At 40.1% G+C, this 250,391-nt stretch overlaps 3 protein-coding genes across 7 annotated transcripts; 1 reads left to right on the top strand and 2 right to left on the bottom strand.

Moving 5' to 3' along the window:
* Positions 1 to 8,320: 8,320 nt before the first annotated feature.
* Trak2 (trafficking kinesin protein 2) lies at positions 8,321 to 85,238 on the bottom strand. 3 transcript variants are annotated; one of them, XM_045146972.1, is made up of 16 exons: positions 85,075 to 85,238; positions 53,393 to 53,626; positions 47,997 to 48,191; positions 41,924 to 42,000; positions 39,389 to 39,505; positions 37,360 to 37,569; positions 36,775 to 36,853; positions 36,095 to 36,225; positions 35,589 to 35,663; positions 32,914 to 33,051; positions 30,062 to 30,138; positions 29,079 to 29,282; positions 26,457 to 26,755; positions 22,309 to 22,575; positions 18,863 to 18,980; positions 8,321 to 12,051 (listed from the first exon to the last, which is right to left on the bottom strand). In XM_045146972.1, the coding sequence occupies exons 2-16, from the start codon at positions 53,430 to 53,432 to the stop codon at positions 11,373 to 11,375; spliced, it is 2,706 nt and encodes a 901-aa protein (XP_045002907.1). In that variant the 5' UTR covers positions 53,433 to 53,626; positions 85,075 to 85,238; the 3' UTR covers positions 8,321 to 11,372. The 3 variants fall into 3 exon arrangements, with proteins under 3 accessions (XP_045002907.1, XP_045002904.1, XP_045002906.1); XM_045146969.1 differs by having other exon boundaries at positions 53,342 to 53,626; positions 85,075 to 85,237; XM_045146971.1 differs by lacking the exon at positions 85,075 to 85,238 and adding an exon at positions 76,286 to 76,412 and having other exon boundaries at positions 53,342 to 53,626.
* Positions 85,239 to 85,520: 282 nt separating this feature from the next.
* Stradb (STE20 related adaptor beta) lies at positions 85,521 to 105,059 on the top strand. 3 transcript variants are annotated; one of them, XM_045148291.1, is made up of 13 exons: positions 85,522 to 85,646; positions 86,794 to 87,044; positions 89,220 to 89,322; positions 90,620 to 90,700; positions 93,506 to 93,605; positions 96,747 to 96,868; positions 97,591 to 97,699; positions 99,438 to 99,561; positions 100,750 to 100,921; positions 101,384 to 101,488; positions 101,982 to 102,226; positions 103,126 to 103,168; positions 104,254 to 105,059. In XM_045148291.1, the coding sequence occupies exons 3-13, from the start codon at positions 89,311 to 89,313 to the stop codon at positions 104,392 to 104,394; spliced, it is 1,254 nt and encodes a 417-aa protein (XP_045004226.1). In that variant the 5' UTR covers positions 85,522 to 85,646; positions 86,794 to 87,044; positions 89,220 to 89,310; the 3' UTR covers positions 104,395 to 105,059. The 3 variants fall into 3 exon arrangements, with proteins under 3 accessions (XP_045004227.1, XP_045004226.1, XP_004653637.1); XM_045148292.1 differs by lacking the exon at positions 103,126 to 103,168 and having other exon boundaries at positions 85,521 to 85,646; positions 104,254 to 104,390; XM_004653580.2 differs by lacking the exon at positions 86,794 to 87,044 and having other exon boundaries at positions 85,527 to 85,646.
* A 2,551-nt stretch (positions 105,060 to 107,610) lies between these two features.
* C2cd6 (C2 calcium dependent domain containing 6) lies at positions 107,611 to 233,742 on the bottom strand. Its single transcript, XM_045148363.1, has 18 exons — positions 233,533 to 233,742; positions 226,982 to 227,211; positions 219,339 to 219,441; positions 213,661 to 213,747; positions 211,710 to 211,761; positions 210,466 to 210,611; positions 206,178 to 206,300; positions 203,940 to 203,984; positions 202,930 to 202,998; positions 201,419 to 201,498; positions 194,766 to 194,909; positions 191,748 to 191,853; positions 187,885 to 187,957; positions 180,103 to 180,146; positions 178,453 to 178,749; positions 118,146 to 118,220; positions 112,973 to 116,596; positions 107,611 to 107,880 (listed from the first exon to the last, which is right to left on the bottom strand). Exons 1-18 carry the CDS (start codon positions 233,740 to 233,742, stop codon positions 107,611 to 107,613), a joined length of 5,778 nt encoding a protein of 1,925 aa, XP_045004298.1.
* Positions 233,743 to 250,391: the final 16,649 nt, after the last annotated feature.

Below are 250,391 nucleotides of genomic sequence, written 5' to 3'. Positions count from 1 at the left end.
CAGATATTAAAGAGAAATCCCAATGACTTGGCTAAGGCTTAGCCCTGAGCACACTTTGTTTTTGTTTACAGAAGGCACTACAGAGCGTTCCACCACTGAGATATGTGCCCAGCCCCAGGGCTACTGTTTGGGTATACACTTCCTCCCTTTTTCTTTTCTTCCTTCCTTCTTTCCTTCCTTCCATTTTCTCTTTTTCTTTCTGTCTCTTTTTTTGACGTAGTTACCCCATTGTCAGCTCCAAAACAGTGAAGGGTGTAAATTACGAGGGGTGGGCTGTAAGGGCTAAAAAGATAGAGAGACTCGTCTCTGGAAGGATGCCATTCTGGGGGAAGCCCCCTTCCTGAGTCAGGCATGCTTGAAATCAAGAGTCAACAATCTTTGAAACCAAACTTCCATTTCTGAATTTGGTCAAAGATCCTTAAAGCTTCCATTTCCCCAAACCACACTGTTTTCTTCCTTCCTTCCTTCCTCTTTTCCTCCCTCCCTCCCTCCCTCCCTCCCTCCCTCCCTCCCTCCCTCCCTTCCTTCCTTCCTTCCTTCCTTCCTTCCTTTCTTTCTTTTTTTGAGGTAGGGTCTTGCTCTAGCCCAGGCTCATCTGGAATTCACTATTTAGTCTCAGGGTAGCCTTGAACTCATGGCGATCCTGCTACCTTGGCCTCCCAAATGGTGTGCTCCACCATGCCCAACCACTCTGTTTCTAGATTTCAGCCAATCCCATAAGAGCATGAGGATGATCTCCAGCTAGAGTGAGACAAGGACTCTCATGTGAGATTAAAAACCCAGCCGGGTGCGCTGGCCTCTGGACTCTTTATGGCTACACAGAAGTAAACATTGCCTTGCCCACATACTTTAGATTGTGTGGTCATTCTGAGACCCCATTTCTAACCAGAGGAAAGAAATAAATGCTTTTATCCTCAGAGCCTCCCTTCATGACACAGAGTTTAGAACAGTGACAGCATAACCAAGTGTAGTGAATGACAGCCTGCGACAATCCAGGCCTTTACATGATCAAAAGCAGTCTCTGGTGTGGTGCACACCTTTAATCCCAGCACTCAGGAGGCTGAGGTGGGAGGATTGCTCTAAGTTTGAGAGCAGCCTTGGACTACAGAGTGAGTTCCAGGTTAGCCTGGGCTAGAGTGAGACCCTACCTTGGAAGAAGGAAAAAAGCAGTCTGCACACAGGTTGGGGAAAGGGACGCCATCCCCTGTGATGCTGCTGCCCTCATGAGGTGGCAAATGTGATGGACAGTGAGTGGCCACAGGCTTTCCATTTGTGGTGCTCTGTGAGACTACTCCCAGTGAGGAGGACAGCGTCATCCTTGGAGCTTGTGTTTCAAGCTCTAACTCTAGGGTGCCAGCTCCCACGGACTGCTCCTGAATGGTCCCAACCAGGAAGTGTCTGAAAGCCTGAGCTGCTATGACCGCTTCTCCTCATCCTCCGTGACATCGTCCTCCTCCCCTTCTTTCTTCTTCCTCCTTTTCCTTTCTTGAGACAGGGTCTTGTCAGGTAGCTCAGGTTGGCCTCAAGCTACCTGCCCTTTCTTCCAGGTGTTGGGGTGAAAGGCATGCATCCCCACACTCAGTACTTCCTGTCCTGCCCCTTAAGACAAGTTGATTGTTCAAGGGTTATGCCGATTTGTGCACTGCTCAGAGACAGACCTTGCTTTGGAGTGCTGGAGGGGCTCCGGCAAGGGGAATGGTAGCTTGTCAGCCCAAGGGCAAGATTGGTGCATCAGGAAATAGTCTTCCAGTGTTGCTCAGCACACCCTCCCCCCAATATTTTATATGTTTATCTGCAAGCAGAGTGATACAGAGAGATGGAGAGATAGGAAGAGAGTGAGTGTGAGAGAGAGATAGAGAGAATGGGCATGCCAGGGCCTTTAGCCACTACAATTGAATTCCAGATGCATATGCCACTGAGTGCATCTGGCTTTATGTGGGTACTGGGGAAATGAACTTGTGTCCTTAGGCTTTGCAGGCTAGTGCCATAACCACTGGGCAATCTCTCCAGCCCTCAGCACACTTTTTTTTTTTTTTTTTTTACTTTAATGACTTAACTTGCAATCACACAGGCATTTGTTCATTGAGGCAGTGTTTGGAAGAACTGCATGTGGTGGCTGAAGAATATTTTGCAGTATGAATGTGAATATCGTGTGTGTGTGTCTAGTGTCTATTCATGTTTGTGTGGGGGAGTGTGCGTGTATAAGCCAAAGACTGACATCAAATGTCCTCCCCAGTCACTCTCCATCTTGTTTTTTAAAAAACATTTTACACCCACAGGAACAGAAGATAACTTTTTATTTTTTGAGAGAGAAAATGGGTGCACCAGGGCAGTTCACTAGTTGTGAACAAACTCCAGACGTGTCCGTCCCCCTGTGGACATGCATGGCATTGAATGCTTGCATCACTGCTGCGTATGGCTATATGTGGGATCTGAAGGATTTGAACAGGAGTTCTTAGGCTTTGCAGGCAAGCACCTTAACTGCTACGCCATTTCTCCAGCCCCTCTATCTTATTTTTGAATCAGGGTCTCTCGCTGAACCTGGAGCTCACCAATGCAGCTAGAATAGCTGGCCAGTGGATAAAAATGGAACCATGTGGATTTTGTTCTTTTGGAACTTATGTGCTGGAGGAATTGGAAACTTGGTGCCTGCAGCTGAAGACACCTTTTGGAGTGGTAAGGCAAGTTTTATGGACTATTCTGATGAGAGTTTGAGAATGCTAAGTGCAGAGAGAATTGTACTTGGAGGTTTGGATTATCAACTTTCTCAGGGGAAGAAAAGACTGCAGAGGACTTTGTTGGAACTGGGCCACTGGCACAAAAGCTGGCTGGCTGCTCTCTATTGCCCAGGCCCAGAGTTTGATCAAAGTCAAATTTATAATGGACTGATGTGCTTGGCTAAAGATATGGGACTGAGAAATTTTAATAGCTTTAGTTGGAAAAACTTAAACAAGTAAAAATTTATTGGCACAGAGACTGGTTTTAAGTTACTGAAGCTGCTATTGTCAAAAATATTAGCAATCCTTTCTTTCTTTCTTTTTTTTTTTTTTTTTTTTGAGGTAGGGTCTCACTCTAGCTCAGGCTGACCTGGAATTCACTATGTAGTCTCAGGGTAGCCTTGAACTCATGGTGATTTTCCTACCTTTGCCTCCTGAGTGCTGGGATTAAAGGCATGCCAGCACAATTAGCAATCTTAAGGAATATGGCCCGATTGTTTTTTATTTATTTATTTATTTATTTGAGAGTGACAGACACAGAGAGAAAGACAGATAGAGGGAGAGGGAGAGAATTGGCACACCAGGGCCTCCAGCCACTGCAAACGAACTCCAGACACATGCGCCCCCTTGTGCATCTGGCTAATGCGGGACCTGGGGAACCGAGCCACGAACCGGGGTCCTTAGGCTTCACAGGCAAGCGCTTAACCGCTAAGCCATCTCTCCAGCCCGGCCCAATTGTTTTACATTACACTTGGTATTGGGTTTGGAAGCATGAAAAATGTGTGGAGTGGTTGTGAAGTGCACATGGTTTCAGGAGGCACTGCTGAGATGTGGCATGAAGCAGGGCACGATGATGCTGTGAGGCTGGTAAAGCCATTGGAAGATGGACCGCGGTTTGCAGCGGAGACCAAGGATGTTTACATACAAGGATTGTGCAAGGGCTACATAGGAAGCTGTTGGCTAGGGATGGAAGTTTTCCCTGGCTCACTCAACCCAGCAGAAAAAAGGCAGGAAAGTCTGCACTTGCTATAAATCAAGGATGATCTGGCCGGGTGTGGTGGCGCACGCCTGTAATCCCAGCACTTGAGAGGCAGAGGTAGGAAGATTGCCATGAGTTTGAGGCCACCCTGAGACTCCATAGTGAATTCCAGGTCAGCCTGGCCCAGAGTGAGACCCTACCTCAAAAAACCAAAAAGAAAAAAAAAAAAGATGATCTGACTTTATCTCTTGCCTAGTTCCCTAGACCTGTTTTTCCACAAACAAGCAGGACCACACCTGGGAGGGAGGTCTTTCAAAGGATTTAAATATTGTTGTTGGTCAAGTTCAGCCCCCAGAACTTGGTGTCAGGGCTAACCTCTTCCTGAGACAGCCCCTAGCCCTAATGAACCAGCTGTCCCTCTGGTTCACCTGAGCTGGAAGACAGCCCATCACTATAAGGTTGGAAATACCTTTGCAAGGGGAGGACAGGCTCTGACCACTTGGGAGCTTCCAGCTGAGGATGAGTTTTCCCCTTGGCTGGGCCTGGGCCCCAGTCCAGCTGGGTTAAGCAGAGGGGAGGCCCTTACTCTCCACAAGTTCTTTATCCTCTGCAGCTCCCCATGTGGCCAGAGCTCCTTGAACTTTCTTCTCTCTTTTTTCTTTCCATGGGCTTTCCAGGCCCTCCACATAGGATCTCTGGCCACATGGGTGCCTTTCCTTGGCTCAGTACTTCCCTTAATAAATATAATAATTTAATAATTATTCTTCTCAGTCTTCTTTTTTATTCAATCCTTTGATTAAAATTAGAAACAAACCTAGGGTTTGGGGTGCAAGAACCTTCCTGGACTCCTAAGATCCCGTTACAGTAGCTTGGTGTCATGGTGGGTGGATCCTAGGGTCCAGCCTAAGGTATGTTTGGGGCTGATTTGGAATTCTATATGCAAAGTGCCTGGGTTCCTAAGGTGTGCTTGCTTGCTTTTGGTGGTGGTTGCTTTTCTCTGTGTATGAACCTGTGAAAGGGGGCCCACTTGTGCCAGAATGGAACTTCCACTGGATCTGTAAACTTCAAATAAATGTCATTCTTCCTCTAAACTGTGTCTGGTTTAGAGGTTCATCCCAACATGAAGCTCTACTACACCATGGAGCATGAATGGAGCCTGGTACCAAGTTCTCATATCACTGTATGGGTCAAGAGATTTTATGGGAGACATTGAAAATAGTCATGTAATTGCTAGTAAATTAGATGAAACTGATCTACTTGGCAAAAATTTCTGGCCCATTATAAATGTCTGAATATACGGCAGGTGTGGTGGCACACCCAAGTAAAAGCAGAATTTAGGAGGCTGAGGTAGGAGGATCGTGGTGAGTTTCAGGTAAGCCTGGGCTAGAGAGACCCTGCCTCCCCCCAAAAAGATCCAGCAGACGAAAAGCTTGAATGCTATATGAAAAACTTTCTTTTTAAAAACTTAAGTGATTTTGGTGATACAGTTTTTTTTTTTTTTTTTTTTTTGAGGTAGGGTTTCACTCTAGCTTAGGCTGACCTGTAATTCACTACGTAGTCTCAGGGTGGCCTTGAACACACAGTGATCCTCCTACCTCTGCCTCCTGAGTGTTGGGATTAAAGTCGTGTGCCACCACACCTGGCTTCAGATTATTATTATTTTTGTTTGTTTTTCGTTGTAGGGTCTCACTCTAGCCAAAGCTGACCTGGAATTCACTATGTAGTCTCAGGGTGGCCTTGAACTCATGGCAATTTACCTACCTCTGCCTCCTGAGTGCTGGGATCAAAGGCATGCACCACCATGCCTGGCTCAGATTAATATTTTTAAATAATTTTTTTGTTTGAGTTTATGTATTTTTGCACTAATAATTCATATGACCTCTGGCACACTTCACCAACTTTAAAACATTTTTAAAAATCTACTTCTGGTAATATCATTTGCCAGCCAAGTTGTATTTTGGTGTCTTTTTGTTAATTTTAAATTTTGTAGGATTTGGGCCATATTTCATAAAAAAATAAAACCCCAAACTTATTGTAAGGAAAATGAAGGAAGAAAGCAAACATGAGACTTGATCTCCACAGACAGGGAGATTGTTTACTGCAGTACAGCAATGGGGGGCTGCACCCTTCTTGCGGGGTGGAGGCTGAAGCCCTGAGCTAGGCTTGGGTGCAAGCTTGTAAGGAGGATCCTGAGAAAACCAGACTGGATCAGGTGCAGGTCCAAGGGAAGTAGATAAGGAAACTCATAGTTATTTGTGTCTTTGCCCAGAACAGGCCTTTTTATTTTTCCCAGCAAGAATTGTCTATGAGAGGATGCCCCGGTTGGTTTCTGTTCCTTCAAGGCCTTCAGAGTTAAGGGAGGTATATCAATTATGGGAGGTGTCAAGCTAGTCTGGGAATGGCTGCCTCTGATGTTTCTCTGAAGCCCTCTAGTCTTAGGGAGTCATTAAGTCTCTAGTTTCCTCTGCTTTTCAGGGAGAGTCATTAACCCTTCACTTATTATTAGCATAATTCATACTTAATATAGTGAAAACAGAGATGGAAGTCACCATGATGCTCAAAGCCTCAAACCTTTACCACAATCAAGGCTTTAAACTTACACTCACCTGATACTAACCTGTGGAAGAAAAAATTCTGATGCTGACGATGACACTAAATTTTGTACTAAAAAAGTAGTCTCATGCTTATGTATTTCTCACCAAATGTCCACAGTTCTACACAGATATTGAGTCTTCAAAAAAATACAGCTGCAGGGGCTGGAGAGATGGTTTAGTGGTTAAGTGCTTGCCTGTGAAGCCTAAGGACCCCAGCTTGAGGCTCGATTCCCCAGGACCCATGTGTGATAATTAAGGTGGTGTCAACTTGATCTGTTTAATAATCCATAGAAATCCCTTTCCGGTGGGTCTCGGAGGTTGCTTCTAGGAAGGAGGAAGTCCTTTCCCCAGAGTGAGCCCTTACCCCAGAGTGGGCGGCCCCGCTCAGAGGGGGACGTGATATAAGGGAGCTCTGGGTAAAAAGAGCCCCTTCCTCCCTTCCTTCCCCCCACTTGGCTGCCCGAGCTGCTCGCTACCTTCCAGCGTGGATTGAAGACCAGCGTGGACTGAAGACCAGCATCAACTGAAGACCCGCATGGATGGAAACCCAGCGGCTCCTCAGGATCCTCCAGGCCTTCCAGCCCCATCTGCAGTGCCGGGTTGGGACTGCTGAGGCATCTGGCCACGTGGACTGGGCAGTTAACAGCTTCTTGGGCCTGCAACTGCTATTGGATTACTGTAAACTAATCCAATAAATTCCCTTTTTAAAATAATTCATTCTAGCAGTTCTGTTCCTCTAGAGAACCCTGACTAATACACCATGTAAGCCAGATGTACAAGGTGGCACATGCATCTGGAGTTCATTTGCAGTGATGGGAGGCCCTGGCATGCCCATTCTTTCTTTCTCTTTGCCTCTTTCTGTCTGTCGCTCTCGGTTTGATTCCCCAGTACCCACGTCAAGTTTGATACACAAAGTGGCACATGAGTCTAGAGTTTGTTTGAAGTAGCAGAAGGCTCGGGCACACCCATACTCAGTCTCTTTCTCTCTCAAATATGTAAAAATAAAAAAAGAAATTCAGCCTCAGATAAAGTTCAGCAGTAGAGTGCTTGCCTATGCTGAGGCTCTAGGTTCAGTGCCCCAGGACCTCCAACAAAAGAAAACATGTAAAAATTAAGTTGTGGGGAAAGGAGAGACCATCCAACAGTCTTTTCTACTGAGTTCAATACTGTTCACATTTAGTTTCTTAGAAACAAATTTACCTTTTTATTGAGGCAAGACCAACAGCCTGGCCTTTCCTTCTTATATGAGAGCAAGAGTGAGAGTGAGAGAGAGAGCGAAAGAGAGAGGGAGAGTTGGCACACCAGGGTCTCCAATCACTGCAATCAAACTCCAGGTGTGTGTACCACCACGAACACTTGTGTCACCTTGTGCATCTGGCTTATGTGGGACCTGGAGAGTCGAACTTGGGTCCTTCAGCTTTGCAGACAAGTGCCTTAAGTGCTAAGTCATCTCTCTAGCCCTAGAAACAAATTTCAATATTTGTCAGTGTGAACAGAAAACTGAATAGGAAAAGAATTGCTTCACCCTTTAAGTCTTCTCATGTTTAGTGCCTGCTTAACAATGATGGTATTTTGATTTTTAAAATTTTTTTAAATTTTTATTTATTTATTTCAGAGGGGGGGGGTAGAGGCAGAGAGAAAGAGAATGGGTGTGCCAGGCCCTCCAGCTATAAACGAACTCCAGATGCATGCACCCTCTTGTGCATCTGGCTTGTGTGGGTCCTGGGGAATTGAACCAAGGTCCTTAGGCTTCACAGGCAAACAACTTAACTGCTAAGCCATTTCCCAAGCCTATTCTGATTTTTTTTTTGGATGCTGTTACTTTGCTATGGTGCTATTATGGCATATAGTGATATTGCCTCGTCTATTTTTTTTTAATCTATGATATCTACTAAGATCCAGTTTTATTACTTAGGACTATTACTGGTTTGTTTTTAGACAAATGGAGGTTGCTTCCTAACTAAAAATAACGTATAAAGTTCATGCAGGATTAACTGTAGAGTGTGACAGAAACCACAGGGAGGCACAAGCAATGTAAGAAGCTACTTGTTTATTATCTGATTTACATTTGACAAAGCAAAGCAAGGTGCACAGAGAGCTGCTTGACAAAGGCAAGTCCCCATACCACACAGCTGCATTTTCCTGGAGCCCCAGAGGGACCTCATGTTACTCCTAGGATTGTGCTATGCAGTGTGACCTGTCAAAGCCTTGCGGAGTACTTGAACACAGGTCCCTGAGCATCTGACAGCTGAGAGGGCCACCAGACACTGACAGCCATAGTTCCCGATGTCAAACGTTGATGTTAGAACCATACACTATTAATTATGTTCTAGAATGGCCAGAAATAATAACAAGTTTGAATACTGTGTAAAATATGCTTTCTAGAGAGAATAGTTTCTTGCGAGCTGCCTCTAACTTACTTCCTCTCTTACCAAAGTCCCATCATTTATGTCAGACCAAGGGCAAGGATAAAACTTAAATTAAAAAAAACACTAATAATGATCATTAACTTATCCCTAAAGATCTCCACTTAGGCTATTTACATAGGATTTAGAACCTTCATAATTCAGGAGAATTTTAGCTCTGAGCTCACGAAGATCATCTCTCCCATTAGGTTAAGAGGATACTCAGAAATACCTGAGAAAGAATCATTGAAAATCTTGTTGAAGCAGGAAAAATGGGTTTCCCACACATGTATGAAAGTCTACACCTCTAATACGGCCGAGGAAAGGAAACCACGAGCAGTATCAGCCATAACGAAAACTGGAGAGGAGCTAGCCGTAAGGCTCCACTTTTCCTTGCTATACTTTGCAGTTTTGATGTGACAAGATTCTCAGGCTGTACCAAAATAATTTTTAAAAAACCCCCACAAAACCCAGTCTTAAGACTGGATTCATTTTGAGGGACAAGCATGCCCTAGTCTACACAGCTGGGCTTTAGACAGAACACCATTGTCCGTGTAACCCTCAGAAGACTGCGCCTGCTTTTCTTTCGCTAGATGTGCTGATTTGGCTAAGATGCCACGCTGCCTCCAGTGACCATGTAGGCCTGATTATTAACAGAAAAGACAAGTTATACTCAACATGGCACACCACGAGATTTACCTTCACTTACAGCAGGTTACGTAACACGCGTCCATCGGATCATTTAGCACTTTCTACTTTCCTGACCCTCTGTGCTCCTACTTCCTGATGCTTCCCGGAAACTGCACATGCTTGAGCAACAGGAAAATTATTTTCTTTGGGAATAAATAAAACACTCTTTAAAGAGTTGGCAAAAGGAAGCACCCCCGAGTTAATTCATAGAGTAGAAATTCAATTTTTTTTTTAAAGTTAAGTTGGAATATGTAGAAAATGCGATCACGATTGTTTCAGTGCCGGCTCCATTCCCTCCCTGACGTGGAGTCCTCTGCGGCTGTGTGCGTGTGCTGTTGACAGCAGCCTGGCCAAGTGAGCGTGAGAGAGGGAGTCTCTCTCCACCTTTTGGTTTTGAGAAATTTACCTAGAAAAATTACACTAAAAGATTCTAGAAAATATAGAAAGCCCGTACCTTCTCATCATTGCACGGTGTTAGTTTTTATGTAGGGGAGGTTGCTCAAGAATGTTTCTCAGGACAAAGGAGAAAAACATCTACAAATTAAGCACCAAAAAGACCAAGTAGTACACGCTCATGAACAACGCAGTCTCCTCCCTCACCCTCTCCCTGTGCCGTCTTTCATGCGATGGTATTTCTTCCAGAACAAGCCCATGGAGACAAAGCCAAGTCACCTGATGAGGTGCAGACCTTGATGAGCCACTCAGAAAACAGACCTGTTTCTTCCTAGTTCAGAGCCCTGCGTCACACTACAGACTGCTGAAACCTAATTGTATAGTTTCACTTGTCCTGTCAGCTTGTAAAAAAGAATCCCAGAGGAAAAGAAGTCTAAACTTCCCCACAAAAAAAGTTTTCTCTAATTCTACAGATACCAAGAATTAGGTCATGTGCTTTGATTTACATGAGGAAAACAACAACATAGATCCAACAAAAACACACTCTCAAAGCAGACACCTGGGTCTTACTTCAGTTTATAATAATTTAATGTGCCTGAGAATTTTTGTGCAAATACATGTTTCATTAAAAATATGCATAGCACACTTTGGAAAAAGTTAGCTGCAGCTAACTTTCCTTAACATTTTTACATATATAAATACACAACATAATTAATTCCTAGTGATTGCACTTCTGATTTAACCCCTTCCAGCCTCCAAGGAAACTTAAGAGATGCAATTATGTTTGTGTTCCTTGGCTACTGTATTATCCAGAAGAAATATTCTAAAAACACATTTCCTTGATTCAATTTACCTATACTTTCCTTCTTAAAGCAAATCCTTTCCCAAGCCTGCTTACATAATTTTTTTAGTTTTGTGATATTATATAAAAATACAAATTTAAAAAGTGAACTTTTAGTAATCATAATATAAAGGAATTTGGGTGGTGTTTAGGTTCCCTGTGGCTCAAAGGCCTGAAAACAGAAACTCTGCACTTGTGATGTAATGACAATGAGAACACTTCTGGCGTTGCTGACGCTGAGCGCATCAGTAAATGGCCGGTCATCTGACCACACGTCAGCGGGGAAGTGCTGAGCATCAAGACACTCTCTCGGTAACAGACAGGCTCCTTGCAGCAACCCTTCAGAACAGCTGGAGCCAATCCTCTTCCTGCTGTCCTTCTAGGCAGACTCTCCCTGCTCGTGCTCACTGGGGGTAGAGGGGCCAGCACGTCAGCATTGCTGGCATGTTTCAATGGGGTTAGACTTATTTTCTATTCATTTCTTATTTTCAAGTCAAGAAAATTCAGCTGAAGGGCATCTTAATCCTCTCTTTCCTATCTCCAAACACTTCACGACCCACTCTTACACGTCCGACTTACTCAACTTCATCTGCGCAGACCTCATCCCAATTGTCTGCATTCCTCCTCTACAGCCTCTCCACATCCACAGTCCTTCTACAGCATTCCTTTCCTTTCCTTAGGCAGGACTGAAGTACCGGTGCAGCTCTCTCCTTCATGTGCACATCTGTACCAAGGCTCAGTTAATGCACAGCCTCAGTCTTCCTTCAGGATACCCATTTTGGGCGAGGATGTGCAAACCGGGGCAGCCAAGCCTCCCATCATGACCGGAAGACTCTGATTCCGTCTCAGTCCACCCAATAATTTGCTACCTGAATTTAAATAAACAGAAGAGTCTGGTTTTTGAAGACCAATTTCTGCCTCGTGGCTTTTCCCCTTCTCCTGGGTCTCAGGGGTCTTGACCACTCTGGCTATTCCTAGTCTCTTCAGTCTGTCCACTAAGTTCATCTTCAACTGGCCAACATCTGGGGGATTCTGGGAAGGTCTCAAGCCATACATTTCTTGGAGGAATGTTTCAGCTGGTCGGGAAGCCAAAAAATTTTCAGAGACATGCACTCGTGTCTCAAATGGCAAGGGAGAAGGGCATGGTAAATGTGATGGAGAATTTGCTGGCGTGGAAGGGGTAGCCAGGGTCTTAGGGAGCTGCTGGAGGAGGGGACTCTCTGAAATCGGACTGTGGTACACTTTAGCAGAGATGCCTCGCTCCTGCAGAAGCTTGGCCAGGCTTGTGGTGGTACTTAAGGTTATGGTAGAATCTCGTCGGTTCGTAATGGATTCACCAATGCTGAGTCTGTAGGACATGGCAGGAGAATTCACAGCTGTGTTTGATGAACTGTTCCCACTACTTCCACAGGACAGTGAAGGGAACCCAGAGCTTAGAGAAAAAGTGGAAGAGAGTGGTTAATAATCAAAAGCAATTTCAAGCTGTTAATTTTTATTAATAGCTCCATTTAATAAGTGAAATATACTATGAAACAAAATCTATGGTAAACAGTACTCTAAACAATCTTTCATAATTGGACTTAAAATGTTCTTTTCTTTGCCTTTCTTTCTTTCTTTCTTTCTTTCTTTCTTTCTTTCTTTCTTTCTTTCTTTCTTTATTTATTTATTTTATTTTATTTTGGATTTTCGAGGTAGGGCCTCACTGTGGTCCAGGCTGACCTGGAATTAACTATGTAGTCTCAGGGTGGCCTCAAACTCACAGAGATCCTCCTACCTCTGCCTCCCAAGTGCTGGGATTAAAGGTGTGTGCCACCACAACCGGCTTAAAATGTTCTTTTAAAGAGAATGCTTTCTCAGTTTTACATCACTGAAAAACTTCTATTTTCTCGAGAAATTTAATTCTGAACATAGTAATGTGTGGATTTCCATGAAGCAATTTTTTCAACCTCTACTTAGAACACGTACTTCTAGAAAATTAAAGGGAAAATTTGCAGACTTTCAGTCAAGATGGCAGATTCCAGGGGTGAAATAAGGCAAGATTTGGGGTGCTGCAGTATACATCCCAAATGGGTGGGTGTGGGAGTGCACGTTCAGGGAATCTGCTGATTCCTACGCGCTCTGCGGCACAGCTAGGGCACAAAGTCAGGAGCCCTACCAGTCTTTTACACTGCGCTGGACTGCTGCCTGCCCAAATTCCACTTGGGCAAGCTGAGTGCAGGCGGGTGGGCGACTGGCCTTCCTCCACACCCACCCACTCCGGCAGGGGACCAACCCCATGGGGCAGGTGATGCACGCTGGGGCAAAACAGCCTGACACAAAGCGCAGAATCTCGGGCTCATGCCAAGGCTTGTGCTTGCTCTGGTGAGTAGCCCATTCTTTTTTTTGACAGGGGGATGAATTTATTTTGGCCTAAAGACTCAAGGGGAAGCTCCATGATGGCAGGGGAAAATGACGGCATGATCAAAGGGTGGACATCACTCCCTAGCCAACATCAGGTGGAAAATAAGAAAAGGACAGTGTGCTAAACACTGGCAAAAGGAAACGGGCTATATTACCCTTAAGCCCACCCCCAACAATACACTGCCTCCAGGAAGCATTAATTCCTAAATCTCCATCAGCTGGGAACCTGGCATTCAGAACACCTAGGTTTATGGGGGACACCTGAATCAAACCACCACATTCTGCCTCTGGTCCCCATAAACTGATAACCATCCATGATGTAAAATGTAATGCATTTGGTCCATCTTTAAAAGTTCCCATATTTTTTTTTAAATTTTTTTTGTTCATTATTTATTTATTTATTTGAGAGCGACAGACACAGAGAGAAAGACAGATAGAGGGAGAGAGAGAGAATGGGCGCGCCAGGGCTTCCAGCCTCTGCAAACGAACTCCAGACGCGTGCGCCCCCTTGTGCATCTGGCTAACGTGGGACCTGAGGAACCGAGCCTCGAACCGGGGTCCATAGGCTTCATAGGCGAGCGCTTAACCGCCAAGCCATCTCTCCAGCCCAAAGTTCCCATATTTTTAAATGAATCCTAATGATGTTCAAACATCCTCAAAATCCAAAGTTTCTTAACTGAGCCATAATACCAAAAACATACCCCCAAGACCACATAATGGCACAGAATAAACACACTGCAAAAGATGGCATTGGAGTAGCCCATTCTTAACGTGCACAGGTAAGCGAATCCCCTAAATTCCACATACTCCAGGCTGAAGATGTTTCTATGCTCCAATGAAGGCTGGTGCCTTGGTGTGGGGTGTGGGAGTGGGTGGTCTGCTTGCTATGAATGCATGGTGGAAGGTCCTGCTGATCTCCAGTGGAGACCAGTGAGCAGGTGCAGGAGTGGTCGGCATGTGCCTGCCAGGGTAGTACCAGTGCAACCTTTCCAACAAATGCAGCTGGGGTACAGTGGGGGAGCTGGGACAGGTGCTCATGCTGCAGAGTAGCTCCTGAGCTCAAGGGTGTGGCACTGCTGTGATCTTGGGCTGAAGACCCTTTGGGCTTGCCACTTGGACACCAGTGCACTTTTGTACCAGCCACCAGCCTAGGGCTCACAACCTGCGCATCTGTGGATATAATGCCATCTGACTCCAATCTGGTTCAAACCCCAAATCGAACACTCACTCAAGATCTGACAAGGGCTACTTTTTGCTTCCTCCTTAACAAAACAAGACATCTTCCCCAAGATGGGTAAACCTCAATGCAAGATAAAACCAAAACAAAACAAAAAACAAATGCAGGACAACAAGCTGAGCAATCTCTACCAAGAACACCTAGTCCCAGAATGTCAGTCTTCAATGAAAACATACGAGACACCAGAAATAGAATCACAAAATGAAACCATGATAAGCTTATTAAATAAACTTAATGAGACCCTCACCAAACAAATAGCAGAAATGGAAGAAGCAAGTCATCAAAACACCCAACAATCTCATAAATAAAAAGCTACAAATTCATCTATTACAACACACAGCTCTCTTCATTTGGCTTAATATAAGTGAAAAAAACTAGAGAGATCTCTAAAAGAGAGATAAATGAATTGAAGGTGAATCAACAAATAGAAGATCTCAACTATCAGCTGAGTAAGCTCAATGAAGGCATGATCAGATCCAAGAACGAATTCCAAGAAACACCAAGAATATAAAACCTCAACCTGAAATTAGAATTCAATAAAGGGTTGGATATGACACAGAAAAATGCAACAGATAACAAAGATAAAATAGAGCTTGTAAAAGCCTCCTTAGAAACCCTCATTAACAGAGTTAATCATGTAGAGGACAGAACCTCAGATCTGGAAGAAAAGACAGAAGAAATGGTCCAGGAGTCCAAAAACTTTGATAAGTTCAAAAATTATATGAACCAAATGTGAGGGAATTGCAGGATACCCTAAAATGACTAAACATTCAAATCATGGGTATATCAGAAGGGGAAGGAATTAACGTCAAAGGCATGGAGAACATATTAAATAAAATTATTGAAGAAAACTTTTTCACCCTCTCAAAAGAGAGGCCCATCCAGATATAAGAAGCTCACAGAACACTAAACAGACGGGACCAAGGAAGAAACTCTCTGAGGCACACCATACTCAAAACTCTAAATAATGAAAACGAAGAGAGAGTGCTAAAAGTAGCCAGAGAGAAACAACACAACATACTGAGGCAATTCCATTAGAATTACCTCAGGTTTTTCAATGGAGATCCTGAAACCCAGAGGGCTTAGAATGGAGCACTTCAAAATCTAAGAAACTATGGTTTCCAATCCAAACTACTATACCCAGTAAAAGCATCCCTCACAATAGAAGGAGAAAGGAAAATTTTTCCATGATAAAAGTCAGCTCTGTAATTACATGGACACAAAGCCAAACCAACAGAGAATACTTTAGGGAATAATCCACACAGAACAGTTGAACAACCAACCTCAAGAGCCTACCAGAGGAGGAAACAACCAAAACTAGAGCAGACATAAAAACATTCAAAGCCCAAGAAAGCAGCCAAACCCTTAAAGCCTCCAACATGGCAGGGATTACATTATATTAAGTCTGACAGTTGTAACATTAGTCATTAATGGTCTTAACTCACTCATAAAGAGACACAAGTTAACAGGCTGGCTCAGCCTCCATCTGCTCTCTTCAAGAAATCCACCACACCACTAAGGATAGACACTTCCTCAGGGTCAAAGGATGGAAAATGATTTTCCAAGCAATTGGAAATAAAAAACAAGTGGGTGTAGCTACATTAATATCTCACAAAATAGATTTCAAACCAAAAGTAATTTAAAAAGACAAAGAAGGACACGTTTTATTCATCAAGGAATTGATCCAACAAGAGGATATCGCAGTCATAAATCCTTATGTACCAAATGAAGGTATACCAGTTTATAAAGCAAAACTTACTTGACAACAAACCAGAAAAAAATTCCAGTACCATCATAGATGATACCCTACTATCATCAATAGACAGATTATCCAAGAAAAAAACAACAGGGAAATAATAGATCTCAATAACACCATAGATCAATTAGACAATCTACAGAACATTCCACCCTAATTCCACAGAATACACATTCTTTTCAGCAACCCATGGAACCTTCTCCAAAATAGATCATATACTAGGGCATAAAGCATGCCTCCACAAATACAGGAAAATTGAAGTTACTTCCTACATCACATTGGACCACAATGTGTTAAATCTAGAAATTAATATCAAGGGAAGCAGCAGAAATTACACCAGCTCATACAGGCTGAACAACATGCTATTAAACAATGAATGGGTCATGGAAGAAATCAAAAAGGAAATTGTAAACTTGTAGAACTAAATGATAAATGAAAACACAACATACTCAAAGTTATGGGACACAATGAAGGCAGCCCTAAGGGGAAAATTCATAGTACTAAATGCCTTCGTAACAAAAACAGAGACCTCAAATTAACAACTTAAGTATACACCTAAAGGTACTGGAAAAAAAAAAAAACAAGAACAATCCAACCTTGAGAGTTCCAGACAGAAAAAAATAATTAAGATCAGAGCTGAAATTAATGAATTGGGAACCAAGAAAACAATTAAGAAAATTGACGAAACCAAGACTGCTGCTTTTACAACTTATAACCCACAGCCCCATGGTGAATACCAGTAACCCCACTGAGGAGGGCCCTCAGTGTAATGGGGACGGGGAGGAAGGGAATGGTACCAACACATGATTTGTTCATACAAAGTTTCTAGTTAATAAAAAAAAATAATTTGAACTCATTAAAACAAAAATAAGGTTATGTGTTAGTATCATAAAAATAATAATTGAAAATTTTGATAGCTATTAGAAATTTTCTTAATATTTTATGCTTAGTTAAGAAGAAAAGCTAAATATTAAATCATATCCTTAAGAAAATGGGGATGGAATGCAGACGATTCTTTTTTAGATGACTTTCTTCACTGAGAAAATGTTACCATATTTAGTAAACTTTCATTTCAGCACAAAATGACTACATGTATCACAGTATCAAAACTTAAAAATATACAACAAGCTGAGCATGGTGGCACACGCCTTTAATCCCAGCACTTGGGAGGCAGAGGTGGGAGGATCACTGTGAGTTTAAGACCATCCTGAGACTACAGAGTGAATTCCAGGTCAGCCTGGTCTAAAGTGAGACCTTACCTCTGGGGGAGGGGGGGAATATATATACATATATATGAATGATCAAATGCAAGCTTAAGATTAATATAATAAATAAACTGTCCTGAGTACCAGCTTACATAAAAGAAGCAACATTTGAGCAAGGTTGACTTCTTGGTCAAACCAGTGCTGCTAAGAGCCTCTGATTGAAAGTCTATTCCTATTCCATTTCTATTGCACTGTGGAATCACTTGTCCTTCCTCAAGTTATGTACCTAAATTAAAACTTCTTCCAAGAAAGAACCAATTTTATGAAACTTTTCTTGGTGTCTACAGAATAATATAGAAAACTTGCTAATATGTTCAGCTTAGGCTTTACTGGGTCCTTGACTGGACATTATCCAAGTGCTTCCGTAAGCCACTGGTTTGCTTCTATCTTACAGACCCTCGAGTCACAGCCTTACTTCCCTTCATGATGGCAGTTAGGATGGTAAGACTCAAATGCAGGAATCACCCCAGCAAGTTTACAAAACTTTATGGTACAATTTAAATACTAAGTTTTCTTTCTTTGTAACTTTATCTTTTCTATTTCAAATTAATACTATCACTACAGCAATCAATGTACCTTAGATTCTTTTGGAACTGACAGGATAGAAATTGCCTCATGGAGTTTATTAAGAGACGCCTATGGGTTTGTGGTGTAAGTCATTTGGCCCAGAGAGTCCTGGCCTTTGTTTTCTGCTTCTGAGAAGACAATCAATGTCACAACTGACAGAAATGTCACACTAGAGCTTAGGATAGACCTGGCCATACCTTTATGGTGAGGGCTGGTCATGCCAAGAAAAACACTGTGCTGAGGATAAGAATGTGGGTCATGCAGCATCAGCTGACCTGGAGGCTGGAATTCACCATGAGGGTAACCAAGTACTCATGCCCACATGGTGGAGACCTACAGAAACTTTGCATACTGACATTTGGGGGGCAAATTTTTCTGGTTTGCAATACTCTAGATGCACTGTAATGAATCCTAAGAACAAGATAAACTTTATGCATAAAAGCCCTGGAGTGTTAAGTATTTCTTTTTCTATGTGCTGTTATTTTAAGTAGGTTTTTATTTTATTTTTCATATACATTATTTTTATTAATATACATACTTTTTATACATACCCTCTTAAGTATTTGTTTGGATAACTTTAATCTGTATCTTTTTTCTTATAAGTGGTATCATAAGTATAACAGCTTTCTGTGAGTCTTTCTAGTAAACTGCTGAACTTGAAAGGGTCTCAAGAGCCCCCTGAACTAGCAGGTGGTGTCAGAAGTGTGGGTAGCCTTGTGTGGAGGCCTGCCTCCTCAAACATAGCCTGGCTACCTTTGGGCACATCTCAGGTGGGTCACATATAGTTATCTGCTGTTGGATCAATCACCCTAACTTTCTATGTCTCAATTTCATTTTGCCCAGCACAAACTCACTTATTGTACATGCTTCAAAAAGTTATAATGATCAAATGAGAAAATACAATGTGTAAATCTAAAGATAAGAAGTCATATAACATTAATAAAAATTCCAGGAATTCTGAGTGAAGGTAATTTAAAAATTAAATTTGCAAGGCCCCAGAGTTCCCAAGCTCTCTTACCTAGGGGTAACCTGAGTGACGTCAGAAGGATGTAAGATTCTGCAGGTGGTGAAGGTGAATGTCGAGTTCGTGCATGACAGACACTTTCCTGGGTTTGAGGTTGCAACTGAAATAGAGACTTTTACGAAGCCAAGACAGAATTGAAAGACTAGGTTAATAACATAAAAGGCTCATCATTTGTTAGTAATACAGAATTTATGGAAAGGTCTTTTGTAGGAAAAAAATCCCAAATATGGAAATATACAGATTATACAAGTATTAACTGGTTAGTACATAGCCAAATCTTTGTATACTTAAAAATTATAAATAAAAGAGCATGAAATAGCTTAGAGGTGAGAGAAAAAGAAACACATTCTGAAAAATACATTAAAAATAAAAATAAAATCAAGATCTAGTCATCTAAAGTACCCAGGCAAAGTGCTCCCCTGCTTCTTAAGTGTGGCGTGTCATTTGTGGAAATTCTTTTCATGGTACTAACAGGATACGGGGCCTTTTCTTTTTGATGGGACTGGCAGCTGAACTGCTGGTATAAAAGCAATGGTGAGTAAAAGTGCTGGCTCTTTACTACAAATTAAAACAACATCCCAAAATTACGTCTGTATTTTTCATCATTATACATGTGTAGTACTTTATTTTTTTTTAATTTTTTTTGTTCTTTATTTATTTGAGAGTGACAGAGAAAGAGTGAGAGTGAGTGAGGGGGAGAGAGAGAGAGAGAGAGAGAGAGAGAGAGAGAGGGAGAGAGAACGGGCACGTCAGAGCTTCCAGCCACTGCAAACGAACTCCAGACACCTGCGCACCTTGTGCATCTGGCTAACGTGGGTCCTGGGGAACCAAGCCTCGAACGGGGCCCTTAGGCTTCACAGGCAAGCGCCTAACCGCTAAGCCATCTCTCCAGCCCCATGTGCAGTACTTTAAAAAGCCACATTCACTGAAGGTCCCTTGGATAGTTTTATTTCTGCAAAGCAGGTGACAGAAAAAACAGCTATCCATGGCATCTGTGCAGTTAGGTTGAAAATCTGAGGGAAAGTCCATTTTTACTTGAAAGAACAGACTTAGACATTTGGCAGGCATCTTTCTTTCTCCCCTCCCTTTCCCCTTTCTTCTTCTTTCTCCTTTACTTCCTTCCCCTCCCCTCTTCTCCCTCTCTTTCTTTTTTTCTTTTTGAGGCAGGGTTTCACTGAAGCCCAGGCTGACCTGAACTCATTCTGTAGCCCCAGCTAGCCTCAAACTCACAGAGGTCCTCCTACCTCAGCCTTCCAAGTGAGGGCTGAGATTAATGGTGTGAACCACCACAGTTAGCTATTTTCTCTCTTTTCTTGTTTTTTGAATACTTATGTGTGGAAGCCACAGGAAATACTCAGGTGTCATTCCAGGAATGTAGTTAACTTAAAAAAAAAAACAAAAACCAAAACACTTTTTTTTTTTTGAGATAGGTATTCTTCATCGGCCTGGAGCTTGCCAATTATGCTACACTGTCTGGCCAGCAGCCCCAGGGACCCACCAGTCTCTGCCTCTCCAGCACTAGTATTATAAGTGTACCTCTGTGCCCAGCAGTTTTACTTAAGTTCTGGGGACTGAATTCAGGTCCTTACACTTGCAAGGCAGCACTTTACTAAGTTATCTAACCAGACCTTGGTAGCCATTTCCTTGAAAAATACAAATAAATTGTAGTTGGAGAAAACTTGTACCCACTATTGACAGCTTAAAAACTTCCTAATACTTAAAGCTTTTTATGTTGAGCTAGGTGGTGACATTAATACACTATATAATAAGATGTGCCAACATTTGGCTATCTATATAATTCAGTGTGTTAATATTTTTATTATTTAATAACCGATGCATGTAACCATACCATGCATGAGAAAGAGATACATTTAAGTGGCAAGACAGCCAAATAAAGTAACAAAGCATGAAAATTCGTTGGCAGGGTTTTAGATTTCATATGGTTAAAAATATCCAAGAAACTACTGGGACTGAGGAGATGGTTCAGCAGATAAAAGTGCTTGCTGTGCAAACATAATGCCCCGAGTTCAATTCCCAGCACCCATGTAAAAAGTCGCTGTGCCTGTAACCCCACCGCTGAGGGGGTGGAGACAAGAAGATTGCTGGGGCTTCCTGGTCAGCCGGTCTAACCAAAAAATGGGGAGCTCCAGATTCAGTGAGAGACTCTGTCTCAGAGAAATAAGGCTGGAGAGTGACCAAGGAGGACATCTTGTATCTTCCTCTGAATTCGACATGGTACTCATGTGTGTGTGTGTGTGTGTGCGCGCGCACACACACACACACACACACACACACACACACACACACCCCACTGTATTCACCATACACCAAAAAAGAAAAAAATTGCTGGGCGTGGCGGTATGGACTTTGAATTCCAGCACTGGGGAGGAAAAGGTAAGTGGATCCCTGGGGCCTTGCTGGACAGACAGCCTGGCCTAACTGGCAAGCTCCAAGTCAGAGGCCCTGTCTCAAAGCAGAAAGGTAGATGGTGCTCCCGAAGATGACACACAAGGCTGTCCCTGACCTCCACACACATGAGCATGCACACCCACAGATACATTAATATGCACACAGTCATACACACATATTAAAAAAATAATCTGGGCTCAAAAGATGGCTCTGCAGTTAAACACACTTGCTTGCAAAGCCTACTGGCCAGGGTTTGATTCCCCAGAACCCATGTAAAGCTAGATGCATAAAGTGGCATATGCACTTGAAGTCTGTCTGCAGCAGCAGGATGCCCAAATGTGCTCTCTCTTTCTCTCATTGCAAATGAATAAAATATTAACCAAAATAAAATAAAATAAAATAAAATAAAATAAAATAAATGATCCCTTACCAAGTTTTGGCCTGACATCAAAGAACACCCACACTCCCTGAAAAGATTATAATACCCTTTCCTTTTCCAGCACCATGATGGCATGAGGCTATATTTTCTTTACATTGTTCAACCCAAACATAGTATTTCAACAGACTGAATGCAGTTCATAATGAGAAACCAGATATCTTTTCTTAGAACTTGTAAAATCATGAAACAAAACCATTTTAGAGCTGTTTTTCATAATATTCTCAAAAGTATTATATCTGTGTAATATAACTATGGTTAAGTGAACTAATATTTAATAACTTCTTAGTTTGATTTTAGATACTATATATGTATAGATACAATCTATATGGGTAAGCCCTTTAGAATTCTCAAGAATTTTTTTGATTATAAAGGGATCATGAGACCGAAATATTTGCAAACAACTGAGTGGATCTATCTGTCAATCTGTTTATGCAGGTTGGTTAAGAAAGAATTAGGAATCCAACTGATACAGATTTTTATTATCTTATCTCCAATAATGACTACAGTCCACTGAAATTGGGGCAGGCCATACAATATGGCAGTGCAAAGTACTACATATTACTAAGCTATATTCAACCAGTACTCCTCTCACCTGCCACTGGTCCACCTGCTGACGTAATGGGTGGTAGGAAGATTCCTGGTACTGGCTCAGACACTGCAGGTTTTTCCTCCACTTGAACAGGCTGCTGAACCTGAAAAGTGATTCCCTCCTCTTCATCCTCCTCTAAATCTGAGATGTGGTAGAGGACATCATTGGGCATCTGGGTAAAGCCTTTGGTTATGACCCCTGGTCGTGGATCAAGAATGGTTCCCAAGTTTGGTTGAGCTAGCTGCTGCCAGTGGTGTAGCGTCTGGGATCCTGAGTATTCAAGCAGAAGGGGATGGTTTTACATTTACCACAAACCAGCAATCTCAAAACAAACTACAATTATATGTATAGTAAGAATAATGGTAGGAATAAAATTATTTGATTTTGATATTTTGTTAAAATTTGTAAATTTAAGTTCTATGTGGAAGACTGACATGATATTGAAGGTATAAGTAATAATCTTTCTATTTTGAAACAATTTAAAAAGGCTATTTAAAGAAGAGGAGAAAAAAAAGAAGACCTTTAATCCTAGCACTTGGGAGGCAGAGGTAGAAGGATGTCCATGAATTCGAGGCCAGCCTAGCACTAGAGAGTAAATTCAAGGCCAGTCAGGGCTAGAGTGAGACCATGCCTTGAAGAAACAACAAACAAACAAAATCCTGAAACAAACAGCAAAACAAAACCAAGAAGGCATTTTTAACAGGGTCTAGGGTGCTGAGGCAGGGAGAAAGACTATGCTGATATAATTCAGGTGTCCCCCATAAACTTAGGTGTTCTGAATGCTATGTTCCTATGATGGAGATTTGAGAATTAGCACCTCCAGGAGGCAGTGTATTGTTGGGGGCAGACTTATGGGTGTTATATCCAGCTCCCCCTTGCTAGTGTTTGGCACATTCTCCTGCTGCTATTGTGCATGTTACGTTGGCCAGGAGGTGATGTCCACCCTCTGCTCATCCCATCGTTTTCTCCTGCCATCACAGAGCTTCCCCTCCAGTCTATAAGCCAAAGTAAATCCTTTTTTCCCAAAAGCTGCTTTTGGTTGGGAGAGTTCTGCCAGCAATGTGAACCTTACTACAACAGTAAAATGGTACTGAGGAGTAGGATTGCTGATAGACCCCTGACTGTGTGGCTTTGGCCTTTTGGAGCTGATTTTCAAGAGGAATGTGGAAGGATTTGAAACCTTGGCCCAAGAGACACCTTGCAGTATTGTAGTTACAGCTTGATGGCCTATTCTGGTCAAACTCAGACCTGAATGCAATAAGAACTATGAACTGTGTGTTTTGGCTTATGAGGGTGAAAAGAGCTTTGCTTGGACTGGGCTAGAAGCAGTTTGTGTAAGAGGCTTGATGCTATGCCCATGTCTTGAGAACATGTGTAGGGTTGCAGTGCATAGAAATGGACTGGTGTCTGCAGAGGGATATGGCACAGAAAAATGAAATCTTTGGGCTGAAGCTGATGCCTGTTCAGCTGCAAGAGTATGAGAGATTACAACCTTTGAGACTGGGGAAACAGGAAGAATGTAACTTTAGCCTGAATGTTGAAGGAGGGTCGTATTCTTCAAAGTCTGCTTTATTCCTCCTGGATTAACAAACTGGCACCCTACCTGGTATTGTGGAGTATAAGAAACGCAGGAAAGAGAGGGTCATTCAGTTTGCAATGAAGTCTTGTGTTTTGGAAATGGCTATGGGCAGTGTGAAGCAGGATTGCCTGCATGGAGACCCAGTGAAGATGCTGGGACCACTAGATGGCTGCTAAGGATAAAGGCCTTCAATGAAGTTTCCCAGGACTGTGAGTAGCCTAGCTGGAGGGGTGGAACTGGAACTCCAGAGACTTGTTGTTGGTTAGAATTAATGGACTTGGAGATTTGTCACTGGCTAGAGTTGTTGGACTTGAAGCTACAGAGTTTGATGTTTGCCCCAGTTGTTTTAAATCTTGTATTGGCTGAGTATTTCTTTGCCATACCCAATGTCATCTTTTACAGTGTGAATGTTTATTCTGTGCCATTATGGTTTTTTTGAGGCTAGTTTTTGGTATTATGGCTCAGTTAAAAGACCTTGGCTTATGGGGATGTATGAACATCACTGGAATTGATAAAAACTATAGGGACTTTTAAAGTTGGATGAATGCATTGCATTTTACATCATGTGTGGTTATCAGTTTATGGGTGCCAGGGACAGAATGTGGTGGCTTGATTCAGGTGTTTTCCATAAACTTAGGTATTCTGAATGCTAGGTTCCCAGCAGATGGAGATTTGGGAATTAATACCTCCAGGAGGCAATGTATTGTTGGGGGTGGGCTTATGGGTGTCATAGCCAGTGTCCCCTTGCTAGTATTTGGCACAACTCCTGTTGCTATTGTCCACCTTATGTGGCCAGGGGTGATGTCCACCCTCTGCTCATGCTATCATTTTCCCTGCCATCATGGAGCTTCCCCTCGAGTATGTAAGCCAAAATAAATCATTTTTTCTCAAAAGCTGCTCTTGGTTGGGTGATTTCTGCCAGCAATATGAACCTGACTGCAGCAAGGACAAAATACATGTCAGAAGTGGGCTGTATATGACAAAAGCAATACTCAGTCTATCAACTTGGAAGACAACGTGAATTTTCAGTAGTTTCCTTGTGCTTACTACCTATTCCTGACTCATTTCCCTGGGCTCAGGAAGAATAAAAAAAAGAACTGGATACAGTGGAGAATACACCCCCTTTATTCCATCATAGGGTACACTAATGATAATTCCATATGCTTCCATCTGATGTAATGTCTAATTATGTCATTATGGCCATCTCTTCTTCATGCCAAAGTGCCATATTTGAGGACAGTGTGCCCTGAACCCCATCATAAGCAGTGTTTTTTAATTTTTGTTTCTCAAGGTATGGTCTTGCTGTAGCCCAGGCTGATCTGGTAGTCACTACATAGTTCTCAAGAGTGGCCTTGAAATCATGGCAATCCTCCTACCTCTGCCTCCCGAGTGCTGGGATTAAAGGCGTGTGCAGGCTGGAGAGATGGCTTAGCAGTTAAGAGCTTGCCTGTGAAGCCTATGGACCCCGGTTCAAGGCTTGATTACCCAGGACCCACGTTAGCCAGATGCACAAGGGGGTGCATGTGTCTGGAGTTCATTTGCAGTGACTGGAGGCCCTGGCGCACCCATTCTCTCTCTCTCTCTCTCACTCTCAAATAAATAAATAAAAACTGACCAAAAATATTTTTTAAAAAAGACATTCATTCTATTAAAAAAAAAAAAAAAAAAAGGCATGCGCCGCCATGCCCGGTGGCCATCACTTATTAAAAAAGGCAATTCTGACTAGTGAAGTGATTGTATCAAACTAAGTTACAGAACTTTGAAAAGTGGGGTATGATGGCAAATTCTTGTAATCTCAATACTGGGAAGGCAGAGACAAGGCAGATCCCTGTGGTTTGCTGGCATGCCTATCTAAGCCTACTTGGAAAGTTCTAGGCCAGTGACAGCTCTTATTTCAATAAAGGAGGATGGTGCCTGAAGAACAACCCTCGAGGTTGTCCTTGGCCTCTACACATGTGCACATGCACACCTGCACACAGACACAATAACTAAAATATATAAACTTGGGGAAAAAAGAACCTTTGTGTCTGAGGGGTTCTCATAGGTTAACTTTTATCACACTCACTTATCTTACCATAAAAACTGCTATCAATAATATTCCTTAGCATAAGACATAAAGAGATCCTCCTCCCTCCCTCTTGCATGAAATCCTCAGGAGAGAAGGAGGGGCTGGCCACTCAGATAATGCATATTCACTAACCTTTTTTTTTTTTTTAATTTATTTCAGAGTGACAGACACAGAGAGAAAGACAGGTAGAGGGAGAGAGAGAATGGGCGCGCCAGGGCCTCCAGCCTCTGCAAACGAACTCCAGACGCGTGCGCCCCCTTGTGCATCTGGCTAACGTGGGACCTGGGGAACCGAGCCTCGAACCGGGGTTCTTAGGCTTCACAGGCAAGCGCTTAACCGCTACGCCATCTCTCCAGCCCTTCACTAACCTTCTACAAGTCAGTGCCACACACACAGATTTAAGGATAACAAAGGTATCTTCTACACATAGTGTTCTTATAATCACAAGTCTCCCAGGGAAAGTGCAGTGAGCCACAGTTTGTAAAAGGGTCCTTACTGACTTACCTTCAAGGGGCTTGACAATCTGTAATTTTTCTGGCATAAAGCCTCGAAGGCAACTGGTGCTGCTGAGGTCTGTAATCTCTGACTGGTCAGTGCAAAGAGAGGCAAGGCTCTCTGCTGGAGTGTCACAGCGGCTAACCCCTTCTTTCTGGTCAGCCAGAACTTGGATCTTCCGTTCCCATTCTTCAGCAAAGAACTGCTTCTCACTTAAATAGTTCTGTCTTCTCAGGCTAAGGCGATGCAGTGCTGTAGCCAAATCACTATCTTCAGAGGATCCTGGCTGGCTTATGGGCTGAGAATTCCTATGGAAAAATCATCCTGTTTAGATCGTAAGCCCATGAGCACAGCCCAGACCTCTTCTTTTTATAATGGTGAACTATCATGAGAATAATCTTAAAAAGGAAGTATTTTCTTAGCTACTTGAAATATAGAATAGCACAAGCCAGTCATTTTTTAAAATTATCTATTTCAAAGGAGAAAGAGAAAGAAAGAAAAAATATGAATGGGCACACCAGGGCTTCCAGCTGCTGCAAACTAACTCCAGATACATGTGCCACTTTGTGCATCTGGCTTTTACATGGGTACCGGGGAACTGAAGCCCGGGTTGTTAGACTTTGCAGGCAAGTGCCTTAACTGTTGAACCATTTCTTCAGCAACCCCTCCCACAACCAGTCATTTTTATAGATGATTTCAAATGACTTCAGAGACAAAAAAATTTTTATTGTTATGTTGTGTTTGTTAACTTTTCTGAAACTACTCATATGTCTATCTATGTATTCAGGTTAAGGTAGTTATAAAAGGAAACCTATCATATTTCATTGAATATATCACTGATGTAAGAAGTATCACTGCTTCCATATACTATGAGGAGAAAATGCTACTCATTAAATGATTATCTATCATGAGTTGCTAACTGTAACAATTAAAAAAATATTCACATGTGAATCAGATGTGATGATACCTGGCAATAATCCCAACACTTTGGAAGCTGAGACAGGAGGATCATGTGTTTGATATCAGCATGGGTTACACACAAAGTTCAAGCCCAGCCTGGGCTACACAGCAAGACCCTGTCTCAGAAAAAAAGAAAGAAAAACAAACTTTACCACCACCCCCCCCCCACAACAACAAAAAGCAAAAAACCACAAAAAAACCCCACAAAACAAAAAATTACTCTGGGCCACAGGACTCCCCACAAATATTGCAAAATACCCAAAAGGAAACAAGAATAGAACACTATTGCATTCTCATAGTTCTGATGCATTTTTAGTTGTTCCTACTCACTGTGAGTATACAGACCTGTTTTTTTTTTAATATTGTATTTATTTATTTGTGAGAGACAGACAGATAGAAAGAAAGAATGGGCATGCTAGGGCCTCTAGGCACTTCATATGAACTCCAGACACATGTGCCCCCTTGTGCATCTGGCTTACGTGGGTCCTAGGGAACTGAACCCGGGTCCTTAGGCTTCACAGGCAAATGCTGTAACCTCTAAGCCATTTCCCCAGTCCCTCACAGACCTGTTGTTTTTTTTTTTTAAATTATTTATTTATTTATTTGAGAGCGACAGACACAGAGAGAAAGACAGATAGAGGGAGAGAGAGAATGGGCGTGCCAGGGCTTCCAGCCTCTGCAAACAAACTCCAGATGCATGCGCCCCCTTGTGCATCTGGCTAATGTGGGACCTGGGGAACTGAGCCTCGAACCAGGGTCCTTAGGCTTCACAGGCAAGCGCTTAACCGCTAAGCCATCTCTCCAGCCCCACAGACCTGTTTTAATGCTCTCTGAAGATAACTATGTAACAAGGAGGTTGCACTGATAAAACAGAGCTACTGTTTGTGCAAAGCACAGCACACAACATGCCTGGAAATAAAATTCAAACCTTGTGTGATGGATGACTTCTGCATTAGGAGAAATTTCCCTAAGAATTAAGTATATAGCTTTTAAACACATTCTATGTTCTTTCCAGTATAGCTGGCTGAAAGGTAATTCAATGAACTGAATTAATGAAAATAAAAAATATCTAGATTTATACAAACGAAACTAGGAACAACTGATCCTGGGAGATATTTAGTCAAACTTATTGTCTCCCCCCACAGCACCAAAAAGGTTGACATTATGAATTTGGATTATGAGAAAATGTCATCTGATGCTACTTATGCCAGTGACCAAATGGAGAAAAAATTAACTTTGAACATGATGGCTTTGACTTGTGCTTTGCAAAAAGAATCATGGAGGAAAGTGCAAACTGCTTTGAATACACTTCAGAAACTTTTATGATATCGATGATGTGTTCTACGAATAACGATGTAGAGGTCATGAAAACTGAATGAAGTCACGCGTGGTGGTGCACGCCTTTAATTCCAGCACGCCGGAGGCAGAGGTAGGAGGTAGGAGGATTGCTGTGAGTTTAAGGCCACCGTGCCTGGGCTTAAGCAAGACCCTATCTCAAAAAGAAAAACAAACGAACAAACAAACAAAAAAACTGAATGAAAACTGGCAGCTGCAAAACCTTCATGGGACAGTCTGGAGCAATGCTGGTGTGTGAGTATGCGTAACTGGGAGGCCACTGGTATGCCAGTACCACAGGAAATGCAGGACACTGGCATGGCCTGTGTTCCTTACCCTGGAACCTCCTCCACGCCACTCCCCTGGTTCAGGAGTGCTTTGTCCTCTGCTTGCTGAACACCAGACTCAAAAGGCTTTGCTGTCATGATGACACTTGAACGGTTGGAACCTGGGATGGGGAGCAGAGCTGGGAATGGGACAGAACGGCCTCGTGTGTCATTGGCAACCTTGACAGTATCAAATACCCGTTTCTGTTGGGCCCTGTCAAAAAAGGAGGAATTCATTACCATCACTGTCAACCACTATAGTGCTTCAGCAGAGTCATGTGTGTATATTGGAAATGAAGCCACCCTGATTAGTCTCTAAAATTTAGGAAAAATTAGAAAATAAATGTTAGCCAGGCGTGGTGGTGCATGCCTTTAATGCCAGCACTTGGGAGGCAGAGGTAGGAGGATTGCTGAGAGCTCGAGGCCAGCCTGAGACTACATAGTGAATTCCAGGTAAGCCTGGACTAGTGCAACATCCTACCTCCAAAAACAAAAAAGAAAAGAAATGTTAGACCAGGAGAGCTCTCCCCCCATGAGAGAAGGTAATCTGAAGAAAAAGTAGGGGCTGGGGATGTAGCTCAGTTGGCAGAATGCTTGCCTAGCACATACTACCCATATCTTAGCACTTCATAACCTGAGCACAATGGCGTACACCTGTACTCCCCGTACTCAGGAGGTGGAAGTAGTGGATCAGAAGTTCAGAGTCATTCTCAACTACATAGTGAGCTGGAGGTCAGCTTGGGCTGTATGAGACTATCTCAAAAAAAAAAAAAAAAAAGGAAAAAATCCCAATATTAAACAGGATTACTACTGAATCTCATAATATTTATCATTTTAGATTGTGCCCTATCCTCCTTGGTGGTAAGGGATCAAACTGAGGACTCACTCATGCTAGGCAAGTGCTCCCTCCACCTCTGAACTACAATCCTGGCCCTGTGGTTTCTTTTGAATTCTATTTCAGTGGTTGATTAACAACCTTTCATATGTACTTACTTTTGTTTAAACAGAGACTCCTCATCCAAACTCAACTTTTTACGCATGGTCCCTTCAATCTCGGCTGCCAAAGATTCCTAAGAAAGAGAGTCTGAGATTCATAAAGTGATTATTGCCCTTCACTGAAAGATTCTGTGCTTTTGGTGTTATAATAAAAGAAAATACAAGAAAACAGGATAAAACTCAAGGGATAAAATGTGGAAATAAAACTTTCGACCAAGGACCAAATAAGTACCTCTTCATGAAATATTGCTGTTAAGAAGGCAACACAGAAAACAATATGCTGAGCAAGTGAAGACATACAAAAACATAAGGGCTGACAGGCCATGTAACCAAGCTAAATTTGTGAATCTGTCCATTTTCTTGTTTTTCTATAATTTCTAACTTATTATTTAATAAACATGTAGTTGTGATAATATTAGAAAGATCATTAAAAATAGGCTTGCTGGGTGTGTGGTGCATGCCCTTAATCCCAGCTCTTTGGAGGCAGAAGTAGGAAGATTGCTGTGAGTTCAAGGCCACCCTGAGACTACATAGTGAATTCCAGGTCAGCCTGGACCAGAGTGAGATTCTACCTCAAAAAAAAAAAAAAAAAAAAAAAAAAATAGGGTACTTTCCCCACCTCCTATGGTTAGTTCGTTAGATTTTTTTGAGGCAGGGTCTCGCTCTAGCCCATGCTGACCTGGAATTCACTATGTAGTCTCAAGCTGGTCTCAAACTCATGGCGATCTTTCTACCTCTGCCTCCTGGGTGCTGGGGTTAATTTTGGAGCTGGGCACAATGGTATGCATGTAGAATCTCAAGTAGTCAGGAGGCTGAGGCAGGAGAATTATTTGAGCTTAGTATCTTAAGACTAGCCTGAGTAAAAGTGAAAATTCATTTCAAAACAAATACATAACTAATAAAACAGAGGCACTGTTGGAAGAATTGGGAAAATCTGAATGGGCTCTGAATTATATGGTAACACTGAAGCAAATCAACTTCCTAATATAGATAGCTGTAGTGCCATTATACATAAGTGTCCTCATCTTTAATGAACAAACACTTAAACATAATAGGGTCATCTGCAAGCTGCTGTAAAATGGTTAAGAAAAAAGCTAAGATACTATAGCAAACACAGTTATGTTAAAATCTGAGAAACATATGTAGAGTACATACAAGTTCTTTGAACTACTTTTGGAACTTTGTTCGAAGTTCAAAGTTGTTTTAACATAAAATTTTTAAAAAGGGGCTGGAAAGATGGCTTAGCGGTTAAGCGCTTGCCTGTGAAGCCTAAGGACCCGGGTTCGAGGCTGGATTCCCCAGGACCCACATTAGCCAGATGCACAAGGGGACACACACATCTGGAGTTCATTTGCAGTGGCCAGAAGCCCTGGCGCGCCCATTCATTCTCTGTCTGTCTCTTTCTCTCTCTGTCTCTCTCAAATTAAATAAAAATTAAAAATAAAATAAAAAGACTGAGCATGTAGCTCAGTGGTAGAACACTTGCCTAGCCTGCAGAGGGCCCTGGGTTCAACCCTTGCACTGCTAAATAAATAAGTTTAGAAAATAAACAACATGGGGTGGATAGATAGCTTAGCAGTTAAGGAGCTTGCCTACCAAGCCAAAGAACCCAGATTCGATTCCCCAGGACCCACGTAAGCCAGATGTACAAGGCGGTGTATGTGTTTGGAGTTCATTTGCACTATCACGCCCATTCTCTCTCTCTTCAACCTATCTGCCTCTTTATCTCTCAAATAAATAGATAAAAATTTTAAAAAGTATTAAAAAGTTTTATTTATAAAATAAAAAAATAAACAAAAAAAACCCCTTCTGTCCCTACATTCTTAAGAAAACCTGCCAGTGCCAGAAGTGGTAACAGGAGGATTATGATGGGGTCAAGGCCAGTCTGGGCTACACACAAGTCTGAGGCTAGTCTCAGCTAAACAATATGATATTCCTTCTGAGGGGAGGCATTGGAGAAGGAGTATGAACGAGAATCTACTGAAATACGCAGTTTGAATCCATTCCAGGTCAGCCTGGGTTAAAGTGAAACTGTACCTCGAAAAAAAAAAATCAGACTTATACATAAGTTTTTAAGAATTTGTTAAGAGAAGTCTTTGAACCAGTATTATAAATTTGACATAAACTCAGAATATTGTATTAATTTGTACCATTCCAAATATAATGTTTATTAATAATATGATCATGATTTCTGTTCACAAGACTTACCATTAAACTAGAGTCAAATATACTAAGAAACTTATGATTTGTGTTGAGATTTAAATGTTTAAGTATAGCTTAAATAAGTGGCAGATGGTAGACCTGAGGTAGAATAGCCCAGCTTAAGTAGCTCTATGGTACACAGATCAAAATCTAGTTTTTGGGCTGCAAAGATGGCTTAGCAGTTAAGGCACTTGCCTGTGAAGCCTAAGGACTCATGTTCGACTCTCCAGGTCCCACATAAGCCAGACACAAAGTGACACAAGGTCACATATGCGCTCAAGGGGCACATATATCTGAAGTCTGACTGCAGTCGCTGGAGGCCCTGGTGCACACATTTTCTCTCTCTCACATACAACAAGTCCAGTCTGTTGGGCTTGTCTCAAAATAAAATACACCTAGTTTCCTTAAGAGTTCATCTCACATGTTTAGTAGATTTAGGTCATCTGACCAAATAAACAAGAGTGCTAAGGAAAATGTAGACAAACACATTGAGGCCTAAGTCAGTGACTGGGTCCTAGAAAAAAAGGTAAACCACATTATCTCTTTTTAAGATACTTTATGTCATAAGCCAAGTTATTCTCAGGCCAATCAGATCTTAAACTCCCCTCCCCCATTTCAAGTATCTGACAACTTTCTCCGTTTCTTACTCCAGTAAATGCTCCATAAGACTGAGGGAAGTAGAGATGAGCAGCAGGGCCAGATCTGCTACGGAGTTCTTTTATTTCTTCTTGGGATTCATGTAACATTCCCAGACACTCCATGTTTCTGTCTTGTAACTCATGCAGCTAAAAGAAAAGGTAGTAGTATACTTTATTATCTTTTCAAAACAATAATTATTAACCATGGGCCTCCAGGGATAAAGGGGTTGGGGGGTATTAATTTTAAAGACTCAGAAACAAACTAAACAAATGATATTCTTACTTTAAGCTGCCAGAATTTGAAATGTCTTAGACAAAATTATATGAAAAATATGACTTTCCAAAACTATTTGTTCAATATTTAATGGTTCATGTCTAAAACAATTATAAAAGAAATGTAACATTGATGGTCAGGTTAGGTTTAACACAATATTAATTGTTCTTTGAAGTCTTAACTGGCAAGCTCAAGAGTTTAGAAAGTGATCTATTTGCAGGAAGGGGACTCAATCATCCTAAACAAATAAGTTTTTCCCCCCTCTTGTCTGAGAACCTTCTTTTATAGTGGATACATAAGTGAAGCAAAAGAGTACATAAATTTCAGAGCACATTCTAACTGAAAATATTTCTTCAAGTGTTACTCATCGGCATAACCAGAGCTGGGGATATTTATTTAAAAAGTACATTCTAAGCCAGGGGTAGTGGTGGTGCATACCTCTAAGCCCAGCAACTGAGGAGGTGATGCATGAGGGCTGGAGAGATGGATTAGCAGTTAAGGCGCTTGCCTGCAAAGCCTAAGAACCCCTATTTGAATTTTTATTTATTTATTTTATTTGAGAGCGACAGACACAGAGAGAAAGACAGATAGAGGGAGAGAGAGAGAATGGGTGCGCCAGGGCTTCCAGCCTCTGCAAACGAACTCCAGACGCGTGCGCCCCCTTGTGCATCTGGCTAACGTGGGACCTGGGGAACTGAGCCTCGAACCGGGGTCCTTAGGCTTCACAGGCAAGCACTTAACCGCTAAGCCATCTCTCCAGCCCAAGAACCCCTATTTGAATCCTCTAGATTCCACATATAGCCAGGAGCAACAGTAATGCAAGCATGAAATGCCATGCATGCCCACAAGGGGGTGCACACATCTGCACATCTGGGGTTTGTTCACAGTACCTCAAAGGCCCTGGCACTTCTCTCTCTCTGCCTCTTTCTCTCTCTCTCTCTAAAAAAAAAAAAAAAAAAAAGTTTTTTTTTTTTTTAAAAAGAGATTGCGCTATACAGAACATTTCAGGCCAGTCCTGAACTACATAAGAAAACCCTTTCTCAAAAAAGAAAACAAAAAGCACATCCTAGGTCTTCACTCTAGAAACTTGAGATGGTACCTGGGAATCTCTGATTAACATTTCTTGTCCCAGGCTAAGCCACCAATGAGCTAAATCTGTATGTAGACAGAATGTAAGAAGTTTTTGTTATTTCTTCTGACATACCTAACAAATACAAACTACTAGAAATCATCTTATTTAAAAACCCATAAAACTGTTGGGACACTTAAAGGCACTTTCTTGCAAAGCCTAATGTCCTGGGTTCAATTCTCAAGTACCCACATAAACCAGATGCACATGGTGGTACTTGTGTCTGGAGTTTGTTTGTAGTGGCAGGAGGCCCTGATGTGCCCACATTCATTCTCTGTTTCTCTGATTTAGATAAATATAAGCAAACTGTTGGGTTAGTTTAACATGTACTGGTAAAGAGGTTTTATACTACCAAAGAAATAAGTCAAGGTTTCTCTATTAAACAAGAAAGTTGTTGCCATTATTAGTTTTGGACACAAGATTTGTTAAAAAATATTTTATTTGAGAGAAATAAAAGAAGCAGAGAGAGAAAATATGGGTGTGTCCAGGACCTCCAGCCACTGCAAACGAACTCCAGATGCACATGCCACCTGTGCATCTGGCTTATGTAGGTACTTGGGGAATCAACCCAGGATCCTTTGGCTTTGCAGGTAAATGCCTTAACCACTAAGCCATCTCCCCAGCACTCATGTTAATGTTTTTTAAAAAAATCTTATTTATTTATTTGAGAGAGAGAGAGGGAGACAGACAGACAGAAAGATACAAGAAGAAAGAGACAGAGAATGGGTACACCAGTGCCTCTAGCCACTGCAAAAAACTCCAAATGCATGTGCCACCTTGTGTAGCTGGCTTATATGGGTACTGGGGAATCAAACATGGGTCCTGAGGCTTCACAGGCAACAGCCTTAACCACTAAACCATTTCTCAGGCCCTACAGATAGAATTTTCAAACAGCTTTATTTCTTAGGCCATATAATTTCATCTTTTAAAAATATTTATTTACTTATTTGAGAGACAGGGAGAGGCAGAAAGACACACACACACACACACACACACACACACACACACACACAGAGGGGGGGGGGAGAATGGGTGAGCTACTGCAAACATACTCCAGACGCATGTGCCACCTTTCGCATCTGGCTTACATGGCTACTGAGGAACTGAACCTTGGGCTTTACAGGCAAGTGCCTTAACTGCTAAGCTATCTCTCCAGCCCTTCATCTTCATCTTTTCTTGCTGTTTTGCAAATATGACAATTGTTTTATAATTCTTTCAAAGACGAGAGAAACCACCCATTCCCCCTCCTGAATCATACAAGACAGAAGAAGACTTTCTCACCTCCATTGTCAGTTGTCGCTGGGCATCTTTAGAGGCTTGTAGATGAAGTCTTAGTTCTTCCTTCTCAATCACATGCTAACAACAAATTAAAAGAGATGTGAGGCATTCTCATATAAAATGCAGTCACACTGTAGTTTTAAAAGATATCCTAACAGTTTCTCTCTAGGATATAGTTTCCAAACCTATAAAAGTGAATCTTTCAGAAGCCAATTAAGAGCAATAAAATAGAACAAAATCCAAAAGGTGTTTAGAGGACAATTAGCTGGTTAATAATTCATATCACAACTTCCTCAGGAATATCTAACCTCACTCAGAGAAAGAAAATACTGACTTGAAAATAGTTATTTATGATATTTTATCAATTAACAACATTAAAACAGCAATCAGACTAAGGCTACAAGTTTGAAAGGCCAGCGACCAGGTTCTTTTGCTTGCAGCACTTAGTAAAGAGCACAGGCCAGGGTCAGAGCATAGCAAGTGGCAACTGGGTGACTGAACAAACTCACTTCTTTAAGTTTGTGCTGAAGATCTACAATCTGGGACAGCAGAGAGGAAATCTCTTCTTGGTATCGAATCAGTTCATCACTCTTTCCTGACAATTCTTCAGTCATTCTGGACATCTGAGCATTTGTTTCACCTTGGAAGCAAAGTGAAAATTTAAAAATTAATGTAGGGTTGGAGAGATGGCTTAACAGTTAAGGCACCAGCCTGCTAAGTTGAAGGACCCAGGTTTCATTCTCCAGTACCCACGTAAGCCAGATACACATGGTGGTGCATGCATCTGGAGTTTGTTTGCCATGGCTAGAAGTTCTATCTGGGTCATGGAGGTTAGTTTCTGCAAGTGGATTAGTTCTCTAGAAATCAGGCTATTGTAAAGCAAGACAATATGCTTGGGCCCCTCTCTACACAGCCAGCTCCCTTTCTGTTTCTCTATCACGTTGTGTGACTGAGCTAGGGGACCTTTACCAGGATGTTAACACTACGTTGTTTGGACCCTCCAGCCACCGAACTGTGAGCTAAATAAACTTCTTTACAAGGTGTTTTGTAATAGCAATACAAAACACACTAAGACAGTAACCATTTAAGGTTATTTCTTGAGATGTCCTACTTAAACTACTGATCTAATCTCTGAGTTGGAGATATCCTATCAAAGAACTGCCCAACGGCAGACTATGAAGCTACTTACGAAGTTCTTTAACACAGTCATTGACGAGCTGTTGCTCCTTCTCTTCATAGGTAAAAGTTTCTGTCTTTATATGACAAGCCTTCAAGAAAAACAAAGTCAATATATAGCCATATACTCTATTTGTAGTAAATAATACAAACACCCGTGCCTTTTTTGAAGACTAGTTACTTATGAAGTGTGTGGGAGGGGGACCAGGAAACTGAACTTGTCAAGCTTTGTCTACCACCAAGTAAAGGTATGGAAGAGACCATGGAAAACATCTCCCTCTATCCCTTGCAGGGCCTCTGCACATGCCTACTCATCTCTGTTTAATCAATCTGTAACCTCAGCGAAAACATCAACTGCTTAATTAATCTGTAATTTTCCAACATAATTCTCCTCACAGTCACCTGTATAATTCCACAAGATAAATGTCCTATGCTGTGGCCATTTCATCTGTCAACCTGCTACTCTTCATTTCTAGTGGACTCTATGTAATGACAGAAGAAAACTCTGTAACTGGAATGTAGTGGCCCATTTTGCCTCTGTATTAGCAGGACCCAAACCTCATAATGCTAAAGGAAATGGAGAATTAGCTGAATGCACCTTGGACCGAAGAGCCATATTCTCTTCTTCCAGCTCCTTGAGCTTTTCTTGCAGCATGTCCAACTGCAGCAAGCCTTGAGACAGACTAAAGGATTCATTGAACCGAAGAGGCGTCGAGCAGCTGGAATCAGTCTCGCTCTCTTCGGACGCAATGGAGACAATACGCAGCAATTCATCTTTCTTGGACAGCTCATGCTGCAGCTGATTAACCTGCACACAGAAAGTCTGGGATTGAAGTTCACTGTTTGCATGCAGGATAACATCTTAATTCATGGAACGACTGTTCTTCACCACAAAAATTCCGCACAAAATTAGCTGCTAGATTTGAATGACTAAAATAACAAGTGCTAAAGAGTAACAAATTCCAGATACTTCTCAAGCTATGGTTTTAAATCATTAACTCAACAAACATAGTTTTTTCTAGAGTAGGTGAGAAGCAAGCCAGTTTTTTTTTTTTTTTTAATTTTATTTATTTGAGAGCAACAGACACAGAGAGAAAGACAGAGAGAGGGAGAGAGAGAGAATGGGCGCGCCAGGGCTTCCAGCCTCTGCAAACGAACTCCAGACGCGTGCGCCCCCTTGTGCATCTGGCTAACGTGGGACCTGGGGAACCGAGCCTCGAACCGGGGTCCTTAGGCTTCACAGGCAAGCGCTTAACCGCTAAGCCATCTCTCCAGCCCAGCAAGCCAGTTTTTATCTCTATAAAACAGGAATATGGAGGAAAATTTCACCTCAGATAATGAAACACAAAGTCTGAAACCAAAACACTGAAGACTTTAAAGTCTACTTTCTTTAAATACGTTTTTGCCAGGCCTTCTTTGATCCTCCCACCTCAGCCTCCCGAGTGCTGGGATTAAAGATGTGTTCCACCACACCTGGTGTCAGGAGCTGTGTATACCAGGCAGGTGCTCTACCACTGAGATATAGTCCTAGTCCGCTCTCTCCCCTTTTTCTGCTTCAAAAGTAAAATATTTTTGTTTTTATTTTGAGATAGGGTCTCTCAATAATTTGTTCAAGCTGGTCTTGAAATTGCTCTGTAGCCTAGGCCTTGAACTTACAATCCTCCTGCTCCAGCCTCCAGAGCAGTTGGGATTACAGGTTTCAATCAACCTGGCTGAGCAATGGCTTATATTTTATATATATGGAGGCAGACAGAGAGAGTGAGTATGGGTGCATCAGGTCTTCCTGCCAATGCAAACAAACTTCAGATGCATGTGCCACTTAGTGCATCTGGCTTTATGTGAGTACTGAGAAACTGAAACCGGGCTATCAGGCTTCACAAGCAAGCATCTTTAAGCGCTAAACCATATCTCCAGCCTGGCTTATATTTTTAGGTTGTCTATAACTATACTCATCTTTCCCAATAGAGCTGACTATATATCCAGAAACTAAATATTTTCAACATACAAATGTACTCCTATAATGTATTTATAAAATATAAACAAAATGAGATAAAAATAAGTTATAGGAAATTTGGAATTTAACCATTCAAGATGGCAATAAATTAGTTCTTACTATACACATTTGTTGACATAGAAAAAATACATTTTTTGTTTGTTTTTTGAGGTAGGGTCTCCCTCTAATCCAGGCTGACCTGGAATTCATTACATTGTCTCAGAGTAGCCTCTAACTCATGGCAATCCTCATACTCTGCCCCCTGAGTGTTGGGATTAAAGGCGTGTACCTCCACACCTGGCAAAAAAACACATTTTTAAAAATTTCTTTTTGTGTCTTTTGTTCTAGTTTCTGATTAAGATAGATTTTGGTAGTTAAAAAAAAAAAAAAGACGAAACTAAACTTAAACTAAGGTCACACAGAACGGTGAGTACAGGCTTAGAATACTAGCAGGGTGCCAGAGGTAGTGCCCATGACATTTCCTTTCTCTACTGTTTGCTCCAATGGCTACTGATACAGCCAACATCACTGTTATTTTACCTCCTGCCATCTTTTCACAGATAGCCAGAAAAACACACCTCCACTACATGGGACCTGCTTATTTCACATCACAAATAGTAAGTCAAAGGCTCACTTGATCAAAGGCTTGTCCCAGTTGTTCCTCCAGGGATTCATTCTGCTCAGATAAGACATGGTTCCGCTTCAGAAGAGCTTGTCCAATTCGAGCTGCTAGCTCCAGATCCCGATCCCTCTGTTAAAACACCAAATACACTTTTCTTCTGAGTACAGACAAAATTACATGGCACTTTAGAAATTCTGCAGGCTAAACTTTAAAAAAAGCAATCTTGGGCTAGAGAGATGGCTTAGTGGTTAAGGCCTACAAAGCCAAAGAACCAAGGTTCAATTCCCCAGGACCCATGTAAGCCAGATGGACAAGGTGGTACATGCGCCTGGCGTTTGTTTGCAGTGACTAGAGACCCTGGCATGCCCATTCCCTCTCTCTCCCCCTCTTTCTCTCTGTCAAATAAAAATAAAAATATTTTTTTTTTTTAAAAAAGCAATCTCCTATCAGGTATCAAGATTCATTTTAGTTCTGAGATACCACAAATGAACATAGGGCCAGGCACATAGGAGGTATTTATTAAATATTGGTCAGATGGATAGTATGGTTATAAAGTCAAGTAGTTAGCTCTTTTCTTGATCCCAAGTGAGATTTTACTGACCATCCTATTCACTGGGCCCAATAGCCCAACTTTTAAACCTACAACTTAAGGAATAGAAAATCAACATAGGCTTTAGAAATGTACACCTTTAATCCCAGCACTTGGGAGGCACAGGTAGATGGATCACCATGAGTTCCAGGGTACCCTGAGACTACATAGTGAATTCCAGGTCAGTCTAGGCTAGAGTGAGCCCTACCTCAAAAAACCAAGCAAACAAAAAATTGTGCATGAGGCTGGGGATGTAGTTCAATGATATAGTGTGTATTTTGTGTGGTTGGGGCCCCATGACCAATCTTAAACATGGTAATGGTATGGTTTAGGTATTTAAAATATGAGTACTGCATAAGTAGATTGGAACAGTTCCCTTTACGGCAGAGCTTATACACATTTGGTGACAGTGGCTCAGAAGAAAAAACAGCCCAGAGATTGGTTCATTGATATAATTAGAGATTGGAAATTTTCAGGTTATTCCTAGATTATAGAAAAGCCAGTCAATGCATTTGGCTTTATATGGGCACTGGGGAATGAAACCTGGGCTGCCAGGCTTTGTAAGCAAATATCTTAACCATTGAGCCATTTCTCATGCCTAGGAGAAGACAGTCTAAAGAAGCTGGTGGTAATGATGCAGGAGTCTATAGCAAAGCCAAGCCACAGGCTTCTACTCTGTACTCTTTCTGGGCAGATGGTGACACTTAGCAAAAGTATGGGAACCCTATCTCATAGTCATGAGACCCTCATCTGTAGGATGGAAAACTGTTAATATACTGTGCTAGTTGGAATATATGCCTCAGAAACTAAGGTGGTTTGTTAAAGCTTGTAACTTGGACTCCATCTGCCTGTCTGGAAGAGGTGTCACTAAGGCCAGATCCTGGGGTCCAGCTCTAAGGTGTGTTTGGGGACAGATCTGATTTCCAGCTCCAGCAGTCTGAGCTCTGGTGGGGGCTGGGGGGCAGGGGAAGGGGTGGTGTCCCATCTGTTGGCTACTGGTTTGTATTTGCTGCTTTTGGTTTTTGCTGGCTGTTTGTTTTTCCTCTTTGCTTAGATGTATGGAAGCAGCTTCTTCCCCTGGATCAGTAAGCTTGAAATAGATCCCTTCCTCTCCAATACTGTGTCTGGTTTGGGTGTTCATCCTAGCAACATGAAGCAGTCCACAACATGTGTATTTAATTACTTCCTGTGTGGGTATGGGTTATGTTCACAGCAATCATTACATGAATAAAATTAAGCTTCTATCTTCTCTCCTTGGAACACATGAAAATGGATGGATTATCTCCACATTTCAAGGTTACTTATCTCATCTTACATACATGCTAGATAGCATATATAGAATTTATTGGAGGGAGCAGGGGAGAGAGGTCAGAAGTATATAACAGAGAAGAAGCCTTCCACAAGACAGCTGAAGCTGAGGCACAGGAGAGACCACTTCTGTTTGCCAACTGGGAGAGATACAGTATATACACTAAAACCAGCAAAGCAAGCTCAAACAATAGCCCAAAGTACAAGTAAAATAAGGGAGATGTCCCCAACTGCTGCTGTTGATTCACAAGGTAGATGCTTCTTGAATGGGCAGCTCTACTCCAGGGTAACAGTAGGAATAATTTTAAAATGGCCTGTTTGCCCTAGGACAGGGAGGCCAGCCAGCACTATATCCATTTCCCCCACCCACCCACCCATGTATCAACACATAAGTGAATCTACAGGTCACAAGATGAGCTTCAGGAACCATTCTACTTTGGAGTGCCAGCTGGCATTTCAATTGTTCACCTTTAACTACCTTACACAAAATAGCTCAGGGCACAGACATCATCACTCTTTTATCTAATGTGCAAACTGGAGAGAGATTCCAAATGATACTCAAGTTTTATCCCATGAACTCCTGATCCTTCTGCCTCCCCCTCTTCAGCAAGTTTTATCCTTTTGTACTGGAGGAAAATGTAAATCCATACCTCTGCCAGGAGATGTGTAACCATGTCGATGTCATTATAAGTTTTGGTCATCTGCTCCACTCTGTCTGTGCCTAGAACTAAGACAGTAAAATTAAAAAAAAAAAAATAGCTTTTTATAGGCCTTAAACATCACAAAAAATTAAAACACTAATAAAAACTGAAAGAGAACAACAATTTCCTTAAGCTTTCACAGAATCATTCAGAAGAATGAAACTATATGTGAATATTGAAAAGGAGTGTATTGCTCATGCATAAGACATTCAGGAATAAGACAACCGTAACAAACGAAGTATACATTATACAATAAGCTAAGAAACTATCAAATGACAAGACACTCACCTCTTCACTATCTTCTTTGCCCTGGGAAGATGAGAGATTGGTACACTCACACTTGAAAGTGTAAGCTAGGGGGATAGATTACGTTTCCCACTGCATTATACACCAACCTAAATTAAAGTTACTGAGGAGGCATACTATTATAAAGGAATTTAATGAGAATTCTTTTGTGATTATCTTGACCATATATGATTATCTACAATGTGACCTAATGTAAACAAAGAATAAGACCTACAGGGGCTTTTGTAGCTCTGATTTGAATCAGTTTTTCTTTCTTTTTTTAATCACAGTCTTTTAAAACTAATTAAAAACCCTTTATCTGTACAATACTTATCAGACCTAAATATCTGCTATAAAATATATTATATAATATATTATCAATTGTATGATCCCAGTCCAGTATCGATACCTTTCATAAGTTCAGGAATCATCAATGCGAAGGTTGGGGATGGAGTTCAGTGTAGAGTCTAGCATGTATAAAACCTTGAAATTCGGGCTGGAGAAATGGCTTAGCAGTTAAGGTGCATGCCTGTGAAGACTAACAACCCAAGTTCAATCCTCCAGGTCCCACATAAGCCAGATGCACATGGTGGCGCATGCATCTGGAGTTCATTTGCAATGGCTAGAGGCCCTGGCATGCCCACTCTCACTTTCTCTCTCTGTCTCCCTCTCTCTCTCTGATAAATAAATAAAAAATAAAATCTTTAAAAAAAAACCCAAAACTTGAAATCCCCAGCACTGTCCCCCTCTCTGTCCGGTTGCAAACATGACTCCAGTGATTCCACAGTCATAGCAAGATGAGGTATCTTTTAAAGAAATAATGCCTAATGAAAGAGGGATCATTTGCTTTTGAACATATATTATATGCTCCTCCAGCATATGGATTTGTGCTTGACTTTGATTGTATTGGCTTGAACTCTGAAAAAGACAAGGGCTTTCAAGGAGAAAAGCTAATTACTTTTCAGTGAGTTTCAACAACCTACTTTACCCCTTTGAGATTCAAATTCAAATTCAAGAAAAGTGTGGAGGTGGTAAGATTATTTTACAAGGCCATGAAAGGGATCAAACATGATAATCATATAGGCCAACAAAGAACTCAGTAAACTTGCTAAGTTTCTTACAATTGTTTACAGTCACTACACCTTAAACATGCCTGTATAGGACGGCTCTGATACTGTGATTTAAGTCATCTGCACCTCCTTAATCCCACCTCAGCCCTGCAGTGCCCAGAAGACAAGAACGTTGACCTACCAGCAGATAGGCTTTACTCTGATCTAAACTTATGGCTTTTCTTTCTAGCACATCTGGGAATGACCCATTGCTTTATTATGAATAATGATCTCATTCTTCATTAAAAGGAATACAGAATGCTGGGTTGAAAAGGTTTAAATAGTTGAAAAAAGGTTTAAAGTAAAAATACAAAAACTTTAAAAAATGTAGAGATAAACATTTTTATTCCAAAAGAATTTATAAGTGGAGAACTAGCTCCATTATTTAACCATACTGATAAAGAAAGCAGGTACTTGGGTCTAAGAACAGATTTAATTTAGCTGGAATTAGCAATAATCCAGTTAAAGGATTAGAAGTGTGAATTCTTCTACCCAACCTACAGATTCAGACACTGAGATACAAGTTTGAAGCTAGTCTGGCCTACATAGCAAAACAATGTCACAAACAAAGAAAGCACGTATTTGTGCATCAGGGAGCTGGTAATTTTTTTGATATTGCTTGCTTTTCAAGGTAGGGTCTCGCTCTAGCCCAGTATGACCTGGAATTCACTATGTACTCTCAGGCTGGACTTGAAATCACAGTGCTGAAATTAAAAGCATGTGCCACCATGCCTGGCAGATTTTTATAGAACATTTTGCAATGTGGTTTTTAAAAGTTGCTAACTTTTAATATTTTTGTTGTAATATTTGGAGAATATAATGCTTATGTACTAATAAACAAGCATTTTCCCAGCTTTTACTGTATGTTCTATCCCTGCATAATTTCACATCAGCCCAATCTCACATTATTATGAGAATGGGAAACACCAATGGTATCCCATTCTGATATCAAGATGGTGCTCAAAAGTTCTCTTATCAGGCCTCTCCACGAGCTAGTTTTTACCAGATTTTCTGAATTTTAAAAAGAATTCTAATCTTTCATCACTTTCCAATCTTCTTGCAACCAAAAACTCAAGCCAAACCAAAATGACAACAAAACTAAAGCATGTATGCCGTGCACAGAGCACGGGCAATGCTGCAGTAGCTCCCAGTAGCTACACGCAGGCCAGGTGGCTCAACCCTACAGGAGGAGTTGCAGTACTTGTTGCTATAAAAGCTCCTTGCCCAGTTACTGAGATGGCACAAAAGGAGACCATGACACACACCATACAGGGCAGCCTTTCCAAACAGGGTCTCAAGGGAGAATTAAGCTTTAAAGGCAATCATTTGATAAACAACTTCCTCAATTCTTCCAAGGAAAGCATGAAGCTAGTGTATAATACACAGGTGATAAAATAATGTATTATACAATAGCTATATTAAGATATATGGATGAATTCTTATGGAAGTGGTTGAGGGTCTGATGTATGGAGGTTGTTCACATGCTAATCTCTATGACCTGGCTTTTAGTTAATGTCTTCTAAACACTATCAGCCACAATGTTTTCTGCCAGTACATGCTAACAGTTTCTGAGGGTAGAGCATGAAGAAATCTATGCATACCATGAAAAGTAATAATTTCTACCAAGTATATTTCTCTGTACAATTGTACATGTCCAATTCCTTATTTCCCCAATTAATGTCACTTTGAAATGGCTTAGGCTGACAGTATTTATTAGTGGCCCTCAAATGAGATGTGCACCATCCCAGGACATGTTAGAATACAGTGCTGAGTCCCACCCCTACAGATCTGAGTCTGTAGGTTGGTAGAAGAATTCACACTTCTATTAAGATCCTAAATGACACTGATGGCAGAGTGCATGTTTCAAGAACAAATGATTTAACAAAAGGCTCTGCCCCATGTATTCTGCTTCCATGGCTCACCCTACAGCTCCTTGGGCTGGGTTGTAATCAAAATTCAGAAAACTTTGGAGTGATTTGTTCTGCATGTAATACAGTCTGAGCATATTTTTTTAATTTGAGAGTGACAGAGAGGAAGACAGAGAGAGAGAGAGAGAGAGAGAGAGAGAGAGAGAGAGAGAGAGAGAGAGAGAGAATGGGCACGCCAGGGCTTCCAGCCTCTGCAAGTGAACTCCAGACACATGCGCCCCCTTGTGCATCTGGCTAACGTGGGACCTGGGGAACCGAGCCTCGAACCAGGGTCCTTAGGCTTCACAGGCAAGTGCTTAATGGTTAAGCTCTCTCTCCAGCCCCTGGTCTGAGCATTTTAAGTTTTGCGACTATGGCTGGGACTGAGTCAGAATTACTCCTGGCACATGCTCACTGCTCTCAATTGAGAGGTAAACATTGTCTTTCTGGTTTGGATGACTACAGAGAATCCCCTACACCCTCATTCCTGTGAGACAGGCACCCAGCCCCAATGAGGCTGATGATTCCTTCCCAATCACATCCTCTTTGCACAACTCTTGCAATTTCTGAGTGTTCCCTCTTCTTAACTGAATTCATGTTTGTAAGCATGAGTTTCCAACACACGTGCAAGGGAAGGGGGACAAGGCAGGGCTGAAGCAGTAGCAGGAGTTGAACCTAGGATGGACTACCAGAGGACATAATAGTTATTCAAAACCACAAGTCTTGAAGACTCAAGGGTATTAACAAAAATCTGTAAGCAAAGGTGACAGAATGTTTTGTTTTCTTTTTAACTTTTGCTCAACTTGCTAAATAAAGGAAATCACTTACTCTTTATACTTAAAATGCAAATTCACAATGAAATGTATTTATGTTTGATATTAACTTCCCAAAATAGTAGTGATTTTGGGGGGGGGCAATTGTAATACTAGTTAATTGGTCATTGACCTTAGGTTTATCAGATATAGTTCAATTTTCAGACTGCTAAAATTAAAATGGTACCATTAGACTGACGGGACAGGAGAGTTTTCCAGGATTTCAAAGTATGGATCTGAATCATTCTATTAATCTCAAGCTTTAAATTTCCCCCGTAAACACTGTGATTTGTTCTGTAAAGTCTTGTGGAATTTTTGCAACTTTTTTTTTCTTTTAGTTAAAAATCCATCCTAAAAGTGACCCCATTAAATCATGATCCTAAGGCATCTTTCTGGTGATGTTCCCTCTCCCACCACAGTAACCTACAGGACAAACAGGGAAGGGATGCTCTCTGTGTCAGCTTACGGTGATACAAAACAAGAGAAAATCTTAAGTAATCATTTTCTCAAATTAAAAACTTAAAGTAGGGTGTAGTGGTGCATGCCTTTAATCCCAGCACCTGGGGAGAGGCTGAGGTAGGAAGATTGCTATGAGTTCAAGGCCAGTGGATTCCAGGTTAGCCTGGGCTAGAATGAAACACTACCTTAAAAAAATAAATTAAATAAAAAAAAAAACTTAAGACAATCTTATGAGCCTTAATTTAAGTTTATGTGGCTATTTAAAAGAAATTAAGGACAGAAATACATGATCTGAAGCCTTCATTTGGGTGTCTTGATATTTCCATTCAAGCTTAAATAATTTACCCCACCCCTACCCCTAGGCAGAAAGTTCTAGAAAACTTCTAGAAGAAAGTCCTAAAAAACTTCCTGGTTCTAGAAAACTACCACTCAAAGCAAGCTCATGGCTAATGATCACTGTAAAAATGAGCATTCCACAACCATCACTCGCTAACAAGAGTCTGCCATTAAAACACTACAGCCTCACTGGTAAATGTAAAGAAGCCAATGCAATCTTGTAATTAATTCAAATTGGAAGAATTTCACAGACCCATCAATGTTAAGCTTAAACTTTTATTATATAGTCTCGCAGATACATACACATATTTTATATTGAATAAATGAATGAAATAAAAAGTAATAAAACAAGCCAAGCTTTAATGCAGATTTTGAAATGAAATCTTATGGAACTGTGTCTCCAACCTTGGAAGTTTAAGCATACCTCTCTTTAATTTTGTTATTTCTGACAGTGTGGTGTAAAACATATCTATTTTCAGGACAAGTGTTATTTAACTTTTCATTCTCTATGGATCCTTGAGTAAAAAAATGAAAAATGAATATAGTGTAATGTCTGTCTTTCTCCTTGGCATGACTGAAACTACGAATGCTTGTAACACAGTACTTGGGTGGTGCAAGCAATGAAAACAGAAGTTCAAGGCCAGCTACATGGTGAGTCTGATGTCACCCTGGGGTCTATAAGACCCTGTCAAACCCAAACAAACAAATAGCAACTTATGACCCAAGAACTATGCTCCTTAATGATAAGGGCCAAAAGCTAATGACACAGGATAATGGACTATTGGGATAATAAATGTTGGCAGATATAATGAAGATGTAATTTAAAAAATAATTTTACTCCTGTTCTTTAAAAAGTTCTTTTCTATTGAGCCTGAAGAAAATATTAAGTAAAAGAGGAAAAGGAATCTCTGAGTATGCTAGGAACACTTCCTACACTCACATTAACTATTAAGTCATCTTGCCTGGTAAACATGGAATAACTACTGAATGCCAAATGTTTTTTTTTTTGTTTGTTTGCTTTTTGTTTTTTGCCAAATGTTTTAAAAGGCAATACCACGATACTCATGGTCTTCATTTCCATGAACACACTCTGAAGGTATAAAAAAATACTCACTCATGTAACGGAAAGTCTCTTCAGCAAGCACTGGGGAGAGGGCCTCAGAGGCATTCTGCTGCTGGTGTGGGGATTGTGTCCAGTCTTGATTCTCATATAGAAAGAGAGAGTCTACTCTTAGCTTGTACTGTGGCAGCTGTTCTTCCAGCAGATTCACCAGCTCAACTTCAGGGAGATCCTCATTGGAGCAGACATCTAGGGAGGAGAGTTGATGTAAATGAATCTAGTATATTTCAGCTTTTACTGATCCACAAAGAAAATCAGTAAAATTTGTCTTTTAAAAGTAGAAAACAACAGAAATGTCACATAAGATCATTTCTCCAGTGATTGTTTTGTTTTGTTTTGACACAGGGTCTCACTCTAGCCCAGGCTAACCTGGAACTCACTCTGTAATCTCAAGCTGACCTCAAACTCACAGTGATCCTTCACCTCACGAGTGCTGGAATTATATGCATGCTCCATCATGCCCATCTTCCAGCCATTTTTATTTCTATGTTCTAGTACTATAATTGCTCTTTCTCTAGGTTTCTTTAAAAAGAGAGCTTCTAAAATAAAAATGATAACACAATTTTTAGTTATACAATATTTAAAATATTGCTTAGTGAAAGTAATCATGCTCTTAAAAGTTTAGAATGGATTGAAACAAACATGTTTAGTACTTTTTAAAAGCTTGAATGGGGCTGGAGAGATGGCTTAGCAATTAAGGTGCTTGTCTGAGAAGCCTAAGGACCCACATTTGATACCCCACAATACCTACGTAAGCCAGATACACAAGGTAGCACATGTGTCTGGAGTTGGTTTGCACTGGCTAGAGGCCCTGGCATGCCCATTCTCTCTCTCTCTTTGCTTCTCCCCATCCCCAAATAAATAAATTAATAAAATTTTTTTAAAGCATGGGGGTGGGAATGACAAGAAATATCACAAAAACTAAATTTTCTTTTTTTTAAGAATATGTACTTTAAAATTTTTTTGTTCATTTTTATCTAATTATTTGAGAGTGACAGAGAGAGAGAGAAGAAGAGGCAGAGAGAGAGAGAGAGAGAGAGAGAGAGAGAGAGAGAGAGAGAGAGAGACAGAGAATGGGTGTGCCAGGGCCTCCAGCCACTGCAAATGAACTACAGATCCATGTGCCCCCTTGTGCATCTGGCTAACGTGGGTCCTGGGGAACTGAGCTTAGAACCAGGGTCCTTAGGCTTCTCAGGCAAGCGCTTAACCACTAAGCCATCTCTCCAGCCCTACATTTTCTTTTAATAATAAAATCTGAGCTGTGTGAGGTGGCGCATGCCTTTAATCCCAGACTTGGGAGGCAAAGGTAAGAGGACTGCTGTGAGTTCGAGGCTAGCCTGAGACTACATAATGAATATCAGGTCAGCCTGGTCTAGAGTGAGACCCTACCTCAAAAAAAAAAAATGTTTTTGAACTTTGTGAGAAGATTTTTCAAAATCTGAAAATATTAATTTTAGAATATTCTCACAGCACTTATAACTGAAAAGAATAGCATTAATATTTACTAAGCACTGGCACTGAAATAATAAGTCCCTTCTCATTTTTACCTTAATTAAAGGTATGGTATAATTAAAGCCCCAAATATGCAAGAAGAAGAAAATATGAAAAGGGAGGAAAACAAAGTTTCCTCCTAAAAAATCCTCCCAGCTATCACATAATATAAATTTAGCATAATGTTAGTATAAAGATCATTAACTGGTAAAGCCAGATAAACTGGGTTGGAGTCCTGGCTCTGCACATAGCACAATGTGATACAGGGCAGGTTACTTAACTTGTAAGCCTTAGTTTCTTCATCTGTATAGTGGAGGTGACAGTAGCTAGTACTTAACTTCCATGATGGTTGTGTGAGTTAATAAGTCATGAAAAATACTTGTATTTGGATATAATGTCTGGAGCATTGTGGAAACATTATCTGAATGGTAGGTCATTTAAAAATTATTGCCCTATTATTGAGTTTTTAGACCCAGAGGTCAAATCAAGTCTAACACTGCTATAACACTTAAATAATTATAAAAAATACCAATGGTAGACATCAGAAATCATCTCATTCTGCCTTCCAGATAAAGGAAACTGAGACTTACAGGTAAATACCTTGCTTAAGATTGCTAGACTTGTGTTTTAATTTCTTTCCTGTCCAGCAGAGTGTTCACTCAATGACGGGCACCTCTTGTTGCTCAGTATTTGTACTAGTTGACACGTTCTCACAGGCCAAGCCTCTAACATCCCCATGCAGTTCTATACACTGCGTGCCTGCTCCAGGCGCCCACTATCCTTTCATTCTTCACTTAGAAGGCACATAGGCTTTGGCATCAAAACTAGCTTCTCTGCTGCTGAAGACTCCACATGCTTTGGCTGCAAGGTCACTGAGAAATCAAGCTGGAGCTGAGCTGAAAACTTCCTCCCTATAGTCCAGCTGACAGAAAGCTAGAAAAAGCTATGCTGCATGCAGCCTTATGGTAGAGAGAAGTCATCAGTGGTGAAAACAGTTGATGCTGCAAGCCTTAAGTTGGCCAGCCCGGCCAAATGACTGAATGGGTGCAGTAGTGGCATGTCTGCTGTGGGGGAAACTAACTGGTCTCTAATTGGACTGGAGGGCTGCTCTATGGGAGGGAATATGTGCCTGGTACTGAAAACCTAATGAAAAGCCTATGGTGGGGGGGGGGGGTCATGAGCCCTAGGAGTGTAACGCCTGCTCTTGTCTGGCCAAATGCATATATTATACTCACCAAACTGCCCAGTAAGCACTTTTCTTAATGTTCATACCCATATATTAATGCTTCTCTCACTTTTGGTTAGAGAAGCTTTCCTTTTCAGATGGCAGTGACCACTGGGATGACCCAAAAGGCACCATAGTGCTGAGAAGAAGTGACAGGGGTATTCAGCACTGAAACATCTCTAGCATACCTTTCAAGGCCCAGGGTCCATTGCAGAAGAGGTGGTGGAAAGAAAGTCAGAGCTAAAGGAAGGGTAGAACTGCTTACAATGCAACTGCCCAGAAAGAAACTGGCTCCAATATCCATGACCTCACAGACATTCATAATAGGATGAAAAGATGATGACATCAAACTATAAGAGAGACTAATTGAGAGGGGGTGGGATATGAGAGAGAGTGGATTTGTGAAGGGGAAAATAGGGGAGAGAATTAGCATGGCTTATAATTAGCATAGTCAATAATTATGTAAGTTATCAATAAAAAAAAGTGTTTTGTTTTTTGTTTTGTTTTGCTAACTAGCTTCTCCTGGTCAGGTGTGGTGATGCACACCTTTAATACCAGTACTCAGGAGGCAGAGGTAGGAGGACCCACACATTTGAGGCCAGCCTGAGACTACATTGTGAATTCCAGGTCAGATTGGGCTAGAGTGAGACCCTACCTCAGAAACCCCTCCCTCCCCAAAAAGAAAAAAAAGCAATAAGAAAAATTAGCTTCTTACTCAATGACTTATCCCTCCTGTGCCTTAATCAACTCCATTAGTAAAATAAAATCACCTGCCACACAGAATAGTGGTTAAAGAAAATAATAACTAAGGCACCCAGGGTAATGCTTGGCACACAGGAGCCACACACACACATACTATTAGTATCACTAGTCTCTCAATCACATATTGACTTTGAACACAGTGGGTGCTTTCTTCTTAAGGATCTGTTCCTGGCTTCCTGTTCCTAATACCACTCAGCATTTAACACCTCCCAAATTAAGTGTTTACAAAGGAGAGTTATCTCTTTTAACATGCTTAAAATACTAATGCTTAAAATAGAGAAAACAGGATGTCCTATCTACCCTCTCACTTTTGCGAGACCTGGCATTTCCTCTGTGGGCCACATAAAGAAACATGCTCTCATTTCTGGCAAGGAGCAACACAGTACAGTTTAAGAAAATGAACTTTAAAAGGGTAAATTTTTATTGGTTGGTTAAACCTCACCATGGACAATTCCTAGGTCCAATGCCAGGTCGGCAGTAGCAGACACCTGTATTTGGCCACAACAGCAGTAGTGGCTTCACAACCAGGAAAGTCAGGGCCCGTACTGCAGAAGCCCTCAGGCTGGAACAGCCCTGAGAATACACACCAGGGTTGTCTTGAAAGGATAAAAGTTGCCCTATTTCTGCTGCCCTGTTGTCTAGCTGCTTTGCTAACTTGCCTTTTTAAGCTTCTGTAATATGGCTTGCTTGCTACTGCACTGAATCACAGAACTGCCATTTTGCAACTACCTCCATTTTGTAAAAAGTATGCAACTACCTCCATTTTGTAAAAAGTATACCATGAGGACCTGGCCCTTTGTATGCCCTACCCAATCAGAGGGACCCTCACGAGCCCACCTCGTGGGCCCCACCCAATCAGGGGAACCCACGGCTGAAAAGCCCCTATGACTCTGCATACCTATGGTTTTCAGCCTTTATAAGCTGACCAAACACGTGGCTAGGGGCTCTTCACCTTTCTTCCTGCGAGAGGAAATTTGTGTCGAGCCCCGATGCATCGGAATCAATAAACCTCGTGCGGTTTGCATTGAGAGCGTCCTGCGTGAGTGTTTTTGGGGTCGCGTAGACAGCCCTGAGCGGGGACCCCTCTGGGGAACCCCACAGTCTCTCTGGACTTCAAATGATCACTATACTCTCCAAGCTATCACCACAGAACCCAAGTTACTACTACAGACTCTACATTTCTAAAAATGTATTTCATTTATTTATTTGAGAGAGAAAGATGCAGAGAGAGAGAGAGAGAGAGAGAGAGAGAGAGAGAGAAAATGGGCACACCAGGGCCTCCAACCACTGTGAACAAACTCCAGATGCATGTGCCCCTTGTGCATCTGCTTATGTGGGTCCTGGATAACTGAACCAGGATCCTTTAACTTTGTAGGCAAATGCCTTAGTCGCTAAGCCATCTCTTTGTGGGATAATGAGTTTAAAAACAAAAAGTTTAGGAAAAAACAAAAACAAAAAGGCTCAGGAGTATTCTGAGTTTTAAAAATCTATCCTTCTAGATAAGATGTTGAAGACCTGTATCTATGTTCGTATAACCTCTAAATCCCTGGTGCCTTCTGTGTGTCCGGCCTGTTGTCAGGGGCTTGTAGGTATGCAAATACAGATATCTGCTCATGCCCCGTGGATGAGTGTGATGCAGTTCTCCCATCAGGAGCTGAGTGGTTACATGGGAGTCAGACAGACATAAGGAACTGCATGTATGGCAGAGTTTCATATTGTGAAAGAAGAAAGGGGGATGGAGACATTAATTCAGTTTGACTCTGAGGAGCCCAGGCAGGCTGTGGTTTCCTTGTGGCAGGTCATACAGGCCACACTGAGGTATCTGCACTTTGTCTTGAAAACACTTTTACACTGGACTCACCAGTGATGCTCTCCGAGTTTCTGTGATTGCTATTCATGAGGGTTTCTTCACCTGTTGGTGATGTGAAAATGGCATTCTGGGACTGACTCATGCAGGATGGTTTCTTGCTTTGGTTGAGTACAGTTTTGGTATGAATCAGAGTGAAGGAAATCCATCAAGCCATTTAATAAAGAAATGGATGTGGTCATATGGATGTTTTCATTAAGACAAATTTTCTCTGATGAGTCAAACGACATCTGCAACAATCATGCTCTCAAGTGATGATCATCCCTGGACAGTCATGACCTAAAACAAAGAACAGATCAAACAGTTAAAATGCAGCACGCTCCTTAATAATGGTATTCTAACTGCTTGGCATGCTTGTGGTTAAGAATGTTTTTCTAATGACATACAAAACAATACGGATAGATCTAGAAGTAATTATGTCGAAAGAAATAAGTTGGGCAAAATAAACAAAAAAACTCATGGTTTATGGCTCTATCTTTATAAAAATTCTAGAAAAAAAGATAAGTGTATCTTAGAAACAGAAAGCAGATAGTGGCTGCCTGGCATTGTAGAAGGAATTACAAGGGGCAGGAGAGCAGTTTAGGAGTGACGCAGTATTCTGATTGTGGTAATGGCTTCAAAAGTGTGTCTTCAGATGTCAAATGTGGTCAAATAACACATCTGAAGTACGCAATTCAATGCATGTTTCACTTTAACACAGCTATTGAAATTTGTAAAGAAAATCAACTGTTTTCCATAATAACATATTAGAGTCTAAAACATATATATATAGAAGCAAAATATCCTACATTTACACAAAGGCCAAGAGAAGTATTACATTTACATTACATGTTAACACTAAAATACTTAAAGGAAGACTTAACAAGTTGAAGAAATATTTATTAGAAAATAATGAAATAATTAAGAGTTCTAGATAATAGCCAGGAGTGGTGGTGCACACCTTTAATCCCAGCACTTTGGAGGCAGAGGTAGGAGGATCACCATGAGTGTCTACTTTCAGATGTAACTTGGTAACTCAACAGTTTTACCAATGGGAATCAGTACTATGGATCTATTCACAAAGTATGCCATGATGTAAGAATAAAAACCACCATATAATATTGGCTTAAAATATTATCTGGGGGCTGGAGAGATGGCTTAGTGGTTAAGCGATTGCCTGTGAAGCCTAAGGACCCCGGTTCAAGGCTCAGTTCCCCAGGACCCACGTTAGTTAGATGCACAAGGGGACACATGTGTCTGGAGTTCATTTGTAGTGGCTGCAGGTCCTGGTGTGCCCATTCTCTCTCTCTATCTGCTTCTTTCTCTCTCTGTCTGTTGCTCTCAAATAAATAAATAAAAATAAACAAAAAATATTATTTGGTAGGGCATGATGGAACATACCTTTAATCCTGGCACTTGGGGGCAAAGGTAGGAGGATAGCTATGAATGTGATGCCAGCCTGGAACTATAGAGTCAGTTCCAGTTCCAGGTAAGCCTGGGCCAGAGTGAGATCCTACCTCAAAACAACAAAACAACAAAAAAACAAAAAAACAAAAAAAAAAGAAAGAAAGAAAGAAAAAGAAAAACACCTTTTTTTTTTTTGAAAAGCATATACACTGGGCTGGAGAGATGGCTTAGCAGTGAGGGCATTTATTTGCAAAGCCAAAGGACCCAGGTTCGATTCCCCAGGACCCACATTAGCTAGCTGCACAAGGGGGCTCATGTGTCTGGAGTTTGTTTGCAATGGCTGGAGGCCTTGGCGTGCCCATTCTCTCTCGCCCTTTTTCTCTGTCAAATAAATAAACAAATAAAAATCAAAATAAAAGCACACACACTACAAACCAGATGTTCATAGAAATGGCTTAATAATGGTACATCAGAAGAATTACAATGTAAGCCAGGTGTGCTAGCACACACCTATAAATCCAGCACTCAGGAGGCTGTGGCAGGAGGATTGTGAGTTTGAGGCCAGTCTGGGCCACACAGCATTCCAGGCTGGCCTGGACAACTTAGTGAGATCCTGTTTCAGAAAAACCAAAGGATTTCAGTACACGAAGTATATGTACTTACAACAAAGAAAGAACAAAACACTAGGAATTGTTCCCAGTTACATGTTCAATTCAGGTGTGTGTGGTAGCATATACCTATAAATACAGCACCCCAAAGGTTTAGGCAGGAAGATGGTAAGTTCATGCCAGTCTGCCTGGGCTACACAGCAAGACTTTATCTCAAAAAAAAAAAAAAAAAAAAAAAAAGGGAGGGCAGAGGAAAAGTGCTTAGTTCTTCTTACATGCCCTGTTTCATATCAGGAGGCAGTCTACTGTAGTGTTAGCAACCTGCCACTTCTATTTATGGCTAACTCATTCTCATGCATACTGTATGCTGGCCTCATAAATGCTTGGTCGCTGCTAAGAAGCAGGTGGTAGAAAGAAGCAAAGTACAAGTCTGAAAAATGGTCCCTGAGGTGGGACAGAGAAGCACTTGAAGCAAATACTCGGTAGAAGCATTTCAGAGACCGAATGGGCAATACAATTAAATATTACTGAAAATCAAAGGGATAACTTAGGAACATTAAAAATTAATGGTAACCAGTTCAGCCAAACAGACCCAAAGCCAAGTTGGTTAATAAATTACATAGTTAAGAGGGGAGTTTAATGAGTACAGACCAGAATTTCCCAACACTTTCAGATTTCCTCACATCAAAAACTTCTCAAACTTTCTGTGGTTATTGGCATAGGATTTCCACTTCTTACCATTTCTATTACTTCATTAAACATTTTATAAAGAACAAAAAGACATAACAGAATAAACAGCTGTCCTTCCTTGTGATGATTTACATTGATTGTTAATTTGACAGAACCTAGAACCATCTGTAAGGGATTTTCTAGATTCAGTTAGCCTCTAGGAATATCTGTGAGGGATTATCTTGAGGAGGTTAACTGAGGTGACTATGGATCGCACTATTCTATGACCAAGACCTTGGGCTGTATAAGGGAGAGAGCTGGCCGAGCAGCAGCCTTCATCCCCATCTGCTTCCTCGCTGCGCTGAATGTGACCAGCTGCTTCAAGCTCCTTCCATCACCAGCCTTCCCTGCCACGATGGACTGTAACCTGAACTCTATGCTGAAATTAACCCATCATCCCTTAAACTGATTTTTGAAGGGTATTTTGTCCCAGCATTGAGAAGTTAACAGATTCATTTTGTAAAAGGAGTTTATAATTTTATGCTTACATAACAAAATTTCCACTTTTCTACATTTTAATTCCGGAAATTTTAATAGCTATTTTAAGATTCTTGTATATGTACAGCTATTTTCTTGGAATATATGTGCCAACTGTAGTCACCTTCTCATTGCTGGCAGAAAGCACCTGACCAAAATCAGCTTGTAGGAGGAAAGGATTTCTTTTTTTTTTTTTCTTCGAGGTAGGGTCTTGCTGTAGCTCAGGCTGACCTGGAATTCACTATGTTGTCTCAAAGTGGCCTCGAACTCATGGCAATCCTCCTACCTCTGCATCCCAAGTGCTGGGACTATACTCGGCTGGAAAGGGTTTCTTTTAGCTATAAATTAAAAGGGAAGCTCCAACATGGAAGGGAAAAACATGGCATGAGCAGAGGGTGGACATGACCTCCTGGCCAACGTCAGGTGGACAATAGCAGCACGAGAGAGTGCCAAATACTAGCTATACCACCTGTAAGTCTGTCCCCAACAACATACCCCCTCCAGCAAGGTTTCAATTACCAAACCGTCACCCGTTGGAGACCCAACACTCAGAAAACATGAGTTTATGGGAAACACTGAATTCAAACCACATTCTACCCCTGATCCTCATAAACTGATAACTATCCATGCTGTATTCCTCCAGGTCTTTCAATTATGGCCAGAATCCAAGCTGTACTTACAGCACTATAAGGTGTCTCTTAGGCCAAGGTTTTAAATCCTTTCACATTCCTACCATATATCAGTTCCCAAAGTCAAAAGCCACAGTTAGGATTCTAACAACAACCCCACTTCTTGCTACCAATTTACTGTAGCAGTTAATTTTTCATTGGAGGCAGAATATACCTGACCAAAAGCAGCTATGGGAGGAAAGGGTTAATTCTGGCTTATAGACTCAAGGGGAAGCTCCATGATGGCAGGGGAAAACATGGCATGAGCAGAGGGCAGACACAGAATGTGCTGAAGAGTGGCAAGGGAGACTGGCTATAGTATCCTCAAATCCACTCCAACAATAAGCTTCCCCACCCCCAGCAAGGCTCAAATTACCAAAGTGCCACCAGCTGGGGGTCCTAGCACTCAGAACACATGCGTTTTTGGGGAATTCTTGACTCAAACCATCATACTAATATAATCTGAATAAACCAATGCAACATTAAGCAAAGCTCAACTATTTTAAGGGACCACGAATCTAGTTATCAAAGGGCATTTTCATATTCCGGGATTACTCCATTGTATGCACTTAACTTCTCTACAGAATTGTGCTGCCCATAAATATAACTGTATAAAGCCAATAAAGATTCATCTCTTAAACTTGAGAGGAAGAAGGAAGCATACCACTCCTGTGTATAGAAGTCTTCATGTCACATATTATCTTTAGCAAAGTCTTTTAAGTTATAATACCCCAAAGATTTGGATTTTAAATAGATTAAAGAATATAGTAATACAAGCCAGGTATGGTGTCACATGCCTTTAATCCCAGCATTTGGGAGGCAGAGGTAGGAGGATTGCCATGAGTTCGAGGCCACCCTGAGATACTCCAGGTCAGCCTGAACTAGAGTGAGACCCTACCTCAAAAAAAAAATAATAATAATAATATAGTAATACACATACACATATATTCTAAATTTACTTATTTGCATATACATGTGCATGTGTACTGCATGCCAGTATCTCCTGCTGCTGTAAAGGAATGCCCCTCCAGCTTCACATAGGAGGCTGGGGAACTGAGCCTGGGACAAAAGGTTCCTTTTACTATTGAGCCAATGCAAATGTAAGAATATGACCTTGCCAGGGTAGACTACCTAGTGCAACCTAGATAGCCAGTAAACTACTGCCCACATCCATATTTAGTCTGTCACCTGTTTTAGTACAATGTGTGAGCTAAGAATAATTTTATATATTTAAATGGCTGGAAGAAAAAGAACAATATTAGATGACCTTTGAAAATTACACAGATTTCAAATTTCAGTGTGTGTAAATGATGTAGGCACACTCACGTTTAAGTGTGACTGGGTTGCTTTCATCCTTGACAGCAGAGCTTACGTGACTCTGAGCAATGTATACACAACCTGCAAAACTTATTACTTGATCCTTTATAGAAAAAGTTTCTCGATCCCTGACCAAAAGAAGTAAAATCTTTATCATCAAATTACTATCAGTCTGAATTAAAACTTTCTGAGCCAGGAGTTGTGGTGCACGCCTTTAATCCCAGCACTCAAGAGGCAATGGTAGGAGGATTGCCGTGAGTTCAAGGCCACTCTGAGACTACATAGTGACTTCCAGGCCAGCCTGAGCTAGAGTGAGACCCTACCTCAAAAAAAAAAAAAAAAAAAAAAAAAAACAAAAAAAAAAACTTTCTCAGATTATGTCTGAAAAGCAGGTGGGTTTCCTTCTATATTTAGATACTTACAGAATAAAACAAACAGATTTCTATTTCTTATACTCACACATATATTCAAATGTTACTTTCAATTTCTAAGAAAACATCTTTTTAAAGTATTAGATTACAATTTTCTTGTGACAAAAGAGGAGGAAGGAGGTAGTGAAGAGGGAAGGAAGTGAAAAGTAGAGAGGTAAAGGATGAAAAAGAGGATAAAACAAAATATTTCTCACTGGTATAAGCTACATCAAAGACCAATGTGAAAATCTAATTATAACTTTGCAATCTTCTGCCAACCACTCTGTTACACACTAGCTGCTTAATCACTTCTATCTTTTAACTTTTTAAAAAAGAACTTTTTAAAAAATTTATATGTATCAGCTAAGAACACATACTGCATACAGGTTTTGACTATGGATTCCAGACCTTTGTTTTCAAGAACTACTTTTTATAGCTCTGAAGGTTTTGTTGTTGATTGGATATAAAGTCTTTCACACAAGAATAAAGAAATCTAAACTGAACCAAGAACTAAGTCCATGTGGAGTCATGCAGGAAGAATGCCAGCTCCAGGGCAATCCAGGAACCTGCCTGGCTGCATAAGGAGCACAAGGTCAGGGGTGACCTGGCAGCAGAGCACTCACTGGGGACACCATAAAACATGCCCTGGGCTACATTCAAGCTCCTCAGTTAGATCCAGCTAGAGCAGCAGTAGTGACGGGGTACAGTATATGCACCCTGATGTAAGAAGGTTAGAAGTCTGAACTGTAATCTTATTTACTGTGCTTCTGACCTTCAATTCTTATTCCTCATTGCCAGATGCAGATATTCCTAACTACCCTTACAAGAAGAGTCAATCATGAAGACTAAATAAAAAGTAAAAATTTCTAGCTGGTACCTGAAACCCACACAGTAGACACTCAAATGCTCATTCTCTCCATGTCTCCTTCTCGCTCAGGCCTGAAGACAACTTTGACGTTTCTGCCATGTTTGAATATTGAGCAGATGCAACTTGAAGATTAGCTCTGAGTAATCTCCAAACTAAGACCTAACAATTGGCATAAGGCTGGAACCACTGACAGGGACAGTCACTAAAGCTCTTTGTGGATTCTGAGGAAGGTTTGTTTACCGTATACTCTCCTAATTAGACCCAGTATCTTTCACAGTGGCCATATTAGCTTCCACTGCTACCATAACAAGTTATCACAATTTTAAAGCTTAAAAAACTATCAACATGGAGGTCAGAAACATGAGAGGGCTTTGCTGGACTGGTCCTGGGGTGTCAGCAGCACCAAGCTCCCTTGCTCTGGAGGTTCCAGGGAAAGGTCCATGCCCCTACCTTTCTGCACGTCCACAGCTCCAGTCCTTGGTTCAGAACCACTACCACTTTCAAAGCCAGCCGTACAGCATCTCCAAACCTCTTGCTCTGCTCTCATTGCTATACCGCTGCCTCCTACTACCAAATCTTCCCCTGTGTCATTTTTACAGACACTTATAATTATGTTTAAGGCCCAACCGGATAATCCAGAATAATCTCCTCAAGACCCTGCAACTTAGTCATGCTTGCAAAATCTCTTCTGCCTAATGTAACCTTCAGAGGTCCCAAGGAGTTGGACATGTGCATCTCTGAATGCTATAGTTCTGCCTTCCACAGTGGTTAAGAATATGAATCCCAGTGCCACCACACACTGGCTGTATCATCTTAAAGAAATTACTTAGCCTTGTTTCTCCATCTGTTAAATGGCTCTAATAACAGCATCTACTTTATGGGCTTGGGATAAGGATTAAGTGACTGATGAGGGAGTAACAGCAGCACCCACCTCCAAGGGTCACTGCGGGAATTACGGGAGTCAGTACTCGTAAAGAAATGCTGTGGAATGCCATCTCAGAATACAGTAAATGCTACATGTATACGAGTTATTATTTCTATCACCATCAAAGTACTATCATGTTGTTATTATTATGACTATTGTTGCATCTTTCATAATGCTGGGCACAATGGAAGGCTATTACTGCTTGATGACTTCTCTCAACATAAGCCAAATCTACTTCTTGTCTTCTAACAGTGATTTTTAGTCTCAGGACATTAGTCATTTTCTTTCTAGTTCTCTAATATGAGTAAAGAGCACCAGCAGAGTCCTAAGCAGACAGAAATGAAATTTTGGCAAGGACAAGCAGCACATTTTCATGCTTTCCCTAGTTTGTACTTGGTTCAGTACCACCTAATTTCTTTGCCTGCTCTTTGAATCTTTTTAGGAATAATGCTTTTCTTTAAAAAGAAACCAATAGGGGGCTGGAGAGATGGCTTAGTAGTTAAGGTGTTTACCTCCAAAGCCTAAGGACCCAGGTTCAATTCCCCAGGACCCATGTAAACCAGATACACAAAGTGGCGCACACATTTGGAGTTTGTTTGCAGTGGCTAGAGGCCCTGGTGTACCCATTCTCTATCTGCCTCTTTCTCTCTCTCCAATAAAAAAATATTTCAAAAGAAACCAATCAGTCATCCATTATTTCACAAGAGGTGCAGCTCTGCAATTTTAAACATTAAGGAAAAAAATAAAGTTAAACAACTAAGGAACCTATTTTAATTGAGAGTGAAATTTAAAAAGGACTAGCAGAACATGTGATTGTTATAAATATTGCTGGCAGAAAACAACATGGCTAATGACTTTACTTAGCAAAGCAGTAGAAATCAATGGTCAACAGTGTGTGCCTAAATATAGGCTCTGAGCCTTAAAAGAATCTTTCTTAAATCAGAATACCCTGGACAAAACAGTTTCATGGAAACAGAAACTTTTCAGGGAAAATTCATCTTATGGGGGTGAAGAGCCTAGATTCACAGTAATTACAGTAAATGCAATGATTTAATGAAACATTTACATTGTTTATATTATTTAGTAAAATGGTATTATCTATAATATATGCATATAGTTATGTTATCTTATTAAAATATATTTTATTTTTATAAACAATAGTTTGATGATTAACTTAAAACCCATGCCAGCTGCTGAGCTGCATACCAGAGTGGGAATAATGCTAATCACCAACTTCCCAGGCAGTGGCAACATAATCCAGACCACAGCCCAGAATTTAAATAAGGCAATAACTTTAGCAAGTTCATATATTAAACAATAGACTTTTGACCAAGACTGACTGTAATGTATCTGGACACACTGTAGACAAAATTCACCTAAGTAACTGGAAACATCAGATACTGAACCACATAAAGACTCAATCATGGCTTTAGTGCTAAGAACTGACAAAAAAAGGGGGCAGGTAGGGGGCAATACCACCAAAATCCAGTGTGGCTACTGAGACTTCCTGAAGGCAGAGACCTCATACCAAGTTCCAAAGGCATGGCAGCCAGAGTTAACTACACACCAGCACAGCTGCTCTAGCACCAATGTTCCCCCCTCTCTCTTAATTGCCATTCAATTTAATGATCAGTAGGATTTTCAGAACATGAACTATATGAAGGCAACTCTACTTACAAATAGGCTGGATTCCAAAAGGCTGTTACCAAAAGTATGATTTAAGTTTATGGCTCAGCCTTTCTTCTTCTCTGAGATATTCGTGGTGTGTGTGTGTGTTTACAATGACTATTTGCTGAGGTAGGCTACCTCTCCCAGCCATAATCTCCACCAACAGAAGGGCAGTAACCTTTGGCATTGAAGGAACCCACACCAGGGCTTTACCTGCGATAAGAAAAGGCCTTGCACTTGGGGTGCCTTCTGTGGTTCTTGATAAGTCTCCAAACAGCACTCTCCCGTTCACTAGACTTAGCCTTTAGGTTCTTGAACTACTAACCTTCACCTGAATTAACCTCTGGTTTACTCGGCATTCCACTCTAACAATGGTCCAAAAGACATGGACAGTCACAAGCCATGGCTTTTCACCTCTGGCTACTTGTCAATGGCAGAGGGACAGCTTATTTCACACATTCTATGACTGTCCCTCATAACAGACTATATTGTTCAGTGATAATTTAATTTATATAATATTCTAACTTGATGTTTTTACACTGTTTCTACTTTTGTGTTCATGAATCTATTATCCACACTACTTTCAAGGGTAAAATGAGATTTGTAATATTTATTTTTAAAAAGCCTTAAAACTATACACATATAAATCATACATGCCCCAAGGAACAACAATAGCTGAATTGAAAATAGCTATGTGTTGGTGATCAGCAGAGCTGAATCCTTTGCTCTGGGCATATTTTATCACTAATCATAGAGTTCCTAAATTGTAACTTTTCATCAGAGTTTGTGTTTCAAAAGCCTACTAAGAAAGGTAATCCACAATGCATGAACAAGGCTTCCAGCTATATAGCTAAACATGCTGTGTTGCTTGCATTTGGTTCTACACCAAATACTAAACAAGACTTGAAGATGTTTGGCTTGATATCTTGTGGGCAGAAGACAATGCATTTACATTTTTTGAATCCTGCCCTACTGAAGTGGAAAGGGATACAATTTCTCTGTGATTTGTTCAACAAATGGCACAAGAAAATAGATAATTGCTGATAAGTATCTGTAACTCATCAAGACCTTCAAATTACTTTTCCTTGAATACTTCTGGAAGGTCTAAACTATAAGGAAAGAGGCTTTGTCCATAAGGAATCACTTGCACATTGATATTAATTTTACAGAAGAGGAACACATTATACAATCTGGCTGTACTTTCCACATTCCCCTGTTCTAGAATTAGGTAAACAACCCTAAAGTAAAAGGATATTATGGAATTTTTCAAGAAAGCAAAGACTAGTTTGTGTTTTCATGAATGCAAGGCAGGGCTGGAAAGATGGCTTAAAGGTTAAGGTGCTTGCCTGCAAAGCCAGAGGACCCTGGTTCCATTACCCAGGACCCACATAAGCCAGATGCACAAGGTGGTGCATGTGTCTGGAATTCGTTTGCAGTGACCAAAGGCCCTGGCGTGCCCATTTGCTCTCTCTTCTCTCTTTCAAATAAATAAAAAAAAATTTAAAAAGAATGCAAGGTATAGTTTTTATTGAAAGCCATACTGTTTAATATTTTGTATCTTCTCACCAAATTCAACTAAGAATTATCAAAATATACTCCAATCTTGAGAAAAATGCTAAATCATTTCTTATTATCTACACTTGAAGAAGCTAAGAAAACAGGGCTTTAAGCTAAAACTTTAGGGCTGGAGAGATGGCTTGGCAATTAGGGCACTTGCCTGCAAAGCCTAGGGACACAAGTTCGATTCCCCAGTATCCATGTTAGCCAGATGCACAAGGTGGCACATGCATCTGGAGTTCATTTGCAGTGGCTGGAGGCTCTGGCATGTCCATTCTCTCTCTATATAGGTGCTTTTCTCTCTTTTAAATAAATAAATAAAGAATTTTTTAAAAAATTAAAAGATTTAACATATTTTATAAGCTGGGTATAATGGTGCACACACCTTTAATCCCAGCACCCGAGAGGCTGACATAGGAGGGTCACTGTAAATTCATGGTCAGCCTGGGATACAGAGTGAGTTCCAGGTCAGCCTGGGCTTGAGTGAGGCCCTACCTTGAAAGAACAACAACAGAACATTTTATGGGGGCTGAGTGATGGCTCAGTGAATAAAGCATTTGTCGCACAAGCTTGAGTACCTGGTCACCACAGTGAACATCTAGAGAGACTATAGTGAGACAGAACACACAAGAGAATCCTCTGGAAGCTTGTGGGTGAACTAGCCTGTCGAATGCAGCAATGAACAAGATATCTTGCCTCCAACAAAGTAGAAGGCGAGTCCAACACCTGAAGTTATCCTCTAACTTCTGCATGCGTACCATGGCACGTGCGGGCCTGCACTCAGACACCTCCACATGCACACACATATGAAGTCAAGGGGCTCATATATTAATTTTTACCCAAACATAAAGCTAACATATCTAGGTATGATGGACCACCAAATTTTTTATTTAATAAAAATTATTACTACATTTGGATTTTAATTTCAAATTTTTTTACTGGCAATTTTTATATATGTATATAATACATTTTGATTCAAATTCTCAATACTGTCAACACATACATATTGGTACTCAAAAGTTAAGAGTGGTTAAGCTGCACCTATTTACTTGTAACAGACTATTAAAAAAAAACATACACTACATAAATTAGTTACTTTTGATGACTTTTCATTGGTTTTCCATAATCCCTAGTTAAATCTATTTAAAAATCTGTATTTGGTTAACTTAATCTCTCTGTGCCTCTGTTTCATCTACAGGCATAGGAAAATTCTACTACCTGTTATATAGAGTTGTATGTGCATTGAATAAATTAATATTTATAAAATGTATGTAACACTACCTAATACATAGTACACATTATCTACATGTTACATAAATATAAAAGCTAAGTAGGCCAAGAAGCTGAATAAAAAATTATAAGCAATACCATTCATGGCACCTGGTTGTTTTGACATAGAAGATAAATAGTTCCTACTGGTTTCTATCCAAAAGCTCTACTTGCAAGGAGCACATACTCTTATCCAAGGTAAACCTTGCCTAAAATTACTGCTTTTAAAGAAATTCATAATTTTTAATTAAATTTTTATTTATTTGAGAAAGAGGCAGAGAGATAGATTAGGTAGGTAGGTAGGTAGATAGATAGATAGATAGATAGATACATACATACATACATACATACATACATACATACATACATACATACATAATGGGTGTGCCAGGGCCTTCAGCCACTACAAATGACTCCAGAAGCATATGCCACTCTACACATCTGGCTTACATGGGTCCTGGAGAATCGGCCTTGGGTCCTTTGGCTTTGTAGGCAAATGCCTTAACTGCTCAGCCATCCCTCCAGCCCAGAAATTCATAATTTTTATCAAATAAAAACATGATGGTAGAATCAGGCCTAGTGTAGAGCCATTCAAAAGACAGTGGGAAACTACTTAGTCCCTTCAGAGCCCACACTTCTCTTCTGGTACATATAGCTACCACAAAGCAACACTATGCCAGCCATACAGAGACATGTTGGAGATTGTTTCTTGCAGCACTGTTTGTAACAGTAAGACAAGGGTCTACTCCTTGGAAAGTACAAGAGTAAAATGTGGTCGATATACACTGAACAACTTGCACTAAACCCAAGTCCTCTGGAAAAAGCAAAAATAAAGACACATACCATGATACCACTTAAGTATTTTCCATTATTAAATGGTACTTGTTAAAATATAATAAATGTTTTCCTTTTGTTGGAAGAAAATGAGAATTTGAAGCAAGGTATGAGTTTAAAAAGGAAACATTTAAAAACCTATAAAAATCCTCCTGTTGTTTGGCAGTAAGTTTCCCACATAATAATTATTATATACCTTCATCACTTAAGGGTATACTTACTCCTGGACACAGGAACATGTGCTGAAGCAATGCACATAGCAGAACAAGCAAGCTCTGCAAGCTCCATGTGGGCCCAGCTCCCAGTTTCTCAAAGGGCTGTGTTGTTTTTATACTGCAAACTAGCTGTTCTAAAACACGGTAGATTTTAACTAATATGATGGGCAAAGCAAGTGAAATTAAGTCTCAATGTAGGCACTTCCAGATATTTGGTTGCCTAGTAAAAACTCTGGGGGCTAGAGATGGCTTAGCAGTTAAAGCACCTAACTTCAAAGCCAAAGGACCTAGGTTTGATTCCCCAGTACCCATGTACACCAGATGCACAAGGGGGCACATGCATTTGGAGTTTGCCACAGCCAAAGGCCTTACACACCCATTCTCTCTCTCAACCTGCCTGCTTCTCTCTCTCTCTCTCAAATAAATAAATAAAAATATTTCTTTAAAAACAAAAAAAAACCCTTGAAGGTCAAAATGTTTAAGTCCAAAGATGACAAGATTTTTAAAGTGGTGCGTAATCTATTTTTTCTGCCAAAAAAAATCAACTAAGAGCTACGCTGGAAATATCCATTCAGTTGTTCTTTTCTTTAAAATTCAGGAAAAATCACAACATGTACATATTTATGTATGCATTTTTTTATTATTATAGATGAAAGCATGCTCCTTTTGCTGGGTGTGGTGGTGCACACCTTTAATTCCAGCACTCAGGAGGCAGAGGTAAGAGGATTGACGTGAGTTCATAAGTTCAAGGCCACTCTGAGAGTACACAGTGAATTCCAGGTCAGCCTGAGCTAGAGTGAAACCCTACCTCAAAAAAAAAAAAAAAAAGTATGTTCATTTAAAAGCACTTAAGACAGTAGGCAAATAATAAAAGGAAAATCATGTGCATCCCTGCACCATGACATGCTGCTCAGATGCTGTGTAGCTGCCTACTCATCTGTCTTTTATCTTTTGTGTCAATATATTAGCAAACTAACCAGTGTTGAGAATATTCAATTTTACAACCACTAATCATTTCCATCAGTGTTTTTCACACAATTACCTGGCTATCAATCTACTCAACTCAAGAATACATAACTGGAGTCAGCAAACATCTTGTAAATAGTGAGGTGTTAAATATTTTAGGCTGTGACGCCATTTAAATTTGTCGCATGAAATTATTATTGTTTTACTAGTCCTTTAAAAATTTTAAAAATCGGAGCTGAAGAGATGTCTCAGTGTTTGAGGCACTTACCTGAAGACCTGGGTTCGATTTCTCAGTACTCATGTAAGCCAGATGCACAAGGTGGCATATGCATCTGGAATTCATTTGTAGTGGCTGGAGGCTCTGGCAGGCCCATTCTCTCTCTATTTGTCTTTCTCCCTCTCTCTCAAATAATAAATAAAATATTAAAAAATATATATTTTTGGTTTTTAAGATTGGCCAAATTTGGCCTCAGTTTGCTGATCTTTGGTCTATAACCTAAACCACAGTATTTCACATTATAAACTAGAAGATTATAAAGACAATGAATTTACACAAAATGCATAAGCAACTGAAAAGGCCACATTAACATGCTTTCAAAATGATACTTGTAGACCAGAATTTCTTTTGATGCCTGATGTCTCAGAGGAACAATATCAAAGGATACAGTAGTTTCATTAAAACTGCCTGTAAGAAGCCAGGCATGGTGGCGCAAGCCTTTAATCCCAGTTGTTTGGGAGACAGAGGTAGGAGCATCAACATGAGTTCAAGGCCACCCTGAAACTATAGAATGAATTCCAGGTCAGCATGGCCTACAGCAAGCCCCTACCTTGAAACAAATAAACAACAACAAAAAAAATAAATAAATAAATAAAAAGACCAAAGAAAAATGCTTCTAAGAGCTGGCCAAATATGGTGCCACATGCCTGTAGTTCCAGTTTTCAGGAGGCAGAAGCAAGAGGATAGATAGTTAGAAGAGGAAGGAAGAGAGACACAGAGAGACAGAGAAAGAGAGAAAGAGATTGATTAACACGAACTTGAGTATTATTTACATATCCCTAGCCTTTCTTTCCATTACCCCCACCACTTCCTACCCCGTAATCTCACTGTCATGATTGGTTAAGAAATATGGAAAGCAAAGCAAATTACTGTTTGGCAGTCAAAAACAATTCAATGATAGTCATGCTAGTTTATTCTAAGGAAACCAGAGAGAAAACAACTCAGCACTAAGTATAAACTTCCAGTGGGTAAACTTCAATGTCATGTTTGAAAAACAATGATGTTCTATTTTCTAAGGAAAAAAATTGATGCTCAAACTTGATCTGAAATTCTGTATCTGGCTAAACTGTATCTTTTCTGTGACATTTGGCAAATGAGCCACCTAATGTGTATGATATTTCAAAATATAACATTTCATACAAGTTTTGTCAAGATATGCTTCTTACAAGCTTAGTATGTATTACTTACATTCTGGAAAAGTTGAAAGAAAAGAAAATCACTGCTACCAGAAGCGTTACCATTATCATATTATACTGACTAAAGCACACACTGTTACAGCTAAAGAACCGACAGCAATGCTTCTCCTCGAAGAACAGTGTGGGGAAATGATTTGGCAAGCATGTGCACTACCAGTCCCAGTCTCCAGGGGAACTATCTGGAAAAGTCACTTATGGTGAAAGGCCAAAAAGAAGACAACAGCTTTTTCTTTCTCCTTAGGAGAGGAAGGGAAGAGATCGCATGGAGATGGCAGTGGCTTGGTGGGCACAGAAATATCAGGAATTTGCCAAAATCCTAGGGATTTTGGCTTCCTCATAACATGAACATGAAAGTTTATGTCATTTATTTAGCTCCTGATGAGTCTGGACACTTGACTGACACCTGGGTCACCAGACACATTAAAATATTAGCTTACAGGGTAGGTGCTACCAAGTATTGATATTCCAGGATATTAATAAAATCATCACTTTTTTTTGAGGCAAGGTCTCACAGTAGCCCAAATTGATCTAGAACTCACCCTGTAGTCCTGTAGTCCCAGGCTGGCCTCAAACTCATAATGATTCTCCTACCTCTGCCTCCAAAGTGCTGGGATTAAAGATGAGCCGCCATACCTGGCCATAAGAGTTATTTTTAAGTCCTTCTTTAACAGAGAAAATTATGTCCTTTGATTACAAAAGTAAAATGCGGAGGGAAGAAGCAGAGGTCTTCAAAAAATGAGCAATATAAAGTAAATGGCCTAACAATATTTGTGAATTTCCTGTTCTTGTAACAAAAAGGATAAACATCTTGAGCAGAGGCCTTTAATACAATAGACTCTATGAGTTCTACGATACGTACTATACTTCTGGATCCAAATAACCCTTGCCCAGAAAGTAAGAAAGCATTTTCTCTCAATGTTTCCTAGGTACGCAATTAAATCAAGACAGCAGCAATGGAAAACCTAGAAATGCCACAGAATATTAAGAAACAGACTGAGCAACAGATGACTGTACTGCCAGACTTAAGAGCATTACTATATAATCTGCTTAGAAATTATCTTTAAATTAAGGAGTTAAGACGACTCCTTGAAATAGCTGTTTCAACACATCAGTGAAGAATATAGAAAAAACTAAAAACAGTGACAAGAAGAAAATCTATGTCTTTACTTCTTTTGGTGCCCTGTAACAGTAAAAAATAAATTGCTTTTGGTAGCTTAATATGATCAAAATCCTTCAGTTGCTTAAAAGTTACAGCACTTCAAGCTCTCAGAAACAGAAGGTCTTATGTAACAGGTGTCAAAAGCAAGACTACAGGCACTATCAGAATGGGATACCTTCCAGCAAGTTCTTGGCCAGGGAGGCTCCTGATGGCCCTAAACCATTACAGGCTATTGTCAGGGCTCTTGGTTGTCCACCAGAGCTAGATGACGACAAGACCCAACTGTTGAAGACAACACATGCTTGGGCTGCAGGTCACTGAGAAACCAAGCTGGAATTGAGCTGAAGCCCTCCCCCCATGACTAGCTGTAACAATGCTGGAAAGAGTTATGCAGCTAGTTGGGGAAGAAAAGATATCAATGGTCTTAACCAGCAGTGGGCACTGCAAGTTTTACAGCTAGCCAACTAGGCCAAAAACTGGTGGCAAGTCTGTTATGGGGGAAATCAACTGCTTTCTGACTGGATGTGAGGCCCGTTCCAAAAGACGGAATTAATTCCTGGTACTGAAAACCTAATCAAAAGCCTATGGCTGAAGAGGTCATAGCCTTACAGGGAGAAACTATTACTATGTGTGGCTAAATGGATATATTATATCCACCAAGCTAACCTCTAAATATTTATGTTCATGTTCATATATTAATACCACTCTCAAAGAAGCTTCTCTTTTCAGATGGTGGTGAACTGGGGAGACTTAAACTCATCAAAGTTGCTAAGAAGTAACAATGGAGTGTTTAGCACTGAGACATTCTATAACACCCTCCAAGGCTCAGAGACCATTGCACAAGAGGTGGTGGAAAGACTATAAGAGCCAAAGGAGGGCTGCGGAGATGGTTCAGCGATTAAAAGCACTTTCTTGCAAAGCCTGACGGCCTGGGTTCAATTCCCCAGTACTTGGGCCAAAAAAGATGCACAAAGTAACGTATGCATCTGCAGTTTGTTTTCAGTAGCAAGAGGCCCTGGTTTGCCCATATTTTCATTCTCTTTCTCATTCATATTCTCTTTTTCCCCCTCTCTCTGCAAATAAAAAAAAATTTTTTTTATAGCCAAAGGAAGGGGAGTAGTGTATATGATACTGCCTTCCAGCCACAAAGTATCTGGTGCTACCTACAGAAGACCCATGTAACAGGGGGGAGAAAAATGATGTGATCAAAATAGAAAAGAGTAGATGGAAAGAAGAGGAGATCTACTGGAGGGGTGATTCAGAGGGAGGAAAAAGGGAAGATTAGTGGGAGGGGATTTGACCATGGCATATTGTCTTATATGTGCAGAGACTGTCAATAAAAAAAAAAAAACTACAGGCAGAGCTGGAGAGATGGCTCAGTGGTTAAAGGCACTTGCTTGCAAAGCCTGACAGCCTAGGTTCAATTCCCCAGTGCCCACATAGAGCCAGATGCACAAAGTGACACACACATCTGGAGTTCATTTACAGGAGGCCCTGATGCATCCATTCTCTCTCTCTCCCCTCCCCTTTATCTCAAATAAATAAATATTTTTTTAAATTAAGAAAGATAAACTAGAGGCACTCTATCTTTTCAAATAAAGTCATCACCAGCACCAGCATATGCACTCATATGTGACCAGAAAATGGTTGTGGCTTAAATATGTTAGTCTGACGGTTAGGATAAGAACTGTTTGTTATGAATGTATTTACAAGCATAGCAACTCTAGGGTATCTGTATATCTAAGCTCTGGGGGACTGAACCCAGGGCTTTATGTATGCTAGAGAAGAACTCTACCCACTAAGCCAAATCCCAATCGATGACATAGCACTGTTTAAATGTAATTCCACAATACAAAGGCTTTCCAATTCTATTTTGCATAGATATAGGACCTGCTTGAGTGAAAATTGATATAAAATGCATGATTTTGGTTTACCAAAGAACAAATATGAACAGATAATTTATTGGGATACAGTTACTGGCAATGAGCTTGAAGGATACAGTAACTAGATGACTAAGGAAGCCTGGAAACCCTTCACTTGCCTTTAAAGTCCAGCGTCCCCACATTTTCAAGATTATCTCACAGACCCTCTTCTTTCTCTCCCTTTATTTCCAACTGCAGGGCCGTCACTCCTCAAGTGTCTATCTTCAGCCCCAACTGGCATTTCATAACTTTAAATTGAGATACCAGTATCAATTCATAATGGGCACTATAGATCTCCCACATTCTAAACTGTACTCCTTGCTGTCGCCCATGAGACCTGCTCTAGTTTTTCACTTATTTCACTAACAAATCACTATCACCAGTTCACCTGAGCAGCAGAGCCCACACTCCATGTTACCTTTCCTCTCCCCAGCCCCTGCTTTCCCCTCTCTGGTCACCAGGCCCTGTGAATTCATGCTCCATGTTCACTCCTCTCTCTGTCCCTGGGCACTACCACGGCTCCCTACACAGCTGTCGTGCCCGGCCTCCGCCTGCTCTTAGCATATGTTCCTGTGTTTCCAGTGTCCTCCACCTCCACACTCCTGGTAATATGGCTTCTCAAGCATATTTCCTATAAGGTGAAATATACTAAGTATGAGGCCCAAACTAGCCACCCTCTGGGCCGCTCTAGTAGTATTAAGATTGTATGCTCAGCTTATTTGTCTCTCCTTGGTGAGTTTGGTTACAGTGACCTTTCCTCCAGGCATGATCAACTCTGAGTATACATATGTTAGTTTCCAGAACTGCACAACCAAAGAAGAGATAACACTACTCTGTGGTAATGCTCCTGAGCAAGACGGTGGACAATGAAAGCAAAATCCAAACCATTTTAGCTAAGTGTATGACTTTCCTGAAGGATATGCCAAATGAACTTACACAGAAGTCTTCTAAGGTCAGCCTATAATAATAAATAAGTTATAATAAAGGAGCAAGAGCTTCCTGAATTTAAATAAATATACATACATCTCACATCTCTGTTCCAAATTCAGTCTTTCCTAATAATAGCTAGGGCTGACTGAACACTTACTATACCCCAGGCATTGATTTAAGAGCTTTCTGCTCATAATCCCCTTTAATCCTCACAACACTACCATGATGTAGACATTATACTCACCATTTTATTGACAACAACACTGAGGCTTAAGTGGCTAATTACCATGCTAAAGCTAGAAATAGCCAAGAATGATCCCCAAACCTATTTTTCTAAAGTTGGTACATCTAACCTCTGAGGTCTATCAAGAGACTAGGACTGACAGGAATAAGAAGTATATAGTTTGAAAAAAGCTTCAAAGATAATTATAAAATATTCCTCTCTAGTTATTAATACTGGATAAAGAAGGAAAAAGAAGAAAATAAATGCTCAGTTTGTTCTTAGCTTACATTTGCTTTGAAAAATCAGCTCTCCAATAAGGCCAAAATGACCAAAGTGACCTGTGAGTTTTACGTATATCAATTACCTCCGGAATGTGGCAGCTCCAAGTTCAGTTTATTTTGGTTTCTGAGACAAGGTCAACTACACACCCCAAGTTAACCTTAAATTCACTATATTGACCAGGTTCTCCTGTGTCTGCTCCTGAGTGCTGGGACTGTAGGTGTGCACCAGCACCCTGGGTTAATTTCAGTCTTTAAATAGCAAGCACCAAGGCTCGGTATAATGTAAATGCCTGCCATCTAGTACTTGGGAGGTAAAGGTAGGAGGATCAAGAGTATAAGGATATCCTCAGCTGACAAGCAAGTTTGAGGCTAGCCTGGGCTATATAAGCGCCTACCTTAGAGCTGGGGAGATAGCTCAGTTGGTAAAGTGCTTGCCTTGCCAGCATGAGGACCTGAGTTCAATTCCAGAACCCACATTAAAGCAGCAACAAAGAAAAAAAGATGGATGTGGTAGTACACACCTCTAACCCCAGCGTGGGACAGGCAGAGACAGGTGGATCCCTGGGGCTCACTGGCCACCTAATTAGCCTAATTGTTGAGTCTAGTAATAAGAGACTGTCTCAAAAAAGGTGGACAGTGTCTGAGGAATGACATCTATGGCTGTCCTCTGGCCTCCACAAATATGTACACAGATATACCAATATATACACACACAAAAGAGCTTTTCAAGAGATACAAATTGTTACCAAAAACTGGAAATGATTCTGTTACTTGTTTTGAGCTATTGAAAGTACTAAGTGCAATACAAATCTAAATGAATCCTTATTCCAATAAATTAAATCCACCTATATCTTATAATATAGCTTGCATTCAATAAATATATTGATAATTGAATGAATCCACTGTAGTACAGTGGCATGCAATATGTAGTAAGAAAACTTTGAACTACTCTAGAGACATGAAACTTCAAATATCTACAAAGTATGAGCTTGTTGAGCCCCTTTCCAATTTACAAAGAACGTACTGAAGTCTCAAATGGGTTTCAACAAAAGCTATGAGTATGTTTTGAGTGTATCAACTAAGTCTACTTACACTGAGGTTGCATTTTATTTTAAAAACATAGATGGTAAGATGTTTTCCACCTAAAATTAAGCCATGATAGAAAGAAAGTCCACTAAAATGTTGTGGGAAAGTACAAACAGCCTTAGAAAGAATGAAAATTTGATGACCATACTATGAATAGCAATTCCTGCATAGGCAATATAGGCATATGCAATGATGGAATATGAGGCCCTCAGGACTATAAGCTTTTAAAGAGTCCTTTCTCCTTATACTAAATGGTTCAAATTACTTGCTGTTTTCAGATTTTAAACTTACTTCTGCGTCTGTGTCCTTGCTCCCTGTGAGGATATCAATCCTTACAGACGCTGGTGCCAGCAGGCCTCTCCCCTTTCTAGCCTGCTGTTGGGCTGAGAATGCAGATAACCAGGTTATCAGAGCACCTGTAAGTTATCTGTCTGAGACAACCCCAGGACATGTTTTCCTCCTTCTGGCTGCTTTCCCAAGAACCTGTCTTTCATCCCTCCAGCACCAGGGATTTAGTTGGTGTTCTTCTCATCCTTTGGAACTGTGGCCAAGTGCTGTTCTCACCTGGCATTCTTCCTCCTGGGCTGGCTATGAATACACTCTGTTCTTTCTTTACTGCCTCTCAGGAAAAGTGTATGTTCTCCTTTCCTACTCTGGAAGAATGTTCCTCTGCATACATGCAAGGACTTGTAGAGTGGATTGCAAACATGGAAAGTAAAATGCTCACTATGATTTTCTTAGTGTTTATTGAATCTTCATAGATTCCAGAAGTTGAGTGGCCACCTGTGCCTTCTTCCTCACTACCCTCTGAGCTCTTTGATGGTATCTTAGTTTGCAAGCCCCAAACCTAACAGCAACTAACACATAAAAAGACTGTAATAACTCCTGGTGTTGTTGATTTAAAATGCCAATAAGCTAAATTACACAAGTAATTTAATGAAGAAAGTTAATTATTGATATATTTTAAGTCCAACAATAAATGAAATAAATTGTACTGAAAAGCAAAATCAAGCTAAGATTAAAAATTCTAAAAACAAACAAACAAACACTGGATTTGCTTTATGAAAAAGACTATAAGCAATGGGACATGCCTGCAATCCTAGTACTGGGAGGCTGGGCCAAGAAGATCCTAATTTGGCAGCCAACCTGGGCTACATTGTGAGATTCTTAGTTAAAAAAGAAAACAGGCTGAAGAAATGGTTCAGCAGTCAAAGGTGCTTGCTTACAAGGCCTGAAAGCCTGGGTTCGATTCCCCAGTACCCATGTAAAGCTAGATGCACAAAGTGGTGCATGTGTCAAGTTCATTTGCAACTATTTGCTGCTGTTTATCAAGCAAGCTCCACATCAAATACATGACTAGGCAGCTTTCAAAAATCCATAGCTGCTAATATACGCCTCATTTGTCATCACATTCAATTTTGTGACTAAAAGAGAAAACAAAAGCAAACTTAGTGGCTTAGCCAAGTACTAGCTGGGAAAGATAAAAAGCTAGGCTTTTCCCCCCCTTCAGTTGTTAAATTACATGCTTTAAGAACAGTAGTACCGTTTCAGAGACATTTCTGCTGGTTTTCAGGCTCCTCCTCTTCGCCTCCTCCAGACAGAGTGCTCTTTCTTAACCAACAAGCTTCCTTTTGTTTTGATTTATACTGCTGACCTGAATAACCAAGCCTAAAGCCCTGTATGTGACATGTTTATAGCAAAAGGCAGTAAGAGCAGAGTACAGAGCTTCCCAAACATCGCTGACTTCTGTAAATAATGAATTTCTGAGCAGTCTACTTTCAAAACTGACTGCATTTTAAATATAATGAAGTGATTAAATTGTCTTGAAAGGGCCACAAAACCCTGTAGAATTGTGCTGTGGAAAATTCAGTCACCAACCACAGGCCTCACACCACAGTCATGCCCTCCCCATCTTTTTCAATGTCCTCTGTTCTGAGACAATTTCCTATCACCCCTCCTTTACTCACATCTGACCCTCGAGCTGCTCTTCGTATTTCACTCTTCCCACCAATCAATCACTCTACAGCTATAATCCACTGCATGGAGGCAAAGACCGGAGGATCACAAGTTTAGACCTTGCTTACTCTGACTTCTTACTGGATTACTCAGCTCTCCTCTTGATCCTTTAATGTGGTACTTTCTGGAGTTGGACTGTGACCACATTATTTGTTCTTGCTGCTGTTGTTTTTCACTTACTGTTGTGTTAACCAGTCACTGATTAGGCACTGCTTCGGTGCTACTAACTCCCAGTCCAGCTCTCTAGCCCTCTTCCTGAGCTCTACTCTCATTTCTCCCAGTCTCAAGAATCCACTGACTCTTTCTTTCCTTACTTGGCCACATTCCATCTATTAACAAGTCCTGTAAAGTCTACTATTAATACACATATCTCAAATTAACCTACTATTCTCTTCCTCCTAAAGCAATGTGACTCTATGCCCTCTTCCTCTGTCCTAGTTCAAGCTGTCATCATATCTTAGTCTATAAACCAACCTCCTCACAGGACTCCAGGCTTAATCTGTCATTCCTCCTCCTTCCCTATGAGGCAGTAAGAATCAAGAAGTTTTTGTTTATTTTTATTTATTTATTTGAGAGCGACATATACAGAGAGAGAAAGGGCTTATCAGGGTCTCCAGCCACTACAAACAAACTCCAGATGCATGTGCCACCTTGTGCATCTGACTTACATGGGTCCTGGGGAATCGAGCCTCAAACCAGGGTCCTCAGGTTTCACAGGCAAGCGCTTAACCACTAAGCCAACTCTTCAACTCTCTCTTGCAAACTAAGATACCATCAAAGAGCTCAGAGGGTAGTGAGGAAGAAGGCACAGGTGGCCACTCAACTTCTAGAATCTATGAAGATTCAATAATCATGTTTTAAAACAAAATTACTCCAAAAAAAAATTTCAAAGATGGGCTGGAGAGATGGCTCAGTGTTTAAGGCATTTGCCTAAAAACGTAAGTACTGGAGTTTGATTCCCCAGAACCTACGTGAAGCCAGATGCACAAAGTGGCACATGTGTCTGGAGTGTATTTACAGGGGCTAGAGGCCCTGGTGTGCCTATTCTCTATCCTCTGCTTCTTTCTTTCTCTCTCTGTCAAATAAATAAATAAAAATGTTTTTTAAAAAAATCAAAGGCAGCCAGGCATGGTGGTGCACACCTTTAATCCCAGCACTTGGGAGGCAGAGGTAGGAGGATTGCTGTGAGTTCAAGGCAACCCTGAGACCATATAGTGAATTCCAGGTCACCCTGAGCTAGATCGAGAACCCATCTTGAAAAACAAAACAAAACAGCAACAACAACAAATCAAAGGCTGTTTGTGTTCTTGATGACTGTCATTCTGACTAGGGTGAGCTGCAATTTCAAAGCAGTTTTAATTTGCGTTTCCCTGATGGTCAAGGCTGTTGGACAATTTTTCAAATATTTATTGCTTATTTGTATTTCCTCTTTCGAGGACTACCTATTCAGCCCAGTAGCCAATTTATCAACTGGATAATTAGGAGATCATTATATTGAGTGAAATAAGTCAGACTCAAAGACAAATGCCATGTTTTCTTTCATATGCATAATCGAGACTTAAATTTATATGTGTTTGTGTAGGACATGAAAGTAGAAACAGTACTATGAGGGGAAAGGAGCACTGTAAGAGAGAGAGAGAGAAATCTTGAGGGGGCCAAGAGAGGGTAAGGAGTACATGTGACCTGAAAGAAGGGGGACTGCTAGAGGACGGCAGGATGTGACAGCTGAGGGCAGTTGGGGATGGGGATGAGTAAGAACAAATATCTGAAGATAACATAATGACACCCACTCATTTAAATATTAACTTAGAAAATCAACAACAACAATAATACATCCACCAGGTATGGTGGTGCACAACTGTTATCAGAACTTGAAAGGTGGAGGCGGGAAGATCAAGAGTAGTTTGAGGTCATTTTTTTCTACATTGTGAGTTGTAGGCCAGCCTCAGTCACATAAGAACCTCTCAACTCCCCCATCACCACCAAAAGCCACAACAACAAAATGCCCCCCAAAGCTCAAGTAATACCTACAATAAAAGTCATATCTCTAATCCCAGTTCATAAGATACGGCCTAGCTTGGTCCTTGCGTGCTCCTTTTTCACCTTGAACCACTCTTCCTGGCTTGTACTCAGCCACAGTGATACATACCTTTTGTTACTTCTTTTCATCCCCTATCACACTTGCCTCTCTGTGAGCCTCTGTAACTGGTTCACAAATGAAAAATATTCTTCCCTCCTCTTTTCTATATGGTAACTACAGTTTACTTTCAGCTTAAAAGTGGGAGAAGGTATCAGTCCATCTGACCTAAAATAGCTTTCCTTGATCATCTAGCTCAATATCTGCTTTGTTACTTTTACACATCTAATGTAATTCTTTTACTTTGCACATGATGCATATGGCATGCATGCATGTATGGGTGCTCTTATGTATATGATGCAAGCATGTGAGTGGGTGGATGCGTATGCACAGGAGTATGCATGAGTGTGGAAGCCACGGGCTGACAATGGGTGTCTTCCTCAATTGCTCACCACTTTTTTTTTTTTTTTTTGAGACAGAGGGTGTCTCACTGGACCTAGAACTCACAGAATTGGCTAGACTAGCTAGCCAGTCAGCCCTGGGGTACATCCTGTCTTCATCTCCCCAGTGATGGGGTTAGAGGTATACCATACGACATACAGCTTTTATGTGGGTGCTGGGGATCCAAACTCAAGTCTTTATGCTTGCAGCGAGCCATCTCCCAGTCCCTGTATTTATTTACAAGTCCTCTTGGAAGAAATAGGAGACAACTTCTCCCTTTGCTCTTCCTTGCTGATCAGAATGGGAGTATAATGGCAAGAGCTTAAGCAACTTAGAAAATAATTTGATGAAATAAAATATTAGCTATGTGTACCTTGGTGCAGTCATGGTTCTTTGTTTTTATTGTTGTTTCTTTTTCTTTTTACTTTTCAGTGTCCAGGGACCAACTGAGAGCCTCCTACAAACCTGGAAAGTGCTCTACCACTGAGCTTCTTCTTCATCCCTGAGGGGAACTATGAGCTAAACTGATGGGTGAATTCTTTCACCACTAACTTACATAGTTCATTAACTCCACTGTTACACAATATAGTCTTACACTCTTAAATTAGAGCCTATTTTATTTTAATAATTTCTTCATTTTGTTCAGACTTTTTGAAAAGCTTCCTAAAGAGAAAGAACTCACTACTTGGCAAAACACTAATAGAGCTACATATAGATAAACCACAGTAATCTTTACAAAATGAATGAGCTCCATCTCTATACCACTGGCAGACTTTGCTAATTTTCTAGTATGAATAGAGCACAATACAGGGTAGTCGAACAGGATATCCTTAAGGTTCAATGTGTCAATGGTAAACTAGAGGAATCAAGTAAAAACATTACATATTAAGAGGTTAGTTATAAAATAATGTCAATAAAATATTTCTATGAACTTAGCCAGTATATACTCAATAGCTTCCAATAAGTGCCTCCTTTTTATGTATTTATTTGAGAGAATTGGTGCACCAGGGCCTCCAATCACTGCAAACAAACTGCAGATGCATACCCCACCTAGAGCATCTGGCTTACATGAGTACTGGGGAATCAAACCTGGGTCCTTAGGCTTCCTAGGCAAGCACCTTAACTGTTAAGCTATCTCTCTAGCCCCAATAAGTACCTCTTGAATTAAACTAAAAAAAGTGACTGTAAAAGAACTGTAACCAGTAGTATACAACAGCCTCTGAGCAACAGGAGATTAAATAGCTAAGAAAGTTGAGCTGTAATGGGGAGAGCTCTGATACTCAAGATCTAGATTAGATCTGATATCTAATAATCTAAGAAATCTAAGAAAATAAGATAATAAATATTTATTGGGCATTACAACTTAACTGTCCTAAGCCAGTAGATGGAGGGAGATTCTTTTCTTTAGCTAAGGTAGTCTATCTTCACAGTAGATATAAGTTTTTATTGGGAGCCTTAAGTATGAAAAGTTTTTGGGTGAGAATGGGGTAGCTTTAAGACATAAAAGGAAAGAAAAGGATGGGACAGGATAGGAAAAGGAGAGAAGAGAGAGAAGAGAGAAGACAGGACAGGGGAGGAAAAAAGAGAGGCCTAAAAGTAAGTAGGTTGCCAATATAAGTGGGAAGGGTTATTGGGAAAGTATTTAGAGATTTAAACCTGACTACTTCAGGTTAAGATGTCTGAATATGATCCCACTGGCAACAAGTCTGCAGATGTTAAATGGCATTTGAGAAAAATACATATTAAGACAATGCAGGCTACACTTCAGGAATAGAGAAATTAAAGACAGAAAAGTAATCATGGAAAATGCTAATAAAAATTAAAAAAAAAATTTAAAAAAAAGACAGAAAAGTAATTAGAAAGTTCTATCATACTATACATGGACTATTGTAGTAAAGATATAAACCAGGTGAGTGGAGACAGTTGGAAGGATTTGTGAGATGGTAAAAAAGGGACCTATTAACTGATGAGATGGGATTAAATTCCCCCCCCCTCTAAAGGTAACTACATCTGGCATACACTTCAGTCATTCAGTCTCCTTTGCCCCTCACTGTCACCTCCCCCAAGCTGGCTTCTTCAACTTTCTTCACCAACCAAGCAACACCCTCCATCCCACACAAAGGACTACACTTACTGGATCCCTAGAAATACCGGGAAATTTTCAATCTTGTAAGTGTTCATGTACTTCTTCTACATCTGATACCCTCTCCCAATTCTACATATCGGAACTGTAACCAGCACAGATGCCTACCTTCCCAGGAACTTCAACTCAAAGACACCATTACCTCCTATCACTTCTGTTTTGTAAAACAGCTTTCTACATATGCATTTCCTCATAGTTGCTCCCCATCCCCTCTGGTAAACTTGTCTATTTCTTACAGCAAATACAGGTAGTTCACTTGCTATCCCCTTTTCACATGTAAAGGCCTTGATAAACATGACATGGTAACAGCATTGGACAAAGTCACCACACAGACTCAGAAGACAGAATGCCTGAGTCTGAATTTTAATTCTGCTACTTACCACTGATGTGACCTTGGACAAGTTACTTTAGCTATCTTTCTGTACATTTATGTATAAAATGGAGATTAACAGTAAGTATTTTATAAGGCTGTCAGTAGGTTGGGCTTAGAAGGGTGAAATTACCATTAAAGTATCTACTATCTAAATCACTTCTGAGGGTGGAAAAATACTGAGTATTCTGTAAGAGTTGTGTGAAGTTTCATGATTTATACAGGCAAAGCAAAATATAAAACACAAAGCCAATGCTTAGACATAAAATTCTTCCCAAATCATCCTACGTGTGCCCTATAGGTCACCTGTGACTTTAACTGTCTACATTCAGAGAAAATCTTTAGTTCAGTTTCCTATGGCAGTAACACTTAAACTGCTCTTCCTGACAAGTGTTCTCCCATTTACCAGTTTTTCTAAAATGCAAATCTAATTATTTTTCCCCACTGCTACAAACCTCTGCATTCCATTTCCCTTCTAAGCAAGTACAAACCCCTTTGGGTCTCATACAAAAATATTTCTAATATGCCCCAGCCTAACCTTGGATTTCATTTCTCAGAACTCACCATGAAACAGGAATCACCTTGTCACACCTAAACAGCTTTTTTTATGGCATTCCTTTTGCCTACAACACCTACTTCTTAGCTTGCTGAGACTGTCTGGACAAAATATTAGACTGGGCAGGTTAGACAACAAAAAATTATTTTCTTCCAGTTCTGGAGACCAGAGTCTAAACTAAAATACTGGCAGGTTTGGTTTCTCCTAAGGCCTCTCCTTAATAATTCTTACACATTTCCCCTTTGTAAGTAGCTCTGGTGTCTAACCCTGGTTTGACAAAGGGTAGTAACATTCAGTAGTTAAATGACATTGGGAATGGTTAATATCCTATCTGTTTTAGTTACTTATCTGTAAGAAACTCTTTTGGTGCTATCATGACAATGGTAACATACATAGAACAGTCAAGTATGTAGCACCTAGTATTCAAATGTTTCCTATTATTACAGAAACACTATAGGTATGAACAGCTATAGTTGAATTTTTTGTTTTAAATTAATTAATTAGGTGATTTTATTTATTTGAGAGAGAGAGAATGAATATGGGCATGCCAGGACCTTCAGCTGCTGCAAATGAACTCCAGAAGTATGTGCCACCTTGTGCATCTGGCTTACATGGGTCCCGGGGAATTGAACCTACGTCCTGTGCCTTAATTGCTATGCCATCCCTATAGCCCTGATTTTTTTTTTTTTTTTTTTTTGAGGTTGGATCTTGCTGTAGCCCAGAATGATCTGAAATTCACTATGTAGTCTCAGTAGTCTCAGGCTGGCCTTGAACTCACAGTGATCCTCCTATCTCTGCTTCCCAAGTGCTAGATTAAAAGCATGCACCACCATGCCTAGCGGGGAGGGGGCATACAGAGAGAAATGGGCCTCCAGCCACTGCAAAGGAACTCCAGATGCATGCACCACCACCTTGAGCATTTGGCTTTATGTGGGTAATGAGGAACCAAACCTGGGTGATTAGGCTTTGTAGACAGCACCTTAGCCACTGAGCCATCTCTCCAGCCCTGTAACTGAACTTAAAAAAAAAAAAATTTATTTGAGAGAGTGAGGGAAAAACAGGCCCTCCAGTCACTGCAAATGAACTCCAGACACATGTGCCACCATGTGCATCTGGCTTACATGGGGGTCCTGGGGAATCAAATCTGGGTTCTTTGGCTTTGCAGGCAAGCACATTAACTGCTAAGCCATCTCTCCAGCCCTATAACTGAACTATTTTTGTTTGTTTTTTCAAGGCAGGGTCTCACTCAAGCTCAGGCTGACCTGGAATTTACTATGTAGTCTCAAGGTGACCTTGTGTAACTGAATTTTTAATGTGAATAGTCACATTATGTCTAAAGTTTCTTATCAACCAGATATAATAAGGGAAGTACAAAAACTGGTACTGATATGAAAATGAACATGAAATACTATACAATCACCTGACTCATCCTTTATTGGTGTTTAAAATATTTTGGGCACTGAAATAAAATTTAACAATGTTTCTGCTCTGAAACTGTATTAGCCATTCACGGTGGAGAATAACACTTGGTTCATACCTTCAGCTGGAGGCACAAAATGTGTGAACTAGAAAAGACCTTTGTGATGCAAGTCCAATCCTATCATTTTTTTTACATAAGTATACCAAGCTGGAATTGGAATGGGCTTTTAGCGCCATAATGAGTAGCTCTTTGAGGGATAGGAATTGCACACAGAGAATACAATTTGTTCAAAGTACTAAAGTAGGGGTTCTGGACTTAATCTCGAAATCTAAGGTATGTTGGAACCACTATCAGGAAATCCTGCTGAAAAATCCTTTTAACCACCCAACCTTCAAGGTAAACGTTACCTGATCTATGGGCTCAGTGGTTAAGGCACTTGCTTGCAAAGCCTGATGACTCGGGTTCCACATATGTGGGTAAAGCCAGGTGCACAGAGGCACGTGCATCTAGAGTTCATTTGCATTGGCTAGAGGCCCTGGCATGCCTATTCTCTCTGTCTCTCTTCTAATCTCTTCTCTCTCTCGCTCTGGTTGCAAATAAATAAATATTTTTTAAGTTGCCTGATCTGCATCTTTGAAGCAAAGCAGATGTAGATGTAAATTTCCACTGGTAACCCAGCAATGCCTCAAATTTGCTAAAGTCAATGAGTAAGTGATGTATTTACAATTCACAAGTAGTGAAAAGTTGGGTTTTCCCACTTTCTTCATTATATATGTAAAAATTTGTAAGATTATAAAACACTGCCTTTCACATGGCATGCGCTTGCTAACTGCCAGAGACTTGTTGGACACTAATCTTAAAAATAGAAAGTTGGATAATTACTACGATGATAAAGTACTTTGATTTCTGCCCGTCCTCACCACCAAATGTCCTTCACAATTCGTTTTCAAGTGTATGTTACCACCATGCTATTTGGAGATCACTGTAGCTCAGACTTCCAATTCCACAGCAAAGATTTGAAGGTCACGAAAAATATTTAGTGAGATAGATCAAAAACTGAAATTTTGCCCATGGTCCCTACCAGCTAGGTGAATTTTCAACAAAACGTTACTATTTTTTCACAAAAAGACATAGGCACATAAGCCAGTAACTGAGTTCACCACCATTACTGCAATTCTCTTCTCGTGTCTACAACACTAATTTTATTCTGACACTGAAAAGGACATCTGTCAATATCCATTGTCCCCGCTTTAAACTAACGCCAATCTTTTTTTGTTTTTCTTTTAAAAGACATGGGGCTTCTGGTTCCAAATTAATTGCAAAGAATAGCCCAATACAGAAAGAGGTCTTTCCATCTCCCTCTCCTCCGTTTACATCACAGATGGCCACCGAGGCTTAAGGCTTAGTGAATGTCCAGACACTAAAGCCACTCATCCTAAAGACGGAGCTCCAGATGGATGCTGTCTGGCAGAGGATGGGAGGCTGCCAATCTCAGAGATGCGGATGGGACGACCCCAGAGCCCACACCCCAGCGCCCGTCACTCGGCATGGACACTTTGGGAAACAACCCTCTCCCACCTCAGGGAGGGGACCCGGAGAACTGTCCAGCCCCTCGGTGTCCGCGCGTGACCTCCGAGGAGCAGCGGGGCACGGGGCGGGAAGGGAAGGCTCCCCGGCCTTTCGGGGGAAGTTGTCAAGGGCGAGTTCGAGTCGCGCGCGGAAAGGTTACTCACGGGAACGGCCCGGCGTCCTCGCTCGTCCGCCCGCGCTACCTCAGACAGAAGCCCCGAAAGCGGCGGCAGCCAGAGAGCCGCAGCCGAAGCTGCCGCCTCCGCAGCCGCTAACAGCCCGGGCGTGGCAGGCGGACGAGGCAGGCGACTTCACATCATCACTAAGCGACCTCGGATCTGCAGCCCCCACACAACTGGGGAAGCTTGAAGGAGACCCACTCTCCCAGCAGCCTCCGCGACGCGGGCGCAAGGCCTGCTGGGAACTGTAGTTTCCTGTGGCCCCGCCCCCAGTTCGCTAGGCCCCGCCCCCTCCACGGATCCGGGAATGAGAGTCCAGGCTAGGCGGGGCGGCGGGTTGTCGGGGACCGGGCTGGGGTGTGGCGAGTCCTATCTCGGCCGTCAGCCCCGGGCTGGGGCAGAGCTCCAGGCCGACGGCCCCTATCACGGCCGCGCCGGGTTCCCGCGGCCCGCGCTGGGAGCGGGCCTAGAGCCTCCGCGAGAGGGGCTCCCCGCGTCCGCCTTGACCCCGCTCCGCCGGGCAGCTTGAAGCGTCGCTGGCCGTGGTCGCCGCTGGGGTAATGAAGGGAGGCGGGGAGGGGAGGTCAAGGTCGAGGGGACCGTGGGGACGGGGAAGCCTCGGGCCCTCGCCCCGCTTGCGGCTGCACGTCGAGCCCGAGCGCGCGCGGCTGGAAGCCCGGTGCTGGAGTCCTGCCCCGGGCGACGGGCGGCCCCTGCGCCCCCGCGGTGCCCGTCCCGGTGCCGCGTGGGTACCCGCAGGGCTTGGCCGCGCCAGGTGTGGGCGCCAGCCGCGGAGGCGCCCTCACTCGCAGCTCTCGCCGTTGGCACAGGCCTGGCGCGTCCCCAAACCGAGGAACTTACACTCTGGCCCCAGCTCTCTCTGTCCCCAGGACTGGGAAGGAATGTTTGCCAAAATTAAATGTCAGGCGTCGTTTTGTTTTGTTTTGTTTTTGCTAGCAGCATTTAAATTCAGTGTTGTGTCAACTACCTTGTTCCTCCAAATTTGATCAGAATTTGTGACCTAGCACCTGCCAAACACAGTGCCTGGCACTCAGGTAAATGTTTGTTGAAAGCATGAGTCATGATAACCTTTTGGAAAATCCTACCGAGTTGTGCGGTTGTTAAGGTTTTATAGGATCCCAAGATCACCTTGAAAATTACAGTAATTTTGAAGCACAACAGAGGGTGGTTTTTGTTTGTTTTTGCATTTTCTGTAACAATACAGTGTTGAATGCCTTAATTAACTTAAAACCCGAGTTCTGTAAATACAAAGACCCATTGGTACACACTGCAAGTGGTACCTTTCAAAATACAGCCTTCCAAAGGACCACTTTATTATGGGACAAATTCACTTATTTATAAAGCTTTATGTCGTAGATTTTTAGATACAAATGCAAGGGTCTACACTCAGGTATTCATGAATATGTCTAGGTAGAGATTTCTTAAATGTGATTTGTTTTTTAAAAAGGGATTTGTATTCACACGTAATACAGAGCATGCAAGAGAAAACTGACAGCAAATCTTCCACTCCACTCCTTGGCCAGGCACAGCCTTGACCTCAAAGGGCCTTGTAAAATTATCTCTTAATAGTGCAGCGAATCTGTAAGGCAAAACCTTTGACATTCAGCCACCCCACAGGACCACTTCTTTTAGTAACAAGTTCTCACAGATTGTGTCCCAATTTTTCTTTCAAATTGTTTTTAGGCATCAAAATCAGTAGCAAGTTGCTGAGACTAAGTGAAAGAAGCAGGATGCAGAATCATGATAACTAGAAAATTCAGTTCTTCACAATATCCCTGACCTGTCTGCCTCTGGAATGCTAGCGGGTGTCCGCAGTGCCTATGGTGGCTAGTCATTAAGCATGTGGAATGAATGCAGCAGAGCTGTTACAGGTCCCTTTCTCTGTGTATGGTTCTTCATTTACTTGGCGGTCTCCTGAGAATAGATCACTAAAGGTGAGCATTTGACTGGATCACTAGCTGTGTTCCTTGTCTTGGTCGTCATCAGCTTGCTTTTCAGATAAGCCTTGACATTTTACCCTGCCACCATTGCACGTTTTCTGTCTTTCTGTCTACAGTGTTTGAACAGAGTGCTTTCCAATGCAGTAGTCATTTGATCTCAGTCCCTGGAAGGTAGGCAGGGCAGGCGTTGCTTTCCTCATTCTGAAGCACAGCAAGCCCCGGTGCCTTAAATCCACGGTGATGTGTGGCAGGCAGGTTCTTCTTCCTCTCATTTGCCTTCGGTTTGCCATGAATATCCAAGTAAATTCACTTGTTTCCTTAGCAACAGAAGGGGGATACTATGATTTTCAGGTTTTACAAAATCTTCCTCCTCTCACTTTGCTCAGGTATTTGTGTATACCTTGATCCAATATGTGGACGTCATTCAAATGAAATAATGAAGCCCAACTTAGATGAGAGAGGTGATATTGTTTAGAGGGAAGGGGATAACTGAGACTAGCAAGTTTAGAATATTATCATCCTTCACATTATTAGAGGCCCAGAAACTTTGGTGCTGGCTGTATATCTCTTTGAATCTAAAGAGTTAATATGTTAAAATTCTGTGAGCTGGAGAGATTACTGAGTGGTTAAAGGTACTTACAAAGCCTGCCAGCCCAGGTTCAATTCCTCAGAATCCACTAAAGCCACATGCACAAAGTAGTGCCTGGGGCTGGAGTTTGCTTGCAGTGGCAGGAGGTCCTGGTGTGCCCATTCTCCCTCCCTCCCTCCCTTCCTCTTTTTCTCTTTCTCTCTGTTTGCAAATAAGTAAATAAAAATATTTTTAAAAATTTTTAATTCTAAAACTAAATAAAAGCAAACAGGGCTGGAGAGATGGTCTAGTGGTTAAGGCACCTGCCTGCAAAGCCTAAGAACCTGGGTTCAGATCCCCAGTACCCACGAAAAGCCAGATGTACAAAGTGTCCCATGCACCTGGAGTTCATTTGCAGCAGGTGGGGGCTCTGGTGCACCCATTCCCTCTGTCTCTCTTCTGTTTCCCTGCTTGCAAATAAATAAAAATTAAAAACAGACTTAAAAAGGGGACAGATTATTTATATGGTATTCTGCATACTCTGCCAACACATTTCAAGATGAATATAGTGGAGAACTAAAAACTCATAAGATAAAAAAGAGTCAACCTATGTAAAATGTCATTTTCACATAAAAAGGTTTTTTTCCTAAACAACAACAAAAACATTTTTTTTTTTTGTTTTTTGTTTTTTTGGGGTAGGGTCTCACCCCAGTCCAGGTTGACCTAGAATTCACTCTGTAGTCTCAGGGTGGCCTCAAATTCACGGTGATCCTCCTACCTCTGCCTCCCGAACAAAAACTTTTAACTACTAGGTTTTTATGAATCCTGCTTCTTTCCCAAGTTTGTGAATCCCAGACACTAAATGATTTAATTAGGTAAACAATCCATCAGATATCTTTGGAATTGGGCCTGGGGAGATGGCTCAGTGGTTAAAGGTGCTCTCTTACAATGCCTGCTGGCCAGGGTTCAATTCCCACATAAGGCCAACAGTGAGAGTCTAGTGTACATGCACACAAATGATTTAAAAAAATATATATTTGGAATTTCTCAAAGCTTAATTATAAATGGAACCATTGGGAAATGCTTAGGGTTTACTTTTTTTTTTTTTTATCAAGGTAGGGTCTCTAGCACAGGCTGATCTGGAATCTGGAATTCACTATGTAGTCTCAGGGTGGCCTTGAACTCATGGCAATCCTCCTACCTCTCCCTCTCCCCCCATCCCAGTGCTGGGATTAAAGGCAGGCATGGGCCACCATACCCAGTTTCTTAGGGTTAACTTTTAAGTGGCACCATTTCTATTAAAAGGGGTCCAGATTCCTCCATATCGCTTTTGTATTTGTTGAGGGTGGAGAGACAAGAGAGGAGGTTCAGTACCTGCAGGCTTTAAAGTACTTGACACCGCCTTTCAGCTTCATGCTGCCTTTCTGTAGTGATGTCAGTTTCAAATCCCAAATCGTGTCTGTAAAGAACAATATACTTTAAAGATGTTTTTGGATGTGTCTAGTCCCTGTGTCAATGATTACAGGCTTAAATATCTGATTCATTTATGGCCATTAGTTCTTCAAGGAACTTTTCTAATCACACTTCTTTTTTAATAATAGGATATTTCAACATATCAAAAAGAAGCTAAAGCAAATCGAGATCGTTGGGATAGATGGATTTTTGTCAGTTTCTGTGAACTAAAGCGATTCAATGTCTCTTTTGGTAAGTTTGTGTTAACATCAATCTGATCGGAGTAGATTTTGGTGCAGAGCTGGAGCAAAAGACACATTCTAGACAGTTTTTGGTGTGTGTGTTTTTTGTCATGTGGACATGTGTGTGGTGGGCATGCATGTTTGCATGCGTATGGGGAAGGGCTGGTGGTGGCAGAGGTCAACATTGAGTGTCTTCCTCAGTTGCTCTCTGTCTTATTTACTGGGTCCCATGTTTCCAGTTTGGCTAGTCTAGCTGGCCAGTTTGCCTTGGAATCCCATCTCCACCTCCTGACCTCTGAGATTACAGGCACTCCACCATGCTTGACCACCGCTTGCAAGGCTGTTTGGGATCTGAACTCAGGCCCCCTTGCTTGTGCAGCAAGCATTTACTCAGCTTTCTTCCCAGCCCGCACCCCTCGCCCCCCCCCCCCCCACGGGCTGTTCTTAAGCTCTGAGATGTTTTGGCCTGAGTGACTGTGTGGTATTAAGGAATGATTTAAACTGTCCATGAGTTTTTGTCTCATTAAAAAAGAACTTCTTAGCCAGGTGTGGTGGCACACACCTTTAATCCCAGCACTTGGGAGGCAGAGGTAGGAGGATCACTGTGAGTTTAAGGCCACCCTGAAACCACATAGTAAATTTCAGGTCAGCCTGGACTAAGTCGAAACCCTACCCTTCTGTTCCTTCTTAATATACTCATTGTATCAATTACTCTCTCATTGCTGGGATAAAACACCTAACCAGAAGCAGTTTATGGAAGGAAAGGCTTTGTTTCTGTTACAGGTGCAAGGGAAGGGTCCATTGCAGGGAAAGTATGACAGGAGCAGACAGCCAGCGTTACATCTCATCAGGGAGGAAGTAGAGCGAGTAAGCAGGACAGGCTGTCATTCCTTGAGCCCTACCCCCAGTGACATACTTCTGTGAGCCAAGCTCTGCTTCCTGGGGGTTCTCCGAACTTGCCAGACAACGCAGGGATTAAGTGATCAAAGGCACGAGCCTGTGGAGGGTATTTTACATGCAGATCACCACCACCACTAGTCCTTTGTCCCAAACCCATTTTTCCCTCATATGTATGTTAACAATGGACTGATATAAGCTCAGAAAAAGAGAGGGCAAGGAACAGAGAAGCACCAAGTACAATTCTAAGAGCATGAAGGCAGCTTCTGTACACCGAGCTGCTCTTCCCTCCCATCTCTGCGCTGACTTCCCCCACGCTCCCACCCCAGCACCAGCCCCGTTTGTATCTGCCCACCCCTTCTGTGTATGTGCCGTGCTTTTCACTTATTCAATGTACTTCTGACTTCCAGGATTGCTTCTGTACTTCACGGACACGAGTTGAATCCCTCAGACCTGAGAAACAGTCTGAAACCAGTATACATCAATGCTTGGTAAGAAGATGGTTGAGTACAGTTAATATTCCTCCTTTTTCTCCTATGAGACCATTCTCTCCCAGCTCTTTTTCTTTGGCTTTTACAGGTTTCTTCCTCCTGCTGCTGGTCTCTTAAGAGTGTCTAAGTGACCTCTTCTCTCCCTCCTAAAGCAGCTGTCCTTGAACAGTGTACCTGTCCCTATGGTTTCAGTTGCTTGGGTTTCACACTGTCCTTAGGTGTTCTGACAAGACCCTGGTATCAAGAAGATGATTACCAGATTTCCTCTCTTTCCTAGGCTTCAGAAACATCTATTGAATACATCTGATTAGATTTTTTCAAAGGTATTTTTCTACTGAGTTTGAGTGAAACCTTTATCTGCACTCAGAGTCCACCATCCCGTTGTCTTTCTTGCTTTGACTAATGAAAGCCCATCTACTGGATCGTCCTCGCTGGAAACTTGGGAAGGGTCCTCACACAGCCTCTACCGCTACTTCCATATGTAGTTAGACGCCGGTTCTTTGGAGACCGTCTTGCCCCTCCTGTGCAGGAGCGCTGCTGTCCAGCCTCATCTTCTCTCAGCTGGCCCGTTGCCTGTAGTCTTCTAGAGCCACACGCAGCCTCTCCTCCCACAGCACTCACACCAGTGTCCAGTCTGTTCCAAGACAAGCTTGCCTGTGCCGCTTCTGCCTTCAACACTTCCGTTGTCCTCCTGATGCCATGGGGTAAAGCCCCCATCCTGAGCACAATGCAGACTCAGTTCTGCGTCTGTGTCTAATCTTTTCATTCCATTACTTGATACTGAGTACCTGTCTTCTCTCCACTTGAAATACCCTTTCTTTTTCTTCCCCTCTGAGTTGTTTTCTCATCCATAAAGAATTTAAGTAGTTTATCTGCGAATCTTTTTCACTTAAACTTTTATTTTACTATGCTTCCACTTTATATACTCTCATAGTTCTTACTGTATTATCTCACAATGAATGAAGTACTTGTCTCTTCAGTCATAATGTGATCCTTTTATAAGAGGCATCCTGTCTTACTCATCTTTATCTCCCCTAAGCAATGCCTGCTATGTTAAGTAATATTTGTAGGAACATACTTGGTGATAAATATTTCTCTAGGATCTTTTCCTCCTCTTCGCTTACTGAATACTAGAATTTTCACTATGAAATGAAGCCTGCCTTTTAAAACTTGCTAGAAAACAAAGGAATCCCTGTTATTCTTGCTTATTTGTCTCAGACCTTCCTTGAGCCATCGTCATTTTTATCCTCTTGCTTTTTATTCATCAATACTAGTCCAGAGCCTTATCTTACAGTAAGTAGAGGGAGTGTCCCAACCCATAAACCCCCAGCCTGTTTGGAGTTGTTTGACAAAGGCTATTTCCCTATTATAATAGATGGAAGCAGATGGAAGCTGGGAAACTGATTTCAGTCCGTTATACAGTCATACTGTGCCACTTCTAAAGCAATGGACTGTAAGCCTCAGTGCCTTGATAGGCTTGCAGTTTGATACCGTTTTTAATATCTTTTTTGTTTTGTTTTGTTTTGTTTTGTTTTGTTTTGTTTTGTTTTGTTTTGTTTTCCAGGGTAGGGTCTCACTCTAGCCCAGGCTGACCCAGAATTCACTATGTAGTCTCAGGGTGGCCTTGAGCTCCTGACAATCCTCCTACCTCTGCCTCTCGAGTGCTGGGATTAAAGGCATGTGCCATCACACCCAGCCCTCTTTTTTACATCTTTTTAAAATCTTAAAACTTTGTTATATGTTCTTCTCTCTGTTTCTTTAAATCTTTTTAAAGATTTGTGTTTATATGAAGACTCCCTGTTCTAAAGAAACCAAATTGTTTAAAGTTTTCTTTTCAGTGGGATTTTTCTAATTGTATGATAGAATTTCTCTTCAGAGCCATTCATTCCTCGTACGTATCATTCACCTTTCCTTGCCATGAGCCACAGGCCCATGGTTATTTTTTCTGCTCTCTTGATTAGGGAGCACGCCTCCCACTGTCTGCATAACTGCGCCTACCAGCTCCAAGCTTCTGCTCCTGACAAGAGTCAAGGGTGTGGAGAGCAGTTAGCGGGGTTCCTAGCACTTAGTGATGGCGTCTCTCCCTTCCTCCTTCTCCCCACTTTGGAGGTAGTAACAAGATTCCTGCCACCTGATGGTGCTTGTAGAGGCTGCTGAGCATGTCTTTTGGAGTCTTGGTGTTCTTTAGGAGCTCCTTGTGGCTATCCTGTTACACTAAGGGTTTAGTAAAACCTTTCTTTCTACTGCGTACATGTTACCTTACCATGACTATATTTAAATGCACCATCTGACTCAGCCTTCAAAGCCCTCCGGACACCTCAGGAAGCCTGTCCCCTAAGATCCCATCGCCTGGTGTTTATTTTTCGCTTTCTGACCTCTCATTTGCCTCATTCCATTGAGTGACATCTTCAGCTGTTTTGCTAGGCTGTGGTGTGGCGGTTGGCGGCTGTCACACCGCCACTAGCAGAGCACGTGGGAGCCTGGGTGCGATAACGCTCACGAGCTCCGCAGCTCTCCTCTCCGTACGCTTCCTTACAAGGCCAGCCATTGTTAGAGACTTGCAGGAATTTTGCTGGAAATAGCATTGGAAAGTATTCCTAGCTGTTGATAAATCTGCTTTTCCTGCTCCTGCCCCTGCACGGTGCTCTTGCATCAGTCAGCAGCAGGCAAATTCCCTTTGGTTGTCACCGTGTCTCCAGCTACCTTTAATGAGTGTCGGTATTTTCTCCTGGGGTCAGGGCACCAAACTGTGAGAGTAACAGTGTTCATCTTTATTTTGTTTTCACCTTTGCACATAAAATGCAGGTTGATGAGCCAGCCCACTCCTGGTCACCTCCATCTGCCAGAGCCAGTGAAGTGATATGTTCCACTAATGTTGCTCACTATGAATTGCAAGTGGAAATAGGTAATGACCTTGAATTTCACATAACTGATCCTTCATTGCTAGTAATAAAAATGATGATAAATAGATTATTATAGGCTTGTCTGTATGCCTACAACATAAAAATGGATACTAACTGGTCCATCAAATGGATTAAATTTCATTTTATATATGTCTAGAATTAATAGCACCCATATTTTAAAGATTACTATCTAGATTTTTCACTTACCAAAGTTCACTTAGAGGAGGATAATAAATACCTTAGTGCTTGTGTCTTTATTAATTTTTTAAATTTTTATTTATTTGCAAGAGAAAGCGAATAGGCCTGTGAGGCCCTCTTGCCAGTGCAAACAAACTCCCGCCGTCTCCTCAGCCCTATTTGAGTCTTTATTGTGGGAAACTTCTAGTTTTATGCATGTAACTTATATTGGTTGAGGGATTAAAATCAAAGCATATAGATCTTTTCAGTCATAGTATTTAAACTACTTTCTAACTGAAATTTGTCTCTGCAGTTGCATTTGTAGTAGAAATCTTTCTCAGGGAAGTGTAGAACAAGATGAACTACTTGCTTATAGCTTTTTACATGAGAAACCTTTGCTCTGAACATTCAGAAGCATCTGTGAAGCCCTGCAACCCAGTGACTGTAAAGTGGGGGATGCAAAGTTCTGTCACTCTCGGGGAGCTCCATCCTCTAGGAGGTGAACACACAGATGGCGTTGTTTCAGGCACCAGAGTGGAGGTGTGTAGGGGAACACGTTTAACAGCGTGGTGACCTGTGTATCCCTTCTAGTTTAGAAGAGGCTGTTTTACTAATCACTAGATCAGTTCTGATTCTAAATTTTGAACACATCTAGGAGTCAAGAAAAATGACAAAAAGGGGCTTGCTTCTCAAGAATAAGCAAATGTTTACTAGAATTTCTAGCCTGTTCATCATTGTTGTTAACCGCACAGAGCAATCATAGCTTTACTAGTCAAAAAGGGAACTTTCTGAACAATAGCACTAGTTCATGGAGTTGTTGGCTAGGGGAAGAGACTCAGAAGAAACTCCGAGGAGGGAGTGGCTAGAAGCAGCCCGGGCAGCGCACTCCGCCTCGTGCGGCGCCCCCGCTGCACACACTGGGCTTCACTCATGACTTCTGTGAAGAGGGCTTGGGTCCCAATGCAGCAGTGTTCAGAGGCGAGATTTTGGGGAGGTGAATAGACCAGGAGGGCTCTAAACACATAAAAAGATTAATCAGTTTATGGATTCAGAGCTTAGTGGGCTTCGGAGAATGAGTGAATATACCAAAAAGTAGCAGCTCTTATACATTGTAGGGATACAAAGGTAATTCAGCAACCTTTGGAAATATTGTGGTTACTTATAAAGTTAAATGCATATTTACCACATGATCCAGCAATCTCAAACTCAGTCAAAGAAAAAAGGAAAATATGACACCTTAAAGACCTGTGCAGGGTTGTTTGGGGAAGCTTTATTTATAGTGTCCAGAAACTGAAAGCAATTCAAATACTCACCAGCCTATGAAAGGATAAATGTAGCACATCTCTGGAATGAACTGTTACCCAGCAGTAGGGGAAAGTGTCTGGGATAAAGCCCAGAAGTATGTTGTTAAGTGAAAGAAGCTAAACACAGGAGAGTACTTTTTTTTTTTTTTTTTTTTTTTTTGGTACCATGTCTGTGACAAGCACCAAGCAGATCACTGGCTGGGAGAGACAGGAAGTAGGGACAGGAGAGTGCTGAATAGCATTCCATCGTTTGACTACCATGCTTGGCTCACTGCATATTGGTTTCAGCTACTATTGTAGATATGTAATGGCATGGCATGGTGTTCCTATGTCTCCCCCTAACTTTGAGCACCTGTTTATGATTCATTGGCCTGCTCTGTCTTACTCTGTGAGTAGTATGTTTAATCCTCTGCCTATTTTTAAATTGATTCGTTTGTCATTCTGTAGAGCTGTAAGTGTTCTGTATATATTTTGGATGGAAATTTTATCAGATATAAGAATTATTAATACTTACAGTCAGTGACTTGCCTTTTCCTTTTCATGCTTTTAAGTAAACGCATAAGGCTGCCTGTTAACAGCATTCAATTCACAAGTAAAACTTTAATATTGCAAGAAGTTATATTAATAAATAAAAATGAACCTGCTAGAGAGAATGCAGTTGATTTCTAAGCACAAGAAGCATGTCTTACCCAGGACACAAACTGTCACCTGGGCTTGTCAGGCATTAGGAATCTCTGAATCTCTTTGGAGTGTGTGTTCACAAAAGTCCTAAGATCTCCTTTCCACCATCTCTCACATGGCCCTCATAGGAGACAGTGAATCTGGACAGCTCCCTGCCACCAGAAGGAAGATGGGAGACATGACTGTGTAGGGGTTGTGGCTCCTTGTGCAAAAATTGTCTAGCAGGTCACAAAACTTTTCTAGTTCATCCAAAGAAGTTTTCTTGAGGCAGAAAGTCAAAGAGGGGGCCACACTCCAATGAGGTAGATAGTAAGTAAAGGTCACTTATGGGGTACAAGTCTGGTTGACATGGAGTCATTGTGCATACCACTTAGATAATTTGAGACATGAGGGAATGCAGAGTTGAACTTTGTACCTTAAAAAAAGCTGCCGGAGAGATGGCTTAGCAGTTAAGGCACTTGCCTGCAAAGCCTGAGGACTCGTTCAACTCTTCAGATCCCATGTCAGTCAGAGGCACAAAGGTGAGGCAAGCCTAAGGTCGCACTAGGTGGGCAAGTAGGCACTAGTTGGTGCAAGCATCTGGAATTAAACTGTAGTGGCTAAGGCCAGCGCCTATTCTCATTCTGCCTCTGTTTCTCTCTCTCTTTCTCTAAAACAATAAAGTAAAATTTTTTTAAATGCTGGAGGCCAGACAGAATCTCACAAATGGAGAAGGCTTCACTTTGCTGAGAGCCAGTGAGGGCTGACCCTGGCTGGGTGGTGATGGCCTTCCTTTTGGACAGCTGAAAAATCACCTTGCATTAAAACAGCTGTGAGCCAAGTGTTAGTTCTAGACATCACTGCAGAGCTGAGGTTGCTTTGAAGTTTTAAATTTTCTTTGTAGTAGTTTTTGAAATGTGGGAACATTAAATTTTGATGAAGTATACAATATTAACTATTATCTTCTTTGATTACTAACATGAATTTTGTGCCTGATTGCAGGAAGAGGATTTGACAACTTAACCTCTGTCCATCTTGCACGGCATACTCCTACAGGAGCATTAGTAACTATAAAAATGACTAATCTGGAAAACTGCACTGAAGAGCGCCTGAGAGCTTTGCAGGTAATAATACTGTGTCATTTTGAGAAGATTAAATCTAAGAATTTTGCCCCCTTCACATGAACATCTCACGTCAGACACCAGCATTACCGCCAACTCCTTCACATGAAGATCACACTCATGTCAGACACATGTGATTACCAACTCCTTCACATGAAGCTCACACTCATGTCAGACACATGTGATTACCGCCAACTCCTTCACATGAAGCTCACACTCATGTCAGACACACGTGATTACCGCCAACTCCTTCACATGAAGATCACACTCATGTAAGACACACGTGATTACCACCAACTCCTTCACATGAAGATCACACTCATGTCAGACACATGTGATTACTGTCAACTCCTTCATGTGATCACACTCACGTCAGACACCGGTATTACTGCCAGCTCCTTCACATGAATATCACACTCATGTCAGTCACTCATAATTACCACCAACTTCTTCACGTGAACATCACATTAGTATTACTGCTAACTCCTTCATGTGAACATCACACTCAGACAAGTTTTTTAACACTTTTCAAGTGATCTCTTGTAAAATGGTAATCACAATAGTGTGTATTTCAAGATGTAGCTATGAAACTTAATGAGATAAAGGCACTAAGAGCAGTGCTTAATGCTGTAAGTTCCCTGAAGTATTACTTGCCACTGCTGCTGTTAGCTTCATGGTGTGAAAGAAGACGCTATTTGTAAATGTCTTTTCTATGTTTGTCCTAGAAAGCGGTGATTCTATCCCACTTTTTTCAGCACCCCAATATTACAACTTACTGGACAGCTTTTACTGTTGGCAGCTGGCTTTGGGTTATTTCTCCATTTATGGCCTATGGTAAGAACATTGGTTTTAAATAAAGTATCTGACTGTGTAGCTTGGATGTTATCATTATAAACATGACTGGGGGCTGGAACGATGACTTAGTGGTTAAGATGCTTGACTGAGAAGCTTAAGAATCCATGTTCAATTCTCCAGGTCCCACATAAGCCAGATGGACAAGGTGGCACATGTGCACAAGACGGTGCATGCATCTGGAATTTGTTATCAGTGGCTAGAGGCCCTAGTATGACAATATTCTCTCTCTCATTAAAAAAAGATGATTAAGTCTGTGACTCATTACTTTTCATTTATAAATCTGATGGCTGATTTTAATTTTCATGATACATTTCTGATTGATGTTGGCTTTCAGCCGTCATTAAAAAAGTAGAATGAAGCTAGGCGTGGTGGCGCAGGCCTTTAATCCCAGCACTCGGGAGGCAGAGATAGGAGGATCACTGTGAGTTTGAGGCCACCCTGAGACTACATAGTGAATTCCAGGTCAGCCTGGGCTAGAGTGAGACCCTACCTCAAAAAAAAAAAAGTAAAATGAGTATCATGACCAATGAAATGACCACTAATTCTCTAAGAATTTCTTATTTTGGCATAAGCTGCCACTCACTTTCTTCATCTTACAGGCAGTCATTTTCTCACATCAGCATGTTATCTGTCCCTGCTTCAGCGCATTATAAATTGACTCACTGTGTGAACCTGTCTCCTTCACTCTTGATTCTTGAGGGCAATAATCATTTAGATTTTCTTTCAGTGTGTGCCCCCCCCCCAATGCAGGTGTTCACAGGTGCTTAGCATTGTACAGAGTTTAATAAATATGTTGGGCTGGAGAGATGGCTTAGTGGTTAAGCACTTGCCTGTGAAGCCTAAGGACCCCGGTTCGAGGCTCGGTTCCCCAGGTCCCACGTTAGCCAGATGCACAAGGGGGCGCACGCGTCTGGAGTTCGTTTGCAGTGGCTGGAAGCCCTGGCGCGCCCATTCTCTCTCTCTCCCTCTGTCTGTCTTTCTCTCTATGTCTGTCGCTCTCAAATAAATAAATAAAAAATGAACAAAAAAAGTATGCTATTTAAAAAATAAATAAATAAATAAATATGTTGAATAAGTTAATAGATTCTAGAGCTTTTTAAAAAATAGTTCTTATAAATTACCTCTAGATTCAAAAGTATTACCTATTACATACACTGAAAAATTATCCTCTTATCTTAGAAGGTCATTAAAAACAAACTTTATATGTGTGTGTGCATTACTATGTTTGAAAACTATGGTCTTGAGCATGGTAGGCTCTACCTCTGAATTCTATCCCCAGCCTTTATAAAAAAAAAAAAAAATTGTTTAAAGATTCCTAGGAAGGCCTAGATACAGGCCCGTAATTCCATCTGCTTGGAGTGGCTGAGATAGGACAATCCCAATTCAAAACCTGCCTGAGCTGCCGAATGAGGTCAAGACCAACCTGGGCAACTTAGTAAGACTGTCTCAAAATAAAAGAAAATTATCTAGTGCTGGGGACATTGCTTAGTGGTAATGTACTTGATTGGCATGTGTGAGGCCTTAGATTCAGTTTCTAGTATCACAAAAAAAAGATAAAGATTCATAAAGAAAAATTCTATTTTCATGAGAAAATTACATTTCATAGATTCCAAAAATGTAACAAATATGTATATGTATGGTTGAGAAGGATATTTAAAACAGCCTGAAGTAAAATCACTTTCATTGTTCATCTAAAGACTTCAGGGTTTTCTTTCAGGTTCAGCAAGTCAGCTATTGAAGACCTACTTTCCTGAAGGAATGAGTGAAACTTTAATAAGAAACATTCTCTTTGGAGCAGTGCGGGGATTGAACTATCTGCACCAAAATGGCTGTATTCATAGGTATTTACTTTACAACACGAAAGAATTTTAATAAAATCTTTTAAGGAGCTCTTAAGAAGGAACAGTTAAGTGTTAGAAAGATAAGAAATTCACAAATTAAAATTGAGGAAGGGGCCAATAGATAATGTGGACGTTTCCTTTTATATCCAGCCACCAAAAAGATTCAGACCACACAGGTTTGCCCCGCCTGTGCCGGGCGCTGCCCGTGGCTCTGGACCGCAGCCCGGTCCTCAAGGGACTCAGCCTGCTCTCATGTGGGATGTCAGAACCTGTATGTTCACGGTATCAGCTCAGGTCCCATTTAGCTGTTTTTGGTTTTGTCCTTTTAAAGACATTAGGGAGCATTTTATCTCTTTTCCGTATCTTCCATATTTACATCTTGTACAAATTCTTAATCACTTCATTTCTGAACTATTTTGCAGCCCTTAGTTGCCAAGCTTCAGTTGCAGAAGTAGTTAGCTGAATGTGGAGAGCAGCGCTCTTCTGAGATACGCTGGAACCTTAAGTTCCCAGTCAGATCAGTTTAAGTAAGCTTCCTCTTTTACTGTTTGTTTTAATTTCCTGAAAACTCTTCGTCATACTATTAGCACTGCTCTGGCCAAGTGAGGATTTTACATTGACTGCATTTGAATTAACTGAGATTTTCGTAATCTTACCAGATTATTGTCTGCTTTGCTCTGTTAGTCTTCAAATTGGTGTTTTTGATAAATAAGTCTCTTTTATAATTTATCTGACATTTAAAGGAAATTTTAATATGACATACCTTTATAAATGATGCTGTATCAGGAGAGGCTTTTATTGAATTGTATGGTATTTAAACTCTACTTTATATTTCAAGTATGATACAACTAACTTGTCAGGCTTCTTGGATGTTTATGTAATAAAATCCTAAAATAGTGAAAATCATTTCATTCCATTCCTTTTTTTTTTTTTTGAAAAAATATTCTTACCAATTCTAAACATGTAATTTTCAGTGTTTTCTTTTCTTCCAATGCTACATGAAGTGCCTAACAGAATTCCTTTATTCCCTGACAGTGTCCTGTATTTATCTCAGTGTACATGACACACTGCTATCTTGAAAAGGGTATTTGAGTTCCAAGAGAACACAGGGGTTCGTTCTGACCAAGCTTTTGTTCTTTCTTTATTGGCCAGATTCCCAGTACTTAGAATTGTTTCTTTTTGTTCTAGGAGTTTTAAAGCCAGCCATATCCTCATTTCTGGCGATGGCCTAGTGACCCTGTCTGGCCTGTCCCGTATGCATAGTTTGGTTAAGCACGGTCAGAGGCGCAGGGCTGTGTTTGATTTCCCACAGTTCAGCACACCAGTGCAGCCGTGGCTGAGTCCAGAACTGCTGAGACAGGTCAGGTGTGCCCGTTGCATTGGTTGTCTGTGCGTCTAAAATGTCTTCTGATTTTACTGAAAGATAGTTGTGTCCCTGCCTTTTGGATTGGTGAATGGCCTACTGCAAGACCTTTTCCTTGTCAAAATTATGCTAGGAGCTGGGCGTGGTGGCGCACGCCTTTAATTCCAGCACTCGGGAGGCAGAGGTAGGTGGATCACTGTGAGTTAGAGGCCACCCTGAGAGTATGTAGTGAATTCCAGGTCAGTCTGGGCTAGAGAGACCCTACTTCCAGAAACAAAGCAAAAAAAAAAAAAAATATGTTAGGATTTTAAATTGTAAATCATATTAGGTATAGATTTTAATATTGCAGTTTTGGGGTTATTTTTTCCATTGTCTACCATCCTTTATCAAAACAGCACATGTGTATAACTTTCTGTTAAGTTATTTGCACTAAGGACTTCAAATTAATTGTGTTTATAGGATTTACATGGATATAATGTGAAGTCAGATATTTACAGTGTTGGAATTACAGCCTGTGAATTAGCCAGTGGGCAGGTGCCTTTCCAGGACATGCATAGGACTCAGGTAAGTGCTTCCAAAGTCCCTGAACTTAACTTTCATAGGCTGTCTTGCATTTTAGAAAATTGCTTTTTTAAAATACATGTGCATGTTCATGTGTGCATGTATATGTGCAAGAGTGTATGTAGCAGTCAGAGGATAAACCTGGGTGTCATCTTTAGGAACATTGTCCACTTTTTTGAGACAGTGTCTTTCTTTGGCTTGGAACTCACCAGTTAGATTGGAATGGATGGCCAGGGAGCCCCAGGGACCCTCTTATGTCTGTCTCGCCAGCCATAGGACTACTGATGGACACCATCACACTTGGTACTTTTATGGGGGGAGTCGGGATCACACTCAGGTCCTCATGCTTGTTATTGTTCTAATTAAGCCGTCTCCCCAGCCCCACATTCTAGCTAACTTCTGTTAGACATGTTTATTGTAGACTCTCAGGAGCTTTATTGTCATTGCTTTTGTATTTTGCCTGCTAATGGTTCAAGGGAACTTTTCTTCCTTCTAGATGCTGTTACAGAAACTGAAGGGTCCTCCATATAGCCCACTGGATATCAGTATTTTCCCTCAATCAGACTCTAGAATGAAAAATTCCAGATCAGGGATAGACTCCGGGATTGGAGAGAGTGTGCTTGTCTCCAGTGGAACTCACACAGTCAACAGTGACCGGCTGCACACACCGTCCTCCAAGACCTTCTCTCCTGCCTTCTTTAGCTTGGTACAGCTCTGCTTGCAGCAAGATCCTGAGAAAAGGTAATTCAGGTCAGCCTTAAAGAGTATAAAACATGTGTTATTTATACTGTATAGAAGCTTTGTGAGATTACCCTTCCCATAAAATTCATATATTTTATCAACTTTTTGATCAAAACTTAGTGTAATATAGAAATATTAATTATAAGAACAACTAGAACTAAAAAGTAAGTGGGAAGAATCCTGGCTCAAAGTCAGAAGAATTGGGGTCTTGTGTTACTACACCATTTCATAGCCCAGTTACCTTGTGAAAATCAGTATTCTTCCTGGACATTAAGTACTGCATTTATGTAAGGTATGTTAGAATATTTTAACACAGCCAGGCGTGGTGGTGCACACCTTTAATCCCAGCACTTGGGAGGCAGAGGTAGGAGGATTGCCGTGAGTTTGAGGCCACCCTGAGACTCTATAGTGAATTCCAGGTCAGCCTGGGCTAGAGCAAGACCCTACCTCAAAAAAAAAAAAAAAAAAATCACTGGAGAATATCTTAACACTACACAGTATAAAGATATATTTTCTGCTATTATGCTAACATCAATTATTATGATAGGTATTATTATAATAGGTATAGGTATAATAGGTATTATTATTATAATATTAATATTTACAAGGAAGATATGTGCATCCTGCCCTCCTTGTTTTAGCCCCTTAGTGCCTAGCATAGTTCCTTATAAATAATATGTGCCCAATAAATATTTAACATTGATTAATTGAAGAATGTTTCTAGAATTATTTCCTCCTATCAGTCAAGGTAGGGGCTAAGAATTGCTTCCAATATATATTTTTCTTTTAAATATTTTACTGTTGGGTTTAATAGTTCTAAATCTCATTTTTAGTAGATACCTACTTCTAAAATTTACATTCTGATATGAGGTTTTATTTTCTATTTTCAAAAATTTCAGGCCATCAGCAAGCAGTTTATTGTCCCATGTATTCTTCAAGCAGGTGAGCTAGCTGGTCAGTATGTTGTCTGCTGCCTAGATGTTTTAAAATACTATTAAAATATCATTTCATTTTGTTGGATTCACAAGATACTTTATTTACTAATACTCTTACTAATAATTTTCTTACAAAATAGAGTTAAAAATAAGGAGGCAACTGGGCATGGTGGCACACACCTTTAATCCCAGCACTTGGGAGGCAGAAGTAGGAGGATCACTGTGAGTTCAAGGCTAGCATGAGACTACATAGTGAATTCTAGGTCAGCCTAGGCTACAGCTAAACCCTACCTCAAAAACAAACAAATAAACACAAGCATCTTAGTAGTTTAATTTAGACTTTCTAAAAGATTTTTATGCTGCATAATTAGATGAACAAAAACAATCATATGTTTTTATATACTCAGTGCACATTTTCATTAACTTAAAGACATTATAGGGCTGGAGAGATGGCTTAGCAGTTAAGGCATATGCCTGCAAAGCCTGAGGACCCAGGTCTGATTCTCTAGGACTCATACAAGCCAGATGCACATGTGTCTGGAATTTGTTTGCAGTGGCGAGAGGTCCCGATGCACCCATTCTCTCTCACTCTCTCTCTCTCCCTTTCACTGTCTAAAATAAATATGTAAAATAGATAAATAAAATGTTATAAAAATTTATTTTTAAAAAAGACATTGTACTGCCTAGAAATAATGAAAGAGAAGAATAATTCTAGTAAAGATCATGTTCTTTGGCTTTTAAATACTTCCTTTTTCTTATGATTAGAATCAGAGGTATTTATAGGGAAAAGACCCCAAAATAATTTAAAAACTTTAATATGATTTATTTAAAAATTATTGATGGGCTGGACAGATGGCTTAATGGTTAAAGCACTTGCTTGAAAGCCTAAGGACCCAGGTTCGATTCTCCAGTGTCCATGTAAGCTAGTTGCACAAGGCAGCATATGTGTCCGGAGTCCGTCTGTAGTGCTTAGAGGTCCTGGCACACCCATTCTCTCTCTGTCTTTCTTTCAAATAACAATAGAAACTATTGCTAATAAAGCTGGTGTATGAATTTACATGTCCACATCCTTATTTTGATTTTCTTTAACAGATGAAAGAAGAAAGCCATGATTCCATACTCTCACTATTGCCTCCTGCTTACAAGCCATCAGAAGTGCCACCTACGGAGTTGCCATGGACTGAGCTGGAGTGCGATTTTCCTGAAGAAAATGACCCAGACTGGGAATTCTAGGGCTGCCAAATCATTTCATGTCCTATATACTTGACACTTTCTCCTTGCTGCTTTTCCTTCTGTTATGCTAGGTACAAGTATCAAAACTATACTTGAAAATACAGTTGGTGCACTGGAGAACTGATCCATTAGGACCACTCTGTTCATAGGGCACGTGTTTATCGCCCACCGGCCAGATCAGAGTGCCTCCACAACTCCAACGTCAGAACTGCTAATCCAGCTACAGGAGTGTCATCTGTTCCTGATCCCCCCAAGCTGTGACTACGCCACTCTGATCTCAGTGTAATTTTTGAGCCAGTTATTTTTTCCTCCATTTGCTGTCATCTGGGGAATGAACCCTGAGTGGACAGCAAGTGCTTCAAAGGATACCTTTTTCTTCCAGATTCTCTATCTAGCCTTTTGACCAGCTATTGTTAGACCAATAGGCTGGTTTATCTTAGCGCAAAGCCCTTTTTTGGAGAAGGGAAAATGTTTATACCACCGCTTTACACATGGTGATATCAAACTGAGCCTCCCTCACATTAATTGACTCACTTGAAATACCTAGAGAAGATAGGATTTTCATTGTTAGAAAGGGGTCTAAAGTAACATTTTTTCTACCTATGTAAATTATAGATCCTAAATCATGCACCCTGTGGGAGCTCAATAAAGATTTATTGAAGTAATGCTTTTATTTCCTTTGCATGGCTTAACAAGTGAGAACACAGATTCTAATTTGTTTTACTAAGAAAAGCTTTTTCTCAAACATAACCTAATGAATTGGGACAGCCAAGTATTGAATCAATGGAGGCAGAAGGCATTCTGGCCTTTTGTATGATTGCTGTTCCCATAAAGGGTATACTTAAGGCCATACAGCTCTTAATGGTATTTTCTTTGTCTCAGAAAGCTTTTTAGTTTGAGTATGGGTACAGTGTGTACTCTTTTTCTGGGGAGAAGCAGATGTTTGCGTGCTCCCCATGGGTAGGCAGGACATTCCTGACAGGCTAAAGACCAATTCCACTAAAGTACACCCAGGAACCAACGACTAATTAATTCATCCAGAACATGAGTGAGGGTTGACTTACTGAAGACGGAGACCCCAAAGCAACCACAGCGTCAAAAGTTCTCATCGCAGTGTGGGTGATGACCTCCCCATCTGTACTCTTCCACCTGCTGTATGCTCTTCTCCCCCTGAGGCCACAAGACCTCCTTGTGCCTTCATACATACAGCTGGCAGGGCAGCGAGGAGGGGTGAGATCTCAGCAGAGGGCCTGAAGACCTGCCCCACTCCCTCCTAAGGGAGAAGTCAACAACCCCAACCCTGAGAGTCTTTCAAGCTATCACAGCTATTTCTGGTAAAGACGGAAGTAGTAAAAAGTTAAAGCCAAAAAGATAAATGATATATACACTTTTAAAATTCTGTAATGTAGCTGGCATGGCATATGCCTTTAATCCCAGCACTCAGGAAGCAGAAGTAGGATCACTGTGAGTTTGAGGCCAGCCTGGGACTAGAGTCTGAGTTCTAAGTCAGCCTGGACTAGAGTGAAACCTTAACTTGAACAGTCCCCCCACACACACACACAAACATGTTATTAATTCATTCATTTCATTTTATTTTCTTTTGAAGCAGGGACTCATTTATCCCAGGCTTGCCTCAAACTTTTGAAGCCAAGGATGACCTTGAACTTTTGATCCTCCTGCCTCCCCTCCCCAGCACGGGAATTAAAGGTGTGCACCACCATGCCTGGTTTATTCGGTGCTGTGAAGATTGAACCCAGGACCTTATGTATGATAGACAAGCACTGTACCAACTAAGCTACATCGCTAGCATTAATATACAAATTGATAGGCAGTTTGAAACATAACCCTACTGTTTACTGACTTCCCCCTCAAGAGTTACTCTGTCAGTGCACCCACCAGGACCTGTCAGCGTGAAAGCTGAAAGTGAGAGAATTTAAGAGTGGACCATGGAGGAGGAGAACGGACCGTGACGTTCTGAAAGCAGCTGAGATCGTAGGAGTCATCGTCCATCCGACTCACTTCTGCCTCCCAAACTCCCCTCAGGCAGAGAAGAAGCCCATGGGAACCTTAGATGTTCTGAATCTGGTAGTGGGGATCCTTCCTGCATGTGTAAAGTACAGAAGAGGTCATGAAATGATGCCTGTTAACCTCTACTACTGTAGGAATATTAGGGTTCTCCAGAAAATTGAACCAATAGAATATGTATATGTGTATGTTGTTTATATGTATACATAAAAATGTATATGTCATATACATACATACACATTTATTTTAAGGAACTGTTTTTTTAATGGCTAATCTTTATTGGGGGAAAAAAAACTTTACAGCATATTCTGTAACCAAGAGACTTGAATAATAGCCTATAATGTTCTGGGAATACCAAGGGCCTCCCTGTCCAACAACTCACTGGAAGGTATCCCATCTCTAGCACTGAAATTTTTCTAATAGCAATCTATGGCTTCTGGACACACTATCCACCTCCACAGGGCACTTCTTGTCTCTTCATTTTCAAGACTGTGATAACACCATTTCTTCCTGACTCCCTTCCCGCTGAGAGAGGAGAACACTTCTACTCTGGGATCTCTCTTATCTCTTTTGGCATTTTAGCCTAGATGCATCCTCATAAAACCAAGTCCCTAGATCCCTTCCAGTTGGAAGATCTAGAGTTGTGTTTTCCCAGTCACACTCTGACTAGGACAATAATATCAGAGGGTATTAAAATTAACTTCTATAGACTCGGAAAATTATGGCCTTTTGAATCTAGAAATATGAATAGAGTTAAAGAGTAAGATTTAGTCGTAACAAAGTACTAAATACAACTGTGAATGGAAAACCTACAAGCTGGGTAGATAGGGATATTTTTGTGTAACAAGCTGAGGAAATTAAACATTGAAGTGGAGTGATATTTGTATAATGGGGAAAGGCTGAGGAACAAAACTTTGCTAATGACTATCAATGCAATATGTATTTCATAGTTTGTCTTCTAAAGTTTGCAAATAAAAACATGCTTACATCCAATGTGTTTTTCATTTTAATTATAACAAAATGGTTCCAACAAGATGAAATTTGGTTGCTTACTTCTATCACACACGACAGATTTCCAACCATTTTGTTAATGGAGAAATGATATTCTGATTATTGGCCACACATATCATACTTATGTGTTCAGCATTTTAGTAATAACACGAATAAATGGATGGTTTTCAATATCCTCTTTTAAGATGGTCTGGCTGTGTTGTACACATTGTCTGAGACTATATCATTTATATGAACTAAGCCTGCTGAAACCATTCGAGGACTTGAAAATTTCCCAGTGGTGCTTTCTCGTTGTTTGTTAGGCTCTGGAGCAGTGTACGGTCTTGTGCAGTGTTTGGCCTGGTTATGGACGTTATCTGGACTCTTCCCTAAAAGTCTTGCTCTTGACTTTGGTTTTTTAGGACGCTTAATTGAGGGCACATGTAAATCCTCGAATTTCTCAAAACAATCCTAAAAATTAAAAGATCAAATTGGTAAGTGAGGCTTCTTAAAAGTACATTTTGACAATGCAAGACTAAAGTTTGTAATATCAACAATTAAACAATAAAAGACAATAAGATTTCTTGGGCAGTCCCCAAAATATATGTTCTACACCCAACACTTCCCCTTAACACTACCTTAGAAACCACATTTTAAAAATACTACTTATTCAGAGACTTACCATTTCAAAGGGTTGAAGGTATGGAAAACTTAAAGGAGCTATCTGCAGGTGTCAGACTCTAGGCAAAACTGGCCACCCTAGCCTAACAATTGTTTTAATTCTTCCAACCAAGTTTAGTAGCTCATGCCTATAATCCCAGCACTCTGGAGGTTGGGATAGGAAAATGGCTGTGAGTTCAAGTCCCGACTGGCCTATGAAGTCAGTTCCAGGATAGCTTGAGCTACAGAGAATCCTTTCCTCAAAAAAAAAAAACAAAAACAAAAACAAAACTAGGCAGTCGTGGTAGCCTTTAATCCCAGCATTTGGGAGGCAGAGGTAAGAGGATCACCTTGAGTTCAAGGCCATCCTGAGACTACATAGTGAATCCAAGGTCAGCCTGAGCTAGAGTGAGACCCTACCTTGAAAAACCAGAAAAAAGCACCTTAACCACCAAGATGTCTCTCCAGACCCAAATTATTATTTTTTTAAATATATTTTTATTTATGTATTTATTTGAGAGGGAGGAAGGAGGAGAGAGAGAACGAGAATGGGCACACCAGGGCCTCCAACCACTGTAAACGAACTCCAGATGCATGTGCCCACTTATGCATCTGTCTTACATGGATCCTGGAGAGTTGAACCAGATCCCCTGGCATTTCAGGCAAATGCTTTAGCCACTGAGTCATCTCTCCAGCCCCAGCCCCAAATTATTTTTAGTATAAATATTACAATCATGGCCAGGCGTGGTGGCGCACGCCTTTAATCCCAGCACTCGGGAGGCAGAGGTAGGAGAATCACCGTGAGTTCAAGGCCACCCTGAGACTACAGAGTTAATTCCAAGTCAGCCTGGACCAGAGTGAGACACTACCTCGAAAAACCAAAAAAAAAAAAAAAAAAAATTACAATCATCAAGCTGGGTGTAGTGGTTCATACTGATAATCCCAGCACTCAGGAGGCTGAAGCAAATGGATTTAGAGGCCAGCCTAGGCTATATAGCAAGATCCTGTCTCATACAAACCAGCAAATATTACAGTCATATGCTTGTGTGCTGTGCTTTCTCATTCTCCTCATGTATATACATATATAATATATACATTTACACATATATAAACAAGGATATAATTTTTGAAGACAAAAATAAATTTGAATGGTATAAAATTAAAATGTGAACATTCATAACTTGTGTTGGAATCATGGGTCAGGTTTTTTTTTTTTTTCTGGTTTTTCAAGGTAGGGTCTCACTCTAGCTCAGGCTGACCTGGGATTCACTGTGTAATCTCAGGATGGCCTTGAACTGATGGTGATCCTTCTACCTCTGCCTCCCAAGTGCTGGGACTAAAGGCTACCGTGCCTGGCTAGTTTGTTTTTTTTTTTTCTTTTTTTGTGGCAAGGCTTCTCTGTAGGTGCTTGCCTGCAAAGCCTAAGGACCCAGGTAGGATTCCCCAGTACCCACAAAAGCCGGATGCACAAGGTGACGGATGCATCTAGTCTCTGCAAACAAACTCTAGATGCATATTTTATATTACAAATACAAAAATCTGGGGCTGGGGAGATGCTTGGTCAGGAAAACACTTGCCACACAAGCCTGAGTTCAGACTCCACATAAATGCTGGGTGTGATGGTGCATTCACTCTTGTAATCCTGGTGCCTAGGAGGTGGAGAGAGTCAGATCTTTGGGGCAAACTGGCTAGCTAGAATAAATCAGTGAGCAAGAGACTAACTCAATAAATACAGTGGAGAGCAATTGAGGAAGATATGTTGCCCTCTGGCCTCCACATGCACACACATGTACATATACCCCCCCATACACACATGAACATACATAATACAAACACATACATAAAATCTTCTAGGGGTATAATTATCTCTAGAAAGGTATGGAGCTATTAGTCATAATCATAGCAGTGTAAACTAGTTTATCAGCAGTTTGAAAATTCATCCCTTAAGAGGAGGAATAGACAGCCTCAGCTAGAGAATGAGCTGCTTTGATTGAAGTGGAATCTTCAAATCATGGGGCCAGGAAAGTTGGGTAGGACTGACAATAATTTGGGTGACCAAAGAGAGATTTCCATAAAAGAAAGTTTGAAGCACCTAAAAGTTAATTCTGCCTACTTTCCATTGTTCTCTGGGTTTGGGGAAGACAAAGAAATATTATTATTAATTCTTTCTCCTCTTCCTCCTCCTCTTCTTTTTGAGATGGGGTCTTGCAATCCCAGTGCTGAGGAGGTAGAGACAAGCAGATCTCTGGGACTTGCTGGCCAGCCAGTCGAGTTTATTTGGTGAATTCCAAACCAGTGGGCTCACTATGTAGTCCAGGCTGGTTTCAGACTTGAAGTGATATTCCTGCCTCTGCCTCTCAAGTACTGGGGTTACAGGTGTGCACTGCCATACCTGACACTAAACATCTTCTTTTGTCTTAAGCATATGGAACAATGAGCTAAGCCTTATTATTTCTCTCTCGCTCTCTCTCCTCTCTCTCTCTCTCTCTCTCTCTCTCTCTCTCTCTCTCTCTCTCTGTGTGTGTGTGTGTGTGTGTATGCATCTCAGTGTTCGTGTGTGTATGTGAGTGCAAGATATGTGCATGTGGAAACCAGAGGACAACATCAGTCTTCATTCCTCAGGTGCTGCTCACTGTTTTTGAGACAGGCTCTCCATGGCCTAGAACTTGCCAAGGAGCCTGCACTGGCTGACTAGCAAGGCCAGGAATCCACTTGACTCCGCCTCCCCCAGCACTGGGATTACAAACTCATGCCACCACATCTAGCTCTTTTACATGGGTTCTGGGAATCCAATTCAGGGCCACATGCTCGCAAGGAAAACACTTTGTTGACTGAGATATCTCTCTAGCCTTTTACATTTTTTTGCCCCATTATTAATAAAATTTCTGCTACATTAGTAATACTAACTCCACAGCCAATAACTGACTTCCAGGGTGCCAGTGGAAGTATACAAGGACCCACATCATTGGGTCCTTTTCTGGAAGGTCCTACAACTTAACACTTCTCTCTTCTTTTTGATTCATTTCAGTGATACCTATATTTTATAAAATCAAGTGACTATGTCTGACCATCTGACTAACTCCTTAGTACCATTCAATTCTCTGCCATCCATTTTACTAGCGATAAAAGTTTAGGGACATTTGGCTCAATGTGGGGCAATAACCATAACCATCTTTTCCTGTCCTTATTAAAAGAGTTGCTCTTGTACTATTAAACACAATTTCTTACTTCATTTGAAAAAAAATCATATTAAAGGATTTTGTTAAAAAAAAAGACTTCAGAAACCTCTTCCCCCCAAAAGTATTAATCTCCCTTTTTTCTAGTGCATACACACACACACACACACACACACACACACACACACAAAACTTCAATACTAAATTACTGAATTTAGAGAAGGAAATCTAACATTATGGGCATACACTTGTATCCTACTACTGTATGGCTGGTAGGATACATAACTTTATATGACATATATAACTATAAAATATTTCTCTTATCACTATGAAGCTAGTAACTTGCTTTGCAGTAGAAAACAAATTCAAAGCAAGCATTATAAAATTAGATCTGGGCTGGAGAGATGGCTTAGTGGTTAAGTGCTTGCTTGTGAAGCCTAAGGACCCTGGTTCAAGGCTCGATTCCCCAGGACCCACGTTAGCCAGATGCACAAGGGGGTGTGCGCGTATGGAGTTCGTTTGCAGTGGCTGGAGGCCCTGGCACGCCCATTCTCTCTCTTTCTCTCTCTTCCTCTTTCTCTATCTGTCACTTTCAAATAAATAAATAATAAACAAATTTTTTTTAAAAAATAAATAAATAAAATAAAATTAGATCTGGTTCCTCATTCAAAGGCAGAATTATGCTTATCAAATTATTGATTTAATGTCAGTTTTACATCTGTATAAGTTTTTCTAGTTATGAGCCATGCCTGTTACAAATACTAATGGAGTAGATCCGTGGTGTAGAGAATTAAAACAATGCCTTCTAGTTTTAACTTTGTTGGGATGGTGTATGTGTAAATCTTAGCAACAAGTTTACCATCCTGTTTTATGTAAATACTAAAAACAGAATTTAATCCTCAAGATCTTCACATTTGTGATACAGAAAAAGGGATGATGAAAGCAGAGTAGACACTGGAGTTAAGATGTTCAAATCATAATGCAATAGGATATAATTGATATGTATAACATTACATATAGGTATTAGAAGCATTATATAGAAGTTTTGTACGTATTTGTTGATGCCTAAAATTCTGCCATCTGAAAAAAAAGCACTGTATATTTAAAGCTATCTCTCTGGGAAAAGAAAGTGACAGCTATATTTCCATGTTATATTTCCATGGTATCTGGCCACTGTTAGTGACTATGTTGCACAGCAGCCCAAGCTACTTATGGTCAAGGTTACTTATCTGCAAGCTTCCAGAGACAGGGCTGTGTTTGCACGCTAAGCTATGGCTGCCTGGAAGACTTGCCCAGAGAAAAAGACATGTTTTTCGACCTTGTGTCCCAGACAGACTGTCTTTTACCAATTTCATAAAAGGCACTCTGATTTCCTGATTGTATTTGGACTTGGGTGAGGTGATATTTGAATTTCTGAAGCTTTTTTTTTTTTTTTTTTTTTCCAGGTAGGGTCTCACTCTAGCCCAGGCTGACCTGAAATTCACAATGGAGTCTCAGGGTGGCCTCGAACTCACAGTGATCCTCCTACCTCTGCTTCCCAGTGTCAGAAGAATTTTTAAATTTTGAGGTCTATGATATCTTGGGGTAATTAAAGTTACATACACACACATGCACACGCACACACACACACACACACACACACACACACACCATTCAGGCATACATATTCTCAAGCAAATTATTTCTAGAACTTTGCCAAATACAGGACTTAGAAAAATCATTATTACATGTATAGTTCTTCTGTCAGTCCAATGGAGCAAAGTCCTTGGAATAGACTTTCGCAGATGAGTTCTTGTGGTAGGCAATGCAGCTGGTAGTACCCTTGCTAGCTTGTGAAATGGCTTTTTCGGTTTGGAGACATGGTCTTTTTCTTTTCGAGTCTTGGGTTTCATGGTTTCTCTCTTTAATACATCTGGGAAGAAGAACGATCTTGAGTTTTTCTTATCTTCTTTATATTGAAGTGATTGTGATTCATGGATCTGGTTATATTTTCCACTGAAACTTTCATATGGGTTTATATAAAGAGTTTCCATTTCATTTTTAAATTGTGCAAATGTTACCATGTGTTTTTTATTGTTGTTGTTATTTCCTCTCATTCTCTGACAATACCGGTCTAATTTTGATTGTTCCTCACTGTCTGAATTGACATGAATTAAAGTGTTAGTGTTCCAGGTAGGGAAAGTGAGTGTACAACATTCTTCATCTTCCCTTGATATTTTGCAGTTTGATATTTTTGGAAATGTTAACAATCCTGCTTCAGGTGTTTCCTGAACAAACACTTTATAAACATTACTATTCTCCCCTCTTCCAAGTGGCCTCACCTTTAGTGTCCTTTCAAAGCAAGCTTTTGGTTGAACTAGTTTTGATTGATCATCATAAGTATATGGGTCTTCAATCTCTGTTGTATAAACAGAACTTTCTGCTTGAGGAACTTGAATGAGACCATGTTCTTTCTTGTGTTTCTTAAGCAATACATCTGTAAGCCTTTCTGATGACTTATTTAATGGAATTACCTGGAAATTTTTGTTGGAAGAAGACTGTGCTTTTATCAGACTTAGTGTTGTACCTTCTTTAGAATAATCTTTCTGTTCACAAGTTGATGGATTTTCTTCTAAATTTTCTAAGAAAGGATTTCCTGTCTCTTCCTTTCTGATTGGTTCTGTTTCTCTATAGTTATCCTCAGGAGCCTTTTGTAAAGTGCTCTCTTGATCAACTTTTGAAACTTTATTTTGCTCCCTCACAAGGTAATTCTCCTCTCTAAAAGATAAGTCTGGTTTTACAAAGTCCAGGTGCATGGGAGTAGAATTAGAATTAAATACATTTATATTCTTGTTAATCCCCTTTAATTGCCTTTCTGTCATTAGTCCTGATTTTGAAAGTTTTTCCATAAAAAGGTTCTGGAGGTATTTGCTTAAGTCAGCTTTTAGATTTAACAATTCACTTCCAGATAAGGTTCTAAGATAATTTTGTAGAGATTGACTTAAAGGATATTTCATGTTTATTTCAAGCCTTTTACCAAAACTTCCCCTTGAAATGTCTTGTTTTAACCCACTAAAAGATGCAGAGGCACTTTTAGTTCTGAGAGAAGATATATTTGAACGTATAGCCATAAGTTCTGTCTCACTAAATAAAGTGCTCTCTGAAAGGTGCTTAAGGAAATAATTTTGGAGAATTTCATTTAAAAAAGACCTTAGCTTTATTTCTAAGTGTTTATCTATGAAATGATCATTAAAATTATTCACAAAAGACATGATTTCTTTTACAGTTTCTGAATATTTCTCCTGAAAAACGTTTTGCTCTTTCTGTTCTGTTTTCTCATGCATCAAATACAGATTTTGGTAGATCTTTGGCAAGTCCTCCTTGGTGATGTGACCCGATTCTGAAAGTCTTTCCAGAAGGTAATGCTGGATATGTTTACTTAACTCAGACTTTAAATTTTTTACTTCTGAATCTGAGAGTTCTTCTAGAAACATACGCAGCTTTGGACTCAAAATGGGTTTTTTATCTAGTTTGTCTGCTTTACTAAAACTCCCTTGGATTTCTTCAAAGTGTTTTGCACCACTTGGAAAAGAATGCTGAATTAGTCTTTCTAACTCTTTTTCTGGTTGTTGTTTTCTTTTAGACTGATTATATTTGAAAAAAATATTGAAGATATTTTTCAGGAAGGAGTTTAACACTGTCGAATCTGACTCATTAGACTCATCCAATGAGTTACTTACATTTTCTGAAGTAGAACTTAGACTACTTTCTTCTCTGTCAAGCTTCTGACCTTCACTTGGCAAATGTGTCTTTCTATCTCGTATTGAATATTTCGAATCTTGTAATGACATATTTTGGCTGCCTTCTGTAAATCCAACTCTACCTACTAAAGTCTTTTCCTGGGAAGTGACAGGTATATTCTGTCCTGAAAGATCCTGAGTTTTACTTTTGACATCTGAGTAATCCCCGATGGAGTTCTTTGGTTCTTTCTCAGGAGAGGTGATCTCTGTGTCCAGCAGAGAGCTCTGGCGTTCTTTATCCAGTTCTACCACCTTGATTATGCCAGATTCTAAAAGAGAATCTATGGGAAAGGACTGGATTATTTGGCTTACAACTGATGTGGGTTGTGACAAATGTATCTCGTCATTGCTCTCTCCATAGTTAAGACTATTGAAAGATACGTTTCTGTCCCAAGGTGTGGACAACTGGCCCTTCAGGGACATCTGTGCCTCACTCAGTTCCTGCACGCCTATCCCCAATTGAGAGAAAATGGGTGCAGTGAATATTTGCTTTATAAAGTTGTCATAGTCTTGTACACTGACATTTAAACCTGGTTTGCTAGATAATCCAGTTATTAAATGCTTCTTTTTGAAGCTACTCTTTTTGTTCATTGGAAATTTTCCTTCATCCACCCCCAGTTGTTTTTTAGAGACACTTTCTTCCTCTGGGGGTTTTCCTTCTCCACCTTCTGGAAGCAACTCTGTAACAATATTTTTAATTACTTGACTTAAGAGAGCCTGTGAGTTTAAAATGTCTTTTGATGAAAGCCATCTGTTTAAATTTTGGCTTATTTCAAATGCTCTATCTTCCATACCACATGATGTTTTATTGTGAATGCCTGAAAGGGAAGAACTATTTTTCCTGATTGTTTCCATGTCCATATACACTTCTGGTCTGGAAAATAACTGGTCTGAAAGGTCTTGCAGATTTTTACTTAAGATTGACTTGAGTACCATTGATTGTTTTAAATTTTCAATATCAGAGGTAAAATCTAATGACTTTGAGGGGCGATATGTGTTAATATTTCCAGTCATTGATGACTCTCCTTTGAAGTTCGGTAAAGATACAGTTGGTAGTCTTTCTTGTAACTTATTCTGCATATCTGAAGTTTTCATTGTGATATTAGGAACAAGTTTTAACTGCTTCTTAGTACCTGTAATTTTTATTCCTGTGATGGAAGGATCACACAATAACTTATTCTTACTCTCTGAAGTCTTTGTTCTGGTGGTATAATCACATGACATATTATTAGTATTAGCATCTAAAATCCTGGACATGACAGTAGGATCTTGCCCATATGATGACTCCGAAGCCTTAAGTGTGTTGCCAGCAGCATTAGGGAAGAGCCTATTCTCCCTGTCTAACATCTGCACTGTGATGAGACCAGGCTTATTGGCCCAGGTTACATTAACAGACCCTGTAGGTTTTACACATTTTGGGTAAGGAGGGTCTTGATCTTCATGCTCTACAACATCTGCACTTCCAATGGTTGAATATTTGTATATGCACTGATCCTTCTTTTTTCTGAACGACATTTTGCCATTTATATTCCTCAGAATAGGATCAAGACCACTCTTGCTGATCTTCTGAAACTGCAACATAAAAAAAGGTAAGACATTCTATAGCATTTATTTAAAATCACAATGGATTTCTAGTCAATTTTCTTTGAACAATTTGTCAATTTATTTATTCTCATACTTCTACAAAAGGTTTGAAATATTTGAAGTTGGAATGAAAATACATTTTTAGTGAAAATTTTTCAAATGCTCTGTTCTGAAAATAACTTTACTACCTGGAATTTTTATGTGTATGTTGTTGGGATGTGGGAATTGGGATTATTAACTTTATAAACTTTTATTTATTTATTTATTTTTGAGATAGGATCTCTCTGTGTTAGCCAGTCTTGCCTGGAACTCTTGGGCTCTCAAGATCCTCACAACCCAATATCTTTAGGAGTTGGTACTACAGACTCACATCATCATGCCTACTCTGAAATATCTTTAAATTCTTAAAAGCCACTCATAAGCCGTTTCTTTTAATGGCTTAGTTTCTAGTTTAGCTGTATTTGTTTAGATAGTATGTGGCTAACACCAAGGTCTAACTCTCATCCTTTATAAATATTTTCTATTTTAGTAGCTACTGCTAGGAAAATGTTAAAAAAGAACAAACAAGCAGTGGATATCCAGTGAAATTATCATACATATTATTTAAAGACTAGGGCTGGAGAGATGGCTTAGCGGTTAAACGCTTGCCTGTGAAGCCTAAGAACCCCGGTTCGAGGCTCGGTTCCCCAGGTCCCACGTTAGCCAGATGCACAAGGGGGCGCAAGCGTCTGGAGTTCGTTTGCAGAGGCTGGAAGCCCTGGCGCGCCCATTCTCTCTCTCTCCCTCTATCTGTCTTTCTCTCTGTATCTGTCGCTCTCAAATAAATAAATTAAAAAAAATTTAAAAAAAAATGAAGACTATCTTAGGGACATATCTTCTTTTAAGTCTGAGAATTTCAACAATGAAATGTTCCAGCCGATTCTTAACATGCTTTTAAAGCATATATCATATGACTTAGAAATGTTAAAAAAAAAAAAAGAAGGATTTCTGGTTTACACTGACATTTAAGTACAATGTCCATAGGAGTGTACAAGCTCTGTGATTAGGCTATTCTCTCATCAATCTTCAAATGAAGTCTGTTATTCTTGGAGTCTCCTATTCAACCTCTTTGTATAACTTCCACAGTGCCAAATTGAAAAAATAATGCAAAACCTGATATTTACTTCGACTCATTATACTTGTAGGTACTCAGGTGACCCATTAAGTATCCTTTAATTGGCTTTCTTTTCAGAAATATATATTCCCAGATTTCATTTTCATATTAAAACTGATTAGATTAGAAGGGCTTGGAAATATATATTTTTTTAAGGCAGCCAGACCTCTAATGAACAATTATGTATTGGCATGTATATATATATATGTATATATATATATATATGTGTGTGTATATATATATATGCATATAGATAGATAGATATGTATATGGATATGGATATATAGCTATAGATATAGATATATAAACATACATAGCCACACATATATGGTATTGGAGAGACCTATTAATTAAATAAAATTGATAGAAGACAATAGGACTCACCTGATATTTTGGTCTAAATTTTATATATTCTGGTTTGAAAACTGGTGGAGTATATTTTTTATGTGCAAAAGCCACCTTATAAAAGAAGAAGTTTTAGTTTTAGACAAGACATAATGCAAAGATATTCCTCAAGATAATTTTATTCTCTTAAAATATAAATGCTGCTTATTTGTCAGAAAAAGTACTTTTCTTATAACTGCTATACTTGAGAAATTGCTGAATGCATATATATATATATATATATATATATATATATATATATATATATATGAATATACATATGTATATGCTTTCTTGGTATTTTATTTTTCACCTTGCTGAGTTTGTAAAATAAGAGACATAGCAACTTCCAGCAGAAATAAAAGTAGAAAGGAAGCATAATTTTCAGAACAAATATAATCTACAATAAAAGACTGTGAAATGCTTTTAGAAATAATAGCTAACAATATATCAATTGCATTTTTCAATGATTCATCTCAACTAGTATCAACTCAACCTGGCATTACCGTAAAGCTCCTAAAAATAGGTGATGCTAAGTCAATGTATGTAGAAACTATTATAGAACCACTAGATATTTTAGATATAGTGGAGGGGCCTTAGAGATCATCCTGTCCTGATTCTATTACACAGCATCTGAAGCTAAAGTTCCTTGCCCCATGTTACCCACATGGCTAGCAGCCTGAGTTAATTGGGTCCTACTACACAATCAAGATAGGGTGAGAAGTACCCTAATGTGCACCCACAATGCTTCCTCACCCTCAGTACACACAACGCTATCTCCTTGAGAACTCTTATGGGAGGTTCATTACATACCAAGTTAATTAAAATAATTCAGGGAACAATGTTTTCCTAAGAGATGTTTTAGGATTATTGTCACTGGAATTCAGCCTTTTCCTTAAGTCTTCCATGGCTTCACATTGTAGTTCTTACTCATTGCCTCACTGCTCAAAATGATTTCTGCAAGTTTCTCAATATTCCTCATATAGTTTCTCTCCTCCAGTCAGTGTCTAACTGAGAATTCTAGAGATGTCTCTTGTACTTCTATGCTTGTTATTTTGTTCATGTTTCTTTGTTTCCAAAGGTTTCCCTTAGAAACAATTCAGCATACCAGTTGGAAGTTCATTACACAGGAATCATTGACTTAACCACTGCATTTTGTTTCTCACTCCATTTGGGGCCTGATTCCTGTTGCTGGGGTGTCTGTGTGCATGCATGCATGCTGTTTTTGTTTTCTTTCCTTCTGAGTCTTCCCTAAATTTATTTACCTTAGATCTCAGAATCAACAGGCTTGACCTGATAAATACCTTAGAACAAGAGACCACCCTCCCAAACACCCACCCATGACAATAGTGGCCTTCTTAGCAGCAAAGTTCTGCACAATGATTCCTGAGAAAGAGTCAGGCTTAATGCTCAAAGAGACCCTGACCAGACCTGGACAGCATGGACCCCTACCTTGAAGATTACCAAGCCTTGTGTTGAGATCAGGCTGGGCCCTGCTCTAAGTTACTCCATATAGTGTATAAAGTAGTAGATTTTTCAGACTATGCCTTGCCCTGAGAGACACTGTGGTTACTCCATTTTGAGGGTGGGTGGTAACTCTCCTTGAGTGAACACATGAATGGCACCATCTGTTCTATACCACCCATGCAACACAGACTAATACATGACTTATTCCTGGGAGTAGAAAGTGTGCCACCTAATAAATTTATCAGGGCAAATTGAGACTATTTAGAGCACATGGATGTATTAAAACCATTATCAGGCCCAATAACTTACCAGGCACACCAGGCTGAGGAAAGGGTTTAACTCCCTCTCCTGGACCTCACAAAGAAGTAGACACCTGGTGCTGTGATGATTGTTATGGCCCCCACTCGTTAGGTCAGGATGGGCTCCCAAAATAGAGTCACCGTGAATGGTGACAGAGGCATACGAAAGTGGATTGTCCACATTCCTCAAGAAATCACCCAGGGGCTGGAGAAATGGCTTAGCAGTTAAGGTGCATGCCTGCGAAGCCTAAGGACCCTGGTTCGATTCTCCAGGTCCCACGTAAGCCAGATGTACATGGTGGTGCATGCATGTGGAGTTCGTTTGCAGTGGCTAGAGGCCCTGGTGTGCCCATTATCACTCTCTTTCTCTCTCTCTCATTCCCTCTATCTGTAATAAATAAAAATAAATAAAATATTTTTTTAAAAAAAAGAAAGAAATCACCCAGTCCTTATCCCCTCCTTGCCTGACAATGCCCCAGGTCATGGTTTCCTATTCCCTTATCTCCTAAGCTACATAATCACCGTTCTGGTATCACACCCTAGCTATTTTAAATAGTTATTGTAATGATCTCCCTTAAAGGAAGTTCTCTGTTCAACTTAACAAGTGGTTTCTTTTTCCTTCCTCACCTTCCCCCATCTGAAAAAGCCCTACAAAGCCCACTACCTGAAAACTCAGGCTGGCTGTGCTCCTCTCTTGTGAGTCAGCTCTGGCAGCTCGTGCTTTTCCTGAATGAAAGCTTTCATCTTTGCCTCAGAGTGGTTTGCGTGGTCTTGGTCACTCCCAAACCTTAACCACTGACCTGTCATCTGACCACCTGGTGTGCAAATCAAATGAACTTACAACTGTTTCAGGGACTTCAGCTCAGCTCAACCTTGCTGTTGAAACTGCCTACTCGATTGCCATCTACCCATCTGACTGTTTGCTTATCTGTGCTACCATCCTGCCATCCATCTGTCTGAACCTGGTCCTGCTGTCTTTCCTTTGGCTCCTGCAGCTCAGCCCTGACCAGTGCAGCCTGACTCCGTCAGCATTCCTCCAACCTTTCCTCTACAGGTTACCTGATCAACATGGAGACTTTTGCATTTCCTCCGTTTCTCAGCATTGGCCATTTAGGCCTCTTTGGAACTTTTTGCCCTTTATATGCATTTAGACAGAGTTATACTTCCTGTGTGATATGTATTGCCAAGACTCTTGACTTAATATCTGCTTTTAAGTCTGCCTTGCCTGGATGAAATTCTCTCACTTCTTGGATAGGAAGCTTTGCTGCTACAGGTATTTGTCTTTTTCTCATTCTGTGTCTGCTGCCCATACTCATTAAATGCCTTTTGAGATCCATTATGGATATCCATGCAAAAGTACATGGGATACAGCTATGGATCCAACCCCGGCTTCCTGAGACATTATATTAAAGCCCCTGCAAAGGCTGGTAGTCAAAGATGGGTAAGATTCTCTCGAGTTAGATCAACCTAAGACAGGGCATGAATGATGGAATTCATGTACCGATGATAGGTAAAGCCTAAATATCATAGAGGACAACCTAAGACAGACACAATCTTTCTGCACTGAGGCCCACAAGGTCCTGGTTCATAAAAAATAAAAAAGGGGAAATTGTCGGGAGCCATTTGGCTGGCCTTGTATCCATAGTTCTGGGCCGTTTGGCAGCAAGACTTTAGCACCTACATGTAAGCAAGATTATGTATACTCAGTGTTACTGATAAGAGCTGGCCATTCCTTAAGATTTATGCTTGTATTGCTGGGATCAAAGAATTTGTTTGTTTTCCACCTTGGGATAATCTTTTGTACTGAGAAGTAACTGAAGTGCAAAAAATCTGTAACAGAAAGGAGTTGTCTTGATAGAAACTCGTGTGAAGCTCATAGAATTATCCATGGGCAAACTGTTTAGAAGAAGATATAAAAAGGACTGCTGAGAAATAAACGTGGCTTCAGTCCTGGACTGGAGTCCTTGCTTTCATTCTTTCTCCTGTCTTTCTTTAATCCTCACTCCCCATCAGGCTCAAACCCTTTCAAACTAAATGGTGAGAACTTAGGGTTATTTTTCCCCCTTCTTGTTTTGAATACTATCTTCTTTTCTTTGTCCTTTATTTATTTTAGTGCATTTGTTGGGATACTTTTGAATCATTGTTTCTTTTCTAATTCTCATTTACTCATCTACTTCCTAGTAAGCGTCATTTCTTTTGAGTCTTCATGATTGTTTGTCTCTTTCTTACTCATATGTACAAAGAATTCTTTTGAGTCTATTTTGCAATAGTGGCTTATTTCTCACAAATTTCTTATTTATCATTCCTAAAATAACTTTTCTGGATTAGTAATCTTGGTTATCAATTACTTTCTTTCAAAGCTTGAATACCTCACTCCATGCTGTCTTAGCTTTTAGGTCTTCTGCTGAGAAGTCTTTATTATTTTGACAAGTTTGTCTTTGTGAATGCTTTTTGTAGCTTTCTTGATTTTAAAACAAGTCTTTAAACAACATCAAAAAAGGTATCTTCCTACACCATGTCCTTGCTCTTAAATCCCAAACATTAATTATAACCATTAAACTCTGGAACAAGAATGTCTTTCCTTGATGCTATCTAACATTGCACAATCAGTTTTAGTCAAAAGTAGAAAAAAGAAAAAAGAGGAAGATTAGAAGAAACAACCATGCATAATAGACACTATGTTAGTCATATTTCATCACTGTAACAAATATCTGAGAGACACTATTTAGAGGAGAAAAAGTTTTTTTTCCCCCAAATAATGACTTCACTTGGAAAGCTTTTGTCTCATAATTTCAGAGGTTGCAGCCCATGATCAATAGGCCTCATCACTATCTGTGGGAAAGCAGAGTATCATGAGAAAGGATGTTAGTCAGGGAGAGCTTCTTACTTCACAGATGCCAGGAAGCACAAAGAAAGACATCAATGTAGCAATGGCGAGATATATCTTTCAAAGACATGCTCAGTAGACCTACTTCCTCCAACCAGGCTCTACTTTCTAATAGCTCATTCTGAAGTCATCAACCTGTTGATGACGTTAGCACCCTCATGATCTAGTTATCTTAATTCATAATTACATAATTCTTTGTGGCTGTATTATATCCAAACCATAACAAATATGATCACTTAGCTATTAATAAATTCAAGAGAGTTCACTGAAAAATAGAATAAGAGAGTTAAGCAAGGTGGGCTAAAATGAAATGAACATATAAATACTGTTACTACATACATTATTGTATAACACTATGCAAATATTAACGAGAAAATGTAAGCTTAAGAAGTCCCTATTCACATTTATACCAGAAACTGTCAGTACATAAGAATCAAACTAATAAGAAGTAAACTTGACCTACAAAAGAAAACTATGATGAAAAATTTATATCAAGTTATGGTAAATTTATACTGAAGTTCCTATCAAAAATATCAGAGTTTGGGGCTGAGAGCTGGCTCAGTGGTTATAGGGCTTTTCTGCAAAGCCTAAAAACCTGAATTTGATTCCCCAGCACCCACATAAAGCCAGATGCCCAAAGCGGTGCATTAATGTGGAGTTCATATGCAATGCTTAGAGGCCCTGGTATGCCCATTCTCTCTCTCTCTTTGCAAATAAATAAAAACATTAAAAAAAAATTTAGAGTTATGGAATTTGTCAAGAAAATGCTAACACTTCATCAGAAAGAAGCTGTCTATAACAATTGCCAAGAAAAGGCCTGGAGAGTTGGCTCAGTTTGTCAAGTGCTTGATGCACAAGCATGGGGGTCTGAGTTTAGATCCCCACACCCACATAAAATGCTGAGCATGGTGAGGCACACCTGCAGTCACAGCACTAGGGAAGGCTGTAGGAGGGTCACTGGAGCTTGCTGGCTAGCAAGTGAGCTCTGGGTTCAGCAAGAGACCTTGTTTTAAAGAATAAGGTAGAAATATTCAATGTCAACCCCTGGCCTTCACATGTACATGGACACATGTGCATGTACACACCTGTGCATGCATACACACATACACACACACACACACACACACACACACACACACACACATGAATTGCCAAGGAAATGATGAAAAAAGTTGATATGCATGCTCCCTACAAATATTAAATTAATTGAAGGTTACATTAATGTTACACAGTAATATAATAGAAGCAAACAAAATTATGCGGTCACAATAATGTACTGAAACATCCATTTTAAAAAGAATATTAGGGGCTGGAGAGATGGCTTAGCGGTTAAGCGCTTGCCTGTGAAGCCTAAGGACCCGGGTTTGAGGCTCGATTCCCCAGGACCCATGTTAGCCAGATGCACAAGGGGGCGCATGCGTCTGGAGTTTGTTTGCAGAGGTTGGAAGCCCTGGCGCGCCCATTCTCTCTCTCTCCCTCTATCTGTCTTTCTCTCTGTGTCTGTCGCTCTCAAATAAATAAATAAATAAATAAATTTTTTTAAAAAAGAATATTAGTATGTAGTAAAGGTTTAATTTCAAAGCAGTAGGAAAAGATGATTTATGTAGTCAAGATTCTTACTGGCAGGTCGGGTGTGGTAGTACATGCCTGAATTCCCAACACCCAGGAAGCTGAGATAGGAAGATTAGGACTTAAAGACCATCCTGGGCTACATATTAAGATTCTGTTTCAATCAAACAAACAAATAATGAATAAAAAATAGATGCAACCTGACACAAGTGGATTTGTCCTCTTTAAATAACAAGATACTTTTCTGTAGACTTGAAGAAATGGAGGGCAATAAATCATTAAAAGATACCAATGGCAGGAAATTTCAAATTTGAATATGTGTAGGCAGCTGTATTTGAATTTATTTAAAGTAATACATTTACTATTATTTAAGTTAATAATTATAATAACATGCTGCTCTCATGGTAACAGAAGGTAGAGAAGCTTCTCTTTTCATATGATGGTGACTGCTGGGAAGCCTCACAACTTATCAAAGTGCTGTGAAGTGACAGTTGAGTGTTCAGTACTAAATGATACATCTCTGTCACCTCCAATGCTCAGGGACTACAGTGGAAGAGGTGGTGGAAAGAATGTAAAAGCCAAAGAACAGGAAGGAGTGCTTTGGAATACTACCTTCCAGACACAAAATGGTCATTGTATTCATGACCTCACAGTGCAGTCCTTATCTGCAAAGAGCTGCATGATATCGGGCCCAGAAATACATTGTCCTGGGGCTAGAGAGATGGTTCAATGGTTTAATCTGCTGTCCTGGGTTTAATTCTTCTTCGCTCATGCAAAGTCAGATGCAAAGAGTTGGCGTATGCATCTGGCATTTGTTGGCAGCAACAAGAGACCCTCATGTGCACACACACACACACACACACAAACACACACACCCCAAATAAAAATATTTTTTAAAATTTTTATTAGCATTTTCCATGATTATAAAAAGAATCCCATGGTAATTCCCTACCTGCCCCTAAAAATATTTTTAAAATAAAAACAAGTTGTGGATAATGGAGCGGAGCAAAAAAAAACAATAATAATAATAATCAGACCTTAAAATAAAAGAGAGAATCGTAGGAAGGGAGAGGAGGCTCAGTGGAGTGAATGGGAGAGAAGGGGATACAAGAGGGTGGTGGGAGAGGGTTATGTAAATTTTAAATTATTTTTTAAAAATATTTTTATTTATTTGCAAGCAGAGGAAAAGAGAGAGAGAGACAGAGAGAGAGAGAGAGGAAAGAATGGGCACACCAGGGCCTCTAGCCACTGCAAACTAACTCCAGACACATGTGCCACTTTGTACATCTGGCTTTACGTGGGTACTGGGAAATCAAAGCCAGGTCATTAAGCATTATAGGCAAGTGCCTTAACCACTGTGCCATCTCTCTAATCCTAAATAATTTATTTTAGACTTCTGGTTAAGATGGCGGCATAGGTACCACACCAAAGCAGCCTAGGGGGGGAAAAGGCAAAAAAACTCAGCAAAATACACACTTTTACTAAAAAGTGAGGTGTATAGGAAATTAAAGCAGCAGCGGAGAAGTAGAAGAGTTATAGAGCATCCAGAGCCTGCACAGGTGGGAAAAGCGGCTCCGGCAGCTCGGCCAACCGCCGCAGCTGCGGCGCAGCAGAAAACCGCCAGACTCTCGGCTCGAGCCGCAGGAAAAGCCAGGTGCGGGATTTTTCCCTCACACCGCGCTCTCCGCAACTCGGGAAACGTGAGAGGAGAGCGGCAGCGAGCAACGGAGGGAGGAGCAGACCGCGAGGTAGAAGAACACGTGGGGCAGCGACAGAACCGGAGCAGCTGCGGCTCCCTCCCCTCCCCCACCGCCTGAGCCCAGCTGCAGCGAACACAGCAGCGGCCCAGGACCCGGCCACGCCAACTAGGGCTGACAACGGGACCCAAGCAGGAGGAGAGTTCGGGAGCAACATCAGTGGCTCCAGCACCGGTACCAGCGGCTCCAGCGGCCCCAGCAGCAGCAGACCCAGGAGCAGCACCAGCGGCAGATCCCACAGCAGCAGCTTCAGGGGGAGCAGCGGCAGTGGACACAGCAGCAGCAGCTTCAGCAGCAGTGGTGGCTCCAGCAGTGGCAGCTACAGCAGCAGCAGAGGCAGCAGCAGCAGCTCAGTTTGCCCCGTAGGAAAAGCAAGTGCCCAGCTCTAGAAATCAGAACAGCAGCCCGACGACCCAGGCAGCAACTTGACTGAGACCAAAATCACCCAAGGTAACTGGGATTGCACCAGGGAAGGGTCTCACTTGGTCACAAGCTGACTTGGATCCCTCAACAGACCAGAAATCTAAACCTCTTTGTTGATAGAGGATCTGGTCATTATAATAACTACTCTTGCATACATACTCGGGGCTGTTTTTTGATTGAATGTGTACAGTGTTTAGTTAAATTTTAGAATCTACCTGTATTTTATTCCACTCAGCCTGCTTGAATACTCCTATAGCAGGGAAACTCAACCCCTAAGAACATCTTTGTAGATACTCTGAGAGTCTTAAGAGCCACACCTAATACCTTAAGGTCCTACCCTGAAAATATATTACATCAAATCAATTGATACAGCTAAGAATACACAGCTAGCTAGAAAATCCAAGCATTAACTTAATCCAAGATGCAAAAATATATACATTATAACACAAGAAACACTAAAAAGCAAGACGATATAAATCCACCTAAAAGTATTAATGCATCAGAAATGTCCTCCAGTGAGAAAGAGTTAGAGGAAATGCCTGAGAAAGAGTTCAAAAGAATGATTATATATATGTTCAAAGAGGTCAAAGAACACATGAAAACAATCAAAGAAGAAATCAAAGAGGAAATCAAAGGAATCAAAGAAGAGGCAGGACACCAATTTAATGAAATAAAGAAGGCAATACAAGACATAAATAGGGAAATAGAAATAATAAAGAAAAACCAGTCAGAATTACTAGCAATGAAGAACACAGTTAATGAAATAAAAAAGTCTGTAGAAAATCTCACCAGTAGGATGGATGAGGGAGAGGACAGAATATCTAAGCTAGAAGACCAGGTGGCAGACCTAATGCAGTCCAACAAAGAGAAAGACAAACTTATAGAAAAGTATGAGTGGGAATTTCAAGATATTCGGAACACTATGAAAAGATCCAATATAAGAATTCAGGGCATAGTAGAAGGAGAAGAACTCCACTCCAGAGGCATAGTAGGCATCTTCAACAAAATCATAGAGGAAAATTTCCCCCAAATTGGGAAAGAGGTGCCAATACAGATACAGGAAGCCTTTAGAACCCCAGCCAGACAAAACCCAGAAAGAACCTCTCCTCGCCATATTATAATCAAACTTCCAAACACACACACCAAAGAAAAAATATTGAAAGCAGTTAGAGAGAAAAATCAAGTTACCTACAAAAGCAAGCCCATCAGGATTACAGCAGATTATTCAACACAAACTTTTAAAGCCAGAAGGGCTTGGAGTGATATATTCCAAGTTCTGAAAGATAACAACTGTCAAACAAGGTTACTTTATCCTGCAAAGTTATCCATTCAAATAGATGGAGAAATAAAGACATTCCATGACAAAAGCAGGTTAAAGGAGTATTTGAAGACAAAATCAGCTCTACAGAAAATACTTGATAGAATCCTCCATGCTGAACAAAAGGAAAAGCACACATATAAGGAACCTAGAAAAAACAAGCTACACTCAAATACCAGTTAACAGAAGAGAGCACAGGTAGAACCAGAAACACACACACACACAAAAATGGCAAACATAAATACACACCTTTCAATAATATCTCTTAATATCAATGGCCTCAATGCCCCAACGAAAAGACATAGATTTGCAGACTGGGTTAAAAAGCAGGATCCTACAATTTGTTGTCTCCAAGAAACTCACCTTTCTACAAAGGATAGACATTATTTTAGGGTGAAAGGTTGGAAGACGGTGTTTCAAGCAAATGGGCCTAGAAAACAAGCAGGGGTTGCTATCCTAATATCAGACAGGGTAGACTTCAGTCCGACGTTAGTCAAGAAAGATAAGGAAGGTCACTTTATATTGATTAAGGGCACACTCTAACAGGAGGACATTACAATCCTAAACATATATGCACCTAACATGGGGGCTCCCAAATTCGTCAAACAAACACTATTAGAACTAAGGTCACAGATAACACCAAACACAGTGGTGGTGGGTGACTTTAACACCCCACTCTCATCAATTGACAGGTCATCCAGGGAAAGAATAAACAGAGAGGCATCTGGACTAAATGAGGTCATAGAAGGAATGGACCTAACAGATATATACAGGACATTTCATCCAAAGGCTGCAGAATATACATTCTTTTCAGCAGCACATGGAACATTCTCTAAGATAGACCATATATTAGGACACAAAGCAAATCTTAACAAATTCAGGAAAATTGAAATAATTCCTTGCATTCTATCTGACCACAATGGAATTAAACTACAAATCAGTAGCAAGAAAGGCTATAGAGCATACACAAAATCATGGAAACTAAACAATACACTACTAAATGATGAGTGGGTCAATGAAGAAATCAAAAAGGAAATCAAAAAATTTATAGAGTCAAATGATAATGAGAACACAACATACCAAAATCTCTGGGACACAATGAAGGCAGTTCTAAGAGGTAAATTTATAGCCTTAAGTGCCTATATTAAGAAATTAGAAAGGTCGCAAGTAAACGACCTAATGCTTCGCCTTAAAGCCTTGGAAAAAGAAGAACAAGGCAAACCAAAAATCAGTAGACAGGAAGAAATAATAAAGATTAGGGCAGAAATTAATGAAATAGAAACAATAAGAACAATCCAAAGAATTAATGAAACAAAGAGTTGGTTCTTTGAAAGGATAAACAAGATTGATAAACCCTTAGCAAATCTGACCAAAAGAAAGAGAGAAGAGACACAAATTAATAAAATCAGAGATGAACAAGGTAACATCACAACAGATTGCAGAGAAATTCAAAAAATCATAGGGACATACTATAAAAGCATATACTCCACAAAGTATGAAAATCTGAAAGAAATGGATGATTTCCTTGATCTATATGACCTACCTAAATTAAATCAAAATGAGATTAATCACTTAAATAGACCTATAACAAACATGGAGATCCGAACAGTTATCAATAATCTCCCAACTAAAAAAAGCCCAGGCCCGGATGGATGCACTGCTGAATTTTACCAGACTTTTAAGGAAGAGCTAACACCATTGCTTCTTAAGCTTTTCCAGGAAATAGAAAAAGAAGGAATTCTACCAAACTCCTTCTATGAGGCCAGCATCACCCTGATACCAAAACCAGGCAAAGATAGAACAAAAAAATAAGAAAATTACAGACCAATCTCCTTCATGAACATAGATGCAAAAATTCTCAACAAAATATTGGCAAACAGAATACAAGAGTACATCAAAAAGATCATTCACCCTGACCAAGTAGGCTTTATCCCAGAGATGCAGGGATGGTTCAACATACGCAAATCTATAAATGTAATACATTACATAAACTGGTTGAAGGACAAAAATCACATGATCATCTCATTAGACGCAGAGAAAGCATTTGACAAAATCCAACATCCCTTCATGATAAAAGTCCTACAGAGACTGGGAATAGAAGGAACATATCTCAATATAATAAAGGCTATTTATGACAAGCCTACAGCCAACATATTACTAAATGGGGAAAAACTGGAAGCTTTTCCACTAAAATCAGGAACAAGACAAGGGTGTCCACTGTCCCCACTTCTATTTAATATAGTTTTGGAAGTCTTAGCCATAGCAATAAGGCAAGAGACACTCATAAAAGGGATACAAATTGGAAAGGAAGAAATCAAGTTATCATTATTTGCAGATGACATGATTCTATACATAAAGGACCCTAAAGACTCTACTAGCAAACTGTTAGAGCTGATCAAAACCTACAGCAATGTAGCAGGATACAAAATAAATACACAGAAATCAGTAGCCTTCATATATGCTAACAACAAACACACAGAGGATGAAATCAGACAATCACTCCCATTCACAATTGCATCAAAAAAAAAAAAATACCTTGGAATAAACCTAATCAAGGAAGTAAAGAATCTATACAATGAGAACTTTAAAACAGTCAAGCGAGAAATTGCAGAACACACTAGAAAGTGGAGAAACATCCCTTGTTCCTGGATTGGAAGAATCAATATTGTGAAAATGGCAATCTTACCTAAAGCAATCTACATATTTAATGCAATCCCTATCAAAATTCCAAAGGCTTTCTTCATGGAAATAGAAAAAACAATCCAAAAATTCATTTGGAATCACAAAAAACCTCGAATATCTAAAATAATACTGAGCAACAAAAAAGAGGCTGGTGGTATCACCATACCTGATTTTAACCTATACTACAGAGCCATAGTAACAAAAACAGCATGGTACTGGCACAAAAACAGACATGTAGATCAGTGGAACAGAATAGAGGACCCAGATGTAAGCCCAAGTAGCTATAGCCACCTGATATTCGATAAAAATGCCAAAAATACTCATTGGAGAAGAGACAGCCTCTTCAGCAAATGGTGTTTTGAAAACTGGATAAATATCTGCAGAAGGATGAAAATAGATTCTTCTCTCTCGCCATGCACAAGAATTAAGTCCAAATGGATTAAAGACCTTAACATCAGACCTGAAACTTTGAAACTGCTAGAGGAAAAAGTAGGGGAAACCCTTCAACATATTGGTCTTGGCAAAGACTTTCTGAATACAACCCCAATTGCTCAGGCAATAAAACCACAGATTAACCACTGGGACCTAATGAAATTACAAAGATTTTGCACTGCAAAGGACACAGTGAAAAAAGCAAAGAGGCAACCTGCAGAATGGGAAAAAATCTTCACCAGCTATATATCTGATATAGGATTAATATCTAGGATATACAAAGAACTCAAAAAGTTAAATAATAAGGAATCAAACAAGCCAATCAAAAAATGGGCTATGGAGCTAAATAGAGAGTTCTCAAAGGAAGAAATACGAATGGCATATAAGCATCTAAAAAAATGTTCTACGTCACTAGTCATCAGGGAAATGCAGATTAAAACTACATTGAGATTCCATCTCACTCCTGTCAGATTGGCCACCATCATGAAAACAAATGATCATAAATGTTGGCGGGGATGTGGAAAAAAAGGAACCCTTCTGCACTGCTGGTGGGAATGCAATCTGGTCCAGCCATTGTGGAAAACAGTGTGGAGGTTCCTAAAACAGCTAGAGATTGATCTACCATATTACCCAGCTATAGCACTCCTAGGCATATATCCAAAGGACTCATCTCATTTCCTTAGAAGTACATGCTCAACCATGTTTATTGCTGCTCAATTTATAATAGCTGGGAAATGGAACCAGCCTAGATGTCCCTCAACTGATGAGTGGATAATGAAGATGTGGTACATTTATACAATGGAGTTCTACTCAGCGGTAAAGAAAAATGAAGTTATGAAATTTGCAGAAAAATGGATGGACCTGGAAAGTATTATACTAAGTCAGGTAACCCAGGCCCAGAAAGCCAAGCGCCACATGTTCTCTCTCATATGTGGATCCTAGCTATAGATGACTGGGCTTCTGTGTGAGAATGAAAATACTTAGTAGCAGAGGCCAGTAAGTTGAAAAGGAGACATAAAGGGTGGAGAAAGGAAGGGAGGAGGATACTTAATAGGTTGATATTGTATATATGTAATTACAATGATTGTAATGGGGAGGTAATATGATGGAGAATCAAATTTCAAATGGGAAAGTGTGGGGGTGGGGAGGGAGGGAATTACCATGGGATATATTTTATAATCATGGAAAATGTTAATAAAAATTAAAAAAAACCAAAAAACAAAAAACTCAAAAAAATAATTTATTTTAATAAAAATAATGATATAATTAAAGATATCAATATCAAAGTTCAAACTTTAAGCAATTACAATAGCTGAGTATGTATTTCCTACAACTGAGCATTTTTTCACTGTTTTATTGTAGTATCCTTTTAGCCATTATTAAGATTACAGTTCAGTAGTAGTAAGTGTATTAACATTACTATGTAACAGATCTTTGGAACTTTTCTTCTTGCAAAGTAGAAACTACTCGATATCTATTAAGCGTTTATTTGCTCAGCCTCTAGCAAATGCCTTAGTATTTTTCCTGTGGTTTTGACTACTTTAAATGCTTCACATAATTAAAATAATGCAGTATTTGTCCTTTGGTGATGGATGTTTTCACATAGCACAGTGTACTTGTATTTCAGCCATGTTGTAGCACATGACCATATGGTTTTCCTCTTTAAGGCTGCAAGTTCCTTTATTTAAAAATATTATTTATTTATTTATCTATTTGAGATAGAAAGAGAGAGAATGGGCATGCCAGGACCTCTTACCACCACAAACAAACTCCAGACACATGCACCACTTTGTGCATATGGCTTTATATGGGTACTGGGGAACTGAACTTGGGCCAATCCAGGCCAGCATGCTTTGCAAGCAAGTGCCTTTGACTATTGAGCCATCTCCCCAACCCCAGCGCTGCACATTGTTATGCTGAGCACTCATATGCATAGCATATGATTGTAAGCCACTATCTCTTTTTTATAGGACAGGCCATATTAAATCTGAGTTAGTTGATTTTAAAACATTTTATTATTTATTTATTTGAGAGAGAGAATGGGCACTCCAGGACCTCCAGCTGCTGTAAGTAAACTCCAGACGCATGTGCTACCTTGTGCATCTGGTTTATGTGTGTCCTAGGGAATGGAACCTGGGTTCTTTGGCTTTGCCAACAAGTGCCTTAACCACTAAGCCATATCACCAGCTCTGGGCTAGCTAATTTTATCTGATGTTTTTATTTGCACATATTCTTTCCCATTCCATTGGGCCGCCTTCTGTTGACAGTTCCCGCTGACGTGCAGAAGTTTTTAAGTGCGATGAAATCTTACCTGTCTATTTTCATAACTGGTTTTAACGTTCTGAAATTCAAACCTCTGAAGCCATTTGTGGCTAAGATCTGTACCAGTTTTCTCATAGAAAGAAGTGAGATATCTATTCCAAAACCATGCTTTATCATTTAAATGAAAATTCCAAAAGGTATTACTTCTTATGTTAACTCCTGTCATTTAAAAATAGTTTACTTCATGGGCTGGAGAGATGGCTTAGCACTTAAGGTAATTGCCTGTGAAGGCTAAGGACTCAGGTTCAATTCTCCAGTACCCACATAAGCCAAATGCACCCAGTGGCACATGCCTATGGAGTCTGTTTGCAGTGGCTGGAGGTCCTGGCATGCCCATTCTCTCTCTCTCTTAAATAAATAAACAACTAGTTTTTTTAAAGTTTAGTTATTATTATTATTATTATTTTATTTTATTTTATTGGTTTTGTGAGGTAGGGTCTCCCTCTGGTCCAGGCTGACCTGGAATTAACTCTGTAGTCTCAGGGTGGCCTTGAACTCATGGCAATCCTCCTACCTCTGCCTCTCGAGTGCTGGGATTAAAGGCGTGCGCCACCACGCCCGGCTAAAGTTTACTTATTATTTTACACCTAGAAATTAGACTAATTTTTCTTAAAAGTACTTCTTGAATTTTTATGAATCTATTCTTTTTTTAAAAAATTTTATTTTTATTTATTTATTTATTTAAGAGCGACAGACACACAGAGAGAAAGAGACAGAGAGAGAGAATAGGTGCGCCAGGGCCTCCAGCCACTGCAAATGAACTCCAGGCGCATGCACCACCTTGTACATCTGGCTAATGTGGTCCTGGGGAATCGAGCCTCAAACCGGGGTCCTTAGGCTTCACAGGCAAGTGCTTAGCCGCTAAGCCATCTCTCCAGCCCATGAATCTATTCTTTTGTCATTAATTCCTTTCAAACAAATAGAGCAACTACCATAAAGTGGGCATTTTGCCAAGTACTAGGTGGAGACAATGGCCTTCTCCCTCCATTCCTTATGCCAATAATGGAGGAGCATTTAAGCATAATCAGGTTAACATGTAATGTATACACTTGACTTTAAGGCTATCAATGAATTGCATACTATTTGTTTTTAAAATAAATATGTCACTAGAAATGAGAAATGTGGGGCTGGAGATGGCTCGGAGTTAAGAGGGCTTGTTACTAAGCATGAGGATAGGAGACTGACAACTTAAATTCCCCAGAACCCATGTCAAAAGCTGGATGTGGCTCCACACATCTATAATCCCAGTCTATGCATGGGGGTAAGAGGGTAGTGGAGACAGGAGACTCACTGGGGCTTGCTCATGCACAGCAGCTCTGGGCTGAGGGCGAGGCCCCATGTCAAGGACATGCACAGATGCACAATGGGAAGGAAACACAATGTTCTCCTCTGACCTCCACATGCATGCACATGGGGTGCACATCTACACACACACACACATGCGTATACCCCCTATCATACACAAGACACATGTCACACAATACTCTCTATCTCTATCTAACTCACACACCAAAAACTGGGAATTGTGTGGTTCATTCAAGTAAAAACTCTAAGGGTTAGCCATGGCTGGTTGCAGGGTCTCAGTGTAATCAGGACTTTACTTCTCTCTCCATGTTGGCTTTTCATTTGGTAGGAAAACCACCACCAACTAGCTACTGATACAAACTTGTAAGAACTTTCTATTTGAACATTCTTATAGAAATGATATGTTACCAGTCCTTCCTGGAAGCGTCAGAGGCAGAATCAAGATGGCCAGTCTCACTAGAGAATGGGGTTGCAGTAGGGATAATGGATAGGAAAAGGTATTTTCACTACATGGACACTTTAATAAACAGCAATAAGACAATGATCTATATTACAAAGATGCTGGTAGAGTCTTACATTGTACAGAAAAATATAGATTGAAAAGGTAAGTATGAGCTGGAGCTACACCTCAGTGGTAGAGTGCTTGCCTAGCATGTGTGAGGCATAAAAAGCATATAATAGAAAAATGTAGAACAGTGACATAATCTTGGGAAAAGGAAAGACCTTCTAAAATAACAACCACAGAGGAAAGGCTGCCAAATTTGACCACATAAACTTCAAATGTCTATGACCCCAAAGCTCTGAAAGACACGAATAAAAAACAACATAGGTAACAAAGTGTTCTTGTCCAGAAGAAACATATAGATAGATAGATAGATAGATAGATCAACACATACCCACCTTGTAAACATAGAGGATTTGTAAACAGTCAGCTAATAGAAACACAAGTGAACAATACTCTTAATGAAAGCTATTAAGGATCCAGAAAATTCAAATTAAAATAAGATGAGTATTATTTTTATGCATCAACTGAACACAAGCTAAAAAGTGGAGTAATGAGAATTTTCCTTCACTTGATCAGAAATACAAATTAGCACATCTAGTTTGAAAGATAACCTGAAACGTCTACTGAAATTAAAGATGCTCACAACTCTTTGATCCAGTAATTCTCCTTCCCCTGTTTATGCTATCCTACAGGTGAATAAGAACCTCTTATGTTATAAACTTGTTTAAGTTCCTTGAAATACACGATGGCACACTCATTTTGCACATGAGAAAAATGAAACTCATAGAAGTTGCCTCAAGTTTTTTGATTATAGGAATAGAATCTGGATTTAAATCTTGGTATTTCTACCTATAAAACCCAAGCTCTTTTAAATATTGTACTATTTCTCTTACCACCACCAGATCCAAACTTTCCTTGGTGAGTACAATTAAATTCTTCATCCCTCCCCAGTCTGTCTTGAATCCTACGCTTAGGAGAAATGATTTGGGGTCCAATTAATGATATCAATATTTAAATGAAAGTTAAGAAATTCATAGCTTGAAAGTCTTATTTGATAAAGGGACTCCATAAACACGTGAATGTACTATTGAAAGAATGTCACCTGAATCAGCTATGAGTTGGAAGAGATGTTATCAGTCCTTTCCAATCCAGATTTGTACTCCAGATGTTTGTCTCAAGACGCAGCATTTCCTTAACACACTGTCTACCTTTGGTTCATTTAAAAAAAAAACAAAACTCTCCTCTTAAGTTTAAACAACTCCAAAGTTCATACTCCCCTAGAATTCTGAAGATTTTGCAACTTGCTTAGTTGTTCATAAAGTTGTTCTAGAACTCTGACATGTCTTCAATCTGTTGCCTAGGTGATAGAGTCGTTCAAACTTCTAAGTCTGTTGATTGTATGTAACCTGTTTAATGAGTTACTACCTGAATGTGTCTTGTGTAATTTAATTTTGTTTTTTATATGTGTAAAGATCTGACTACCTTTCTTAAGAAAAGCATTTAAGGTAAGCTCATTTTTCTTTCAAAAAACAAACTATCCTTTTTAAAAATTAAACTTGGGCTGGAGAGATGGCTTAGCAGTTAAATAAATGCTTGCCTGTGAAGCCTAAGGACCCCGGTTTGAGGACCCACGTTAGCCAGGTGCACAAGGGGGCGTACGTGTCTGGAGTTCATTTGCAGTGGCTGGAAGCTTTGGCATGCCCGTTCTCTCTCTCTCTCTCTCTCTCTCTCTCTCTCTGCCTCCTTCTCTCTGTCTGTCACTCTCAAATAAATAAATAAAAATAAACAAACAAAATAAATAAAAATTAAACTTTCTGAGCTAACTGTAGATTCACATGCACTGACAGCCTGTGCACCATTCACAAGTTCTCCCAGTAATAACAGCTCATTTAACTGTAGTACAATTTCACAACAAGGATATTGTATTATACCATTCAGATTTATAATATCTCTAAAAAGATCTTCAATAATGTTTTATGACCATTATTTCCTTCTAGCCTCCATACTCTCTATAATACCTAAAAACCACTAATCTGCTCCCCTTTTTATGATTTTATTATTTCAAGAACTGTTTGTAAATGGAATCATATTGTATATAATATTTTAACATTGTATTTTACTGAACATAATTCTTCAAAGACATAAAAAATATTGTTGTATGCATCAATAATCTGTTCCTTTATCTCATGGTATGGATATACCACTATTTATATAACAATTAATGGACATTTGGTTGTTCTCAGATTGCAGTTATTATAAATAAGGATACTATGAACATTTGAATAGCCTTTTTCTTTTGGTATGTGAGTCTTAATTCCTCTGAAATAAGTACCCCAGAATGCAAGTATGGCAGATACATGCATAATTTTTTTTAAAGAAATTGTTGAACTACTTGTAGGAGTGACTATAAAATTTTAAATTCTTACCATGAATTTCTCTACATTTCATCAGTAATTAGCTTCATTCAGTTTTTAATTTTAGATTTAAAACTAATGTTATGGTTCATTTTAATTTTAAGTTTGCTCCAGCCTCAGTTGTTGAGAAATTTATCTTTCATTAGTTGCTTTTTTTTTTCCTTTTTTTTCAAGGTAGGGTCTCACTCTAGCCCAGGATGACCTGGAATTCACTGTGATGTCTCAGGGTGGCCTCAAACTCACGGCAATCCTCCTACCTCTACCTTCCAGCTGCTGGGATTAAAGGCGTGCGCCACCACGCCCAGAAGTTGCTTTTTTTTTTTTTTTTTTGTATTACTATCAAATATGTTAGACATATCTGTAGGGCTATTCCTGGGATGTTTACTCTGTTCCATTGATCTACATGTCTATCTCTCCTCAAAAACATGCTCTCTCTTTACTCTTTATTACTTCCTATCAAATAATTACTCCCAATTTATTATTTCTAAGATTATTTTCAGATATTCAAAAGTCTGTGTTTTTCTACAGTTTTTGAATGATTCTGACCTAAGTACAATTCAGACAGAACTTGCATTAAATCTGTGGCTCGTTTTGAGAACTGAGACCTTTACTATATTGAAGTTTTCTTTTCAAGAATGTGGTAGTAGGTTTCTCATTTACTTAGGTATTTTATTTTTTTTCTACCGTCACTTGAATTTTTTGCTGTATGATTTTTGTGCATGTTCTGTGAGATTTGTATTATTTGTTTAATGCCCACTAAGTCAGGTTGTGTGCTTCATCTTGTCTGAGCAGTCAGCACCTGTTGTAGCCTCATGCTGCACTGTTTCCTGTTTCCTCCAATCCATAACGCATAATGTCAAGTTGCTCATAACCTTTTCTTTGGTCATCACATACTATTTAAAAATGTGTAAGTAGGGCTGGAGAGATGGCTTAGCGGTTAAGCGCTTGCCTGTGAAGCCTAAGGACCCCGGTTCGAGGCTCGGTTCCCCAGGTCCCACGTTAGCCAGATGCACAAGGGGGCGCACGCGTCTGGAGTTCGTTTGCAGAGGCTGGAAGCCCTGGTGCGCCCATTCTCTCTCTCTCCCTCTATCTGTCTTTCTCTCTGTGTCTGTCGCTCTCAAATAAATAAATAAATAATTTTAAAAAAATGTGTAAGTAGAATAATCTAACTGCCCATTCTGACGCTCTTTTGTTTCTGAAATTAGAAGCTTTTTCTTTCTCCACTTTCTTTTGATGTAGACACCTCTTTTAGCCATTCTTTAACAGTGTGCTTGTTAATAATAAATTGTTTTAGATTTCCTTTGATGATGGCTTTCTCCTTTGTTCACAAAGAATATTTTTCCTAGCTGTAGAGCTCACAAGGGATTCACAAGTCACTATTTCCAAACTGTTGTGCCATCTCTTTATGGCCTCTATTATATTAGGTGAGAAACCCATTGCCATCAAAGTTTATATCCCGGAGTGAGAATGTAGCACACTGGTGGATCATTTGTCTAGTATATACAAGCCTAGAGTTCAATCTCAGTACCATCCACACACAAAGACTGTGGCACAAAATTGATAGCCTCTTTCAGGTAGTGCAGTTTTTCTTTCTGACTACCTTCAAGATTTTTTAATATTTAGTTTTTTTTTCAAGGTAGGGTCTCACTCTAGCCCAGGCTGACCTGGAATTTACTATGGAGTCTCAGGGTGGCCTCGAACTCACGGCAATCCTCCTACCTCTGCCTTCCGAGTGCTGGGATTAAAGGCGTGCACCACCACACCCGGCGTATTTAATATTTTTATTTATTTATTTATTTTGGTTTTTTGAGGTAGGGTCTCACTCTAGCTCAGGCTGACCTGGAATTCACTACGTAGTCTCAGGGTGGCCTTGAACTCATGGCAATCCTCCTATCTCTGCCTCCTGGGCTCTGGGATTAAAGGCATGTGCCACCAGACCCAGCTTTATATTTATTTTTATTCATTTATTGGAGAAAGAGAGAGAGAGAGAATGGGCATGCCAGAGTCTCCAGCTGCTGCAAACCAACTCCTGATGTACACGCCACCTTGTACATCTGGCATACATGGGTCCTGGGGAATCAAATCTGGATCCTTTGGCTTTGTAGGCAAGCACCTTAACCACCAAGCCATCCTTCCAGCACCCTTCAAGATGTTTTTTTTTTTTTGTCTGTTTTCAGAACTTTAATGACAATGTACCATGCATATTTCTTTCATTTTACTTTAGTTGGGTTTTCTTTGCTCAGTTTCATGAATTTGTAAGTTTATGTCTTCCACCAATTTTGTGGATTTTTCAACCATCAGTTTTTAAAATTCTCTATGTGTACTCTCCCCCCCCCCATTCTTCTCTTTCTGAGGCTCTAAGGATATAAACATCACCTTTTTTTTTTTTTATTAGTATACAAGTCATTGAAACTCTATTTTCTTTTCAGTCTATTCTGTTGCCCAGATTGGACAAATTCTACCAAACTTTTCTTTCCTAAAGTTCTCTGGTTCTATCCTCTTTCATCTCTATTTTACCCTTGAGTCTAGCTGAGATGGGGGGGTTGCCCTTTTCAGTTCTATAATTCCCTTTTGCTTTTACCTTTCAATTGGTTTACACAGTAACAGGTTTCCTTATGGCATTTGTGTACATATTGAGTTTTAACGTTTCCCATCCCTGCCCCCTTTCCTGATGTATCCTTTACCACCGTCATTCCCGCATTCTGCCTGCTGTCTTCCCTGCCCTCCTCCTTAAAGCCTCTCATACAGTATCATGGGTCCCTTTCTAGTTTTCTGACCTCTACCCACATTTACTCCCACCTAGATACACATATTTAACCATTTAGAGCTAGGATCTGCATATGAGAGAGAACAGACAGTATTTGTCTTTCTGTACCTGCATTACCTCACTTAATATGCTTTCTATTTCCACCCATTTTCCTGCAACTTTCATTTTTATTCATAGCTAAATAAAATTCCACTGTGGGGCTGGAGAGATGGCTTAGCAGTTAAGCACTTGCTTGTGAAGCCTAAGGACCTCGGTTCGAGGCTCGATTCCCCAGGACCCACGTTAGCCAGATGCACAAGGGGGCGCACGCATCTGGAGTTCGTTAGCAGTGGCTGGAAGCCCTGGCGCACCCATTCTCTCTCTCTCTCTCTCTCTCTCTCTCTCTCTCTCTCTCTCTCTCTCTGCCTCTTTCTCTCTCTGTTTGTCACTCTCAAATAATAAAAATAGACCAAAATTTTAAAAAAAACTCGACTGTGTATATATGTTCCAGGTTTTTATTACTCATTCATCTGTGCTGCTTCCGGCATGGATATGTGAGTATTTCTGAAGTACAATGTACAGTCCTTTAGTTATATGCTCAGGAGTGGTATAGCAGGATCATACAGTAGCTCTAGTTTTAGTTTCTACAGAAGCTTCCACACTGATTTCCACAGTGGCCGTCAGTACTTTATATTCCCATCAATAGTGGATAAGAGCCCTTCTTTCCCACCATCGTCACCAACATTTGTTGTTATTTGTTTTCTTGATGATAGCAATTCTGAATAGAAATAGAGGAATCTCAGAATAATTGCAATTTGCATTTATCTGATGGCTGCAAAAGAGCATGTTAAAATGTTTAAAAGCCATTTGTATTTCTTTGAGGTCGACCTGTTCAGTCCATTGCCCACTTATTGATTTGTAGAATTCTTTAGTATTTTAGTTTTTTAAGAAAATTATTTATATTCATGTGTGTCTGTGTATGGGGAGGGGTGTATAAATAGGCACATCATGGCCTCTTGCCACTGCAAACACCAGACACTTGTGCCACTTTGCATGTCCAGCTTACATGGGCAGCTTGGAAATCGAACCCAGGCTGGCAGACTTGGAAAGCAAATGCCTTCAACCACTGTAATAAACTTGCCAGCCCAAGTTTTCAGTTCTTTATGTACTCTAGATATTAACCACTTATCTGCAGTATCACTGGCAAAGGTTTCTCCCATTCTGTGGACTGTCTGTCCACTCTATTGATAGTTTCTTTTGCCATGCAATTGCTTTTTAATATATATTTTTTTTCTTTTTTGATGTAGGGTCTCACTCTGGCCCAGACTGACCTGGAATTCACTATGTAGTCTCAGGGTGGCCTCGAACTCACAGTGATCCTCCTACCTCTGCTTCCCGAGTGCTGGGATTAAAGGCATGTGCCACCACGCCTGGCTGCTTTTAATTTTATGTTGTCCCATTTGTCAGTTCTTAAGTCTACTTCTTATGTTATTTGGGTTCTATTCAGAAATTTCTTGCCTATGTCTGTATCTTAAAGTGCTTTATCTTGCAAGTGCAGTGTTTCTAGTTTTAAATTAATGTATTTAAACCAAATTGAATTGATTAATGTGCAGGATGAGAAATATAGATCTAATTTCATTCTTCTTTGAGAAGAGGTCCAGGTTTTCCAGCATAATTTATTGAAAATATCTTTCTTCCAATGAATTTTTGTCACCTTTTTCATAAATTCGATGTTCATATTTGTATGAGTTTATCTCAGAGTCTTCTATTGTGTTCTGTGGTGAATGTACTTCCCCATAGATGCATGCCTTTTTTAAAAAAATATTTTATTTATTTGAGACAGAGAGAGTGAGAGAAAGAAAGTAGATACAGATAAGAGAGAGAGAGAGAGAGAGAGAGAGAGAGAGAGAATGAGTGCACCAGGACCTCTAACCACTGCAAACAAACTCGAGACGCATGTGCCCCCTTGTGCATCTGGCTTGGCTTTACTGGAGTACTGGGGAATTGGACTTGGGTCCTTAGACTTTGCAGGCAAGCGCCTCAGCTGCTGAGTCATCTGTCCAGCTCAGACGGGGGCATTTTTGATTAAATTTCCCATTTAAGTCCCCAGCAGGCAGATCCCTGTTTTGAGGTGTGTCATTACGGGCAGATCTTTGTTCCAGTCCTACTAGGTATACAGAGTGCAGTTTGGGCTCTAGAGGGCTGTTGGTTTTGCTGGCTGTTCGATATTGTCTCTGCTTGGATCTACTGGAAGTAAGCCAGCTTCTTCTACCATAATGGAACTTCCTGGTGATTCTGTAAGTCTGAAACAAACCCTTTTCTCCCATAAGCTACTTCTGATCAAGTGTTTGTCCAGCAACAAGAAGCTAACTGCTTTGTGCAGGCTAGGTGAGTACTCTATCAGCTAAGCTACCTCCTAATTCTGGTAGAAGTAATTTTCAATTGTGGTATGGATGTTTCAGATTTGTTAAAGCAGGTAGTCATACTGTTGAGCTATAGCATGGGAACCAGCTTATATGTATGTATGCATGTTCAGCTTCCTGATGACCTTTCTGATATCACACCAGAAAGAATGGGGCACTGGGGTGAAGAGATGGTTCAGCATTTCAGATCACTTCTTGTGCAAACATGAGGTCCTAAGAGACCCCTGGGTTTGATCCCCAGGACCCACATAAACAGTTGGATGTGGCCACATGCAATGGTATCCCAAGTCCCATAGAGAAGCAAAGACCCGAGAATCACCAGAGCTCATGAAAAAGCAGCAAGCTCCAGGATCAGTAAGAGACTCTGGCTCAAGTAAGAATGGACAAAAGAGCAATGGAGCAGACAACTGATGTTCTGCTCCAGCCATTACAGGTGAGTACACAGGGTGTTGTATGAGCATACACCCCCTCCCCCCCACACACACACATAAGAAGTAGTGCACTGACTCTTCTTAATTGAAGGCAGGAGGAGTTGAAATTTAACTCCTTCCTTCAGCCCAGTGAAAGTGGGATAGCTACCCCATCACTTTTGCCTCCAAGGCCCATCAATTTGCTGGGCCCCTATACCAGAGCCTGGAAGGACAGAAGCAGAATGCCATGTACCATATGTTTCTCACCACTCACTGGAAGCCCCCTCCCTAATATGGAGAGTCTACTGTGAAGTGCAGTGGTAACTAGAACCATGTAACACAGACTTAGTGGGTCTCATTAGCTACCACTGGACTCTATCGATCAACAACATTACTCCAGTGAAGGAACCAGATCACTCTCTGGTTTTGCCTGGCAGGGAGTGAAAGGTAGCTCCCATCCTAGTCTTGCTGACACTATTCATTGAGACAGGGGTACTGGAGTACTGTACTATGCGTTCCTGTGGGTGGAGGAGGAAGATAGGCTGCTCGTCTGGTTCTATAATCCTTAATGAGAAGTCAGAGTTCACCACTTCTTTGCATGTGAGGCACTGAGAGAAGTCAGCTTCCTACTTGGACCCACTAATGCTACACAGGGCATGAAAAGAAGTGTGGTTTTTCTACTGGTATTTGGCTAGAATAGGGCAAGTATTCCCCAAAAGATTTTTTCTTTCTTTTTTTTTTTTTTCTGTGGCCTTCGTTTTCCTGAATATTTTGGAAAGGTGAATAAGTTTCTTTTGAGATTCTTTTTTTGGCTTGTTCCATTGCCAGTTTCTGGCTGGCGGCATCTGCAGCACCCTGCTCAGAATCTATGGGGAGTAATAAGGACTCTAGAAACTTACCATCATGCTCTGCCTTAAGTCCTAACATCTCCAGGGATCCTGCATTCTTCTTCCCATTGTTCTCAGACTTCTCATGCTTGTTTCTGTTTTGTTTTGTTTTACACATGTTTATTTTTGAAATGGAGTCTTGCCATGTAACCCAAGTTGGCTTTGTGCTTGCTGTGTGGCCCAAGCTGGTCTCATAGTCATGATTTTTATGTCTTCACTTCCTAAGTTCTAAGAATACAGGTGTGTATCACCATATTTGGCCCCTTACTGCTGTTTTGTGAGTATGTTCATTCATTCAGTTGATCGATTGTTCTATCTATCCATCTATTTTATCTACTTTTTTTCAGTTTTGCACAGGGAGGTCTGAGAGAAATGGATCTAGTTCATATTGGTAGAACCAAAGTATTTCTTTTTTAAAATTTTATTTTTGTTTATTTGAGAGTGACAGACAGAGAGAGAGAGAGAAAGAGACAATGGGCACATCAGGGCCTCCAGCCACTGCAAATGAACTCCAGATGTATGCACCACCTTTTGCATCTGGCTTATGTGGGTACTGGGGAATCAAGCCTCGAATTGGGGTCCTTTGGCTTCACAGGCAAGTGCTTAACTGCTAAGCCATCTCTCCAGCCCATCTCTTTTTTTTCAATGAATACTTCAGAATATTCATGGGTTGATTTAGCACAGCTATTTCAATATGACTGGTATATAGTAACAATGCTGTATCTTAAACACAAGCAGTGCCAGATGGGAGATTTGCAAAAATAAATTGGAATATCCTTAGGAATTGCAAGGAGGTAGATCTCATCTTGATATGAAAACTTATTTTGTTTCTTTTTTATTAGCCGATATGTCTGTGCCTAACTCCATGATGAAACTTTTCCTTGATCTCCCATATCTTACCATATTGTATGTGGCAATGTATTTTGGGACTGATACTGGTGGCCAAGGCCATCTTTGTGAAACAGGCCTCTAATAACGAAAATTCCCACCATTCACAGGGTCTTAGATAAATGCCCACCCACTCCCAGCAACCCTTTATTGTCCTCAACTAGGCCTGTGAACTTTCCAGAGGAAAAAAAGCTAAATCTCTTATTCTATGCGTTAGTTTCAGGTTGCTGAGTCAACATACCTGAGAAAAACAACGCAAGATAGAAAGGTTCATTTTGGCTCATGGTTTCAGAGGGCACAGTCCATGGTTTCTAGGCCTGTGCAGAGGCAGACCACCATGGCAAGGACTGGGTGGTAAACTAAGCCAAGAAGTAGAGAAAGACAGAGAGGAAAGGGTTGTGACAATATACTAACCTTAAGGGCACAGTCTCCAAAAAACTCTCTCCTTTAAGGTAGGCCCCTTCTTTTAAATTTCCATTGCCTCCCAATAGCCCATCAAATTATGAGCTCGTCAGTGGATTAGTCCATTGACAAAGCCAGTGCCCTCATAACCCAGTTACTTCCCAAAAAGCTCTCAGAAAACACTGCTAGATTGAGACCCAGCCTTGGACATATGAACCTTGGGGGACATTTCAAATTCAAACTCTACTGACTGAATTTTTATGTCAGCCCACATATATTGAAATCAAATTCTCAATGTTGTGTGACTTGCAAATTGTGGAAGATAATTCAGTCATAATAACATCTCTCTCCTAAGTAGAACTACTGCCTGGTATGATTTGAATGCATCCCCCAAAGTTGTGTTGAAAATTTGATCCCCAGTATGGGGCATTTGAACATTAGTCTCATGAATGGAGTAATGGCAACATTATAAGAGTAAGTCTGCTACCACAGGAATAATAAAAAGACAAGTTGGTCCTCTTATTCCCTCTCTATACCATTTGGCCATGAGAGATGATAAAGCAAGAATGCTCATTCCAGATGTAATCCCATGATCTTGTACTTTCCAAACTCCAGCCCCATGTGCCTAGACATTTTTTTGTTCAGTACAAATTACATAGTCTGTGTAATTCTACTGATATCATCAAAAAGAACTAAGGTATTACACCCAAAAGAGACTCCGGAGAGTCTGCTTGCCCCTTGTGCTATGTGAGAACACGTGCCCAAAAGTGGGCCCTGGTCAGACATCACCGGTACAACCCTGATCTTGAACTGCAGAGCTATGACAAAATACCTGGGTTATTTATAAGCTACACAGTCTATGACATTTTTATAGCATCATAAATGGACCAAGGAGCTGGGAGGATGGCTCCATGATTCAAAATGGTTGTCTGCAAAGCCTGCTGGCTTGGTGTCAATTCCCAAGCTGCCCACGTAAGCTGGACAGAAAAAGTGGTGAAACTCTGGTGTTTGCTTGCAGGAGCAAAAGGCTCTGGAACATGCACACACACACAAATAAATACATTTTTAAACAGACTAAGACAGAAATTTAACATATATCTAACAATGTGGAATCATCTTTGAAACTGAGTAGTGCATAGAACCTGGAAGAATCTGAAGGTATACACTAGAATAAGCCTGTATTTCTCTCATTGGTTCTCTAAAGGTGATTCTACCACTGGACTCTAAAGGTGAGGACCCAGAAAGAAAAGAGTAAACAAATAGAAAACCTCAGTATATATAGATAATGCCTAACTAATCATAGATAGAATGTTGGTAAAACATTGATGGCAAAGTCCATTCTAATACGGTCCATTCCTCAGAAATAAGGAACATGTTCTTAGAAACTAGAGGGAAGAGGGACCTTGTTCTGAAGTGGCAAGGAATTTGGCTGAATTGTGTTCAGGTGGTAGTCTTGTGTAGAAGGTAAAACTGTTAGCTAATGTAATTGGGCTCATTCTCATTGCTTTATTGTAAAGCTGAGAGAAATGACCTAACAATGGAATTGTGAAGCAAAAAGAAAATAGAACTCAAGGAATTGACACATATTTAGCCTACTCATATTAAAGAAGACGAGAAATCATGGCCACTATGTATGTGACCGCTGAGTGATCATTTACGGATGACACTAGTGTAAGTGTAAACCATGGGGCCCATCAGCACCTCAACTGAAGCCAGTTAATTACTCCAAACAAGGGAAGGGTGACACCAGAGACCATTCATACATCATTGAGTCTACTCTGAGTTCAAAAGTGGGGGGAATTGCTCACTTTCAATAGATGAGATGGCCTCTTTCCAAAGCTGTTGGGACTGAACTGTCTAGAGCTGTTTGAGCAGGACTACTTGGAGCCTTTGGGGACCCAGTCCTCTCAGGAAGAGCTTGTGGAGCATGCATACTCTCCCAATGGGTGTGGAAGGCAAGACTCCATATGTCAGAGGCCAGAAATCAGGCCCCATCCCATGTCCTTGAGGATAGAAGAGTGAGAAGGCTGGTGTCAGGATCCAAGTCTTTTGCTGAAAGTCCTGAGTTCCTTCTGCAATGGCATGATGTCTAATAGGAACCATGGCCTTTTCCTCTAAATAAAAGTGTAGTGGGCTGGAGAGATGACTTCGTGGTTAAGTACTTGCCTGCAAAGCCAGAGGACCCCTGCTTGACTCTCCAGGACCCACGTAAGTCAGATGCATAAGGGAGTGCATGCATCTGGAGTTCATCTGCAGTAGCTGGAGACCCTGGCATGCCCATTATCTTTCTCTGTCTCTCTCTCTCTCTCTCTCTCCCTCCCTCTTTCTCTCTCTCAAATAAATAAAAAAATTAAATATATTTTAAAATATTTAAAAAACAGGTCAGGCTTGGTGGCACATATCTTTTAATCCCAGCACTTGGTAAGCAGAGGTAGGAGGATCACTGTGAGTTCAAGGCCACCCTGTGATGACTACTGAGTGAATTCCAGGTCAGCCTGGGCTAGAGCAAGTCCCTATCTTGAAAAACAAAAATAATAATAATAGCAACAATAATAGCAATAGCAATACTAATAATAAAATAAAAGTGTAGTCTGTAGTCCATATAATCAAGTGGAATTTTTGTGCTATTTTCAGATACTTGAGTTAGTATGAAAGAGTTAAACACAAAACATTAAAGTTTCAAGGACATTTTTAATGGAATACTGAAACACCTGGACTTAATACTAGAATTGGTAGTGTCCCAGACCTCCATAGACAAATTGGGACTGCATACAGTGACTACCCCATGATATGAAGTCCAACAAATTCTCATACTAAATCATTTCTACAAAATAACATTAGCATGAAGGGCCAATGGCCTGGATTAGGTAGTCCATCAGTCACCAAATACTGTAAGGAAAAGCAATGGCAACCCTTTAGAATCTGGAATCTTCTCCCTTCTGAGTGCAAAATTGAAGGAATACCAAGATTTTCTTTCTCTTCTTACCTTTCATCTCAATATTCCTTTTTTGTTTGATACTTACTAAGGCATACAACTCCTGTTTTATTTTTGAAATATTTGTTGCTGTTAGCTTGCCATAACATATAGATAAGGAAATCTTCAAAAATTAAAACTTTTCAAAAGAAATAACCCCAAATAATGAATTTTAAGTACTAGTGGGCAATTAGGATGAGAAATTGGCCTTTCCAAAGTATTCAGATCACAAAATAAGGGCCTCCACTTGTCTTTCTTAGCCTGTGCTTTGCTAGCTATAAAGTAGTTTGGTTATAAAACAATGGCAATTAGCTTAAGGCAGAAGCAATAAATTAAACTGTGTAGTGTGCTAAAATTGATGGTATGTTTCTATTACTTTATAATAACATATACACTTATAGAAATAACTAAAATATATGGTAAAATTTATTAATAATGGCTTCATACTTTTATAGTAAAGAATATTCTTCATGGGTCACAGAATATTATCAGCAAACACCAAGTCTGAACAGTGTAAATGCTAACGATGGCTCTTGAAAGGATTTGTTGGTACACACTTACACTTTTTCCTTTTTTATTTGAGTTCTCATATCTTAAGGGCTGAACAGGCATTGCTAACCCATCTGAAAAAGAATGAAAAAATATTATGTAAATTTATTGGTACTGTGGCACTTGAAAAGTAGGTTTTACAGACATACCTATGACCAGCGACTACAAGCAAGTGGCTGAAAGCTCAGGCTCCGGAGCAGGGCACTTGGATGCAAAGAGTTTATGCCCCAGTGAAAGGTGCTCAAAATTAAGTGGGCTAGCCACACATACACTTCTAATTTATGTACAGGTGATGATAATTCAAGGATTCAACAAGATTGCTATGTGCACATTACTAAAGAAGATCTTTAATACACTATATTTTATATATTGTCATATAATATTTACATGCTATAATACTTTATATAATGTACATAATTTATTGGGTTACCTAGGTAAGACTAGTTTGCATGAGAAAATTAAAGTATAATTCAAGCTTTAGCAAAACTATTTTTTTTTTTTTGAAAGGGGTGATTTAGACAGGATCTCACGTAGACCAGGCTGGCCTTAAACCTGCTTCATAGCTGAGAATGACGAATCCTGATTCCACTGCCTGTATCTCCTAAGTGCTTGGGTTACAGGTGTGTGCATCCACACCCAGCACTTTAAGTATGTAATTAGAAATTTTATTAAAATATTTTTAAAGGCTCTGTTCAGATACAACTTTAGGAATGTAGATGTCTGGAATAATAAGAGACCCAACTAAAGCCAAGAGGAGCAACATCAAGTACAAAAGTTCCAGGAGCACCTTCCCTGACTCTATATCCCACTCTCTGAGCACTCTGAGGTGAGGTTTGGGGGCTCTAAGACTTGGGGAGCCCTTTCTCCAGGCCACTTAGGCAGTAGCTCTACCAGTCTGGAATCTCATGCCTGTAGATTTTCCATGATGGCCTTGCATGCTGCCACTTCTGCAGATTCTAATTCCGTTGTGCATTCCTCCCTCACGGGACACTTCCATGGTGGCTCCACCATTGTGACAAGCCTCTGCCCACATCCCAGGCTGTCTGTGGTATCCTTTGAAATGTTGATGGAGGTAATCATCTGTCTATAGCTTGAAAACCATGTGCACCTGCACAAGTAACACGGTGTGGCCGTTGCCATGGCCCGTGCCTTTTTGCTCTCCAGTACAGTTGAATGAGCCGTACCCCAGCTGGCTAGCTCACATGGATTACAGTGGCTAAGGCACACTGTGCTGGGATGTGGGAAGCAGATATTTGTGGTGGCACAGGACAGCAAATGGTGAGATCCTACATATACTTCGGTGGAAACCTTGCTGTCAAAGTCCTAACTTGCCTCAAAGATCAGTGAAGTGCCTTTGGAGTCCTGGTCCCATTGTCTCAATGAACTCTGGTTGTTTGTTTGTTTATTTTTATTTATTTATTTGAGAGTGATAGAGATAAAGAGAGAGAGAATGGGTGCAACAGGGCCTCCAGCCACTGTAAATGAGCTCCAGATGTATGCACCACCTTGTGCATCTGGCTTACGAGGGTCCTGGGGGTAATTGAGCCTTGAACCGGGGTCCTTAGGCTTCACATGCAAGCGCTTAACCACTAAGCCATCTCTCTAACCCCCTCTTCTGCTCTTTTAAACATAACTTTTATTTATTTATTTATTTATTTTGGTTTTTTAAGGTAGGGTTTGGCTCTGGCTCAGGCTGACCTGGAATTCACTATGTCGTCTCAGGGTGGCCTCGAACTCAAAGCGATCCTACTGCCTCTGCCTCCCGAGTGCTGGGATTAAAGGCGTGCGCCACCACACCCGGTTTTAACTTTTCATTCTTGACATGACCAAGCTGAAAATGTTCCAAATCTTCTTCTGCTTCTCTTGTGATTACAAATTCCTTCTTTAAATCATCTCTCCTCCAGCATTTATCATGTGCAGTTAAAAGAAGTCATGCAGCTCCCTCAATATTTCACTTAGAAATCTGTCAGATATCCAAGTGAATTACTAGCTCTTAAGTCTTGCTTTTTGTAAAGGCTTTGGGCCGGAGCATAATTCAGCCAAGTTGTTTTTACTACTTTATAACAGGTAATTTTTTTTCTCCCGTTTCAAATATCTTATTTCCCATTTTATATGAAACTTCTTGGGCTGGTTTGAATGTCCCCATAGACTCAGGCATTTTGATTAAGATTAAGCTTCCTACTTCAGTCTGTAGCAGCCTCCTGGAGGTGTCACTGGGGGTGGATCTTGTAGCCCCACCCAAAGGTGTGGGAAGAGCAGTGTGAACTCTGGCTGTTCTGCTCATGTTTGCTGGCTGCTTGTGGGGTCTCTGCTATGGGTTTATGGACGTGAGCCAGCTTCTTCCGTCACAGTGATTCCTCCCCTGCATCCTGTAAGCCTGAAAAATCCTTCCTCCTGCAAGCTGTTTTTGGTCGGGTGGTTATTCCAGCAATCAGAAAGCAGGTGCAACACGTGTTCAGAGTCACCTCTGCCATCCATATTTCTATAATACTCTGGTCACAGCCACTTTAGTAATCTGGAAGCAGCTCCAGATTTTCTCAACCGGTTTCCTCTTCTGAGCCCTCCCTCATCAGAACTGCCAGCGCTGATCCCTTTATGACAATCCAGGACTTCCTTAAGCCCGTGTCTTCAAGTTCTTCCACCCCTACCCACTACCCAGCTGTGAAGCTACTTGTGCATTTTCAGGTGCCTGTTGGAGGAAATGCCCCACTGTTAAGTCTAGTTTATGCTATTCTAATTTAATACTCGGGACTGAGTGCTTTATGGGGAACAGAAAATGATTTCTTATCATTCTGAAGGCTAAGGAGACTAAGCTTAAAGGAACAGCACCTGGTAAAAGCCTTTTCCTGCATCATTCCATTCCATGGCCACAAGCAAAAAGGAAAGGGAGGAAGAGAGAGAAGAAGGCAGAAGGGAACCAAACTTTCCCTTGTGTAGCTAACACACTCCCATGAAGATAACATTGATCTGTTCACCCTCATGATGTTCTTCACACTGTTTCATTGAGGAGTAACTCTCTGATACATGCTTTTGGGAGACATTGAAACCATAGTACTATCATGTTGTAGGTAACCAAATATTCCGATCTCCAAAGTTACTTTATTAATTCTGAATGTTTTCCAAATGGTCATTTTTTCTAGCATAAATAATACTTTAAGAATACCTCATTTTTGGCAAGTGCAAGGTCGCATATGCCCACTAGGTGGCACAAGCATCTGGAGTTCAATTACAGTGGTTGAGGCCCTGGCATACCAATTCCCTCTTTCTTTCTCTCTTTCTAAAAACTTAGAAAAAAATCATGGTTATTTAGTGTGGTAGTTTGATTCAGGTGTCCCCATAAACTTATGTGTTCTGAATGCTTGATCCTCAGCTGATGGCAACTTGGGAACTGGAACCTTGTTAGAGGTGTGTTATTGGGGGCAGACTTATGGGTGTCATCGCCAGCTTCCTCTTGCCAGTGTTTGGCACAATCTCCTGTTGCTGTTATCCACCTGATGTTGGTCAGCAGGTGATATCCAGCTTCTGCTCATTCCTCATTTTCCTCTGCCATCACAGAGATTCCCCTCTAGTCCATAAGCCAAAAACCTTTTCCTCCCACAAAAAAAGAATATCTCATTTTTAAAAAAATGTTTTATTTATTTATTTGACAGCGACGGACACAGAGACAAAGACAGATAGAGGGAGAGAGAGAATGGGCGCGCCAGGGCTTCCAGCCTCTGCAAACGAACTCCAGACGCGTGCGCCCCCTTGTGCATCTGGCTAACATGGGACCTGGGGAACCGAGCCTCGAACCGGGGTCCTTAGGCATCACAGGCAAGCGCTTAACCGCTACGCCATCTCTCCAGCCCTCATTTTTATGTTATTTAAAATATTAGTTTCAAGCCAGACATGGTGGTGCATGGCTTTAATCCTAGCACTTGGGAGGCAGAGGTCGGTGGATCACTGTGAGTTTGGGGCCACTCTGAGTTCACTCATAGTGAACTCCAGGTCAGCCTGGACTAGAAAGTGAGTTTCTAAAACTCACATCTTGTTTTAGAATAGTTTCCTAAAGAAAGAAATGTACAAAGACATATGTGACTAAAGTATTAAGTTACAATCATGTTTAAAATTTTCATTTGGGGGCTGAGGAGATGACTCAGTGATTAAAGGACTTGCTTGCAAGTCTGCCACCCCAAGTTCAACTTCCCCAGCAGTTATGTAAACGCTGGATACAAAATGGCACACAGTCTATAATCCCAATATGCCTAGGACAATGGGAGGCAGAGCCAAGAGAATCCAGAAGCTCACAGGGTCCGGCTAGCCTGGTACACATGAAGCAAAGTGGCAAAAGCAGGGGAGAGGGAGTGGGCAAACACCCTGAGGTTATCCTTAGACATCCACACAGGCACTGTGGCATATATACACCATACACATCTACACATGCATATAAACACACACCTAATTAAAATAAATAAGTAGATACATCTTTTATTTTTCCCTACTCTACTATTCAAGCTAAACCAAATTTCCTATTTTCTGGATTTGTTCTAAAACTATACTTGTTCATCACACTTTGATTTGATTCTTTACCCGTAAGTCACCTTAGGGATTGCTTATAGATGTGTTGAATGTGTTTTCAAAATAATATTACTGAATTAGAAAAACTTTCATAGGTAGATATACAGGGTCGACAAAAACTTTGGAAACAGATCACCAAATATAATAAGTGACTTGTTATATATAATTACATTGTATAAATTAGGCTATTATACATGTTATATAAAAGTTATCTATACCTCCACATTTTAAAGCATTCTTAAATGTTTGGTTTTCCATTGATACTATGTTTTCATGACAATAATAAAAATGTATAATTTACACTTAGAAAGAAAGTCTTGACAATAATTATCTTATGAGTGGATGTTCCAAATTTTATCCAGTATTTGAAAACTGAAATAAATTTTAATAATAACTTACCTGAAAAATGTGTGAATCTTTCAGGTTTATGTGATGTATCCTGAAACAAAAATGAAAAAAGAAAATTGATAAATGGAGAGAAAAATAAGTATAATTTTTAAACTTATTATTGATGGCTATAATGTGATAAAATTGTATATACTTGGCTTGATGTTAATAAAATGAATTTATTCACTTATTTATTTACAATTGAATCAGTGCAACTGGTAAGATACATGCATAGATGAAACCTGGTGCTACTAAGTTGCTGAGGCACGAAATGCCAGGTATGCACGATCCTCAGCTTCCCTCCAGTCGACATGACTCTTAAGTTTACTGCAGTGGAGGCACCTGTTCTTTCAGTATTGTATTCCAGTATTTTCTCTGACACAACTTCTACCTTGCTTTCTGACATTTTCTTTTCTATTAACCTTGTTTTATTTTTATTTATCAAACTGCTCTTTTTATTTCCTGGGATTTGAGAAAGTAGGAATAAATTAATGATACGCAATGTGACATTATGTATTTTCTTTTAATGCTAGGCTATTTTGTGCATCTGGCTTTACACTGGTATTAGGTAATTGAACCCAGGCCATCAGGCTTTTCAAGAAAGCACCTTAAGTACTGAGCCATCTCTCCAACCTGAGAGGAAAGTTTTGAAAATAAAAAACAACAGCAGTAGACAAGTTTGATGTTTAAGAAACTCTCTGTCAGATTCCTAGTTGCAGATAATAAAATAAAATACAAACAGGTACAATTAGTCTTTTCAAAATGACTGTATATAACTAAACATAAGAATAACTGTATCCCTCACCAACCAACAGCAACCTCTGAAAAAAGAAAATTAACTCCCAGAGTTAACACATTATAGTATTTAAAATGCCTAATTTTCAAAATAAAATTTAAAAGGCATAAATGAAATACAGCCCACTTACAGAAAAAAAAAGGAGCTAAATAAATTGCAAAGGCATGTGAAATAAAGTCCATGCCCAGGAAAAAATAAATGGAAAACATCCCCTCAGAAGCTCAGATTTTGAACTTAGTAGGCCCATGTTTTAACACAGCTTTCCTTAACGACAATCTAAAGAGAATGGGGCTCTAAGATTGCAGAGTAGAAACACCCATCGCTGCCCTTTGTCTATGAACCTAGAAGGAAAACGTTGGACTGTGGCTTCTGGGAGAAGAAAGGAGTGTGGAAAGGCAAGGGAGGGAAGTAGCAGACGAAGAGCAGGTATTAGGAATATACTCGATCCCTCGCTGGCGTTTGCTGTTTGGAGGTAGCATCTTGAGGAAGCGGCTCACTGGGAGCGAGGCTTGACATACCTGAGCCAGGCCCCACTTTGCTCTTCTCATTCTGCTTCCTGACTGCAGGGCAGTGCTACTCAGCGTTCCTCCAGCCTGCCACGCCTTCCCTGGCCACGACCCTCTGGGACTGTAAGCCAAATTAAACCCCTTTCCTTCCCTAAGTTCCTTCTTGGAGGTTGTTTGTTCAGAGCAAATGAGAAAGTAACTGATATACCAGGTGAAATCTAGAAGTGTTGAATGTGCCATGTAGAAAGGAAGTAAGAGATCCTAAGAGTGCTGAACAAAATTGTAGGGCAAGAGGACACCCCTACACACCCCGTCAGTGGAGCTACAAGCGAAGGAGAAGAGAATGAAACACTGTGCAGCAATAATACACTTTTAGATGGCAGACTGCAAAAAGTGCAACAAGCAGGCGGTTGATAAAATGACTGGCTGCAGCCTGAACTTCACATGGTTGTGCAGAGAAGGGAGGCCATCTTGGGCAAGGCTGGCCCATCAAGCCTCTCTGCCAGGAAGTAGAAAACCCAGCCCTCTTAAGATCCCAAAGACCTTCCACATCCTTCTCGACTGACTGAGTGGCCACCTTGAAAGCCACGGTAAACAGAGGGATTAGGAGCTGATTAGACCTGGACCCATGAACGCAAACATACTTACGCAGAGACTGGGGGTGGGGGTGGAAATTTCCAGTGGAGCACTGAACTGAACTCTGGTATCTGCAGAAATTTCAGCTATGTAACATGTAAATATGAAATTGAGTTCCCCCTCGCTATCATTTCTTCATTGCATATGTTCTCTTCTCATTCCTATTTTACTTTGTTTGTCTTGTTCTCTTTCTTCACTCACTCCTCTTTTTGCTTAATTATTACCATTAGCTTACCTAACTTATCCTGTTAGCATCCTTCCTTCTTTATATGCAAACTTTATTGGGAATATAAATGAGGTAAGTAATTGCTTTTCTGTTAATTTTATTGTTTTCATGACTGCTGACTGCTGACTGCTTTCTCCTTTCTAAATGGTACAGAGATCATAAGTACAAGAGAAGACCTACCTACCCACTAACAAGAGCCACCACACAAAACAAAACAAGGAAAAAGTGGGAGAACAAACCCTGACAAAGACATACCCACCCTACACAGGCACAAATCCCGAACTGGACACATTCAAAGCAAATGTGGAAAGCAAGCCAATATGGCCCCTTGAAAAGCTCAACACTCCAACCAAAACAGTTCAAATAATGGGACCAAAATTCAAAAACCTACTTCAAAAAATAATTAATAACTTCAAAGATGGTTTAAGCAAGCAGGTGAATGAAGTAAGGAAGTCATCTCAGGAACTGGATACAAAAATAAGCCAAAAATGAGAAATTCAAGTATATGCAAGAGAAATTAAGTAAGGAAACTGAAGTTCTGAAAGGAAAAAGAAAACCAGTAATATTAGAAGATAAAGATTTAAGGGGCTAGAGAGATGGCTTAGCCATTAAGTGCTTGCCTATGAAGCATAAGGACCCCAGTTCAAGGCTCGATTCCCCAGGACCCACGTTAGCCAGATACACAAGGTAAGTGGCACATGCATCTGGAGTTCATTTGCAGTGGCTGGAGGCCACAATTACAAAGAGGGAGAGAAAGGAAGAACTTCAGAAGTTCGCAAAATAATTGAAAAGATATTTACAAAGTGCAAGGAAGGTTCGAGCCCAGCACAGCTTCATGTGCACAGCTTTCTGGTGAGATGGGTGTCCTGAGGAACCCTTACTCGTTGTTGGTGGGAGTGCAAACTGGTCTAGCTATTAGGGAAATCAGTACAGAGGTTTCTCAAAAGGCAGGAAATACAACGACGATGTGACCCAGTTGTACTACTCCTAGGTATAAAGACTCGACATTTTATTACAGAAATACTCATTCACCAATGTTTATTGCAGCTCTATTTACAATAGCTAGGAGGAAGGGGAATCAGCCTAGATGCCCACCAATTGATGAACGGATAATGAAGGTGTGTTAAATATAAGACCTAAGTTAATAAAATTTAGATGAAAAGAGTCATTACAATAGGAACCAATGAAAATAAGATCACTAGGTAATACTTTGGAAACTTACATTCAAAAAAGCTAGAAAACTTAGAAGAATTGGATTCTAAATGAACATGATCTGTTAAAGCTAAAGACAGAAGCTATAAACAATTTAAACAAACCTGTAATAAGCAATGAAACTGAAGTAGTAATTAAAGGTATCCCCACAAAGAAAATCCCAAGATTGGATGGATATACTGTTGAATTCTACAAATCCAGTCAGGAAGATCTATTAGTGACATTTCTCAATGTGTTCCACAAAACAAAAAGGGAAGGAACCACTACCAAACTCATTCAACAAAGCCAGTATTATCCTGATACCAAAAATCAGAAAAGCACACAACAAAGAAAAAAAACTATTCACCATTTTTCCTAATGAACATGGATACAAAAGTTCTTAACAAAACACTTGCAAATTAAATTTGGGAACACATTAAGATGAGCATACATCATGTCCAAGCTGGTTTTAGTTTAGGGATGCAAGTTTGGTTCAACATCTGCAAATCAATAAGGATAAACAGCATATAAACAGACTTATAGAAAGAAATCACATCATCTTCATGCATGGCAACTTCCACAAAATCCATTTTTTGTGTGTCTGAAATCTAGTTTGTATATATTCTGGTAATAATCCTTTAAGATTTCAATGGTTCTCTCTTCCCATGAGAAATATAGAAGAAAGTGAGAGTAATTTTAGTTCCCACCATTGCAGCTGAATTCACATCAACTGAGTTACAGTCATTTTCCTCTTTTAATAACAATCCTAGTTTTCTTAACTTTCACTCAGCATCTCTACTGATCTCATGGCTTCATTCCCGAGATATTTGAGCCCCTGGTCATCTTATTCTCCAACAAGGTAACTACTTATGTATTATCAAAGTTGAACAAGGAGTTCCCAAGAGACACCAAATAGGTTTTCTCCACACCAAGCATTTCCCTCATGTTGTATAACAATAGCCCTACCTCCTTTGAATAATCAGGTTCGATTACCCTGACATCTTAAGATGGTGACTCCTCTTCATGCCTACTGGTGGCTTGTCACAAGAAATAGGATTTCCTGAGCAGTGGTCATAATTATAGTGGATGTTTTCTTTTGTCCTTTGATAAAAATGTCTTTCATATGGGTGTTAAACTCACAGAACTTAAGAATTCTGAGATATGTAGTCAGATCACCCAAGTGATAAGGCTGCCATATAAAATACAGGATGCTCAACTAAATTTAAGATGAACGTCTTAAGTATAAACATTTCAAATATTGCACAAGACAATTTGTTGATCTGAAATTCTAATTTAAATGAATTTCCTTACTTTTAAAGTTATTAAACTTTAAAAGTTATTAAGGATAGTTGAGAAACAGTAGTGAAGATAAAAGCAAGAAAAAGGAATTCGTACTTACTCCTAGCAATGCTGGGAGAGGAGAGGAAGAGACCAGGGAAGAATTTTCCACACACACTTCTTAGGGAAGGGAATAGGGGCAGGTTTCCTTATTCCTGTTTGCTAAATTTTTGACAACAGTATCATAAGTGAGTCACTGGGAAGGATGCTAAGTGGCCACTTCTGTTTTCATTTTCAGACCCATGTACTCTACCAGATGGATTACAGATGCATATAAAGATTTAAAGTGTGTTCAGCCGGGTTTTGTCCAAGGTGCTACTTGCACTATATCCATAGTCCTAGGTCAGTTCATTCCTCTTTCTTCCTTTTTTTTTTTTTTTTTTTTTTTTTGAGATAGGGTCTCATGTCACCCAGGCTGATACAAGCTCTTAATGTATTCAGTGAAGACTTTGAACTCCTAATCCTCTTGTCTCTCTACCTACTGAATGCTGGGATTACAGGTATGTACCGCCACACCCAGGTTTTGCAGCTCTGTAGTTCAAGCCCAGAGCCTTGTATAGTATGCGAGGCAGCACTCTGCCAAACGAGCTACATCCCTAGCCACTCTTCAGCCTTCTTCACTATGAAGTGGATCTTTTTTGTCTGATAAAATGGCATCTGATATCACGCTATGAGCCCTCAAATACTGATTGTGTCCCTATAGGCAGTAAAGAGAACTTCACTCCTAGAGTATTTCCTTATTTCAAAATGCATTGTTGACACTTTCAAGGGGGAGTTCCAAAATAATCAACTTAATGTCAAGTGACCAACTATATCTTCAAGAGACAGCACTGGTAACTGATTCTGGTAGAATGGACATTAGATAGAATTAACAGATAAGTCAACCTTGGTAAGCAGGAGCTTGTGCTATTGAGCTGTTGGCACAGACTGTCCTAGCCACCAAAATTAACACTTCATTAATGCATCTACTGTACCAATTCTACTCTACCTGATGACAGAAGATGGATGACTTTAGCTAGCTGTCATTTTGTATACTTGGTTAGTCAGTGATTGCCTATGGTATGTATTCTCTGATTACTTTCAGGCTTTGTACCTACTCTGTGTAACTATCATCACCATGTCTATCTGAGGCCTCTTGTCTCTTGCCTTCTAGTCATGTTTTTCTTCCAGATTCCTGATTGATGGGACAAGGTATTTGTCACTACTCAAGAGTTCCTTAGTGAGCCAGATCTCACTAAGTTCACAATCATGTTTGTAAAGAATGGTGAATGATACTACAGACTAGAAATAAAGTAACTGAATTTTGTATACCAAATTTAATTTATTTTTATTTAAAAAGAGAGGCTTGTAAGCCAGTGACAAAACGTAAATAATGTCATGGGTATGTCCTCTTCATTTAGCACTTCGCTAGACAAAAGACACTATAATAGGGATTCCCATCCTACATGACCACTGTCTTCAAGGCAACTAGGCGTCATGGAGAAAGAGTTCACCTAGGAGACTGAAGTCAGAGTTCTGGGGCTAGAGTGATTTCTCAGGGGTTACGCATATTGCCTCCTCAAGCGTGAGGAGGCCTGAAATCAACTGAGTTGGTCTCCACATCCCACATAAGCTGTGGGCATGTCCGTAAACACTTGTAGCCCCCATCTCACAAAGGTTATTGGAGACCAGGAAGTTGCCTGGGCTAATGAAAAACAGCATGCTTCATATCAGTAAGAAACTGTATCTTGAACAAGAGTGAGCAGAAAAGTAATGGAACAGGACACTGGGTGTTCTGCTGTGGCCACCACAGGTAAGCACACCCCCGCCCCCAGTGCAGGTGAGTGCATGGGGAACAAGAGCACATACCTGTGCATACAGCACACACACCACATTATGCAGACATACGCAAAAAATAAATGAATGATGTGTTATATCTTTGTGTCCAATGCATAACCTCTGGTAAATTAATTCAGACCTTTGGATATCACTCTTTTTGCCTATAAAATATAGCTTCTAAGGCTGTGTCAATTTATGGACTTTTAGCTTAATTGGTGAGCTTCATCCAATGAGAGAGATTGTCTCAAAAAGAGTTGGATGGCATACCTGAGGAATGATACCCATGGTTGTCTGCTTATCTCCACATGCATATATACACACAACTACATACTACATGCACCATACACAAAGATACACATTGCATATACATACCTTCCTTCATACAGGAACAAATTAAGCCAAGGACTATATTGAGGAAACACCAAAGACCATTCTAACTACTCAGATAGCACAGGTGTGCCAGAAACTCACTCTGAAAGTTACTTAAATGAACTAATATTCTATTTGTATAGTGGGCAAATTCATCAGCTATGGTTGCTTCCACAGTTAACATCATACTTCAGGAGTAATATAAATCTACACCAGGTACCTGAGTTTTTACATGAAGGGTATAACTTCTCAACTATTCATGTCAGCTCTGTCACAACCTATTCATACTTAAGGAATAGAGCTGATTAAAAAGATCCAATGAAATAATCTCATTAAATCTTAACACAGTAATATAAGAACATGAAAATTCAAGGCAATATAACTCCCCCAAAAATAACCCCACAGTAACAACCACCATTGAGAGTGAATTAGATGAATCCCAGATAGAAAAAGAAACTAACTATAAGTATGTTCAAAGATATCAAAGAATCTCAAGAGAAAACACACACACACACACACACATTGAATTAAATAAAGAGGTTGATACAAGATATGAAAGAATTAAACAAAGAAATAAAAATACTGGAAAAACCCATAGCCATACTTCGATACTAGAAAGAAAAGGAAAAAAACAAAAACCTCTAAGTCAAAGAAAAACTGCCACAGAAACCCTCAATGATAGAATGGATGAAGGGTAGGATGAACTATCTGAGACTGAAGACAAAGTATAGGAATTGGAACTTTCTAACAAAAAGAAATCGATAAGAAGATATAAACAGGGCCTTAAAGACACCACAAAAAGTGAGAGAACAGAATTACGGGCATAGAAGAAGGAGAACTAAACGTTTTCAACAAAATCACAGAATTCCAGAAATTAGGAGAAGAGGTGCCAATCCAGACATATGAGAAACAGACAAAAACAGAAAAGACCTCCTCTCATCATATTATAATTAGGAAATTTAAAAAAAAAGAATTTTAAAAGCAGCCAGAAAGAAGCAGTAAGTCATTTATAAAGGCAGGCCCATCAGAATAACTGATTCCTTTAACTGAAACTTTGAAAGCCAGGAGAGTTTGGAATTATGTGCTGCAAGTCTGAAACATAATCCAATCCAGACTGCTATACCCAGAAAAGCTAGATGTCATAATAGGAGAAAGAAAAAGGTTGTATGATAAAAACAGGCTAAAGGAACTCATGAGTAGTCAGCTCCACTGAAGCTGATTCTGGGAATTCTTCAGACTGAAGAGACAAACACATCTATGAGGCTGCAGAAAAGAATAAATCACATGAATAACAGATAAACAAGAGACAAATAAGAAAACTCCAAAGAGTTCAAAATCAGTAAAAATGACCAGAATGCATTTCTTTTAATAAATCTGAATATACATGGTCTCAACCACCCAGTCCAATGACAAAACACAGACTAGCAAAATAGTTTTAAAAATAAGATTGTCCAGGCTGGAGAGATGGCTTAGCAGTTAAGCACTTGCCTGTGAAGCCTAAGGACCCTGGTTTAAGGCTCAATTCCCCAGGTCCCACGTTAGCCAGATGCACAAGGGGGTGCACGCGTCTGGAATTTGTTTGCAGTGGCTAGAAGCCCTGGCATACCCACTGTGCGCTCTCGCTCTCTCTCTCTCTCTCTCTCTCTCTCTGTCTGCCTCTTTCTCTCTGTGTCTATTGCTTTCAAATAAATAAATAAAAATAAAAAAATAAAATTAAAAATAGGATTATCCTATTTGTTGCCTCCAAGAAAGAGACCTCACCCTAAAAGAAAGAAACTACCTTAGGATGAATGGATAGAAAAAGGAAATCTAGGATATAAGGCCCCATTCAGTAGAATTGAGGCCTGGTACTGACAGCCATCTCAAAAGCCTATGGTTTAGAAGGTCATAGGCCCCAGAAGGAGGCTTCTGCTGTTCCTTGGCTAAACTAAACTGTTATTCCCATCAAAAACCTTCTAGTCATAAGTGTTTACATCACTTGATTAATGCTGATCTCACTTTTGGTAACTTTATTTTTACAGATGGAGGTGAATACAAGACTCACCAAAATTATAAGAAGAGAAAGCCTGGGCTGGAGAGATGGCTTAGCAGTTAAGCACTTGCTTGTGAAGCCTAAGGACCCCAGTTGGAGGCTTGATTCTCCAGGACCCATGTTAGCCAGATGCACAAGGGGGCACACATGTCTGGAGTTCATTTGCAGGGGCTGGAGGCCCTGGCGCACCCATTCTCTCTCTCTCTCTCTCTCTCTCTCTCTGCCTCTTTCTGTCTCCGTCACTCTCAAATAAATAAATAAAAATGTACAAAAAAAAAAAAAAAAGAAGAGAAAGCCTAAGGCTTATAACTACTAGTCATCTTCACCACACCTGCCAGGGCTCAGAGAACATTGCAGAGGTGGTCATGGAAAGAATATGAGTGCTGCTCTCACTGCTAGCAAGAGAACTGTCTCCATGGAGATGGTGGTAGATAATGAGGAGACTCAAAACTCAACAGAAAATAAGAGGATATTGAGAGCTCTGCCCTAAAGATTTCTACCACACCCTCCAAGACTCAGGGAACATTGAAGAAGAGCAGGCAAAAAGAATGTAAAGCCACAGGATGTGTAGGTGTTCTTTGAGGCACTGGACCTTCTGACATGAACCAACTGGTTCATTACTTCTCAGTGGCTACTGATATCTCTACAAGACCCGCATGGTTACAAGCCTATCAACATTTGGCCTTGAAGGATGGAGGAGGACAAAAGGAGTAAGACAACAAAAAAGAGGAGGGCAACCTTGAAAGAGTGGGGTTCTCGGGGGCAAGGGGGGAAGAAGATACAAAAGAGGTTAATTGGTTAGGAACATAATCAAATTACTGTATGTTCATATATTAAGGTTCCAAATAATACAAAAAAATGAACAAAAAATAAATTGGAGCTAGTTAGCAAGCAGATATCACTGCTCCAATATCTAACAAAATAGATCTCCAAACCACACACATTCTTCTCAGAAGCCCATGGAACTTTCTCTAAAATACAATGTCAGGATACAAAGAAAGTTTTAACAAATATAACAAATATAAACTTAAATAACTCCTTGCATTCCTATCTAAATGGAATAAAATTACAAATCAACAGCAAGAAAAAATATAAAACATATAGAAACCCATGGAAATTAAACATGCTATTGAATGATGGAAGAATTATTTAGGAAAGGAAAAAAATTCTGGCATTATAATGAAAACTCAGCATACCAAAACTTACAGGATGCTATGAAAATAGTCCTAAGAGAAACACCACTCTTGGTAGACTAAGAAATCAGAGAGACCTCAAACAAATAATGATATACCTTAGAGCCTTAGAAAAACAAGAATGAGCAAAACCCAAAATCAATAGATGGAAAAAGATAGGAAATTAATGAAATAGAGAACAAAGAAACATAACAAAAATTTGTTTCTTTGAAAGGATAAACAAGATAGACCAAACTAACCAAACGAAAGCACAAGAAGACTTAAATTAATTAAAGATGAAAAGGGAGACATTACAACATATGCCAACAAAAACCAGAAATCATAAGTGGCATGCCTTAATTGGAAAATCTAAAATAAATAGCTGGGCATGGTGGTGCATGCCTTTAATCCCAGCACTTGGGAGGCAGAGGTAAGAGGATCGCCATGAGTTTGAGGCCACCCTGAGACTCCATAGTGAATTACAGATCAGCCTGGGCCAGAGTGAGACCCTATCTCAAAAAAAGGAAAAAAAAAAAAAAAGAAAGAAAGAAAGAAAGAAATGAATGTCTACATATATAGGACTTGCCAAAATTAAACCACTATAACCACTGTGAGATAATTTAAACATCCATAACAAGTAGTGAGATTGGAAAAGTACTAAAAAAAAATCTCCTGTCTAAAAAAGTACAGGCCTAGGTTGAGTCACTAGTAAAATTTACATGACCTTCAAAGAAGGACTAATTCATCTCAAATTATAAAATAGGAAAGGAGGGAAAACTACCAAACTTTTTCTGAAGCAAGTATTGTCCTGATAAAATCAAATAATGACACAACAAAAAAAATTATACACTAATATCCCTGATGAACATACAAAATTTTTCAACAAACTACCTACAACTTCAGAAACATATCAAGATCATTCACTGTGATCAAGTCTGTTTTATTGCAGAAATTTAGGGACATTCCCACATCTCTAAATCAATAAATGTAACTTGTCATATAAATGAACTCAAGAACAGAATTCACATTATCATCTCATTAGATGCAAAAAAGTCATTGTAAAATCCAACATACCTTCGTGATTAAAGCTTTGATCAGACTGGGAATACAAGGAACATGTCTTGACATAAGCTATAAGACACCTAAATAGGTTTTAAAAAAAAACCCTCAAAGTCCACAACAATCGGGAACAAGACAGGAGTTTCCACTTTTTCCACTCTTATTCAACATAGCATTAGAAATCTTAGCTAGAATAATAAGCCTAGAAAAGCAAATAAAAAGGAAATAGTAAAGGAAGAAGTCAAAGCATCCTTAATACTAAAAAAGCATCCTAAATCCTCTACCAGAAAACTCTCAGAACTGATAAACACTTTTAGGAAAATGTCAAGATATAAAATTAACATACAACAATTAGTAACTTTCCTATATACCAATAATGAACATGCTAAGGAAGAAATTAGAGAATCCTATTTACAATTGTCACATAAAATACTTTGGAATAAGCCTAACCAACAAGTAAAAGATATCTACAATGAAAACACTGAAATACGGAAGAAACAAATTGAAGATACAAGAACATGGAAAGAACTCATATGCTCATGGATTGGAAAAAGAAATGTGAAAATGACTATCTTACCAAAAGCAATCTAGAGATTCAATGTAATCCCCATCAAAATTTAAATGCCATTTGCAGAAATAAATTAAAAAAAATTAATTCCTCTGGGAACATAAGAGTTGGGATAGCAAAATTCCTTTCTGCTGGAAAAGTCATTAATAGTCTTAGTAGAGGACCCTGAATACTACACAACCGATCAGCTAAGCATGATATGACCACTGGGGCAGCAGTGGCATAACTTAAGGTCGTAACAAACCACTTTCTGATTGAATTTGAGGCCTATTCCACAGGAGGGAATTCATGCCTGATGCTGTAAACCACTCAAAAGCTCATTAGGGGTTGTAGATCAGAGTTAGTGGTAGCTGCTTTTGGAGGGGGAGGTTGTTAATGGAGAGACTCATATCTGGTTGTATTAGTTATCTCCTCATTGCTAGGGAAAAATACTCAACCAGAAGCAGTTCATGGAAGAAAAAGGACTTAATTCATCTTACAGTTTCGAGAAGTTTCACCATGGCAAGTAAGGCATGGCAAGTTCCAGTGGGAAGCCCATGTCACTTCTCACCAGTACCAGGAAATAGAATAGCAAGAGGGAGCAGGATATATCACCTCAAGGCCCATGCTCAGTGACCCTCCTCCTCCAGCAAGGCTACACCTCCTAAAGGTGTAACTTTCTCAAACAGCACGACCAGCTGGGGACCAAGTATTTAAACTTGTGAGCCAACAGGGGCATTTTATATTCAAACCACACTTGTCAAATTGCCAAGAATACATGACTGTTGAGTGTTCAACCCTAAATGGGACTATCTGTATCACCTTCTCAGAGGCTCAAGGAACATCATGAAAGGGTGAAACATATTAGACCTGGAGGAAGGAGAATAGTATTGTGTAATGCTGTTTTCTGGACATGACACAGGTGTTGCATTCATCAGCTCACAGCAGTTGTGGTTACCTGCACCAACTTGCAAAAGATTCGGTCCATTGTGGATGGACTCTGAAGGCCCCACTCTTGCCTGAGGAGTTATCGATTGCTGGTGTGGCAGGGAGGTGGGGCAGGAGACCATTTCAGTGGTACAGTCAATTGGTAAGTTGTCCATGTTCCAGAAAAATAACACCTCATCCATGGGCATGCAAATAAGCCTAATCAACTCACTAGGTGTGGTGGTGGTGTAGAACGGATCTAGTTGGGAGGAGATAGGGATTAGACACAGTGAGAAAAGAGAAGATAATAAGATGTATATGCTCAAAGTACATTTTATATATGTGCAAAATTGTCTAAAAATACATTTTAAAAGAATAACTGACACCATTTGAACCTATTACAGCTTTTAGTCTACTAGCATTGAAATAGACAGTAATGAAAAAAAATTTACATTAACATGGAATTTGAATTTTAAATACCCCGAAGAACAAGCTCTATGATTGTGACAAAGAAACTTTATTTAAAGGCCCTAGAGAAACTGACATTCAAAATGAAGTCTAAAGGCAACTGGACACAGCATTACACAAAACAAACATAAAAGAAAAAAATCCAAGTACTGCAAGAGTCTTGAGTAAGAAGGGATCCTAGTTTCTTGAAACATTTGATAGTTGAGATAGAAGCACAGAAAAGATATAGGGTTGTATAATAAGGGAGGAAAAGAAGCCACCCCAAATGGGACTTTATCATACTGGTTTGGTAAGGAAAGATAGAGGGGAAGAGAATTAAGGACATGAACAAAGTCGTATTGAAATCAATGTCTATTAATGACATCCATATAAAAAGAAGATGGAAGAAAGTAGAGGTGCAATGATAATAGTTATCTCACAGAAGTATCTACTCAACCATTTCAGGGGTAAAGTGACAATGATCAGGTTTTGCCAGGTGTAGGCTAGGTAAATCAAGACAATCCTCCTAAAAACAAGACAAGGAACAACCAATAAATGGCTTAGAGGATATTCAAGTGGAAATGTCTAGGAGGGTATTGGACAGAAGGTTGTGACATGTGTTTGTGACTCATCACTTCTACCAGGGGTACAGATGACTTCAGAATAAGAGTTTGGTTGTTAGCCTGATCTTCTCATATTTCAGCAAGTGCTGTCATCCTGTGGGACCATGGAGTATGTATATATTTAAATCATCAGCATCACACAGATGATTCTCAAATTTCCAGACTGAAAAGACCTGGTACCTGGCAGAATCTTCACTAACGTTAAAGGAGAGGGGCTTATAGTCTACAATTAAGTGGGTCATCATTGCACATAATCAAGTTGTGACCTACTTTATAGCATACATTGCAGTTGATGTTTTTATTTAGCACTGTGTCATGATTTGGATATAAAGTATCTTCCAAAGGCTCTTATGTTCAAGGTTGAGTACCCAATAAGTATATCCAATAATTGAAGGTAGTTGGATCATGAAAGCTCTGATCTAATTAATGGATTGACTCATTGACAGATTCATCATTGAATGGACTACTGAGAGCTAATGGAAACTTTGGAAGGTGGGGCCTGAAGGAAGTGGGTTATTGCACCATGCCCTTGAGGAGACATCTTGTCCCCGATCTCTTTCTCACTTCCTGGCATCTTCCTCCACCAGGTGCTCCCAGCATCACCATATTCTTCCTTGCCTCAGACCCAAGAAGTTGAAGCCAGTTGACTATGCACCTTCTGAAACTATGAGCTAAACATCTTCCTCCTCTAAGTGATGTTCACACATACTTAACTAATTTTGTGTGGCTGCTATAACAAATTATGTCACATTTGGTGGCTGAAAAAAAAATCAAATTTTATTTTCTCACACTTCACACTTCTGGAGGCCAGAAAACAAGTTTCACTAGGCAGAAGTCAATGTGTCAGTGTTCTTATTGCTTCCAGCTTATGGTGGATAAAGGTATTGTTTGGCTTAATAAAGGATGCCTTTAAACACTTGTTTCATGTTCACATTACTTATCCTCTGTCAATTCTCCAACTGATCCTCTCTTATATGGATACTTATGATGGCCTTTAGGACTCACCTGAATAACCCACTACAATCTCCTCACCTCAACTTAATCATATCACTGAAGTCTTCATAATATTTACATAGTCTACACATTAAGACCTGTTATCTTTTAAAGCCATTAATCAGTCAAATAACGGGATATTTAAGTTCAAGAAGTTGTAACACAGTATCCATGGATGATTGGTTACAGGACTAGAATGATATCAAACCCTTTATGCTTAAGTCCCTTAGATTAAAAAAAAAAAAGTGTGATATTTGTATATAATCAACATACTTTCCTATATACTTAAAACACTCAATTCAATTAAATGTTATGAAATATATAGCTTAGGAAAAATGTACATGTCTGGTGCAGACATTTTTAAGAATCTTTGGATATGCAGATGTGGAATCCACATACATGGAAGGCTGACTGTATTTACATATTAAATATTAATGCTCTGAATAACTCTAACAAAAATATGAAACCATTACAGAAAAAGTCTAGCTTTCCAACAGTAAATAAACCTATGGAGAGGCCACTGGAAAAGAGAGGCTCTGAGACCACATGGGGTGCACGGCTCAGCCATCCCAGAGTCCTAATCGATCAGTATCCCAGTTGTTTCCAACAAGGCATCAAACATGTCAATGATCCACTGAGATCTGTCTCAGCAATCCCTAAGATGACACTGCCCCAACTGACATGGGGTGGAACAGAACTTAAGTACATTCCACACATCAAGTCTTGAGAGCAAAAGTGCTTTCAGATGCTAAGTTTTGAAGTAGTTTGTTATGCAAATAATTAAAATAGGTACCTACAGATAGACTGCTGACATAATAAAACCCCTAGATATGTAGAATTGTTTGGGGACCACAAAGTAGGCAAAACCAGGAAGATCTCAAGAAAACTGAGGAAGAAGCCAGGCATGGTGGCACATGCCTTTAATCCCAGCACTCGGGAGGCAGAGGTAGGAAGATTGCCATGAGTTCGAGGCCACCCTGAGACTCCATAGTGAATTCCAGGTCAGCCTGAACCAGAGTGAGACCCTACCTCGAAAACCAGAAAAGAAAGAAGACTGGGGAAGGACATGAAAGCATTTTTTATTGAAGACTAAAAATGGCAATCAACTTCTTGTACTGATGGAAAGTTTGACAACTCTGCTCCCCGTTACCATGGAAAATAGATAACATGTATGATAAACTTGAACATTTGGCTAAGAATTCTAGGTAGCATGCTGACAATACCAAATGGCTTCTTTTAGCTATGCAATACAAAATGCAAATGAAGAGAAGTGAACTAGAAAAGGATATGTTCAGTTTTAAAGTAGCATTTAAGGGAAAGATTTCTGAGCCAAAATTTTCTGGTATTGGAAAATAAAATAGTTCCTTGTTCATACCTCTTCTAGTTAATGACTCTCAAAGTAAGAAAAGCTCTCATGGCTATGATGAGCCAATCAAATATGATTTTGAGGCAAAGATAATGAGGCTGTAAGATTATTAAAACATCGAAAAGATTTAAGCTGATGCCTACTATATCCACTCAGCTACAAAAGAATTACTGGAAGGATTTTAGCTGGCATCTTAGGATCTCTCTGCTACATGGCTGTGCTTAAAAATTCTTTTTTTTTTTTTCAAGGTAGGGTCTCACTCTAGCCCTGGCTGACCTGGAGTTCACTATGTAGTCTCAGGGTGGCCTTGAACTCATGGCAATCCTCCTACCTCTGCCTACTGATTGCTGGGATTAAAGGCATGCACCACCACTCCTGCCTAAAAATTCTTAAGGATGCTGTGTCATAGCATCCAGATTCTCAAGCAAAGGAAACAGAGGCCTGTCTTACAATATTTAAGGGTGTAATATTTGGCTAAATAAAATCATAACTTGTTGCACAAGAAAGCCACAAAATCATCAAAAAGAATTGTATATCTCGAACTAAAAGGAACAAATAAAGTTTAAAGTGAATCAGGAAGGACACAGGCTACAAACTACTTCACTACAAACAAAAATTCCCTTTATGTCTATGCTTTTATGTATCTAGGAATCATAAATGAGAAAACATATTTGTCTTAACATGATTATCACCACTTGCATCCATTTACCTGCAAACATGACTTTGGTTTTAATGGCATAAAAAATTCCAATGTGTACATATACATTTTACTTATCCAGTCCTCTGTTGTTGGACACTTGGGTTGGTTTCATACTTTAGTCTTTGTGAACAGTGCTGCAATAAACATTGAGGTACAAATCTCTCTGTGCTGGGCTGGAGAGATGGCTTAGAGGTTAAGGCACTTACCTGTGAAGCCTAAGGACTCATGATTAACTCTCCAAATCCTACATAAGCCTGATGCACAGTGACACAAGTGTGCAATGTTGCACATGCCCACAAAGGGATGCACGTGTCTTGAGTTTGATTGCAGTGGCTGGATACCCTGGCATGCCAATTCTCTCATGTTCGCTCTTGCTCTCTCATTCTCTCACATTAAAAAAAAAAAAAAAAAAAAAAAGGCCAGTCTGTTGGGCTGACCTCAAAAACATATCTCTGTAGTATGGTGACTTGGAGTCCTTTTGGGTAAATTCCTAGATGTTAAATAGCTGTGTTGTTTGGAAGACCTGGTGTTCACTTTTTGTTGTTGTTTTTGAGAAAACTTCATAATGACTTCCATTGTGGATGAACTAGTTTCCTTTCCCACCAGCAGTGTAGTGTATAAGGGTCCCTTTGGTCTATATCCTCTTCAGCACTTGTTTTGTCAATGACTGCCATTCTGAGTGGGATAGGATGGAATCTCAATGTAGAATTTATTAGCATTGCTCTGATGTCTAGTGAAATTGAATATTATTTTTATGAGTGACCATTAGGATTTCATCTTTTGAGAAATGTCTTCTCATTTCATTATCCCTTTTTTTGGTTGGGGCATGTATGATTTTTTGTTTAGCTTTTTAAAATTATCTGTCCTAGATATTAATTCTCTTTCAGATGTATAGCTAACAAAGATTTTCCCCCATTCTGTAGGCTATTTGGTTACTAAATGAACTGCTCCGCTTGCTGTACAAAAGCAGAAGCTATTTAATTTCATAAGATCCCAATTGTTGGCCTTATTTTCTGAGCAAGGCAAGTTCTGTTGAGTAGTTCGTTCCTATACCTATGCTTTGAAGCATTTTATCTACATCTCCCTTTAATAGTTTCAGAGTTTTAGGTCATATATTTAACTTTTTGATCCATTTGGAGTTGATTTTTGTGTACAGTGAGATATAGAGATCTAGTACCATTCTTCCACATGTAGATTTTTCCAGCACCACTTATTAAGCCGTCTTTCCTCCAATGTGTACTTTTTGGCATCTTTTTAAAATAAATCAGGTGATTATAGTTGCATGAATTTATAATCAGCTTTTCTTCTCTGTTCCCTTGATCTATATGCCTGTTTTTGTGCTGGTATCATTGGTTTTATTACTATGGCTCTGTAGTAGAACTTGAAATCAGGTATAGTAATATCTTAGCAATATTCTGTTTTCTCAGGATTGTTATCTGGGGCCCTTTGTGCTTCCATATGAATTTTGAAATTTTTCTATTTCTATAAGGCATGGGGTTAGAATGTGGATTGAAACTACATTGAATCTGCAGACTGCTTTTGTTTTGATGGCCATTTTTATATTAGTTCTTCCAATCTATGAGAGGTCTTTTGATCTTCTAGTGTCTTTTTTGTTTCTTCAGTATTTTAAAGTTTTCATTGTAGTGGTCTGTCACTTCCTTGGTTAGGTTTATTCGAGTTATTTATTTTTGGGAGGAAATTGTAAAAGGGATTATTTCCCTGATTTCTTTGTCAGAATGTTTGTTTTACTATGGTTTTAACATGGTTTGTTCTTTGTTCTTTCTTGTTGCCTTATGGATGTTTATATTTCTCTTTGGTCTTCTGGACAGCTGTATCTTCTGAAGAGGTAGGTTTCAGTGGTCCTTTAGCCTGTTTTTATCATGGAAAGTTTTTCTTTCTCCAATTATGAGATAGCTTTGCTGTGTATAATAGTTGGGGTTGGCAGTTGTGGTTGTTCAGAACTTGAAATACATCATTCCAAGCCAGTGAGGCTTTTAAAATTTCTGTTGTGGGGCTAGAGAGATGGCTTAGCAGTTAAGCACTTGCCTATGAAGCCTAAGGACCCTGGTTCAAGGCTGGATTCCCCAGGACCCACGTTAGCCAGATGCACAAGGGGGCACATGTGTCTGGAGTTCATTTGCAGTGGCTGGAGGCCCTGGCGCGCCCATTCTCTCTCCCACCTCCCCACCCCCGCCTCTTTCTCTGTCTGTCACTCTCAAATAAATAAAAATAAACAAAAAATATTTTTAAAAATTTCTGTTGTGAATTCAGCTGTTATTAGGATGGGCCTGCATATTTAGTGTTTTAACTGTACTATAACATGGGGACTTTCTTTTCTGATCTTATCTATTTGGTGTTCTAAATGCCTCTTATACATGGATAGGCATCTCATTAGATTTGTTATTTTTTTTCTATACTCTTAAAAATGTTTTCTAAGGCTTTGGCATAAAATTTTTCTTCATGTAGCTGGGCATGATGGCTCACACCTTTAATCCCAGCACTCAGAAGGCAGAGGTAGGAGGATCATCAGGAGTTTGAGGCTACCCTGAGACTACATAGTGAATTCCAGGTCAGCCTGAGCTAGAGTGAAACCCTACCTCAAAAAAAAAATTTTTTTTCATGTATGTTCATACTTTTAGCAAGTGACCTTTTCATAGTGTGCCATAGATCTTGTATGTTTTTGTACATTTTTGTCATTGAATGAGGAAATTTTTAAATTGTCTACCTTGCCTTCAGGCCCTGATATTTTGTCTTCCCTGAATCCATTCCATTAATCAGGCTTTCCACTGAGCTTTTTGTTTTTATTTACATTATTTGGTTTTTCTTTAGTGTTCCTATCTCTTTTTTGAATTATATTTTTTAATTCCAGAAAAATTTAACAGGTTTATTTATCATTGTTACAAAATTGAACTGTTGAAACTTGTTCACTGAAACATTTTGACTTGCATTAATACCTTACATCCCCACATTTATATTAAAAATCCACACACAAATGAAAATGAAGAAACTGCCAATACCTGATTCCTGTCACTTAGTTTTCCACTTGCAATCATATGCTTAGGTACCTTCTGATCCCATGGAAAAAATATCTAACATTCAGAACTACCGATAACAGAGAGAGAAAGAAAAAAAAATTTTTTTTGAGAATGAAATGTTTCCCATCATAGTGGACTCTTAAGCACACTCTCCATGTATGCGGCATGCTAGATGGACATCTTTTGGCATAATTGTTACACATTTGGCATGGATAGCACACAGGTTGGTATCTTCAAAAAGACCAATCATATAGGCTTCCCTGCCGCCGGCAAAGTACCAATAGCTGCACTTTGAAAGCACACATGTGTTTTGAAGTCCTGAGTAATTTCTCGCACCAGAGGCTGAAAGGGCAGTTTGCAAATCAGAAGTTCAGTGGACTTCCTATAGCGTCTAATTTCACGGAGTGCCACAGTACCAGGCCTGCAATGATGAGGTTTCTTCACCCTACCAATACCAGTAGAGGGCGCTCTATTGCTGAGCAGTTTTTGTAGCCAGTTGATTCCTGGGTGATTTACCACCTGCTCTGTAGGAGCCATGGTAGAGACCACCTCACCTATCCCCTTCTCCTGTGGCTGCAAGCTCCGCCAGCTAGAAGGCAGCGCTGACGTTAGAGGGCGATGGCGGCAGCTGCAAACACAATTGAAAGCTGAATTCTATTTTCATATACAGTATTAATTTTCTTACTCCATTCAGTTGTTTATTCATGTTCTCTTGAAATTCATTTAGGAATTTGTGACTTCTTTGATTTCTTTGAACATATTTATAATCATTCTTTTGAACTATGTCTTAAGTATTCTCTAATTTGCTCTTTTTAAGGGCTATCACTCTGGGGTTGGTAATTTTTGGAGAAGATGTATTGCCTTGGTTTTTTATGATTCCTGTGGTTTTTTCTTTGGGGACTTGCATATCCAAGGTGATATATATATGACCATGGGATGCTATGAGGCCTGGCCAGAGTTGCCAAGGCTTTTTCCTCACTGAGAATTGATGCTGTCATGCTCTATGGATGGTGGGAAAGGCAATAAAATAAAAGCACCTGGTACAGGTTTCATGAGATCCATTCAGATTCGCTATGTTCCAAACCCGCTGTCTAATGCCATTTATCCACTTTGTATGCTCAACAGTTTGTGGCCTTGGAGTTTGTCTCAATCCAAAGAACTGTTATTGGATGCCCTAGAGACTGATGCAGTAGCACTTCAGCAGGACTATATGTGGACACTGACTTTCTGATATAAGGCAGCAAGTAGGGGTCACAGGCCAGCTGCTGGACATCAACTGGGTCCTCCTTCTGGGAGGCCAGGCAACATCAGGTAAATACCTTTGCTTCAGGTGTTACTACTGGCTTTGGCAAGAACTGTACTTTAGTAGCTTTAAGAATAGTATTCTCTTGTACAATGTCTTGCTGGGACTGATTATGGCCAAATGGGTTCCTTCGATAAAGACTGTCTACCAGTGCATACGATCACACCAACTGACCAGACAGCAATTCTGAGATCTTTGGTGGTTCCACAAAACACTCTGGTGGTAAATACGTGTACTAATTTAGTTGTTGTTGGTGTTGCAGTTACTTTCTCATTGCTAGACACACACCCAGCCAGAAGCAGCTTATGCAGGAAAGGAGTTTATTTCAGGCTTGTAGAATCCAGGGGAAACACCATCAGTGGTGGAAGAAGATGGCTCACTTCCATATATCCAAGCAGAAAGACCACCAACATCTAGAAAATAGGAACCACCAGAGTTCCAAACTTCTCTGAACACTCCTTAGAGATGGACTTAAGATCCAGCCCCAGTGACACTTCCTACAGTAGGCTGCTGGAGACTCAAGTGCCAAGCTTAAACAAAAATACCTCAGGTTAAGCCGGGTGTGGTGGCACAGGCCTTTAATCCCAGCACTTGGGAGGCAGAGGTAGGAGGATTGCCATGAGTTCAAGGCCACCCTGAGACTACATAGTGAATTCCAGGTCAGCCTGGACCAGAGTGAGACCCTACCTCGAAAAACCAAAAAAACAAAAACAAAACATCAACAACGAAAAAACCTCAGGTGGCCTGGAGAGACGGCTTAGTGGTTAAAGTGCTTGCCTGTGAAGCCTGAGGATCCAGGCTTGACTCCCCAGAACCCACGTAAACCAGGTGCACAAGCAACACATGAGCGCAAGGTAGTGCACGTGCATAATAAGGTGGCACACACATCTGGAGATCATTTGCATTGGCTAAGGCCATAGCATGCCAATCCTCTCTCGCTTGCTTTCTCTCTTTCATAAACTAAAAAATAAAAATACCTCAGGCTATGAGGGACATACTTTCACATTCAAACTATCACAGTTGGTATGAGTGGAAAGTAACAAAAAGCAAATTAAGACTGGTGAGTAGTATTGGGTTTGTAAAAAGTAGAGGAGGGGGACATAAATAGGAGAAAATGAAACAGAAATAAGTTTGGGGCTTTTTGTAAAAGATACAGTGGGAGTGAACATGGGCTAGTCTCAAACTTAAATCTTATAAGGTTCTAAATCCTCTGTTTTTATATTTTAGAAGGCCTGGGTTGCCACATCCGAAGTTCAGCTGCCTTGCTAAAATGACCATATGAAGAGGTCACATGGAGAAGGATAGAGATGATTCCTAAGATTACATGAAGGAGGGAGAAGAGGGAAGAAGACAGAGACAGTTACACACACACACACACACACACGAGAGAAAATATCAACGTAGGTAACTGCACATTCCAGATGAGCCCAGCCTTACAGTTTTTCTCATCACAGTGTCAGTCATGTCAGTGAGCCTTCGTGAATGTTCCAGCCCAGTCAAACTCCTAAATGACTATAAGCCCATATGACCTCCAAGAGCCTATGGAACAGAACTTCCCACATAAGCACAGCCAACAGCATCTTGAGCCTTTAAAAAATGGCTGTTTTAAACCTCTATGATTTGGAGTGGTTTGTTATACAGCAATAAATAACTACTTATCACATGAAAACCAAATATTTTGGAAGTCAGTCTGCATATAATATGGAAATTAAAAGCAAACTACCAGCTATTGAAAAGTACAGGCTTATACAAGTGGTCAATATTCTTCAAATAAAAAGATTCATTTTAAGCATAAGCAATATCTCCAAGTTTTCAAAATACAATCTAGAGAAGGATATAATCTACCAATAGTAGGCAAATAAAAATGACTACTAAGTACAGAAAATGTTCTTGTTGTTTAAAGGGCCATTAGTACTTCAATACTTTTGGTGAAGCAAAACCATCATATAAACAACAATATGCCCTTTAGCTAAGTGCATTATTAGATCATCATATAGCAACTAAGTAAATAATGTTAATTTTTAGCCAACAATATGAAAACCTTTAAAATTATGAAATAATCATATTTATAGTCATTCTGTATCTTGCAATTTTCTGAGAAAATTCAAGTAGCATTGTTACAATGTCAAATCACTAAAAGCACAATATAAAACTATATGGTTTTACACAAGTTTGGAAAGTGGATATATATGCATAACAAAGACTGGTTGAAGTAAAAACACTAAAGGTTGCAAAAGAATTATAATTTCATCTATTTACCATCTCTTTATGCTTCTCCACATTCAAAATTTTTTCTCTGAATGTATGTCTAGGAAAAACTGAATGTTATTCTAATTATATTAGTCAAGCTACTGACTTGGGTAATTAAGAATAATTCCCCAGCTAAAGCTATTTAACAAAATACACATGTTTTAATTTCAGAGATGTTAGAAATAGCCTGGTTTGGGCTGGAGAGATGGCTTAGTGGTTAAGGTGCTTGCCTACAAAGCCTGAGGACCCAGGTTTGATTCCCCAGTATTCATGTAAGCCAGATGCACAAGGTGGCACATGTGTCTGCAGTTCATTTGCAATGGCTAAAGGCCCTGGTGTGTCCATCCTCTCTTTGTGCCAAATAAATAAATAAAATATATATTATACCATATATATACAGATATACATATATATATATATGTATGTATATATATGTGTGTGTATATATATATATATATATATATATATATATATATATATATATATATAAAAGAAATAGCCTGGCTTGAGATTTAGGTGAGAATTAAGAGATTTAGGTGCCCAAGCTAGTTGAGTATTTACAATCAGAACCTTACCTAGACCTCAAATTTATTATGCTCTGACTTTTTAAAAGACCTCTCTATTATAATGATTCAAATGAGATTCTAAGTAAAATAACCATCATTTCGAAAAGGCTTTTCTGGAGTAACTCATATTTACTTTTGGAGCTTTTAACAAAGAAAAGATATGACATTTCCTGTAACATAGCAGGTCTGTGTGTGGAGGGGGGTGTTGCATATACGTTCCCAACAATTTATGTGGATCTGGGAATCCAAGCCAGGGTAACCACTGAGCCATCTCACCAGTTCCCAGTTGTTTTTATTTCCATTGAAATAATTTCTTAAGCTTTTACATTTTTTTGAATTTATATGTTGATATTGTGGTTACATTTTCAACTAACTCACACTAACCCAAGTAATTAGCTTGCATTACCGCCTTGTAATATATTACTATGCTTGTTTTTGAAACTTTTCCCCCTCATTTATCAATATAAGTAGGATAGGAATATTTAATATAGTTGAACACATTTCCACTTGAAAACATTGTATGAATTACAATTTATTTGTATTTAATTGCTTTTCTTAAAAAATAAATCATTGTTTTTCCTGGTATGATGCCTTTAAGCATAATGTGGGGATAAACACCTTTACTTCACAGTCTTGTGGTGGATCTTGGTTTAACCTTTTCATTTCAAATCCCAGGAAGTCAAGTTTGTGCTCTTCCTTTCAGTTGTTTATATTGTTGCCTTGAAACCTAATTTGCACTGGAGATGAATCTACATTCCTCCTCCTTATTTTCTCAGGGTTTATAGAGAAATTTTCCAACTTTACCTGATGCAAGGATGAGCTTGTTTTTAAAATGCTTGGATATTTTTTGACTAAGTTGTCATCTGGTGGGAACAATGAACTTTTCCTTTGGTCCAAGTGAATGACCTCTGAAAATGAGCTGTATGGGTGTAAGTATGGCGTGGAACCCTCTACTCTTCTTTCTGGGATATTAATAGGGGGCAATAAAGTATCCACAGGTGAAGATTGGCCATTTTTGTAAGAAACAGACACTGAACTATCTTGGTCTGGCAGTTTCAAAGTTGGTGTAGTCAGGCCTTTCTTATCTTCATTTTCCAGGAGCTAGAAAATAGAGCAATAAGATAAGCTGCCAATTAATAATTATTCAATAGCAAACATTTCAAACTAATAAGTTATTGAAAAACATAGAAAAAAACTCCATTGCCTGAAATCATAAAATATTGTCCACAAAAGTAAAAAGACTGGTTTATAAATCAGTGGTTGCACACATCTGAACTGCATAGAGTGGCAACATCTTAAGAAAATCTGGGGTCATGTGGTACACGATAAACTATTACCAATGTCATGAAGCAAGGGAATTTTGACAGCAAAGTAATGCAAAGAAAAGTATCATAAAGCATCACAACAGTGACATAAAATAAAGAAATTATAATAGAAAAAGAGTACAAAGAAGGGATCCTATAACGACGATCCCCTTTAATCTAAATAAATTTAGCTTTGTCTTATTTATTTATCTCTCCTTTGCTCACCCCATTCCTTGACTTTGGGAAAACAGTACATACTGATTCTTCACATGGTATTTGGGAGCCACTGAACCCAAGATGGAAATCATTAAATACTTATCTGTGCAGCATTTGGCAAAAAGGTTTTATTCTTCACTGAGTGAAAGGACTGTTTACTGCTTACTTGAGCCACTGCCTCCTGTGAAGTTCACAGAAAGGGAAATTATATTAAGTGGATTCCATTTTTTACAAAGTTTACTAAGTTCTATTATGAAGTATGTGCTACTATACATAGCATGAAAAATTAAAAGGTTTTGATGAGAATCAAGAATATGGTCAGGTATATGGCAACCACTTCTTGGATCTTATACAAAACTTTATGCTTTTTTTTCTTATTTTCCCTTCTCTTCCTCAATACTTTCCATCCCATCCTTCATATACATTCTTAAATGTTACTGTTTTAGTCACAAGCCTCTGTTTCCAGACTATAATTTAAAAGATGTATAACCATATAAATATTGTCACAACAGAAATAACTTATAAAACAATGAAATAACTTCTTGGATGTTGTTTTAAATTTCCATCTATAACTATTTTGCCACTTACAAATATTCCTATCACTTGTTAGAATGATTACTCAAAGTTCTCTTCTAAATTCCCTTACCTCACTTGGAGTGGTTTCAGCTTTATTTTTAAAAATATATTTTATTTATTTATTTATTTATTTGACAGAGAAAGAGGGAGAGAGAGAGAGAAAGGGAGAGAATGGGCATGCCAGGGCCTCCAGCCACTGCAAATAAACTCCAGACACATGTGCCCTCTTGTGCATCTGGCTAACGTGGGTCCTGGGGAATCAAACTTGGGTCCTTTGGCTTTGTAGGCAAACACCTTAAACAGTAAGCCATCCCTATAGCCCTCAAGTTTACTTTTTATATAAAGAGAATTCCCTTACCTCACTTGGAGTAATTTCAGGTTTACTGTTTGTACGAAGAAAATCTGTTTAAGAAATCAATAAGAGTATTTTATTTTCCATAAATAATAATGAATTGTTTATATGCATGTACAATGATACAATATTAGCCACATTTTCCTTCCTTCAAACAAAAAGCAACTTAAGACAAAGTATCTATTCAAATATATACATTACTTAGTTAAAAACAGGTTGGTATTTGGTCATAAGTCCTAAGGGGGAAACAATACCTTTGATTTTGTTAAATGTACATATTGTGCCATCAAGCTGCCTTCTAAATATTTGTGTTTATGGTCTTAGATTAGTGCTGCTCTTGTCTTTGGTCGGAGAAGCTTCTGGTGGTTATTGTGGAGACTCATGACTGGTCAAAGTGCTTAACCCTAAATCAGAAATCCAGTCACATTTTCTAAAGCTCAGGGAACATTACGAAAGAAGAAGAAAATATATACGAAGCAGAGGATGGGAAGGAGTACTGTGGAGTACTGTCTTCCAGACAGAATATGACTGCTGTGCACATGAACTCAGAGCAGTTCCCTGCTGGCGCCTGCACAAGAGTGGGCTAGTCAAGACCCCATCCCAGATGGGGAGTAGGCTCAGAAGATCCCTGAGGAGCTATTGGAAGTTAGCGGTAGCTGGAAGAGTGGGGGTACTTTTTTTTTTTTTTAGTAGTGTAGCCACTGATAAGCTGCCCATGCCCCAGAAAATAACCACACACCCTGTGATCATGTGAGCAACCCAAGAAACAGGCGTCCAAATAGAAGTGGGATTAGTTGGGAAGGAAGGATTCAGTGGCAGTGGGAAGAGGGCAAAGGAAGGCAACGGAGGAGCAAATGTGATCAAAATACATACATGTATAAAATTTGTGAAAAAATGAATTAATTATAAAATAAAAGCAGGTAGATGAATCTCTGGGAAGATGGTGCAGTACATGAACAAGTATGGGGCTGAAATGAGGCCGTGATGTAAACCCTCTTTGTCAGGGTTGGAGAGGTGGCTCAGCAGTTACGGCACTTGCCTGCAACGCTTGACATGCGTACCCACGTAAAGCTAGATGCGCCAAGTGCCATATTGCATCTGGAGTTTGTTTGCAGTGCCAGGAGGCCTTGGCACAACCATTCCCTTTGTCTGTCTCTATGTCTGTCTGTTTGCAAATAAATAAATATATATTTTTAAATGACTTCTCACTTTTGAGTAACCTACATGCTATTTTCCAAAGTTCCTGCACCATTTGAACCCACAGTAGTATATAAGAGTTTCAATTTTTCCATAGCCTTGCCAACATTTATTTTTTGGCCTTTTGATAACAGCCATTCTATCATGTGTAAGATGTTATTTCATTATGATCCTGGTTTAGATATAACTGGTGATTAATGATGTTGAACACCTTTTCATGTACCTATCAGTCATTCATATGTCATATTCTTTGAGAAAACTTATATTAAAGTCCCTAACGCATTTATTTCAGATTGACCAGTTGGTTTATTTACTATTTCTTCTTGTATTTCATTCCTTCCTCTTAACTCATCTTTAGTCAGTTTATTTAAGTTGGTTTGTTATTGTTATTGAGTTGAAGGAGTTTTTTGTTTGTTTGTTTGTTGTTGTTTTGAGGTAGGGTTTCATTCTAGTCTAGGCTGACCTGGAATTCACTCTGTATTCTCAGGGTGGCCTCGAACTCACAGCAATTCTTCAACCTCTGCCTCTCGAGTGCTGGGATTAAAGACCTGCGCCACCATACTCAGCTTTGAAGGAGTTTTGAGGAGGGGTTTGGCTCTAGCCCAAGCTGACCTGGAACTCAATATGGAGTCTCAGGGTGGCCTGGAACTCATGACGATCCTGCTACCTCTGCCTCCCGAGTGCTGGGATTAAAGGTGTGCGCCACCACATCCAGCCTGTATTTTGAATATTAATCCTTTACTAGAAACGTGGTGCACAGAGGTTGTCTCCGTTCTGGGCATTGCCTCCTCACTGTTCTTTTCTCTGAGAGCAGCAGCTTTGGGGCTGGAGCCAGTCCTGCTGCCTATTCTGCCTTTGTTACCTGTGCTTTTGTTGCCTTACTCCAAAAACTTCTGCCCACACCAATGTCCCTGAGCTTTCCCACTATCACTTCACCTATGAGCTTTATAATTACAGATCTTATTTGAGCCTTTAACCAATTTTCTCTTTTAGATAGTTCATAATTCATGGGCAAACATGATTTTCACATGTTGATTTTGGGGCCTGTAGCTTCACCAAATTTATTAATTTTAACATGTTTTTTTTTTCTTGTAAAGTCTTTAGGATTTTCTACATATAAGATCATGGCCTGCATAAAGATAATAATAAGATATTTTGATTTTCTAATATTCCCAGTTTGTTGGGAGTGTTTATCTTTTTTTAGGTTTTTTAAAAATATATTTATTTGGGCTGGAGAGATGGCTTAGCGGTTAAGCGCTTGCCTGTGAAGCCTAAGGACCCCGGTTCAAGGCTCGGTTCCCCAGGTCCCACGTTAGCCAGATGCACAAGGGGGCGCATGCATCTGGAGTTCGTTTGCAGAGGCTGGAAGCCCTGGCGCGCCCATTCTCTCTCTCTCCCTCTATCTGTCTTTCTCTCTGTGTCTGTCGCTCTCAAATAAATAAATAAATAAAAATACTTTAAAAATATGTATATTTATTTGAGAGAGAGAAAGAGGCAGATAGAGAGAAAGAGAATGGGTGCACCAGGGCCTCCAGCCACTGCAAACAAACTCCAGACACATGTGCCCCTTTGTGCATCTGGCTTATGTGGGTCCTGGGGAATCAAACTAGAGTCCTTGGGCTTCGCAGGCAAACGCCTTAACTGCTAAGCCATTTCCCAAGTCCGGGAGTGTTTATCTTGAAAGGGTGTCGAATTTTGTCAAATACTTTTCCCCTATATCTATTGAGATAATTGTATAGTTTTATAATTCATACTGTTAATATGCTGCATTATGTTAATTGATTTCTATCTGATGAAACATTCCTATATATCCAACTGGAATAAATTCCACTTCACCATGGTATATGAACTTTTTAATTTGTTGTTGAATTTCATTTACTAATATTTGATTGATTCAATATTCATTGAAGATATTGGTGTTTAGATTTCTTTTCTATAGTATCTGTCTCCAACTTTGATCAGGGTAATGCTAGATATATAGAGTTTGGAAATGTTTTGTCCTGTTCATTTGTTTTGTTTGTTTGAAACAGGGTCTCACTGTAGTCCAGGCTGACCTGGAACTGACTCTGTAATTCAGGCTGGCCTCGAACTCACAGTGATTCTCTCACCTCAGCCTTCCGAGTGTTGGGATGAAAGGTTCAGTTCTATTTATTAGAAGAGGTTAAAAACAATTTCTATTATACATTCACTGGAATTCCTAAGTGAAGTAGTCTGGTCACAGACTTTTCTTTATTTGGAGGATTGAGTTACTGATTCTATCTCCTTAAGAATTATAGATATGCTCAGATTCTCTTCAAGCCTTAGTAGATGGACTGCGTCTATCTAGATATACACTTATTATCCAATATATTAGCATGTAATTGTTCATGCTAGTTTGATGCTCTTTTAAAAAATTTCTGTGGCAGGCTGGAGAGATGGCTTAGCGTTTAAGCGCTTGCCTTTGAAGCCTAAAGACCCCGAATCGAGGCTCAATTCCCCAGGACACATATTAGCCAGATGCACAAGGGGGCGCATGTGTCTGGAGTTCATTTGCAGTGGCTGGAGGCCCTGGCGTGCCCATTCTCTCTCTCTCTCTCTCTCTCTCTCTCTGTCTGCCTCTTTCTCTCTCTGTCTGTTGCTCTCAAATAAACAAATTAAAATTAAAAATTTTTAAAAATTTCTGTGGCAACAATCATCTTTCCTTTCACTTTTAATTTTATTGAAGTTTTGTCCTTGTCTAGCTGAGTTTATCAATTTTACTTATCCTTATAAAAATAACTAACTTAGCTTTGTTGAATTTTTTTATTCTCTATTTTTTTTCATTTTCATTTTGATCTTTATTTCTCTCCTGCTAACTTTGAACTAAATTCTTTTTGAAAGTCTGTATTGCTATAAATATCTCTCTTAGATATACATACATTTGTGGGAGGTGTGAGGGTGTGTGCCAGGGTCTCTTGTTGCTGCAAATAAATGACAGATGTTTGTGCCAGTTATTGAGTTGGGCTTTACATGGGTCTGGTGTATTGAACTCAGACCAGTAGGCTTTGCCAGCAAGTGCCTATAACCACTGAACAATCTCCTCAGTTTACCTAGTTTATTGTATACATTTTGAGACAGCTTCTAATTTTTCTTTAAATTTATTCTTAGACATATTGATTGTTCAAAACTGAAATAAATTTCTACATATTTGAGAACTTTCGTTTCTCTTGCGTTATTAATTCTAGCTTCATTCCATCACAATTAGAAAAGATATTTGGTATGATTTATAAATCTGTGCTTATGACCTAACATGTGGTCTACCTTAAAGACTAGCCCATGAACCCTTGAGAAGAATAAATATTCTATTCCTTTTAGGTATAACGTTCTATGTAGATCCATTTGAGCTATACTTAGGTCAATTTGTTCTGCCGCTGATTACAATTAGGTCAGTTCTGCTATTTGTTAATTTTTGTCTTGTTCTATTCATTATTTAAATTTTTTTATCTACGCCAGGTGTGGTGGCACATGCCTTTACTCCCAGTGCTCAGGAGGCAGAGGTAGGAGGATCGCTGTGAGTTCAAGGCCACCCTGAGACTACATAGTGAATTCCAGGTCAGCCTGGACTAGAGTGAGACCCTACCTTGAAAAACAAACAAAAAAGAAAGAAAGAAAGAGAGAGAGAGAGAGAGAGAGAGAGAGAGAGAAATTTACTTTGCAAGCAGAGAGAGAGAGAGAGAGAGGAAATGAGAAGGGGAGAGGAAGGGAAAGTGGTATAGAATGCAGACAGAAAGAGAGAAAGAAATTTACTTTGCAAGCAGAGAGGGGGGGGGAATGAGAAGGGGAGAGGAAGGGAAAGTGGCATAGAATGGACACCAGGGCCTCTTCCCACTGCAAATGAACTCCAGATGTATATGCCTATATGCCACTTTGTGCATCTGGCTTTATGTGGGTACTGGGAAATTGAACGTGGGCTGTAAGATTTTGCAAGCAAGTGCCTTTAACCGCAGTTATCTCTCTAGTCTCCTCTATTCATTATTGAAAATGAGTTATTGAAGTTTCCTACATTATAGTATTGTTATCTATTTCTGTTTTTAGTCCCTTTCACATATATGAGGTGCATATATATTTATATTATATTTATATGTATATTATATTATATATATTTATAATTATTATATTCTCTTGATGTATCAATCCCTTTATCAGCATAAAACAAATTCCTCTAAAATCCTTTTGACCTTAAGTGTAGTGTTTTAATGATGTAATGTAATTCCTCTGATCTCTTTTGGCTACCATTTGTATGGAATAACCTTTCCTATTCTTTCACTTTAAACATGTAGGTTTCCTTAAATTTAAAGTGCATCTCTTGTACATAGGATATACTTGGATCATATTTTATATTATTTAATGCCTTTTGATTTAAAGGAAGATTGATAAAAACTTACCATGTTGAATTTTTAAAATTATTTTTCCTATAATTCTTTTTTTATTTTTTGGTTTTTCAAGGTAGGGTCTCACTCTAGCCTGGGCTGACTTGGAATTCACTCTGTATTCTTAGGGTGGCCCCGAACTCATGGTGATCCTCCTACCTCTGCCTCCCAAATGCTGGGATTAAAGGCATGTGCCACCACATCCAGCTAATTCTTTTTTAAAATATTTTTTATTTATTTGAGAGGGAGATGCAGAAATAGGCAGGGGGCGGGAGGGAGGAAGGGAAGGAAAGAGAGAGAATGGGTGCACCAAGTCCTCCAGCCACTGCATATGAACTCCAGATGCGTGCACCCCTTGTACATCTGGCTTACATGGGTCCTGGGGAGCTGAACTGGGTTCTTTGGCTTTCCAGGCAAGCGCCTTAACTGCTAAGCCATCTCTCCAGCCCTGTCCTTTAATTCTTATTCTGCAAGGTTTCATGTGGCCCAGACTGGACCCGAAACTACTGTGTAGCTAAGGCTTGAACACCTAATCTTTCTATCTCTACCTCCCTAGTAGTGGGATTGCAGGTATGCAACACTATGCCTGGATTCTGTCTTGCAATTCTTTTGTCCCTCTTTTCCTCTCATGCTCTTTCTTCATGTTTCAAGAATTGTTTATATTGACCTGTGTGCTTCAATTATTTTCTCCTTATCTTTTGGTACATCATCTATAACTATTTTTTGTGGTTATTGTTATGTTTTGGATGCAGTTTGTCCCCTAAAAGTTATGTGTTATACACTTGGTTGCCCAGCCTGATGACATTGAGATATAGTAGAACCTTTCAAAGATAAGACTTAGTAGAAATGGATTAGGTCATTTTTTTTTTTGGAACCCTGAGTTAGTTCTCATGGGAAGATGGTCAATTTGTAATTTGTTCATATATTAAAGATATATTCAAGTTTTCAAAAACAAATTAAAGCAAAATGTTCTGGCTTACTGCCTCAATATGTGCTCTCCCTCTCACAATATTATGAAGTCTTTGCTAGAGAGGAGCCAATTCTGATGACATGCCTTTCCACTTCCAAACTATGAGCTTGCTTCAATACACAGACTTGAGCATTTTGTCAAAGCAAGGCAAGTGGACTAATATGGTTTACCACAAACTTACACAAAATTACTTTTGTGGCTGAGGATGTAGCCAGTGGTGGCATGCATGCCTACCATGTTTTAAATCCTGATACCCATTACTAATCCCACCCCATTACTAATCTGGGTATGGAGTTTCACGCCTGTAATCTCAGCATTCAGGAGACTAAGCAGGAGGCTTGCTATGAGTTGGAGTCCAGTTACATTGTGGGTTACATAAAGAATTCTAGTCAGCCTGAGCTAGTGAGACCCTGACTCAAAAACAGGGGTGCTGAGAATGTGCCTCAATGGATAGAGTGCCTACATAGCATGAATGAAACTCTGAGTTCTATTCCTGATACCATATAAAACCAGGTGTGATGGCACATGCATGTAATCCTAACACTTTGGAAGTGGAGGGAAGAGGATCAAGAGTACAAAGTCATTCTCAGCTACATAGGGAGTTGAAGGCCAGTCTGGGGTTACATGAGACCCTATCTCAAAAAAAAAAAAAAAAAAACCTTCTGGGCTGGAGAGAGGGCTTAGTGGTTAAATCACTTGCCTGCATAGGGCTAAGGACCCAGGTTTGATTCCCCATTATCCACATAAGCCAGACGCACAAGCTGCCGCATGCGTCTGGAGTTTGTTTGCAGTGGCTAAAGGCACTGGTCCTCCTATTTTCTCTATATATCTCTGCGTCTCTCTTTCTTTCTCTCTCAAGTAAATAAATAAAATGTTTTTTAAACCCCTTCTAATAGTCTATTTCAAGTTGATAATGATAGTATAATGTCCTCTCCAAGTTCCTCCATTATACCTTCTACTCACACCCTCAACAGGTCTACAGTTCACAATGCTTAACAAAATACCTTTTCACTTATAGTTGTATTAGTTACTGTCTTCACTGTTGTGACCAAATACCTAACAAGAAACATACTTAGGAAGCATTACAAAATAAATTTTACATATCAAGGTAGTAATGAAATGTATTTTTGTTGATGAATGAAATGTACTTAAAGGAAATTACTAATTTTATAATACAACAACTTGATTTTAATTATCTTAACAATGTACACAAAATTTAAATTAGTTTATTACCTAGTGTTGAAATATTTTCAGGCTCCTCTTCATCTATATCACTACTCTTGAGTGTCACATTTGTATCACTTTCCTAGACATGCAAAAAGAAAATTTGCTTTGTATTTAAACAACTGAACATTTTATTCTGCCTTTATCTATTTTAATCTGAAAAGGACAAGAGGGAGAGGAATGTACGAGAAAGGCAATCCACGGAGCACTGTCTTCAGAGAAGCTGATGGACCAGACAGAAGATATCCAAGAATTAGCCTTGGATTTTTTATTTTACTGATTTATTGATTTATTTTTGGTTTTTTGAGGTAGGGTCTCACTGTAGCTCAGGCTGACCTGGAATTCATTATGTAGTCTCAGGGTGACCTCAAACTCACAGCGATCCTCCTACCTCTGCCTCCGAGTGCTGAGATTAAAGGTGTGTACCACCACACCGGCCTCATTTTTAAAATATATCTTATTTATTTATTTGAAAGAGTTAAAGAAAGAGAGAGAAAGAATGGGTGCCCCAGGGTCTCCAGCCACTGCAGACAAACTCCAGTTGCATGCACCCCCTTGTGCATCTGCCTTACGTGGGTCCTGGACAGTCAAACCAAGATCCTTTGGCTTTGCAGGTAAATGCCTTACCACTAAGCCATCTCTCCAGCCTAGGCTTTGGATTTTTATTTGAGTAAGTAGCATAATAGAGACAAAAATCACATGATACATAACTTTAATAGGATAAGACAAGATACCACCAAGGAATAGTTTTATTGGAATATATTATGATCTATGCTTTAAAAATTACGTACAGGGCTGGAGAGATGGTTTGTGGTTAAGGTGCTTGCCTACAAAACCTTAGAACCCAGGTTTGATTCCCAGTGCCCATGTAAGTCAGATGCACATGTATGTCCTGAATTCTTTTGCAGTGGCCACAGGCCCTGGCATGCCTATTCTCCCTCCCTCCCTCTCTCTCTCTCTCTCTCTCAAATAAATAAACAAATAAAAAATTTAAAAACCTAAAATAATAAGAAAAAATGGATGTTTACAAAAGTCCAAGGAAAATGATAAGGTTTAATGACATTGAATGTTTCTATAAAATACTATTTTTTTCAATAAGAACCTAATTTAAAGACACAAGTTTCTTGCTATATATGATTACTACTGCTTTAGGGTTATGATCTTAGTTAATGTTTGATTGAGCCATGGAAATAAATTCCTTTATTTCCTGGTCAAAATATATACATTCAGGCTAGAGAGAGATGGCTTAGCAGTCAAGGCACTTGCCTGTGAAGTCTGAGGACCCAGGTTTGATTCTCCAGGCCCTACGCAACCCAGGTGCGCAAGATGGCACAGGCACACAAAGTCGCACCTGTGTACAAGGGCCACATGTGTCTGGAGTTCAAGTACAGTGGCTAGAGGCCCTGGCATGCCAATCTTCTCTCTTTCACTCCCTCTCATAAAAAAGGGGCAATCTGTTGGGCTTGCTTCAAAAATAAGTTATACACACACACACACACACATATACATACATATACACATATATATTTATATTTGATTCTATTTATAAATATCATGTGTTAGTCATATATGTTATATATAGTATACATATGTGTATATTATATATATGTATAAAATCAGCCTATAACATCCAGATATATTAAAAATCTGCTGCAGCTCAACAATGACAAATCATCCAATTTAAAAATTGACAAAAATTTGACTAAACATTTCTCCAAAGAAAATATAGAAATTGCTAGTAGGAAGCCGGGCATGGTGGTGCATGCCTTTAATCCTAGCACTCGGGAGGCAGAGGTAGGAGGATCACCATGAGTTCGAGGCCACCCTGAGACTACAGAGTTAATTCCAGGTCAGCCTGGACCAGAGTGAGACCCTATGCAAAAAAAGAAAGAAAGAAAGAAAGAAATTGCTAGTAGGGCTGGAGAGATGGCTTAGTGGTTAAGGTGTTTGCCTGTGAAGCCAAAGGACCTAGGTTTGATTCCCACGACCCACGTAAGCCAGATGCACAAGGGGCACATGCATCTGGAGTTTGTTTGCAGTGGCTAGAGGCCCTGGCATGCCTATTCTCTCTTTCTATGTCTCTCTTCTCTCTTTCTCTCTCTGCTCACAAATAAATAAAAGTTAAAAAATAAAATAAACAAAATAATAATGATAATAAATAAAATAAATTATTTTTAAAAAAGAAACTGCCAGGAAACACATGAAAATATGGCCACATCAATAGTAATTAGAAAAATGAAAATAAAAAAATACAATGAAGTACCATTTCAAAACCACAATGATGACTATAATAATAAAAAAAATTAAAGATAATAAGTGATGAAGGTTTGAAAATTTCACACATTGCTAGTTGGAATATAAGGTAATAGAGCTGCTGTGGAAAGCACTTTGACCATTTTTCAAAACTTTATTCTGGGAATTGCCATATGATCTGGCTGCTATTGCTAGGTATATACTACTCAAGATTCTTGAAAACCATTTGTTCATAACAGACAAGTATGTTGGTATACACTTCTAATCCCAGGAAATGGGAGGCTAAGATGGGAGAATTTTAAGTTTGGGCTAGTCTGAGTTACACAGCAAAAACTAGCCTACATAATGAAAACCTGACACAAGGGGAAAATATGATTTTAAAAAAAACCTAACCAGACATTATGGTTCATGACAATAATTCAGCACTTGGGAGGTTGAGGGTGGAGAATCACTATGCGTTCAAGGCCAACCTAAGCTACAGAGTGAGTTCCAGGTCAGCCCAGGACAGAGAGAGAGACAGAGAGAGAGAGAGAGAGAGAATGGGCACACTAGGGCATCCAGCCTCTGAAAATGAATTCCAGACACATATGCCACCTTGTGCATCTGGATTACTTGGGTCCTGGGAAATCAAACAGATCCTGTAGCTTTGCAGGCAAATGCCTTAACCGATAAGCCATCTCTGCAACCCTGGTTTTTCTTTTTTTGAGGCAGGAGCGCTCCCCCGCCCCTCTGTGTGTGTGTGTGTGTGTCTGACTCTCTCAAATAAATAGTTTTTTAAAAAAGAAAAAAAACCTTGTACATGTTCCCAGGAGTGTTGTTCATAATAGCTCAATAGTGAAAACAACCCAAATGTCCACCAGCCAATGAATGCATAAACAAAATGTGGCATATCTGTACAACTGGAAACTATCTAGAAATCAAAAGAAATGAAGCATTGATATATGCCACAACAGGAACATTCCTTGAAAACATTATTCTAAATCAAAAAAGTCACAAATGATTTCATATTATATAATTACACTTACACGAAATGTATGGACAGGAAAATTTATACAGAAGAATGTAGATTAGTTGTTGCAGAGGGCTGGAGGGCCATGGGAGGATTGAGATTGGCTAATGTTGTCATTACTTTTATGAGACAGTAAAAATGTTCAAAATTGATTGTGATGATGGATGTGCAACTTAGTGAGTACATTAAATGCCAGTGAAAGGTGCACTTTAAATGGGTCAATTAATTCAACTTCATAAATTACTACTAATAAGTACTTATTAAATGGCACATTATCAATATAGGAAAGTATAAAAACCATGAATAGTATATTATATATTGATAATAAGCAATATCTGATCAAACACTTTTTGTTGAGATAGAGTCTTATTCTAGCCCAGGCTAGACCTGTAACTTACTCTGTAATCCCAGTCTGGCCTTGAACTCAAAGTAATCCTACCACCTCTGCCTCCCAAGTGCTGGGATTAAAGGCATGCACCACCACACCTGGATGATCAAATGTCTTTAATTATCTATTCTATATTTCTATTAACCTATATTAAAAGATATATAGTATCTTTCTATTAAAATACATTAAAAACTACATAAGAGAATGAATCATGGCAATTACCTCGTAGTCTTTATAATCCAATTTTGGATTAATAATATTTCTTAAATACTCAGCTTTTTCTATCCATGTATTCAGATTTCTATACTCCTTTTTCATTTTTTCCAGCCTAAACAAAGTAAGCGGTTATAAATGAAAAAAAAGGCAAGGTATAAAAGCCTATGTATGGTGTGATTCATAGAAGAGTAATACACTGTGATACACTTGTAAAACTTCTAAAAGTCACAAGCCAACAATATATTATCTAGGGATGCAATTAAATAAAGTGACTCTAAATGTTTACAACAAATATAAGGATATTGGTTTCCTAGGAATGAGCAGAGTGAGAAATGTCTCACACAGGCATACAGAACACATCCTGACATTAGTATTATTGTATTTCTTATCTTGAATCATAAATAAACTTTATTTCCATTAATGTATGTAAACATATTTCAGAAATTATTCAATATATATTACTCTTAATATTTATTTATTATTTATTTATTTTGAGAGACAGGGACATAAGTAAAGGCACAGGAAGGAGGACAGATTATGGGCATGCCAGGGCCTCCTGGCATGTAAATGAACTCCAAATACAATGTATACAGTCCAACTTTAAAGGTCTTCAGAGTTTTTATCAATCCCAACTGTGTTCAAACATCCCCATAGTCCAAGGTCTCTTAACTGTGAGCCTGTCAAACCCAAAACACATAATGGCACAAAGTAAACATTAACACTCCAAAATATGGTATTATGCACATAAAGGAACGATTAAATTGATGCAAGATCTAAAACAAACAGAATGAACATCAAATTCTGCAGTTATATGTCCCTGAGACCCACAACAAAGTCTTTGAGGTTCTAATTCCACTCCTCCAGCTGGACTGCTCAGAGCCTAGGGAACAAGCCATCCAGCTCTCCTTGGCAGCCACCTCACAGTCTTAGCATCTCAATAATCCTGGGCTCTCAATTGCAACCCATAGTTTATCCATGCTATGCCTTTATCAGGTCTCCATGGAGAGACTCAAACTGCTTCATATCACCCAGTAGCCCACCTCCAAAAGAATTGCATTGCAAATCAAAATGAGCCTCTCTCACCTGCATTTATTATACTTACATAGAACTAGTTTGGCTTCCAAATTTATTAGTGAGGGGTGGGAATCAAGACAGTTTTGAAGAGCAGGACACTATTTCAGCATTCAGGCCTCCTACTTTCAAAGAGTCAACATTCTTTCTGCTGTCCCAATGCAGAATGGCTGGCTTAATCTCAATGGTGGTAATCTCTCAAACTATTGCAGCTGAAGCAGTTAAGAGTCTTCAGCCTGAGCTTTCGTTTCTTTTTGAGCCATATCCATCTGCTCACACCAGTCCATTGCTTCTAAATTCAACCCTGCTCAAATTCTCACAACATGGGAAGAACATGCCTGGCCTTTCACATAAACTGCCTCTAACTCAGACTAGATAAAGTTCTTTCTTCCCCTCATAAGCCAAGCCTTACACACTTTTTGTATTTAGGTCTTTCACTCTCTGACCAGAATGTCCATCTAACTCTGTTTATAGCACTGCAAAGGCATATCTTAGGCCAAGATATCAAATTTTCCCCCATTCCTCCTATAAATCAGTTCCAAAAGGCCAAAAGCCACACAGGTCAGCTTTCTAGTAGTAATGACTCCGCTCAACTGGTACTGATCTTCTGTTTTAGTTACCTTCTCATTGCTGGAACCAAACACCCAACCAAGAGCAGCTGATGTGAGTTTTATTTTGTCTTAAAGTCTTAAGGGGAAGCTTTATGATGGCAAGGGAGCACAAGGCATAAGCAGAGGGTAGACATCACCTCTGCCACAGCAGGTCGAAAATGACAGCAGAAGAGTGAGCTCTTATAAGGGGAGCTAGCTATAACACCATTATAGGCCTGCCCACCAAAGCAACCCCTTCCAGCAAGGCTCCACCAACATTCATAAATTAGCTCATTAACATGAGCTGAATGACCAAGGAACAATTTTGTCTTCTAACCCTATATTTTATTTATTTAACAAACATTTATTGAACACCTAATGTATGCTACACACTGAGTGTAAAATATGTGAGAGTATGCTTTAAGAACCATAGTACCTTTCCTTAAGTAACTTCAGAATTTAGTGATTAAGGAGAAAAAAGGTGAACAGATACATATTAAATTATAAATTAAGAAATGCATTCAGCCAGCACCATGATGCTGGACTTCTCAGCTTCCAGGACTATGACAAACACGGCTTAGGGCGCCTTGCTTGTGGTGCTTTACTGTATCCCAGCTGGCTAACACAATTATTTATGTTTAAGGAATGAGAATATAAGGCTGGGGATTTGGACAGAGAAGTAGGGTTTATACAAATAAATGGAAATTCCATAACAGAGAAAGAAAATAACTGAAATTAAAAATTCAGTGAGCTCAAGAGCAGATTAAACACAAAGAACAGTGAAGTGGAATCTAAGTCAGAAGACAATACCCAGACTTATATACAGAGAAACACAGATGAGAATAGAGAAAAGGCCTAAGAGACTAGAGACTAGACTGCTGAGGGACCAGGGCACAAATATTTTGCTTTCTTCCTCTTCCCTTCTCTTCCCCCTCCCCCTCCCCCTTTCCCTTCCCCTCTTCCTCCTTTCTTCTTCTTCTGTTTTTTTTTTTTTTTGGTGTTTTTTGTGTTTTTTTTTTTTTTTTGAGGTAGGGTCTCACTCTAGACCTGGAATTCACTATGTAGTCTCAGGGTGGCCTTGAACTCATGGCAATCCTCCTATTTCTGCATCCCAAGTGCTGGGATTAAAGATGTGCATCACCACACCTGGCTCTTTTGCTTTCTTCTTTCTGAATGGGTTTCTACCTCTTTTCTTCCAATAACACTGACTTTTTCAAACAAAATACCCAGTTTGCTAAGGAATGATCTATGAGCCCATGAAATAGCATCATAATTGGTATTGCTAGGTGAACAGGAAGCCCACGCCTTAAGGGAAGGAGTTTTACGATACAAATAACAAATAAATGTAACTTGTGCTTTTGACCTTTGTCGGGGTGGCTGCTGAAGCTTTTCCAGCTGCACTGCAGGCTGATCCGGGCGGCGAGCATCATCTGAAGTCCCAATAGTGACTTTCAGGTCTGGGGATAAGAACGCTGGATATTCTACTGGCTGTGGTGTGATTACATTTCTGCAAAATGGTAATAAAGTTAAATGTTGATATTACACAAAAATGCACTTCTAAACTCTGTGGGAGCTATTACTTTTGAACTTCCTTTGTGCTTGTAGCTCATCTATCCACAACTGACCAAAAAGAGGACAGCTAAGCGAGAAGGCAAGAGTCAGGAATCTTTTGTAAGAATACTTTTTTTAAAAATTTATTTGAGAGAAAGAGAGAATATGAGTGTACCAGGGCCTCCATCCACTGCAAATAAATCCAGACACATGTGCCACCTTCTGCATCTGGCTTATGTGGGACCTGGGGATTTGAACCAGGGTCCTTATAAGAGGAAAGCGAGGGAGGGTTAGAGCAATTAAACAACTCCCTTCAAGGTCTTAGCTGTAAAACACTAGTCTTTGCCATGCACAGTGACCAGCCCCTTAATGGAATCTGCCCAAAATAGAATGAACCATTTTCCAATTTTCTAAATGTGTTTTTGTTTTCAGTATTCTCAGGAAATAATAGTATCACATAGATATCCAATGGTCCATAAACATAAACTGCCTTCCCCCCCCCCCTTCTTCCATTTCTAAGCAGTCATTTCCAACTGCGGAAGATATGATTAAACATCTAAATTTGTCATACAATAATGTATTCATCTGTTCTACTGTATTTGTCAAGGTTCTCCAGAGGAGTAGAACCAATAATATGTAAGCATGTGTAGTTTATTATAAGGAAGCAGGTCATGCAAGTAGGAAAGCTGATGAGACCCATGATCTGGAGTTGGCAAGCTGGTAACCCAGAACTTCCAATGGTATAACGGTATTCTGAATCCAAAAACCTTAAAACCAGGAGAGCACCCAGCTCTAGTTTCAAGTAGACAGCCTCAAGAACCAGGAAGAGCTGATGTTTCATCTTGAGTATAAAGCAGAAAAAAAAATCTGATGTTTCAAATGGAAGGTACTCAGGCAGGAGGAATTTCCTCTTTGTTGCAGCCAGCTCCACACTGCTGGGATGAACTTCCAAACCAGAACAGTTTATGGGAGGAAAGGGTTTATTTGAAACTTACAGATCCAGGGTAAGTTTCACTGGTGGCTGAATAAACTGGCCCCCTTTCACAGAACCAAGCAGCAAAACACAGTACCATATACCCAAAGCAACAAACAACAGGGACCCAGGCACAGCTCAAGTACTCTGTGTACCTTTATGCTAGAAATCAGTTCTTCCCCTAAACACACCTTTGGGCTGGACCCAAGGATATGGCCTCAGTGACACCTCTTCTAACCAGGGGGCCGAAAACCCAAGTTACAAGCTTTAGTAAAACTCCCGAGTCTACTGGGGGACATAAATTCAAACAACCACACTTGTATTCAGAATAAAGTCAGTCTTTCTGTTGTATTCATCTGATTGGATGAGACTTGTCCACGTCTATTTAGAGTATTACTTTATATGTTAATTTCATCCAAAAACACTCCCAGAATGATTTTTGATTACTATCTTAGCACTTTGTGACCAGCCAAATTTACACATAAGTTAACTGTTACAAGTCCACCAACACCCATATCTCCTTCAACCATTCTTAACCTCAATATGAAGGCAATCACATGACCACAGTTCCAAGTAACACGATATAGCTATCCTGTGTGTAATCAGCTAAAATTGCACTAACGAAATTGCCAGAAGAAGTTTTGAGTGAAGTTTACTCTTATCTTTGATATCCCACAACTTAGATACTGTGAAGTTAGATGTTAGGAGGATAAGAGAAAGAATAAAGGGATATTTAAATATATGTGCATACATACACACAAATACATAAACTATAACAAGTAACGTATGAAGTAGCTATAACAATTATTACCCTTATTTCTGTAACTAATCATGTGGCCACAGCCTACACTTATACTTTCCTTCTTTCAATTCTACCCTTCTACTGGCCATGGTTCTTTACCTGGTGGTATAGGTAAAGCTTGCATCCTATAAGGGTCTGAGCCACAAACCATCCTGTGTGAATTAGGTTGTTGTGTATTTCTATTGAAACCTTAATCATTGACATGGTAATATTAAAAGATGCTGTAAGGTTCTCCTATATTGTAGACACACTTTCTTTTTTCTTTTTTCTACTGTGAAGCAGTCTTTCAAGCTCTCTTTGGTGCTCAGGAACCTACCAGTGCAGTGACTTCCTCCTTTGCCTGTTGATTCAGAAACATAGGAGCCTAGGGGCTGGGCAGCATCTTAGCTTCCAGTTCAGTGGAACCATCATGTCTCTTAGTGGAAGCATTACTCCTTTCGGAAATAACTCTAGGCCAGCAGACAATAAGATTGCAGGAAAAGGAGCCAAGTTTTGCTTGTGAACCACTAGAAGTCATAATGAGTGATACACTTCCCATTTCCACCCTTTGATTCATGGACCACTAAATTCCTGCTAAGAATAAAAAGCACCACATATTGGTGCAACAGTTACCATCTCATCACTGGGACAAGGCATCCCACCCAGAAGTAACTTATGGAAGGGGATGGTTTATTTCTGCTTAGTTTTGAGAGGAAGATTCATCATAGCAGGACAAGCATGACGGGCCAGACAGCATGCTAGGCACATCTGCACAGTGCCATGAAGGAGGTAGTCTGAGTGGGTTAACTCCCATCACCTAGTGGGCTGGACTGAGAAACCTCAAGGCCTGCTCCCAGTTATACACCTCCTTCTGCAAGGCTCTACCTCCCAAAGGCTCCACAACTTTCCTATATTGCCATCAGCTGGGGACTAATATTCAAAAATCATGAGCCTGGGTTAGAGAGATGGCTTAGTGGTTAAGACGCTTGCCTGCAAAGCCTAAGGACCTAGGTTTCATTCCCCAGGACCCACGTAAGCCAGCTGCACAAAGTGGCACATGCATCTGGAGTTCATTTGCAGTGGCTAGAGGCCAACACTCATTTAAAGAAATGCTCAACAACCCTAGTCATCAAGGAAATGCAAATTAAAAAAAAAACTTTGAGATTCCATCTTACTACACACAGGATATCATCAAAAAATTAAATGACAACCAATGTTGGCAAGGTTATGGGGCCAGTTGGAAACCCCATTCACTGATGGTAGGAATGCAAACTGTATACCTGCCATGGAAATCAGTATGGAGATTCCTGCAAGAGATGAACATTGATTTACCATCTGACCCAGCCATCCCATTCCTTGCTATCCACCCTAAAGACTCCACTGTCTACTTCAGAGATATTTGCTCAACCATGTTTTTCACTGCTCTATTCACAATAGCTAGGAATTGGAATCAAACAAGATGCCCATCAAGTGATAAATGGATAATGAAAATGTGGTACATTTACACAGTGGAATTCTACTCAGCAATGAGAAAAAAAAATGAAATAATGAAATTCACAGAAAAATGGGTAGTCTTGGAAATTACCATCCCAAGCAAGGTCATGTGGACTAAGAAGGACAGACATTACACATTTTCACTCCTGCGTTGCTCCTAAAGTGAACCAGTGGAAGAGGACTATAAAATGGGGAGAGAATTAGGACTATGGGGGCCTAACCAGATGAGAGCAGGGAAAAAGGGGATCCAGGATGGGAATAGAGGAGGGGCTGCCAGACAAACCAGCAGAGGGAGAGACACTGGGCTGGGAAGGTGAGAGAAAGGGAAGGTGGGGAAGCAAACTCCATGAAATCAAAGACTGAAGTAAAAAAAAATAAAAGGAAAACAGAAAAGACTGAAGCAGTCAGCACAATAGGAACCTTCCTCCTGGAAACTATTATACAAGACTGAACCCCCCAATTAAGGGAGGTAGACCAGACCAAAATGCCTAGTAGAAGGTGGAAAAAGCTTAATTCTTCAATCATGGGCTCTGGCTTGTGGATCCCAGGGCCAGGTCTGGGTTAACCCTACAGCAAGCAGGTGGCCAGGGTGATCTGTGTGGTTCCTAAAAACCATGCAAGGCCTTTGCCAAGCACCTGGTTACACAACAGAGCTAAAAGGTAAAGGCCCTGTTGCTGAAGACAACGCAGGCTGATGTCTCAGAACACTGAGAGATGAGGGAAGTGCGAAGACAGCCACTTCTTACCTGGCAAACGCTCATGGTGCTCGGCAGTGCTACGGGAGTTATTGGGTGACAAAGGTCGCCAACAGCATAAGCAGGAGACCCTGCAAGCCAGACAATGTGCCAGCTGGACAAGAACTACACATGTGTGCAAGGGGGGTGCACAGCCTTTGTGGGTAACCAACTACCCTCCGATTGGACATGGGTGAAACATAAAGGACTACAGGACGGCTGAAGAGCCAACAGCTCCACGGCGAGTCTACCAGCTACTGAATATGTCTGTTCCAATTATGTATTATGGAACTAGAAAATAGTTACAGGGTGGATTTAGGGTGTTAATTAACTTATTTAATCATTGTGAAAACTAAATTGGATAGTTTTTATTTTTACCCTAATCACTAAGTAACATCATTAGCCTAAGTAACTTTTTCAAGGATGCAGCCTAGTGCATGGAAAAGCCAAGATGTGAGTCCTTCCAGTCTGTGTCCAGCCACCATTGCTTCCCTCCGTGCTCTTATGCACTTAGCCTCTCACACCCACTAGTCACTGTCCACCATTTACTTACAACTAACTACTCTGCCACAACATAGCACCTATGGCTCCTTGCTTTTATGTATGTGCCTTCTTTGGGGGATAGATCCCATCATCCCTACCATATCATCACATCTTATTTACTCTTTCTTTTGTGGAGTGTTGCTTGATAGTTTCCTCTTAACTCTCCTAAGAAGAATTAAAAACTCCTTGGCTGTGCTGGAGAAATGGCTTAGCAGTTAAGGCACTTGCCTGCAAAGTCAAAGGACTTAGGGTTCAATTCCCCAGGACCCACATAAGTCAGATCCATAAGGTGGCAAATGTGTCTGGAGTTTGTTTTGCGGTGGCTAGAGGCGCTGGCGTGCCCATTCTCTATCTACCTCTCTTTCTCTGTGCATCTCTCTCTCTCTCATGTCAATCAATCAACCAATCAATCAATAAATAAATAAATAAGTAAAATTTTTAAAAATACCTTTAAAAAATAAAATAAAAACTCCTTGGCTATCCTATAGTCATTTATGGTTAGCTCTTGAAAAGCTCTTATTCTATTTACATTACAGTAACTATTATTTTTTGCATGCTACCTTTGCATTAAGCCATGAGCTTAATTAAGGCAGGGACTAGACATCATTTACCTTTGTATTTACAATGCTTTAGGGATATGGATAATGCAGTATATTCTATCTTTCTCTGGCATACATTTTTCTTTACTTTTACTGATGAAATATTAAGATCGTTTGGTATATTATATTTTCAGTTACTTGTTTCCCAGATCTAGCTATGGGTCCCATACCACTGAGGGGATCAATTAACCAAATCAAGAGCAGTTGGTTTCCCACCATGGCTGTGCACCACTATTGCACTTGTGTGAGCATCACGACAGGTTATTTGCTGGTAAGTAGGTTAGACCATGAGTTGCTTGAACAAATATTGGTCATTTTCCCCCAGTCACCCATGTAGCACCTTCTGGCACTAGACGTGCTGACTGTCTGGGGACTGACTCTCTTCCAGCTTCCAGCCATGCTATTACTTTTCATTTGCTAGTAACATTTTTTTTTTTTACCATAGGCTTAAAAATGTTTTTATTTATTTGTGTGTGTGACAGAGAGAGATTGGGAGAGGGAGAGAATACCTGCATTCTAAGGCCTCTTGCCACTGCAAATGAACTCTGGATGCATGTGCCACATTGTGCATCTGGCTTTACAGGGTACTAAGGAATCAAACCCAGTTCATCATGCTTTGCAAGCAAGTGCCTTCAGCCACTGAGCCATCTCCCTAGCCCTACCATAGACTTTTTTCTGCTGACTTGGAAGTAACAGAGTAATATGGAGGTAAAAGCTGACATCGTTATCCCACAGAGCAGAAAAATTGACAGCCCTTAGACACATGATCTAAAAAAAAAAAAAAACAAAAAACTTTAGGGCTGGAGAGATGGCTTAGCAGTTAAGCGTTTGCCTGTGAAGCCTAAGGACCCCAGTTCAAGGCTTGATCCCCCAGTACCAACATAAGCCAGATGCATAAGGTGGCACATGCATCTGGAGTTCGTTTGCAGTGGTTGAAGGCCCTGGTGCACCCATTCTCTCTCTCCCTCTTTCTTTCTTTCTCTCTGTCGGTCTCAAATAAATAAATAAATAAATAATAAACAAAAAAATTTTAAAGAAAACTTTAACCCTTATCCCAAAAGGAGTATTTCAGTGGTTCATTTTCTTCATTAAGAAACCTTTCCATCCTGATGAATGCATTCCTTCTCCTGTTATCTCTAATCCCCTTCCCACCTCCTTTCTCTTAGGAATTTTCCAAGAAACTCAATATTTTCTCCCATCTTTTAAGCAAGACAATCCTGTGCTCCCTTGACCTGTGAGTCTGACCATGCTCTCAGGGCTTGTTAAGATAATGTAAGATGCCCCATTGGGCTACCTCAATGTCACATGGGTTAGCATATCAATGAAACTTGACACACTTACGTGACGGGGTCTGTTCTTTCTGGAGGTGGTGCGATATTCATAAACATAGATGGCTCGACGATTTTTTGAAGAGGTTTTAACTGAAGAAAAAAATGTAAGTACATCTTATTATAATTCACCATAATAGGGCTATTCCCTTCCCAGGACAATGGTATAGTCCTTAAAGTGATGCATATAAGGAGAAAATAAAGACAGCTTATTTGTTGGGTTTAAAATATTTGCCAAATGTTTTATACATTTGTTTGATACTTTTGGTGAAACCATGAATTAAGTAGCTATGTATTTTACAGATGACCCTGAAGATCAGTATTTCACTCAATGCTATAAAATAGGTGATGGAATGAAAATGTGAGAGCACGGGGGGGGCGGGGGGGAATTACCATGGGATTTTTTTTTATAATCATGGAAAATGTTAATAAAAATTTAAAAATTAAAAAAAAAGAAAATGTGAGAGCAGATTTTTGTACCTTTGTTTTAGTGCTTTCTACAGTATTCCTTTGTTACAGTATAGATAAAGTAGGGGACTCAATCACCAAAAGGATTAGAGCCATAAAACCCAGTTAAGCTTTGACTAGATATTTCTTTTGTTTTCATACAATACCTTTGTTCTGTGGTTTTAGTAGATTCTACCTACATAAAACAGTAATTGTCCAGTTTTATCTCAGATTGCTGAAGAATGGTTACATACACACACTATGCTTATACTTGGATACAAAACCTACCTCTGGGTTGATATTAATAAGTTTGACTTTTGAAAATAACTTGCTGGAAGAAAATAGCCAGGCATGGTGGTACACACCTCTAATCCCAACACAAGTTCATAAGAATAACAAGTTCAAGGCTAATCTGAGCTATAGAGATTAGCCTTAGCCACATAGGAAGACCTATCTGTAAAAACCAGGCACTGGGGATATAGCTCAGAGATTGAACACTTGCCTAGCATGCCCAAAGCCCTGACATAGCTCCCAGAATTACAGTCAGCAAATACATAAGTAGATAAATAAACAGAAAAAAAGTTAAATCAGACAAAGAAATAAAGCTTATCCCTATGGCTCTCATCTGTATATTACTTCTGATTCAAATATGTTAAGACTTATATGCTATGGCCAAAAATTTTAAGCATATTATAGACATTTCTCAGTTAACATAGGAATTGATTTAATAAGATTAGTATCCCAATTCTCAATTATTAATCAAAAGTCATCTAAAAGTAAAATAAAGAGCAATAATTGGAAATGGAAGATTCTATACAATGTTTAGGGATCATTTCCCCTATATAAACTAGCACTAATGGGGTGTGGTAGTTTATATTGATTGTCCACTTGACAGGACATAGAATCACCTGTGAGAGATTATGTAAATTAGGTGAGCCTCTGGGGATACCTGTGTGTGAGGGATTTGTTTTTCTTTTTTACCTTTTTATTGATAATTTTCACATATATGTGTATATATACTATGCATAGTCTCTCAAATAAATAAATAAAAGTATTTTGAAAAACAAAGGAACTAACCTGATGTGAAAATCCATAACCAAAGCTTCCATAGGAGAACATAAATTCCACCTCTAACCTGCAGATAAACTAAACATGTGACAAATTTATTTTATCAGAATAATATTTTATTGGAGAAGTGAGAATTTTATGGTATGATTTTATAAGTTAGAAAAGACAAAAAATAAACTTTAGGGTTTAAAAAAGAAGTATTTATGCAAGGAGATCCTATACAATATTCTATTCAGTTCCTGAAATGTTACAAATCTTTCATTTTAAAATTAAATAATACTATATGGTAAAATATGGAAAATGTTAACTTAGAATTATTAATAGGCATATGGCAAGATACTGGCATATATACATACATAGTAATATATATGCATATATTTTACAATTTACTCACATTATTTTCACTTCCACTCCCAGATAAAATTTTGATTTAAACAAGCAATTTCATCTCTCTGAACCCCAAAATGCCCATGTATTAAGTGTCATATGCAATGATTTTATGTTCCTTTTCCCTGTTTGGGACAAGACAACAGAAGTCTCTTGGCATAGATCAATTAATCAAGTTAATATTAGTTAAGTATATGAGAAGAAGTTTAAGAATTGTAAGCACCTCTTCAGAAACTCCCCAAGACAAAAATAACAGTGTTCAACTCAGCACAGAGGCTCCTAAAGTTCTGTGGTCAAAGCAGCCAGAGGGTATTTCACTGTCTCATCCAGTGGTGCCTCATTTTCTCTCCCACAATCTATCAGTCAGTCGGATTGAGGCTTAAAAGGAAGGTTGGGGGGGGGGTATGCTCAACATACAAAATATAGTTGTATGAAAACAAAATAAAAGTTAGCAGTGAAGATTTTGTGAGCAAATATTATACTTTTGTATTTAACACATCTTTACTAATTCAAACAGTGACTGTTAGTACAATAAAGAATCAAAGGATGCAGGCTATAAACAATATTAAATTTCTATAAAATGTTAAAACATTACAAGTTCATATAACTTAGAAGCTTTATAAAGTTCTTACTTTGTTTTTATTCAATACTTGTAATACTTCAGTAAAGCAGCCTTTCTAGAAAAAGGGTAATAAATCATAAAATTCTTAAATGGGTGATTATTTGTGTATGTACCTGTATATATCTAAATCATATCATAATACAGAAAAGACTCCTGGTCATCCTCCCTCCCCCTTCAAGGTGATGTCATTACAAGTGTGTGCTGCCATACCTGGCTGAAAACAACAAAAACATCAAAAAGAACCTATAATTTTTAAATTTAATTAAATTTTAATTTTAAAATCAGGTAGTTTTTTAATATAAACAACATAAAAATCTACTAGAAAAAAATGCAAAACTAGAATAGGATTTTAACTAAATTTAAATACAAACACAGTGAATATTCAGTAGAAGAAGAATCATCCAGATTCAAGCAACAGAAATAAATGTTATTGGCATTTATGCTAGAGAGGAAAATATTTCTGCTAGTTAGCATTTCCCTTTTTGGGAGTCTTAGAGCAACTGCCATTGCCTATATTGTTTTCAGAAGAGCAAAACATAAACCTCCATGATAGGGGCTGCAGTGGTTACAGCACTAACCTGTGAAGCCTAAGGACCTAGGCTCAATTCCCAGTAGCCATGTAAGCCAGATGCACAGGTGGCACATGCATCTGGAGTTGGTTTACAGTGGCTAGAGGCCCTGACATGCCCGTTCTCTCTATCTGCCCCTCCCTCTCTCTCCACCCTCCTTCAAATAAATAAAATATTTTTTTGAATCTCCATGATAAACCCTGAAAGGGCAGAGCATCTCTCTCATCTCCAGAGTGATAACAGGATTTATTGAAACAGGCAAGTCTTTGATAGCCTTAGTTCCCATCCTTGGTCCCTATGAATTACCCCCTTTCATCCAACAACAGCCTATGGTTATTTCCTTTCTTTCCAACATTTCTTCATACTAATGCTATGGTAAAAAACCTTACATAGGGGCTGGAGAGATGGCTTAGTGGTTAAGGTGCTTGCCTGAAAAGCCTAAGGGCCCAGGTTAGATACCCCAGTACCCATGTGAGCCAGATATACAAGGTGGCACATGCATCTGGAATTTGTTTGCAGTGGCCAGAGGCCCCGGCGTGCCCATTCTGTCTGCCTCTCTCTCACACACAAACACTCAAATATATATATATATATACACATACACACACACATACATACATACATACATACATACATACACACATACATATATATATACATACATACATATATATATATATGGATATATATATCCATATATATATATATGTTTTTTAAACCTTACATCTATGAGAACTTCACTGAACATTCCTTTCACCATTCTGATGTACCAGAGACCTGGCACACCATCACCATCTGATGCTTCCCTCCAGACCCCCGGAGCGATGGTCTCCTTATCCAAGAGCCCACACTCCTCAGGGTCAGGAGCTACAGCAGCATGCTCCACACTACACTCACTTAATTTATGTTACCTCAGCTCATGTGAGAACACAAAGTTTTCCTCTTTAAGCCGCATGCTACATAATGACTGTAGTGTTTTTCAAGCATTTAGATCATTAATTATCAGTTTTGAGGTGGGGTCTCACTCTAAGCATATGAATTTGAAGGCAGATAACAAACAAAAGAAATCCCATTGGATGTAATGATTTACAATAGTAAGTATCAACTGGTAGTTTAAATGTGACAGTGTAAATGTATTGCCCCCACAGACTCAGCTATTTTATCAAAATTGAGCTTGCAACATCAGCTCATAGCAGACAGATTCTTGCTACAGGGGTGCATGCCACTGGGGTGGGTCCTGGGGTCCAGCCCTGAGGTATGTCTGGGGGCGGACCCTAGAGTCCAGCCCAAAAGGCATGTGCGTGCTGCTGGTCGGTGCTCGCTTGCTGCAGATGTTTCTCTGTCCTGGGGTGTATGGAAGTAAGCAGCTTTGCCCACCACTGAGGGATCTCGAGCTGCAAGTCTGAAACAGACCCCTTCCTGCCACAAACTATCTGGTTGGATGTTCAGCTAGCCATGTGGAGCTGACTACAACAGGGGGTATCAAGATGAAAACACAGACCTATTTTTTCTTGCCGGCTGTAGAGACAGGGACTTATGTAGCCAAGGCTACAAAAGCAACCTTAAGCTCCTGATCATACTTCCTCTCCCTTCCAAGTGCTGTCATTACAGGAGCGTGCCACCATGCCTGTCTGAAACACATACACACACCCCCCAAAAACCCCTTATTTTATACATACCTGAATTATTTCATAAAGATGTACTTCAACAATCCCTAAGAAGAGAGGATGTTTTTCTGTATCTCCATCTTGCATTAGTTCCAAGAAAATATTATTCCTCTCATCCTCTTGACGTCTAGGAACCTCAATAACAAAGTGTATGCATTTTAAAAACATTACAATTTCATTCTGGATTTCAGATATAGTTTTCAAATAAGTGTATTCATAGCTATATTATATAATGGATATAACTGATTATTAGTGTTTGGATGTAAGTTTTGTGACTTTTCACGTTCACATTTACATATAACCTAGCATCAACAAAAATCAAGACCTTGTTTATGCCTAATGTCAATATTTTTGAATAATCTATTGCCTACATTATCTTTTTAACTGTACATAAAAAGTGACCCTTGGGCGGGAGAGCTGGCTGGTTAAAGGCACATGCTTTTAAATCCTGATGGCTAAGGTTTTATTCCCCAGTACTGATATAAAGCCAGATGCACAAAGTGGTGCATGCATCTGGGGTTAGTTTGCAGTGTCAATGTGCCCTAATGGGCCTATTCTCTCTCTCTTTCAAATAAATTAAAAAAATGTTAATTTTTAAAATTTATTTATTAGAGAAAGGCAGCGAAAGATAGAAAGAATGGACACACCAAGGCCTCCAGCCGTCACAAACAAACTCCAGACACATGTGCCTCCTTGTGTATCTGGCTTATGTGGGTACTAGGGAGTCAAACCTGAGTCCTTAGGCTTCACAGGCAAGTGCCTTAACCACTAAGCCATACCTCCAGCCCCAAAATATTTTTAAAATAATAAAAAGCCACCCTCAACATTCCACTAAAATTGCATATTGAAGGTAATCCAATAGCTCTAATATGAAACAAATTACCCAGGTAATGCAAATGCAAGTTATTCAAATAACTAATGTTAAAAAGTATCTAATATCTGCCGGGTGTGGTGGTGCATGCCTTTAATCCCAGCACTCAGGATCACCATGAGTTCAAAGCGACCCTGAGACTACATAGTGAATTCCAGGTCAGCCTGGACTACAGTGAGAACCTATCTAGAAAAACAAAATATATATATTATCTTTTTTCATTCTGTGCTCTTTAACTTTTGATAAAATGTATATCATTGCTTGAACTTGAAAGTCTCTCCCAATCCTGAGCTCTGTTACAATACCATTAATATAACAATTAAAAGTTATACACACTTTTCCAAATTAGAAACAAATCCCATACTTCCCTGTTTTCAAGATTCTAGGTGTCTCCTATAGTATTTCTTCTCATACTGGTATTATACAGTCTACATGAGACTTTTTTTTTTTTTTTTTTTTTTGGTTTTTTGAGGTAGGGTCTCACTCTAGCCCAGGCTGACCTGGAATTTACTATGTAGTCTCATAGTGGCTTCAAACTCACAGCAATCCTCCTACCTCTGCCTCCCGAGTGCTGGGATTAAAGGCGTGCGCCACCACGCCCGGCAAGACTTTTTTTTGAGACAGGGTCTTGCACTACAGCCCAAGCTGGCCTCAAACTCATGAGACTTGGTAGAGATAAGGAAAGGAGGTCAGCATAGTGATGGACAGGTTAGACTTAGCTTTTCATCAACTTGGTGTCTAGATTATCAGAAACATTAAATAAAATATTGAGATGGGGTGAAAATAATTAAGAAGCTTTGGGACTGGAGAGATGGCTTTGTAATTAAGATTAAGGTCTGTGAAGCCTAAGGACCCAGGTTTGATTCCTCAGTACATGTATAAGCCAGATAAACAAGATGGCGCATGGGGCTGGAGTTTGTTTGCAGTGGCTGGAGGCCCTGGCATGCCCATTCTCTCTCTCTCTCATATATGTAAATAAGTAAAAATAAAATATTTGGGCTAGAGAGATGGCTTAGCAGCTAGGCGTTTGCCTGTGAAGCCAAAGGACCTGGGTTCCATCTCCCAGGACCCATGTAAGCCAGATGCACAAGGTGGCACATTCATCTGGAGTTTATTTACAGTGGCTGAAGCCCTGGCGCACCCATATTCTCTCTCTCTCTCTTAATACATACATAAACAAATATCAAAAGAAAACAACATTCAATTGAGTGGGTTCAACCACAGATTAGATGCATTTTAAGAGAATTAGTACACTGGAATAGAAGATCCAAGGAATTGCCTGGCGTGGCAGTGCACGCCTTTAATCCCAGAGCTTGTCTCTTATGCTGCCCAAGGTTCGCTGCTGAAGCCCTCAGTCAGGCAACTATAGGTAATCACTGAGGCATCCTGAGTAACTTTTGATGCCACAGGTAAGACTGTTTCATTTTCAATATGGGGACTTCATTCTCTTCCCTAACTGGTAACCCAAACCCTTTACTAAATGAACTTGTGTACCAGTGTTGGTTGAAATGCTCAAAAGAAATACTTGGAGGCAGGGCTCAGTTGGTAGAGTGCCTAGCATGTATGGAGTCCTGAGTGATTCAATACCTCCCCCCCACCCCGCCACAATACACTAATTAATGAATCCTGCTCTCTGTAGAACAGCGCTACTATTTAAAGAAAGCTTTGAGATATATTAAGATCCAAAGACAGTTAGCTGTAAACAGAATCATAGCAAGTTCTGGTTGAGAGGTAAGCTAAGAAAGTATGATTTTGAGCTTCAGGGATGGCTTAGCGGCTAAGGCATTTGCCTGCAAAGCCAAAGGACCCAGGCTCGATTCTCCAGGACCCACATTAGCCAGATGCACAAGGGGGCACACGTGTTTGGAGTTCATCTGCAGTGGCTGGAGGCTCTGGTGTGCCCATTCTCTCTCTCTCTCTCTCTCTCTCTCTCTCTCTCTCCCTCTTTCTCTGTCAAAATAAATAAATAAATAAATAAATAACAGCATGCATCCTCATGCCCAGCATATTTTTATAAAGTATGATTTGAAGATAGAGTGCAACATTCTCATACATCACATCCTAGCTCTATGACCTTAACAAAGTTCTTTTTCTAAAAAATATTTATTTGGGTGTATATATATGCCTACACAGAGATGATGATGATGTGTGTGAGTATCACACTGTAAAGGCCAGAGGACAACTTTGGGGTGTTGGTCTTCTCCTTCCACCTGGCTGGAGACAGGGTCTGTCTTGTTCTACTGCTGGGAAGACCAGGCTAGCTTTGGTACTCTCCTGACTCGGCCTCCCATGACCACATGTGCATTGGGATTACAGATGTGTGCCTCATTTTTTTTTAAATTAAAAATTTTTATTAACATTTTCCATGATTATAAAATATATCCCATGGTAATTCCCTCCCTCCCCACCCCCACACTTTCCCATTTGAAATTCCATTCTCCATCATATTACCTCCCCATCACAATCATTGTAATTACATATATACAATATCAACCTATTAAGTATCCTCCTCCCTTCCTTTCTCTACCCTTTATGTCTCCTTTTTACCTTACTGGCCTATGCTACTGAATATTTTCATTCTCACGCAGAAGCCCAATCATCTGTAGCTAGGATCCACATATGAGAGAGAACATGTGGCGCTTGTGTGTGCCTCATTTTTATGCCCAATGTTATATGGGTGCTGGGATCTAAATTCTGGTCAGCAGGCTTGCAGAGCAAATACCTTTAATCACTGAGCCATCTCCCCACTTCTTTAACCACATAGTACCTCAGTTTCTTCATCTGTAAAATAAGTATGATAATAAGAAAATGTGTTCATGTGAGTGTGTGTATACGTGTGTGCATCACATGGATATGGATAATTTGGGAAGGGTGTTATAAAGACTACATGATTCTTGTGAAGACAATGAGTTTATATAAGGGGATTACATAAGAGAGAAGAAAAGGGGAAGAGATAAAAAAAGAAAGGGCACAAGAAGGTAGATGAAAAAGGAAGAATAAGATAGAGAACCTCATCTGTATAAAAACTCAGAAGCACAGATGGCAAGAGGTGAGGCCTGAAGCCCACTTTGGTTAAGCACTTCACCGTGTACTGCTCATTAACAAGACAGCACTACAGTCCCATAACATGGACTGTAAACTCCCAAATGAAAAAGCATCGTTTTTCTTTTGTATTCTTTTTGTTTTATTTGTTTTGGTTTTTCAAGGTAGAGTCTCACTCTAGCCCAGGTTGACCTGGATTCACTATGCACTCTCAAGGTGGCCTTGAACTCATGGTGATCCTCCTACCTCTGTCTCTCGAGTGCTGGGATTAAAGGCATGCATCATCATGCCCAGCTTGTATCCATTTTTTAAAAACATGTAATTATGGTAGAATGGTTGAAACTATAGACAGACAGTATGATATCTAGAACAGAATTTTAATATTACCTGTATAGAAAAATACTTCACTTCATCAAACTTAATTACAGCATTCTTTTCAATGTCAGTGGGCGCCAAGCTTCTAGTTTTTGTACATTTCACAATGTGGCTTATAGAGATACGAATGAATAAATTACTATAATTTTGTGAAATGACTGAAAATAGAATGTTTAGGAAGCAAGTTTTGTTGTAGTCAATCAAATAACACATTACAAAATTAATCTATTAAGCAATACAGACCAAAACCTAAAAAAATCAATCAAGTAATTATCAAAGGTAAATGTAGAGTATATTAAATAACAAAAATGTCTCTTAAAATAATACTCTTGGGGCTGTAGAGATGGCTTAGCAGATAAGGCGTTTGCCTGCAAAGCCAAAGGACCCAGATTCTATTCCTCAGGAGCCATGTAAGTCAGTGTGCAAGGTGGCACATGTATCTGGAGTTCATTTGCAGTGGCTGAAGGCCCTGGTGCACCCATTCTCATTCTTTCTCTCTCTCTCCTTGTGTCTCTCTCTCAAATAAGTAAATAATAAAATATTTTAAAAATAATAATGCTCTTGCATGTCATTGGTAGGAATGAATGTTTATTCTTTAGATCACTTACCATATTTCTATTTTCATATTGCCATCATAATTCCTTTGCAAATTTTTCTACATATTAATTTCAAGATGACTATGGGTATGCAATTTTTAGTTGAAATTTCTGTTCTAAACCAAATTATGTAGAAATTCTTAAAAATTAGGGCTGGAAACATGACTTAGTGGTTAAGGCACTTGTTTGCAAAGCCAAAGAACCCATATTTGATTCTCCAGATTCCACATAAGCTAGATACACAAGGTGGCACATGTGTCCAGAGTTCATTTACAGTGGCTAGAAGCCCTGGCATGTCCATTATGTTGGTCTCTCTGCTCTCTCTCTCTCTCCCTGTGTGTGCAAATAAATAAATATTTTAAAAAACAGAAAAGAATCAATTCTCTAACCACTTTAACTTCCCAGGGAAGTCCAATCTCCCTGCTGTCTCCACTAAGGTCCCATCCACATTTATGGGGCCATTTCAGATATCCCTGCCTTTTAAAACTGCAGCCCGGTCTATGGTACTCTGAAGCACAGGCACCTCCTAGTAGAGGCAGAGTAGTTGATAATGAAATGGTTCCTGTTTCAAGCCCTGGGCTTTTGAAGTGGTTTGTAACACCAGGATAAACTGAATCAGGGAGGTATGGTTACCCAACAGTTTGTAAGTCAAAAGGATACTCCTACGTGTAAATTGTCTGCAGGTCTTTATATGAACAGCCAGGCAGCCAACCTACAATAACCAAAACAAAAATTCAGAGAGAAAATGCATTTTCTTTAAAAAATTACACCAAACTATATTTAAATTTTGTAAATCTCTAAATTTTTTTTATCAGAAATATTATCATTTTCCAGGTGTGGTGGCACACGCTTTTAATCCCAGCACTTCGGAGGCAGAGGTAGGAGGATTGCCTTGAGTTCAAGGTCACCCCGATACCCTGAGACTACATAGTGAATTCCAGATCAGCCTGAACTACAGTGAGACCCTACCTTGAAACCCCCCCCAAAAATTATCATTTAAAATATCTAGATAAAAATATTTTAAAAATCTAGGTAATGTAATGTATAAGAAAGAAACACAAAAGGAAAATGAGTAGGGTATATTCAAAGTAAACCTAAAATGGCCAAGATTGCAAAGCAAAGAAATGGCTCATTAATTCAAGTCTGATCATTGTTCTTTGTTTGTATTTCATATTAAATGTAAACTGATAAAATATAGCATACTACAAATAACAATAAGACAAATGTTTACTTACAATAAGCTTTTTTGTCCAATATCCTAAAACCATTTCATTCAATAATCAATCATTCATTGGCTACAGTATAGCAGAAGCTATAAAATATTCATTCTCTCTTATATTTTCAAAACATTGGTTATATTTTATGCTTAACCATAAAATTAAATATCATATGAACAGAGAAATATTTCAGTTCTAAATGTGCGGTATTAGCCAAATACAATTAGCTGTACTTAGTCTCAAGACCAAGCAAAATTAGTATAAGTATCACATTAAAGATAGTCCATGAGCTAGGCGTGGTGGCACACACATTCTCACCTACAAGGAAGATGAGGCATGAGGATCTTGAGTGTGAGGTCAACTTGGACTACTTCAAAAGTCAAAATAAAAGAAAAAAAAACAATGATTGTACATGTAGAGGAAGGTGATGAGATAAATTTTCATTTCATACCCAGTAACTTCTCTAACAGATTATAAAAAAGATAACTATAAAACATGACATACAGGCCAGGCGTGGTGGCACCTGCCTTTAATCCCAGCACTCAGGAGGCAGAGGCAGGAAGATCACCATGAGTTCGAGGCCACCCTGAGACTACATAGTGAATTCCAGATCAGCCTGAGCTAGAGTGAGACCCTACCTTGAAAAACTAAAAAAATAAAAATAAAAATAAAAAGACATACAGCCAAGCATGGTGGCACCCACCTTTAATCCCAGAACTTGGGAGACAGGCAGGAGGATCGCTGTGAGTGTGAGGCCAGGCTGAGACTATATAGTGAATTCCAGGTTGGCCTGGGCTAGAGTGAGACTCTAATCAACTCCTCTCCCTCCTCCCCCACCAAAGACATACATTTGATAGTTTTATAAGTGCATAGATCTTCATGTCTTATACTCTGAAGTGCTCAAATCAAAATATTCAGCCTAGATATCAGGTCTTACCTATGTGTGTGTGGTGGCAGTATATGGGCAGAGCCTTCATGTGTGTATGAGTAATAACCAAGTATGCTATTGTTCCTGAGCGTTTGGGGGAGGAGAAAGGGGTCTAGGGTTAATTTTTAAGCTGTAGATCAATCAGGCCATAAGTGTAAGCACCTGAAGGGCGCAGCAAAACTGTAAATTCCCAGGTCTGTCTTTCAGATGTAACTTAGTAGAGCTCAGGTGCGGCCCCAAATCAATGTCTCAAACTTACTAGAAGTTATTCTGAGGCTTCTGGGTTTAGGAAACACTTTCTCTATGAATTTTGCTGTTTCTCATAATTTCAATGATTATTACAATGATTTTTCTTACTCATAAAAATGAAAAATTATGAATACACTTATCAGAGAGGACCATTTGCTGCATATATGTTAAACTAGAAATAATTTGTAAAGGTTTATTAAAGGTTACTCATACATACCACATCTCCAAATGGCACCAAAGTTGGTGCCTCTTGTGTTACTATCATTTCTTCACTGGGAGTGTCTTGGAGAGTTTGCCTCAGCATCTATAATGTAAATAAACTAATTTAACATGTTAAAAGAAGAAGAGCATAACTAGATAAAATATCAATTCAATATTTTATGAGCACAAAATGGCCTGGATATCCATGACCTCACAGTGCCTGACACTACCTACACAAGACCATCATAATAGGAGGCAAAGATCATGACATCAAAATAAAAGAGAGACTGACTGAGAAGGGCAAGGAATATGAGGGAGAGTGGAGTTTCAAAGGGGAAAGTGGGGGAGGGAGGGAATTGCCATGGGATATTGCTTACAATCATGGATGTTATGCCGGTTGTGGTGGTGCTGGAGGCCCTGGCACACCCATTCTCACTCTCTCTCTCTCTTCCTCTCTCAAATAAATAAATAAATTAAATTAAATTAAATTAAATTAAATTAAAAAGAAACTCATTCCTGTTCTCAATAAGTTTATCAATAAATAAGCAGAGAAACATGAATGTACAAAATTAAATATAAATCATCAAGGAAGTCATAAAAAAGAGAAAAGTACATTCCAGTATGAGCAATAAGCAATTCAGCTTGTCGGTAGACTGGGCAGAAAGCAGGATATCTCAAGACATTTAGAGAGGAAAGCACCATCTGTTTGGCCCTAGTTTGGAGGGCACCTCAATCTGAATCTGTACTCAAATATAAATATATCCAAACACAGAGTGCAATGAAAGTATATAGGCACTGAAGGACCCAGATTCAATTCCCCAGGACCATGTAAGCCAGACACACAAGGTGGCACATGCAACTGGAGTTCATTTGCAGTGTCTGGAGGCCCTGGTGCACCCATTCTTTTCCTCTCTCTATCTGCCCCCCTCTCTCTCATTCAAATAAATGAATAAAAATAAAATACTAAAAAATAAGGTATATAGGACAATATTATTGGAGAGATGACATCATAAATTTTTGTTTTCCTGTAAGAGGTGAAATAAAACTAAAATTATAACAGGGTTCTCCCTGAAACTCTTGCCACATCCTGTCCTATAGGGACAGATCAAGAGAAGAAAAACCATAAAAGACTTTGTAAAATAGTGGAGAGAAGTAGGGACCATAAAAGCACTGACAAAGCCAGGCATGGTGGCACATGCCTTTAATCCCAGCACTTAGGAGGCAGAGGAAGGAGGATCACTGAGAGTTCGAGGCCACCCTGAGACTACATAGTTAATCCCAGGTCAGCCTGGACCAGAGTGAGACTCTACTTCGAAAAACCAAAAAAAAAAAAAAAAAAAAAAAGCACTGACAAAATCACCCTGAGAAAACTGGAGCAAAGCCAGAGGATCCAGGCTCAACCCAAATGCACAAGATGGCGCATGTGTCTGGATTTTGCAGTGGCTGAAGGCCCTGGTGCCCCCATTCTCTCTGTCTCTCTCTCAAATAAAAAAATAGATTTTTTCTTTTAATCAACTGAAAAGGTCCAACAGTAAGAACACAAAGTCTAACCATAGACAGTATAACACTGGCTATAGAGAAGGGACCTGAAAGAGAAGAACCAGAAGTGAAGCTTGCTGATCCAGTAGTTCCATAACAGAAGACGCTATCCCCCCTTCATAGGTCCACACAGAGAGAAATACCACCACCAGTACCATAAGCAAGCATACTTCAGGAACCCCAGGCAGAACTCAAACATTCTGCATACATTAGGCTAGAATTCAGATTCACCCCCAAACACAGCTTAGGGCTGGACCCTGGGATCCGCCCAAAATGACACCTCCTCCAGCATGACAGCTGGAAATCTAATAAGTTACAAGCTTTAATAAACTCCTGAATTTATTGGGAGATATCCATCCAAATTACCACATTCCACCCTCCCCCACCCAATAGATTCTTAACCATCTCACATTGTAAATTGTATGTTGTTTTCAGTCCAAATTCAAAGGTCCCAAATGCTAAACTTCAAAATATATCCTAGAAAAATAATTAAACTTTATAAAGACACTCTGGGTCCAGATTAAAATAACTACATTAATTATAACAGTAAGCAATATAAGACTGGCACTGTATTTTTTTTCACTTATTTTTATGAGACAGAGAGACAGAGAGAGAGAGAGAGAATTGGTGGGCCAGAGCCTTAGCACTGAAAATGAGCTCCAGACTTGTGTGCCACCTGGTGCATGCACCACCTGTGCACATGTGCCACCTATATGCATGTGTGACCTTGTGCCTCTGGCTTATGTAGGTTCCGGGGAGACAAACCTCAGTCTTTAGGCTTCACAGGGAAGTACCTTAACTGCTAAGCCATCTCTCCAGCCCATTTTTTAAAGAGTAACATACAAACAAATACAGCCATAAAACATCATTTGCGTGGAATTCAAGGCAAGTCTAATTTTTTTAATTCAGTAATTCATGAGAGAGAGACAGAGAGAATAGGTATGCCAGAACCTCTAGCCAGATGCATGTGCTACCTTGTGTATCTGATTACGTGGGTCCTGGGGAAATTGAACCTGGGTGCTTCAGGTTTGTAGGCAAATGCCTTAACCACTTAGCCATCTCTCCAGCATGCACCAACTTGTGCATCTGGCTTTCTATGGGTGCTGGGGAATCGAACCTAGGTCCTTGGGCTTTGCAGGCAAGCGTCTTAACTGCTAAGCCATCTCTCCAGCCCAAGATAAGGATTTTTATACAAACAAGTCAGGCATCAAATACCAAGGCTATAAAACAAAAATGTATGAAACAGCAACAATTCAGAGAACCCTTAGGTAATAGTCCTAATGAGCCTACCAAACAATGAGTTTTACCCAAACCAAAGACTGCTTTGTAAAGTTGGGGCATAAGACTTGTGGCAATCAGTGTAATTACAGAGTTAGAACTAAGATATGAGTGGGACAAGAATGCGAATTTCAAAGGGGAAAGGTGTGGGGGTGGGGAGGGAGGGAATTACCATGGGATATTTTTTTATAATCATGGAAAATGTGAATAAAAATTTAAAAAAAGAATGCATAAATGTGACAAGTTCTAGTGAAGAACAATGCAGCCCTCAAAAATGGGAGAAGGGTTAGAAAAAGTGAAAACTAAAATTGGTCATAGATTAATGTGTAAAGATCAGGTAGAAGATGAAAGACTCTTATTAAAACCGACAAACTCAGGCTAGAGAGATTGCTTAGTGGTTAAGGAACTTGTCTGCAAAAAAAATAAAATAAATAAAATAAATAAATAAAAAACCTCAAGTGCACAGGGGTAAGTAAGAGGGTTAAGGGCACTAGGAAAGATATAAATATAAATCTGAAACAAAAATACAAAGTTTGCTAAATACCAAAAAATATTTTAAGGGAGCAAAAGATCATGAATACAACACATAAAAAAGACATAGTGCACACAGTATAATAAACTGACACTAAATATATAATATATAAAATATATAAGTAAAATAGTCACATTAATAAATACATACTACATATATATAGGCTTAACATATGTACTAAAGAAAGACTGTTGAATAATGTAAAACCCAAACCTGAGCTTAATGCATCAGGAAACCAAACATTTCAATTTTCCCAGGAACTGATAGATTTCCTAGGACTTTCAGTGTTAAAATAAAAATAGTCTCAAGAAAACCAATATAATTGGTCATCCTAATGATATAAGATAGACCAAAAACAGTAACTTTAAAAGGCTAGGATAAAGGTGCATGTGGTTTGAATTAGGTGTCCCCTATAAGCTCATGTATTTTGAATGTTTGGCTCCAAGCTGATGACAATTAGGGAATAGCAGCCTTATTGGAAGAGGTGTGTTTTGGAAGGCAGGCTTAAAGCTGTTATAGCCAGTTCCCCCTTGCCAGTGTTCAGTACACTCTCCTGCTGCTGTTGTCCCCTTGATGTTGGCCAGGAGATGATGTCCACCCTCTGCTCATGCCATCTTTTACCCTGAAACTTCATGGAGCTTCCCCTCAAGTCTGTAAGCCAAAATAAACAACTTTCCCCCTCTAAACTACTTTTGGTTGGGTGTTTTGTATCAGCAAGGATAAGGTAACTGCAACAGTGTATTAGTTACTTGACTCACTGCTGGCAGTAAACAGCTTAAAGAAGGAAAGGCCTTATATCAGCTTACAGTTCCCAGAGGCATAGTCCATCTTGAGCGAGGACATGGTGGCATGAGCAAAAGGCCAGCTGGTCATATTACACTCACAATCCGGAAGGCAGAGGATGAACAGGAAGTGGGGCTGGGCTATAAAATCTCAAGGTCACTCTAAAATAAATAAATTAAAATAAACAAAAAAATTTTAAATCTCAAGGCCTGTCTTCAGGGACCCACCCACTTCCTCTAGCAAGGTTCCATATCAGAAAGGTTCTATAACTCTCTCAGAGCTGAGCACCAAGTGCTTAAATACATGAGCTTAATGGGGGGACATCTTATATTCAAACCACAACAAAGGGATATAGTTAAATAAAAAGAAAGTCATTAGGATGCAGAGACTTAGACCCTGATATTAAGAGTAGACTCCAGTACAAGCCAAAAGCCACTGTGAACATTTTTTTTTTAATTATTCATTTATTTATTTGAGAGTGACAGACACAGAGAGAAAGACAGATAGAGGAAGAGAGAGAGAATGGGCGTGCCAGGGCTTCCAGCCTCTGCAAATGAACACCAGACGCATGCGCCCCCTTGTGCATCTGGCTAACGTGGGACCTGGGGAACCGAGCCTCGAACCTGGGTCCTTAGGCTTCACAGGCAAGCGCTTAACCGCTAAGCCATCTCTCCAGCCCACTGTGAACATTTTTTGATACTAAATGACATAATCTGGAACAAAAATGTGGGAATTATAAATTTTCCCTGAGGATAAATATATATCACAACATCTTTCACTGCAGTAATATTTGCAATGGCATAGTACTGTAAACCACCTGATTCCAAAATAAGGATGAATAACTAAGGCTGAATAAATAAGGGTGAATAAACTACAATAAGCACAGTGGAGTGCTAAATTGATATTAAAATAATAAAGAAGACTGCCATGAAATAATAGTAATGTACAGAGTATATTAAGTGAAAAAAATCAAAGTTGAATATTTTGTGAAAGTGAGAATATTATATATAATATATATTCATACACATACATATCTACATATATGTATGTATGTATGTATGTATATGGAAAGATAAAGCAGAAACCAAAGGGTTAAAGGATGAGCTGGTGAAAATGGAATAAAAGGGAGAATGAGGGGCTGGGGAAATGGCTTAGTGGTTAAGGCATTTGCCTTATGAAGTCTAAGGACCCCGGTTCAATTCCCCAGGACCCACGTCAGCCAGATGCACAAGACAGCGCATGCAATGGCTAGAGACTGTGGCATGCCCATTCTCTCTATCTGCCTCATCCTATCTCTCTCTCTCTCAAATAAATAAAATATTTTTTAAAAGGGAGAATGATAGTTATCACAGAATACCTATCATATAAAATTTAACTTTTGAAAGCATGTCAAGTTCTATGTATAGGCATGAGCCAATATAACTGGCTTGGAGTCCATTTCTAATATTCATTTCAATAAATATAAAATAATTTGGACAATTTAAGACATTTTTGCAGAGTATTCACACTCTACTCATCCTGTCATGACTTTGCAGATACCAGCTCCTTCCTCGTGTTACTACCTTTTTCTTTTCCATCCTCATCTGAGCAGAGCTCACTTCAATGGCAGCAACATCAGTAAAGTAAGTATTTGCCAAATTCCTTTTAGAATCTTGAGCAAAGGTTCTAAATACATCTCATAAAGATTGACGCTACCTAGAATTTCTCTTGAACCTACAGAGATTTCAGTTCATTCCACTGAGCCTCAAATCTCTGCTAATTCATCTCTACCTTGAAGTTAGAAGTCCCTTGTGGCATTTCTGCTGAAAAGGCTGTACATGCTCTTCTCTTGTCCACACTTTCTTCTCAAGGGACTTTTTGATCTATGGTCTTGTATTCCACAGCTTTCTTTCAAAGCCTACTTGTTCACTCATATTTTCTACAGTGCTTCTACTTCCTAGCCCCGACTGAGCCTCCGCTGTCCTTACATTTATTAATGATTCCTAACATGTGACACAACTGTATGCTGGCACCAGGCTGGTTCCGGCTTGCAGTGTTCTTGCCCTTAAAGTACAGTCTGCCAGTTACACCACTCCTGGGCATATGCCCTAAAGACTCCTCACTCTACTAGAAAGATCCATCTTCATTAGTTCTCTATTTACAACAAGCAAGAACTAGAGTCAACTTAGATACCCATCAACAGATACATGCATGATGAAAATGTGATATATACACACAATGGAATACTATTCAGTGGTATAGAAAAATGAAATTATAAAATCTGCAAGAAAATGAATGGACTTGAAAAGTATTATAAGTGAAGTGACCCAAACTCAAAAAAAAAAAAAAATTGAAGTTGGATAGTCTCTCTGATACGGACATGCTAGCTTATAATAGCTATATGTATGTATGGGGGGTAAATGTAGGTAAGACTTATAAAGGAAGAATGGTAACCAAAAGCAAGTATAAAGAGATAAGTAGGGAGATAAAGAGTATAAAAAAGGACATGTGACATATAAATGGAAAGGGTTATATACTGAGGTTAGAGAAAATGGTGAGAGGGAGGAACACTGGGGAGAAGAGGAAGGATGAGAATCAACTAAAACAATTTTTTAATGCTAGAATTGGGGCTGGAGAGATGCTCTAACAGTTAAAGGTGCTTGCTTACAAACCTACTAGCCATGGTCAGTTCCCCAGTACCCACATAAAGCTGGATACACAAAATGTGGTGTGCATGTGGAGTTCATTTGCAGTGGCAGGAGACCCTGGTGCTCTCTCTCCCTCTGTGTGTGTTTGTGTGTGTGTGTGTGTGTGTGTGTGTGTGTGTGTGTGTGTATGTATGTGTGTGTGTATGTGTGTGTGTGTGTGTGTTGTGTCTGCCGCTTTCTCTCATGTAAATAAAGAAGTATTAAAAATAATAAAAAGGAGGGACTTTCAGTTAAGATGGCAGCATAGGAACCATGCCAAAGCAGCCTAGGGGAGAAAAAGCCAAACAGAAACAAACAAACAAAAAACCCAGCAAAATATACTCTTCTACTAAAAAGTGAGGTGTATAAGAAATTATCAACTGCAGCAGAGAAGTAGGAGAGAACCAGAGCATCTAGAGCCCACATAGGCAAACAGAAGCAGCTCCTGCTGCAGCAGCACCAGGTCCCTGTGGGCCACAGCCACAAGGCTCAGCCTGAGCCACAGAAAAAGCCAGGTGAGGAGATTCTCCACTCACACCGGCCCTCCACACAAATTCAAGAAACATGAAGGGAGGATGACAGGGACCAACAGAGGAGAAGCTCCTGGGGAAGAGGATAAGGAGGACCAGCAGAACTTCAGCCACCATCCACAGCCTCCTCTTCCCCACCACCAGTGCAAGCACCAGCGACCTGGGGAAGGTACCTCACTACACAGCACCTGGCACAGGTGATCAGAGCAGCAATCCAGTGACCCAGCCAGCCTACTTGAGCCCACAGGGCAGCAAAGAGGGACCCAAGCAGGAGCGCAGCATAATTGAGACCAAAATCATCCCAAAAGGTAACTGGGATTATACCAGGTAAGTACCTGCCAAAAGCCTGATATATAGGCTTGAATTGGAAGTGCTAATTTCACCTTCCATGTCAGGGTAAACTATATTTTAAATCTGATGGATGGTTGGATTTGCCATTTTCAAATAAGCTATATTTTGGGCTTGTCATCTGTTGCTTCCTGATGTATAGTGCCTTTGTTTCCTCTTCTGTCATTCATTAGGGAAGCATCTCACTTGGTCACAAACTGACTTGGAACCCTCAACTGACCAGAAATCTTTGCCTCCTCATTGATAGGATTAAGGGTGTGGGGTACCACACACCCTAATGGGAAGTGATATTGTTAAGAGGATCTGGTTGCCATAACACCTACTCTTACATAAATACTCTGTGTTGTTTTTCAGTGTATGTGTATATTGTTTACTTAAATTTTAGACTCTATCTGTATTTTGTTCTGCCCAGCCTACTTCAATACTCTCACAATAGGCAAACCCAACATATAGGGTCACTTTTGTAGTTACTCTGAGAGTCCTAAGAGCCTAGCATCTTAAGCTCCTACCCTGAAGACATATAACATCAGATTAATTGATACATCTAATAATACTATAGCTAACTAGAAAATCCAAGCATTAAATTAATCCAAGATGCAAAAATACGTACATTATAACACAAGAAACACAAAAAATCAAGACAATATAAATCCATGAAAAAGTATTAATGCATCAGAAATTACTTCCAGCGACACCAAGTTAGAGGAAATGCCTGAGAAAGATTTCAAAATAATTATTATAAATATGTTCAAAGAAATCAAAGAAGAAATCAGAGGAATAAAAGAGGAAATCTCAAAGAAGTCACAGGAAACCAATTTAATGAAATAAGGAGGTCAATATAAGACATAAATAAACAAATAAATAAATAGAAATAATAGAGAAAAACCAGTCAGAATTACTACAAATGAAGAACACAGTCAATAAGATAAAAACTCTGTGGAAAATCTCACAAGTAGAATGGATGAAGGAGAGGACAATATTTAAGCTAGGAGACCAGGTGGCAGATCTAATACAGTCCAACAAAGAGGAAAGTATGAATGGAAATTTCAAGATATTTGGGACACTATGAAAAGATCAAACATAAGAATTCAGGGTATAGTAGGAGAAAAATTTCACTCCAAAGGCATAGTACATGTTTTCAACAAAATCATAGAAGAAAACTTCCCCCAAATTGGGGAAGACATACCAACGCAGATACAGGAAGCCTTTAGAACACCAAACAGACAAAACCTGGAAAGAAACTCTCCTCACCAGATTATAATTAAACTACCAAACATAAAAACCAAAGAAAATATATTGAAAGCAGTTAGACAGAAAAATCAAGTCACATACAAAGGAAGACATTGCAATCCCAAACATATATGCACTTAACAGGGGGCTCCCAACTTCATCAAATGAATGCTATTAGAACTAATGTCACAGATAACACCAAACACAGTTGTAGTGTGACTTCAACAACCCATTGTCATCAATTGACAGGTTATCCCAGCAAATAATAAACATAAGATGTATCTGGATTAAATGAGGTCATAGGACAAATGTAACTAACAAATATATACAGGACATTTCATTCAAATGCTACAGAATACACATTCTTTTCAGCAGTACATGAAATCACTCCCATTCACAATTTCATCAATAAATAAATAAATAAAGTACCTTGGAATAAACCTAACCAAGGAAGTGAAGGATCTCTACAATGAAAACTTTAAAACACTAAACCAAGAAATTGCAGAAGATAGTAGGAAATGAAAAGGCATCCCTTGGTCTTGGATTAGAAGAATCAATATTGTGAAAATGGTAAACTTTCCAAAAGTAATCTACACATTTCATGCAATCCCCATCAAAATTCCAATGGCATTCTTCATGGAAATAGAAAAACAATCCAAAAATTCACTTGGAAGCACAAAAAACCTCTAATATCTAAAACAATTTTGAGCAACAAAAATAAGGCTGGTGGTATCACCATACCTGATTTTAACCTATACTACAGAGCCATAACAATAAAAACAGCATGGTACTGGCACAAAAACAGATATGTAAATCAATAGAACAGAATAGAGGACCCAGATGTAAGTCTGGGTAGTAATAGCCACCTGATATTTGACAAAAATGCCAAAAATAATCATTGGAGAAAAGACAGCCTCTTCAGCAAATGGTGCTGGGAAAACTGGGTATATATCTGTAGAAGGATGAAAATAGATCCTTCTCTCTCTCCATGCACAAGAATTAAGTCCAAATGATTCAAAGACCTTAAAATTAGACCTGGAACTCTGAAGCTGCTAGAGGAAAAAGTAGGGGAACTTCTTCAACATATTGGTCTTGGCAAAGAGTTTCTGAATATAACCTCAATTGCTCAGGCAATAGAACCACACATTAACCACTGGGACCTCATGAAATTACAAAGGACATGTACAGCAAAAAACACTGTGAATAGAGCAAAGAGGTAACCTACAGAATGGGAGAAAATCTTTGCCAGCTACACATCTGATAAAAGATTAATATCTAGGATATACAAAGAACTCAAAAAATTAAATAATAAGAAATCAAACAACCCAATTAAAAACTGGGCTATGGAACTAAATAGAGAGTTCTCAAAAGAAAAAATAAAGATGGCATATAAATATCTAAAAAAGGTTTTACATCTCTAGTCATCAGGGAAATGCAGATTAAAACTACACTGAGATTCCATCTCACTCCTATCAGATTGGCTACCATCATGAAAACAAATGACAATAAATGCTGGCGAGGATGCAGAAAAAGAGGACATCTTCTATACTGTTGGTGGGAATGCAATTTGGTCCAGCCATTGTGGAAATCAGTGTGGAGGTTCCTGAGATAACTAAAAATAGATCTACCCTATGACCCAGCTATACCATTGCTAGGCATATATCCTAAGGACTTGTCTCACTACCTTAGAAATACTTGCACAACCATGTTTATTGCTGCTCTATTCACCATACCTAGGAAATGGCATCAGCCTAGATGTCCCTCAACTGGTGAGTAGATAAGAAAGTTGTGGCACATTTACACAATGGAGTTCTACCCAGCGGTAAAGAAAACTGAAGTTATGCAGGAAAATGGATGGATCTGGAAAGGATTATACAAAGTGAGGTAACCCAGGCCCAGAAAGCCAAACATCACATGTTCTCTCTCATATGCAGATCCTAGCTAGAAATGATTGGACTTCTGTGTGAGTAGGTAGAAAACTCAGTAGCAGAGGCCAGTAAGCTAAAAAGGAGATATAAAGGGAATCAAAAGCACAGGTGGGGGGGACTTAATAGGATGGTGTTGTATATATGTAAGTAGAAAAACAGATTAACGGGGGTGAAAAGGCCTAAGTGAGGTCAGGGGAAGAGATTGAGTAAAGGAAAGGTAGAGGGAGGGATAATAAAAATCTAAGAGGATATAAATAAATCATATGGAAACCTACTGTTTTGGACAATGGAACACACAGGAGCCATAGATTGTTACCAGAAAATTTTCAGTGCCAGGGATGGGATATCTTCCAGTAAGTTGTTGGCCAGGGAGGTCCCTGATGGCCCCAAAACATTACAAGCCATTGCCAAGGTCCTTGGTTTCCCACCAGGAATAGATAGTAAGACCCTATTGCTGAAGACTCCACATCCTTGGGCTGCAAGGTCACTGAGAAATCCTGCTGGAACTGAGCTAAAGACCTCCTCCATGTAGACCAGCTGACAGAAAGCTGGAAAAAGCCACACTGCATTCAGTTCAATGGGAGAGAGGGAAATCACCAGTGAAGATACCCAACAGTGAACACTGCAAGTCTATTTAGCCAGCCAGGCCAAATGAGCCAACGGGTTCAATAGTGGCACATCTGTCATAGTGGAAACCAACTGCCCTCTAATTTGACTGGAGGCCTGCTCCATGGGAGGGAATATATCTCTGATACTAAAAACCTACAGCAGAGGTAGTCATGAGCCCTAGGGGTGTAACATCTGCTGCTGTCTGGCTAAATGTACATACTATGCTCACCAAACTGCCCAGTAAGCACTTCTCTTAATTTTCATACTCATATATTAATGCTACTCTCACTTTTCATTAGAGAACCTTCTCTTTTCAGATGGCAGTGACCTTAGGATGACTCAGAAGGCACCAAGGTGCTGAGAAGATTTGACAGAGGAGTTCTGAACACTGAAATATCTCTATCACACCTCCCAAGGCTCCGGGTCCATTGCAGAAGAGGTGGTGGAAAGAATATAAGAGCCAAAGGAAGACTAGGACTCCTTACAGTGTGCTTCTCCACATACAAGATAGCCTGGATATCCATGATCTGACAGTGCCTGACACTACCTACACAAGACCATCATAATAGGAAGACAAGATCATGACATCAAAATAAAAGAGAGACTGATTGAAAGGGGTAGAGGTATGATGGAGAGTGGTGTTTCAAAGAGAAAAGTGGGGGGAGGGAGAAAATTACCATGGGATATTGTTTATAATCATGGAAGTTGTCAATAAAAATTAAATTAAAATAATAATAAGCTTGGAGTTGGGTGTAGTGGCACATGCTTTTAATCCCAGCACTTGGGAAGCAGAGGTAGGAGGATCATCATGAGTTCAAGGACACCCTGAGACTACATATACCAGCCTGGACTACAGTGAGACCCTACCTTGATAAACCAAATAAATAAATAATAACAATAAAAATCTGGGTGTGGTGGCACACGCCTTTAATCCCAGCACTCAGGAAGCAGAGGTAGGAGTATCACTGTGAGTTCCAGGCCAACCTGAGTTGAATTCCATGTCAGCCTGAGCTAGAGCAAGAACCTACCTCAAAAAAAAAAAGATGATGATGATGATGATGATGATAAATAAAATGCCAGAATGAATGATACCTAAATCTCTGTACTCCAACTTTAGAAAACAGAACAAAATAGAAAAAAACAGAAGTGGCTCCATCAAGGTGTTTCTTCAGAGTGTCCACACTCTGTAAGTAAGCCTTCAACCTAAGACTGAGGGAAGAGCATCCATTCATGAGGGTAATCCCGACACAGAGATTTTGGAGTCCCCAAACTATAAGAAAGCCCCCACCCACAGGGATAATCCCAACAAAATGAACCCCACTGAAGTGTTGCCTTGGGGATCTCTCTCTCAAGAACACTTTCCATTAAGATAATGAAGGGGGGAATGAAGGGATGGCTTACAGGTTAAGGTGTTTGCCTGCAAAGCCACAGGACCCAGGTTCAATTCCCCAGGACCTACGTTAGCCAGATGCACAAGGGGGCTCATGCATCTGGAGTTCATTTGAAATGGCTGGAGGCCCTGGCATGCCCATTCTCTCTCTCCCTCTTTCTCTATCAAATAAATAAATAAAAATATTTTTTAAAAAGATCATGAAGAAGTAGGAAGACAGGAATGAACATATCAGCTGCTGACCACAGTCACATAACTCTGCAGTGATGGAACTGAGACTGCAGTGTTTACTGATTCCCACGTTGAGGACTGCACACATCTTCAAAATATTTATGTATGCTGGGACTGAAAATAGCGTAACTTCCAAAAGCAACACCCTACTAGGCAGTGCAAGAATAGAGGGAAGGTCGCAAGACCTTGGAATTTGGATGTGCTCCCTCCTGGACCTCATCCTTAAAACAAGCCACAAGATCACAATAAAGGAAAACCAATGCCTTCCATTACCCCATTCCTTGGGCCTCTTTCTTCTCCTGGGATGACGTGTACAAGGGCACTCTACATTCCTGTAGTTCAAAGAGGTGGTATGTGAGCTCTTCAAGGCCAGACTGCATGTAATGGGAATGGAGGACAATCAGATTTGCATCTGCACATGAACTATTACACTTCAACCCAACTATAATGAGATTTGTCTGTGACCTTTGAAGACCTTCTAAGATTCCAAATTCCCTATTGGCCTGTGAATGAAATCAGTGACAAGTATTGACAGATTAAAACAGTCAGTCCTTTGGTTAACAAGCTTCTATTTTGCTAACATTTTCACAGAGAATTATTAAAAGATCAAGAGGTCCAGGTGCACTTAGGGACTATGGAACAGAGAAAAGAAAATACAGAAGGCATTCTATAGACTTCCCAAATGTGTCTACACTTGGCTCTAACTCCTGAATAGATTTAACATGTGTAATTCATTATGGTGTCATTTAATTCATTTTTAATTAAGGAAGGTTCACTCTGTATCCACTGTATAAACACAGCCTTGATGAACTAACTGCAATTAGTGTCCTATTCAGGTCCCCAGAGTCCAACACAATGACATGTACCCACAATTCATCCTCCTTCTATGCTATGTAATCTAAGACCAGTCACCCACAATTTCATGTCAGATCTCAGAAAGGCCGTTTAAAAACAAATCTGAAGTATACATAATAATGGTGATAAAAATAAACATGAGGGGAAGGAAGGGATGTTAAACAGCCTTTAGACCACATAGCTTCCTAGGATGTCAGCTATTTCAGGAGCTGGAATGATGCATTTATCATGTTCTCATCTGTCCAATATGTAATTATTTTAACTATTAGGCATGTTGTTTATAACCCATTATCTTGTAATAACAGCTTGCATTTATCACTGCATACTTTAAAAATATAATGGCTTCTCTTGTCCATATTTGATTTTCAACTCTAAATTTGCTGGCTTTAACTATATCTATGACACACACTCAGTTAAGTTGGTTTTAATTTTCTGAAAATTTACCTTTGAATATGCACATAGATTTTCTTCTTCATAAACTCTTTTCCATTAAAAAAAATAAGCAAAATTAAGTATTGAACACAGGCAAAATATATATATATATATATATATATATATATATATATATATATATATATATGCAGTTTCCTTATTCTACAAAACAGTTTCCAAGAAGAAAAAAAAAATTGTTTTCACCCTTATTTCCAATCCAACTTTTCTACATAAGAATGTAAGATTAGTTCAATCTTGATATTCTTTATGCAAGTTACAGGTACAAGAAATATTAATGTAGATAAGAGACTAGTTCAATGGGACAGAATTCATACCTAGTACTGAGAACCAGGTCAGAATCCTAGGGAAATGGTCACAGACTCCAGAGAGAAGCTCCCAGTAGTCTTTGGCCAAGAAGAGTTGCCAAATCTATTAAAAAGTCTCTCAAGTGATTAACCCTAGCAGAGAAGCTGGAGAGACTCAGAGCTTCTAGCAAACACACTACCATCCAGAACCCAGAAGGCAGTCCATTGGAAAACACTAACTCATTAAGGCTCTTGCACAACTACAGTGAAGGGATTCTTCACTCACACCAGCCTTGCAAAATCAAAAACCTGAAGAAGGCCAGGTCACTCCAAGCACTTGGGAGGCAGAGGTAGGAGGATTGCCATGAGTTTAAGGCCATCCTGAGAACACATAGTGAATTCCAGATCAGCCTGGGCTACAGAGAGACCCTACCTTGAGGGAAAAAGAGAGAGAGAGAGAAGACAACAGGATCCAGCTGAGCAGCTCTGGAAAACTTCTGACACTCTCTAGAGCCTCTCCTCCCTCTTTCAAGCACAGGAAGCCTCTGGAGATCTCGGGACCTCATGGGACCGGAGCCACCCCTCACACACAGCATCCAGCACAGCTCATCTGCAGAGCAGACCTACCAATCTAACCAGTCTAGCGGAGCCCACAGTGAAGCAAAGGGGGAACCAGTCTTATACTGAACATAGGTGAGACTGGAAGCCTCCCCAAAAGGTAACAGGGCTGTCTTGCACTGGGGCAACACCAGCCTCAAAGCTAAGTATATAGACACCTGCTCTGGAAGTACAGCTTATTGAACAAGAATTCCAGGGAGGGAAAGAATTCAAAACCTAGCCCACTAAGACAAAAATACTGATGTGTTAGATTTGATTGATATACTTTTGGTTGGTTTTGTCATTCTTAAATGAGTTGTTTTGGAGTTGACTTTTGCTGCGTTTAATATTTCTTGATTTATAGTACCTTTTCTTCTTTTTCTCCTGTCTTTCTTGGGGCCAGGGACTCACTCTGGCCCATGCTGACCTGGAACCCATTGCAGCCCAGGAATCCCAGCCTCCCAGTTGACGGGATTGAGGGTGTGAGCCAACATGCCCAGCCAGTTCAGGGCACTTGGTTTTGTTAGTGTGCCTCTCTGTTTCAATCCTCACTTCTGCACAAATACTTCATACTGATTTTGCTTGTATGTGTATCTTGCTTAGTTGGATTTTAGAATTTTTCTGTATTTTTCTCCACTTAACCTACTATTGGAATCTTCCTACTCATGACTTGTTTACTTTCCCTCACTTCCCAATCCCTTTTCCACACTGTGTCCTTCTTTTCCCCTCTTTAACTACAACTTTCCACAACTATACTCTTCCATAGACTCAACAACTTCTTATATCTATGGAAACTAATAGTACCTAACTTCCCTCTTCCAGATACCTAAGCTGTCGGACAAAGGCTGGGCGAGGGGTTAAAGCAAGCCTAACCTATCAGACATGGCTAGGGCCAAGGCTATGGAGAGGTCCCAGCAGCCTGAACCCCAGGCAAATCTAGGGTCCTGGGACCGGCAGGAATAAGGCTCCTCCCCCTATTCTTGGAGGTCACACTGAGCCTGGACCCCTAGAAAAATCTCAGGTCCCAAGACTGGCAGGAAGTAGGGTCACTCCCTTCTCCCCAGCCAGGGGTGCCAAGAGGTCCTGATAAGACGTGGGCATTGCTCATAGCCCTGTGACCTTTGGTCAGTTACCTAGGAAACTCCTCATATGGTATCAGCCAGCAGTCTTCACCCAGCCCATCCCCCTATGACCTGTACCCCATACCTCTTCTGGCCACTACGTAGATCACCTGACTCTCTCCCTGCGAGCTGGAATGAACGTCCCTATATGCCAACTAGGCATTGGCAATCAACCTTTGAACCTCCCAATCCCCTTACGGCCCTCTTCCTGCTCTCTCTCTCTCTCAGCTGCTTATAAAAACTCAGTCTTCTGACAAATAAACGAGCTGTTCTCTGAAGCTGTTTCCCTGTGTTTCTTCCCATCGCATTCATGGCCACTCAAGACCCTGCTCCACAGTTGCCTGGATGCCTCCGGGGGACCAATGTGCAATGGCCTCCTGAGGAACCAGGGACCCTCTGAGATGCACCAGGGTAGGTGAGTGCTCCCCTGGAGGGATATCATCCTCCTGAGGACATCAGCCCCCTGTGGCCCATGCCTCTGCAATCTAATGGCTGATAGGTTTCTCTCTTTCCTCCTTTGCCACTGAGAAGGACCAAACATGGCAAATGGCAACTTACATCCTTTGGCCTAGGCTATTCTTCAGCATTGACTAAAGGCCCCTAGCCCTCTTTCTGGACCCGGATAGCCCATTTGGGCATTGGCAATAACCCTCTACCTATTTCTCTTGAATACAAAAACTGGTAATGCATTTACCTCCTAAAAGCCTGTAGGGCAGGTTGGGCTCTTAAACTTGCAGACAGGCTTGCTTCCGGACCTCTGGGAATCCCCTGTGGTGCTATTCATCCCTCGAGAACACTGCCCTCTGGTCTTGGTGTTGCCACTCTTTTTCTATCATGGGCAATATTGCCTCCCACCATGAGGAATCACAGATTCGTGGATTACTCTCCTGAAAGTTAGGGGAACTAAGCTCTCCCAGAGAAAGGCTATCTCCTTCTGGGAAGAAGTCCTCCAGATCACCACCTGGATGATTTCTGGGGATCCATAGGACCCAGACACGTGGACCCACATAGCTTATTTAGCCAGGAGACAGGAGGTTCAGGAAGAGAACACCCTCTCTCTCTTTTTGCCCAATCATAGCAGCTGTTAGGCAATGTATTAGCCCCCCTAAGACCACCTCCACTTAAAAATCAGATGATGACTATGATGAGAGTCCTGAGGACCAGCCAGTGGCAGGCCACAGTTCCCTTGAAAAGCCAATAGAAGAAATTAGAAAAAAAAAAAAAAAAAGACCTCAAACTCCCCTACACCCACTCCCCTTTATCCACCTTTGCCACCATACATGCCTCCCAATTCGGGCTGCACCCCCTCCGGACTCATGTTACACAGGCCAAAAGAATCCCAACATGATAAATTCCCCTGGCCAGAACCCCCTTCATCCGCCCCTGAACACAACAACTATGTGTGGCCCATGATAACAACAAATAGAAATTCAATCAGGAAGTAGCAGCCTTTACTGTTAATGTTCAATAAACACAGGCTTGGCCCCTACATTGGCATCCCTATCAAGCCAGTGATCTTAAAGAGCTCAGACAGGCCATTAGGGAAGATGGGATACATGCGCCATGGATTAAGTCCTTCCTCCTGAGCCTACGGGGCTCCATTAATACCCCCCAGGACAGGCGTGATATCTGCCAGTCCTTGCTGCTTAGTCCCCTGTTCCATCAATGGGAAGCCCTCTATAGAGATGAATGCCTCCAACAAATAAAAAGAAACCAAAACCAACAGAACATTCCCTGGGGATTTGAAGAATTATCCAAACAGGGCAGCTTCTCCACAGGCCTTCAACAGGCCCAACAGGCTCCAGTGTTCTATGACCAAGTTCACCTCTGCACCCTCCAAACATGGGATAGAATAACCCCTCCCCATCCCAAGCACCCAGAATAATACCTCTTCCTTACTGTCTCTTCATCAAAAGCCAGAAGAGACTCTCTCTGATTTTAGATTAAGGACAAAAGCCAATTTAGAGAAAAGAATCCCCAACCCAATGGCCAGGGACCTCCTTCTCAAAAGCATTATTTGGGAAGGCATGAGCTCAGAATGTAGGCTGGCTTGCCAAAGCCTCAAAGACGAACATTACAAAAAATGGATAGTCGCCACTCAGGATATCGGGACTGCCTCATATAAGGCCGCCTCTCTGGCACAGGCCTTTGCAGCGGCCTTAAAACCTAGAGGCAAACGCTTCAGTTATGAGGCAGAAGGACATTAGAGTGGGGACTGTCCTCAACGTAAGGCCCCTCTCCAAAACCAATTTTTTTTTTTTTTAAAGATGAGGTTTTTTTTTGTTGTTGTTGTTTATTTATTTATTTGAGAGCGACAGACACAGAGAGAAAGACAGATAGAGGGAGAGAGAGAGAATGGGCGCGCCAGGGCTTCCAGCCACTGCAAACGAACTCCAGACGCATGCGCCCCCTTGTGCATCTGGCTAACGTGGGACCTGGGGAACCGAGCCTCGAACCGGGGTCCTTAGGCTTCACAGGCGAGCGCTTAACCCCCTGATCCCCCAAAATCAACTCCAACGTGTACTAAAAACCTGCCAGTCCTGTGCCTCATTAATAACACCACCTGCCCTTCAGACAATAGGCACTAACCCCCGAGGCCTCAAGGCCAATGCCCTTTGGCAGATTGACGTCACTCATATTCCCCAATTCGGTCGTCAGAAATATGTCTTTGTGACCGTGGATACTTACTCCCATTATATATGGGCCACAGTACAAACAGGAGAGAACTAAAAAACAAACAAACAAAAAAAAAAAACTTATACTTCATATGCTCTCTACCTTTGCCACAATGGGTCTCTCCCATCAAATAAAAACTGATAATAGCCTGGCTTTTGTCAGTTCCTCACTGAAAGCCTTTTGCCTGCAATGGAATATTAGTCATCATAGAGGAATCCCACATATAACCCACAAGGCCAAGGTATAATAGTAACCTTAAAGCCTTAAAAGCCCAACTTAAAAAACTACAGCCTAATACCTATTCGCCCAACCTTCAGTTAGCCATGATTCTGACTACTTTAAACATTGTCAGTACATACAAAACCTCCCGATACCCTCCCATCACCCTCCACTGGCCTATGTCAAGAGACTGCCCCTCCCATCCTGGTGCGATGGCAAGATCCCTTAGATGGAATATGGAAGGAACCAGACCGCCCCCCCACCACCACAGGAAGGGGATTTGCTCGTGTCTTCCCACTGGACCAGCCCAGGCCCATTTGAATACCAGCTCAAAATGTCCGATTCCACCCCACCAACCAAAGACGTGGCCTGCCTGACATTGACAGATCAGAGACGGAAGAAACGGAGGAAGCACCACCTCTGCTGGCACCACCTGAAATAGGGAGTCCCCTGGGGGGATGTCCATGACCTCGTGGACACAGCCAAAGCCATATGCCCGCCACAGGCTCCCTCTCGGCCATTTTGTGGGTGGCTTTAACAATCTTACATTCCAATGCAAATGTCTCTCTTGTCGTCCTCCCCCCATGGAGGATGGCACTTTGAGGCCCAAGAGACATACCAAGGGGTCAATAAAATCACTGGCACAGGATATTGCCCTACAAAGGGCTGCCAAAACACTGTCACCTTCTGTGTCTATCCTAAGTCTGTGGTTTGTGTGAACAGCAAGGCATGCTGCCCCTATCGCCAAACCAACAAAGAGTGCCTTAAAGACCAGGACTATTATGGAGGATGCCGATATAATTACTGAGTCACTGGCAGCTTTAGGCATCTAGACGCTGTCTTTAATGCCTTCTGGAAAACCAGAGAATGTGCACTCTCCGTACAAGACCCCTGGAATGAACACTGGAGGACAGGGGTGATGGGAAAACTGAAAACTCCATGCTAATATCTGCCACTCATCATCTCCCTCTGGGACTCTTCATGTATTTCTAGACAGTACAACCCTGCTTCCCAGCCTGTGCCAGCTAACCATCATCTTCTCTCACAGGAAAAACAAGTCACGGAAAAAATACAAGCCACAATATATCCAATATGTGGCTGACCTTCTCCCCTTTACTAACTGTACTAATGCTTCTAACTGCTTCTTTTATGCATCCCCTACTCATCCCCTGCTAACGGCATTCCCTATTAATGCTACCCTTGAATACCAAGCTATTCCCAACCCTGCCTTACTGCTTTCCCCCTCTTTGATTCCGTTCAGAGTGTGTCTCTCTGCCTGTCCAGCTCCAAGTCAACCAGAGCTGGATGCCTCCTCAATATTTCCATAACCAGGACCACTTGTGTCAAGATGCCTGCTCTCCTTTGATGCAAAGGGGTAATCACCCCATGCATAAATGTTTCCTCTCTCACCTATTGTTCCCCAATCTTGATTGCTCCACAGGTGTATCTCTACGAAGAAGAAGTGGCCTACCAGCTCCGTCTGTGCCAACCTAGAGAGATTTTCATCCCGCTGCTGGTGGGCCTCAGCCTAACGCTGTCCCTGGGTGCCTCTGGTGCTGCAGGAACTGCTCTTGTCCAGACTAACAACCTCCCAGGGGACTTCCAAAACAAGCTTGACCACGCCATGCTATCTACTACCAACAGCCACAAATCTCTCCAGAAACAATTGAACTCTCTCACAGGTATAGTACTTCAGAACCGTAGAGCTTTAGACCTCATTACTGTTGAACATGGTGGGGACATGTGTGGTCTTGGGAGAAGAATGTTGTTTTTATTGTCAACGAATCAAATGTTGTTGGACAAAATGTTAAAGCTCTCAAAAAACTCCGCAAGGAGCTGCTTGACCACTATGAGCCTAAGGACCCCACCACCTGGTTCTCTAACCCTTTAGTCACTTGGCTTCTCCCCCTCCTTAGGCCCCTCCTTGCTATAGGCACCCCATTACTTGTAGCCCCCTGTCTCATCAAATTTCCCAGAAAACAAATAACAAAATATTGCTAAAGTGGCTACTAATCAGGTCCTCATGCACCATCTAGCTCTATCTGAATCTATGACAGACTATAAAAATCTCACTCGATATGATGACACTGGCCCATTATCAAACAAAGGGGGACCTGCCGGAAACAGGCTTAACCCAGGTTAAAACAAGCAAAAGCTATCAGACACAGCTAGGGCCCCTGGCTACATAGAGGTTGCTGCCGCCTGAATAACAGACAAAGCTCGGTACTGGGACTGGCAGGAAAAAGGCACCTCCCCCCATTCTTGGAGATCACAGTGAGTCTGGATCTCAGGACAAATCTCGGGCCCCAAGACTGGCAGGAAGTAGGGCCACTCCCTCCCCACCCCCCAGCCCAGAGCGCCTGGACATCCTGATAAGACTTGGGCTTCACTCATAGCCCTGTGACCTTTGGCCAGCTGCCTAGGAAACTCCTTAGATGGTATCAACCAGCAGCCTTCACACAGCCTATCCCCTTGCAACCCATACCTCATCCCTGCTACTCCATAGATCACTTGACTCTCCCTACATGCAGGAATGAACATCCCTATAGTCCCTATGTGCCAACTAAGCATCAGAAAGCAACCTTTGAACCCACTAATCCCCTTAGGACCCTCTTCCCACTCTCTCTCTCAACTGCTTATAAAATCTCAGTCCCCTGATAAACAAATGAGCTGTTCTCTGAAGCTGTCTCCCAGGTGGTTCTTCCCATCTCACACTCACTCAAGACCCTGCTCCACAGTGGCCTGGATGCCACTGGGGAGCCAGTGTGCAACAGACCCCTGAGGAACCAGAGACCCACATTGAGCCACCTTCATTTTTTTCAAAGTTAATACTCACACTAATTCACCTTACACTGTTCCCACTCTTAAGTAACTAAAACCCTAGCATATTTATACCAGCCTTTTTCTTTTTTTTTTTTTAAAGATTTATTGATTTATTTATTTATTTGAGAGCGACAGACACAGAGAGAAAGACAGATAGAGGGAGAGAGAGAATGGGCGCGCCAGGGCTTCAGCCTCTGCAAACGAACTCCAGACGCCTGCGCCCCCTTGTGCATCTGGCTAACGTGGGACCTGGGGAACCGAGCCTCGAACCGGGGTCCTTAGGCTTCACAGGCAAGCGCTTAACCACTAAGCCATCTCTCCAGCCCCAGCCTTTTACTTTTACTGACCAGCAATTACTGAAATTCAATGAAAGACTGTTTAAATAATCTCCCAAATAAAAAAAAGCCCAGGCCCAGATGGATTCACTGCTGAATTTTACCAGACCTTTAAGGAAGAGCTAACACCATTGCTTCTTAAGCTTTTCCAGGAAATAGACAAAGAAGGAATTCTACCAAACTCCTTCTATGAGGCCAACATCACCCTGATACCAAAACCAGGCAAAGATAGGACAAAAAAAGAAAATTACAGACCAATCTCCCTCATGAACGTACATGCAAAAAGTCTCAAAAAAATATTGGCAAACAGAATACAAGAATATATCAAAAAGATCACTCACCCTGACCAAGTAGGCTTTATCCCAGAGATGCAGGGATGGTTCAATATACGCAAATCTATAAATGTAATACATTACATTAACGGGTTGAAGGACAAAAATCACATGATCATCTCATTGGACGCAGAGAAAGCATTTGACAAAATCCAACATCCCTTCATGATAAAAGTTCTACAGAGACTGGGAATAGAAGGAACATATCTCAATATAATGAAAGTTATTTATGACAAGCCTACAGCCAACATATTACTAAATGGGGAAAAACTGGAAGCTTTTCCACTAAAATCAGGAACAAGACAAGGGTGTCCACTGTCCCCACTTTTATTTAATATAGTTTTGGAAGTCTTAGCCATAGCAATAAGGCAAAAGACACACATAAAAGGGATACAAATTAGAAAGGAAGAAATCAAGTTATCATTATTTGCAGATGACATGATTCTATACATAAAGGACCCTAACAACTCTACTAGCAAGCTGTTAGAGCTGATCAAAACCTACAGCCATGTAGCAGGATACAAAATAAACAGAAATCAGTAGCCTTCATATATGCCAACAACAAACACACAGAGGATGAAATCAGAGAATCGCTCCCATTCACAATTGCCTCAAAAAAAATAAAGTACCTTGGAATAAACCTAACCAAGGAAGTAAAGAATCTCTACAATGAGAACTTTAAAACACTCAAGCGAGAAAGCGCAGAAGACACTAGAAAGTGGAGAAACATCCCTGTTCCTGGATTGGAAAAATCAATATTGTGAAAATGGCAATCTTACCAAAAGCAATCTACACATTTAATGCAATCCCTATCAAAATTCCACAAGCATTCTTCATGGAAATAGAAAAAACAATCCAAAAATTCATTTGGAATCACAAAAAAACCTCGAATATCTAAAATAATACTGAGCAACAAAAATAAGGCTGGTGGTATCACCATACCTGATTTTAACCTATACTACAGAGCCATAGTAACAAAAACAGTGTGGCATTGGCACAAAAACAGATGTGTAGATCAGTGGAACAGAATAGAGGACCCAGATGTAAGCCCAAGTAGCTATAGCCACCTGATATTCGATAAAAATGCCAAAAATACTCATTGGAGAAAAGACAGCCTCTTCAGAAAATGGTGTTGGGACAACTGGATATATATCTGCAGAAGGATGAAAATAGATTCCTCTCTCTCGCCATGCACAAGAATTAAGTCCAAATGGATTAAAGACCTTAACATCAGACCTGAAACTCTGAAACTGCTAGGGGAAAAGTAGGGGAAACCCTTCAACATATTGGTCTTGGCAAAGACTTCCTGAATACAACCCCAACTGCTGAGGCAATAAAACCACAAATTAATCACTGGGACCTCATGAAATTACAAAGATTTTGCACTGCAAAGGACACAGTGAAAGAAGCAAAGAGGCAACCTACAGAATGGGAAAAAGTCTTTGCCAGCTATATATCTGATAGAGGATTAATATCTAGGATATACAAAGAACTCAAAAAGTTAAACAATAAGGAATCAAACAAGCCAATCAAAAAATGGGCTATGGAGCTAAATAGAGCATTCTCAAAGGAAGAAATACGAATGGCATAAAAGCATCTAAAAAGATGTTCTATGTCACTAGTCATCAGGGAAATGCAGATTAAAACTACATTGAGATTCCATCTCACTCCTGTCAGATTGGTCACCATCATGAAAACAAATGATCATAAATGTTGGCGGGGATGTGGAAAAAGAGGAACACTTCTACACTGCTGGTGGGAATGCAATCTGGTCAGCCATTGTGGAAATCAGTGTGGTGGTTCCTAAAACAGCTAGAGATTGATCTACCATATGACCCAGCTATAGCACTCCTAGGCAAATATCCAAAGGACTCATCTCATTTCCTTAGAAGTACGTGCTCAACTATGTTTATTGCTGCTCAATTTATAATAGCTGGGAAATGGAACCAGCCTAGATGTCCCTCAACTGATGAGTGGATAATGAAGATGTGGCACATTTATACAACAGAGTTCTACTCAGCGGTAAAGAAAAATAAAGTTATGAAATTTGCAGAAAAATGGATGGACCTGGAAAGGGTTATACTAAGTGAAGTAACCCAGGCCCAGAAAGCCAAGTGCCACATGTTCTCTCTCATATGTGGATCCTAGCTACAGATGACTGGGCTTCTGCGTGAGAATGAAAATACTTAGTAGCAGAGGCCAGTAAGTTAAAAAGGAGACATAAAGGGAAGAGAAAGTAAGGGTGGAGGGTACTTAATAGGTTGATATTGTATATATGTAAGTACAATGATTGTGATGGGGAGGTAATATGATGAAGAATGGAGTTTCAAAGGGGAAAGTGGGGGGGGGGGGAATTAACATGGGATTTTTTTTATAATCATGAAAAATGCTAATAAAAATTTTTAAAAAAGAAAGATTGCTGTTAATTTAATAGTACACTATTTGTGTAGCAGGCATATTCGATAGTTTAGGTCACTCCTGCTATAACTCTGGAAGTAATATAGAAGCCACACCTGGAACCTTGAGCACCTACCTTGAAGATGCAATTTCTAATTTCCATGTTTAAGAAAACTCAACCATTGAAATTTCTCAAAATATAAAAATCTCTACATATAATTCAAGAAACATAAAAATTAAGACAATATAGTTTCTCCAAACATTATAAATCCAACAGAAATGACCTCCAGTGATACTGATCTAGATTAAATGCCAGACAAAGAATTCAAAAGGATGATTATAAGAATGTCCACAGAAACTGAAAAAGAAAACAAACTCCTGAAGGACAGACAATACAGTAAGCCATCAACAAAATAAGGAGGTTGATTGGGCTGGAGAGATGACCTAGTGGCTAAGGTGCTTGCCTGCAAAGCCTAAGGACCCATGTCTGACTCCCCAGATCCTACAAGCCAGAGGCACAAGGTGACACAAGTGCATGGTCGTGTATGCGCACCTGGAATTCAATTGCACTTGTTGGAAGCCCTGGCATGCTAATTCTCTCTCTCTCATTAAAAAAAAAAATAAGGAGATCGATACAATATATGAGTAAGAAGGTAGAAATACCAATCAGAAATACTAGAAATGAAAAACACAGTAAGTCAAATAAAAGCTCTACAGAAAGTATCACTAATAGAATGGATCAAGGAAAGGAAAGGATAGAATATATGAGCTAGAAGACAAAGTGGCAGTTCTAGAACATTTCAACAAAGAGAAAGAAAAACTAATCACAAAGCATGAGTGGGAATTTCAAGACATTCAATACTCTATTGAAGAGATCAAAGAATTCAGGGTATAGTCGAAGGATAAGTATTTCACTCTAAAGGCACAGTATGTTCAAGAAAATCATACAAGAAAATTTCCCCCAAATAGGGAGATACCAAAACAGATACAGGAAACATCTAGAACACCTAGCATACAAGACCAGAAAAGAACCTCTTCCTGCCATATTATAATTAAACTACTAAATACACAGACCAAAGAGAAAGCAGCAAGGGAGAAGCATCAAGTCACTTATAAAGGCAAGCCCATCAGGATCACTGAAGATTACTCAACATAACTTTAATAAACAGAAGGGCTTGGGATGATGTATTCCAAGTTCTGCAAGATAAAAACTTTTCACCAAAATTAATATATCCAGAAAAGCTATCCATCATAACTGATGGAGAAACAAGAACTTTCCATAACAAAAACAGGCAAAGGGGCTGGAGAGATGACACAGCAGTTATGGATCTTGCCTGCAAAGCCTAAGGAACTGAGTTTGATTCCCCAATACCCACGTAAATGCAGATGCACAAAGTGGCACATGCATCTGGAGTTTGTGTGTAGTGGCTAGAAGCCCTGCCATGCCCATCCCCATCCCCCACAAACAAATAATCTAAAAAATTAAAAACAGGAATTTGGAGTGGGAGCTTCCAGTTAAGATGGCAGCGTAGGTACCATGCCAAAGAAGCCTGGGGGGAAAAAAGACCAAAAAACCTCAGCAAAATACACACTTTTACTAAAAAGTGAGGTGTATAGGAAACTGAAGCGGCAGCGGAGAAGTAGGAGAGATCCAGAGTATCCAGAGCCCACACAGGCCGGCAAAAGTGGCCCCGGCAGCTCCGCCAACCGCGGCTGGGGCGCACCAGAAAGCCGCCAGACTCGGCTCCAGCCGCAGGAAAAGCCAAGTGTGGGAGTTTCCCCTCACACCGCGCTCTCCGCAACTCAGGAAACGTGAAGGGAGAGCAGCAGTGAGCAGTGAAGGAGCAGACCGCGAGGTAGAAGAACACGTGGAGCAGTGAGAGAACTAGAGCAGCTGCGGCTCCCCCGCTCCCCCACCACCTGAGCCCAGCTCCGGCAAACAGAGCAGCGTCCCGGGACCCAGCCACGCCAACTTGAGCCAACAGCGGGACCCACGCAGGAGCAGAGTTCGGCAGCAACATCAGCAGCTCCAGAACCGGTAACAGCGGCCCCAGCAGCAGCAGACCCAGGAGCAGCAGCGGCGGCCCCAGCAGCAGCAGACCCAGGAGCGGCAGCAGCGGCAGACCCAGGAGCGGCAACAAGAGCAGATCCAGAAGCAGCAGCAATTCCAGCAGTGGGAGTGCTGATCTGCAGGGCCACAGTTGCCAGACTTGGTTTGCCCCACAGGAAAAGCCAGTGCCCAGCACCAGAAATCACAACAGCAGCCTGACAACCCAGGCAGCAACTTGACTGAGACCAAACTCATCCAAGGTAACTGGGTTTGCACCAGGGAAGGGTCTCACTTGGTCGCAAGCTGACTGGGATCCCTCAACAGACCAGAAATCTTAACCTCTGTGTTGATAGAGGATCTGGTTGTTATAATAACTACTCTGACATACATACTTGGGGCTGTTTTTGACTGAATGGGTACAGTGTTTAGTTAACTTTTAGAATCTACCGGTGTTTTATTCCATTCAGCCTACTTGAATACTCCCATAGCAGGGAAACTCAACCCCTAGGAGCACCTCTGTAGATACTCTCAGAGTCTTAAGAGCCACATATAACACCTTAAGCTCCTACCCTGAAAATATATAACATCAAATCAATTGATACAGGTAAGAATACCCAGCTAGCTAGAAAATCCAAGCATTAACTTAATCCAAGATGCAAAAATATATACATTATAACACAAGAAACACTAAAAAGCAAGATGATATAAGTCCACTAAAAATATTAATGCATCAGAAATAACCTCCAGTGAGAACGAGTTAGAGGAAATGCCTGAAAAAGATTTCAAAAGAATGATTGTAAATATGTTCAAAGAAGTCAGAGAACAAATCAAAGGAGTCAATGAGGAACTTAAAGAGGAAATCAAAGGAATCAAAGAAGATGCAGGACACCAATTTCATGAACTAAAGAAGGCAATACAAGACATAAATAAGGAAACAGAAATAATAAAGAAAAACCAGTCAGAATTACTAACAATGAAGAACACAGTTAATGAAATAAAAAACTCTGTAGAAAATCTCACCAGTAGAATGGATGAAGGAGAGGACAGAATATCTAAGCTAGAAGACCAGGTGGCAGATCTAATACAGGCCAACAAAGAGAAAGACAACCTTATGGAAAAGTATGAGTGGGAATTTCAAGATATTCAGGACACTATGAAAAGATCAAATATTAGCATTCAGGGAATAGTAGAAGGAGAAGAATTCCACTCAAAAGGCATAGTAGGTGTCTTCAACAAAATCATAGAAGAAAATTTCCCCCAAATTGGGAAAGAGATGCCAATACAGATACAGGAAGCCTTTAGAACCCCAGCCAGACAAAACCCAGAAAGAACCTCTCCTCGCCATATTATAATCAAACTTCCAAACACACACACCAAAGAAAAAATATTGAAAGCAGTTAGAGAGAAAAATCAAGTTACCTACAAAAGTAAGCCCATCAGGATTACAGCAGAGTATTCAACACAAACTTTTAAAGCCAGAAGGGCTTGGGGTGATATATTCCAAGTTCTGAAAGATAACAACTGTCAACCAAGGTTACTTTATCCTGCAAAGTTATCCATTCAAATAGACGGAGAAATAAGGACATTCCATGACAAAAGCAGGTTAAAGGAGTATTTGAAGACAAAACCAGCTCTACAGAAAATACTTGATAGAATCCTCCATGCTGAAGAAAAGGAAAAGCACACATATAAGGAACCTAGAAAAAACAAGCAATACTCAAATACTAGTTAACAGAAGAGAGCACAGGTAGAACCAGAACCACAAAAAAAAAAAAAAAGGCAAACATAAATACACACCTTTCAATAATATCTCTTAATATCAACGGCCTCAATGCCCCAACGAAAAGACATAGATTTGCAGACTGGGTTAAAAAGCAGGATCCTACAATTTGTTGTCTCCAAGAAACTCACCTTTCTACAAAGGATAGACATTACCTTAGGGTGAAAGGTTGGAAGATGGTGTTTCAAGCAAATGGGCCTAGAAAACAAGCAGGGGTTGCTATCCTAATATCAGACAGGGTAGACTTTAGTCCGACGTTAGTCAAGAAAGATAAGGAAGGTCACTTTATATTGAATAAGGGCACACTCCAACAGGAGGACATTACAATCCTAAACATATATGCACCTAACATGGGGGCTCCCAAATTCGTCAAACAAACACTATTAGAACTAAGGTCATAGATAACACCAAACACAGTGGTGGTGGGTGACTTTAACACCCCTCTCTTATCAATTGACAGGTCATCCCGGGAAAAAATAAACAGAGACGCATCTGGACTAAATGAGGTCATAGAAGGAATGGACTTAACAGATATATACAGAACATTTCATCCAAAGGCTGAAGAATATACATTCTTTTCAGCAGCACATGGAACATTCTCTAAAATAGACCATATATTAGGACACAAAGCAAATCTTAACAAATTCAGGAAAATTGAAATAATTCCTTGCATTCTATCTGACCACAATGGAATTAAACTACAAATCAGTAGCAAGAAAGGCTATAGAGCATGCACAAAATCATGGAAACTAAACAATACACTACTAAATGATGAATGGGTCAATGAAGAAATCTAGAAGGAAATCAAAAAATTTATAGAGTCAAATGATAATGAGAGCACAACATACCAAAATCTCTGGAACACAATGAAGGCAGTTCTAAGCGGTAAATTTATAGCCTTAAGTGCCTATATTAAGAAATTAGAAAGGTCGCAAGTAAACGACCCAATGCTTCGCCTTAAAGCCTTGGAAAAAGAAGAACAAGGTAAACCAAAAATCAGTAGACGGGAAGAAATAATAAAGATTAGGGCAGAAATTAATGAAATAGAAACAAAAATAACAACCCAAAGAATTTATGAAACAAAGAGTTGGTTCTTTGAAAGGATAAACAAGATTGCTAAACACTTAGCAAATCTGACCAAAAGAAAGAGAGAAGAGACACAAATTAATAAAATCAGAGATGAACAAGGTAACATCACAACAGATTCCAGAGAAATTCAAAAAATCATAGGGACATACTATAAAAACATATACTCCACAAAGTATGAAAATCTGAAAGAAATGGATGATTTCCTTGATCTATATGACCTACCTAAATTAAATCAAAATGAGATTAGTCACTTAAATAGACCTATAACAAACATGGAGATCCGAACAGTTATCAATAATCCCCCAACTAAAAAAAGCCCAGGCCCAGATGGATTCACTGCTGAATTTTACCAGACCTTTAAGGAAGAGCTAACACCATTGCTTCTTAAGCTTTTCCAGGAAATAGACAAAGAAGGAATTCTACCAAACTCCTTCTATGAGGCCAGCATCACCCTGATACCAAAACCAGGCAAAGATAGAACAAAAAAAGAAAATTACAGACCAATCTCCCTCATGAACGTAGATGCAAAAAGTCTCAAAAAAATATTGGCAAACAGAATACAAGAATATATCAAAAAGATCATTCACCCTGACCAAGTAGGCTTTATCCCAGAGATGCAGGGATGGTTCAACATACGCAAATCTATAAATGTAATACATTACATAAACGGGTTGAAGGACAAAAATCACATGATCATCTCATTGGACGCAGAGAATGCATTTGACAAAATCCAACATCCCTTCATGATAAAAATCCTACAGAGACTGGGAATAGAAGGAACCTATCTCAATATAATAAAGGCTATTTATTACAAGCCTACAGCCAACATATTACTAAATGGGGAAAAACTGGAAGCTTTTCCACTAAAATCAGGAACAAGACAAGGGTGTCCACTGTCCCCACTTTTATTTAATATAGTTTTGGAAGTCTTAGCCATAGCAATAAGGCAAGAGACACACATAAAAGGGATACAAATTGGAAAGGAAGAGATCAAGTTATCATTATTTGCAGATGACATGATTCTATACATAAAGGACCCTAAGTTATGAAATTTGCAGAAAAATGGATGGACCTGGAAAGTATTATACTAAGTGAGGGAACCCAGACCCAGAAAGCCAAGCGCCACATGTTCTCTCTCATATGTGGATCCTAGCTACAGATGACTGGGCTTCTGCGTGAGAATGAAAATACTTAGTAGCAGAGGCCAGTAAGGTAAAAAGGAGACATACAGGAAAGAGAAAGAAAGGGAGGAGGATACTTAATAGGTTGATATTGTATATATGTAATTACAATGATTGTAATGGGGAGGTAATATGATGGAGAATGGAATTTCAAATGGGAAAGTGTGGAGGTAGGGAGGGAGGGAATTACCATGGGATATATTTTATATCATGGAAAATGTTAATAAAAATTTTTAAAAAATTAAAAACAGGCTGAAAAATTACCTCCAAACCAGCTCTACATAAAATACTTGAAGAGCTCCTCCAAACTGAAGAGAAATAAAAGCACATATACGAGAAAACGGGGAAAATGAACTAGGTTCAAATAACTTAATACAAGAGTAACAGAAAAACAGGAAGCACTACAAAATCAAGAAGAATGGCAAGAATAAAGACCCACCTTTCAATAATAACATTTTGTTGTTTTGGTTTTTTAGAGTGAAACAGAAAGAGAGAGAGAGAGAGGGAAAGAATTGGTATGTCTGGTACTGAAAACCTAGTCAAAGACCTATGGCTGGGGAGCTCATGAGCCCTAGGGGAGTAATGTCTGCTGTTATCTAGATAAATGCAGATACTATGCCCACCAAACTGCCCCCTAAGCTCTTTTTAATGTTTATACCCATACAATAATACTACTCTAACTTTTGGTTAGAAAAGCTACTCTTTTCAGATTGTTGTGGCCAATGAGGCAACTCAAAAGTCACCATAGGGCTGGAGAGATGGCTGACTGGTTAATGTGCTTGCTTGTGAAGCCTAAGGATCCAGGTTCAATTCCCCAGAGTCCATATAAGCCAGGTGCACAAGGTGGCACATGCATCTGGAGTTATTTTGTAAGGGCTAAAGGCTTGGTGCACCCATTTCTTTCTCTCTCTCTCTCTCTCTCTCTCTCTCTCTCTCTCTCTCAAAGAAATAAATAAACAAACATTAAAGAAAGAAGAAATGTCACCATAGTGCTGAGAAGAAATGACAGTAGAGTGTTCATCACTGAGATATCTCTAACACAACCTCCAAGGCTCAGAGTCCATTGTGGAAGTAGTGGCAGAAAATAACAGCTGTTTGGCACGGTGGCCCATGCCAGCATTCAGGAGGCTGAGGTAAAAGCATTGCCATAAGTTAGAAGCCAGTCTAGGACTACATAATGAGTTCCAGATCAGCTTGGACTAGAGTGAGACCCTACATTGAACAAAAAGAAGGAAGAAGAAGAAGAGAAGAAGGATGAGGAGAAAGAGAAGGAGGGGAGAAAGGTAAGAGCCAATGGAAGGGTTGGATTGCTGTGGTGGTTTGATTCAGGTGTCCCCCATAAACTTAGGTGTTCTGAATGTTAGGTTCCCTAGCTGATGGCAATTGAAAAGTAAAGCTTCCTGGAGGTGGTATATTGTTGGGGGTGGGCTCATGGGTGTTATAACCAGTTTCCCCATGCCAGTGTTTGGCACACTCTCCTGTTGCTATTGTCTACCTTATGTTGGCCAGGGGGTGATGTATACTCTCTGCTCATGCCAGAGTTTTCCCCTGCCATCATAGAACTTCCCCTCAAACCTGTAAGCCAAAATAAATCTTTTTCCCAGAAGCTGCTCTTGGTTGGGTGATTTCTACCAGCAATGTGAACAGACTGCAACAGTTGCTTACAATGCAATCTTCCAGACACAACATTGCCTTGACGTTCTTGACCTCACAGTGCCTGACACTGCCTACACCAGACCTTCGTAACAGAAGGAAAAGATGATGACATCATTATAGAAGACAGACTAACTGGAAAGAAGAAAGGGGATTCAATGGAGGGTGGACTTGAGGGGGAGATGGGGCTGGGGAGTGGAAATTATCAGGGTTTATTGTCTACACTTATGGAAGCTGTTAATAAGTTTTAAAAAGAAAAAAAGAGCTGGGCATGGTGACATATACCTTTAATCCCAGCACTTGGGAGGCAGGGGAAAGAGGATCACCAAGAGTTCGAGGCCACTGTGAGACTAATTCCAGGTCATCCGGGGTGATGGGGGACCCTACTTCAAAAACAGTAAGAAGAAAAAAAGAAAGAGAAAAAAGTTATTATTAATGTAAAAAATTTTGTAAGTTTTGTTTTTTGTTTAAAAGCTCAAGAGCAATGACTTCTTTTCACTTTCTGAATGAAAGCAGAGATACAAGGTCTAAGTATTACCCACTAGCGTTGGAGAAGAAACTATTAGAACATCATTTTGTTTGTTTTGTTTTTTAATTTTTTTATTAACAACTTCCATGATTATAAAAAATACCCCATGGTGATACCCTCCCTCCCCCCACTTGCCCCTTTGAAACTCCACTCTCCATCATACCTCCTCCCCATCTCAATCAGTCTTTTACTTTTGATGTCATGATCTTTTCCTCCTCTTATGATGGTCTTGTGTAGGTAGGACATCATTTTTTTAAAAAAATTTTATTAGCATTTTCCATGATTATAAAAAAATATCCCATGGTAATTCCCTCCCTCCCCCCCCCCACACTTTCCCCTTTGAAGGACATCATTTTTTATTAGCGAGGAAGTAAGCCTATGCAACTGACTCTGGAGAGTAGACAGATAGCCTGAGAAGGGCTTTATGGTCAGTGGAATTGACATCAGTACTTTATGCTTTCCATTTGATTTCAAAGTATTGCATTTGCCACTTAGGTGAATTGATCAGTTATATTATCATACGTAATATAATGTCTAGTCTGTTTTACAAATGGATAAGAGATGATCATAAAAATTGTCACGGTAAAATATTGGTAAAAGTTGGCAAATGTAGAGAAATTGCATTTGGGTTTAAAAAAAAAACTTACTGGGCATTCTGAAGGAAGTCTGGAAGACTAGAAGACAGAGGAAGATGCAGATAGTGAAGGCCCAGCTCATGAAGCCTGGTAAAGAACATGGCAGTAGTTTGACTGTCCTGACAGCTTAAGAGATGCTGAATCCAAATGTAATAGACTAATTTGCTTGGTGGAGGAAATTTCCAGGCAGTATAGCTGCGGCTCACTGCTCTCATCCAGGTCTACAGTGAGCAAGAGCAAGCATCGCTCCAGTGACAACTTCCTGCTTCTTCCTCAACTTTGGGCTTAGCATACCTGTTGGCTGGAGCTTCCTGAGTCAGCCTCTTGGGCCCACCAATCCATTACACACCTGAGTCTGATGATAAGGTTCATTCTGCTCATTCTGAGTAGATGTTTGATCCATAGAAATGGGCCTAATCCATGCAAATGAGCCCTTTTGGTAAGCTCTTGGCTCTTTCTCTATGTGAGGGAGATCACCTCAGTCCCCGTTCCCAAAAGGAACCTATGCCTATGCATTTCCTGCTTTGTTCTGGGCACTTTGCTGCTTCCTTTCCACATGTGTAAGCACCTTATCCCAGAAGCTTCTTCCCCAGAGATGTGAGGGAGACTTTCTTCTCCTCTCTCACTCTTTCTTAAACATTTCAAATTTTATTCCTCGGCCGAAGCTCCACAAGAATTCATTCCATCTTAAAGCTCTACCTCCAATTCCCAACCTCTCTTCATTCTCTAAGTGTTCACTTAAACCCACAGTGAAGACAAGGTCCACAATGAAGAAATGCAATGAGCTGTTGAGAGGAACTGAGGAGGTTCGAACAGTTGATGCTTAAGTGTTGAGTTGCTTATTCCCATTTTGCTTTGTCCTTTAGACTGATTTTCACTACGCTTGCCAGGCTGGCCTTGTATCTGAAATCCTCCTGCCTTAGCCTCCCCAGTGCTGGAATAATCGATGTGCCACATGAATGGTAGTACACGTTTATACTAAATTCATAAACTACAGTATCTCTCAGTCTAAGCACTGTCTAGAGCTGATCCTTCTAGTTTTTTAGTAACCTACATTTAATAAATCTTTTTTGAAAAATCTCTTACAGACGTCTAGTCATGTATCCCTCCACTTGTTTTCACTCAGTTCATCCAGTTCTTCTGAACTCTCCTTGCTTCCTCCTATGTCCCACCCCCTCAATCTACAACCCCCACCTCACTGCCCATCTTCCTCTGTAGTGATTCTCAAGCATAAGTCCTAAGAATCATTTGAAATAGTTTGAGTGCATTCCTGCAGACATACTTATGACTCAGAAGGTTTCCTATGACGGTGGCTCCAAAATCTACATTTCAACAAGCACTCCAGAAGACTTGGATATAGATGATCCAAGAACTAAAACAAAGCCTGATCTGGAACAAATTCATTAATAATACCATGCCTGCTTATTAATTTTTGTGATTATATGATTTCCTAATCAGTGAACAATAAACACCAGTTTCTTCTATGTGAAGGATTTTCAAAAATGTGTGTGTGTGTGTGCACATGAATGTATCCATGCAACATGCCATGTACTCACCTATGATGGCTGGGTATGTGTGTTAGGGGTTGATGTCAGGAGTCCTCCTTCATTGCTGTTCCTCTCATCCTTACTTGAGTCAGAGTCTCTTACTAATCTGAGAGCTTGCCGAGTTTTCCCACAAACCCTGGTGATTCTCAGGCCTCTGCATCCCACAGGACTAGACTTACTGACACGTGTGGTCATGCCCAGCTGCTTAACATGGGCCCTGCAGATTGAGCTCCTCCTCAGGCCCTCATACTTGCACAGGAAGTGCTCTGAACCTCTCAGCCATCTCTTCAGCCCAATGAAGGAATTTTATTTTACATCAAAAGAGATCCTTATATTAAAAAAAGTATTGAGACCAACCATTCTATAGAATAAAGCCCAAATTCCTTAAGATCACACACAATAAACATACATGATGTCCAATGTCTCTAGAAACATAACATATAAATGTTTGTGATTTTTTTCTTAGTATTAACCTATAGCTAACCCCTAATATGCCCTCAATTTATCTTTAAGAGTATTCTAAAATTTTGGAATTGGGAGAGTATCTGGAGATCAAGTATTTGATGTTACATTATTATTTGTTTCTGGATAAATACTTTTGTGTGTAGTATTTCTTAATAATGTAAGAACAACATAGGATATAAAAATTCCCAATATTCCTCTAACAACTTTTTTTTAGTGAATTTCAATTTGATTCTCCCTTGCCATTTATGTCTCCCTGCTTTATTGGAAGCACTAAATACTGCAGGCGTGATGTAAGAACATCAGTAGTAGCTGGATGTGGTGGTGCATACCTGAAAATCGCACCAACTCGGGAGGCTGAGGCAGTAGGGTTGCCAAAAGTTTGAGGGCAGCCTTGGTTATATATAGCAAGACTCTATGTCTCAAAATAAAACAGGGCCTGGGGTTGTAACTCAATCAGTAGAGTTCTTGCCTACCACACACTCAGTCCAGCACCCCATAAACCAGGTGTAGTGGCGCATGCCTATAATCTTAGCACTCAGGAGAAGGGAGAAGGATGAGAAGTTCAAGTTCATCTTTGGCTAACTGGCAAGTTGGAGTCCAGCCTTGGCTAAACAAAAAAACAACCTCATTCCCCACCCCCACCCCACCAAACAAAAACAAAT

Source organism: Jaculus jaculus, chromosome 4, assembly GCF_020740685.1.
Source record: "Jaculus jaculus isolate mJacJac1 chromosome 4, mJacJac1.mat.Y.cur, whole genome shotgun sequence".
Taxonomy (NCBI): Eukaryota; Metazoa; Chordata; class Mammalia; order Rodentia; family Dipodidae; genus Jaculus; species Jaculus jaculus.
The sequence above is the reverse complement of the archived record's forward strand: the minus strand, read 5'-3'. Positions and strand labels throughout refer to the sequence as shown.

Excerpts from the sequence above, each read along its gene's own strand:
- C2cd6 (XM_045148363.1), bottom strand. The coding sequence starts at position 233,742 with ATGCCTAAAGCTGCCAGTGACTCAGTAATTATATCGGCATCCTCCATA. Across the intron at positions 227,212-233,532 it reads GTGATTTTATTGACCCCTTG|GCCAATAGGGAATTTGGAAT; the intron begins GTATGTCTCTTG and ends TTTCATTCACAG. Across the intron at positions 201,499-202,929 it reads GTTATGGATTTTCACATCAG|TTAAAACCTCTTCAAAAAAT; the intron begins GTTAGTTCCTTT and ends TTTTTTCTTCAG.
- Stradb (XM_045148291.1), top strand. Across the intron at positions 100,922-101,383 it reads GTCCAGAACTGCTGAGACAG|GATTTACATGGATATAATGT; the intron begins GTCAGGTGTGCC and ends TTGTGTTTATAG. Across the intron at positions 102,227-103,125 it reads CAGCAAGATCCTGAGAAAAG|GCCATCAGCAAGCAGTTTAT; the intron begins GTAATTCAGGTC and ends CAAAAATTTCAG.
- Trak2 (XM_045146969.1), bottom strand. The coding sequence starts at position 53,432 with ATGAGTCAGTCCCAGAATGCCATTTTCACATCACCAACAGGTGAAGAA. Across the intron at positions 35,664-36,094 it reads TTCAGCACAAACTTAAAGAA|CATGTGATTGAGAAGGAAGA; the intron begins GTGAGTTTGTTC and ends ATTTGTTGTTAG. Across the intron at positions 29,283-30,061 it reads GAGTCTCTGTTTAAACAAAA|GGCCCAACAGAAACGGGTAT; the intron begins GTAAGTACATAT and ends CTTTTTTGACAG.